Source organism: Culex pipiens, chromosome 2 (genome assembly GCF_016801865.2).
Source record: "Culex pipiens pallens isolate TS chromosome 2, TS_CPP_V2, whole genome shotgun sequence".
Lineage (NCBI taxonomy): Eukaryota > Metazoa > Arthropoda > Insecta > Diptera > Culicidae > Culex > Culex pipiens.
This window is the reverse complement of record NC_068938.1, coordinates 222461665-222695707: the sequence shown is the minus strand read 5'-3', so window position 1 is coordinate 222695707 and position 234043 is coordinate 222461665. Positions and strand designations below refer to the sequence as shown.

The window sequence follows — 234043 nt, the reverse complement described above, 5'->3', positions numbered from 1 at the left end:
AACTATTGTTTGAAAAACGTGTTTTTACCGACTTCAGGACCGGATATTAATAAGTTAATCTTAACCAATTTCGCTCCAATTTTGCACAGATGCTTATAATAACACAAAAAAAAAAACATATTCCGCATGTGGAGCAGAAGGTCTTGTTTTCTGGGCACCGTAATATACAATTTTGGTTCTAGGCATTTAAGAATTCCTGTTAAATCTAGTCTGTATTGAGGGTAAAACCAGTTTTTATTCTCAATTTATCTATCTATAAAACGTTTATTAAAAATTTTATCTTGCAAAAAATAAAGATTGAGTCTTCAAAAAGAAACAGATATATCGGGAATAAAACACACTCACAACTAGTTTGGTAACATTTATTCATATATTCCATTTTCGTTAGATCGCGTGCTAACCTCTACGATTTTACTGAAAAAAGGTAAAAATTGACGAAAAAGCATCAAATTGTTGTTTGTTTGTTTGTTGTAATTCACTTATCTTTTGTGGGTCGCCTTTGCGCGATTTTATTTATCATTCAGTATGTTTATTTCATGTATTTGTTTATATTGTATGGTTTGATATTCTGTTTAAAAACATTTTCAAAAGACGAAAAAAGAATCACACTACACTACTTGTTGTAACAATATAAGAGTGTTTTTTTCTTCTGGTAGTTCTAGTGTGATTATAATCGAAAAAACTTGCCCAGGCAAAGGCGTTAGCGCAATATTTGTATATATTTTGTATTCGTTTGCGGTCATCTTTGTAAGTTGGGGTTTTATGTCGTCTTCAGCATCACGTAATTTCAACAATTCACTAGCGTTTTTTGCATTTCAATAAGGCCATCTGCTTTGTATTCGCATTGAAGCGTTTTATAGGTTTTTTCTAAGGAAATTTTTTAATAAGTGTTTTTTTTGTGTAATTTTGTGCGCGCAAATGCGTTTCTTAAAAACGTGTGTGAGAATGTGTGAGAATTAGCAATGGTTATCCAACAGCCCGTTTCTTTTTGGGCTGGGTAATTTGTGTTCTTTTTGTTTTACGAATAATAAACTTTCTAACGTTACGAAGCTGTCCTAAGGACGAACTGTTTTCTTTTTATCTTCTTACAATTTATGAATATATTATAGGCGCTTACTACGTAATATCATCGTTGGAGACTCAAAGAAGTTGTTTTCATATCATTTTGTGTTGGTATTTTTTCATGTTAGGATAATTGTTATCTGAAGGAAGGGTTCTCATGAGCAATTCTCTACGAAATCGGTCTTTTTTCTTCAATTTTAATTTTTGTATTTTTTAATCCGGCTGAAACTTTTTTGGTGCCTTCGGTATGCCCAAAGAAGCCATTTTGCATCATTAGTTTGTCCATATAATTTTCCATACAAATTCGGCAGCTGTCCATACAAAAATGATGTATGAAAATTCAAAAATCTGTATCTTTTGAAGGAATTTTTTGATCGATTTGGTGTCTTCGGCAAAGTTGTAGGTATGGATACGGACTACACTGGAAAAAATAATACACGGTAAAAAAAAATTTGGTGATTTTTTTATTTAACTTTTTATCACTAAAACTTGATTTACAAAAAAACACTATTTTTAATTTTTTTTATTTTTTGATTTGTTTTAGAAGACATAAAATGCCAACTTTTCAGAAATTTCCAGGTTGTGCAAAAAATCACTGACCGAGTTATGAATTTTTTAATCAATACTGATTTTTTCAAAAAATCGAAATTTTGGTCGTAAAAATTTTTCAACTTCATTTTTCGATGTAAAATCAAATTTGCAATCAAAAAGTACTTTACTAAAATTTTGATAAAGTGCACCGTTTTCAAGTTATAGCCATATTTAAGTGACTTTTTTGAAAATAGTCGCAGTTTTTCATTTTTTTAAATTAGTGCACATGTTTGCCCAGTTTTGAAAAAAATATTTTTGAAAAGCTGAGAAAATTCTCTATATTTTGCTTATTCGGACTATGTTGATACGACCTTTAGTTGCTGAGATATTGCAATGCAAAGGTTTAAAAACAGGAAAATTGATGTTTTCTAAGTTTCACCCAAACAACCCACCATTTTCTATCGTCAATATCTCAGCAACTAATGGTCCGATTTTCAATGTTAATATATGAAACAATTGTGAAATTTTCCGATCTTTTCGAAAAAAATATTTTTGGAATTTTCAAATCAAGACAAACATTTTAAAAGGGCGTAATATTGAATGTTTGGCCTTTGTGAAATGTTAGTCTTGATTTGAAAATTCCAAAAATATTTTTTTCGAAGAGATCGGAAAATTTCACAAATGTTTCATATATTAACATTGAAAATCGGACCATTAGTTGCTGAGATATTGACGATAGAAAATGGTGGGTTGTTTGGGTGAAACTTAGAAAACATCAATTTTCCTGTTTTTAAACCTTTGCATTGCAATATCTCAGCAACTAAAGGTCGTATCAACAAAGTCCAAATAAGCAAAATATAGAGAATTTTCTCAGCTTTTCAAAAATATTTTTTTCAAAACTGGACAAACATGTGCACTAATTTAAAAAAATGAAAAACTGCGACTATTTTCAAAAAAGTCACTTAAATATGGCTATAACTTGAAAACGGTGCACTTTATCAAAATTTCAGTAAAGTACTTTTTGATTGCAAATTTGATTTTACATCGAAAAATGAAGTTGAAAAATTTTTACGACCAAAATTTCGATTTTTTGAAAAAATCAGTATTGATTAAAAAATTCATAACTCGGTCAGTGATTTTTTGCACAACCTGGAAATTTCTGAAAAGTTGGCATTTTATGCCTTCTAAAACATATCAAAAAATAAAAAAAATTAAAAATAGTGTTTTTTTGTAAATCAAGTTTTAGTGATAAAAAGTTAAATAAAAAAATCACCAAATTTTTTTTACCGTGTATTATTTTTTTCCAGTGTAGTCCGTATCCATACCTACAACTTTGCCGAAGACACCAAATCGATCAAAAAATTCCTTCAAAAGATACAGATTTTTGAATTTTCATACATCATTTTTGTATGGACAGCTGCCGAATTTGTATGGAAAATTATATGGACAAACTAATGATGCAAAATGGCTTCTTTGGGCATACCGAAGGCACCAAAAAAGTTTCAGTCGGATTAAAAAATACAAAAAAAATCGAATGACCGAAATCCTAGAGAACTGCTCTCATATAATTTCGGTTCAAAGCTCTGTGGTTCAGATTAGAGATTTTTGAAAGAAAACATGGGCGGCCAGCAGTTTACTTTCCGAGGTTCAGCTTGCCCAGCAGTCCGGCGGCCGTCGAGGAGGCCGATTCCTGGGCCTTGGCAGCGGTGTCGTTGACGGTCTAAAATTAGGTAAAATTTGAATTTATATTAAATTTAAGTTTTTTTTTTTCATTGGTTATGGTACTAACCTGCACCAATTCGCTTCGCTTTCCATCGACGTAGGCGTTGGTGTCCTGGATCTTCTTGTCGACCTCGTTACTGACCGTCTTCATGCCTGAAATAAAAATCAAAAAGAGGTTAAAATAGCTATATCTGTATTATTTTGGAAGAACGTGTACAGCTGATGAGTTCCTGAGTGACTCCTTTGTATGTATTAGTGTCGCATCTGCGTTGTCATGCAACAAAACGCGCATCATAACATTTGCTGTCACTCTTTTCTCATTTGGGTGTACAACACCTACCCTCATCGACCTTCTCCTCGGCGGCCTTCATCTGGTCCTCGATGGCCTTCTCGACGACCTGGGCGCTCTGCTGGACGGCATTCTCGGCGGCCTGCTTGGCGTGGTCCATCAACGTTCCCGCGGCGCTGGCGGTTCCTTCGGCGGCCGCAGATGCCTGCTGCTTGGTCGCTTCGACCTCACTCTTGGCCGAGCTGGCCAAGTTTTCCGCATCCTGCTTGGTTGCGTTGAACGCGTCCTGCGTCTTTTTGGCCTGCTCCTCGGCCAAACTCTGCGCCGTCTGGACCTTCTCGTTGGCCAGGTCCTGGGCTTCCTTCTTCTTCTTGTCGAAGAGGCCCTCGGCCTTGCTGCCGAGGCTCTTCAAGGAGGCTGGGGAAGGGGAGGAAAATGTCGGTTAGATTCGTCTGACAGTTGATTCAAAATGGCTGCGATTTGGATGATTCTTTGTGCGCCCTTTTCTTTTGACCAAATAGCCATACAAGTCTCCTTACAAATTTGACACCCGACCATACAATAGTTTAGTTTTGATATTTTTGACATGTACAGAAATACAGCTCAATCGAGTGAACAATTTGATTTTTTTGAAATCTAAGATGGCGCCCAAATGGCGATGAAAAATTGATTTTTTTGTGTGAATTTAATAGAATAATTGAAATTTTTGATAATCGACCTGTACTGTATATATTTTCGAATATTTTAAACTTGTATGGACTTTATTTAAAATTCAAATATACATTCAAATCTTTAAAAATCTTTTAAATGTCTAGCCCCTTGTTCTTAAAAAAGAATTTATTATAAAAGAATCAGTTTACATCAAGGCAAATCTCTCATGAACATCAATCCAATTAAAACAATATTTTAATCAAATTATGCTTCTCCAGACAATTACTCGACAGCTTGACACTCTTGATCTGATTAACTCATTTGGCCCTCGAAAGGGATACGACACCCCGATGGTGGTAATTTAAATTCAACGCATCGAGAATCGGAAGGTCAACTGTCTTTTTCTGTGTATATATTGTTGGCATGCGATGCGGGTGGTCATCACCAGAAAAAAATATTCTCACCACCATTTGAACGATGATGTGAGAATGTTTATATTATTCCGTCCGTTTTTGTTGACGAGCGACTTGTCGGCAAAAATTGCTGTGGTTTTCAGCTGATTTGCAAATGATAATCTGAAAGAGCAATCGATTATTTCTGCAGTTTTGGTTTGCTGCCAAGATGGCCGACAAAATGGATGCTCAGTTTGTAAATTGATACAAATTTAGAACCAATTATCATCTAAAGCTGTCATTTAGCGAAATTCCTGTGTGCTCACTAGCAATCATTAGTGTGATCAATTCTCAGACGATATTGTTTATTTGTTTCCAAAATTTGTTCATTTAAAATCGCGAAGTGATTAACACGTTTAGCACAACGCGTCACTCGAGTGACGAAATTAGTATTCAAAATTCAGTTCTTGCTTGAGCAGACACAGATGCAGAGAGATTCGCGTAATCATCATTATCATCACTAACATCATCGTCATCACAAGCACTGTCAAAAGCACACCGACACGCGGCCAGAACGCTGATGATCAGCATTCTTGTCACAACACACAGAAACAAGGTTCGATGATGTCATCTCGTTGAGGTGTATACCTTTCAGAACCCCAGAAACAGTCATCAAGGTCAGCAAGCCAATCGCTGCATGTATTTACAACACAAAAAGAATGAAATAAACAAAATGCGACACAAAAATGGAAGAAAAAACATTGCGCGAGAATCCTCACTTGGTGAGAGATTTTGAAGTGGAAAAATCTCAAACTTTTGAGCGTGCGAGTATCGATCGAAGGAGGCTGGCAAGAACGTTGCATGTATTTTGAGCTGTTGAGCGCAGGTTACTTGGATTTGCAGAAATCTATATTTAGATCAAAGTAAATAATCGCTTGCTTAATTTTTCTAGAATTAGTGCTTTTCAGATCACGTTTGTTTGCGAGCACAAGCGGTTTAATCAATACAAAGTAACGTGTTTTTCTGCTAGGTTTGCTTCTCAAATCTCGTGGGAATTTAATTCAGCAGTGGGCACACAATCTTGCGATCAAATCGTTGTAATATTGCACCCTCACAGATGTAACATTCGAATACACATTAAAGTGGGTAATTAACCCTCAACGTACCAAAATTTTCTTTGCCCTGAAAATAAATATTGATGCAAGAACGTTGCAAGTATTTTGAGCTGTTGAGCGCAGTTTACTTGGATTTGCAGAAATCTATATTTAGATCAAAGTAAATAATCGCTTGCTTAATTTTTCTAGAATTAGTGCTTTTCAGATCACGTTTGTTTGCGAGCACAAGCGGTTTAATCAATACAAAGTAACGTGTTTTTCTGCTAGGTTTGCTTCTCAAATCTCGTGGGAATTTAATTCAGCAGTGGGCACACAATCTTGCGATCAAATCGTTGTAATATTGCACCCTCACAGATGTAACATTCGAATACACATTGAAGTGGGTAATTAACCCTCAACGTACCAAAATTTTCTTTGCCCTGAAAATAAAACATGAAAAAATCAAGAATTTCATGCTTTTTTTTAGAGTCATTCATTGATTAATGTTTTCTTATTTTTAAAAAAGTTCTAACCATTGAAATTGCAAGAAAAAAGTGTTGAAAAAATGATGGCCGTTGGCGGGCTAAAACACACGTCACTAATGACCGTTTGGCATAAACCAGGCTTGATATTTTTTTCATCTTTCATTTTCATACAAATCTGAAAACCGTGTAAGAACGTGCGCGGCGCCTACTAAGTTGTACAAGTGTGCGTGGAAAAATACCGCTCGTACACTATAGCAAAGACTAAGTCTCGCTCGCGGGCTACTACGATGAGTTCCGCTGATTCGAAATTAAGATGTCTATCGGCCGCTCGTCATTAAACACATTCCATAACGTGCCCTACATTGACTACGGGAATGCACCAACTGTCAATAGTACGGTAAACATTGTTAATAACTGCGATTGCAGTGAAAAATGGAGCAAAACTTGAACAAAGGACGAACCACTCCGAGGTGATTACGGCCACGTGCACACCGGGTCTGATAGTGGTCGTCGCGATGATGTCATCCTAAGAGGGGGGCCGAAGGTCATGGCCAACTGTCTGGAAAAATCGGCTTCGGTCAGCGGAGAGGTTAAGGAGTGGCTACTTGGATGATCAAGATTGGACCGCATTGGCGTGAGAGCGAAAATGACAGCTCCGGTAATGGAATTTTCTCGTGAAAAATTACTTGGGTGATTCAGTGGAAAAAAGAAATTAGGTTTTCATCTAGATTGCAAAGTGCTTGCTGGGAAATGTTTTTCAACTTATCATTATGTCATTTTAATTACGATAATGGCATTGAAGCTTTTCTTATTGCACTGATGCGTTTAATGTTTTACCCTTCATTGAAGAGTTTATGTTGCTCGATGTTTTTGTCCACCTCAATTTTGTTCTTATACTTTTAAAGATCAAAAATTGGTAGAAAAATTGATTTTGGCTGAATTTTTAGATCGAGGTTGGGTTGGAGAGGGTTTTGAAACATAAATTCTTAAAAGTTTATAAATATATCTTAAATTCAGTTTATGTTAATGCAAAATTATTAAAAATAGTTCGAGTTACCAAGCACGAAAAAGTGTTTTTTTGTTTCTGAAAATCTTCATTTTTAAGGTAAGAGATTTTTTGTCATACACAATCACGAAAATGAAAATAACTTTCAATTATATGTAAAGCTGTGGTCAAGACATGTTTTATTAACAACTTTGATATTCCGTCTTGTTTCAACTTAGACTTAATCACATAATATTAGAATAATAATAATTTTAGGAAACTCATGTTTCGAGTTTTTCGAAAAATAATTTGAAGCTCAATCTTTTGAAACGAAGACTATGGATCCAGGCTTTCGGTACAATAAACACTTTTTGTATAAAATTATATTTAAATGTACAGTGTTTTCAAAACTTGAACTTGAAAATAAGTTCAATAAGATAAATCAAGAAGTACAGACCTGAAAATATGTGAAATACACCTTTTTTTGCCTGGCCGCCCTGAATACATTTCAAAATCAATATTAACTTGTAACTTATATCAACAAAATGATTTTCGAAAATTTGTTTGCAGAGAGAATAACTCAAAAGTGCTCATCGCGAGAGAATAATTCTCCCTAGCGCACACAAACACAAATTTGTGTTCATCCGTTCTATCTATTGGCAAATGACCATTTCATACCCATGAAACCTAGAGACCCTAAACAGGTAGAATGGTCTAAGCTGGCTAAATCGATCTGGCAACTTATGTTTTGTGCTTGGCAACACTGATAAGTTTTGCTGGGCGTAAAGGCAAATGCTCGTTTGGATACGTCAAACTCGTGTCTGTTTGGGTACGTCAAATTCACTACGACCAGTCTCCCTATTAAGGATCTCTAATGAAACCATGGTGGCTGATACTGTAAAGGCACAGGCTCGATATGTCAAAGATCCCAGGTTTAAGGTTTAAGAATACTTTTTGGTTGTAAAACTTTTTTTTTATTTTCCTTCGCTTTTTTTAAATACATAACTTGTTTTAATGCAACTAAAACGATCTATCTTTTCAAATGAATCATTTGAAAAAAGATAAAAAATATGGATCGAAGCAACTTTCGATCGAATTCCAAATCCAATCAAATCAAGTCTGATCGTCTCTTTGTAAACAAGCCCCGCAAAGACGATTTTCCAGTTCTGCGGTTGCTTCGATGTGTCAATCGAGCGCCACCGCACTTGAAACTAATTTGAAACTCTAGAGCGGATTAGGTCGTAAACTGAACGCACTGCAGTGCCAACTAGATTGCCACTATCGATCGATCGCCGTCTGATTGGAATGTGCCGATTTGACGATTCGTTCACGCTAGTAAAACACCTTCTTCCTAGTTGTTTTTTTCTTATATGGAGAATACTTACATGTTGCACCTCCTTTTGGGAAATAATGTGAGCAAAAAGAGTAGAAGACAAAGGAATTAGACGGACTCGTCGTTAAATTGAGCAAATTACCGCCCAGAATGACAAATATTTGAACCGCGAGGTCATCGCCAACAAATGAATGGAAGCAGGAAAAAATAAGCTAAGAATTGTTCGAATGTGTGTTTTTGTAGATGCCATCACGCGAAACGCCTCAACGAGCTGAAGGAGCTTCAGCTAGGCGAAGCGTGATGAATAATTTACTTGAAAAATAGGAAAAAAAAACTTCAAATTTTACGACTGCGTTTTTTTCTTCAGAGCGGCGCTCGAAACCGATAACATTGAACTGGTTTTTGGTTTTTGATTGAAACATAAAAATACGGATCACTAGAGCGAACTAAAAATCCACTTGATTCTAAAATTATAAACGTAACGGCTAGCAGTGAAAACTGATGCGTAATTTAAAACTGAAAAAAACGTGAGGCGTAATCGGAATCCAATAAAAATCGCTTTGAAAAGGGTGTAAAAATCAATATGTGCAAATCAGGAATGAATAGTTTAAAATTCCTTCACTTGGACCTTAAAAAAGTGCCACCACTCCCGTACGTACCTGTGAATCCACTGAACATTACTCAGCCGTTTGTCGCAATGTTGGTCACTTTCTCTGCGGGCTCTCTCACTCTGGTAGAATCGATCGAAGGAGGCGCCGGATGTCTGACCAGTGGCACCGATGACCTAACACTTCTGCTTCTTCGCGGCTTGCTTGGATTCCAGGGAGACGACGAAAAAAACCGACACGACCGAACCAGGACTACTAGATTGCGGTACTTCTGAACCACTACTGACTTGCCCACTGCGGAGAGTGGAATGATCTCACCTCAACAAAACCTGACTCGCGCCTTGTTCCCTCACTTCCTCAATACACACGCTCTGCGACACTTCGTCCGCCACCCTGAAACGTGCTCTTCCGACGACGACGACGCTTTGCAACTCAACGCGCAATACTATACGTGAGAACACTCGGCGATGTTGGGGTCCGGCTCGAAACTCGCCTACTACTGCCTGACGAACAGCTGGATCTGTATGCCGATTCTCACCCCACGGGGACTGACTGAAAAAGGGGCAGAGTAGGCGCTGAGAGACTACATTGTAGAAACATGTGTACAAAAAAACGATGTCGGAGAGCGCGAGAGAAAATTGCGCATTTTCGTGGGAAAATCGGCTATCCATTGCAAACCATGATGCAGCTGCAAAAAAATATATTTTCACAAAATTTTAAAATTTTTAGTATAGTAAACTTTTAGAAAGTTATTCCACTTAAAAAATAAATATTATTTTATTTTCTTGACGATACACCCTTCTTAAACATAAGTCGCAAATTTTCATGAAAATTTGATCTGCCACAGTTTCGTTCTCTCAACACGTTCGCTCTGACCAATGAAAAGTCACAACGTATCGTTACTCCCAAATGAGGTTCACCCGTTCATCGCTTCTCTCGCTCGCGAGTAATAAAGTGAGAAGTTCATTCGTGATTGCCTGGCGTTCATCGATTCTGTAACTGGAGAGAAGTGCGCGCGCGAACATCGAAGCATGCGTTGCAATCGAAGCATGCTGACAGTAACAACTTCTAACTGCGTCGCATTAATCGAAGTGGCTAGAAAACTGCTTTTTGCAACAAAAAAAATTACCAATTTATTACATTGAAATTGTTTAATTATTAGCTGTATTCCATGATTGATTCATCCATACAAATTTAGATCTTCCCGGTAAAAAATCATTTCGGATAATCAAACCGAGTTTTGTTCTGGGTCATTGAGCTTAACCCTCTAACGCCCATGGTTACTCCAGAGCACCACTAATTTTTGTCTTCAAAACTAAATTTCTCTGCAACCATGCATTTTTTCAACCTGATTCAACCTGCGTTAGTTTATATAGATTGTTAGCTTATAACCATTAAAATTTCATCCAATTTGGTCGATCCAATTACGAGTTATGGTGAAAAACGTAAAAAATATCGATTTTGCTCTGGGCGGGAAGGGGTTAAAAATGAGCCTAAAAGTGCTGTTTGAAACGTCAAATCTAAGATGGCGGCCAAAATGGCGGTGATGGAATATTAAGACAATCAATCACTCAAATTTCACTAAAATAAAGTAGCAGACCTCAAATTTTCTGTTAAAAAGGAGAAAAATACAAAAACGAAAAAAATCCATGATTGGATTATCCGGAGTTCTCAAGCAACATTTCTGGAGTTTTTTTTTGAAAAGGTCCTATAAACCAAAATTTCATTTTTTGCTTTTTGGATGTTTTTGAATACCCCTGACTCAAGGCGGTTCTAAAAACACCCAAAAAGCAAAAATTGAAAATTTGGTTTATTGGACCTTTTCAAAAAAAAAAACTCCAGATTTGGACACTCAAGGGTTAACTAAATTAGGCAGACGTTTTTGAATATAAATTGATATATTTTCTTTGAAAATAAATTTTAGTCGCATCATCTTTGATGAAACTCCACGAAAACTTATAAAAAAGAACTTAGAACCTTCACGTAGGAATTTTCGCTTGTTCTACATTTTCATAGAAAATAGGAAATATCAGAAAAGCATGTTTGAAGATTGAAATGGTTCTTACTAGTTATATTAAAAAACCCTGGATTTGTGATCAGGGACTCTAATTATCTCTTAGAATAATGTTTCGCAAAAATCTAGAAAAAGTTGAGAATCGGATCAATATTTTCAAAGATTTCTTCCATTCTCAACAAATTTGACTTCTGTATAAGAATTTATAAAGAAAATGGGTATTTTGATATTCGTGAGGTGTAATTTTCAATGTTGATAAAATTTTGTAAAATTTTCTGATCTTTCCGAAAAAAACATACTTTGAAAATTTTGGAGTCAAGACCAACATTTCAAAAGGACGTAATATTGAATATTCAATTGTGGAGTTTGTTCCCTTAGTAATAGGATTTTTATGGGAAATATTTTTTTTGTTAAAAAAATTATAGATCGTTTAATTAAAATAATTTTGTTTGTTAAAAAAGTTAATTTTTCGAGCATCATTTGAAAAGAGCGCATCAACATTTTGACAGCTGAAACTGTTTTGACAACACGGGAGGCCTGCTATTGTTTACGCTTCGAGTTTTGTCACAAAGTTACCTTAAAGTTATGAATTAGCCTATCACATTGTCAAGTCGACCATTTCAAATATTGCTCCAGATTTAAAAATTGTTATTTTTTCTTTCTTCAACCCCGAAAATGGTCATAACTTATATTTTTCAAAAGTTCTTATCGATTGCAAATTGGATTTTATTTTTTTTTTCATTTTTCCGATTCCGATTTTCCGATATTTTTGGTAACCTTTTTTATTAGTAGTAATTTGTGAAAACGTAGAGAATGTTCAACTGTGGTAAAGAATCGGTTGTAAATCGTTTATTCCAACTACCTTTTTGTATAAAAAATGTTCAAAAAATGTATAAATTTCGGCTCGGATAAATCAATTGTCGCTACGTCAATCGTCACACTGTTTTTGCTACTTTTCCTCTATTTTATACAATAGTCAATTCTTTGCTGTCGAATGATCGCATCCTGCTTAAGGCATCGCTCCTTGAGGGCCGCCAACTCCTTCTGCAGATTCCCAATGGTTGCATCTTTTTTGTCGATTGCTTGTTGAACCCTGTTGAGACAAAATACTTATTTTTGAAGGTATCCAAAATGACAGCTGTCAGCCCACCCTACCTGCAGTAAATCCGCTCGATTTCCCTCTCCCGATCCTTCTGCATGCTCGCCAGATCCTTCTGTACCTCCTTGCGGGCTTCCTCCTTCATGATTTCCTTCTCGCGCAGCAAATCCTCGCACATCTTCTTCGAGTGACTGAGCTGCAGTTCCAGCTGCTTGGCCGTCGATTTCATGTTCTGCACCGTCGCTTCCGTCTCCGCCAGCTTCACGCGGGCGTCCTGGTGCTTCTGCTTGAGCAGCGCTTCCGTCGCTTCCATCTCGCGCATCTCCACCTGATGTTTCTCTTTGAGACGACTGAAACGGAAGGGTTTCTTTAGTGACATAACCTCAATTTGACGATTTTCAGCAACAAACCCCATTTTAGCATCAAAGTCCAGCTGGTACTTTTGAGTTTCTGCGTCGACCTTCGCCACGATTCGATCGATCTGCTGATCTCGTTCTTGACGAAGCTGTTGTCGCACCGTGTTTTCGCGTTCATCCATCGCCAGCTTGGCCATCTCTTCGTGCTTCTTCTTCCAGATGGAAAAGTCGGACTCCATTTGATTCTGCAGCTTTGCTAGCTCCTCCTAAAATTGTATCGTTTCATAAACTTTTCTCATATTCTTCCCTCTCAAACTTACCTTGTGCTTATTCTCTCGATCTTTCAGCATCTGCACGTACTCCTTCCGTGCAAACTCCAGATTCTTCGTGCTATCCCCCTTCAGTTCCTGTAACTGCGTCTCAAAGTACTGATTCCGGTTCTTCAGCTCTTTCAAGTTGCGTTCCTTCTCGATCTCAAACTCATTCAGCAGGTGGTGTCTTTGCTGCTCGAAAATCGTCCTCTCCTCACCGACTTGCTTGTCAAAGCGCTCCAGCAGTGCTTGCCGTTCCTTCTCGATGAACGCTTCCCTCTCCTTCAGCAAGCTTTGCCTGATGTCCGCTTCCTTCTGCTCGTACTGCAGCTTCAGCTCCGCCACGGCTCCCACCATCTCATCCTTGTGCTGCCGCTTCAGCTCTGCAAGTTCCTTCTGATGCGTTGCAGTCATCTTGTTGATCTCCAGCTCCAGTCCCTTAACCGTTAGTTCCTTAATCTTCTTGGTATTTTCTCGAACCCACTTTTCCCGTCGAATCTTCTCCGCTGCCAGCGCGGTATCTTTTGACTTCTCCAGCTCCGTCTTCAGTCGATGCTCCCAGCTCTGGTTCTGCGACTCTATCCGTCGCGTCAGCTGCGTTACCTTGTCGCACAGACCGGACTTGTCCTTGATCAGCTGGTCGATAAACTCCTGATGTCGCCCGATGATATCTTCGTAGTGCTTCTTCTGCTCTTTCATCTTGTTCGCGAACGCAGCCTTTTCCGCTCGCAGTGCTTTCATCTTGTCGGCTTTCAGGTTCGACAGATGATCCTTGGACAGGTGCATCGCGTTGTTCAGCTCGTTGGCTCGCAGTGACAGCTTGATGACTCGTCTCGCTAGCTGGTGCATCGGAAGCTCCAACAGGTCGTTCATCCTGAAACGAGACCCACAAATTAACAACTTCTTCTCGACTAACTCACCCCACTCTCACTTGGGCACCGTCTCGATGTAGTCCGGCTCGGCGGCAAACTCCATCTCCGATCGGTCCGACTCGGAGGGAACGGCCGTCGACAGCTTGAACGTCTTCTCGCTCTTCATCTCGACCTGGTCGAGATAGGAGAAAAGATCCTTCACCTTGTCCTTGTCGCCCTGCTGCTGCTCATCGTGCTGAAACTGGCCCGAGCTGTCCGGCGAATCGCGCGCGTCCAAAATGTTGCTCAGCCGGTACTCGACCTCGTTCTTCAGGCTTTGGAAGTGTGCTGCAAGTGGAATTTAACGTAATCTCAATCAGTTTGGCGTTCGCTTGATACTCACCCGACTTCGGCTTAACGACCTCGCTCGCCAGCGATTCGTCATCGTAGTTGGTCTGTTCGCTTCCAGCGGTTTCCCTCCGAACCGCCTCGAACGTTCCGTAGTTGGACTCGTCGTCCGTTTTGTTCATGTCCGTAGGAGTCGGCAGTCGGCGGCTCTTGTCCATCCCCCCGAGCATCGTCGGATCGCTTTCGTACGGCTTCGGGAAGGTGTCCTCGTTGCAGGACATCCAGCTGACCACCTTCTCCATCTGGAATTCGGAGATGTTGCTCTCTTCGCGGCACAGCTGTCCCGCAAACTTGCTGCTTGATGCATTGTTCTTCTTGGAGTTTCTTAGAATTGACTTGTGCGCATCCGCCGATTTGGGCTTCTCCAGCGCTTTACCGTTCTTTTTTGACATTAGGATGTTGTTCTTTTGGCTTGACTTGTTCGATTTAAGTTCGTTAAAGTTTTGATCCTTCACTTTGAAGTAGTTTTTGATAACTTGACTTGCGTTGCTGTCCAGCTTGTTCTTGTCAAGCGAGCCACTCGCCTTGACGGCTGGCTTAGCCATCTGGAAGTTCTTCTCCGCTGGTGTTGGCTTTGATTCGTTATTCAAGTTGAGCATCAATACGTCTTCCATCGAATCTCGCTTCGTCTTTTTGTCTCCTTGTGAGTTGACAATTTCGTTGATACATGCGTAATATTCGTTGATGACATCCTTCTTCGAGCTACTTGCTCGTGGTTTCTCAACCTCGTTGTCAGTGTCGTCGGTAGCGCTTGTGCAACTCGCTGCTGCTATGTGGTAGGTCTCTTCAACGTACGTTTCCGTTACTTCGACCGTGGTGTACGTTTTTGGGTCGTATTTCTTACCATTTTCGGACTGTACCAACTTTAGCTCCATATCTCTGCGTCGATTGATGTCCTCAATCTCTTTTTTGTACTCTTCGATGATCTTGTTGGAGTCCGTTTCGTCGCAGAACAAGTCCGGCGTCGCATCAAACTTGACAAACTTTTCCGATTTGTCCTCTTTGGTTTCGTATCCGGAGCTTGTCAGTTCTTCCTCGAACTTTACCAGGTTGAACCGAGGTTTCGGTGGTTCTGCTGGCAATGGTTCCTGGAACTTTCGCGCGTCGTACACACCATCCCCTCTGAGCAGTTCTTGCTTAGCCATCGTAAACTCGTTGTCTTCGTAGTCACTGTAGTCTATCTCGTACGGATCGTTCGAGCTGAACGACACTCTTCCAGGCAGATCGAGCTTCTTGTCTATCTTCCCAACCTCAGTCGCACTTACCGTACTGGTCTTCCTCGGAACTATCTTCCTCATGACACCTCTTGGCAACGGTGGCTTCTTGTCCACCTTCCCCACTACGTTCTTCATACCATCCCCACCGGACCAGATGTTCTCCAGTTCCGTTTCGTTGTTCGACTCTTGCGTATCCTCGTCCATGCTGCTGTCTTCCTCTGAACTACAATCCACCACTTTCTTCTTTGCCACCGTACTACGTTTCTTGCTCTTCACCTTGGACATCTGCTTCGACTTGGTGGAAGCCACATTGGTCCGGGGCGCTGCCGTCAGGGTCTTCGAGCCCCAGTAGCGTGAAATCGGTTCCGCGAGCAGCGACTTGAGCAAACTGGACGAAGAAGTGCTCCGCTTGGACAGATACCCGGACGTCGAGCTGCCACTTCCGGCACCGAGCGAGGATTTGCGCTGAATTTGACTGTCCGCGGACAAAGGTCGCCGTATCTGCGCGGAAAGCGGACGACTGCTGTTGAAGGCTGACCCCGGTCGGTGCTGCGGTCCTCCTACTCCTACGCCGGCCAGGTGCTGGTAGCTGCTGGTGGGGGTCGTTCGTTCGCGCGTTGCCAGGTTAATCTGTGTGGACAAACAAACCGAAGAGGGTTTTCCCAATCAACAATCTCCGAACCAAGTTTTAAAAATCGAATTTTATCAACTAAACCACCAACCTGCGATCCGTACAGACTCAGTTCCATAGTGGTCAACTCGCAATCTCACACCTCCGCATGATTTAAGCCATTTTGCGGGCAATTTTCACTGAAAAATCGCAAATTAACGCAAAGAGCGCGGGCTTCGCCGATGTAAACAGCGCGCCATCGGGTCACCGAAACTTTTTTCTGTTTTAGCAAGCCAAACGCCGAGGCGTTTCCGTGGTATCGAAGGGTGCCATGACGATGGCGCATGGTTAAACACAAGTTCGGAAGGGGTCGGTCGCGTGAAGCACGTGGTCCGCGAGCAGGCCATGGTTTGTAATGGAATTAATTGGAGGTTGAAACAGGTGGAAATGTTTATGATTTTGTTTTGTTGTCACATTTTTTGGGGGAAATGCAATTTTGGCAGTTTGTTTATAATATTGAATGCAACGAATATTACGTAAACGGCTGTTACCTAGTTATAGGTCGTTGATATGACATCATAGTGGGACACATATTGATAATACATACCTTATTCTATTTTAAAATAAATATGTTTAAAAACTTGAGTTTTTGAATCAGGTAATGATCACTGTTTTAATTATGTGTGCAAGAATAAAGATTTGAAATCAAATTTGAATTGTATCAGATTTAAAAATGAAGAATTTTATTCTTCCTTGAGATAGTAGTTGATTTACGGAAACATTATTTTTTCTATTATTTTGTTTTAATATTTGCATGAAAATCAAATAAAATGATCAGAAATACCATGATAAATTTAATCAAAAAGGGCATTCTAAACTAGGACCCTAATATAAGAGGGAACGTCACTCAAAAATGCATGTCTTTTGAAAATATGTGTTTGATTCGTTTGTAGAAGAAAACAGTATATTTTTTTTATAAAAAAAACTGAAAATTATGAATTATGAATGTTTAGGGTATGGAAATAACAGCTCCAAAATATTTGTAATTCAATGGTTTTGTTCGGTCTCTTGACCTTTTCAATAAAAACTCTAGATATGTTCTTCCCTCTTCAAAAATGGCCCTATAAATCAGGGTGCAAAACATTATTTTTCAAAGAACATCAAAATTTAAAAAGTGCGGTGCTTGTTTGCAATATGTTTTCAAAAATACAAAAATTGACAAAAATTGTCAAACTTGACAAAATTAACAAAATTGACTAAAGCATTAAAATAGACAAAAGTACTAAAATACTAAAAAACTAAAATACTAAAATACTAAAATACTAAAATACTAAAATACTAAAATACTAAAATACTAAAATACTAAAATACTAAAATAATAAAATACTAAAATCTCCTTTCCTCTAACTATCCCCTATCTATTAGCAATTTCGAAGGTTATTTTGTAACTTTTTTCCTTCCCCTGCTCAATTTTTCTCCCGTGTACCAGTAAACTCTAACACCGATTGAATTAGTCAGCTGTTGAAAGGTACCCCATATCTCAGCTTAGGATAATTACTGCACTTATGTTTTTGCCAAAATAATCCAATAAATGAAATGAAATGAAATGAAAATACTAAAATACTAAAATACTAAAAAACTAGAAAACTAAAAAACTAGAATACTAAAATACTAAAATACTAAAATACAAATACTAAAATAAGAAAATACTAAAATACTAAAATACTAACATACTAAAATACAAAAATACTAAAATACTAAAATACTAAAATACTAAAATACTACTAAAATACTAAAATACTAAAATACTAAAATACTAAAATACTAAAATACTAAAATACTAAAATACTAAAATACTAAAATACTAAAATACTAAAATACTAAAATACTAAAATACTAAAATACTAAAATACTAAAATACTAAAATACTAAAATACTAAAATACTAAAATACTAAAATACTAAAATACTAAAATACTAAAATACTAAAATACTAAAATACTAAAATACTAAAATACTAAAATACTAAAATACTAAAATACTAAAATACTAAAATACTAAAATACTAAAATACTAAAATACTAAAATACTAAAATACTAAAATACTAAAATACTAAAATACTAAAATACTAAAATACTAAAATACTAAAATACTAAAATACTAAAATACTAAAAAACTAAAATATTAAAATACTAAAATACTAAAATACTAAAATACTAAAATACTAAAATACTAAAATACTAAAATACTAAAATACTAAAATACTACAATACTAAAATACTAAAATACTAAAATACTAAAATATTAAAATAATAAAATAATAAAATACTAAAATAATAAAATACTAAAATAATAAAATAATCAAATACTTAAATACTTAAATACTTAAATACTTAAATACTTAAATACTTAAATACTTAAATACTTAAATACTTAAATACTTAAATACTTAAATACTTAAATACTTAAATACTTAAATACTTAAATACTTAAATACTTAAATACTTAAATACTTAAATACTTAAATACTTAAATACTTAAATACTTAAATACTTAAATACTTAAATACTTAAATACTTAAATACTTAAATACTTAAATACTTAAATACTTAAATACTTAAATACTTAAATACTTAAATACTTAAATACTTAAATACTTAAATACTTAAATACTTAAATACTTAAATACTTAAATACTTAAATACTTAAATACTTAAATACTTAAATACTTAAATACTTAAATACTTAAATACTTAAATACTTAAATACTTAAATACTTAAATACTTAAATACTTAAATACTTAAATACTTAAATACTTAAATACTTAAATACTTAAATACTTGAATACAGAAAAACGAAAATTTCAAAAAAATGTAGTAAAGCTGGAATTTAGAAAAAAAAAATCATGAATAATTTCTAGAACAAACTGCAAACACTTTCGGATATCAAATCAAAACACAGAGTTTTTCATAACTCATAAACTGACTAGCACTTTCTTTATTTGAAGTATCGTTTAAAATTAATCGAGAGTGTCTCCTGCTAACCCTACAGTTTTTTTCTTAAACCTTTTATTATTTCTTTGCTTCCACTCCAGTGCTGCACCACCACAATAGAAGTATTGTTCTATTGTTTTTTTTTGTTTCACCCAGACAAAACCAAAATCTCTCACCTTTCTCAGGAAAACGTAGTTTCTTTTATTCGTTAAACTTGTCAAATATTTAATTTCAATCCGCTCGCTTAAAAATATATAAATACTTAGCTCAACCGTGCTCAACTCTAGTAACAATACACTCGGGCGCCTTAGGTCGTGGCCTACTTTGCTACTCTTCTAGCATGAATTGGAGAACGAACTGCGTAGGACAAATTGGTAATTGTTTGTTGTGTGAGTGAGATTTGCTGAACTATTGTTTTTGTTTGTAATATTAAGTTATTTGTTTTAATTAATTTGCAATCTGTACTTGTTTGTAGTTGAACTTTATAAATATTTATTTGTTTTTTTTTTTTTATCTCGAGGAAAGATTTGTATCTAAAGAGGTTTGAGTTGACTAAACGAACTAATTTGAAGCAGAAAAATAAGTTTTAGTTGTTTAGAAAATTGGGCAAGAGGTAGCGGAGCGCGATAATCAAACTTATCGAAACTAACTCGTATTCGGTTCAGCTTTCTTCTAAAATACAGCTCTAAATCATTGTTTCAGTGCAGTCAATGTATTTATTTTTATTTGTTTTTTTTTTTTCGAGCAAATTGTTTGAGTTTGTGTTCAAAACGTTCAACACACTTGCAAAGGAAAAAAGAGGAAGGTTTGCTCATTTTCATCTTATCGTTTTTTGGATGGATTCAATCCTTGAAATTTACTATTCTTGTTTTGTTTGGATCAGATGAGAAAATTAATCAAAATCATAAACTTATTATTCCGTCTTTTTGACGGGTTTGCTCGCCGCCGGATCGGTCCCTTTGGGAATGGGGAAGATCGCCAGCAGCACCGGCTTAAGCAGCACATTTCCGAGCAGAAACAGGAAGAAGCCGGAGAAGTAGACCACCTTGTAGATGTGCCACCACTTGGAGTAGCTGAGGAACACGAACGGAACCAGACACCAGCCGGCGAACGCGATCGTGTAGAACTTGAGCAGCACAAAGACGGCCACCTTGACCAGCGGTTGCGCCATCAGGGCCTGGAAGCGTTCGCTCTTGGCGAAGATGGGCTCGACCTGAAATCGGAAGGAACACTTTGTTACTAAAAAACCGAAAAACGACAAACCTCCCCAACTCACCTCCTTCTCCATCCGGATCACCATAAACTCCATGAAGAACGTCATGTAGTAGCCGCTGTGGAACCCGTGCCAAACGGCCAGGAAGAGCAGCGCCCCAAAGTGGCTCAGCATGCGGTTGTTCAGGAACTTGAGCCGCTTGTACACGTACACGGCGACCCAGTGGTTCGTCTGCACGTTGAACGACTCGACGTAGTGGCCAAACTTGCTGGTGTTTTCGAACACGCCCACCTTTATGTTGGAGCAGCCGGACAGCTCGTCCGGGTCGTACTCGCGGTCACCGGGCTTGGCGTCAATGTAGGTGAGACCTGGGAAAGGGTAGATAAAAAGAATTTTGAGATTTTAGTACATCTTGTAAATTTTGTAAATTTTGTCAATTTTGACAATTTTGACAATTTTGACAATTTTGACAATTTTGACAATTTTGACAATTTTGACAATTTTGACAATTTTGACAATTTTGACAATTTTGACAATTTTGACAATTTTGACAATTTTGACAATTTTGACAATTGTGACAATTTTGACAATTTGGACAATTTTGACAATTTTGACAATTTTGACAATTTTGACAATTTTGACAATTTTGACAATTTTGACAATTTTGACAATTTTGACAATTTTGACAATTTTGACAATTTTGACAATTTTGACAATTTTGACAATTTTGACAATTTTGACAATTTTGACAATTGTGACAATTTTGACAATTTTGACAATTTTGACAATTTTGACAATTTTGACAATTTTGACAATTTGGACAATTTGGACAATTTTGACAATTTTGACAATTTGGACAATTTGGACAATTTGGACAATTTGGACAATTTTGACAATTTTGACAATTTTGACAATTTTGACAATTTTGACAATTTTGACAATTTTGACAATTTTGACAATTTTGACAATTTTGACAATTTTGACAATTTTGACAATTTTGACAATTTTGACAATTTTGACAATTTTGACAATTTTGACAATTTTGACAATTTTGACAATTTTGACAATTTTGACAATTTTGACAATTTTGACAATTTTGACAATTTTGACAATTTTGACAATTTTGACAATTTTGACAATTTTGACAATTTTGACAATTTTGACAATTTTGACAATTTTGACAATTTTGACAATTTTGACAATTTTGACAATTTTGACAATTTTGACAATTTTGACAATTTTGACAATTTTGACAATTTTGACAATATTGACAATTTTGACAATTTTGACAATTTTGACAATTTTGACAATTTTGACAATTTTGACAATTTTGACAATTTTGACAATTTTGACAATTTTGACAATTTTGACAATTTTGACAATTTTGACAATTTTGACAATTTTGACAATTTTGACAATTTTGACAATTTTGACAATTTTGACAATTTTGACAATTTTGACAATTTTGACAATTTTGACAATTTTGACAATTTTAATAATTTTAGCAATTTTGACAATTTTGACAATTTTGACAATTTTGACAATTTTGACAATTTTGACAATTTTGACAATTTTGACAATTTTGACAATTTTGACAATTTTGACAATTTTGACAATTTTGACAATTTTGACAATTTTGACAATTTTGACAATTTTGACAATTTTGACAATTTTGACAATTTTGACAATTTTGACAATTTTGACAATTTTGACAATTTTGACAATTTTGACAATTTTGACAATTTTGACAATTTTGTCATTTTTGACAATTTTGACAATTTTGACAATTTTGACAATTTTGACAATTTTGACAATTTTGACAATTTTGACAGTTTTGACAATTTTGACAATTTTGACAATTTTGACAATTTTGACAATTTTGACAATTTTGACAATTTTGACAATTTTGACAATTTTGACAATTTTGACAATTTTGACAATTTTGACAATTTTGTCAATTTTGACAATTTTGACAATTTTGACAATTTTGACAAATTTGAAAATGTTGACAGTTTTGACAATTTTGACAATGTTGACAAGTTTATTTTTTTAATTTTGTCGATTTAAAAAAAAATACATTTAAAAATTTTAAATTTTTAAATTTTGAAATAATGCAAAATTACGTCTTTGATCACAATAAATTGATATTATAAATTGAGTCTGTAAGTCGCTTTCAATTCATTCGTTAGTCCAATTTCTAACAAATCGCAATAAACGCTTCATCACGTGTAAACCGTCTTAAAACAAACGCCACTTATCAGCCGGCGAATGGCGCACTCGAAACAAAATCGCTTCAATTCAATTACGCTGCTATCGCGTCGTAGTAAAACCGTCGTAGTAAATACCTCCCCAAAATCACCCTCAATGACCGCTCGCGATTCACTCAAGTGTGACTTACCAAACAGCACCGCAGCTCCTTCGGCCAGCAGCCAAATCGAGATGTACTTGTAGAGTGTGCACCGGCCCCAAAAGCCCATGTAGACGTGCTTCATGAAGAACGATTCCTGCTCGAAATCCTCGGACAGAAGGTACGAATCGGACACGAACTGGGAACCGACCTGGTTGACCACCAGGTAGAAGGCGCCCTGGAGGAACTTTTTAGCGGAATAGGCCGGTGCCCCGCGGGTGTGTTCTTCGTACTGGCCACTGACGAACCGCTGGTAGCGCAGGAAGGAGAACTGCGGACCCACGAGGACCGACGCCGGGAAATACGTGAAGGCGATCAGCTCGAGCAGGGTCGGAACGGTGATGCAGGTGGCGTCCTTTTTGCCCGCCTTCTCCTTCTGGTGACTGTCGGAGAGGTCAAAGGCGAGCCCGATCAGGCGCAGAACCAGCACGCAGTGGGGCATGGTCCACTTGATGTCGTACGTCTCCGAAGTGGTGAAGAAATAGCCTACGGAGAAGCAAGAAATGTAGGTCAGTTTGACGCAGATAAGAAGAACGTCACGACGAAACTCACCAACGAGCAGATAACCCATGTGGTAGCTGAAGCTCAACGGGACGAGCAGGCTGCTGGAGGCGAAGACCGCGTTGAGCAGATACGTTACGGCCACGGCCAGGGCGCTGTGGTACAGGTCGGTGCCATAGTTGAACACGACGATGGCGATTCCGGTGGCGGCAATTAGCAGGTTCTTGACCAGGGCCGACGTTTTGAGCGTCCGGTAGAAGGCGCCCAGTGGGTAGGCTGAGGGAGAAAAGAGAAACATTTTTTTCAGTTTGTGGGCGTTTGGTAGGAAATTGTATATTGTATTGCTGCACCGGTAGACCGTGGCTAAAAATACTGGAATACAAAATCAATAGCACTCAGGCCTGGCCTGTCATCGCGGTTTGAAGGCCTTCGATTGGAATTGTGCGAAGGCGATTTTGGATTTTAAATATGAGAGTCGTTGTTTTGGTTTTGTGCAATGATTACATTTAATCCATTCATTTTTATTATTTAATCAATTTAATAAAATGAAAGTCAATCATACTCACATTTGAAGATTTTTAGAAAAACAAAAAAAAACTAACAAGAAAAACTTTAAAACAAGAATTCCAAAGGTTTTTAGATTTAAGGAACGGTAATATGAAAACGACCGAATTCGATTTAAAATTTAATTCAGCAATCTTTGTAATATTAGCGAATTGCTAATACTTATTAAATCTCCTTCTCTTATAATATTTGAGGCAAAAGTATGCGCTCAAATTTCCATACATTTTGCGAAAAACACTTTTTTTTTGTAAAATTCAAAAAAGAATAAACCCTTACCGTCATCTGGGGTGAATCGGGACTACAGTCTGAATAGGGACAGCAGTGTTTAGAACACTGAAGGTCTGAGTCTGTTCTAACCGAAACCAACCAGAAAAATCTAAATATTGTGCTCTTACATGGTTTAAACTGCTGTCCCATGTGTCCCAATTCACCCCAGTTGACGGTATTCATAGATTATTCTCTTTGAAAATTTCCTTTCTGTTCGATATCTTCAAATCTTATAAAAAATAATGATAATTCCCAATAAAATTCATGGTCTCTTAAAAAATTACCCAGTTTTTAATCTTCTAAATTTTAAATATTTTAAAATTGGAGATTGAGTTTCATAAAAATTAACCCTTCTTTTGGTAAAAAAATAACAATACACTTTTGTGGGAAATGGTTAATTCTGAAGAATGGTTTATTTGTGAAAAGATTTAAAATTCTTGTTTGATTTAAAATACATAAATTAGTATTATGCAATGTGGGCTGAATAGTTTTAAACCGATAAAATAGGTTTTTTAAATGAAATTGAAAATTTTAGTATTTTTTTTCCCCTGATTTTTTAGAGATATTTTGAAGGGGATCTTCAATATTTTGATTCGTTCGCTACTGAACATATTGTTGATGAAACATGATATTTATCACCAATTCTGAAGCATTAATGATGTTACATTGAAAATTTTGTTTTAAGTTTTTGTCCCACCCCTTTCATAATTCTCCAACAAAAAAAAAAAAAATGATAGAATGTTGCAGAAAACTGAATTTATTATTGATAAAACTTGTACAATTGATCGTAAATTATTTTTAATACATTGTATTACGTTTGTTTCCACATTTTCAATCAAATTAGTCACTTTTAGACTTTTTGCAAAATTAATCCCATAAATTCATTGATATTTTGCCAATCTTCGGTAGTAGCATAGCTGTAATAATGTATTAAGTGTTTTGTGATACTTCCCGGGCAAACGGTAATAATAAAATTCATGCCATTTAATTAACAAATACTGTTCAAATATCAAAAAGTGTTATGGTATATTCTTGCAAAATCCATTTTTGCATAAGAGTTTAATAACAGTTTATGTTATCATAACAAAATTTGTTATTGGTCTGATGTTGGCAAACAACTTTCGAATAACAATTTTTGTTATGGAAGAATACCTCCAACTGTTATTGGGATGATCGGATTAGTTGTTAAAATAACAAAAAAGAATAACAAAGATTTGTTCGAAGAATAACTCAAAATGTTATTAGTCTGTTATTACAATAACAATACAATAACAAAAAAATCATAACGGCGAATAACAAAACTTGTAACCTAGTATTTTCAAAAATCAAAAAAATGTTATTACCACCTCCATTTCCGTCTGCTCGGGTTTTTGAATAAAAATTTTGAAGGTTGGTCTTGAAATTTGTAATTTTGTTTTGCCCTCAGCTTCAAACATGACCAAAGAGAGATAAAAACTTTTAATGCATCCTTCCTCCCTGTAGATTCTGTGAAATGTTATCTATTTACAGAATCCTCTCTGCGGTGTACAATTTTTTTTTTTTCATTTTTGTAATGCATTTTTGGGTGTTCTCGTATGTACCGCATCTACTAATGCAGTCCAGCCTCGATTATACGGTCTTCGGAAAAAAAATCACTTCGGATAATCGAATCACGAAAAAAAATGTGTTTGTTGTCTTATTTTCGATTTGAACTACGCTAAATTTATTTAGAATTTTTTAATCAAAGATGGCGTCCAAAATGGTGGTGATGAAATATTTACAAAATTCAATCAACCATTAAAATTCTAATTTTATGTAAAAAGTAAGAAAATAAATAATTTCGATTTTTATTTTCATGATTCGATAATCCGGATAACCGGATAATCGAGTCAGAACTGCGTTGACAAGAAAATGCTTATTTAACCCTGAGACTTTCCAGCATGCTTTCACTGAACTGACTGCTTTTGTGTTAGATTAGATAAGATTAGGTTTTTGTTGTTTTTTCTTACAGTATTAAACCTATTTCACAATTATGATAACAAAGTGACTTTTAAAATCTAGAGTTTCGTTAAATCAAGGCCAAAGTTGACCACCAACAAATTTTATATTCGAAAATATTGTCAAAGTCATTAAAACAAGTCCTAAAAAATGAAGTTTCTTTTCGGTGCTGTAGATTAAAAAGTTGTTCAAAAATGTATGAATAAACGAAGAATTTTAAACCGAAACCCTTGTAAAAAGGTAGAGGTTATAGAGGGTTAACAGATTATTTTTGCTGACTTTGTAAATTTTTCCCCGTGTCACTCTTAGTCCAAAGGTGTCACTACAAATCGCCCCAATAAGTAAACCCCCAGTCTTGAGTTCAAGCAGTTCCCGCTTGCCGTGAATACACAACACATAAATTAGCAGCCCAAAGCAGCAGGCCTGGCTAATAAGTTTTCTGCCTCCGTCTGTTTCGCCTCTTCTTCCGTGCCTTCGTTGCACAACGTGACTCCACGACGTAATCGAAGCAGTCGTCGTCGTCGTCACAGCCGCGCGCGCGGTAAGCCACAGTCAACCAGCTTTAGCTCATTACTTGACGTTGATTGCATCTTTAATCGAAACAGTAGGCGCTGATCCCTTTGTCGTAACCGTAACTCACCTGCCAGCACCGAAAGGATGAGTCGAATAGCAGGCTGTGAAGCGCCCGACAGGCTCGACAGCGCTTCGACCGGATTCAGCATCCTGCTCGGTCTACTGCGATGCTGCTGCACACCCGATCAGCGATGATGGCCTCGAACTCCGCTGCGGTTGCACCAGTAGGCGATGGCGACCTCTAAAATAAAACTGTACTCTTTATGTGTGACACACGATGCACTGTGGTGGGAAATATTGCACACAACACACTCTTCACAACACACAGTGTATACAAGTAGGCCGAGAACTCTTCTTTCTTCTCTGAGATGACGACGAAGGGGGAATTCTGCTCTTCACAGCCTATTGCGACGTCCTCTTCTGTTCTGTACTTGCTCTGATTCTGCGGTGCTTGCTTCGATTGCAGAAGAGTTTGTTGTTTTTTCTTCAATGCTGGTTCTGGTGCAGCAAATTCATAGTGTAGGCCTACTGAGTCCGAACAGCGAAAAAACAAAATATCACACCATTTATTCGCGGCACTTATATAATGTTAGAGAGAGTTGTTTGCTGTTATCGTCGGGAAAACCTCTGCACAAATGCAGTTCTGAGCCTAAATTTATCACACTTTTTCCATCCTTCTTTCTCTATAGGTTAAAGCCGAGGCACGTGAATTCGATAAAACAAAAATACATCGATTTATTCACAGACAATCGAAAGGTTAAACCACTCAAAGCTTAAAGATCACAGACTCAAAATTGACCACTTATTTGTAAATTTTCGCTCAACTAGATGCGAACTACTTTCATTTTCCTTGCAAGCCGAACTTTTCACGACGATTACGCGTCGATCAAAAGTTATGCTCACACAAAATTTGACACAACTGTGTGTTTGTATGTGTGACTGTGTGTAAGTGTGCACACCTCCCCTCCCCCTTTACAAAAACGTCATTCATCCACGCACTTTTATGCAATCCACGAACCTTCTTTTTTTCTTTTCACCTTAATTGAATAAAAATACACCTGGACCGGAAGCGATTTGTATGAAGTATTTGTAAGGAAGAACTGTTAGAAGAAAACACGGTCCGCGGAACGGATCGAAGACAGCCCCGTTCGTTGGGTTCAAGCGTAATCGGTGGACTGCACGGCACGACTGTCAAAGCAAGAGCAGCATAACATTCAAGAGGGTCGGGCGGTCGTAGTAAGCGCCGCATGGTGTTGTGTGTTTGTGACACGGGGTTGCTACGACATGGGGTGGGCGATGGAGAAAGGGAAGGTTTTCTGAAAGAGTGTGTGTGAGAGGGTTGGCATGCTGTGGGTTTTATGGCAAGAAGTGGAAATTTGATTATGAGCATCTCTAATGAATCGGTTTCAAACATTTAAAAAAACTTTTGTGGAATTTGTCAAAATTTTGATAAAACGTTAGAAAATGTAGAATCAATTTCAATAGGGGCAATAAATCAGATGGCCTCCAAATTTTTAATTTTCAACGCCCCTACTGCGTGGCTTTTTCTCCATACAAAATATCAACTTTTTGTATAGAGCGTGGTTTTTCCCCAGCCAACCAACCCCCCTCCCCCCTAAAAATGCCACATGGTTTATGCACGAGCGCTATGTTTATGCAAAATTTTACTAACTTTTTTTTTTACTCTTAAAATACCAAACGCGCCGTCACTCGATTTTGTGGAATCAATCTCAAAAATATATTACATTTTGTCAGAAAAAAAATCTCGGGAAAGTTAATTAGAAAAAAACAGCATATTCCATCACAAAAACATGGTTAAACTTAATCCCAAGATTTTCAAAAAGCTGAAAGTTTATCACAAGAGTTTTTATTTCTTTTTGAAATATTTATTCAAAAATAAATTGTGTGTGCTAAATATACTATTTCATAAAATATTTTGAGAACGCTTGAATTTTGTTAATCGATTAATTTTATTTATAGAAAGCCTTTTTTAACTGACCGCGAACAGAACTGATAAAAATAGTATTTTCCCTCAAATTATTATTTCCTCGAAAGTGATCCCTTGTGTTTTTTCAGCCTGACATATTTTTTGAAATTAGGCTGTTGCAAATATTTTTCAAAGTTAACGTCGCCTCAAAACAATTTTTTTTTCGCAAAAAAACTTCAAAATATTATGGAAATAGAAGTCTGATCAACTGAAAACAATTTGAAATGCATTTTCCCAAGTTGATGGGTGGTGTTTGTGATTTAAGTGAAAAAGTGATTTTAATTGCACTAAAAAACATCTTTTAAACAATAAATATCAATTTAAAAAAGGCGGTTGTCGACGCTCTATACAAAAAACTTTTTTTTTATGGGCAATTGTCTACGCGGGGGGAATTCTAATCATTTCTAAAACATTTTTGAACCATTGAACCCGACCTTTTATTTTTTTGTAGGTTTATGTCGCCCTCCCCCTAAAAATCAACCCGCAAAATGCAAAATTATGTTTAGCATTTTTCGTCTAGCTTTAAAATATTTAGATTTTTTTATGAAATTGAGACGTACCGCAAAAAATCGCCAAAAAATTATTTGGACAGTACTTTGACATATGTAACTAATGATTTCATAACAACTGGTCGAGGACTGGTTTAAATTTAATTTTAAAGGCTGTTTCGTTCAAATGTTGAAACCATGCCTTGTAATTTTTTTTAAACGTTATTTTTTTAACATCTGAAAAATTCTTATTTCCAAATTTCCTGAATACATGATCCAAAATGGTTTCTCTGATTATAGGAAATGCATTGGATGTTTGATCCAAATAATAAAAAAACAAAATTGAAAATCTTAAAAAAAATATACAATTTTTAGAGAATTACTCAATAGTAAAGTACTTTACATGTTTTTTTTTTAAAGATAATTGTTTTGCAGTTATAGTCCCTTAAGGTTAAATATTGTAAACAAACATGTGATGGTAATTAAAATCAAGCTATGCCAGATTACATTCAAATTTAAGAACAATTTGTAGATCAAATTTTAATCTCATTTCCAATATTTGGGATACACATGAAATTCCCAATGTTTTCAAAAACTATCCAAATTCGACAGGGATTTAATAAGTCAATATTTAGTTCATGTTCACAGACTGAACTGGTCACTCGCGTGAGGGGTTGCTTCGTGGGAACATAAAAAGACAGCATATTAAATGCCTCACAAATACCTTCGCAAATCCTATGTTTTGCTGCCTGCAAGTTGAAAGAGCCGACAAAAACAAACGTTTTGTATATTTTGAAAATCAGTTGGTTATTTTTTTACTATTATTAAAATCTAATTAACTCAGCTCAATATACAAAAAATCATCATCAGCGTTCAAACTTGCAGCATTATGTACTCCTTAGTTAAAAGTCAAATTTGAAAAGATTAGAATGGCAACCTTCTTTTAGATCGAAGTAACCCTTCGAGAAAAGAGCAATCTCTGCGTTGCTTGTTAGAACTACTGACTTACGAGTTCTCGGATTTCAGCAGCTCTGACGATGATCCCAGAGATGATATTAAAGTGAAACCAGAACAAGATTATTTACCATAGAATGAGGTGAAACCTCGCCGAAGAAGAGTTAACCCAGACGATACACTCGACATTTACATCCGGTAGCGAAACATATCGGGTTTGCTCAGAGGTGTGAGATTTGCCTGGAAGAGAAATCGAAGGAGGCAGGGACTTGGCGTGTTTGGAGTTAAGAAGACTGGACAAAGTTCTCATGTGTGTTTTTTGCGATGATGGGCGTGCTTTTGAGGAGAATTCTTACTGAAATCACATTCATGTAAGATTGTTAATTGGTGGATATGGAATTTAGTTAATCTTGGAATTGTTTTCAAAGGTTCACGAGGGTCACTATACGTTGAAAAATCAGTTCCCAAAATATCGATATGAGAAGCATAATAATGAACAGCTGAAAAGGTTGGGGATTTCTTTGAAAGTGATGTATCGCATTCTTATTAGAATGTTATTTTATTATTTGGAAACTTCTTCCAGGTGATCGTGAATTCCTTTCGTTTTCATATGAGATAAAAGGGCCTTTTTGGCTCTAAAACTTTGATCACAAATATGACATTTTAATTTACCCTTTCCTTCGTATGAAATCACATGTTCATTCAGTTGATCCTGATTCGAAAATGTCTTCTCACAAATTTTACATTTAACAACCTTTTCTTCAGCCTTAAAAGTAATCTCTTTTACATGAGATTCAGCGTGTCGTCGAAGTGCCGCGGCATTGGCGAAGCTTTTAAGACACTTTTGACACACAAATTCTTGGCTTTCGTGAACCTTCTGGTGCTGAATCAGCGCCGCATTGCGGTAAAACATTTTCGAACATTTATCACACTGAAATACCTTCGTTTGATGCTTCGTCTTGTGGTAGTTCAACTTGCTCAAACTTTCGAACGTTTCGTCGCACCGTTCGCAGCGGAACGACAGCGCCGGATCCCGCGGATCCGTGTGGCTCTTCATGTGACGCATCAGCTTGTACTTGCTACTGTACTGTTTGTTGCAAATCTTGCACGTGGCCTTCGACGCCCCACTCGAGTGAATGTACTCGATGTGGGTTTTCAGCTTGGTTTTCAACATCCGGTGGCAAATGTGGCACTTGACGCGGAAGCCATCGTGGTCATCCTTAAAAATAAATAATTTAAAATTATTTTACTAGAATTTAAAAGAAAGCTCATCTCACATAAATATGATCCTCGTAGCTCTCCCTATCGTCAAACGCCACGTCCTCGCACAGCTCACACTGAAATCGGTGCACCTCCCTGTGGGCCTCCCGCAAATGACGCACCAGGTTGAACTCGTTGGCCAACTGCTCGTCACACTGAGGATGCGGGCATGTCCTCGCGTTGATGTCATGCTTATCGTCCACGTGGTCCCGTGCTTCGGTGACATCCTTGAAAAGGACCTGCCCTGGACATTCATCGCAGCGGAAGCGGTAGCCGTTGTGGATGTTCTGGAATTACGAAAAGTATTTGAGTACAGTCCAGACTCGATTATCCGAAGGTCCGAAAAAATTTCCATGCAAACTTTTTTTCTCATATTTTTTATTTTCTTACTTTTAACAATTTTCAAAAAAATTAAACTATAGCAACATGACTTTTTAAGCTCGAAAATTCAATTCAAGATTTAAAAAAATCTTACCTGAGTGTGTCGTTCATAGTCTTGCTCACTTCCAAAGTGTTTTGCCGGACAGATCCAGCATTTAATGGGTTCTGCTTCGTTTTCCTGCTGGTCTTCATTATTTTGCTGGGGCATATTTTTATTCTGTTGGATTAGGCGAATCTGTACGCATATAATCTAAGCTGAACAATTTAACAATAATTTAAAACGGCTAATAGTACAGTGTTGGAAAACAAACTTCAGTGATAGTGGCTTTGTAAACAAAAATGACAAAAAATGCTATAAACATTGACAGGTTGACTGCCAGCCAACAACAACAATCATATATGAATGGTTTGTGTCTTGACTAAAAAATGCACAACGTGTCAAACTATTCTTTTGAAAATATGAAAATATTTTCATTTATAGTCCAGACTCGATTATTCGAAGGCCTTGGACAAATTTCACTTTGGATAATCGAATCACAAAAGAAAAAAATTTCGTTGCCTTATTTTCGATTGTTGAGCTTAACTATTACCCATCAACTACTCTAAAGTTATTTAGAATCTAAATCAAAGAGGGCGGCCAAAATAACGGTGGTGAATTATTGAGAACAAGTTTTTTGGTAATTTAATAGTCAATCAACCATTCAAATTTGACTAAAATGGGGTCACAAAACGGGAATTTTATGTAAGAAATAAGAAAATTAAAATATAAAATAGTTCATTACGATTTCCATATAATTTTGGTGGCTTGTTATATAAATTTGGTATAAAAATTTATGAAATTCTGGATCAGATTTTTGATTTTCGTTTCGATTTGGTGTATTTGACAAAGTTGTATGTCATGATAAGGACTTTTTCTGAAAAATAGGTACACGAAAAAAAAAATATTTTTTATGTATCTTTTGATGAATTTCCAAAATACGTATTTTTTTATTGACGAAATTTTTCGATGTTTTAGGCGACTAAGAAGACATCTTTTGGGCCATAGTGCGTGATGGTGCAAAATCTGGTTTAGGAGATATGAATTTTGGAAAAATAGTGCTTTTTGGAAAATATCAAAAATGTTACACAAAATGTTTTAAAGCAAAATCGAATTTGCAATCGAAAATTAGGAAAAATGTACCCTTTCTCACCCTTTTTCTATTATCTGCATATCAGCACTTAGGTCATGAATTACAGCTTTCATAAAGTGTTATTGACTGTTCCAAAGTAACAAATAGCTTAACCCTCTAACGCCCATGGTTGCACCAGAGCACCACTAATTTTTTACTTCAAATTGACATTTCTCAAAAACTATTGAATGAAATGAACTCATTCTTCCTGCACAGTGTTAATACGAATGTTTACTGCTTGCAATTCAATTTTTATTTTTGGTCAAGTATTTAAAAAATTGCAAGGAAAAACGTAAAAAATCTCGATTTTGCTCTGAGCGGGAAGGGGTTCAATAAAAGTGAGCAGGCAACTCTCCATTGTTGATGTACAGTATGTAAAAAAGTATTTACACCCCTTGGGCACTATGCACATTTTGTGATGAAACATGTAAAAAATTAAAAGTTTGACAGGAACCTAGTACTACGTTTTGTTCAGAAACTCATGCCAAACATTTTGCTACAAAAAGCTCATGAAAAGATGATTTCTATAAAAAGTTATATAACAAATACTATTACGAAAATAAAAAAGGTGCAAAAAAAGTTTTCCACCTTTCGAAAAATTAACATAAATAATGTTATTTATTGACAAAGCACCGTAAATCCAGTCTCCCAACTCCAAATAGGCATCCTTGACTGATTAAAAAAATAATTTGGATTAAATATAAAGTTTACTAACTACTTAGTATAAAAGTTTATATAACTCTGGAAATTCTATATAAAACTTATCTAAACTTAATTTTGCAAACTTTTAATTCAACTAAATGTCAATATATTACCATAGAATTGCTAAATAAACATGTTGGAGTGGGTATAACACCGTTTTAGGGGTATTAGTATCGATAGAATAGATTTTTCGTTGGAACTTCGTACCAACCCGGAATTACGTCGTCGGAAAATCCGCCGGCATTCGAACCGGTCCACGATTCACAAGTCAACCTATGTGGCATCGGAAAGGGCATAAAATTTCCGATCTTTTGATACCCATACATCTAGGTTTTCTATAAAACCAACGTTTTTAAATACCTGGGCAAAACAACAATTAAACAATTAAACAATTATACAATTAAACAATTAAACAATTAAACAATTAAACAATTAAACAATTAAACAATTAAACAATTAAACAATTAAACAATTAAACAATTAAACAATTAAACAATTAAACAATTAAACAATTAAACAATTAAACAATTAAACAATTAAACAATTAAACAATTAAACAATTAAACAATTAAACAATTAAACAATTCAACAATTAAACAATTAAACAATTAAACAATTAAACAATTAAACAATTAAACAATTAAACAATTAAACAATTAAACAATTAAACAATTAAACAATTAAACAATTAAACAATTAAACAATTAAACAATTAAACAATTAAACAATTAAACAATTAAACAATTAAACAATTAAACAATTAAACAATTAAACAATTAAACAATTAAACAATTAAACAATTAAACAATTAAACAATTAAACAATTAAACAATTAAACAATTAAACAATTAAACAATTAAACAATTAAACAATTAAACAATTAAACAATTAAACAATTAAACAATTAAACAATTAAACAATTAAACAATTAAACAATTAAACAATTAAACAATTAAACAATAAAACAATTAAACAATTAAACAATTAAACAATTAAACAATTAAACAATTAAACAATTAAACAATTAAACAATTAAACAATTAAACAATTAAACAATTAAACAATTAAACAATTAAACAATTAAACAATTAAACAATGAAACAATTAAACAATTAAACAATTAAACAATTAAACAATTAAACAATTAAACAATTAAACAATTAAACAATTAAACAATTAAACAATTAAACAATTAAACAATTAAACAATTAAACAATTAAACAATTAAACAATTAAACAATTAAACAATTAAACAATTTATCACTTTGAGCGTGAGGGATTTCCGTACGATTTTAGTGGAACAGCGCACAATTTGATTTGGGAGGGCCACCCTCACGGATTTCTCGTTTGCGTGCAGTTCAAAATTTTATAATTTGGTCAAACATATGAAATGAGAAAAATGATCTATTCTTAGACGTTCAAAATAACGTTTGAAAAAATAAGCTTAGATTGAAAATCTTGAAATTATTTTTTTCAAAAAAAAAAAATAAAAAATAAAATTTTACAGATCAGAAAATTTCGCAAATGTTGCAATTTTTATCATTGAAAATTGTACTTATAGTTTCCGAAATATCGTCAGTTGAAAATTACAGGCAAATTAGGTGATACTTAGAGATTTTTTTTTCATCGATTTGAATTCTTTGTGAGGTTGTATCTCGGAAAATAATTGCCCGATTTTCAAAGTTTTTTCAGGTGTTCAAAAATATTAATTTAGCTAAAAAACCTTAACAATCTAAAATTCATAACTAAAAGTAGCTATAACTTGAAAACAGTACATTTTATTAAAAAAAAATAAGTGTAGAGTAAATTGTAATTGCAAAATCAATGTTTGCTTTAACCCTTTCAAGCCTGAATTTTCAAAAAAATATTTTTTATGTTAGTGATGGGAAAATGATTCTGAGGACCATACGAAAATTATAGGCTACTTTTGAAAATTTTGAGTTTTGGGTCATATGAAAGGGTTAAAGAATAATTTTATATATTTTTTGTCCATATTTTCGTTATTTTCCAAAAATACTATTACTTAATTTTAATTACTATAATCTTCCTTAAAAAAAAATAATAAAATAAAACTTGCTGATCGATTTAATGTCTTTGGCAAAATTTTGATAGGAACTATTCTGAAAAAAGGGCACAGGTACACGGAAAAATATTTGGATTTTTTTAAATCACGAATTTTTGGAAACATAATGAGCTAAAGATTGCAAGGACCAGGAAGATCTAAGATTTAAGGATAAAAAAAAGCAAGGTCTTTGTAATTAGTCGCCTTGCTTAAGCTAATTTCCTACTTCCAACAAGGCCCACGAGCAGCTTCATCCTTAACCTCGGCTCCTCAAACAATCCCGCTACACTTGGCGGGCCGACGACGACGCTCAATTTGAATTTTGATTGTATTTGCATACAATGCTCCATTAACGCACATTGTACGACCACTAAATCAAAGACAAAGGCATTTAATTCTCGCCATTCCTGACGGCGGCGCCCATTAGCATGATCCTCTCTGCGCGGCAGTCGGGGGCAAATTGAGACTGTATGACGCCCTCCTGGAGGAGAGATGTGACGACTTAACCTTAACACACAGGTCCTTTTCCGTCTTTTCGTCCGACCGACCGTGTATAAAATATGAATTTTAAGTAATCCCATTCGGTCGTTGAAATGCTAATGAGATTTTATGGACCGTCCCGTCCAGCCATCAAAGTAAGCGCGCTGCTGCTGCTAAGGTAACTAAGGTTACTCTCACTGCTTTGCCTGAGAAAGATTTGCCACAGTCTTGGATTTGCTCTTTGTTTTTGCAAGCAAATTGAAAAGCCTTGTGGGGAAGGGTGGTGGCCTACTTGATCTGTTCCTGTCCTAGGAAGTAGTAGGCCACAGATGTTCCTAGTGGGCGCTTTCGGATGTGACGTGAACGCCATTTTGGAGGGTTGAGAGAGCAAGAGTAGCAAATAAAGAGACACTCGACAATTAAAGCACATTTACGAAATATGTTTATTATGACTATTTTTTCCACATTTTTTTCAGCTTGTTTTTCTCGATTTTTTTGTTTGTATTCTTTGGGTTGTACAGTATAATATCATATAACTTGTTTTTACTTCTTTTTCCGCCTTTCTTGTGACTGTGTGTTGTGGATGTTTGTGTTGCCTTTTTCACTTTTCCGCCTAGTGTTTTCCGGTTTTTCATACGAATACTGCTGGTTATAGCCTACTACGATCTCCTCCGGCCTTCTTCTCTATAAGTGTGTGAGTTTGTGGGTGTGTGTTTGTGCGCACGTGTGTTTGTGTGATTTCCTTTTTTTCCTCGCATGGGAAGCGACTTTTACCACTCTTTCTCTCTCTCTCTCGAGGGAAAATGGGGTGATTTTTGATGATAATGAACTTACTTCTCTTCTCCGCCGGGTTGTTTCTCGTGGAAGAAAGGGAACAGGGGAGTGGTTGGAGGATGTTTTTGTTTCGCACTGCTGGGATTTTCCGGTGTAGTGTTTTTAATGTTGAGTGTTTGTGTGTTTGTGTGTGTGTGCGTCTTAAATTATGCGTATCAGGAAACCATATAGAATACTGAACAGTTATTCTGGGATTTGTTTTTCTATTTTGATCCTTGTTTTTTCCCCCGGATTGCACTTTTTCCCTTCACACACTCCCTCCCAGAATGGCCTACTTCACTTCCGGTTTGGTTTATGTGAGTGTTTTTGTTTTTCTCTCTAGTGTGTACAGTCTAGTAATAGCTTTTAGGTCCTAGTTGGCGTTGATAGAGGTATACCATAATGGCGATGGAAAGTGACAGTGTACAGAAAATGGTTTTGGGGGGGTGTAGAGTTCAGCCTACTTGGTTTGAGGGCGCGAACCGCGGGTTTCCGTGATTAAAACCCACGGCTTACTGTGACTGATGTGGGACTTTTTGAGGTGGCCCCCAAAATAGGGTGTGTGAGTGGCTTAATTTTCGACTAATTGACTTGTTTTTTGTTCGGTTCGGATTGGGTGGAGAAAAGAAAAATAACACATCACGCACAAAATAAGCCAGTGGCAATCAAAAAAGGATGATTAATTTGTGCTTTATTGCTGATTTTGGGGGCGCAGATTGAAATTCAAGACTGAGTTGGGTGGTTAAATTGGAGCTGCTCAAGTTTTGAGTAGAAAACGTTTTCTATTTGGTCGTGAAAAGTCATCTATGAGTTGAGAATATTAAGTTGTGGTGCGCTCGCGGGTGAAATGGAAATGAAGTGAGTTTGTGCTCATTAGCAGTTGCTTTCTTTTCAGTGTTTAGTTGCGAAGGAAATCAGCCTTTGAGTTGGGTTTTGGTTTGTTCTGTGTTTTTTGTGTGTGTTGATTTGTTTCGGTGTTCTTTTTTCTGCGCTTTCATCCCACAATTTAACTAGTTTACTGATATTCTTTTCTCTACTTTTGCTGATAATTTACAGTCCTAATCGAAAGAATAATAATAATTTATTGCCAATTTCCCTTTTTCTCTTACTTTTTGTCGGTATTAAATTTCGAAAGCTCGTCACTAGTAATAACAATTTTTAAGTAAATCAAATCATTTTTTCTGTACATTACGCCAATCATCTAGTTCGAATATATTTCCATCCTAAATCCGTCACTCCTTGCGTGAGTCTTTTTTTTTGAGTTTCTCTTTTATGTGTGTGTTTTTTGTTTGTTTTGTATGCACCTTCGTCTTACCCAATCGTGTATAAAAGTACTACAATCAACATTTTACGTCACACCAAACTGTGACAATTTTATCCGAATTTCTCGCCCTCGCCGCCCTAATCTGCTTAGTTTAGTTTTTAATATTTTCATTACTTTCCGCTACATTACCCCTACAAAGTACGACTTTATCAATGTTTTATGGTTTTTTTTTCTCTGGTTGATTTTACTTGCGGGTAGTTAATGACCCTACTTGATTGACAAAAATCATCCTAACGGTGACAGCAACATGGATTACCATACATTTTTTTTGTTTAGCTTTGCCTGAAGGGTTCGTTCAAATATTACTCATCACCTTTAATGTGTAACGCAATATTTGAATGAACCCTTTCTGTGTTGTGTGTTATGACGTGTATGTGACTTTTTGTGTTTCGACTTGTTTTGTTTGTAGGCTAAATTGGTAAATTATATTCTCTTCTTATTTATTCTGTTATAATATAACGCTGCTAAGGATTTGTTTTTATTTTACTGATATTTAATCTTACCTTTTTTCTGCTTGTTTGACGTAAAAAGCGAAAAACTAGTTTCATCTACACAATATACTAGGTATGTTCGGTAGTTTATCACGATTGTATTTTCCTCCTTCCGATTATCCCTTTTTTCTGTGGTTTTCACCCTTCTAAAAAGGAAGCAAATTTAACAGTGCGCGCACGTGTTTTCAACCATCGATGGACCCCTCCTGACAGAACACTGCGGCCGCCATCTTGCCATAAAGCGGAAGTTTACACCAACGGAACGAGCGTTACGTGACGCATTAATCCACCCCGCATAATGTGGTTTCGCGCGACTACTGCATTTCCCGATCATAAACGGGCCAGTAAGGTAGGTGTGAAAGTGAAAATTTATTACCCAAACTGCACGTGGTTGGCCGCAAATTCCACACGAGCATTTAATTCAGTGTTGTTTGCGTGGGCCCGGAGGAAGATTTTATGACGGCACGAACACGTGGATTACGAGCAGGCCATGACAATCGAAAACTTTTGCGAGTGTGTCCTTTTATCGTGCAGTTTGGTAACCGTTACCATGGGAGGCTTCTTGATTGAACGGGCGCCGGGCACGTTTAATTGGGTTCTGTTTTTATTGGTTTGTTTTTATGTGTGTTTATTTGCTTTTAATTGGAGCACAACCGACTGTGTAATGTCGTTTTGTTTAATTATGCGGGTTAGGGATGTCAATGCTATGCAATTTTCACTAATTAAATGAAATTGTGGTTGAAATTTACGTTCAACAGGTATAAAATAATTGCACTACCAACACGGAAAGAAAATCCATCGTCAAAACATTAAGAGCGAGTCCACGAGCAAAGCATACCCATCTCGCATCGACCTTACCAATCTGCCTGAAATTTTCAGGGGTTGTTTGTACATATAAAACTAGCATCTGGCCAAAATATGAGCACTCTAGGTCAACGGGAAATGGGGCAAATCGGGACACATAGTTTGAAGGTTCAAAAACGTCAAAAATCTTAAAAAGGCTATAACTTTGGCAAAATGCAATTTAATTTCAAAATTCTAAATGCACCTGAAAGGGCTTAAAAAATGCAACAAAATGCAGTGAGAAGCACCCCAATTGGTTAAATCTTAAGGGAGTTATTGGCATTTTAGTGAAAAAATTGCATAATTTTCAAACTCAAATAAAAAAGTGTTCCATCCAGATATCAACTCGGTTCGACCTGCAGCTTGTAGGGGACATCTGGAACTACCATCTGAGACTGAGAACGCTTTGGGTAAGGCAGTTTAACATATTAAATAGACACTTTTCCTTTTAGTGAATTTTTTGGTTGTAAATTTTTGCTCGGGGGACCCCTAAGATCCCATTTTTTGGTGATAATTTTATCATATTCGTGTTTCTGAGACAATTTCACAATAGAAAAATGTATAAAAATGTTTATTTTCATCCATTTGAACCCTATAAAAAATGAAAGTTAAAAAAATTTTAGAAGCTGCTTTTTTTCTTGTGTCATCTAGTATCCTTGGAAACGAACTTGATTTTCAATAAATGTGAATCGAAGATTTTTTTTACTTTCATTTTTTAAAGGGTTAAAATGGATGAAAATAAAGATTTTTGTGCATGTTTTTATTGTAAAATTGTCTCAGGAACACGAATATGATAAAATTATCACCAGAAAATGGGATCTAAGGGGTCCCCCGAGCAAAAATTTACAACCAAAAAATTCACTAAAAGGAAAAGTGTCTATTTAATATGTTAAACTGCCTTACCCAAAGCGTTCTCAGTCTCAGATGGTAGTTCCAGATGTCCCCTACAAGCTGCAGGTCGAACCGAGTTGATATCTGGATGGAACACTTTTTTATTTGAGTTTGAAAATTATGCAATTTTTTCACTAAAATGCCAATAACTCCCTTAAGATTTAACCAATTGGGGTGCTTCTCACTGCATTTTGTTGCATTTTTTAAGCCCTTTCAGGTGCATTTAGAATTTTGAAATTATATTGCATTTTGCCAAAGTTATAGCCTTTTTAAGATTTTTGACGTTTTTGAACCTTCAAACTTTGTGTCCCGATTTGCCCCATTTCCCGTTGACCTAGAGTGCTCATATTTTGGCCAGATGCTAGTTTTATATGTACAAACAACCCCTGAAAATTTCAGGCAGATTGGTGAGATCCAAACGACGTCCCATACAAAGGGGTATGCCCTGTTCGTGGACTCGCTCTTAAAAACTGTGTTTAGACAAGAATTCTAGCAAAGTTTCACTTTGAGTCATAAAAACATCCCACTTATCAAGTGTTCTTCATGTTTTCCAGTTTCGTCTGTCACAATTTTTTCGCGATTTACTGATGGATTTCTTTCCGTGTAACTGCCACAAAATTGCTCAGTAAACATCACCCGAAAACCCACAAAGCCAAGTTAACCCTTGGCGCACTTTATTAGCACCTTTCTCGCGAGCTCCACCAGCAATCAACCAGTAATTTCAGTCGTCGACAGTCGCCTGATTGTTATTAAAGGCGTGTCACGCTTAGACATTATTATGTAGCACGCGAAAGTGCCCACTAAACACGCCAATAAACGCCTCCACCCGTTGGTGTTGTTCCGTTTTTGGTCGCGACCGTTTGGTTGTCAACGTCAAACCGACCAGGTGTAATTAGCTGCCGATGTCGGGAGGGGCCAATTTGGTGCAATTGTCGCGACGTTTCATGCTCGGTAACAAATGCCAATTTGTGCGCACGATTATCCTTCATTACGGGGGTGCGTTTTTCTTTCAGTGTATAATTTGCTTAAGGTCCTCCTTCTCACCTCTTCCACGCGGTCAAAGTAGGCGCTTGCTACCACAAAGTAAACACAGTTTGTAAACACGGCAAATTTCATAAATAATATGAACGCAGTTCTTTGTTTACCGTTTCCGTTTTGCGTCGCGGATGCTGTGGATGTCGTTTTTTCTCATTTTTCTAAGTGCGATTCTCGGATACGCTTGGGTTCGCTCCCCTCCCAGGGTTTGGTTACACGCTTGTTTTGTTTCTTTTTGTGTGCTTAGTTACATTCAATTACACTTCTCTCTGTTTCGGTTCGTCGCGAAAAAATGTCTCACCCCGAGCACTAACTAAACAGTACTTTTGTCACGCGCATTTTTATCTCAGTGTGTGCGGCCCGCAGCTAATGTCATTTGACAGCAGTCGCATCGCAGTAGGCGCGTCGCGACACGCACAAACACGGCTTGTAAACAAAGTCGAGCGTCGCTTGTTAAATTCGTCAAGTCACGGAAAACTTTAGCGTGAGTGAGTAAGGGAAAAGTTTTCTAAATTACAAACAGTGGCCGAAAATTTCCCGGAATCGTCACCATTCGAAGTTGAAGGCGCGCGCCCCCCCTTCGACCCCGAGTGATGTTAGAGTAACTTTTGAGAGGTTTCACTCGAGTGTCGTGTTTTCCTTCCCGGAAGGGATCCGAGGAAATTCCTCCCAGCAGGTCCCGTCGGAAAATGTGTCGGAGAAAGTTACGCGCGGACCGACGAGGGTCGAAATAAACTTGTGCGCTCTACACACAAAGGTATTTCGGCTCTTGTGGAATTCCGGACCGAACCCGTAGTTAAGTTGAAGATGCCCTTGTTCCGGAATGCCCCTGATTGGAGGACCTCTCGGGCAATTTAAAGTGAAGGTGCTGCAACTTCTGTCAAACTGTCAATTTCTGTAAATCTGTCAATCTGTCAAACCCCGTGTCGTAAACTTGCCAGCCAAAGTTGAATCCAATCAATTCTGGCTGCATTATCTCCGTCCGCTATCGGATTAAGTGCGGGTTCCGGTTTTCCAATTTAAGAGCCGGTCCCCGAACAACCCCGAAAGCGGATAGAGATTAAACGACAATTTGTCGCTTTGAACTCCAGGGCACACGACTAACGGACCGCATCGATCGGTCCAAATGACCATCTCTCGCTTTTGTGGGCTTTTGTAACCGTTTCCTCCCAGCCACATACATCAAACAAAGTGGTTTCGGTTGTCCCATGTAGTTAAAGTGAAGCACTTTGTCCTCGGCGCGCGTACACCGGATGCTGCATCCTGCCTCGTACCCGTGGTAGATAGTAGTTCTACTACTATATGTGTTCGCTCCGTTACACTGACTGTGGTGCCATTTCAAGGTTTCGGGATGCCCGCGGTGGCCGTCGTCCCGATTACTGTACCTCAGGCGGCAGTCTCTCTCACATCTATCCACCTATAATGGACACTCAAACTCCCACATTTGCTGGCATATCCTGTATGTGTGTGTGCTCTTCAACTACATGGCACGATATGGTGCACAGTGACGGTCGAAAGAAATAGTTTGATAGTATTGAAAGTTCTCACAAAAAAAAAACTTGTTTGATACATGGCGCAATTTTTTGGTCTGTAAAAGAGCTATTGACTAAGGTAAACAAACAAAAAAACTCGCTCTTTTTGTGTTTGACAGTTTGCCAAACTCGCAAACTTGTTTGGGGACCATCCATAAACCACGAGGACATCTTGGGAGGGATGGCGATTGGCCACGCTCCATACAAAAAAGTTTTTTTTTTCCATGTCCACGATGGGGAGTGTCCACGTGGTTTGTGGATGTTCCCTTGCGGCAAACTCACAAACAAAGCCAAATGTATGCAGGCTGACGTTTCTGCAAACAAATACTGGCAAATAAACAGAACATGCAAACTACCAAACTGTCAACAAGTTTGTTTGTTTGCCATAGTCAAATAGCTCCTTAAGATTTTTTAATAATACAGAATATTTGGCAATTATAATTAATAATTGAATAGTAATTAACAGTAAAAAGAGGTTTCATGCCTGTTTGGCTGTGGTATTTTTTTAACATTCCATTCAAAAATGATTTTAAGATATTTTTTAAACCTTTTGTGGTCGTTCAAAATTTCATTGTGCTCAGAAAAAAATGCTTGATTGTTGCGTTAAATGAAATTCGCAGTCTTAACGTAATCCATCCAATCATAAAATTCAAGAAATTCAAGAAATTCAAGAAATTCAAGAAATTTAAGAAATTCAAGAAATTCAAGAAATTCAAGAAATTCAAGAAATTCAAGAAATTCAAGAAATTCAAGAAATTCAAGAAATTCAAGAAATTCAAGAAATTCAAGAAATTCAAGAAATTCAAGAAATTCAAGAAATTCAAGAAATTCAAGAAATTCAAGAAATTCAAGAAATTCAAGAAATTCAAGAAATTCAAGAAATTCAAGAAATTCAAGAAATTCAAGAAATTCAAGAAATTCAAGAAATTCACAAAATTCAAGAAATTCAAGAAATTCAAAAAATTCAAGAAATTCAAGAAATTCAAGGAATTCAAGAAATTCAAGAAATTCACAAAATTCAAGAAATTCACGAAATTCAAGAAATTCAAGAAATTCAATAAATTCAATAAATTCAATAAATTCAATAAATTCAATAAATTCAATAAATTCAATGAATTCAATAAATTCAATAAATTCAATAAATTCAATAAATTCAAGAAATTCAAGGAATAATAATATTTTTTTTAATTCAGGTAATTTAAGAAATTTTGAAAATTTTATATTCCTGAAATTTAAAAATAATCCAGAAATTTATAAAGTTCAGAAAATTTAAAATTTTTGAAATTCAAACCAATTTAAAAAAATAAGAAATTCAAGAAATCCAAGAATTCAGGAAATTAAAAAAAATCAAGAAATTCAAAAAATTCAAAGAATTCAACAAATTTAAGAAATCCAAGAAATTCAGGAAATTCTTAAAAATTCCGTGAAATCCATAAAAAATTCAAGGAATTTAAGAGGTTCTGAAAATTTTAAATTCATAAAATTTAGAAAAATCTGGAAATTTAAGAAATTCAAGAAATTTTAGATTCCATAAATTCAAACCAATAAAAAAAAAGAAATTCAAGAGATTCAAGAGATTCAAGAAATCAAAGAAAGTTAAGAAATTTTAGACCTTTTGGAAATTTATAAATTTCAACGAATTGAATGTGAATGGAGCTCTTCCATTCGAGCAGTTTTAGCTTTTTTCTACAATATATTCCTTATGGGAGAACTGTCATTTCTACCACTCGAATCCGGTGCTCCAATGAAGTTCAACTCTGAAGCAACATTTGAAAAGGGCGCATAAGCTTTTTGGCAGCTTGCTCAATTTTGCAAGTTCCGGTATAACAGGTAACTATTTAACAAAACCTGCATTGTTGAAAGATAGCCGTGGAGGCCAGCTATTGTTGTACATTTTGAGTTTTGTGAAAATTTTACCTACTTAAACTTACCAGAACTTAAAGCTCAACATCCATTTTGTCCACCGTTCTCATACGGTTCCGCCAAAGTCCCTGCAATGGAACTTCTCCGGGAGAACCTACAGCTAAAAAGTCCCGAGTTTTCGCTTGATGATGAAAAAAGACGGCAGCGCCCCCATTTCAGATTGCGGCATGTCATGGTACTAAAAGTTGTCAAAAGTCTAATCGTTTGTTTACCAGTTTAAAATAACAAAAAAAGTCTGCTTAAAGCTATTTCAAGAACTTTAAGACCGATGTAATATTTCTCTCGACCGTTACTGTTTGCACCTCTCCCGCTGTACCAATCCATCGTATGTTTGTTCAATAAAAACGCTTTTTATGCTGCCGGAGTGCGCGATATACCTCACTTTTACCTCCTCGTTTAGTATCAGGACCTCCTCCCCACGCCCATGACACTTTCCGGTGGGGTGGTTGGGAATGATATCAAATGACCGTTCCAAAACGAAGATACGAAGATGTATTATGGGGACTCTGAGTCTCTCCCTCTCTTTCTCCCAACAGCTCCAATATAGTAAAGTATAGTTAGTGCTCTTGTTTCTGCAGGGGTTTTATGACACCGCCCGTCACTCCGTCCGTTCATCCGTCCGTATGTTCCCGTTGGCCGTTCAGGCGAGTAAAAGTTTTCGCTTCCGACCCTGTTTCTGTGTCTGTATGTCTGTGTTTTGGCTTGTGTGTGTGTGTTTGAGTCTATTTTCCTGCTCTTATAAATGTTTAAATGCATACAAAAAGTTTCGAGTGTCCTGCACATTTCTGCTTACTTTTTTTGTTTCGTTATATTTTGAGAATAGTATACAAAAGTGTGTGTGTTTCAGTGTGTGTGATTGTGTGTGTGTTTCTTCATTTCTGTTCTATGACCTGTGAGTTTTGCGCAAAGTTCAGGGAGGTGGGGCTCGTGTTATCTCTATTTTTGGAAAACACACACTTTTACCGTGTTTGTGTTTTTTTTTTCTGCTTATTTGTGTGCTTCTTGTCCGGTCTTTTGTTTCGCGATGTTCCTTTGTCTGTCAGTGTGAGTGTGTTGTTCCTCCCTCTCTCTCCTATTGGACATGGATGTGTGTTTCACGCCCCAGTTTCTTCGATAATGACGTTGCGAGACGTTGCGCCTAGCACAAATAATTCACATTTGATTCAAAACTCACTCTCGTTTACGGTTTATATACGCGCGCGGTGCATTTTCTCTCTCTCTCTTTCTCTCGTTCTCGTTCTCATTCGCATGACTTACTCAAAGTGACGACCTTCTCGACTCGACTCTCGATTGTTAGGTTAGGTTACTAGTTTGGGCTCGTGTGTGTGTGTGATGATTCTCCCCGTCTATTGTTACGTTGTTCAAGAGGTCTTTTTGTCCTCGGAACCACTTGCCGTCGCCTTGGCCGTTGCCGCCGTCGAGGACCTCGTCCCCAGGTTTGCATTGTTGACATCGTCGTTATTGTTGGCACTTGATTCAAAGCCGGTGACCAGCGTCTCGATGATGAACTTGATGGTCAGCTTGTAAATTCCTTCGACGTTCTGCGTGTACCGGTCGCCGAGGGTGTTCTCGACCGCCGACAGGAACGGTTCCTCTATTCTCTGTGGAGAGGAAAAGAAGAATCGTTAGTTCCGTGTGCGTTTTTCATGCTGATGGTTGACTTTTATGGGTATGAATGTTTCGTCGTTAGTATGCTAATGTAAGTCGATTTTTCCGTATTGATATGGTAGGACGTCGAGCGACCTGGAACGACGTTGTTACGTAAAGGGTTTTCTTCCCGAGACGAAAATTTGTCCTTTTGGGAGAGGGCAGATGCGTTAACAAGGGTAATTCAAGAATAAACTTGTTTTATTATTAAGATTAAAAATTTACAAAATTTACAAAATTTACAAAATTTACAAAATTTACAAAATTTACCAAATTTACCAAATTTACCAAATTTACCAAATTTACCAAATTTACCAAATTTACCAAATTTACCAAATTTACCAAATTTACCAAATTTACCAAATTTACCAAATTTACCAAATTTACCAAATTTACCAAAATTACCAAAATTACCAAAATTACCAAAATTACCAAAATTACCAAAACTTACAAAATTTACAAAATTTACCAAATTAACAAAATTTACAATATTTAAAAAATTTACAAAATTTACAAAATTTACAAAATTTACAAAATTTACAAAATTTACAAAATTTACAAAATTTACAAAATTTACAAAATTTACAAAATTTACAAAATTTACAAAATACACAAAATTTACAAAATTTACAAAATTTACAAAATTTACAAAATTTACAAAATTTACAAAATTTACAAAATTTACAAAATTTACAAAATTTACAAAATTTACAAAATTTACAAAATTTACAAAATTTACAAAATTTACAAAATTTACAAAATTTACAAAATTTACAAAATTACCAAATTCACCACATTTCTCGCATACTTTTTCAAAAGGTTCTATGTACATAGAAAACCCATGGCGCATTGGTTGTTTTGAAAAAGTAATCTAGATTTACCAAATTTACCAAATTTACCAAATTTACCAAATTTACCAAATTTACCAAATTTACCAAATTTACCAAATTTACCAAATTTACCAAATTTACCAAATTTACCAAATTTACCAAATTTACCAAATTTACCAAATTTACCAAATTTACCAAATTTACCAAATTTACCAAAATTACCAAAATTATCAAATACACCAATTTGACAATTTTGACAATTTTGACAATTTTGACAATTTTGACAATTTTGACAATTTTGACAATTTTGACAGTTTTGACAGTTTTGACAATTTTGACAATTTTGACAATTTTGACAATTTTGACAATTTTTACAATTTTGACAATTTTGACAATTTTGACAATGTTGACAATTTTGACAATTTCGACAATTTTGACAATTTTGACAATTTTGACAATTTTGACAATTTTGACAATTTTGACAATTTTGACAATTTTGACAATTTTGACAATTTTGACAATTTTGACAATTTTGACAATTTTGACAATTTTGACAATTTTGACAATTTTGACAATTTTTATTTCATTTTTTCAATTTTGACAATTTGGACAATTTTGACAATTTGGACAATTTTGACAATTTTGACAATTGGGTACTAAAGCCCTATGTCAATTTTTATGCACAACGGTAAAAAACACGATTAAAAACCATTTCTGATCACTTTTTTCATTTTAATACAAGACAAAATTTTGACAAGACAACAATTTTTCGATGGATCAACTATGGTCCCCTTGGAACGAGCTGCCAAGTAGGAGCTTTTCTGTCAAGAAGGACCGCGAGGTTAATTTTTCAAAATTGATTTAAAAATCCATTTTGAACTCTTTGTTGTCGTACAAAGGGTTATTGTACTTGGAATAATAAGCTTTATCGCTGTAAACAATAATATCAACAATCTAAGCTTCATTTTAGGACCCAATTTTGACAATTTATTTTGACAATTTTGACAATTTTGACAATTTTGACAATTTTGACAATTTTAACAATTTTGACAATTTTGAAAATTTTAACAATTTTAACAATTTTGACAATTTTGACAATTTTGACAATTTTGACAATTTTGACAATTTTGACAATTTTGACAATTTTGACAATTTTGACAATTTTGACAATTTTGACAATTTGACAATTTTGACAATTTTAATAATTTGACCAATTTTGACAATTAAGACAATTTTGAAAGAAAACTCCTTCATCACGACCCTGCAAATCTCTCTCCTCCCTCGTCTGACGTTCGATTTATTCGTTTGTCTCGACAACCTTTACTCGTCATTTTTCTTACTTCACCCTTCCTTTCCGTCCCCTAAGACAAGAATAAGTAGCGATTTCTCACTGCCAACCCAAGCACAGGAAAAAAGGCTGTGTGAGAAAACTTGCCCCAAGGATTTCCCACCACCTTCACGAAAATGCAAAAGATCAACATTTTCACTTCACTCGGCTTTATTCAGCCGCGTCCAAAAAAGTAAAACAAAGAAAAGATTAGGAGCGTCACTTTTTTTTTGGTTGGGGGAAAGGTACTAATTACTGGCACCTTTGGGGCAAAAGTTGAAATTTTATGCAAACTTTACCGCGTGACTTGCGTGAATCGCGTACGCGGGGCGCAGTAGTCCGTGACTAATTTGGAGCCCGAGGGATGTTGCACAGCGTGGCAAACAAGTCACGGTGACAACGCGTCGTCGTAGTAGGCGATGCTGCTTGACATAGATAATGCGTCTCCATCGAAATGAGATCTTTTTCGTTCGTCGTCTGCGTTGCCATTTTGCTTTGCTGAGATTATCGCGATGGTTTTGCGTCTGGTAAGCGAAAATGCTTCTTTTTTGAGAAAGCGGAGGCATAAATCAAATTAAGATAAATGAGCGGTCGAACTGCTGTCGAAGCAGAAAGATAAGGATGCTCCTTCTAGTTACTTTGTTAGAAAAATGACGTAAGTTGCTTCGTTCGCTTGGATTTTTGTCGGATGATTATTTTCGAAGTATTGAGCGTTTGAATTTGTCAAAAAAGAAAACTCACCCAGAAGTACTCCTGCTTGAAGCCGGGGATCCTCCGGTGGGACGCCCCGACCTGGTGGATAAACTCGAAGAACGTGTCCAGATCGTCGAGGCCGCGGATGCCCTCGTCCAGCGTCGTCATCACCTTGTTGGCGTGCTCCGCCAGCTCCTCGGACGTGGCCTGCTCCTCCTTTGTTTTGAGCTCTTTGAACTTGGCGAACATGTTCAACAGGTCGGAGTGTTCCTCGAATAGTCTGCAAAAAAAAAGAAAAGAAAAAAAATGAAATTGAATTTGTGGATGAGCAAGAGAGAGGGTGGACACGTCGAAGCGAAAATCATCATCGGATGGATCGCCGGCGATGATGATAGGGCGACGACTGAAAGCGACACCATCATCATCGCCATCGTTGGATTTCCATTTGCATAAATAAACATTGGATTGGATCGGCAGAAGCAGTGCCAGCCAACCAGCCAGCAACAGTCATGTACCGAGGTTAGGGCACGTTGCCAATCGTGGACCATTTGAGCTTCGCTAATTAAGTTGCTTTTGGAATGGAAACTGTTTGGCTTTACGGAAATATTTGGATTAAATTAGGTTGGGTTCTAAGGGAAGGGGAGTATGTTTCGTACCCTTTCGATTGTGTAAAACTGGAATATTTTTTCGGACAATTGATACAATTAATCTGTGCAGAAAATCCTGGTTCGGCAAAATTGAGTAATGGTCTATCTACAATCACTTAATATTAACATAGAAAATTGCACTTAGCGTTTAAATGTGAATCCACGAAAAAATAATCTGATCTTGTACAAGGGTAATTCTCTACCAACTCACACGAAATCGGGAAAAGTTGCCCCGACCCCTCTTCGATTTGCGTGAAACTTTGTCCTAAGGGGTAACTTTTGTCCCTGATCACGAATCCGAGGTCCGTTTTTTGATATCTCGTGACGGAGGGGCGGTACGACCCCTTCCATTTTTGAACATGCGAAAAAGAGGTGTTTTTCAATAATTTGCAGCCTGAAACGGTGATGAGATAGAAATTTGGTGTCAAAGGGACTTTTATGTAAAATTAGACGCCCGATTTGATGGCGTACTCAGAATTCCGAAAAAACGTATTTTTCATCGAAAAAAACACTAAAAAAGTTTTAAAAATTCTCCCATTTTCCGTTACTCGACTGTAAAAAATTTTGGAACATGTCATTTTATGGGAAATTTAATGTACTTTTCGAATCTACATTGTCCCAGAAGGGTCATTTTTTCATTTAGAACAAAATTTTTCATTTTAAAATTTCGTGTTTTTTCTAACTTTGCAGGGTTATTTTTTAGAGTGTAACAATGTTCTACAAAGTTGTAGAGCAGACAATTCCAAAAATTTTAATATATATACATAAGGGGTTTGCTTATAAACATCACAAGTTATCGCGATTTTACGAAAAAAAGTTTTGAAAAAGTTACTTTTTGCGTTTCTCTTTGTTTCGTCGTCCGTGTCTGTCGCGGGTGACCATGAACGGCCATGATCGATGACGACCAACTTTTTTAAAACTTTTTTTCGTAAAATCGTGATAACTTGTGATGTTTATAAGCAAAACCCTTATGTATATATATTAAAATTTTTGTAATTGTCTGCTCTACAACTTTGTAGAACATTGTTACACTCTAAAAAATAACCCTGCAAAGTTAGAAAAAACACGAAATTTTAAAATGAAAAATTTTGTTCTAAATGAAAAAATGACCCTTCTGGGACAATGTAGATTCGAAAAGTACATTAAATTTCCCATAAAATGACATGTTCCAAAATTTTTTACAGTCGAGTAACGGAAAATGGGAGAATTTTTAAAACTTTTTTAGTGTTTTTTTCGATGAAAAATACGTTTTTTCGGAATTCTGAGTACGCCATCAAATCGGGCGTCTAATTTTACATAAAAGTCCCTTTGACACCAAATTTCTATCTCATCACCGTTTCAGGCTGCAAATTATTGAAAAACACCTCTTTTTTCGCATGTTCAAAAATGGAAGGGGTCGTACCGCCCCTCCGTCACGAGATATCAAAAAACGGACCTCGGATTCGTGATCAGGGACAAAAGTTACCCCTTAGGACAAAGTTTCACGCAAATCGAAGAGGGGTCGGGGCAACTGCTGTGTGAGTTGGCGGAGAATTACCCACAATGGAATGATAAGTAAATTGGTTACTTGAAGGAAGAATTGAAATCTGAAGTTTTTTTTAAAAGGTCCAATAAACCAAATTTCCAGTTTTTGCTTTTTGGGTGTTTTTGAAACCGCCTTGAGTCAGGGGTATTGAAAAACACTCAAAAAGCAAAAACTGGAAATTTGGTTTATTGTACCTTTAAAAAAACTCCAGAAATGCAGTCCAGACTCGATTATCAGAAGATTCGATTATCCGAAAGTTTGTCTGAGACTTGGGATAATCGAATCATAAACAAAAAAAATCATGTTTTTTTATTTTCTTACTTTTAACATCAAATTTGGATGCTTCTACCCCATTTTAGTCAAATTTGAATAGTTGGTCGCCTATTAGAATACAAAATAGTAGTTTATGCAACAAGTTGCAAAAAGAGGATTTTTTCAGCACGAGTCGTACATTTATCCAACGAGGTTCACCGAGTTGGATAAATACGAAGAGTGCTGAAAAAATCAAGTTTTGCAACGAGTTCCATACAACATTTTTTACAATTCCGAAAAACACCCATTGAGTAGAACTTTTCAGCATTTATTTTGAAAAGTGCTGCTATTCGATTCTGTTATTTTTGGTACAGAAAAGTAGGCTATTTCGTCGTTCAAGAATGACAGGAAAAGTAAGTAGTTTCACGACGGAATTGCAAAAAGCATTTTTTTTAATTCATCACCGTTAATTTTAGCCGCCATCTTGGATTTAAAAATTCTTAATCACTTTAGAGTGGTTTATAGGTTATACCCGAACTCAACAATCAAAAATAAGACGAACAATAAAAAAATATCTGTTGTTGGATTCCCGAAGTGAAATTCTTCTGATGTGATTTTTTTTTAAATGAGTTGACGTTTCTTAGGCAGCAGGCTTGGCCGAATGGTTAAGCTGTCCGCTTAGTAAGCGGAAGATCATGGGTTCGATTCCCATCTGCTCCAACCTTCCATCGGATGGGGAAGTAAAACGTCGGTCCCGGCATTGGATGTTGTTAGGCCGTTAAGTCATTCCAAAAGTAGGAGTCGTCTCCACGCTATAAGTACAAGCCAAGCCTGCTCCGGTGGAATCGCTGGCGGCGGTTGGACTTTCAAAGGTCGTCAATTCGAACCCTGGAGTGGAAGGTTCCTTGGGTGCTCTCCCCATTCAAGCCTTCGGATCCTAGGTTCGAGCAGAAACTTTCAATAGAGACCACAAAAGTCCCGGGGTCGTGAAAGTGGATGGTTTGATCTTTTCTGAGTTGACGTTTCTATATAAAAGCCTAGCCTCAAAGTTTATTGTAGGATGACTGCACTAAGTTACGCACTTTTTCTAAACATTTATTCTTTATTTATTTATTCTTAAATATTCTAAGACGCCACTTTGAGAACCGTTTGATGCTTAAACACTTGATCTTGACCGATCTAGAAAGCGTAAAAAGCTTCAGCTTTTAATCTTGACAGGTTTAAAAAAATATCCGATTTTTTTTTCTTTCTCCTTTTTGGGAAAATATGGTTTTAAAATATTGCATTGAATAAATTTTAGAGTATTTTTTATGGGATAAATGATTTTTTACAGTTTTCAGAAGAGAAGAACTCAAAACTCACTTTAAAGATAAACTCGTACAAGGCGTTGCTGAGCAAATCATGATAAACCGAGACTCCCCATCAAATCTCTGAATAAGAATCTGTATAAATACAAATATTCTATCGGTGAAAATTGCGTTTTAAATTTTTGTTGGTCTTTGATTTCTTTTACGGATTTTTAACTGACCGGACCTTAAATAAATGTGGATCGATCTTTAAAACAATTTATATTTCAGATTAGAAAATTATTAAATTTTAAAGTGGAATATCTTTTGACAACAAAACGCTTTTTAAAATATTTTCTATAGGTAAGAATTTTCTCTAACAATCTGTTTCAACAAAAATTATTTAAGATCGATCCACCTATGATTTCAGGTCAGTTGAAAATCCGTATAAAAAATCAAAATCCTTTAATTTAAGAAACGCTATTTCCAACAATAAAATATTTCTTTTTAGAAAAATGTTAGGCCGTTGCAAATATTTTTTGAAGTTTATATCCCTCGGCTCTGACCAAAGTCGAGGGGAGGGGGGGAGGGCAAAAAATATAAAATTTGAAATTACAAGCCTAGGTTTCAACATTTGGATAAAAAAAGTGTTTTAAAAAGCATTTTACACGCGTCCAGTTGCTTTCCAATCATTGGTCTTCAAAGTATCGGTGTTTTGACGGATTTTTTTTTTTTTCGCGAAAAAAACCTTTTCGTGAGACTGTACATTAGTATTTCATGGAAATTTAGAATGTTTTCAAAGGAGTTCAAATATGCAAAATTTTAATTAGTTTTCAGTTTATTAAACCTTAATTTTCATGAAAATTTTGAAGTTTTTCGAAAAAAAAATATTGTTGCCCCCTGATTATTCAGGCCGACTTTGAAGGAAGGGTGGGGGGGGGGGCGACTTTGAAGGGCAACGTTTGAAATCTGACGCACTATCGACCTAGACATTCCCTACGTTTTTGCCAAACATTTTTTTTTTGTATTTTGCAATATCATTGAACCTTTTTGTCCAAAAGGAAATTTGGTGTCATCAATTTCTCCGTAAAAGTCACTAAACAAATATAGCAGCTGATGGCCATACAAAAAAGCAAGGTAACAAATCTTTAAATTGAAAAAGAATTTTTCAATCGATTCGGTGTTATGCAAAGTTGTTATTTATCTTTTAAATACCTTTCTGAAAATGTATAGCGTGATGGGTTTTCTTAAAAAAACCACCCTTTTACACAGTCTTCCGGACTTTTGTTAAAATCGTTTTTTAAGCATAACTTTTGAAGTACTTAACTAAACTGCATAATTTTTGATAGCGACTTATGGGACCCCAAGACGGATCGAATGACGCCAAAACGGGCAAAATCGGTTCAGCCAATGTCGAGATAATCGAGTGACAATTTTTAGATCAACATCCCACCACACACACAGACATTTGCTCAGAATTTGATTCTGAGGCGATAGGTATACATGAAGGTGGGTCTAGGAGGTCTAATTGAGAAGTTCATTGAAGTGAGAAGTGAAGTGATTTTATAGCCTTTCCTCAGTAACGTGAGGAAGGCAAAAAAACCATACTAAATAAGAATATTTTTAATTTTCTGCTTAGATGATATCAATCACTATCAATAATTTTCCAGTTACCCTGAATAGTATGTCACAAACTGTTCAATTCATGCATGATTTTTGTGTTTTCATTCATTCTATCTTTCTACTCATTTGGCATGCAACCATCGCATCATCATTACCACCTCCACTGTCCACCACCATCATCATCAAACATATGTGCTCAACACCCCCCAACCTCCCGGTTATATTTTTCATTTTGACAGGGTGGTACTTGACTAATGCCGTCCAAGTGTTGATCCAAACTGTTTTCCTTTTTAAATATTTTATGAGCAACGCGTGCGTGTGCGTGTCTATTTTTTCTGCTACCCTTAAATGTTTTGGCAAACTGGGCAGAATCGTGCCGATCGATTCAAATTAAATTGTTGCCCGATCAAAACCGAGCGAGCGAACGGGGAACGCAAAGTGTGAGAAATCGTGTGATGAATGGATTGGTGACAGATTTTATTTTTTCAAAACCCATCCTCCCAGATTGTGTAATGTGTGTTCGCTTCGAGAATGTGGAAAAAAACAGAACGTGATGTGGGTTTGATTTTGGTATGTCGATGTCGATTTCATCGTCGATTAGTGTGATGTTTGTCGGTGAGTTCATCGAATTTATTTCGACAGTTTCAACTGGCTTTTAAAAACCTTCGTAATCCACAAATTCAATTTTGATCAATCTGGCCCCAAAACGATGCTAACGAATGTCCATTCAAATCGAGCAAACTAACCAAAATGCCATTTAGGGGGTGGGAATGTATTGTTTCTAAACTGCCCATTTATATAATCTGCTTGAATCGGCACGCTCGTCGAAAATTATCGATTTGAGGCAGCGACCAAATGGCAGTGAAAAAGTCAGAACAAAAAAAAAAATCACGCTCTTTCTTTGAGGACCCTTTTTGTCGGTGGAAAAGGGCGAAAGAAAGTGAAAAATCTCGAACTTGAGTAGTTCTCTGGATTTCCGCATTTTTTGGCATTAGATTTTATTTCAGATTGTAGTATATTTCAGAAAAGTTGGCTGAATATCATAATCTTAGACGAGGAATTCATTTGATTTTTTTTTGTGATTTCTTTGAAGATGTTCATACTGATGACAAGAATTTACTTTTTAACTAAATTCATTTGGCAGTGCTGCCAACTGCACAGTACAACAGTTTATTTTTCCATTAGTTATTGTTGCATTTCACTTAAAATTAAACATAAAAAAACGAAAAATTACCCCATCAAATTTTCTCCCTTCAATTTTTTTGGGTGTATACAGATTGAATTTTGGAAAACGTTAAAAATGATTTCAAGAAAGGCTGCTGAAAATAATTTTCTTATTCACAAAAAAATATTTTTGTCAAAAATCTTCAAAATTTTAGGGGAAGTCAATAATCAGCTGAAATCAATTAAAATTTAATTTCCCTGCGTTTAGAAAATTTTTGAATCAAATAAATCATCGTATAATACCGCAAAAAGTTTTTTTCGCCATTTTTTTTTTTCGACAAACCTTACATTTTTTTAAACTAATGTTTGCAAAACGACTGATATAAAATGCATTTTTAAATATAATTGTAATTTTTAATTTGTTCTTTTAATGGTTACGATAGCCTGTTAGTATAAACTGTGCATCAGGTCAAGGATTGGCCTAGACAAAAAAAATCTAATAATTGCAATATTACATTTAGGAATCGTGACATATTTTGTGTTACAAAAAAAAATTAATTTAACATCTGGAAATTTCACATTTTAACCAAAATTAAACAAATTTAAAATCCCGTGATTCTGTGCCGGCAAATCCCGCAACAATTTTTACGCATTTTTTTTTGGGTAAAACTTCCATTGAATTGATTTTTTAACTTTCCACAGTTTCTTTTTTTCATGTTGTATTGTCTTTTTACATTAGCATGAATATTTTTAGAACTGAGCAATTCTCTACGGAATCGGTCTTTTTTCTTTAATTTTTGTATTTTTTAATCCGGCTGAAACTTTTTCGGTGCCTTCGGTATGCTCAATGAAGCCATTTTGCGCTAATAGCTCGTTCATATAATTTTCCATACAAATTTGGCAGCTGTCCATACAAAAATGATATGTGAAAATTCAAAAATCTGTATCTTTTGAAGAAATTTTTTGATCGATTTGGTGTCTTCGGAAAAGTTGTAGGTATGGATATGGACTACACTGAAAAAAAATGATACACGGTAAAAAAAAATAGTGATTTTTTATTTCACTTTTTGTCACTAAAACTTGATTTGCAAAAAACACTATTTTTACTTTTTTTTTATTTTTTTGATATGTTTTAGAAGACATCAAATGCCAACTTTCCAGAAATTTCCAGGTTGTGCAAAAAATCTTTGACCGAATTATAATTTTTTGAATCAATAAAGATTTTTTCAAAAAATCGAAATATTGGTCGCAACAATTTTTTTACTTCATTTTTTGATGTAAAATCGAATCTACAATCAAAAAGTACAGCAGTGATTTTTTTTGAAATGTGCACCGTTTTCAAGTTGTTTAATTCGGATGATCGGATTAGTTGTTAAAATAAGAAAAAATAATAACAAAGATTTGTTCGAAAAATAACTTAAAGTGTTATTAGTCCGTTATTTCAATAACAATCCAATAACAAAAAAATCATAGCGACTTATAACAAATCTTGTTATAAATAACATAAAATGTTGTTGGCCTAGTATTTTTAAATATCAAGGTTATATCCGTCTGCTCGGGTAGCCTTATCTAATATAATATTATCTTATCTTATGTAATCTAATCTGACGTAATCAACTCAACTCAACTCAAATCAAATGTTTTTTTTTTCTCAAATATTATCAACTTAAGTCAAATGCTTTTTAGTCAAATCTAATCAAATCTTATTATTTATGCATAGTCATAATCCAGAATTATCAATTTTTAAATGTTTGGAAAAAATGTTTTTAAACAAACAAAAAACCAGGTGAAAATCCGTTCCGCGAAATCGTAGAGAACCTCTCAACTCTCTTAATAAAATCGACGCGCCGGTGCGCTGCGCTCTTTTGGCCAGGTGAATACTGATCAGGGAGATTGGCGTCGCGACGCCGGCCGCCTTCGTCACCTAAACTGCCAACGATATCGTATACAAACGCTCGCACACAAAGACAGAGCGAGGGCGTCGCGACGCCGGTTTCGCGCTCCGCTTGCTTGGATTGTGTTATTTTATGTTATTTCGACGACTTCGAATTCGACGATCCGAGCGACGACGACGACGGTGAAATGATTTTATTTATTTTTTTTCGAAAAGGATTTCCACCCGCATCCCCACTTTTGGGAAGGATTTATGAGAGTGTTGGAGAGAATGAGGGTGAAAGGGGAACAGAGTTGGACTGAACAAACATGTTATGAAAGCACTCTGTAAATTGATTATATGTACCCGGTGACCTGTGCTGGGATTAAGGACGATGGGGAGCGAGAGGGAACGAGAAGGATGAATCACCTTTCAACTGTGCGGAACATAAACTTTATCGAATTGCTGTTCTGTTTAGCACCCAACAAAAAAGAATGTGGGGAAAAAGTTTTTTCCGGTGAATGGCATCTAATTTGTTTTTCTTATTTTCTGATTTACTTTCCTTTTGTAACTTCTCGAATCTTTTTATTGCTTTTTATTCCACTTCCCATCGGTTTTTGTCTGCTTCAAGTTTGGAAATCCTAATTACATTTGCTGTTTCTAGCTATTTTTGGATTTGCAACAGTTTGCCAAAAAAGAAATCGCAAAACAAAAAAAGAAGCAATCATTTTGAGTTCAATTGCCACAAAACTTCAAACGAAGTAAGTTTAGATTGATTTATCTGTGCTGGGTGTGCACTATGGGGTTTCAGGCGGCCATAAATCGAAAAACCGACATACTCTAATTATTTTTTTGGTATTTTTTTTCGAAAATAAACATTCTAACTAAGAAAAATCCGGAGTTTGAAAGTTGTAGGTTCAAAATTCACTGAATTGCAGACCTTCAAAGGCGAAAATGGTAAGAAAAAACATGTTTTTTGACAAAAAAATGATTATTTTTCATAGTTGTACTGTGTAGCTGTTTATGTATTTTTTCCTGCATCATTATATATATTCAGAAAGGTAATTGATTCAACTTTTCAATAACATTTTTCAAAACACACTTTTACAGGCTAAAAAAAATAATAAAAATCAAAAAAGATGGATTTTTATTCAAAATTTAGTTTTTTTCAACTTTGTTAATGGAGTACTTTTTTTGTGTGCATTTGTGCGATCTGAAAATTTTGCAGCTTAAAATTTGAACTATGTCCTAACTTGTCTCCAAATTTCAAAGTGCACTTATGTGCACTTTTTGAGTTATGCCATTTTGAACATTTTGATTCATGCAAGAAAATTAATGATTTCGCGTATACGCTTGGTTAAAATCACATTATTTACCTGCGGAGGCAGAAATGACGTACCTGCTATGTATGTTTTGAAATTGATTTGATATTCATGACTTTGTTGGTACCCTAAGTACGTTTAATAAAATTAGAAATTCCTATTCTAAGTATTTTACAGGAACGATTCGTCGAATATTCATATCAGTTCGTTGTTGTGTTCTTTTGAAAGTATGGATAATAATACCGTAGTGTCCCTGTACGATAAAACGAAGCAGAAGCACTATTCTGAAAACGTGAGAACTGCTTTCGAGTATATTTGTAAGAATTACAACATTGCAGAACCATCACATGATCAACTCAGGGAAAAACCACAGAGGAAAAACTACGCATGTTGTTCTGTAGCTTCAAAACGAGGTATACAAAATCCCATAGAAGAAGTTCATATTTTAAGTAATCTAACGACAATCGGTTATATAGTGATTTTGATTTAGAAGAATTTATCGTGGAAAACGTGAATTTTGCAAGTGGATCAACAAAAAACGTGGACGAGAATCCATACAATGTTCCATAAAATAAACCGTCTAAAATTCTAAAACGCCGCAAAAATCAAATTTTAATTGGAAGGGGAGGGGGGGGGGGGGTGGGTCTTCAAAGAGAGGTGGATTTTAACTCAAGAAGAAGGGGAGGGAGATTGAACGGAAATCAGAAACTTTAACATAGCATAAACCGCCATTCCGTGCATCAAATAGACAGAGCAAGAATATTAAAATTCACCACTTTAATGCATGTGGCCTCAAATATATGAAAAAATCGAAAATTAAACTTTTTTTTTGGAAAAATATCAAAATTCATTTGTTTTCATTATACTAAGTACAAACAACACAAAAAAGTCACAAAAAAAGCAAAAAAATATTTTTGGCCGCTCGCTTATATGGAAATACCCCATAGTGGTGTGGTTGCATGAAAACGCTCCAAAAAACAACTTGAATCGCTTGAACTTTGGCGAAGGAAAGTCGCCATAAGGGCAGCAGAGTGCGAAACAATATGGGAAAGTTAAAAGTTTCTTTGGACGAAAAAAGTGAAATTCTCAGCGAGTGAGGGATCAGCAAAAAGGGGATCAAATGGGAATTTTATGATTGTTGGTTGTAACTTTTGCTCGTCAGGAGGACATCGAAAGTCAATTAATTGTGGAGAAATTTGATTTTGATTTCGGGTTTCTCACGAAGCCATAAATAATTTAATTTAAATTTTGTTTTGAGTTTTTGTTCTGAATATCAAGTTTATTTAAAAAATTGTTTCAGTTGGCAAATCCTTCACTTCACATTAAATAGAGAGTTGATAAGAAAGAAAACAGGTTTTCCCAGAAGACTAGATTAAAAGACAAAGACAAGCCTACTAAGCCAAACACGTGTGCTTCGCTCCCCCCAAAAAGTCAAACTCAAAGTAATTTTTTGTCTCTAAATGATTCCTCTTACGCGAGAGTGAGAGCGGCAAATAGATGGAGTAAGAGAGAACGTATCACGTAATGACAGTGATTTTCGGAGGAAAATTGTGTTTCTTTCGTTTGATCCTGTGCGTTTTGCCTCGTGACACGTCTTTCGAGGTGGTGATACCTTTAACCATCTATTACGGGTCACGGAGCGTGATTTAGGAAAAACCGCCTGCTTCGAGTCTGTCAGCTCAGATTTGAGCAGGAATTAAATTTGCAAAGTGGTTCGCACGATATTTGGAGCTTTTGAGCGGGGAAATTAGCGAGACGCGCTCCGCCTTTTGAAGTGCCGGCACGTGGCAAGAATTTGGATCGATTTTGAGTTAAACAGATTGGATTGAAATTTAAAATTACTATCTCCTAAGGTTGTCTGATGGCGTTTAAGGAAGTGTGAAATTTATCCACCCGAAAACGATTCACTAATCTTCGAAAATGGAAACCAATTTCCCGATGCCCGCTTTAAATCGTCCTCTCGTCCAAAGTAGTAATCTCGTGATACCCGGGATTCGAAACGGCCAAAAAGAGAGGACCCAAAAACCACATCCGAGCCAAGCACTCTGGCTTGATGTTTGCGGTGGCATGGATTAGCACAATCCAGCTGCTTCCGGCGGATATACAACATAGCACTATACAACACACAAACAGACACTATCGCATACAGAGAAACGGCACTCTGGTACGTTCCGGTCCAACTTTGCTCTTTCCGACAAACAACGACGACGACGAAACTGTTGTTTCACAGGACGTGTAGTTTGGTGAAGGTACAATACAAACCGCTGTGAGTGGGTTCTGGCATTCCAGGTGGAAAGGCTAAAAAATTTATTAGAAAGTTTTGTTTCTAGTTAAATTAAAATTATCTCAACTTAATATGATAAATTTTCATCATTTTGTTTACTCGAATCGTTTTGCACCCTTGGGCAAAGGTTGAACCCTTGAGCAATTTAATTTCCTACAAGAATCTCACACTTGGACAATTTTGGGCGAGACCCGCGCCACCTTGCACAAAAATACTGAAATAATGTTTCCCCTCATGAGCAATTCTCTGAGATTTCGGTCATTCGATTTTTTTGTATTTTTTAATCCGGCTGAAACTTTTTTGGTGCCTTCGGTATGCCCAAAGAAGCCATTTTGCATCATTAGTTTGTCCAAATAATTTTCCATACAAATTTGGCAGCTGTCCATACAAAAATGATATGTGAAAATTCAAAAATCTGTATCTTTTGAAGGAATTTTTTGATCGATTTGGTGTCTTTGGCAAAGTTGTAGGTATAGATATGGACTACACTGAAAAAAATGATACACGGTTAAAAAAATTGGTGATTTTTAATTTAACTTTTTGTCACTAAAACTTGATTTGCAAAAAACACTATTTTTATTTTTTTTTATTTTTTGATATGTTTTAGAGGACATAAAATGCCAATTTTTCAGAAATTTCCAGAATGGGCAAAACATCTTTGACCGAGTTATGACTTTTTGAATCAATACAGATAAAAATCGAAATATTGGTCGCAAAAATTTTTCAACTTCATTTTTCGATGTAAAATCGAATTTGCAATCAAAAAGTACTTTAGTAAATTTTTGATAAAGTGCACCGTTTCCAAGTTATAACCATTTTTAGGTAACTTTTTTAAAAATAGTCGCATTTTTTCATTTTTTAAAAATAGTGTCCATGTTTGCCCACTGAGGAGCGGCCGTGGCTGACTGGTTACGGTGTTCGCTTTGTAAGCGAATGGTTCTGGGTTCGATGCCCATCTGCTCCCAACGAGAAAGTTAAGAACACATGAATTTGAAATGATAAATATGAACGAAAAATCAAAGTCGCTCGAGGCGGGGTTCGATCCCCCGTCTTTTGGATTGGTAACCACTAGGCCATGACGACTTGGTGAGCGTGGACTGGAATTAGGAATACTGTTACAGAGAGCGAGTTGTGTCGCTTTAACCACGGCAATAGGGACGTGGCGTTACATCGTGCTGCCATCTGGTTTTTTTTAAGTGCAAGAGTGGAAAAGTGCTGAGTCATCGTCTAAAAATAGCGACGCCATCCCCCTATAGTGTCCAGGGCATTCGTGGAAATACAATGTCCCATCCCAGAGGGTCCCGGAGTACCAAACCTTCTTAGCATGGTGCTCCCAACGAATACAACCAAATCTCGGAGCGTATGGTGGTGTGTCCCCACGCTTCTTCCTCCCCTGTCGATTCAGAATTGTGTTGTTGTTCGAACACTTAGTGCTCAAACTCAACCCAATTACGAGTCATCTCTGCGATACGGCTTTACGCAGTAGGCCTGGCCGCTTTAACGCTTGTGATGTTTCAATGCATTTCAATGCAATGGCGCACTACAAATGTTAATAAATGACAAGAAGAGTGCTAGGCGTCATCTAACCTAAGGCGCTCTCCAGGATCCCTTCGAAAGATTGGCTGCGCTAGGGTCTGATTAGATTAGATTAGATTAGATTAGATAGTGTCCATGTTTGCCCACTTTTGAAAAAAATATTTTTGAAAAGCTGAGAAAATTCTCTATATTTTGCTTTTTCGGACTTTGTTGATACGACCCTTAGTTGCTGAGATATTGCCATGCAAAGGTTAAAAACGTTACTTAATCCACCCTTAGGTGGTTGGCGCCTTCCTCACATTTAAAGGGTGCTATCCAAAATGCAAAAAGTGCGTAAATAACACTTAATTGCTTATAACTTTTGATAGGGTTGTCAGATCTTCAATGTTTTGGACGCGTTGGAAAGGTCTTTTGAATACCTATCCAACGATAGGTCGCATGAGAGATCCGGACAACGTTTTCATGAACATATCTGAGATCCGGCCTCCAAAAAGCGTATAAATAACACTTAAGTGCTTATAACTTTTGATAGATTTGTCAGATCTTCAATGTCTTGAACGCGTTGGAAAGGTCTTTTAAATACCTTTCTGAAAATGTATAGCATGACGGGTTTTCTTACACCTTTTTACAATCTTCCGGACTTTTGTTAAAATCGTTTTTTAAGCATAACTTTTGAAGTACTTAACTAAACTGCATGATTTTAATAGCGACTTATGGGACCCCAAGACGGATCGAATGACGCTAAAACGGATAAAATCGGTTCAGCCAATGTCGAGATAATCGAGTGACAATTTTTTGATCAACATCCCACCACACACACAGACATTTGCTCAGAATTTGATTCTGAGTCGATAGGTATACATGAAGGTGGGTCTAGGAGGTCTAATTGAGAAGTTCATTTTTCGAGTGATTTTATAGCCTTTCCTCAGTAACGTGAGGAAGGCAAAAACAGGAAAATTGATGTTTTCTAAGTCTCACCCAAACAACCCACCATTTTATAATGTCGATATCTCAGCAACTATAGGTCCGATTTACAATGTTAAAACATGAAACATTCGTGAAATTTTCCGGTCTTTTCGAAAAAAATATTTTCAAAAAATTTAAATCAAGACTAACATTTCAATCGGGCCAAACATTCAATATTAAGCGTTTTTTTCGGAACGTTAAAAAGCAACGTGCGACAACTTAGCCCGATAGCGTCGGAATGTTTGAAATTGTCCAAATTTAATTAAATCTTGATTATCAACACTTAAACTTATTTCTAGAATAAATTTCTATCGCATGTACTGTTTTTAATCAATAATTAACTATATTTGCTTACGAGTAATCGGGTATTTTTAAAGAGTTGATGAAGACATTTTTCAATGTTTTTTTTTCTTATTATTTAATCCGTTGAAAATGTCAAAATGCGAAATATAAGATAATAGATTAAACGGAAAAAAATATCATTTCATACAAATATTAAGTGTTGTAGAACAAATATTTTTTAATTGAAGTCAATCGTAAAATTAATTAAATATGACTTTTTTTTGCTTATTTGCCATGGATTCCACCCTTTACCCCAAACTTTTCCCTGAACAAATTTTGGCAAGCAAGCAAATTGTGGCTTTCTCCGGAATTCTTCTTGAGCCCCCCTCGTGTCGTTCGTGCCTTGTCTGTCGAGTTTTTGGGCATAAACTTGTAGTTTTGTGCTGTGTTTCATGTGAATGTGTGTGTGTGTTTAACCTCGTTTGTAATATGTCAGTGGTAATATCAGAGGTAGTACATTATACGGTTTCCACTTGACTGGTTGTGATCCTTTATTTTTGGGGGGGTGTGAGTGAAAGGGGCTTTTGAGAACTTCTGACAGCATGGATTTCAACCCAATAAACTTTGATGAGGGACAGCGCAACAGCTGGTGCTTTGATGAATCTGGAAGATTGTATAATTTTGTGTGTTACGGAAATTTAATAAAATTAAGTCTTTTATGTCTAACTTTATCAACGGCAGAATGATTTACTACCAACCAGCTGTCAAATAAACGAACAAGACATATCTTATCGACTTACACACATCTTCAAAAATCCACCCCAAATAGATCTCCTAACCCATCATGACCAGAGCGAAGCACATCAAAATGTCAACATCTCTTCCGTTGGAAAGTCAAACCGACGACACACGGACCACCCATACATCACCGTTTTTTTTGCCTTCGTTCCGTTCATCATTTGATGCCGCTTCTTCTGGAATGTAATCTAAATTTGTCAAACATCCACCCCCATCCGCAAGCAATTCTTCGAGACCGGGTTCTAACGATTTCTCAACGACAGCCCCGAAAAAGGGAAGGAAAACCCACGTGGGCGCGATGAAGGCGAACACGTGGATTGATCATGTGCAAAAAAAGAAAGCAGAAAGAAATCTGGTGTAATACCATTTCACTTTCCATAATTCAGTGCTCGACATGGTGTTGTTGTGGATGTCATTGCCGCCGCCAGCAAGTCGAAAGTGATTCGATTCCATCTGGCGATAATTTCGATTTGATTGGGGGGCTGACAAATGCTGTTGCTTATTTTTCGTGGGAAGAAGGAAAATTGAATCAAACTGAACACCTGGTGGCGAAAGAAGGAACGCTGAATGGTCGTAGCAGGCTTAGAAAAAAAGGTTAACAGTAGGCTAGATCTCAGTAGCTTCGATGAAAATGTTGACAGGGTTTATTATTCTGTTATACTATTATTCTAATCTTTATGCTTGAAGATCTTGTAACCTTATTTTTTAGAAAAAATGCTAAGTTTTTTGCAACATTTGAAAATACTTCATAAAGATAAAGCACCCCCGAAAACAAATATTTTCGAAGAGCTGAGAAAATTTCCTACAATTTTCCTTTTTTGCATTGTCGGTCGGACTGCTGCTGCTAATACTGCCTACTACAGTTTATTTTGTGTAAAGAGCTTTTCATCTAACTGGCCCTTAGTTTTCAACTCGCGATATTTCGGAAACTTCTATTTTCAATGTTAAAAAGTGACACTGTTATAAAATTGTCTGCTTTTTTCTATACAAATAACTTAAAATTAAAAATCTTATCTAAAATTTGAAAACATCCACAGTAAGTTTCAACAACCCTTTTGTAAAGGTTACTCTTCATTTCTAAAACTCAAAATCATCAAACTTGCAAAAAAAACTGAACTTTTTTCGAAAAATTTCCCTTAATAAAAATGTGTGAGGTTCTTTAGCACAAAATATGCTTTAATAAGTCCCATTAAAATATAAAATTAAAAATTAAAATGATAATAATGCATTTTGGGAATTGAACTTTTAAAGATTAAATATTAATTAAAAGAAACTATATTTATTTCTGTGATTTTTTATTTGCATTCCTAAGATGTTTGTAAATAAATAGTTTTTTCTTTAAAAAAAATAATTATATGATTTTTTCATTCTTTCCAACCAGTTCTTTGAAAATAAAAAAATCTATTTGGTTTCACATTCTTTTGAACATGAGCATTTCTTTGAAAACAAAATCGCTTGAAAAATAATTTCTATAAGTTTTATATTTTTGAAACAACAGTACTTTTAGAATATAAAAAGGGTTAAAATTCTTCGTTCATATTTTTTCCAAAAAAAACTATTACTATTAGTAGGGTTAGTGAAATTTCACGATTTCGCGGACAGCGTGAAATCCGTGAAATTTTGCTTTTTCTGTGAAATCCCGTGAAATTGTATGTTTGTGTGAAACTGTAACGATATTTCTCAAAATAATTTAACAAAAAACTCAAATAGGAATGAAAATAATCTTAATAATTACTGCAAAGTTATGCGGTTAAATTACTAATATAGGATTAGTGATTTTTGACGATTTCGTGTACGGCTTAAACTTCGTGAAATTTATAAATTTTCTCAATATTTTTTTTAAATAGCAAAATAATAAATATTTGATCCATAACGACTATTTAAGTAAATTTTATTATTTTTCAATTGAAAAGCTTGATATGAACCATTCGAAGAATTGTTCACTTTTTTCAGTTTTTTTAGAAACAAAGTTAATTTAATAATACACATTTTGCTGCTATTTTATTTGAAAGGTATTGTGTCAATAGAAATTCGAATAATCCAGCTTTGTTTTATTCAAAATAAAATGAAGAGTTTCTTTTTAATTTTCAAATTATCTTTCAAAAACATTTTTGAGTCCTGTTTAGTTTTAACAATATTTGATTATTTGGGTGGATGATTCCCGTGAAAGATAAAAAATACTCTTTTTTTTGTTTTCTATTCTCATTTTGAATTAAAAATTTCGATTTCGTTACAAATCATATAATTTCTGCCTATTGATTTTAAATTAAATTTTTGATAAGGTAGATAAAAACTTAAAAGAATATTTTCCATAGTCTAACTGTCGCAGAAAATTCAAATAATTTTACTCATTTTGGCTGAACAAGATTGTTTAATCTTGCTTTGATATGAAATTTAATAAAATGCAATTCAGCAAAAACTTTTTATCTTTACTGAAAAAAAAAACGCATACCCTACATTTGGTTTCAAAAAATATAAAGAGCTCATCCATAAACCAGGTGGAAACTTTTTTGAAAAATAGGAGAATTTTGTTTTTGTGTCACGTTCAAATTAAGTGAAGTTTTTTTAGTTTATTGAAGAATAATATATAATGAAGCATAACAAGTAGTTTCTGTGATTTAAACATAACATGTTCAGAGTTATTTTAACATTTTTCACGTTCCGCGAAATTTGTGTTTTGAAATGGAGGCCCTCGTGAAATTTGCAATTTTGAAGCGTGAAAAATCACGAAGCCTAACTATTAGGCATTACATTCTTTTGAACACGAGCAGTTATTTGAAAACAAATCGGCACATGAGCTTTTGTAGAAAAAATGGTGAAAACAATTTGTGTACTGATTTTTGCATATTTTTGTTGACATATTTTTTTTAACTTTTTTTCAACAAGACCAATTGAATCGGGTTTTAGAAAAGAAAATATATGAGGTTATTTCTTTTATATCTTTGTAGTATGAGATGTTTTAGAAAATTTTGTATTATTTCCAACGTGACTAGTTCTTTAAAAAGAAATTGGTTAAAAAAATCTATTAGTTTATTTTTATTTTTTATGTATGAGCATTTCTTTGTGAACAAATATTTATTTTTTTAAATATTTGATTTAGTAATTTTGTATTATTTGTTATTTATTTTTGTTTTTTTTTTTTCTGAGAAAATAGCAGTATTATTTTTTTTTATTTTGAGTTTTAATTTTAAAAAGATTTAACATATATATGAAAAATTTCGACGGTTTTGTTCGAACGCGAATCAGTTCAATACGGAGCGTCGAATCGAGGTGCTCTTTGTTGGGCTGAGTTCGTATAAGTCCAAGGAAGGTTCTTACACGGAGAAAAAGAGTTCCCAAAATCGTGAACAAGCGTTCATGAAAATGGAAACCACGAACAAAGTGTTCAAATTTCATGGTACGTTGTTTAAAATCGTACCATGGGATTTGAACACTTTGTTCGAGGTTCCCATTTTCATGAACGCTTGTTGACGATTTTGGGAACTCTTTTTTCTCCGTGTACGCTAACTAATTAACACTTTGGCCACTCTGGAACCGATTCCGGAGCATCGGCAAATTGTTTGGAGAATGTTACGTAAAATAAAATTTTGATCACAGGAGGCTGAATAAGCAAAAAGCTAAAACGTCAACAAACGAAAAAGGCAGAACGAAGTTTGCCGGGTAAGGCTAGTTTATTTAAAAAATCAAATGGTATTTCATCAATTTCTGTGAGTTTCGTTACAAACAATGATAATTCAAAGTCGAGGTCAAATAGTTTCATAAAAAAAATAATTTTGTGAGTTCTTTTTTCATTCAAGCATTAGCAGTGTTATAATTAATAAAATTATAAACAGCAATTTAATGCAATATAATTGGGATTTCAAGATCTTTGAATTATGTTTATTTGGAAACAAGAATCTTTTGGAAAATATTTCTTCGGGGTCTTGCACTGTATAAAGCATGACATGTTTTGAATAAAAATGATTTTCGATAAAAGATTTGGGAGTTTTTTCATTACTATAAAGTAAAGCTCAGCTTTTTTTTCAGCGCGCCAGCAAACAAAAACTTTTGGCGAAATGTCTAATCGGCGTAGCGTCCTTCGTCAAAATATACATTTTGTGGAATAAGCTCGTCTATGAATCACGTGGGTAGGGTTTGGCGAAAAACTATGGTCCATAAAAAAATATATATATATATATATATATATATATATATATATATATATATATATATATATATATATATATATATTATATATTATATATATATATATATATATATATATTATATATTTATATATATATATAATATATATATATATATATATATATATATATATATATATATATATATATATATATATATATATATATATATATATATATATAGAGACAAACTCACGGTGTTGACGGTTAACTATTTATAATTTGAAGGCCACGTGGTTTATGCAATAATGTACCAGATTCATTTTAACTCAGTATGTTATTATTCTTTTTCTACATTATCTTTTATCTTTTTCACTTGTAATATTCTCTTTCAAGAATTCATTTCTCTTAATTAGCAGCAAAAAAGATTCCTCCGAGGACTTCATCCGTATCATTCGCACTGATATCAACACTGACTAAAGTCCTCAGCCCTGTCAGGATCCACAATAAATCATAGCATGCCAAGCCCATAAGAAATGAACCGCCTCCCGTCATCGATCCAATAACTCTTCTCACACACGCACACGTACTGGAAGACATTCGCTCATCGTTTGCTTTGATTGCTCTCAGATTGTTTCATAAACAAGCGCTGCGGCGGCGGCTCGTCGCTTTCGGCAATGTTTCGTCCACCCAACAAAAAGGGGGCCCTCCTCGCAAAACAATACACGGAAACCTTCCATCATCGTGATTGTTATTCACCAAAAACCCGGGGTGTTGTTTGCGGTAATAAATAGTAATATTTATCAGAGCCTGCTACGGGTTCTGAGTAAGGGGAATTTCGCCGAATTTTGCTATGATTAACTTTTTTTTTCGTCTTCTTCCTGTCGGAAGCTTGCGAAAGCCTCGCAAAAGCCTACTTCGATGAAGACGCTACGTTAAGTTCCGGAGCGATGATGTTATTATACGCGTTCAGAACACAGAACACGGAAGAGAACACGATGGCAAATTAGGTTGCAGCCGTCGGCTCGTAAAAATGGCCAACATATTTCTTAAGGGAGGCTTATAAGTTGGCCAAAGAGGATTCCCCTCCCGGATTGGAACGCAAGCAAGATGATGTTTCCGGTTGAACGCTTCAATTTGTCCACACTTCCACAATCGGATTCAGCGAGCTCGCGGAATTAATTGAATAATTTATTCATAGTGTATAATCCGTCCGAGGCCGACCCCCGGTGTATCTGTTTCAAATTAGTCACCCGCCCCGTCGTTTTTAAATGGGAGCTCCCGGCCAATTAGGAGATGAAATAAAATTAAACAATGCCTCGGGAGCACATCAACAAAGGCACGCGCCGTGATGTTTGTTTCGAGAACAGTTTTCAAAAACGACAGAATGATGGCTATTAATTTGCATAAATTCATCCGTCAGAGGCAGAGCTTCAGGCTTGGACCATGCGCCTCCATCGGACGACGACGTGCCGACGTGCCCGGAATGGAATGGACCGGAATATGATGATGATGACGGCAGCGCAACAACAAGCAAACGTCAGATGGAATATTTTTTCGGGGCAGGGGGCTAAACGGGGTGGGATGAGCTTGAAAATGTGTATTTATACACGGGCGAAGGTCAAAGCTGCCGGGAAAGCTTTGGGATCCGAATGAGCTAGGGTGGGGGTGAAGACCGGCTTGTTGCTGTAGAGTGATTCTCTAGATTTCCGCAAATATTTTTAAATTTGTTTTTTTTTTCAAACTGAATTCAATTTGAAAAAAAAAATCATGAACCAAAAAATCATTCAATACCTTAACTCCATTTCGGGAAAAAATAGTGTACAATTAATTTTTACATGCAACAAACTTTTTTTATTGTACAATTATCACATTCGCATTAGAGCGATTCTCTACATTTTTGCAAATCGCAAACATTCTTTTTTTTAGTGAAACTTTGTCCACCTGGTCAAAAGAAGCCATTTACATGATTTTTTATTTGACTTAGAGACCAATCATAAACCACGTCGACGCTTTTTATTTGGAAATCTCAACACTCAATACATTTAATTATATATTAAGTAAATAAGCTAAGTGTTTTTTCAAGCTGAAAATTTTCAGTTTCACGCGACCATCAAGTTTCGTGGAAATGTTACGGGTGTAAGAAAAAACTACAATGGTTCAGAAATTGCTGTTTGTTTAAAGATTTTTATATAAAGCCAAGTAAGTAATTTAATCTTGAACCAAGTAATTTTTAATTTTGAATAAACCAAGTTTGAATAAACGGCGAAAATAATACTCTTTGCTGAACTGTACATGGAATTTTCACTGAAATTCAAATTAATTTTCAACGTGCGAAATTGTGGTAAAAGTGATGATAATTGCATCTAAAAGATATTTTTCACAATTGGTTGCTATTTTATTTTTGCAAACCATTTCAAAGATACTATTTATTTTAATTGTAGCCAAAATTATACTTCAATGCTTCCTATACTTTGTTCTATACTACACTGAAAAAAATACAAAATATCAATGAAGTATTCTAAAAAAAATCCCTGAGTTCTACGGATATACATATCTCCAATCTGTGGTCCCAAAGCATAAAATTGGGAAATTGCTTAAAAATGGCAAATTACATTTAAATTGCTAAAATAATCGAAATACAGTAATTTTTTTCAATGAAAATATATGATTTCAGCAAACATATATTTTGTCAAATTTGCATTTAAAACCTTTTTGGATAAAATATTTGCTATTTTCTTTATATTTGGCAATGATTTCAGAAAATCGTAGAATTTCACGGAATTTCGCGGAAATTGTGGAATTTCACGAATTTCATGCTGTCAGCGAAATCGTGAAAATGCACTAACCCTTCTTATGATCATTAAAAGTTGCATTCCTAAAATATGTATTTTTCAATTATCGATTTTTTTTAATGTTTTAGGTGACTAAGGCCGATGTAAATGTTTTTTCAAAGTTTTTGTCCCTCGGCTCTGGCCGCTGTCGAGGGGGGAGGGGGGCATGTTTGGGATTGTTTAAAAATGTTTTGAATTTTTATGAAATTCCAATGCACAGCACCGCAAAAATTTTATTTTTCACAAAAAATAATGTTTTTGTCAATACTTAGATATTTTGGAAACTAATGATGGCAAAACAACTGGACAGGTGTATGATGCATTTTAAAACACTTTTTTCATTCAAATGTTGAAACCATGACTCGTAATTTAAATTTTTATACTTTTTTTTGTCCCCCCATACCCCTCGACTTTGGCCTTATTAGTTTTCAAAAAAAAAGTAAGATTTTCAAATAAAGTTGCAATATCTGCACAGAAAAAAAAATATGGTAATATTCATCAGGAAATGGTGACAGATTTTGTGTCTCAAAAATGATAAATTTTACCCCAGAAAATGATGAATTTTTATCAGTTTTTGATTAATATTCATCAGGTTCACATTTTTACTCATTTTTTATGTAATATTACTCAAAAAAGAGGCAAACCTACCAAATTTTCAACATTCCAAAATTCAACTTTTTTTTCAGTGTGGTACCTATACGATTTTTTTGAAAATAAAAAAGAGTTTTGGAAGAACATAAAAAATATCGAACTTATTTTAAAACATAATTTTTAAATTAAAATTAAATTAGTTTTCCAAAATGACTTAACACATTTTTTTATGCACCGTTCTCAAAATATAGGTATTTAAGGTCTTTTTTTAAACTCAAGTAAAAAATATTTCATGAAGGAAAAGCAATTTTGATAAAAATATGTTCAACAAGTTGAGAAAATATCTGAAATTTTTCTTTTTAGGCTTTGTTCGTCCAACTGTTAGTTGCTGAGATTCAACCTCTTAAAGCATAAAAACGAAAAATGAGTTTTTCTCAATGTCATCAAATTAGCCTCCATTTTTTAACTCGCAGTATCTCGATATCAATAAATTCGATTGACAAAAAAATTTGGTAAAATTTATTGCCCTTTTGAGTGAAAATAATTACGAAATAATGGAACCAAGAGTATAAATTTTAAAGGGATAAAAACACTTATGTTGGCCCTTTTTAAATGATGGGCTTATTTCCTGGGTACAACATTATTTTTTAAAGAAAAGAGCAGAAAATTTTACCAACATTTCATTTCTTAACATTGAAGATCGAAACAATAGTCCAAGCTTTCCGAAAATGTTTTTTCCTGGTGTTTTCCTTCATGAAATATTTTTAAACTGTTTAATACCGATCTATTTTAGAAAAATAAAAGTCGTCAAAATTATTTAAAAATTTGTGATCTTTTCAACAACAAAAGGTTAAAGACAGACATTTTTTTATTTCATCTTTTAAACCAAATAATTTCATTGAAAAAGTCATAAAATTTCGCAAAAGTTTTATTTTTTGACATTGAAAATCGAATCAATAGTTCGAGATACCGTCAATTGAAAATTGCAGGCTAATTAGGTGACACTAATAAATTTTCATTATCATCGATTCGATTTCTTTGTAAGCAAACTAATTGCTCGGTTATCAAAGTTCCAGAGAGATAGTTAGGGGAAATTTATTCAGCTTTTCAAAAATATGTTTTTCAATCAAGAATTATATTTTAAACTAAACATACTTTGAAAAAATCGAAAATGTATGCCTAAAGATATATATAACAGAAAATCGGTACATTTTATGAAAACAAAATTCTGTATATTCCGATTGCAAATTCGTTTTAAATAATTTTTTGTCCATATTTTCGATATTTTTCACAAAACACTATGTTTATAAAAATGTCTGCCTGTGTGGATCAATCGGACCGCGCACTGGACTCAAAACCCAGAGGTCGCAAAAAATTCTAAGTGTAAATATAGGTATTCGGTGCCCTCTCCCCGTGCCCATACCTTCACACTTAGGAGACCCGGGACCCGGGCATGAAATTCTTGTACAGAATTTCATGCAATATCATACATTTTTTGTATGACTAACCCCCAAAATTGTAGAGAGAAAAAAAATGATGCAAAATGACTTCTTTGGACACATGGGAATGCATGGATAAAGTTTCGTCCAAATCGAAAAGTGAAAATTTAAAAACAAAATTTGCGAAAACGCACAGAATTACTCTGTATCATATTTTCCCGGGGAGTACGGCCGGGTTCTGGTATCGTGGGTATTTAATTTCAGAGACCACATAGAGAGAGAGAGAAAGAGAGCGAGATAGAAAGGGAGAGAGGGTGGACGACATTATTCATACGAACCTGGGGTTGATTTCATGGACTGTGGAAGTTTTTAATTAAAACGGTCGAGCCTGGCATTTTTGTTGTGGTGCGATACCGACAATTCCTGGCGGGGGTATTTGTTGGGCCCAAAGTGGGTAATTATTTTGCTCATTGTTATGGTGTTTGATGTGGCATTCGAAAGGTTTGCTTCGATTGCCATTTTACTGCAATATTTTCAGTTTAATTAAAGGCGTAAATCCGGGCTGTAAATTCCGATATTAATTTTCGCAAAAGCAACTCATTCCACAAAGCCTCATTAGCTAATGCCTAATGACCGTGTAAAGTAGGATTACAAGTCAAACCAATTCAAGCGGCAAAGGTTATTAATTTGAGCTGTCGAAATCACAGCAGCCCAATTAAACATCTATCGCACCAGGCCCTCAGTTTTCCAAATAGTCATGGCCTTCTGGGCCACAACAACGGTCCAACAGTCCAACTTTCTTGAACCCCCTCCCAGCAACTGTTGCAAAGTAATCACAGCAGGCCACATTGCTTGCCCTTATCTCATGGCCAGCTTGTCTTTTCATCATCACCGTCGTCCAGCAGAAAAAAAAATAAGAAGAAGAAGTCCGCCCCAAGAGTCTCTCTGGCGTGGAAAAGGAAACTAATTAGCGAGTTTACTCAAAATTCCCCGGAAAAGGGACATCATCGCAGGCGCAACTGTCACTGCTGCTGGCCGTGAGACCTGCTACTTTTCTTGACGGTATTCTTTCCTGACAGTGCAGAGGCGTCTCTGTTTTAGAGGTTGGTGGGGTGGGGACATTTTTCCACAAATTCCGAATACAAAAGAAAATTTTCACTCTGCCTCACTCACTTTACAACTCACTTGAAGCAGAACGACACAACAGAAACCACTTTCACTGCCAGAAGTGGAGTGTCTCGGAGATTTCTTGGCGCGATGACTTAGGAAAAGTGGGGAGGGCGGGGTCACTTGTCTCATGTCGATTTGCCACAGAGCACAGCAGTTGGCTGCGAGTGGCAGAGACCTTTTATGTAACACTTATTTAGGATTCCCTTTACAAAACGCTTTTAATTTATTATGACCTGACAAAATGAAGGCAACTCGAGTTGCCTGGAGGGGCCATTTGAAGGAAGCAGAAAAAACGCCACCGGCGGCGACTGCCATAAAATAAAAAATGGAGGAAGGTGAAGGATTTGTGAGAGTGTGACGCGCGCGCGACCTGTGAAACAACAAAACATGGTCCCGGGCATGGCATAAAAATGTAACTTTGACCCCAAAACGATAAAATGTGCCGTGAGGTTACACAATTTGTTAGAATTTATGGCGCGCGCGACGTTCCCTTAACGTGGTCAATCGAGCCAGGATGGCGGCATCGAAGGAGGCGATGACGTGCAGAATTACTTTGGACTGCAACCGGATGGAAGGGGAATGATTTCAGCGCCAACTTTGGTTTTCATTTAAATTCGAAAACAAATTCCAACCGTCTATACTTTCGAAATTTAATTATTCAAAACTAAAACAAACCCCCTTGAAACCAATCTGTGCCCGGCTCGCTATAAAAATCTGCTCCGATAGCAGCAGCTCCGGAAACAATTTGGAGAATGTATTCATTGGATTTTAACTTTCCCCGGCAGCTCTCAAACTCGATAAAGTTAATTTCCCAAATTAGATTGTCTCACCACGAGCTGATGCTCCTACTCCTCGTCTTCTGGATGTAATGGAGGCAATGAGACCAAGTGTGGGTGGTGCGAGAGAGAGACCGGTGCCAAGGACAGTGTCAATATCTCGGGATCTGACGGGCCGTGAGGCTGGAAGCACGGAGAGAAAAATCAAACAGCTCTCGGGGCGATTCCTGTCGTCGCTATAATTACCTCGTGCTCTGGCGCAACTTGTTAATTATTTCACTCTTCTCACTGTCTTTTGCTGGGTGAGTGGGTGGGATGGGTCCAACCCCTGGGTGACTGACGTGACAGTGACAAAGTTTTTGCACCCGCGTTACGGGTATAGACATTGGCGGAGGAAGTGTGGAAGTAAGGCGAAGTCAACAAACAGTAGATTCTTCTTCATTTTTTCCCTTTTATTATTCTCTGTTTCACTCTTCATTTCCTTTTCCGATTTGGGCCCATCCAAGCAGCCCACTCGGTGACACGTGTGAAGGCTCGGAGTGCTAGATTGCGATCTAGTTGGCCTCCATGGGAGGGTTTTAAGGAAAGTTGGAATAACTTCTTCAAGATGATTTAGTTTTTATTTTCTTTAGGGAAAATGTACAGAGTACACTTTTTGATCGACTGAATAATACTTTTAAAGGTTTTCCTAGAGAAGGAGAGGGTTGTGCAAAATCATAATACTTGATATTTAAAATACTGTATCATTGCAACGAGTAGTACAAGAGCTCTTTAAAAAAGCTACAGCATGAGAGAATTTTGAACCATGGCAAGATACAATTCTTTTGATAATCTCCTTAAGGTTATAGAATAGGTTTCTTAAGAATGTATTTTTCCTCTGGTCCAAAACGTCCTGCTGTGGATGTTTTTAAGAGCTTCAGTAGACCATACAATTTTGGCAGCTCTCCATACAAAAGGCTTGAAATATTCAAAAGTCTATGTCTTGAAAACGGATTTTCTTACCGATTTGACGTCTTCGGCAAAGTAGTAGGTTTTGATAGGACTACAAAAAATGGAATGCGCAAAATAACAATTTTTGAAAAACCTTATTTTGGTTAATGTTTAAGATGACATAAAATGCAAGCTTGTGCGCTACAAGCTGGTCAAAATTCATTTTCTGTTTCCAAAAAAGTTATATTTTTAAAAATCATGAAAAAGTACAAAAATGTGGGTTTTTTTAGATAACAAAAAAACTTTTATTTTGGAACAAATCAAATGCTAGGATTGATTTTTAATTTTTCAAGAAAAAAAATCGGAGATTCAGAAAATTACATGATTTTAGCAACCATTGATTCTATCCTATCCAAATTTGGAGGATTTTTTTTCATCTCTCCGATAATATTTTCAGAGATAATCAAGCTTGTTCATGACATTTGCAGGAAAAAGGGTTATCACGTTATCGCCAAAAAATCAAACCGATATCGATATAATTGATGCTTAGTGCTTTTCAATTGCAAATTTGAATAAATCTACAAATAAAATCAATATATTTTTTTCGACTTTTTTTTCCCAAAAATCCTGGTTTTTTTTCGAAGAGATGGCAACACTGCTAAATAAATTTAGCATTTAAAGGCACAAAGGCTAATTTTTGGGAATTTTTACGAGCTTTCCGGTAAAAATATTTTCGAGATTCAATAATCAAGTCTGTCATATTGAAATTGCCAAAAACCACTTGAAAACCTATTTTTTCGATATTTTTAATTTTTAAAACCGCTTTATCTTCACAAAGATTTGACATATTACAATAGTTAATATGGAATTTTTTGTGTAAAATTGTCTGAAGAATCGATTACTACTATCGTTTTTTGAAAATTCTGACGTTTAGATCACTTTTCTTTAAAAAAAGCAGACGTTTTCTTTTAGGAGAGACACACCATCCTGCAATTTTTCGTCAGTGTTTTTGAAACATCGTAGGCTATTTACCCAAAAAATTGAACGAAAACAATCGTGACATCTCCTTAAAATGTAACTTTCAAACTTAAACATTAAAAAATCTCATAGAAGTGGCGTGTATTTTTCTTTCAGTGTATTTTTTTCAGAAGGCTCGTCGAATTTCCTGAAAGTTTGTCTTGGACCACTTTTTGATACGATGCAACGGCTTTGAGATACAGTAATTTTTGAATTACAAAATACAAAAATATTTAAATTACTAACGCCCTTCTCAAATGTCAATTTCGAGTACATTGGCTCCAAATACACAAAAATGGATTATATAAGCCTAGGATAACATGTCTACAAAGTTTTATTGAAATAGGAGAGGGTCGGGTACAAAAGTATCAAAAATCCTGATTTGAGGTAAAATTGCTCTTCAACAGTCCGTAATCGATTTAGAAATTGTTTAGATCAAATTCAAGAAATAAAATAAGCGAATGAAATGATTAGGGGACATCAAAAATAACTCTTACTCAAAGTTTTCTTTAGAAGCTAAGTCTTCTTCTACTACTACATCAATACTTTATCAGTAACAGATTCAAATTGCCTATTCATAATGAGTATAATTTAATAGCACTCTTAAAAAAATAATCGTAAAATTCATGTTATTGCAGCTATGGGACCATCCATAAACCACGTGGACACTTTTTTGGGAATCTTTACCCCCCCCCCCCCTTTGTGGACAATTGTCCATATATAAAACATCTTTTTTGTATGGATCGTGGACAATCGCCATACCCCCCACCCCCCCCCCCCTAAAGTGTCCACGTGGTTTATGGATGGTCCCTATTCAGAATTTGTGTGTGTGCGTGTGTGTGTGCAACCAACCAAACGGGACCACGCGGTCGCTTCTTACAAATTGAGTTGTTTCCATGTATTTTTAGCTCTCATTCTATACATGCAAATAACTCGCATAGGCATTTGGAAGGTGTTAGCTCTGCCGAGCTTCGGTGACCCATTTCTACGCTGGCTAGCCGAGCGCGAGGTACTTCAGCTTTGTCGACAAGCCCCGCCCTGAAGAACGTTTGGACCAATCGGATTCAAACGTTATTTAGAACTTCCGAACCCTTGTCAAATGGACAAGGACCCAGCGCGTATATAGTAGATGGTGATAACAGTATTCCTAATTCCAGTCATAGCTCACCAAGTCGCTATGGCCTAGTGGTTAGCATTTTTGCTTACCAATCCAAAGGACGGGGGATCGAACCCCGATTCGAGCGACTTTGATTTTTCGTACATGTTCAGAGTTTCAAGATTTATATTTCCTATACTTTCTCGTTGGGAGCAGATGGGAATCGAACCCAGGACCATTCGCTTACAAAGCGAACACCGTAACCAGTCAGCCACGGCCGCTCCCTATTCAGAATTTGTCGTCATAATTCGCTTACTTTCATTCAATATTCTTGACGACATTAAAGCGCACTGTCGTAAAAAGGAAAGTTGGACCATAAATTTTCTCCCCACCAACAATCAAAGCTACTTTTCGGATTCCAACCTCCTCCCTTCCCGCCGTCCATTTTCCAACACCACTCAACTCAACACGCTCAACTCCCTGTCACATCTGGATTTTCCGCGAGAAAAAAAGAAAGTCGCGCGCACCTGCAGCAAGCACGTTTTCGCCATCATCGTTCTTCCTTATCATCAAAGCAGGCTGGTTGGCCACGGCTCTGTGCCTTTCTGCTTCCGCGTCAGCTGCCAAGTGTCTCGTGTGTTGAATAATCACCCTTCATCCCTTCGACATCGCAGTAGGTATGTGTCAATGCTTTCACCATTCATTGTGCTACTTGGATGCTCCGCCAAGGCAAGCGTCAGAAAGTTTCGACCCACAGAAAAGAAGGAACTTAATAAATTATACATTGTTAGTCATTGTGGAGTTAGACGCAACCCAAAATATACCCCGAGGGGGGCCATAATTAGGCTCTATTAAAATTTTCTTATCGTGTGGCGACCTCCCTTCCCGTAGCAGGCGGGCATGACTCGGAGTGAACAACAACCCGGGCAAAGTTTTTGATTTAAGTTGTGAAACTGATTAAAACTTCTCACGCCGGAACAACGAGCACGGAAAATTCGTCAGACCAGACGCACAGATATGACAGCGCCAGAAATTGGTGCAAGAGGCGTATGCTTTCGTGTATGAAAAGTTTTTTATTGCTTTTAACTTGCGGGTGCTTTTAAGGAGGAGGAGGGACAAAAAAAGTACTAAAGCATTCGATACAGATCGTTGAAAGTTTCGAGGGGTGTGAATTTTGGAGTACCGACACGAGGGACGGCGGCAGCAATAATAACGCCATCCAAGTTCCATTTATTCCTCGGAAATCTTTGGCCATTTGTTTCAGCGGCACTTGGGACGTCATCACCATTGCTTTCAATGGTCTAGGGTAAATGCTGTGTTTTTGAGAAAATACTGAAGATAAGCGTTTTTTTAGATAAGACAAATTTATTTCTTTTTTTTGTATTTTTTAACCGTTGTCCAATTCAATATTTTGCTAAATTAGGCTTTCTTTGACGATAGAAAACTTTCGATTTTGTTATGGTTTGTAATAAATATGTTGGATCAAAATTATTGTTTTCATTGTTTGCACTCAACAACTACAATTATCATGCCTGAATACTCATACTCTCCATTCCGTATTGATACTCTCAACCACAACCAGTGCTAACAAAATATCTGTGATAGGTGACAGAACACTCAAATTGCCTTCACCACGACAAAACTAATTTTGACATCCTGCTTTAGTTCGTTTCTCACACAAACGAATGAGTGCTACGTAATGTCACATCATAGACCTCCCTGTAGAAATACATTCGCTCAGAGAACGGTCATACATGATTCCGATCATCTCTTCCATGATCGCATTCAAATGACTTCTGTCACCACGCAGCAATCATAGGGAAAAGAGAGACGAAAAACGAGAGAAAAAGTAAGAGCACGTTGTCTTGTTCGGGCGGCTGCTCATTTTTCGTTCGTTTCGTCTTTGTGTTTACGTTCACCGACCGTCGCTAAGCAATGACGGTCGCTGACAGAAATTTCAAAAAGCCAAAAAAGCCGCCACAAAACTGATTTTGCAAGCAATTTTTCACCGGATCAACTTTGCCTGTGTTTTTGACTAAATTTTTCAATATATATTTCAAATCAAAATAATTCCCTGGAGATGGAGCCACACGTTGCCGTCGTTTCAGGGCTATTTGCAAAGATGGTTTCCGATGTTGATATATATCACACATTTATTTTATATTTATATACTTGTGTTGATAGAAATCACAACTATTGTACTATGTAAAATTGCAAGATATTGATTTTTTTTATTTGCATCTCAATATTCTTGTTTGTAAAATCTGCTTTGAACAGGTTTTAATCTTTTTGATACGTCGTTAGCTTAGGTAGAAATTCATAAAGCACAGCAACGCTTACACAAAACAGTAAGAGAGGCCTCTTCTAGGCATTGTGATTTTTTTCGTTTTTTTTTCAAAGTGGGTGTTAGGTTAGGATTTGGTATTTTGATAAATTAGTTTTGTTGCAAGGCACTCAGAATAGTTAGTATTTTTTTGTAACTTTAGGTTGTTTAATAGTTCCAGACTCCATCTGTGTGTAAGTGAGTTAAGTAATGCTTTCAGAATCTCTGATTTCAATTTATGTGGTATGCTAACCATTCGGAATAGTCAAAAAAATCCATAGAGTCTCGATCAATCAGTAATGAAATGATATCGGACAAAATTCGTTAATCTGTTGAACTAACGGTTTTCAGATTATGGTTGTATCGACCATTGTTGCGAATCGAGGATCTACTGGAGTTTTGACGATCAAATGGAGCCTAACATTTCAAAGGGACACATGGGTTTTGTGAACAGGGATGCATCTCTCTCACTCAAATGACAGTTTACATAATGTATGATAGGGATACACTCTTGTTTGCAGAGCTTCTGTGCCCTAATGAAATGGAAGGCACGAAATCCGTAATACAGTCGACTCTCTGGCTGTCGATCTTCTCGATATCAATAATTCTCCATCCATCGATGAATTCTTCAGTCCCTTCAATCTGCATACTTCAATTATCTTCATTCCTCGATATTTTCCCTTGCTTGAAGAATCTCTTCCTCGACGGTCCCTTGGATTCTGTTTGCTTTAAAAATCTCTTCCGGTTGTCAATAATTTCACTTTCTCATGGCTTGCATAGACATTTTTCTTGGCGAAACGAAGCCTTGAAGGGTGTTTGACATTAGTTTGTTTTTGTTTGATGGACGTTGCCATGATTCTCTCCCATAGCTGGGTATCAAGAAAAAAATATTTTCAATCGAGTCTTCATTTTGCATCGTTCTGTAAACTGATGATTCTCTTCCTCGACGGTCCCTTGGATATTGACAACCAGAGAGTCGACTGTAACAGTTCAATGGAGCACGTCTGCATTTGTGGACAGACAGTCTATCCCTTTCGCTCAAGTGACAGTTCACGTCAAGTAAGAGGGGGATAGACTGCTTGTTTACAAATGCAGATTCGCCCTATTGAACTGTTACTACGGAAATAGTCGTCTTAACAACGAGTGTTCAACTTGTAAAGTATGAACTGTTCAGTTATGTTTATTGGGTTAAAAACAAGGTAAAGGAATGTTTGGCATTTGGGAGTTTGAGATTCAAGTTTCTTTCAGAAAGTTTAGTTTAGGTTGTTGATAAATGTTTGTTTTCCGTAAATAATAGATTGGACTTTAATCAATGGTTAAACTGGTCGAAGTGTACTATTTCATTTGCACATCTGCTTCTAGTTGTAATGTACGATAAGACTACTGACAGACGCGACAGGACGGGGCCCAGAAAAAAATGCATCAAGATTTATATTCCATAGACAAGTTAGTTTTCATCTTTCGGTTTCCAGTTTTTTTTTAAATTTCCTTTAAATTTGAAATACATCATAGGTGTCCTTTGTATAAATCTCCGATTATTTACATTTTCTTATTTAATTAACTAATAATTTAATTTATTCCGGGCCTTCTTACTTTGAATCACAATTTCAGATTTTCTTTATTCAGTGTTAAACTTAGATTACCGTAACTGCTCAAATCATCCAAGTTCTTACTACTCACATCAACACTAATTTTCTTTCACCTCCCCCCTCCCGATCCCCTATATCTTCCGGTGGTGTTCATTTGGTATGCAATACTAGTTCGGCCACTACCCTTTTTTCCACAAGAAACCGGACTTGGACTGACTTGAGGCCGCGTCCCCCACCTTGCTCCGTAAAACGAAAACGAAAACGAAAACGAATATATTTCAAATCAAAATAATTGCAGTAATTTTTGTTATTTCTCAAATTATGTTTTGACACATTCTGCTGCGACTAAAAATGCGAAACTCTCTTCAAGGAAGAACAGCTTAATTCAAAAGATAATGTTTGAAAATCGTAGAATAGGCTTAGTTCAAATCAAAACAAACAAAAAATAGCAAGGTAAATGTAAATAAAATATTGAAAATTATAGAAGCAACCCATAAAACAAGAAAAGATTTTTTTTCACAGAACATGGGCCTTCTCTAAATCACTTGGACACTTTACGAGCGATACTCCATTCAAAAACGTTACGAAGTTCATAAATGGCTCCCATGAAAGTTCCAAAAAATAACCTCCAAAACAAGGAAAAATAAAAAAAATATCGAAAAAGATTTAAAGAATTTCAAGAAATAATTTTAAAAATCTGTGTTCTTTGATAAATTTTATCAAACAAATTCATTTTGAAGACATAATTTGAATGTTTTGCCTACATCACTGAGGTTAGGATATAATCCAACTCCTACGAAATAACTTTAAGCAGATACCTAGTAGAAAACCATATTGCATACATATCTCCTCAAACAGAACATAATATTTTGAACAAATTTCGAATCATACTTTAATTTGTACATAAATTTCTGTGTTTTTTATAGTTCCAATCCAACTTTTTTTGTTTTGATTTTTTGTTCAATTCAAAAATGCTAAAATCACCCCAAACCGAACGAATCGTGCAAACGAAAAACTGCCATTAAGCCCGCAAAGGATTTAAATTAGGACCCCAAGGACACAGAGCAGCGCACAACTAGTTTCAGCTTGCTACGATTCCGTTCGCTTTTACGATCACCATTTGGCTCATCGCCTGCTGCCTGCTGCTTATGCAAGCGAGAGCCCCTCGAGGCTGCTGGAAAAAATAGAGTTATTCAACGACTTTTCCTCGACGTCACGCACGGCACTGGCGGCGCCGCCGCCTCGTTCGATCCAGGGGACAAATGGCAAAATAACACGCAATCGTCAGATAGCACAAGCGGCGGTCCATAAAGACGACTTTCCCACCTCCCACGACGCCCACAAATGGGTGGTGGGTTGCAGCGATTCAGGCGCGAGCGAGCTGACTTTCATTTTACAATCTTTTTCTCGTTTTTTGTTTTTATATCGTGTCGCAAACTATATTTTTGCCCCAGGGAGGAAATAATCTCAATATGCTTTCGGAACAAGATTTAAACACCTTCTTCGTAATAAAAATAAGTAAAAGCTTCCTGAGCAAGCGAAAAACCAACGTAATCAACGTCGACTTTGTCGCAGCAAACAGAGGGAAATTCACTCTCTTGAAGATTTAATCTTCCGAAATAAGGAAAACACCCAGCTTCGTCATTGTTATGATTTTCTTGGGTCGGATTACCTAAAAAATATAACATCCTGCAGGAGATGGAAAGCTTCAAACCTTCATCACGTTTTGGTGTTCAAAATTTTACTGCTTTCCGTGTTTACATTGTGCAAGAAAGGACACCCTCGCCTCTTCCACGCAAAGCAGCAGGCTATGCTTTGCAAGTGAATTTCACAGAATGACTTGGTTTTTGCAAGTTTTATGATTAAAATCTAAATCCAAGTCATCGCTGGAAACTATCCCAGCGAAAAAAAACTGCTAGAGTCATGACTTGCTGCGTGTTGCCTTTTCCGCTCAACCTTATCGTGAAGACTTCCATCATTGTCATGATTTTTCGTTCAAAGATATAAATTTTGCGTCGCTTTCAATATTTTGACAAAATTCCTTCAACAAGTTGTTTAGAATAGTGCCTTACACAAGCTGATTCCTTTTGGTAACGATAATCCCATTCCTTGTAAAGTTAAGGAAATCGTCATTAATCAATGATTGCCAACTAGGATGTCAATGACTGTGCTACAATATTATATAAATTTTGAAGCACATTTGATTTAGATCAAAAATTCTTTCAGTGGCTTCAAGAAGGCAACAATGGGCACATGCTGATTCCTTTTGGTGCTGAAATTCGTTAAATTGAATTTAATACAGAATATTTTATAGTGATGATCAATTTTCTTCGAAAATGATCAACGGCTTCACCTTATTGGTTTTCAATCTCCGGCCTGACTCGATAGCGCGAAGAAAAATCACGCCCTCTTCCCAGGTATTATCAGCCGGGGTAATAAAACGTATTCATTTCCGGTTTTACGATACCGCCTCGTTGCGTCGTTGCTATTGTGCTTTGGATGCAAATTGGCAAAAGCTGGGCGGAAAATTTGCATCCTGCACTTGACAAGCGCTAGTGGTATCGGGTAGCGGAAGTCTATTTGTGGTGATTAACTGCTGCAAGATGGATTTTGCGAGAGAGTACAGAGTTTTTCCAATTTACTGGAGTCTCTATTATCCAAAGTTTTTGAGACTTCGAAATCTGCTTGTTTATGAACATTTATTATTGACAGAGCCATTACCTGGGTCTGAAGCGCCCTTGGCGAAGCATTCATTCACGGAAATAAAATCAATTCTCAAAATCGTGAATTAAATTCACGAATGCGAGAGCCACGAAGGAATATATTCACGTTTATAGTGCAAATACGCCATACTCATGAATAAATTCCTTCGTGGTTCTCTCATTCGTGAATTTAATTCACGACTACGAGAATTGATTTTTTTTTCTGTGTTTGGCGCCCCTCCCAAATTTTAGATTTCATTTCCGACGTTTTAATTTTTTTCCTAGTTATGCCAATTTCGACCATTTTTATTTGACTTAAGAAGCCATTTTGTGTCATTGGTTCATCCATACAAGTCTTCATTAAATTTTGGCAGCTGTCCATACAACAATGGTACGTAAATATTTGAAAATCTGTAACTTTTGAAGGCATTTTCTGATCTTGATGAGGGCAATTCAGAAGTAACAGGTACACGTAAAAAAATCCGATTTTTTTCAATAAACTTTCTATTACATTTCTCAAAATCCGTAATTTTTGATGTTCCAGATTTTTAAATATGTTTAAGAGGACAAAAACCCGCAACTTTTGAGCTATAGAAAAGTTAAGTCAAAAATTTCTCCGCCGTGTAATAATTAAAAAAAAGAGATTTTTGGAATAAATTAAAATTTTACACATAATTTTTTAGGACCTAATTTTTTATGTAAAATTGAATTTTCAATTGAAAAGTGTTTTGTAGATTTTTTCAATGAAGTGCCCCGTTTTTTAATTTTTTTTTTTTTTTTTACATTTCTGAACATATTTTTTTCGGTAGATTCCACTTGTGTATTTAAGAGATTTTTAAAGAACAGAATTAAAAAATTACCTTTTTGCACATACCTGAAATCATACGATAAATATCTCGAACAATTTATAAAATTACAATTCTAGTAGACATGTCACATACAATAGATCAAATTTAGGCTATTAAACAGTTTGCGATGTTTTCTACTCTAGTTCTATAGAAGTCTCTTTAATTCCGCAACAAAACATTCTATTTATATCCTGCAGCGGACCCCAATCAGGAAGCACAATTCCGGTTTGCTGTAAATGCTCATGTACTCCTAATAGAAATGTGGTTGTAATCATTTCTCTCCCCATAAATCCGGAAAAAGGTTTCCGCACTCAACCGTAACTCGTGGCCTACTGCCACCGCTGACTGCGTACACCCATTTGTCAAAAAAGAAAACCCACGCACGGTGCGGCGTTCCGCCGAAAAGTACCTAATATAAAACATCAAAGCCTCTCCCCCTCAAACCAACAGGTAGCCAGCTCACCCCATCAAGTCCTTTCCGCGCACTCCCCGATAAATGCCCCGCTGGCACCCATTAGGACAATTAGAATCACGTGTTATTATGATTACCTCCGGGAGGGCAACCGGAGACGGTTTTGGACTTTTCGCTCCTCGAGAAAAATAAAAAATAAACAAAACACGTCCACGATTGCACAAACCCACTTTACCCCGTTGTGCCCCCTTCCCTAGGCCACTGAACGAAACGAAAGTTCTGAGACAGGTGGGGGGAGGTTCGGGAACAAAGCAAGCTGTTTGTTTACTTCCGTGTTTTCATTTCCAGATGGACGCCCACAATGGAGGCGACGCGTCGTGCGTCAATGAAGCGTTGCCTTATTTTTCCCGACAGGAACTCGGAAGGGAGAGAGAGAGCGAGGGATCGTGAAGATAATAAATTGCCATATTTTGCTTGCGCTTGTGTACACTTCCATTTCCGGCCAAATCGTCCAAATGCTTCCCCTCGACACGAAGGACACTCTAACGATTATGTAACTTGACAAAGCGGTGTAAGTAGGCGACGTCGACGGCGGTGGAGACGCACGATGACAGCACAAATACAGGCGCGCAGTAAGCGAGGTGTTTGTTTTGCTCTCATCATGGCCTACCACACCATCCCATCGGGCAAAGGAAGTGTGTCTTTGTGTCGTGGGCTGCTGGGACTGACTCACTAACTTTCTTCGTTTCATTTTTCCTACGGACAAAGTGGAAAATGCGTTGGACAAAGTCGGTCGGGGAGGGGAAGGCAGCTGAAAATTGGGCATGATTTATCGCAGACGGGTCGTCGCGATGAGATAAATACTTGTTATTCGATGATGATGGTGGTGATCACTCTCGGGCTGCTGCTCGTAACTTTCAAACTCGGTGGGGCCATAATTCACGCGGGAGAAGTACGTCTCTCGCACTCGCCGGGGTTTGGAGCAAAAATTTGAGCCGAGACGAGACACATCGTTTAGGGATCTTAATTGGGTTCTTTTCGGGGTGTCCTTTGGGGGCGTTTTAAGGGGGTGAGTTTTTAACACTACTTGATGGTGGGGCGTTATCAGCAATTATTGACATTGGAAGGAGTTTGAAACTTGGCAAAGAAAAGAGTTATGAATTCACGAAATGATACCGTTAACAAGTGTGACTTTGAAAGGTTTTCAATTTTTTTTTTTAAATACTCAAACGGTAATGAATTTTCAAGATTTTTTTTTCTTCAAAGCATGGCGTAGGCCACACAATGTAAAAAGTTTCGTTAGAAATTGTTATTTGTAAAACTGGGGAGGCTATGTCACTACTCTAGTAACATTTAAGGTTTTAAGTAGACCTTAAAAGCCCATATAAGCCGTATGAAAGTTTCCAGAACCATGATAAAACCTGTAAGTTTAAAATGTTACTAGGGTATGTTTGTTACAAATTTCTGCCTAGAAGTGTGCAAGTTAAATTTATTACATCAAATTGAGCACTAGTCCGTCTAAAAAGGTTTATTTGTATGACTCTCTATTCAATATTTAATTTACTAAGTAAGGCCGTTGCAAATATTTTTTGAAGTTTATTTCCCTTGACTCTGACCAAAGTCAAGGGGGGGATAGGGTGCTGTACATTACAATTTCATAAAAATTCAAAACATTTTCAAACAAGCCCAAACATGCTAAATATGATTATCAATGCAGAAAAATGCATTTCAGATTGTTTTCAGTTGATTAGACTTCATTTTTTTTTTCTTTTTTTTTATATTTTGAAATTTTTTTGCCCCTAATTTTTTAGACCAATTTTGAAGTGGAGGGAAGGGGGGGGGGGTGTTAGCAGAATCTATAAAAAGTTTAGTTTAAGTAAATAATAAGTTCTAGGTTTCATCAAAGTTCATTTGGGTCAATTTGATTTTTTCATTAAAATATCAATGTTTGTTGCCATATTGGTATGGTAAGTTGCCAAAAAATACCATGTTCATTTAGACTAAGGCTACCAATTGTACGGATTTTTTCCTTACCATACGGGTTTTCGACCCTCATCGCGGATTTTTATCAGGCCGAAATTTTTGTAGCGATAATACAGATTTGCAGACATTTTAATTTAACTGTGAGTTTGATTAAAAAAGGGAGAGTTTTCCGGGTTTTTCTCAATTCGAACTTGATTTTTTTTCTTTCATATGTTAATAGAACCTTTTAAAGAAAACACTCTAGAATTGTTCTTTTAGACATTCCTTACTAATTATATTTATCCATTAAAAAATCCAAAGGCTTTCTAAAACTTTGAAAACCTTAGAACATTTAAATTATCAAATCTAGAGATTTTTTTAAGGTCCTATAAACTGTTGTGTTTCACATGTTATAGGACCTTTTCAATAAAAAAAACTCTGGAAAAGTGTTCGTGAAAACACTGAGAACAATATTATTCGTACAAGCAAACTTGACATTTAGTAAACATTTAAACGTTTTACAAAAAAAAAATGAAGACCATAATGATTTGATTTAAATCACGGTTTATTTTATGAATACTAATTTGTTTGCTGTCAAAACGACACAGTTTTATATTTGTAATTTGCAATTTTATTTAATTTAATTTATCTAAATAATTCCTTGACAGTTTTTGTTATACAGTAGTTGTTCGGTAAAAAGCAGACAAACGTCAAAAAACCAAAACAAACCAAAATGGATGCAAAAATCATATTCTTTAATTGTAATTTCAAGTTACAATTAAAGAAATATGAAAAGGAAGCATTGTACATAAATTTTGAGAAATTTTTATATTTTATCTGGAAAATATTATGCATCGGTGGTCCCTTCGTTATTTTTTGTTCAGCCCAGTTAACGAGCAACATTCGGTGACTGGGCTACGTTCTTAGCCCAGTTACCGAACAACTACTGTACCATGGGTGTCATATTGGCAAAGTGTACTGATTTTTGCTCAGCAAGAGTTGGTAGCCTTAATTTAGACACTTGTTCTGAGGAAAAAAGCCTGTTAAACAGAAGAAATGTTTAAACTCTTTTTCAAAAATCGTAGTTGAGAAAATTATTCTAGTTAAAATTATCCAAAGAATCTTTTTTTCCGAGTCGAACTTATCTTCAATGGGAAAAACCTGACACTTTGAGAGTTTATTTTTTAATTCATTAAAAGTTCTTCAAGCACTTCACTACTCATGTTATAAAAAATGTTTCAACATTACCATGGTCCACTTTTGGTGAAATGTTTTTAATTAAAAAAAACTCATCTTAACAGGCTACGAAATTTCTAACTTTTGACAGTTACGAGAAGGAGCTTTGGCGTCTTCGGCAAAGTTGTAGGACAACCAAATTCCAGAAACTTTGTCGCAGGCGCCAAAGCCCTATCTTTGCGTTAAATACCAGTTTTGAGACATTTTATACATTTTTTTAATCATTTAGCTAGTTTTCTAGCATATGTCTTTTACCTACAAAATGTCTGGTGAATCATTCGTCCGAAGGTTTACAACTAGGTTTGTTTCAAGCATTTTTAAATTATTTATTTTTGATTACTATTTATTTGCTTTTAGGACACTGTAGGCATATAAACCATTTTCGCGATTTTTTCAGACATATGTATAATACTCCCAAGGCTCCAAAAAAGTTGGAACGGTAACTTCAACTTGCTGGTTCTCAGGCATAACCCAACCAATCAAGACAAATCTTTTCCACAGTGATTTATTAGGATGACTAGATGATCCTAGAATTTATCAGAACTTAATTCGATCAAATCTGTATTTTTTTTTCGATCAAAAACATCGTTCGATTTTTTTTGTAAAAACAAATTAGTCAAAAATTTCCGTGGAGGCAGTCGTTTAAAAAAAAGTTGGAACGATGTTTTCGGTCGCAGAAATTACAGATTTGTTCAAATCAAGTTCTGCAAAATTTTAGGATCATCTGGACATTCTTAAAAATCACTGGAAACAAGAATCGTCCCGATTGGTTGAGTAATGCTCGAGAACCAGCGCGTTGAAGTTACCGTTCCAACTTTTTTGGGAGGCTTGGGTAAGTTGGACATGCGTTGGGCGTTCTAGTGTTAAATGAAAATAATAGTGAAGGGGGTATAGTTTGTCAAAATCGCGTTTTTGTGATAAAAAGATTATTAAAAAATAGATATTTTTCCGTGTATCAATTTCCCGAAAAGTCCATAATCATTTTCCTACCTGTAGATATTTGTTTCTTATGTATATGAATATTGCACAGTATAGTGTTAGACAAAATTAATATTTAATATTTGTGTATTCTCAGCTGAACGTCCAAATTGAAAAAAAAAAATGCTATACTCAGGCCAAATTGCAAAAAAAAAAAATATTCTCGCTAGAAAAATAATTCCGTTTTGCCATCTTTCAAGAGGAAACACGAGCTTCATTTTTAATTTTCTGGTGACAACCTTGTTATTGTATGTTTAACTCATAAAGTACGTGACCACCGACGCGAAAAATTTGCCCAAACAAACGTGTTTGACTCAAACACGCCTTTAAGAAAGACGAACGTTGCTGCTTCAGCCAACTTGGCAACTTTGGCAAGACTTTCCAGAATCGCGCACACACACACATTTATACACAAACACACACTACTCCGCTCAGGTCCCATGTCATTGTTATTCTACGACCCACTCTGCATTTTCAACGACAGGTTCTTCACTGCAGTCAAGAAATTTATGCTGGAAAACGCAGACTGGAAAAATCGCGTATCAACACAGCACACACACAAACACCCATCCAAGCATGCTACGACTCTGCTCCGTCGTACACTGTGTTACTAGGAATCATAATATTTGCATCGCCCGTCGACCCAGCCAGGGCTCGTAAATTACCAAGTAGGCCGAAAATTTACATCAAATCAATACACCCAGCACACTACGACGATGTCGAAGCGCGCGGGCGAGTTTTTGGAAAATGGTGCCAATCTTGACAGCGCACAGACACTAAAACGGGGACGCACCATAACTCAAAATGGCCCTTGGCTGGAGAACCGGGGGACGTCGTTGACATTTGCGAACTTTTGGCCCGGTTCTTGCGGGGAGGTTGGTTGGGGGAGCTCGTTTGCCAACACACACGTTCCGCAAACAAAATGGCGACCGGGAAGAGCCCCCCTCACTTGTCGTAAAGAAAATTGATTAACTATAAACACGTTTAACGGGCCAGGCCGAGCCCACTTGGCAATGTGTCCATTTGTCCCGCGGGACCGAGCGATTCGATTGCGTGTGATTTCGACGCCCCAACGGAATGGCCTCACTCAAGCACTCCGGAAGTTGGCCTGATGGCAACGACCGACATTTGCTGGGAATGTGTTATTCTGGTCTAGTGGGCCTTTCCTGCAAACGCGAGTCATGGCTTGCTACCGTTGTTCCCGGAAACGGGGTGGTCTTTCAAGCAGCAGTACACGCAGATAACGTTTCCAGCATAAAGTCGACTTTTAATTGCTGTCAAGGGTGGATAAACGCTCCGAGTACGGGTAAAAAGGGGAAACCATACCATTAATTCGCTCAACACGCTGAGCATAATTGCGACAATCTAATTTGCAGACAATTTTGTGGAAGCGCACGATACTTCAACAACCCAACCCCCCGAAAGGAGACGCCCAGTGGATTATCCCGCCCTTCAGGGAATTCCCGATGTTGATTGAAAACGATCCGCAATAAAAACACTTTTCAAAATTGATAAATTGCGCGCGGTTCAACAAAAGCAACCGGCGGCGGTGAAATTGAGCAGGCTTACGGCAGCATCGATTTCCGCCCTCGATGATATCCAAGTAGCCATGGCAGGCGGCGGCTAGAACCGCAAAAGTAGGCCAACTTGGTCGCTTCCGGCAGCGCCATCGCAGGAGGAGGATGCGCCTTTCTTCTTTGCAAATGGGATCGTAGCAGGCGTCTTTTTCGTCTTTTTCAATTACTTGCCTTTTTCGGAACGGGATGAAAGCGATGTTCTGATAAGACGATATCGTTTGCCGCTAAGATGGATTGAGTTTTCTCCAGTTTTCTTTATATTTTTTTTGCTTCATCCTTTCTAAGACTGCCGGAGTACTTTGTTGGAATTTCAATAAAGAAAAACTGTTGGCAGTTGGTTTGTTGAATTGCGCTTTGGATGCTATTTGTCATGCAATTTTACGTGGCAGTGGTAAGGTGATTTGAGAAGAAAGAAAATGGGCAATATATTAGGTTTTGCGATTCTACGATGTTTTGAAGGTTTTGTATATTTAAAAAAAAATGCTCAGTTCCGTCTTTAAAAATATACGAGAGCGATTCTTAAGGGTTTCGCAAAGCGACTTATCTTCTTTTTATATTTGAATGGAACATTGTTGGCATGGTTGAAATGGCTTGGGAATATTCGAAAATCTGTGGCTTGGGAAGAATTTTCTGATCGATTGATACCTTCAGCAAAATTGTGTGTTACGAATATGACGTTTTTTTTATTTATGATTTATTTGAGAAAAAAATATTTGTATTGGAAAACATCAAACATATGGTCATACATGAATTGTAATATAATTTTGAGATGTATAATCAAATATATTAGTTCAAAAATTTAATTTGGCCCGCTGAATCTGAAGCTCATCTCTCATGGTTCTATTACCAAATTGTAAACATATCAATTTTTGATCATATTTTGAGTTATTATTTAAACTATCATATTATTTCCGGCATTTAATCTTGTTGTTTAAATTCGACCAAATTTGGTCAAATGATCAATTGGATCGAGTTCCAAAATAGGGCTGGGAAAAGAGCTGGGGGGATGGGAGCGGCCGGCAATAGATGGCTTTCATGATGCTGCCTGTCCTGTTCTGGTAGAATTGGTTTTAATCCCCTTTAATGAATTTCTAAGCAACCTGGAATGGCTAATTATCTCATCTACGTGACGAAATCCAGTCTGCAATCCGCTAAGATCACCGTATTCATGCGAATGCAAAAAACTATCATATTATTTCCGGCATTTGTAATCGGTTGATGGATCTGGACAAACAGATAAGTCAGATTCGGCTTCGAAAAGGTACATAAAATTTCACTTATGTGATAATAAATTCAGACAAGTTCGCCAGATCATGTAACCTAATTGGAAAGTACCTTCAGTTACCAATCCAACGATGTAGAAAATGATGATATCTGAATCGATTTCTGGCCATTTGCCTAACATCCGGATATATGTGAAAACATGTTTATGTAGAACTACTTTTTGGAAGTTCAAACAGTTCAATAGTGATGTATGGAAGCTGAACCGAGGAACTGGTTTGATTAAAATTGGTTCAGCCAGTGTTCAGAAAACTTTTGATTCTGAGGCGCCTATACATGAAGACGTTTTTACAGATAGTTTATTTTGCAAGCAGCCTCAGTGAGGGAAGCAAAAATGTAGGATTTTTAGAGTCCAATACATTTTGCTCTATACGCGTGGTGCGTTGATAAAAACATATAAGACCCGTACTGTTTTGCCAAATTTGAACCCAATCGAAGGACACTGAATAAAGGTAATTTTATCAGACCATATTTTGTGAAAATGTAATACAACTTTCCACATAGAATCCCTTCCTGATTTTTACCAATTCACTACCACTTAAAGGTGCACCTAAATGAACAAATACTTATTCTTAGCATCTCTCCAAAACTAGCAATAAACCCCAATTTTACGCACCCTCATAGCCACCAACCATTCCAAACTTACCCAAACCGGAATCCGCAATCGGTCCCAGCTTATCGCAACGTTGAATTTCTCTCTTAGTATGGTCGTGTGAGTGTGTTTGCACAGAGACCTCCCCATTCCCTAAGGTAAACCCCAAAGGCCTGAAAATTTAATGATTGAAAAAAGACAGTCCGTTCGTTTTGGCCAACTCCTTGGGGGAGGGGGAGTGAGGCGAGTTGGTCTCTGTCAAAGATTAAATCTAGTGGGTGGTCTTTGGGGACGAAAGAGCAAGACAAAGCGAATATGACGACGAAGAAGCTCCCCGAGGAATTTGTTTCGCCACAAGAAGTGATAATAAAACGGAGATTCTGACATGCAACAAATACCTAGCAGGCTGTGGGTTGGGTGGAGTTGGAGTTGGGTGTGGGCAAAAGGACGCATGGCCTACTCTACTCTCCTCGCTGTGTGGTTACGTGATCGATGAAAGGAGTTTTTGGCTGTTGGGTTGCTTGGATGAGGAAAGGGGGCTGGGAAGAGGTCGTTTCGAGTAGCTATTTTTGGCGATTTTGGTCGGTACTCACTTGATAAACATGTCAATCCCGGTGGTCTCCATCGCTCGGCTGATGCCCTTCCACGAGGCCACCATCGTGTACTTCTGTTTGGCAGTGAGCGGTAACCGGCTGTCCGTTGGAGGTGGTCCGCAGGCGTCCAGACTTGGGACATTGTTACCTTTGGAGCCACCCCCATTACTACTGGCTAATTTCGTTAGCTCACAACCCATGGTGTCGACGCTGCTCCTTCTTCACCTGCTGCTGCTCCTTGTTTGCTTGTTTTTCTTGTTTGTGCTCGGCTGTTTGTGTTTGCTTTTCTTCCCACCTTTCTTCTTCTGCCGATATAATCGATTAATTTCACCTCGTCGTCGTCGTCTGCACTTCCTCAACCTTTGAATTCCATCACAAACTACCTTCCTTGTGGTAACATCTCTGCCACTTGCTCTGCTCGCTTTCGGATGAAGCGGTTCCAAGGACCAAGGGTAACGCTTTTTCCCCGGTCCAAGGCCTCACCGAGCTCACTAATTAAAGCACCTCACTTTAGAACTCGCTGCTGCACACTTGCCGTAATTGGAAATAACACTTTACATACACACACATTCGCCGTCGCAGTAGGCGCTATCCACCAGGCAGTCAGCAGCGAGGACCTCACCGAAAACAAACAGCCCACAGTTGTCGTCGTCGTAGTAGGCTTCTCCGATTGGCGCGTGAGCAGCTGATTGTCTCACTGCTCGTCCTCATCGAACTCACCGCTCACTTGGATCCTCTTCCTCTCACGCGTGTGTGCACTGCTTTTTCCTGCTTCGCGTTTTCTGGATTTGCTGGGAAAACCCGGGACCAAACGGCTGTTGGTTTTCCCCGTGCACTTTTCTTGATCCACTCTCCCTCTCACCTTCTCGCTCTCACTCACTCACTCTCTTCGTCGTCGTGAAAAAGCTTGAGCCAGCCAGCTGGTGCGTTTTGCGTTGGTGTGGGACTCTTTAAAAATTGATTAACTGCCACCGCCGCTGTGTTGTCAGTTCAGTTCAGCCTGCCTGAAACTATGAATGAAAATCCCTCAGCCAAGACCAAACAACCAGCAGCACTCATGGGATACGTTCTTCGGCGCTCATTCTCAGATTTTTTCGGGGGTTTTCAGGTGAGATGAGTGCGTGTGTGTGTGTGTGTCGATTAAAGTCTCGTCGGCTGTGGTTCACCCGGAATCGGAGTAGGCCCTGCTGGTTGGTTTGGAGGTGGTTTGTACCGCCGCGGTTTGTCGGCTTAGTGTGCCATGATCGGGGTGTGTGGAAAAATGGGGGAAAATTCTTCAGATTTATGGCAGTCAAGTTTCTCAAGCTCTAGATTTATAGAGCTTTTACGCAAGAGTGGGATTTTCAACATTCGATGCTAGAAAATCGTCTAGAAAACCGTGCAGAAAAATAAATTCAAGGAATCCTGAAATCATTTAACATATTTTTATTTTTTGTTTTTACCGTGTTTAGTTGAAGATGAAGTCAGAGTCGCTAAATTCTTACTTATTTTTACAAATATTTCAGAGAGTTTCAATTTTTGCATGTTTTAATATTATTTTTTTTCGAGTAACATGAATCATACCAATGTTCACAATATTCTGCTTTCCGATTATTTAGATTTATTAAGTTTAAATATCGTTGACCAATTGGTGAAAAAAAATCGTCAAGAAATAAATAATTTGGTTCTGAGACAAAAAACTTTATATATTAACGGACAACACAATCAAACTTATCATTTTTGTTCAATGATACTGAATTTAAAATCAAAATGAAAAAAAAAAACAATAATGATCGAAAATGACCAAAATGACAAAATGAAAAAACGACAAAAAAATAAAAAAATGATCAAAATGACAAAAATTACCAAAATGACAAAAATCATCAAAATTACCAAAACGTAAAAAATTACCAAAACGTCAAAAATTACCAAATTTACCAAAATTACAAAAATTCCAAATCACCAAAATTATCAAAAAAAAGAAAATGAATAAAATGAAATAAAAAATCAAAAATGATCGAAAATGACCAAAATGACAATATGAACAAAATGACAAAAAAGAAAAAAATATAATCAAAATGACAAAAATTACTAAAATGACAAAAATCATAAAAATTACCAAAACGTCCAAAATTATCAAATTTACCAAAATAACCAAAATGACAAAACTAACCAAGACGACAAAAATGATCTAAATCACCAAATCGTCCAAAATTATCACATCGACACAAAAATAACCAATATACCCAACATAGCAAAAATGACACAAATCTGTTTTTTTAAAAGGTCCAATAAACCAAATTTCCAGTTATTGCTTTTAGGGTGTTTTTAATAACCCTGGCTCGAGGCGGATTCAAAAACACCCAAAAAGCGAAAACTAGAAATTTGGTTTATTGGACCTTTAAAAAAAACTCGAAAAATGACAAAAAACCAAAATTACAGCAATGAAAAAAAACTGACGAAAAATGTCAAATGACCAGAATGACCATAATGACCAGATTTAAAAAAAAAATGATAAAATTAGTCAAATTTATCAAATTGATAAAATTGATAAAATTGATAAAATTGATAAAATTGATTAAATTGATAAAATGATAAAATTGATAAAATTGATAAAATTGATAAAATTTATAAAATTTATAAAATTGATAAAATTGATAAATCAATTTTATCAATTTTATCAATTTTATAAATAATTGATAAAATTGATAAAATTGATAAAATTGATAAAATTGATAAAATTGATAAAATTTAAAAAATTTATAAAATTTATAAAATTTATAAAATTTATAAAATTTATAAATTTTATAAAATTTATAAAATTTATAAAATTTATAAAATTTATAAAATTTATAAAATTTATAAAATTTATAAAATTTATAAAATTTATAAAATTTATAAAATTTATAAAATTGATAAAATGTATAAAATTGGTAAAATTGATAAAATTGATGATATTGATAAAATTGATAAAAATTATAAAAATTATAAAAATGATACAAATGATAAAAATGATAAAAATGATAAAAATGATAAAAATGATAAAAATGATAAAAATGATAAAGATGATAAAAATGATAAAAAATGATAAAAATGATAAAAATGATAAAAATGATAAAAATGATAAAAATGATAAAAATGATAAAAATGATAAAAATGATAAAATAATATAAATGATAAAAATGATAAAAATGATAAAAATGATAAAAATGATAAAAATGATAAAAATGATAAAAATGATAAAAATGATAAAAATGATAAAAATGATAAAAATGATAAAAATGATAAAAATGATAAAAATGATAAAAATGATAAAAATGATAAAAATGATAAAAATGATAAAAATGATAAAAATGATAAAAATTATAAAAATGATAAAAATGATAAAAATGATAAAAATGATAAAAATGATAAAAATGATAAAAATGATAAAAATGATAAAAATGATAAAAATGATAAAAATGATAAAAATGATAAAAATGATAAAAATGATAAAAATGATAAAAATGATAAAAATGATAAAAATGATAAAAATGATCAAAAGGATAAAAATGATAAAAATGATAAAAATGATAAAAATGAAAAAAAATATAAAAATAATAAAAATGATAAAAAAATTAAAATGATAAAAATGATAAAAATGATAAATGATAAAAAAATCAAAAAATACAGAAATGACAAAATTGATTTAATTTTTCTAAAATTAAACTTCGTAAAAATAGTATTTTTTTGAATCTTGTGAAGAAATGTTGTAATATTTTAAAAAGTTTTTTTAAAGTTTTTTATACGAAACCATTAAACTCTCTGCTAAAAAAAAAATACATTGAATTCATTCATTTTGTTGTTAAAATAAATCGTTACATCTAGATAAATAAGGCATGTATTTGAAAACTTGTTCAAATTTATGCAAATCAAGATGTTAAAATTTTGTAAAATTTATCGGTGTGAAATTAGAAGGTTTTATATTACCTTTTTTATGATGATGATATTAGCTCAATTCACAACAATTTACATTTCACCGGAATATTCGAAAAAAGATAGTCTTACTAACTCTCAGAGTTCAACGGCTCTATTCGACTAATGTTCGCAGGACTAGGGGATTCCTATTGGCGTAAAGAATCATTTTTTTTTTCAGAAAATTGTGTAACATTTTTCACTACGCAATTGTAGATCATTATAAAAGTTAATAATCTTCAACATTTTTCAAATTTATTTAAAAATGACCTTTTCCAATTTGGTCAAGCAGTTGAAAACTCGACGAAATTGATCAAACCTTCATCGTTTCCATGTATTTTTTGCCAAGCTATTTCGACAATTCGAGATCACAAACTCTGAAAAAAACCATAATCCAAACTCCACTCCCCCGATCAACCCCTCGATGAACCACCTCCAGGGAGACTCCAACCAGGAAAAAACCGTAAATCACGCACACCCACACTCATCCCTCTCACGAGCCACAGCTCTTAAATCTTCTCTGGTCCGCTTTCCCGTGAGACCAGATTCCGACCGAACGAGGACAACTGATAAGACCGGACTCGAGTGCGACCCCGTGTCACGTTGTCGTCGTCGTCATCGTCGTTCCACCTGGGCACACTTTTGTCCAAGTAGTAGGCTTTGCGCGAGCCTTTTGTCTCCTCGTCGAAATCCACTCTCGATATCCCTGCTGCTGCTGCTGCAGCCTGCTTGGATGGATGCCTGCACGAAACCCTCCCCCCTATTGTGTCTGGCTCTGAGGTTTGGGTGGAATTTAAGCCAAGTTCGATGAAAAGGGAAGTGCGGGGAATCTCAACAGCCAGTACGTGAGATAAACAACGATTCCGACGGACGAAAACCCTTTTCCCCTTTTCCCTCGCAAGCTTTCTTCGATAGGTTCGCTCACTGTAGAGTTCAGCTCACTCTTATCAATACACCTCCTCCAGGGGGTTTTGTGTGTGTGTGCGTCCGACGATGATTATGTATACACACTCATAGATTGTGTTGAGCGCGCGTGATGCCTTTCGAAATTGATTTTTCCGAACTTAATTTCCCTCTGCACCTTCGTCACCCTTTTGCATAACGTTGAAAATTTCACTCGAAAATTCTTCGGATCCGGTTTTCGCGACACTATTCTGCCGCCAAGGGAGCGCAAATCGAACGGAAAAATATTGCAAGTGACCCCCCCGCACTCACACTCACTGCCCCAACTGTGAGTTTTCCACTCCAGTTTCCTTCACACCTCACACTCGCTGGCAATCGCAGTTGGCCAGTGCTGCGCTGCTGCTGCTACTCCGTACTCCGCGGTCGTCCCGATTCGCCCGAGTGTCTCCGCTGTGGCCGCGTTCGGCGTTCATCCGATACTAACTCGTCCTGACCGGTGGAGGATCGCAGTTGGCCACGAATCGGCACGGAACGCGCTCTCACTCTCTGTGCGCAGGCGCACCTGATCGCCCCCACTCACGAATCGCTCACTCACCGGGTGAACACCTGCCCGTCACCACGGACGGTTGGTTGGCCTGCCTGTGCGGTGAGAGAACGTAATAAACGTCCACAACCTGCTGTGTTATGTACCTACTAGTCGTCATCATCGTCATCATCAACAGAAGAAAAAAATAACGGTGGGGGATCCGAGCAGGCGGATTCTGGGTGGTGGGTGGAAAAGCGTGCTCTTGAACCGCAAGAAGTTATGTCGCTCTGTTTGTAATCCAAGTTGGCGCGGTGCAGCGGCAGCTTCATCCATCAGTCATGGCATGCTGAGTGTGCGATGGAGACGCATGGTGGGAGGATTGAGCTGAACAGGTGGTCAAACTTTTGGACAGCAATATGTCTGGTGTTTTGTTTTGGCGTTGGGAAACTGAAAATATAAAAAGGGTAAACGTGGTCGTAAATTATTCGCTGAGGAATTGTGGAGATTTGGGGAAATTAATTGCTGTGTGAAAGATTTTTGGTGAGCGATGATGGGAATGTTTTATTTTTATTTCCGTTGGAGTTTAACAATTCCATCCATATGATCACAGCTCTTAAAATATCTCTTTTACATACCGTCATCAGGGGTGACATCGGCTCTTGGTGTGAGGTTGGGTCATACACATTTCTGTTTTTTTATGACCCAATGTCACCGCTGATGACGGTACTTGTTAAGCTGTCTTAGTCTTTTAAAATGTGGAGGAAGGCGATTGTCCACGCTCCATACAAAAACGAATATTTTTGTATAGACATGTGGAACCGGTAACCATAACCAAATGAGCTAAAATTTTCAGACTTGACTCATACATACGACTTTTTTCTAATTCCAGTAATTATTCAGCAAACTTTCGGACAGAGATTAAAAAACATCCCAAAAGTTTTGTTTGATAAAGTTTTTTGAAATAGTTATATTTTTGCTACATATATGCACTGCCCATGTTCGCATAAATGTCCCAAATGCATTTTCTGCATGTTGAGCAGTACTTTACATATAAGTAAAATAAACGTTCTTATTACATATTTCCAAAAATATTAAATGTTTTTTTTTTCCAAAAAAAAATAATTGTTTTACTCATGTCCAAACGTGTGAAAATTTATCAATGAGATTTGTGAATGAAATATTTGTATATCAATTAGAATTAAAATATGGATAAATATTTAGTTTTATAAATTAAAAAAATAATAGATAAATAACACTTGAACATTTAAAATCTTGAGAAAGAGACTTTGATTTGATATCTTCGATAATATTGTTTTAAAATGAATAATACAAAAAAATAAAACAAAAACACAACACATTTTCTCTCGACACCATACAAACAATATATCAAAAGTGACAATTCATTTCGAATCATGACTTAAGGCCGTGGCAAACATTGTTTGTTTAAATATAAAAGTTTATTTTTTTTATAAAATTCCTATTTTTATAAAATTTAACAAATTGAAAAAAATAAACATTTTGGCGCTTCAAAAACAAAACATGTAATTTTTTTTGCAGCGTGTTCAGGGAGTCAGATTATAACGAGACAAAAAAATTCAACATGTTGAGTTGCATTATTTATTAATAAATTTACAAATCCCTTTTTACATAATTAGCAAAAAATACATTTTTTGTTAAACACAGTAAAAAAATCATGGTTATATAACATCTGGGTATGAGTACATCTTTTATGTAAGAAAAATAAATTTTCCCTCTGAAAGTATGTAAACTAGCCAATATTCTGTTTCAGTCTTAATTGAGGTTTTAAAATTCAATTGAAAATGAAAAAAGCACAATAATTTAACCACATTCCATCCCAACATTTCCCACAGCCTACTGTGCGACGACGACTGTGACCACATTTGCATCCTCGATGGTATTCAGCATAACCAAAGAAAACCACTTTCCTTTCCCATCAGTCTCCGCTTCTTTCCTCACCCAAAAACCAGTAGCCTACTTGATCGCGAGCAGCAGCAGCTTTGTGTATGTACAGAAGAGCCACTGACTGGCTGTTTCTGCTCCTGCTCCTGGCTAGAGGCTGTTGGTTGTTGTGTGGGCGGCAACGAGTGCTCTCGTATGTATTGATTTTCAAGACGACCCTGCCACCCACCACCCACAAAAAGGTTGAAGAGTTGCCCCTCCAGTGAGTGTTGATGATGAGTGCCAGACTCTTGAGAGAACAGTGTGTACCAGCTGAGCTCATGAAACACAGGAAGTGCAACCACTGACGATGACGACGGTGATGATGATGAGATTCATCCGCCTCGGGGCACTTGGGCCGATTCCAGCATCCAGCACAGTACAAGCTGGAAGCTAGGCCACGGAAACGAGGCCACCGCAGGTCCAGAGGGCTTCCAGAAGGGTTTTGTGTTTTGTTGCCACCATCATCAGCATTCGTCAGGATGAAAGCGAAAATCTGGATCAATTTTTGTCACTTTCCAGCGCGTTGTGTCGAAGTCGAACCTCCCCGCAGGGAACCGTTTTTGTTTTGACATTAAAGAGAGTTCCGTGCACAAGGACATCATCAGGCCTGCACAGAGTGCTAAAGAGACTACAACGACACGGATCAGAGCATAAAAACAGTAAAAGCAAACGGATTTTCCGGTGAATGAACCGGAAAAAAATCGCATTAGGAAAGAAAACAGTTGGTGGGAAATCAAAGTAGGCGCAGCAAAAAGATGAAGCGAATCCTGACCTGATTAAGAATTCTTGCAGCGCAAAGTTTAATCAGAAAGCAGCGGGCAGAAAATCAATACACTGCTGTTTGTGGACTTTTGGTCCCAAAAAGTCGAAATCGATTCCCGCTGGTGGTCAAACTAATTGCAAGGGTCTCCTCCTCGAATGTGTTTTGATTTCTTTCTTCTTCCCAACCGGAAATTCCCCCGTGTTTAATCATGTTTGGTGATTGTTGCTCAGCGGCTCAGCAAAAGAGTCAATATTTTGTGGTGCTGAGATTGAAGAGGTTGAAAAACATTTCCGCAACGAGCGTCGAATAATGCCGGAAAGTTGCGTCGAGCGGAACTTTGCCGGAAAGAAGGGGTTTTCTTCGGGGAGATTGAAATGTTTTTCTTTTGCGGATGGTTGGAATTCTTGGAATGGTTGGTGCGGAGAAAAAATAAGTTCAACTTTTTGAGCACAACACTAGGAATGTTTGAGCGAAAGTATTGCTCATCAAAGATAACTGGCGACTCATAATGGGACACATTACGCATGGAGATGGCAGTAGGCGTTGAGATAAATCATCATAAGCACGTGGCTATAGACAGAAAATGGGCTATCCATTTGATTGAATGGTCATGATTGACATATCCACACGTTAAAATAAGCGTTTATTAATTTTGAATTTGGAAATGTCATTTTCATAAAAAAGGTTTTATATGATTTTTATATCTGTTTTTTCACCCGTATGAAAGTAAAAGTGTCACTTTTTGTATTATATTTTATTCTCATCTAAGTCAAATTTCTCACAAACAATAGACTGATTTTGACTGATAGGTCGAACATTTTATTTTTTTATTGCCCCAATCATCGCTCGTAACAATGACAATTTTTACCATAACTATAAAACATGAATTATAATTTGTATGAAACCAAAAAGAATCGATAATCCGATATTTCTCACCCCGTTGCAACGTCACGGAGAAATCGTTATGGCAAATGAAAAGTTAGACCTAAACTTGGTTTTCCGTAGTTACTTCTTGTACAAAATTCAATTTCCAATCCGAATCTGTAATAATATTTAAGATTTAGAATGGTTTTGATATCTACGAGACATATTTCGCATATTTCGAAAAAAACGGAAGATTTTGTGATATTGTACGCCGGAATGTTTCATCTAAATCTTGACAAAAATGAAAACCCTCATAATATTGAACAGAAAAAAGAACTTAAACAACCTGTAACAAAAAAATGATCGAAATCTTCACAAAATATTAATTTTCAAGCAAATTTTGATTTATAATACATTTTTTTTTGTGCCTCAATTATAGCCGGCAAAATAAGATTGCAAAGTTAGAAAAAAATAGCTTTTGATTATTCAGCGTCATAAAAAAGATATAGAGTTTTCAAAAGTAGTGTATTGAAATAATCAATGAAACTCAAATATTCTGCCAACATTGCCAAAGGAACCATGAAATATAAAATAGACATGACTGTTTTTATATTTTGATGAACCTTATCTAAAATCGACGTGAAGAAGTGTTCAGAAGACATTATTAAGTTAAATTGCACCCCAAATCATCAAATATATAGTAATTTTCGAAAGATTCCGCTTGATTTGGCAGTGTCGGCAAAAAGTATGATTTTTACCGAGTATTTCGAAATGTCTATCTTGAACGCTCTGTAACTTTTGTTAGAAGCAATTTAGCACCATACTGTCTTCGGGAGAGTTGTTCAGGACATTCAGGGCTATACTTTTACGGTATTAGTTTCATGAAATAATAAATCATGAGTTTTGTAAATTAAAAAATGTGAAAATGCAAGTTTCCCCATAGTAATTTCCATACAAATTTCATTAGCTTTGCGCCAATCGTGGGCTTAACCAATCGCTCCCAAATTTTGGGAGGTTGTTTGCGACTCTAAAAGGGACCCAAAAAATGTGTTGCTGAAAAAAACAATTTTCGATTCCACCATGTTGAATCAGGTGAAAAAAAATGCCATATCATATTTGATGACATACTGGATTCATAAGGAACTTAATAATAAGTGGTACAGTCCAGACTCGATTATTCGAAGGCCATGGAAAACTTTCGGATAATAGAATCTACCGAAAGTCGAATCCCGACTATTTTTTTTCTTATTTTTCATTGTCGGGTTTGAGTATGACCTCTTAATAGAAAATAAAAAAAAACGAAAATATTTTCTTTTTTCAAGATTTAGTTATCCGAACTTCGGATAATCGAGCCTGTGCTGTATTCTGAAGTAGCCATCGGCGTTCTAGATTTTCATGCATTTTTAGAGCATCTTAATTTTTTATATGTTATTTTTTTCTATGCATATCTGTTGAATAAGAGTTCGGGTTCTAATAAATTACAAAAAAGGGGCAAACTTAAAAATTATGAAAATGTGTGACAATTAATCAATTATTTATTACGATTTTAATAAACCTTTCCAGTCACCACTAGTTTAAAACAATGAAAGGAACATAAAGTCAAAAGCCAGCGTTCATGACGAATTGAGTGCAATTGATTTTAAAATCTATAGACAATATTGAAAAATTCTTCAAGAACTAGACAATATTTTTTTTAAAGTTAGTGTGGCCTTTCCTGAGAATCTCTGAATTCAAGAATGAAATGGTGAGGAATGACCATATTTCGGTTAAAGTCACCAAAATTCAATAAACAACAACGACATGTAAAGAAGGGGAAAGAAATAAACCGAGACACGCAGTCATTTGCAGATGACTTTCCCCTAGGTCAAGATCATTCTATTTCGGATTCACAGCTGCAAGGAAGTGATAACTCGCTTAGAATAGTGACTCAGAACGCACTTTTCTATCATATTTCTGCAGATATTTAAAGCATCCACCCCGAGCTGACCTATTTAGTATCTTTCAACTGTTGAACCAACACACTTTCAAATATTATTTGCAAAAATGATTACATTTGTTTGGTAAGCTATCTATTTATTTTCTTGAGAACATGCTAAATTTATATTAAAAATTTAGGATTTTCACCACACTATTGGCACTAACCAAAGCCAATGAGCCACCCTACTGCCATCCGTTTGAAGACTTCACCAGCTGGTACTGGCCCGACTACCCGGTGGAAACCTGGACCGTCACCGCGGACATCACTGCCATGGATCAAATAACCGCCGATCATCAAAACTCCGATCAACAGTGCACCACGACGATCAACGTTCTGGTGCAAAACATTTCCTCGTTTTCCGCGTGGATCCCGGACGACGAAGACCGCCGAACTGTGGACAACCTCTGGATCGACGGCGCGGAAATTGACCGATTGGGGGTTCCACTGAATGTGGTGACGTTGCGATTGTCCAATGTGAAGCTGAACAATTTGATCGTTGTTTCGTTGGAGAAGGTTGAGTTTAGTTTGGAGAAGGTATTTTTGAAGAATGTTTCGTTAAAAGTGATGCCACAGAATGTTGGGAAGCTGCGCTCGTTGGATTCGTTGATCGCGGATCAGATTGAGTTGAAAGTGCTAAATTTGTTTGAGTTGAACATCTGAAATATTTGCAGAAGGTTCAGATAACAAACAGTAGGCTGATTTCGTTCTCAGTAGGCCATGCTTATCTTCCAAGTTTGTTCGTTTTAAACTTGAGTGGGAATCGCATTCAAGATGTTCCGGAAGATTTCGCCCAACTAAACAACCTTGGCGAGTTGGATCTTTCTAAGAACAAAATAACCTTTCTTCAGATGAGTGTCTTCAGTGGACTGAACAACCTCCAGAAGCTCGATCTCAGCTACAATCCCCTGATCGTAGGAGCCATTGGCGTCGTGCAACTTCCAGCGCTTCGCGATTTTTCCTTGCAGCACTGTAATCTGAAATATCTGGACGTTCTGTTCTGGCGAATGCCCGAGCTGCGCTCTTTCAACCTGGAACACAACGAGCTGAGTCACGTGGCTTATCTGGAAAACCACTTCAACGAGGATACTGTGCTGTACTCTGCTGGAAACATCTGGAGCTGTGACTGGTTGAAAGTTGCGACCAAGACGGTAGCGTTCAGGCAGACGGGCACAACTTCCAGTGCTCGCAACGATCAAGTAGGCGGTGTCGGGTGCGATAAGGGACTCGGACTCAGCGTGGACCCGTTCAACAGTGAGCTGCGCGAGATGGCTACTTTGATGGATCGCAAGCTGGACAGAATCGGGAAGCTGTTTGAGCGGATTGCTCGTGCGGTGGGAAAAGAAAATGTGTAATTTCAAATGTAAATTCCCAATAAAAGCTTGCCAACTTCGATAACTGTTACGCCTCGATTTCATCGACGACCCTGCGGGCCGCATCAAACTTGTGCAATTAACTAAATTGATATGGGGATACATGATTAATTCGGTGGCACTGCGGTGACCACCCCCCGAACCCAAATCCACAATCGCAAATAAAAAATAACTTCCACTATAAGGACGCGTCCATTCCGCCACGGTCACATCATTATCATTGTTGTCTCTCTTTTGTTGATTATTTGTCCCACCCTCCAGGACACACCACGTGGGAGGACGATAAAACAAAGCAGGCTGAAATTTGTCTCGAGTTACGTGTCAACCGTGCGCTCCATTTTGTTGCGCAAGCATGCGACGGCCTGCTTCGATCAGTCGGCCCGGTGCTGGTCAGCGGGGGAGGAAATGGATACGAGAGCGCCGTCTCGCTCGAGGGTAATAAATTGATGCGCGTGACAACGACAGTTTTGGGAGGACATTCCAGCCTCTTTCCGGGTCCGGGAGAGATCTCTTATTATGCGCATAGGTAATACGATTTACGCACTATAGCGGTTCGTCTGGGAAGTTACTTCGACGGGGGGAGGACACTAAATTATGTTGATTGGATCGGTCGGATGAATAAAGTAGTCATAATTTCAGGATTGTTCGCTTAGTTGTGGGAATTTACATGATAAAAACTTAAACAAATCTTTGGTACTTCTGGACGCAGTGATATGATAGTTTATTTCTAAATTAAAAGAAAGTGGGTGCTTAAACTAGATTATATTTCACATACAATGTTCGAAACCTTTCTCAGAGCCGTTTTTTCGTTCGTTTGATTATACGTTGACCTATAACTTATCAATAATTGCCTGAAGACGTCTATTTACCTCCTTAATGCTTCTACTCAACTGCCCACCACTTCGAGAAGGAGTTGGATCATTAAATGGATTTACTAAACAGGCACGACAACGGCCGTTTTCATTTTCAGATGGTCTTTGTTCAAGTTTAAAATGCATCGCCACGTCTGCCAACCAATCGCAACACCAATTTTCAACATTGGAAATCTGGATGATGGTGTCCTCCGAAAAATGGTTTCGCAAATGGTTAATATTACTGAGCATGTAGTTATTTTCCACGTTTAGTACTTCAAGATTTGGCATTTGCCAATACAATACATTCAGCGATTTTAAGTCACAATCATTCAGAGAGAGACGTTCAAGAGCTGGAAGTACCAGTGGAGAATAAGTGCTCACAGTTAGGCGGTTGAAGCTAAGATCCAGCACTTTTAAACTTTCAAGTCCATCAAAGAGGTCCATTTCTAAAAACTCAAGTCGATTTTTTGAAAAATTTAGTTTTTCGACAGCTAATAGATTATCAAGATCATTTGGAAGCGTTTGAAGTTTATTTTCGTGAAGGTCTAAATTTTCAAGAGAGTGGAAAGGACTACCAACTCTAAACCAAGACAGATATCCATTGGTAATTTCAAGAGATTTTAAAGATCCTTTGTTGAAGCTGTCCAAATCTAAACTTTTTATAGAAATGTTGTTTCCCGACCACGTGCGCAAATTGTCAGAATAATACGAAGGAAACCCTTTCATAGAAACATTTTGAAAATAAACAGCGCTCAAAGAACTTGGGAGGCTCAACTCAACTAAAATTGAGTTCGATATTCTTAGTGTCTTAGCTTTAAAGTAACTCATATCAGCCTTATGTAAAATACTGCGATCAATCCAAATATGGGTCACATACTCATATTTACTTTGTATGATAGTGTAAGAAGTGTCTATAGACAAATTTTGAAATACGGTTGATGATCTGCAGGGGTCGTCGAAAACTGATTTGAAAGAAGTTGGATATATCAACCATCTACTGATCAAACCATCCGGCCAGGTCCAATTTGTTGCGGGTACCCTTATGCAATCGCCAAGATTAGTTTTTTGAAACTCGTATGCTCTGGAAGCGCCAGCCAAAGTAAGCACCACAACTAACCTAAGAAATTAAAAAAAAAATGTAAAACACTTAATGGAAGTAAAAAAAAAGTATTCTCCTTACAACAAACACTCCATTTTCGATCAACTTTTCTGATAGCTTGGTACACCAATTTTAACTTGAGAGATTTCCAAAAACTAGAACTCCACCGGCTGAGAGTTGGAAATGGACTAACTGTTTTGTACACACATTTATGGACGTTTCTTGTTTTGGGTAACGGAGTGAATTTGCAACATTTTATCACAAAGAAAACAATGAACAGGACTGATAAAAGCTTCCGGTTAATTCTAAAGGAACATTTGAAAGGCGTTCAAATAAAAAAAATCAAATTTAGTTTTTTATTACATTAAAATCAAATTAAATCAATTGAATGTCACTATTTAACAAAACATGAAAATTCCCACACCCTTCTAAACAATCTTTCTTAAAACAACAAAGATGGAAATAATTCTGTTCACTTCTTTTCTTGAATTGATAAGCAAGTTTGTTGTCAACCAGTAATGCAATCGAAACATAGGTTGATTTTTTGTGCAATACCATTCAAGATTTTTTTGTTTTGTTTCAAAATCGTAAAAAAAAACAAGACATCAAAATTTGAAACAAATTTGTTTACTTCCTAATATTTAAGTAACTTGTAGATTATTTATGACTTCTTAACTTAATGAAATTTGAATAAAATGAATAGTTAAATAAAATATTTATTTAGCAAAGTTGCTTTAAAATAATCCAGAATGCTGGATCCTGAATTCTCAGACGACCCCTATATTTATCTGAGAAATTTAATAATCATCCTCCTTCTAGGTTACACTTATGCTTCTGTCAAAATTTCAAACCATCAACGAATTTTTCTATTTCCAATCTGCGGTAAAAAAATCAAAAATTGTAAGAATATCAAAAGAGCGCAATTTGATTAAAAATGCAATAAATAATGTTGGCTCTGTGCCAAGTATATAGAACAATAATATGAATTTTCAACGAAAAAATATTAAGTTGTTCCTCGATTTTTTAAGGTTACGCAAATTTCATGATTTTTAAATTTTAATTTTTCGATTTGGATGAAACTTTGTCCACGCATTCTCTATGTCATAAGAAGTATTTTTGCATCATTAGTTTTTTCCATAAAACTCTCCCGTTAAGTGTTTTGTATTTTTTTAAAGGTGACTGTCAAACAGTGATTACCCAAATCTATAATATTTTTATGACATCAAATCGTATATCCAATCTCCAAACCGCCAACATATCAACCTAATCCAAACCATATTCACCACCAACTCCGCGCGCGCCCTTCTTCGCGGCGCACTCGATCAACTCCCGTACGCTCGACGAACCGGTTCTTTGGCTCGACGATCGCGCGCTCACGCTCACAGCCACGTGCACGGACGCGCAAAACCCAGCCGCGGTGCACCTTTCGACTCTTTTTTTTTTTGGGGTCCGTTCGTGCTTCGGCGATCGAAGCACACCACGATCAAAAGAGTCAGTTGGTCACTGACAACTCGCGCGGGACGACGTCGTGGACTACTTGGATTGGTGAAGAAAACACAGGAAAGCGAACAGACAGGGGGGTGTTTTGCATATTTTTTTTGTGGTGGACACCTGGATCTGGGGACACACAAAGAAACGGGAGAGGGCTTCTGGACGGAAGTGCTTTGCGGTGTAGGTTGAAGCTTTTTTTTTGGGTGAGATTTGAAGTGGTGCTCGAACGCAACGCAACGAGAAGTTACACCTGTTGCTGAATTCCCGTTCGGACCTAGATACGAGAGCAAGAACAAGGTGTTTGTGTCCCGGGTAGTATTTGTGAGCACGGAGGTAAAAAGCGCCAACAGGTCGCCGTCATCTGTGTGTTGTTTTCGCTCGTTTCTGTGTTGTTCTTCGTATTGCTGGACGGTGAAGAGGACGGGACCAGCATATAAAAACAACACCAACACAACGGACTGTGGCCGCACTACCACCAACGTGAGCAGAACTCCAGAAGAGAGTTGAAGAAAGAAGTTGTTATAATCCGCCGTAACGCCGCGCGCAGCACAGCCAAGATCGTTGAGCGAGAGACTAAGCGAAAGATGTGAGGAGAATTATTCAATAAGGAAACCTGTTATAGAGTCTGCTACTCACCACCTTGCCGCGCACACCTCGTGGGTTCAATTTCCCAGGCCCCGTTAAGTTCAGTGCCGAGTTCCGTGAAGAGTATACTGTGCGCTGTTGGTCCGCAACTCCGGTCCGGATTTTGGCAGCCAATTTGCCGACCACCGAACCACTTTCCAGCGTTCATCTCGCGAAGTGCAACGCGCGTTTCAATATCAAATGGGATCAGTGGAACAAGCCACCAACGGCGCCCGATCGCAGCAGGCTGGCTACCTCGTCGTACCTCGCGTTCGTTGCTGAATCATGGTGATCGCCCCAACATGGCATACTGCGATCACCATTAATCGCGCGTGAAAGATACGTCCGAAAGTGCGTGCTGGACGCGTGGTGTGCAGTCTTAATTATCGCAGTTGGCGCCGCCGAAAAGAGCGACCCTAATGAGGGTCCAATCGCATGGCCAACTAAGGGGATCGCCGTGACGCGTGTTTCAGGTTTCTCGCTACTGACCAAGTTTCTTGACCTTACGGGGAGGTGGACGAACGCGCAGCGCCTACTAAGTGAACGCAGTGAACCAAGTCGCACCGACTAGAAGCGGTGAAGAGAATTCGCAGTGCAGAACAACATTGAACGCGATGCGTACTCGCTGAAAAAGGAGTTCAACAACCGTCATCAGAAGCATTTCGAAGAAGGTCACCCAACGAAAAAAAAAAGGGAACGTGAAAATAACACAAATCAAAACGATCAAGAGACGATCACATTGAGGGATAATTCAAGAGTTGAAGTCTGCTGAACGCGTAATGAAAGGCCACCAACCGTCATTCACAGCCATTCTTGAGCTGCGCAGCACAACAATGATGGGAACAATTCGCATCAAAGTTTAACCCACCGCGCAGCAAAAAAGAAAAAAAAAGGTAAGTGAATGTGTCTCCCTCCCCGACTACGAATTCGATTGGCCTTACTGAGGCGTCACCGACCCGTCAGATGGCGAATAGAGTCGTAAAATTATGGTTACTGTGATGGCGATGGTCATAAAGTTAGAGAGAGAGAGAAAAAGAAGTAAAAAAATATGCTTGCGATGACGGGTGTAGTGATCATTATGATGGTGCGGTCGGTCGCTAATGAAATTGGGTGAAAGGTGTGTGCAAAAAAATGCTTAATTGAAAATTTGGCAGTGCGGGAGCGTCGTTCACGCTCGTAAAGCTATATTTTGATTTATTAGTTGATACCTAGACACCTGTGGAATGTAGCGAGTGGTTGGAGAAACAAAAAAGGAAGTTGCTTTGGGAAAGTTGACTGGTTTAAGATAACGGTTAATTGTATTTGAATTTTGTTCTCATTTTTTGTTGTGTTATTAATGCCTAGTAAGCAACAGCTTAAATTGATCAGCATTCAAATGACAACAAAAAAGAAAAAAAAGGTAAGTGAATGTGTCTCCCTCACCGACTACGAATTCGATTGGCCTTACTGCGGCGTCACCGACCCGTCAGATGGCGAATAGAGTCGTAAAATTATGGTTACTGTGATGGCGATGGTCATAAAGTTAGAGAGAGAGAAAAAGAAGTAGTAAAAAATATGCTTGCGATGACGGGTGTAGTGATCATTATGATGGTGTGGTCGGTCGCTAATGAAATTGGGTGAAAGGTGTGTGCAAAAAAAAAATGCTTAATTGAAATTTTGGCAGTGCGGGAGCGTCGTTCACGCTCGTAAAGCTATATTTTGATTTATTAGTTGATACCTAGACACCTGTGGAATGTAGCAAGTGGTCGGAGAAACAGGAAAAAAAGTTGCTTTGGGAAAGTTGACTGGTTTAAGATAACGGTTAATTGTATTTGAATTTTGTTCTCATTTTTTGTTGTGTTATTAATGCCTAGTAAGCAACAGCTTAAATTGATCAGCATTCAAATGATTTTTTGTTATTAATTTTAAACCGACCAGACACAAAAAAGTCCCACATATGTTAGCAAATGATGATACAGTCCAGACTCGATTATCCGAAGGCCTTGGAAAAATTTCAAGTGACAAAAAAGAATTCTCATATTTTTGATTCAACTACGAAACGCCAAATTGGTGGTGATTAAACATTGAAAAAAAATGCATTTTTTAATTTAATAAGCAATCAACTATTCAAATTTGACTTAAATTAGGTCGTGAAATTTGAATTAATGTTAAAAGTAAGAAAATAACCAAAAAACAAATTTTAATTTGTTCATGATTTGAGTTTCCAAAGTCGAGTCTGGACTGTAGAGTAAACTGTAAACTTGTTTGAAACATATCGCGATTTATTTTTTGTTGAACAACACCAATTAATTTGAAATTTTTTTTTCAATTCAGCGTTTATTTTCTCAATAAAATGCAAAACCTTTTCTAGCTTTTATGTGTTGTTACAAAATAATGCTGAAGTGTTTTTAAGCATAAGAACACCTTAGTGAAATCGATTGCAGAGTTAATTTTATTCGGAATATAAATATTCCCGCTGATTTTTTAGGATTTTAATGCATATTAAGATATTTTGGCAAATGCCATCCTGTCGTTAGTACCTTCTAATAACTTTGGCTATCATTTTGAAAACGGGTGTACACCATTTGGCATAACGGGTTTTCCAGAAGGACACGTTTGGCATGATGGACATTTGGCATAATGGACGTTTGGCATAATTCATTTAAAAATCATCAAGGCCGTTTACTTTTTTTTGCGTTCAACTATTTTTTGTAGGAATAATAATTTATAGTTTTTAGCAAATAATTGCACTTCAAGACACGAGAAATATTTAAAAAAATCTAGCATCTCTAATTTTTTCACCAATAGATGCATTTTTCAAATACTTCTCAATAAAGCTTTTTAAAGCAATTTTTCGTACATTTATTTAAAATTTAAATTGAAAAATGAAAAATTTCCAAATTTTGTAAATTTTTCCCCTTTTCAAATATTTTGCAACAATTTTTTAATGCAATTTTCCTTTTTTTTTATTTAAAATTCAACCCAATAAAGTGCTGTAAGTTATGCCCTTCTTTAAATATTTTGCAAAAAGAAAATCATGCAATTTTGCCTTCTTTTATTTAAAAAAAAACTTAAAGAAGGAAAAAACTCTAAAAAGATATACATTTTTCCCTTCGTTCAATATTATTGAATTATTGAATATTTGACAATTGAGTTTGTTTATGGAATTGTTCCTTCTTTTATTTAAAATTCAACTTTAAAGTAAAATCTCTTTGAAGTTTCACATTTTGCCAATATTTAAATGTTTGGCATTTGCGTTATTTTTGTGTATTTTCCCTACTTTAAAAAATCTATTTATTTGCATTTAAGTTCTATGCAATTTACCCGTCTTTAAAAAAAATGCATAAACAATTCAATTGCAAAAAATTAACAGATTAAAAATGTGCAGAAATAAGGAGAAAAATTTAAAGAATACATCTTTAAGAAATCTTCCCTTCTTCAAGTTGAATACAAAAAAGAAGGGAAATTGCATTAAAAACTTAATTGCAAAATATTGTCAAAACGTCAAAAGATTCAATTTTGGAAAAAAGGGAAAATTGTGAATCTTTTGACAGATTTTAAAAGCTCAATCATCGAAAATTAAAATATAACATCTTTTAGACGTTTTAAGAGGTTTTGAATAAAAGAAGGGAAAATTTCAATAAAAATAAAACATTATTGCTAAATATTTTGAAAGGGGAAAAATGTAAAGCCATCAAGAGATTTTACCTTCTTTAAACTATTTTTTATATTATTTTTTTTTTCACTAAAAAGTTTTATTGTGAAATTTTCAAAAAAAAGTAAAATTTTTTTGAAAAAAACCATAATCTTTAAAAGTAATATAAAAAAGGAAAAAATATCTATTCTTAAAACAAAGAAACACTAATTCAACAAATCAAAAAAAAACATGTAATAAATATGTCAAACGTTCATTATGCCAAATCGGGTACACCCATTTTGTGTAATTGGTCATACAAAAATTCTCCATTATGATTTTCTGGTGTCTTTAGTAAATTTGTTGATATTGATAAGAACTATTAAAAAAGATACGCGGTTAAAAAATTGCTAATTAAAAATGAAATTTTCAGAAGTTTTCGAACGCATATTTTTAAACTGTTTCAATGAACGAATAAAACTAATGTCACCTTCAGCGATGAAAAACTAATACTCCATTTCAATTTGTAAGATTTATTCTGTCGTGAGTACATTGTAGTCAGAGGATTATCACATTTTCAGGATCCAGATTATAAAAAAAGATGTAAATGTATAATTTTGGTAATTAGAATAGAAATAAAATTAAAAATGAAACAGCAATAAATTTCATCATTTTTTCTATAATTGTATTTAATTTATAAATTCTTAAAAAAAATTTAAACAATTTTCAAAAACATTTATGTAACAAAAAGAACATCGGAAACTTTAGTCAAAAAGCAAATGAGAAAACAAATGTTGAAAAAAAAATGTTGACACAACATTGCTTCTTTCCTAAAATTCGTCAAATTTGTTAACGTCATGAGTGTTACAGCTAAATTATTATTATACCTTTACTCAATTGTTATGAGTCATCAATCGACTTCTTTGAATTATTGTTCCTTAGATATTGCAGTTAGAAAGAATAGTTTTTGAGAGTGTTTAAATATTACCAAAAGTCTCACCAAATTCAGTCATTATTAGAAGAAGTTGTTTTCAAGGTAAGAAAATAACTAATTGATATCAAAATCTGAATCAGACGCCTGCACGTAAAGAAAAGTCATAATAGGACCAGTAAATCTATAGAGGTAATGGTTCCATTGCTTTTGTTTTCATTGAAATCTAGATCCCTAATGTATTTTTAATCAAAGGGTTTTGTTACGGCATCCAATATAAATTTCATACTTTACTGCCGTTGAGGCTATTTTAGTCACAGTTTTTCTTTATTGACAAAGCTTCCCCCGAACAAGCATGAAATCCGACACCTCTCACAAATAGAACACTGATTGTAATCCGATTCCACTTACCCAAATAAAACGAAGGATTAACTCTATCTCTCTCTTCTTTTGTGTGTCTTGTGCACGGCACATCTCATTCAAACTTCCTTCGCAAACATTTACCATTAGTTTCCGTCCCACAATTCACATCCGCCTTCCCCACTCCCACCGCCCCATCAATTGTTGTGAACTAACCGGCGTTTCAACCACACTTGGGTGTATGTGTGTGAGTGAGCTCCTCTGTTAATAACTTTTCCACATCAAAATCACTGGAATGTGAAATTTAAATCAATTGTTTAACATGGGCCCAACTCTTCACCCCCAAACCAAAAGAGAGAAAAAAAACGACTCTGCAGCAGGCCACGAGGCTTGAGAGTTTGAAGGTATGCGCCTACTCTAACACTCACAGAACTGTCAGAAAACCCATCCAAGCAAGCCACATCGCACCGGGGCCAGGCCATGAACGACTCGAAAAGTTACAGCGAAAAAAAAAAGACCGGGGGCAGCCAGCCCAGACGGACGAAAAACGGCCGTAGTTATGGTATTGTAGTTTCAGAAACCAGTCAAGTAACACCCGCGCGCGCGGCACAGCCTACTAACGTTCACAGTTCGGTTCGAAAACGGTCGCGAGCTGTCAAAATCACTAACGCTAACGTTGTTTTTCGTGAGAATTTAGCGTAATTTGATCAGATTTTTGCCGAAACTAATTACCTTAACGATCGTTAGCGAATTAATCGCAATCAAAACACGCTCGCGCGCGCTCCGATCCACCTTTCAACGTGGATCACGTGGGGAGGAGATTACAATTGTAACACGACTTTCTTTAACGTTTTTTTTTGTTTCGCAAATGTGTTTCACTCAACTTCACTTGGGCACTTAAGGGCGGAGCGTGCGCGTGGGGGTTAACACGAGTTAAAGAAGAAACGCACCCCGAGGGCGCCCTCAAGAGAATTGTTGTGATGGTGTTTTTTCCTTCTATAGTGCTTTCAATTTTCCACCGCGAAGAGAAAAACTCCAGTGAGAAGCGGCGCCGCGCGCGAGATCTTCGCGAACAAAAGTGATCTGTTTTAGTTCAGATCTGTTTTTCACCTGTTTCGCCAACCTCAGTAGGCCCCTCGCGCGAACCTGTGTGTGTTTTTTTTCTGTGTGGCAGCGTTTTTCCCAAAGCCTGCTGTGTGATAGTGAACCATTGTGTCTGGGGGAGAGAGAAAAAAAAAGTTTTGCACACCTTGCAAACCTCAACAACAATCGCAGCAACCCCCCGTCGTCGTCGTACAGGTGCAGCGTGGAGCGGCATCGCAGCAGGCTGGGAAACTATCCCACAGAAGCAAAAGTGCCTAGTGGGTGGGGGTGGGAGGGGAAGAAATTTCATCTTTTTCTACCCATAAATTAACCTAATCACTCTGTTTTACCCAACCATGCCACATTTGTGTAACTTTGGTGTGTTGTGCTTTTTTTTATTTTATTTTTCGCAATAGGGGAGGGTATGGTTGATCATCAACATTAGATATTCAAATTGGAAATGTTTACAAGAAATAATGCAAAAATATTTCAGTAGATTCTAAAAATAATAAATTCATAATGCTTTGTATGAAAAAAATATATTGAAAATGGATGCATAGGAGAATTAATTAATGTTTTGTAATCAATGTGTTTCTTAAAATATTTCAATTCATAGGAATAAAACAAAATCTTGGAAACGGAATTTTCGAATCTAATTGAAATGGTTCCAAAATGATATTTTTGCAAGAAATGCGATAGCATAGCTATAGCATTAAAATAGTTTTTTATTTCCTCTTAGCTTTAAATTATCAAGCGAATTGAGACACTTTCAAATTTTTTTAATGTTGAATGTTTCAGGATGGCCACTCAATTCAGGAAATCGGAAAAAAGTCTGGAATTCGCCAAAACCTGGAAAAAATCGGGAATCGGGATTTGTTGTCAAAAAGTCGGCATAAGTCTGGAATCTCAAGCATACTTGATTGAAGTTATTTTTTTGTCTTTTGAATAGTTTTAGCATTTTTTGAATATTTTGTTCATTTTTCAATTAAATTACTCTCAATTCGGTGTGAGCAGTTTACCAAAAACAAAAGGGTAATTCTCCGCCAACTCACACAGCAGTTGCCCCGACCCCTCTTCGATTTGCGTGAAACTTTGTCCTAAGGGGTAACTTTTGTCCCTGATCACGAATCCGAGGTCCGTTTTTTGATATCTCGTGACGGAGGGGCGGTACGACCCCTTCCATTTTTGAGCATGTGAAAAAAGAGGTGTTTTTCAATAATTTGCAACCTGAAACGGTGAAGAGATAGAAATTTGGTGTCAAAGGGACTTTTATGTAAAATTAGACGCCCGATTTGATGGCGTACTCAGAATTCCGGAAAAACGTATTTTCATCGAAAAAAACACTACAAAAGTTTTAAAAATTCTCCCATTTTCCGTTACTCGACTGTAAAAAAATTTGGAACGTGTCATTTTATGGGAAATTTAATGTACTTTTCGAATCTACATTGACCCAGAAGGGTCATTTTTTCATTTAGAACAAAATTTTTCATTTAAAAATTTCGTGTTTTTTTCTAACTTTGCAGGGTTATTTTTTAGAGTGTATTAATGTCCTACAAAGTTGTAGAGCAGACAATTACAAAAATTTTGATATATAGACATAAAGGATTTGCTTACAAACATCACGAGTTATCACGATTTTACGAAAAAAAGTTTTGAAAAAGTTGGTCTTCATCGATCATGGCCGTTCATGGTCACCCGCGACAGACACGGACGACGAAACAAAGAGAAACGCAAAAAGTAACTTTTTCAAAACTTTTTTTCGTAAAATCGCGATAACTCGTGATGTTTATAAGCAAACCCCTTATGTCTATATATCATTTTTTTTGTAATTGTCTGCTCTACAACTTTGTAGAACATTGTTACACTCTAAAAAATAATCCTGCAAAGTTAGAAAAAACACGAAATTTTAAAATGAAAAATTTTGTTCTAAACGAAAAAATGACCCTTCTGGGACAATGTAGATTCAAAAAGTACATTAAATTTCCCATAAAATGACATGTTCCAATTTTTTTTACAGTCGAAAATGGGAAAATGGGAAAATGGGAGAATTTTTAAAACTTTTTAAGTGTTTTTTTCGATGAAAAATACGTTTTTCCGGAATTCTGAGTACGCCATCAAATCGGGCGTCTAATTTTACATAAAAGTCCCTTTGACACCAAATTTCTATCTCATCACCGTTTCAGGATGCAAATTATTGAAAAACACCTCTTTTTTCACATGTTCAAAAATGGAAGGGGTCGTACCGCCCCTCCGTCACGAGATATCGAAAAACGGACCTCGGATTCGTGATCAGGGACAAAAGTTACCCCTTAGGACAAAGTTTCACGCAAATCGAAGAGGGGTCGGGGCAACTTTTCCCGATTTCGTGTGAGTTGGTAGAGAATTACCCAAAAAGTTTCCTTTCATTATTTAAATATGGTTTGATGATTTTGAATCAATTGATTGGAAGCTTCTTTGAACTGTTGAAAAAAAGAAAAAAATAATTTTCTGTTCTTTACTATTTCAATGACGAAAATGTCCGCAAAATACCTGAAATTTAAAAATAATCAGCTGATAGATATATTTGTCAGTTTTACAGATGACGTAATTATTTTTTTTATAAACAATTTTTCACATTTGGCCCACAAGCTTATGTGAGCTTCAAAATAACCCGCCATTAAAAAACTTAACTTTTTTAAGAGCAAGTAGATAAAGGTTAATTTAAATATAACGGACAAACTTAACTATCAAATTAAATCCAAACAAGAAATTGAAAACAGCTAAATTTGTTTTTTGCATATATTGAAATAATTAAAATGATAAAAAAGGGTTCAAAACATTTTAGCTTTTGTGTCTACAAATTAAAAAACATAATTGTAATGCCCTAAATCGATACAAATACGTTTAATAAATTTGTCTATCCAATTTTTTTACATAATGAAATAACATTAAAACATAAACATACTGACAAATTACGAGATCAACATGGATATTTTTTTTATAATTTTGATATCAAAGTGCATAAAATTAAAAAAATATATAAAAGGTTCAAAAAGATTTATTAAATTTAACAAAATTGATCAGGTTATCATTAAAAAAAAAAATTCACAACAGTTAAGGGATTACATACATGTAGAAAATCACAAAAAGATTTTCTATCACTCCTAAAAGTTTCATGAAGAAATTCCATGATTAAAGTAAGTTACAGACGATTTTAGCTGAATATTTTGCCATGCGCAAAGCGAACTGATCAGTTCTCGGTATTTTTTCCTGAATTTTAATTTCTTTGGTATTTTTTAATTCGGCTGATTTTTTTTTGGTGCCTTTGGTTTGCCCAAAAAAGCCATTTTGCATCATTAGTTTGACTAAATAACATTCCATACAAATTTGGCAGCTGTTGATACAAAAATGATTTGTGAAAATTCAAAAATCTGTATCTTTTGAAGGAATTTTTGGTCAAAGCAGTGTTGAGATATCGTGGCACCCGTTTTTTGAACCTGCTAACTTCAAATACCTATATCTCGGCAATGATACAACCAAATGTCCTCAAATTTGTTTTGTTAACAGATGAAAATATATATTTTAATGTCCTGAAAACAGATTTAAAAAAGTTTAAGTTTGTGCTCAAACCAACCTCTGTCATTTTTGCCGATTTACATGTATGTAACCCCTTAAATCAAAAGTTGACTGTCTCTATCAAGTCCCTATAAAAAAATAAAATAAAAATAGTGTTTTTATACAAATCAGATATCAATCATATCAAAATTGAAAAATCATCAAAAATTCCAGTGTACAATTATGCCGAAGACACCATATCGATCAAAAAAATGCTTTAAAAGATGTTTACAGACTTTTGAATTTTTAAATACGAAATTTGTTTGAAATATGGTATGGACAAACTGATGATGAAAAATTGCTTATTTGGACATACGAAAGGCACCCAAAAAGTCACAGCTTGATTTTTTTATTTTTTTTAATCCAGTGGCCAAAATATCAGAGGAGGCTTTGTTTTTTTTTAATAGATTTATTTATTTTTATTTTTTATTTTGATGATTTTTTTATGTTGTGACTAAATGCAACATTTTGAAAATTACCCTTTTACGGGATTTGAAAATATATTACAAATCAGAAAATTTTACTGAGCTACAATATAGGTAAAAGTATTAGTGTATTAAGGGTGGTCTCAGAAACCATATTTTTCGTCATTTTTAAATCCATTGTAATATTTCTTTTCTATTTGTTTTCGTTGTTTTTTAATGATACGATAATTCTGTTTTTAATTGATACTGTAAATTTATGCGGTTTGTTTCATGCATTTTTCGATTTGTAGTGAAATTCTGTTAATGAATAAAATATATTTAATTGACTTATTTTTTAGAAGATTTTATTATATAGAACTAGAAACTTTGTATAGAAAAACATTGTAATAATAATAAAAAAAATAAGCTAAATGTAAGTTGTGTGTGTTAGATTTGTATCACGAAGTTTTTTTTTGCTGTGTTAGAAAAAAAACTGCAAGTCTAAGGAATATGGTATAGTTGCTGTTGAAAGAATGAATTAAAAAAAAGAAAACTATGAACAATTCTTTTTTTTCATATGAACAATTCTAAAGCATCAATAATACTGAAAGTTCAATAAGAAAGGTGTTTTTTCGTTAATCCCCTAAAATTGCTTCCTATTGGCGAAAATAGGGATAAAAATTTGGTTTAAAAAAATCAAATTCAAAAATTTCAAGATCAATCAAAACTTTTAAATTTCTTCTCGATAAATCAGAACCCTCCCCTCCCCTAAAACTCCCACCGCCCAAGCACGCACACACTCACCACGGCCTGCTGATTTTATTTTCCCCATCCCCCATTATTTTTATTTTCCTTCTTCGGAAAGATTAACTTTTCGGTCTCGTCGACTTGGTAGTCGTAGTCGTCATAGCAGCCGCCAGACCAAGAACCATCCAACAAACGGCCAAGAAAGTGCAGCCCAGCATGAACAAAACAGCAGAAAAAAAAAACACTAAAATCATAAACGAAACGAACTAATTTGCGGTTGGTCGCGCCGAGTTTTTCCTTCCGTGTGTGTGTTTCTGTGTTAGTGTCTAGAGTGCAAACAAAAAATAAAGAGGAAGAAGATACAAAAATAATCTGGAGCAATGTGGTGATTCCGATGGGGAGCTGTGATGCGGAGAATTGACCAGGAAAAAATATGCGTGTTAAAACCGTTCGGCAGATCAAGAATCAGCGAGTGAATCGCAAAAACCAGAACGAATATGGTTGGTAACCCCTTTTGTTCTAGTTGGTAACTCTCTCTCTCACTTGCTGTCTAGTTTGGATTAGTTTGTAAGGGGTTTGAAGGTCCGTTAGCTTAGTAGGCGGGTGGAAATCAACGTGCACTGAAAGCAATTCAGAGCGGATTTCACCATTTTTTGCAATGATTTTTTTTTCTGTGTCCAACCAACTCGATTGAGATGCTTATCCAGCTGGAAATAGTCATCATCGGTCGTATATTTGCCTAGTACAAAAAAGTGCTACTTTTGGCATGGTTTCTGTCCAGTTTTATTTTCACCAAACAAATGAGTAAAATGTGCCATATATGCTGCTGCTCTTGGTCGTTCCCCAGTTCGGGGAGTACATTAAAGATAAACGGACCATAATTTATGGCTTTGCTGGGAAAAACGAGAAGCGCTGAAGCTGGGCTGGATATATGTAGGTGACGAGCAGGAACGAAAAACTGCTAAAGGTACGGCATGCATTCTAATGAATACAGCAGATTAAAAATGCAAAAATTTGCAAAATTGCACGTCGGTTTGTTAGCAGGGGCCAATTATTTCTGGCTTCTTTGTGTGAGGGGGGAGAAAATTAAAAGTTTTGCTCGTTTGTTAGAAGTGTTACAGTATGAGCAACATTATTTTAATGAGTCATGAATCTTGTGAGAACCAGAGCATCAATTGCCCGACTTTAAAAAAAGTACCTACTTTTTTAACGCCTCTGGTTAAGTGATATTAGTAAAAAAAGAGTAATCATCTGTTGATCGAAACATTTCAACTTCAAAACTGCCCACCATTGAAAAAACGGCTAATATCCACTTTTGGCAAAAACGAGATATTAGCACCAGGAGGTAGAAGATGTTCCAACGCATCATCTGGAACTTGAATTTTACTGAAATAGTGTTTAGACTTGGCTGCCGATGCGAAAAACCAAACGGCTAATATGCCACTCTTATGGGAAATTGCCTTGACGGAGATTTTGTGACAAACACTAAAACGCGTTTTTCTCGGAATACTTGATTTGGCATAATAGCCAAATTTTCAATTATGGGCAGAAAGGTAATTGGTAAAAACACACTAAAATGTATTATTTCAATTCATAAGACCGTTGCTAATATTTTTCAAGGTTTATGACGCCTTTTCGAGATCTTTAAGTTTTAAATTTGCATCTTTTTTACCTTAAAATGGCTGTAACTTTTGACCCAAATTTATATGTCAGAAAATAAAAATGTTCATTTTTTAGAGCTCTAAAAGTGCTTCGAACATCACTTTTCTCTAAAACTTAACCCTGAATTATTACGTTCAAAAAACTATTTTTTGAAGGTTTGCTCAGATGCTTTCTATAAATTTGGTCATAGAAGGCGTAGATTACGAGATAACATTTTGGTGTCTTCGACTAAATTGCTTGAATTGGCAAGGCCAACAATTTTTTAGAAGACGAAAAAATTCCCAAAAATATTCCTGTTAAGTTAGATTTTCAAAATTACCCTAATCGTGAACCACCCTAATTTTGAACCAATCCAAAAGTTTCTCCTTTCCGTTTGCAACAACTCTTCTGAAGACACCAAAGCTCCAAAACTTTGCCATTTTTCGGAAAATCCATTTTCCACTTAATTTTGCAATCTGGACCACTGTTCATTGATATCAGACGTGCAATCAACAGAAAACATTTTCCAGCGTTAAAACAGTCAACAAATTAGTCTTGTAAAATCACAATGCTGCAAAACATGGTAAGTAATTTAAACATTTAATTTCTTGCAAAAAAAAAATGGGAGAATTTGTTCAATATTTTTATAAAGTAATAACAAATATCCCAAACTCAGTCAGCTTTTTCCCAAACCCCTTTTACCAATTTTAAAGGTCAATTTGTATTCCAGACAAAAAACGATCTTTTCAACACCCTTCAAATTAATTTTAATGGCCTACTTCGATTGACCCTTAAAAAGCTTCATCTCCACCCAACATCGCCCATGAAAATGGCCATTTTACTTTAATCGGTGCCATTTCATGTTACTGCAAACGGCTTTTTGGGAAGCGCCTCCCGAAACTATTTCGGTATAATTAGCACTCACTTTCGCCCCTCTAATCACCTCCCATAATCCCAACTAATTTGGCAATTTATAACGCTTCCCCTCCCGGCGTGTCTCCTCTCTCCTAGCGTGCGCTCCCACTTATCGTAATCATTCAATTCATTGGATTTTGACCCGCCATCACATCGGCATCGTCGTGCTCATTATTATCCAATTGAGTGCAATTTTTAGTTTTATTTTTTCTCTACTTTGTTCTCTCAGTGCATCTCGATATCAAATTATAGCACCCCCTTCTACCCCTCGATAATTGTACCAGCCTGCTTCGATTGGTCGTCGTCGTCGTCACGTCACGTGCACATTTGTGTGCGTGCGAGAGAGAGAGGTCAACAATGCACTATTGTGAAGTTGAACTCAAGGCGACTGCTTCGATTGACAAAAGTGTTTAAAAGGCGCCACTGGATTTTCTCAACTCAATGGCTACTTTGACTACTTTGGGAATTCGTCGTCATTTGATTGCCCCTCTTTGATGGACGGAAGTAGCTGCTTTTGGTGGTTTGCAATTTCAGAGTTAGATAACCAACGCAATCGTACCGGTACGGGTGCTGGTGAAGAAGTGTTGTTTCTTTTTTAATGATTTTTTGTTTTATTTCGACTCGAAATTAAAACCAAATAGCACCGCGACGTTGCGAATGCGAATAAGTGCATTCACTCTGTAGGAAAACCACCCAGAAAAGAGGAGCTCCATGGACCACCGCATAATGGCCAATAGAAGAGTGCAGCAGGGTGACGATGACTATGAGTGGTGGAATGAATGAAACCACCGCAGAAACCGCAAAAGCTCTGCGTTGCTCTGAGAGGTGATCGCGGGTGTGCGTTTTGAAATACTCTGCGTGAATATCAGAGTGATGATGGATGAGGTGGAGTTCAGGTGATGCAATGCAATTGATTTAAATTGGAGTTTATAATTTGACTGAAGAAATTTGTTTAATAATTAAACATTTTAGTGCACGGAGAAAAATGATTTCCCAAAATCATGAACAAGCGTTCATGGAATTCCGAACCCCAAACAAAGCGTTCAAATTTGAAAAAACATGCCTGTTCATGCTTGTTCACGACTTTGGGAACTAATATTTCTCCGTGTGTTTTTAAATTTAATTGGGTTTAACAATTTTCATCCCCCCTCCGTAGCTTTTTCACAATCCAAGCATTTTGTAATACATTGCACCTAAAAGTTTCGAAAATCAGGCCAAAATTATAATTTGAAATTTAGTTTTATTTTTATTTTTAAATACTTTTTAAAACAAAGACTGGAAAATTATACTTTTCAGCACCTACATTAAAAATACTATTTCACCGCCTGATATTTCGGCCCGATTTTGTAGAGGGAAGGGGAGGCATAAATATTAGCAACAGCCTTATTTGATAAAAATGCATAAATAACTATCATACAATGTTTAATTAATAGATAAGATATAACAGTTATTCGAAACAAAGTATGTCAAAATATAATCTAGAACATAACAAGACACCAACATTTTTTAAGTATTTGTAATATTTCCGACACTAAAAAATATATTATCTGGCCAAAACTTTTAATAGAAAAGGATAAAAGAGGAGTTTCCACACAAATTTCCTCTATTTTCGAGCTCGGGATTTTAGGTGTTAAGCATGATGAAAACTGTTAACGGTAAAATATTTTCTCGCACCCCCTAATCTATTTACTGAAAAAAGTCACTTTTCTAACAAATTTTCTAATATCGCTTGGAATCAATACAAAAACTGATTCGATCAAGATGAACTATCAATATTGGACCAAAATTAATGTTTTTAGACCTTCCCAGGCGGACTTCTGTTGAAAAAATCGCATTTTTCGAAACTTTTTTCAGAAATGCTCATTTAATTTTGGGTAGCCTATTTTTCCCAGCAAAACCAAAACATGCATCCTGTAGGAAATTTCATGGCGAACATTTTTCTCTCTGAGAAAATGCAATTTCGACACTCCAGAGCCGAGATATTTGAGTTTTGGTGAGAACAAAAGTGCCAATTTTCGAAATTTCTCAAAATTCTGAAGCAAGGCCTACTAGTTACATGATGTTGCAAGCATATGTATTAAAGGTTAGGGTGTGCTTATTTATTTGAATTTTGGCCGCTGAATCCGAATCTGAAAACAAATTTCGTGTAAACAGTGATGTTTTGGAGCTAAACCCTTTTTTAATGTTATTTGTGTGTTCAAATCGCCAATATTTATAGTGCATCTTAATCTCTGGATAAAAACCTATCGTTTGACGATAATACACACCGGATCGAATTAGTTTTTGTATGGATTCCAAGCGATTTCAAAAAATTTGTTCAAAAAAGTGACTTTTTTCAGTAAACCGACTAGGGGGTGCGAGAAAGCATTTTATTATTTTTTTTGTCTAAGAAAACATTGTTTCTAACATCATAATCTACCATTTAAGAAGTGAGCACCTGAAATTCCTCGACATGACCTCAAAATGGGACGGCTACTATGCACCCTTAAAACATATTTTGTTTTTTTTTTTAATGTTGATGTACGAAATACCAAAAGTTTGTCTTCGCAAATGAGGCCATTGCATTTTTTTTTTAAATTTATGCAACCCTCAATAAGCTAGTGTATAATGCAGTTCAAAACAAGTTTTTCGTTCAAAAGTTGAGTCGATAGGAATTTTTTTTTTTTTTATTTTTGGGTTTTTAGCCAAACCCTTCCCCCAACCTCCCCTTAAACTTTGGCCAGAGTCGAGGGACATAAATTTCAAAAAATAATTGCTACGTCATATAAAAAACAAAATAAAATCCTAAAACTCATAATTGTCCCCACCGTGCTTGACTCTAATGGCGATGATGGTGCACCGGTAGCTACTCCACCGACGATCATCATCATCACAAACGAAGCCGATGATGAAAAAGTGCCGATATTGAACATCATCGTCATGTGAACCGGCTCAATGGTTTTTTTTTCGTCCCTCCATTCTATCCATGCCATTCATTTTTTATCCTCTTCCTCCCCCAGCCAGCTAGCGAGCAACACTTTTCGGTGCAAAATATGCCGGCTGGGCTGGCCTACAAGTCAAGTTCGGATCCGGGGAGTGATGTTATGTGTGTGCGGTTTTGTGCTGCCTTTTGGCAATTTTTGCATCCATCAGCCCGTAGAGGTTGCATATTTCATTTGTTCTGAATGGCGGATGTTAACCTTTCTCCTCGTACTGGTACTTTGATGGAAGGAGAAGGGAGAAACGAGTCATTGAAAGAGGGCTTTAAAGCTTTGCTGTGGTGCTTTTTCCGGGGGAATTTGTGCAGCTTCACGGTGATTGTAAAACCAACAATCAGATTAGAGCCCTTTAACACGCCGAATTACAACAATAAAACAATTAAAAAACAATCAACCTAATGTAACAAAATAGTAATTAGATTTTACTGCCGGATGGTAATCAATCATTCGCGTTGAGCTTCAATCTCTACTAAAAGTGCGCTCCCATTTTGTGCAGCTAATGATCGAGTTGTTTGTAACGTCTTTTCGTTAGAACCTAATCGGTTCATCAAATCTAGCAGAACAAGTCGGACGTTCCAAATATGAAATAGTACCTGTAAATATGATTGATGTGCTCAAATTCAGTCAATTACCATAGGTAATTCATTCAAGTGATGTGAAAATCAAATTGATGTTATCATTTTTACTTACAGCTTCAATTCATCCTTCCTAAGCTGTTTTTAAATCGTAGAGTGCCATGAGCTCTTTCTTACATGCCAAAGCCATTCTAAGAGCAATTTGTCAATCAATGATTTTTTTTTTGAAAATTTAATATTTGTAAGCACTTGCCCAACCAAATCATTGAGCATAATTAGTTGGTTCAAAGTCATACAAAAGATCATAAAATGTTTGCTTCTATCCATACAAATATTCGGAATTAAGAAATCTTTGGCAATGTTGTAGAAATTAAAAAAAAGTGTTTCTATTCGAATCTGTTATATTTGGTAGACAAAAGTAGCCTACTTTTCATCGCTCTGAATGACAGGAAAACAAGCTAGTTTCACGACGAAATTTCGAAAAGATATTTGTTTTACATATTTATTCAATGATGTAGAAATGTGTTGTGCTTCATAAATTGTTGCTGAAATACAGTTCAATAAAACTCAATAAAATAATCATTTTCTGATTGTCAAAAGTCTTATACAATCCAGGCAAGATTACCGTCATCAGGGGTGCCATTTGATTTGGGGGTGCAATGCAATAAAATAAAGTACAGTGGACTCTCTTGTTGTCGATATTGGAGGGACCGTCGAGAGCGGGAGTTATCAAATTATAGAACGAAAAATCAAAGCAATCTATTTGAAGGGACTTAAAATTTTATTGACAGCTGGAGCAATACAGCAATTCCCCACGAAAACAGCATGGAAAAAGTGCTCGGATCGGGCTCAAAATTTTTCTGGGGGTTCCCTGTCTGAAATAATTAGACCCGTATTTTTTGTTTGTCCATTAGGGTGACCTACGCCGTGTTAGAGTGATCTGAAAATGGCCATTTTCGTCGATTTTCGCAAAAACCACTTTTTTGAAAAATCATAACTCCTCGCCATTCCAACCGATTTCAACTGTCTTATACGCAAATGAAAGGTGATAAGTTGGCCTTTCAAAGAAAATAATAAGAAGTTTTAAAAATCTAGCCTAACATATGAAAAGGGCGTATGAAACATTAAAATGCCGTTTTGACGGTGTCTGGACCAAAGATCCTATGCCTGAAAATTTACGTAACATACTAAAAAATAAGGGGGAGTTCTTTAAAGGGTTTTTGAAAATAAAATCCGTATTTTTCGACGCGCCGCGCGCAAAAACGGAAAAATGACAAAATCGACAAAAAATATTTTTTTTTCCACTAAAAGTACGATAACTTTCAAATTTCAGCGATGACCTATACATGTCTGGTTATCAAAAGTTGCGTCTTTTAAATACGAAATTTGTTGAGCCCGATCCGAGCTTTTTTGTTATTTCCTATGCTGTTTTCGTGGGGAATTTCTGAATATTTTTATCTAGAAGAACGACAGCCAGAGAGTCGACTGTATATAAAATTGCAATAACGAGCCAAAATTTCAATATTTCAAAGCAAAAGGCACAGAAAAAGCATTAAACAGCAGTGCTGCCGGTTTGCATTCATCAGTTTTCAAAAAATTTGACAAAAAAAACTTTTTGCGGCGAAAATTCTAAAAAAAATTAGAATATTTTTGAATTAATTCAAACATGTTAAAAATGATAAACGCACGGGAATGCATTTTAGATTGTTTTCAGCTGATGGCACTCAAAATTACACTGATTTTTTTAGGTTTAATAGAAAATTGATGCCTTCTTCACTATTTGCCAACAATTGGTAAACACGAATTTCATCTAGTTTTTATGTCCATAATAAAAATTACATAAATATCACTTAAGTGATATTAACTTGAGACAGAGTTGCCAGATCTTCAATGTTTATGATTCATTGGAAAGGTCTTTTGATGTTTAATATACTTTGAGTTGTTTTTTGTCACTTTTTATACATAACTTTTGAATTACTTATCGAAACATCAACAATTCGATAGCGTAGTATGGTACCACAAATCAAGTCGAATGTGACCGGTTTGATCAAAATTGGTTCAGTAAGCGCTGAGCAAACTATGTAACAATTTTGTTGAAATGCATTGCAAAATATTTGCATCGGCCTTATTTATGAAAAAAAAACTAAACTAAATTTGTACTATAAAATTAATTTACAAGTCACTTCAAATTCACAGTTTTCACAGTGCACTACTCAAATCATAATTGCCACTCAATTGCATCAAATTCCAGCCTGCTTCGACGTGCCCGACGTCAATCTAATTACAACTGTTGATGCGCTTTGCCAGTGTTTCATTAATTCGCACTCGATTTTCCCACCACAAATTAGTTTCCATTAGTTTTAATTGGGAAATATGGGAATGAATTGTGAATCCACTTGGCCGCACCCCTCAGCCAGTTTAATGACAAACAATCGACCGCAGCTCTAACTAACAGTCGGCACAGTATTGTATTGACACAATGTTTAAAACACAATCCATTAGAGTGGACCACGACTTTGGCTTAGTCGCTTGGCAACCAAAAAAATCATGACTTTTTTCTTTTCGGTTAAAAAATGAGACATTGACATAACCAGGAAAAATACACAAACTTGTGATGCATAACAGCTTCGCTGCCGCCGCCGCACTTCCAAACCAATTAAAGTCCAATGGGCAAGCAATCCATCTCCATCACAAGTGGATTCCAGTTCAGTGGCAACGAAAAGTGACTGGCAGCCCTGCCCGTGGTCCACCACGCCAAGCAGTCCAAAAGCAGCTGTGTGAATGATTTAAAACCATTCTCCTCCAGCCGCTCTGGAAACAATGAATGACGCGTTTTTTCGCCTACTTGTCTTTTCTAGGACGGCGGTTGAGCTTTTCCGTTCTGCCTCTCTCTCACTCTAGAGGTTTGTATTAATTCCGCTTTTCTGGGCTTATTTTTTTGTTTTGTTTCTCGGCGTGTGTACGCGAAAGATTGGCCCGGCAAAATATTGAAACTAAAGATAAACAGAGCAGCTTCCAGCACGGTAATGAAAGAACCGCCCGAAATTTTGCAGAGTTGTGCACGGGGGTGGCTTTGGACACCCTGAAAATGTGTTATTATTTTAGTCAAAATTGCTCCACTTTACAGTGCCCTCTTCTGGGAGGCCATATTTCCTGCAACTCATGGTTCCCCTTCGTCGAAAGACGCCCGTTTCGACGAAAGCCGATAACGATTATTTTTACGCCACTTTTTTCGCCAACCCTCGAAACGTCAAGTCATCATTTATTAACCGATGCTCAGCAGCCACTCACCGGCCATCATCAGTCGGATGATCGGATCAGAGGAGGCCGGGAAAAAGTTGAGCAAAAATGCTCATTTCCCGCGAAATCCACCCCCAACAGCCCAGTAAAGTAGGCTACTGCGATGACCCTGCAATCCGCACACTTTAACCGCGTTCCCCTTCCCACTTTCCCCTTCGTTCCAGCAGCAGCTGCCTCGTTGACCGCAAGTACCGTTCCCGTGGAAAATGAAACCGGCTTTTGGCCGCCACCCTGCTCCTCGTCCTCCTCGTCCAGCGTGGTGCCCGGGCCAAAATCCGTCAACTGCATGAATCCGCCGTATAGAATGCCTCCGCAACCGCTCGGGACGTCGTATGGTGTTGTCCAGAATGACCATCCCATCCCCGGAACGGCCTCCGCAGTAGCTCCCGACCATCACCAGCAACTTCAACTCCATCAGCAACATCACCAGCAACAACAGCAACAGCATCAACAACAGCAGCAAGTTCTCAGTCCACCCCTGCGAACGCATTCCAGCAAATTTCCGGTGAGCTTTTCTTTCTTCTCTCTTTAATCCACGAATCCACCGAAAAAATGAATTCGCACTTAATCGCGTTTTTATCGCTCTTTTCCCTCTGGGTGAATATAGATTGAGCGCGAACTGGTTCTGTCCTCGAGCAATAAGAACAACGCCAAAATTCCGTTGATGCAAGATAACCGAAACACGAGCATTCCCGCGCTGCTGAACCGTTCGTCCGTTTCGTCGGCCGTCGGGCCGGATTTGCCCACCAAGCAGACGCAGGCATGGGTGAGTGGAATTTGGAATGATTAAGTTTTAGGCATTTGGTGAGCTTTTGGTGGTCATAGTAGGCTTAGTAAAAGAAACCATTAGTTTTGACATAATCTGGTAAGATCAGCCTAAACGTCATACAACAAATACGTGCAGTATATAATACGAGTCCAACTGTACAACCAATGAGTACTAAATTGATTTGTACTAAATCAGATCATTTTATTACAAGAATCTTCAATAATGAACCTTGGGACTGAGACAGTCTTTGGTATCCTGTTTGGATATGTGTTGATCAATATAATTATCTGTTTATGAGACGTTTCGTCAGCATTAAGAAAGTCGAAGCAAACAAATTCCCATTAAGGGTACACAGCAACCAAAGAAGTTGTTGTCTTCTTATTCCAAAATTGTTAAACTTACGGACCCATACCTGAAATAATTTGATTATTTAAATTAACAAATTTTGTTATAATTTATGGAAATAGTAGCTTAGGGGATGAATAAAAAATAAATCGATAGTTCCCGTAGTTTTGAAGATACTAAAATGTCTGTAACAATAATCTGGGTGCAAAAGCTCTGGTTGACGTGCACCGTTAAAAAGAAAATTTGAAGCAAAAATATTATCTTCTTAATTTTAATGAAAGATCCTGCCAAAAAAGCACAAACTTCATCATCACTTGATCTACCAAACAGATTATATTAATTACTCTATCTTCGCTTAAACTTTCAATACTTTTCATAAAATTTATTGAACCCGCTTCCGGAAACGCAATCATGATTCAACCACATTTCCCGGGAATTTACTCAAGTTTAAAGCTTACCGGCCCACCGAAATTTGCCTCTGAAAAGGATTACCCTGAAAAGCTCTTCCGCAAACACATGTACGTCGGCAACCGAAGTAGGCCGAGCATAAAAAGTCATGAAAATTCAATCACGAGCGCCAATCAAACCAAGCTCGCCTGCTACGTGGCCTGAAACTTGAAATATTCCCAAACAAACCCCCCGCACCTTCCCCTTTACGGCCTACTACTTTCTTTTGGGAAAATATTTCCCCGATTTCCACCCCGCAACCCCCCACCCATTGATGAGCGCAACAAGCGGAAATTTTTGCGCGCTTTTCTGATGGAATTTCCTACATTTTGCGCCTTCTCCGGGCAGCATCCCTCGCGCGAGAGGGATCGAGCTATCGATTTTCCATCATCAAAGCTCACACTCTTAGGCGAAAAGAGGCCTCCCTTTCGCCGCTGCAAACAATTAGGCGCTCCCGCACTTGGAAAAACAAAACAGAATCCTTTTTCAGGTCGAGCGCCTCGAAGGTCCTTCTTTTCGAGACGCGTTTGATTTCGCTGTTCAAAATTTGCGAAGATGTGAAGAGGCGCTCCCTCGTGACCAACTCTGTGAGCAAAAGAAAGGATACGGGTCCAGCCAAGGTGAAAATTGGCTGATAAGGACACTTGGCACCGATTTTTCGCCCGTTTTTCCCCGGCAAGGTGCGCGCAACCATTAGAACTAATGTTATTGGTTCCGATTTGAAAGGGTTACACTTTGAAAGGAAAAGGAAATTTTGCACATTTGGAAGCGGGACTGATTCACCTAAAAGCAGCGATACATTAAAATTTAAAATGATGATCACTTTTTCAAAGTCAGAGCATTCTTTGATCACTCTTCCAAAGCTTGTTTTAGTTTTGCCTGATTGAATTTGCTGCCGTTTGAGCGAAAAACGTCGCCTACTACGCGTCTTTCGTCGCCAGCAAACTTTCAAATAAAATTGCAAAATTCCTTCTAATTTCATTACCATGTTCGGAAGATGGGGGGTGTTGGTATTTATGCTCTCGGAAATAGCATTACTTGTCGTAAGGCGTCCCCATAAAGGCTTGCGTGTGAATCATTTCGCACTGGTGTTTGGGAGGGATTTTTATGGCTCCGATCGGTTCGTCATTTTATTTTTCGACCGAAATCTTTTCTTATACAATGCTCGAACAACAACAGCCGAAAAAATAAAAATAAACCGTGGGGGCACATCGTAAAAGTCTTGATACGAATCTCGTTGAAGTGCGTGTTTTATGCTACTGTTTATGGGCTGTTTTCCTCAGGTTCAATGGTTGGCTAAGGTGAAGAAAAAACAGACAGCCAGGCAATTTCGGTATTGTTATTGAAGTCATTATGTAAGTGCAGGTGAGGTGTGCGCCGACCATGCTTTTTTTCTTAAGATTAAAGTAATTCTGGCTCTTCTTAACCGCTTTAAAAGCTTACTAGGGCTAGCAAATCTTAACATGATGGTCCAATTTGGTTAGAATTGAGCTGTCGAATATGAACTCTATACACGACAAAAGAAAGTGGGGTCAAATTCTCATCAGTGAACATTGTCCACAAAAAATCAAAACTCAAACTTAAGTTTTTGTCTCTTGGCAATATTAGGCTCGGCCATATTTGGTGAGGGTGGTGGCAAAAAATACATGATTACAGTTAGGAACAGCCATTTTTTTATAAATATCTAAGAACTCATGAACATATTTGGCTCAAAGTATTTCGTGTATTCCGATCAGTGGTCTCAAAATATTTAGTAAAAAGGACTTTCAAGTGTTTGAGGTTTTAGAAATAGGAATATAAATGTAAAACATAATTTTTTTTAAATATACAGTGGTCTCTCTCGTTGTCGATATTGCGGGAGCGGGAGATATCAAATTATAGAATCAAAAATCAAAGCATGCTTCTTGAAGGGCCTGAAAAATTTATTGACACCTGGAGCAATATTGATATCAAGAAGATCGACAGCCAGAGAGTCGAAACGGAATCATCATTCAGAGTTGTTTTATCTTTCGATTAATTTAGAAACACTATAAAAAATAATGAGTTTATTTTTAATCAACGTGATTGCTGTAAATTTCATTTGTTATTGATTGCTTGAAAAAAAAACTTAAATTACAAGCTTGCTAATAATTTTCCCTTTCTTCCCCCTCTCCAGAACCAGGCCCAAATTGAGGTCATCCACTCGTCCATCACCGGCACCATCCCGCGGAACGCGGTTCGCCTCCCAGAAGACATCACTGCCCTCGCCGAGCGCGAAGGCCTCCAGGGCAAGGACAAGGAAACGGTCAAAAAGTCCGTCTCGAAGAACTACCACAAGCTGAAGGACCTCATTTCGTCCAAGTTCAAGAAGGAAAACGGCACCGACGAAGGTCCCGGCGACGAGTTGAACAACGTTTCGACGATGCTGCACCAGCAACAACAGCAAAATAGTTTGGGGTCATCGTTCCTGATGGGGGGCGATGGCCAGGGTGGTGGGGGGAACAATTTGAACCATGCCCAGTCGAATATCAACTTGTGGAGTTCGAATGCACGTGGAGATTCTCCACTGTACTATCACAAGAAGTTTGCCGATCCGGCCGATGGCTACAACGGGGACTCGCTCAGTGGCTTCCGGAATTTAAAGGCCATGTCCCAACCGGTGCTGAACACGGCCAGCAACCAGAACTATCAGATGACCCCTCCGCAGATGGACGGAACGGACAGTGACGACGGAGGATTCCGGTCGCAACAGAACCAAGCCCGGATCAACATCCAGACTCCGGTTCAGCAGCACAACCGGCAGCTGCAGCAGAACTACGTCCATAACTACCGTCACAACCACCCGCAGGGTGGTGGTCAGCAGCAGTCCCAAATGACTCCACAAATGACTCCTCAAAACTATCAACAAACTCCACAAAGTAGACACAAGATCCTAACGGAATACTCCGACGGACATTCCTCACTCCAACACCAACAACAACAACAACAACAAATTCCACACGGAAGTGGCCACACCACGATCAACATTGGCGAAAACTCCAACTACAACAGTCACGACCAAAAGGGAGACCCGAAACGGATGACCAACGGAACCAACAACAACACGGTGGTCCAGATTGCGTCGGATGCGTCGTCCTCCCACGTGGTGGTCCAGACGACGAGCACGACAACGACGACGACGACCAAGCAGATTGACTCCATCTCCAGTTCGGACTACGATCGCAACGGGAACCACAGCTCGAATGTGGACTCGGGCCGTGGAAGTGCGGCGTACTCGAGTGGAACCAGGAAGGGACCGGGTCCGGGAGGGATGGTGGGGTCCACTGCGGTGGTCAGCATGAGTATGCTGGAGCAGGCCGAGCGGAACAGGAGCAAGTCGGAGTCGGAGTGGGTGAGTTATTTTTGTTTTTTGTTTTTTGAGATTCTTTTGGGGGTTATTTTAGTTTACCGAGCCCGATAAATACGACGAGAGATGCAAAAATCAAGTTTGAAAAGTGAAAATATTCAGTTACTGTTAATTTTGAGGATGAAAAATACGCCGTTTCGTCACTCGAGATTGATAACAAAATTGTTTCATAACGGAATTGAAAACAAAAAAAAATTATGTTCAACCAAAAATAAGGCCGATGCAAATATTTTTTAAAGTTTTTGTACCACGGCTCTGGCCGGTGTCGAGTTGTTGTGCAACTATCTGTTTTAAAAAAATGTAAGATTTGACAAAAAATTACAATACAATATGAATATCAAAGGATCTAGATTGTTCATACACTTCGAAAAAAAAATGTTTTTATTCATGAAATGGGTATCAAATGATCAAAAATTTGATAGAAATAATTTTTAAGTGCTCAAAATTTTCGCAAAACTGCGTAATTGAAAAAAAAAATACTAAAAAATTCAGTTTTACTAAATGGGTACTCAAAATGTTCACAAAACTACGCATTTTCGAAAAAAATACTCATTTTTTTTTAATATGAGTATCAAATGATCAGGATTTTTGTACATTTCGATAGCAATAATATTTTGTTTTGAAAATACAAATATATTTCACAAAACTACGTATTTTTTGGAAATATTCAAAATATCTTTTTTTATTTCGATAGTAATAATATGCTTTTAAATATTCTAAATTTTCACAAAACTACGTATTTTCCTAAAAAAGACTCGGTTTTGTAAAAAAATATGAGTATTTAAAAAAAAACATTGCCATAGATTTCCGGTCATTTGTTACCCACATTGTAAAATACTGGAATGCTTAGTATGTTTTTCGAAAATACGTAGTACGATTTTTTTTCGTTGCCTTTTTTTATTGTTAAGCTTTAGGATGATCCCTAAAGTACTCTAAAATGATTTAGAATTTTTTAATTCAAGATGGCGACCAATAAGGTGGTGATCAAGGGGCTGGAAACTCTAATATTACTTAAGAATATTGAGTATACTAACGATATTCCAGTATACTTGTTAGTATACTAACCGAAAAGAAATAATCTGTTAGTATATTAAGATACTCTTAGTATATTGGTTAGTATACTGGCGATATGTAAAGAAAATAATAAGTATACTAACATATATTTTGATATACTGGTTAACATGATATTTATAGCTCTAAGAGTTTCCAACCCCTTGGTGGTGAGAAAATGTTAAAAAATGGATTTTTTTTAATTTGATAGGCAACTATTCAAATTTGACTAAAATAAGGTCGCAGAACTCGTATTTGATGTTAAAAGAGAAAAAAAATGATTTTGTTCGTGATTCGATTATCCGAAGTCCCATACAAACCTTCGGATAATCGAACTCCGGATAATCGAAACTTCGGGTAATCGAGGCTTCGGATAATCGAGTCTGGACTGCATTAAAAAAATGGAATGACTGTTCGGAACACCTACAAACTCGTACACTTTTGTGGTGATTTCTGATTTGTCCATACGATGCAAAATGCATCTTTTCAACCAATCCTACTTTGACTTTGTTTAGGCCTTACTCTGCCTAAAAGTAATTCTTTTTAACAAAAAACTGCATTTCATGACATTTTAAAGACTTTTTTTATTAAGAGCATCAAGACCCACAACACTGCCTCCAAATTTCCTGTTTCATAATTGTTGGATGTTATTACACACCCCACAACTGAGGGGTACATGAATTTAACTAATATTTTCGTAAAAAAATAATATATCGTTCAATTCATAAAAGCTTAACAAAGCATGTTTCAATGGGAGCAGCCTGAGAAAGAATTACAGAAAAAAAAAACTTTTTTTCTTGCGAACTTTCATCACCCACAAAAGAGAGAAGAGGCGAAACAAGCAAAAAATCGTACCCGAACTTTTCGAAGAAAATCAATCAGTAGAAGATTTTTTGGGAATCTCATTGTTAGCGCAAGCATTGGATTATTTTGTTTACAAACATTGTTTTTCTACGAAAAGTACCAAACTTTTTCAACATGTGACGTTAGACCTGCAAGTGTTGTGGTGAAATCGATGTTCCGCCGAATAGTTCAGAAGATGACTTTTATATTTTCATTTTACCAATCTTTCGTGCGTGACAGAGGAGAGCCTTGTTCGCTTTAGTTTTTTCTTGATAAGCGTTAAAAGATTTTCTTACGAAGAATATTTTTCCATCGCTGGTTTCAGCGCTTAAAATCATTATTTTTTCAAATGTAAGAAAAAAGTGTTCCGAATTTGTGGATTTCAAGAGTCAATGTTTTACTTCAAAAACTATGATAAAAATCGTTTAAATTTATAGTAGTCGACACATCGTTCGAAAAATCACTAGATTTTTTTTAAATGAAGCTTAAAGCGAATAATTATGTTTAATAATTGATTTTCTTGGAATTTTTAGCATCACCTGTTGGAAATATACATTATATATTGAAACGCATCTCAAACACTATGAATTTAAAAAAAATCACCTTCCACAGATCGACGTTGTAGACGCCGAACTGCGCAACATCCTCGAGCCCGGCATGAAGGGCATGATGATCCGTCCGGAGAGTACCATGTCGGAGAGTGCCTCGTCCATGTCTCCTCCGTTGCCACCGCTCTCACCGGACGGCGGAATCTCGTATCACACAACACCCGCCGGCAATGGAAACGGCCACAACGGTCACAACATCAAATCGGGTCAGCTGAGAAACCAGTCCAAAATCCAGGAGTATGGAACGGACACGTATAATAGGGCGAGTAAGAACCCACAGCCGATTGGTCCGTCCAAGGGTCATCCGTCGAACAACACGATCCAGAACTACATGCACAACCTGAAGCTGTCTTCGAGCAGTAAGAAGCACGAGCAGAACCTGCTCAAGAAGCATCGTAAGATTAACCTAGATTTCTTGGATTTCTCCATTGACTAACCAAATTCGTCCATTTCAGTATTTGGCCTCGACACGGACGGCGCCTCGGTAACGAACACGACTCGCTCGCTCGACCTGGAATCCCTGCTGGGAGGTCCCTGGGACGCGGGTCAATCGGTGAGCGAGTCGGAAACGGACGGCGGCCTGCAGCAGATCCGGAACCAGCTCGAGGGTCTCGAGTCGATGTACAGCGAGGTGCTCAAAATGCTCGGCAATCGGATGGCCACCGGCGGCGATCAGGGTCACCACCAGCGGAGTGGCATGGCCAATCGTCGGCGTCGTCACGGATCACTGTCCTCGCTGCCTTCCAGTTCGGTCAGTGGGCGACCAATCCGGGACCGTCGACGGCCGGACGAGCGGCGCAAGGTGCGGGACATTCGCGGGATCAACAAGCGCTTTCAACGGCTCGAGTCGCACGTGGTCACGCTGGCCCGGAGTGTGGCCCATTTGTCGTCGGAGATGCGCTCGCAGCACGTCGTTTCGCAGGAGCTGGAGGAGATCCGGAACGATATGGCCCTGCTGCGGTCACAGTCGATGCACCACATTCCGTTGAACGCGAGTGGGGCAACGACGGGGGGTGCGGCGAACACGAGCGGATCGAAGGAGCCCATGAATTTGACGAATCCCAGGAGGGTCAAGAAGTTGACCAAGTTCTTTGGGGAGGATCCACCGTTGATGAAACTGTTTTTGAAGAAGCTGGGTTATGAGGTGAGTGGAGAATTTTTAATACCTTTCTGATATTTTTTTTTTTTTCAAGACTGCTTGCATTTTTTTTAAAGAGGAATCTGCAACTTTGATTCTAAAATATTTGACAATAATATTTTAGTGTTTCACATAACTTTTTAAAGATTTTTTTTCATTTTGGGCTTAAAATATTTTGTCTTAAACTTAAAAATTTATTTAGACCTATGTTTTTTTATAGTTGTAGAGATTTTAACAATGTTTCTTTTCGTATTTTTTCCCTTTAAACATAAAAATCAACAACGAGATGACCGGTTTTATTGAACATAAAAAAACGCAAAATACACAGTTAAATGGCAAATGGGTAATTCTCCGCCAACTCACACAGCAGTTGCCCCGACCCCTCTTCGATTTGCGTGAAACTTTGTCCTAAGGGGTAACTTTTGTCCCTGATCACGAATCCGAGGTCCGTTTTTTGATATCTCGTGACGAAGGGGCGGTACGACCCCTTCCATTTTTGAACATGCAAAAAAGAGGTGTTTTTCAATAATTTGCAGCCTGAAACGGTGATGAGATAGAAATTTGGTGTCAAAGGGACTTTAATGTAAAATTAGACGCCCGATTTGATGGCGTACTCAGAATTCCGAAAAAACGTATTTTTCATCGAAAAAAACACTAAAAAAGTTTTAAAAATTCTCCCATTTGTCGTTACTCGACTGTAAAAAATTTTGGAACATGTCATTTTATGGGAAATTTAATGTACTTTTCGAATCTTCATTGACCCAGAAGGGTTATTTTTTCATTAAGAACAAAATTTTTCATTTTAAAATTTCGTGTTTTTTCTAACTTTGCAGGGTTATTTTTAGAGTGTAACAATGTTCTACAAAGTTGTAGAGCAGACAATTACAAAAAATTTGATATATAGACATAAGGGATTTGCTTATAAACATCACGAGTTATCGCGATTTTACGAAAAAAAGTTTTGAAAAAGTTGGTCGTCATCGATCATGGCCGTTCATGGTCACCCGCGACAGACACGGATGACAAAACAAAGAGAAACGCAAAAAGTAACTTTTTCAAAAACTTTTTTGTAATTGCCTGCTCTACAACTTTGTTGAACATTGTTACACTCTAAAAAATAACCCTGCAATGTTAGAAAAAACACGAAATTTTAAAATGAAAAATTTTGTTCTAAATGAAAAAATGACCCTTCTGGGTCAATGTAGATTCGAAAAGTACATTAAATTTCCCTTAAAATGACATGTTCCAAAAATTTTTACAGTCGAGTAACGGAAAATGGGAGAATTTTTAAAACTTTTTTAGTGTTTTTTTCAATGAAAAATACGTTTTTTCGGAATTCTGAGTACGCCATCAAATCGGACGTCTAATTTTACTTAAAAGTCCCTTTGACACCAAATTTCTATCTCATCACCGTTTCAGGCTACAAATTTTTGAAAAACACCTCTTTTTTCGCATGTTCAAAAATGGAAGGGGTCGTACCGCCCCTCCGTCACGAGATATCAAAAAACGGACCTCGGATTCGTGATCAGGGGCAAAAGTTACCCCTTAGGACAAAGTTTCACGCAAATCGAAGAGGGGTCGGGGCAACTTTTCCCGATTTCGTGTGAGTTGGTAGAGAATTACCCAAATATTAAACCAACTCATTTGAACAAGGGTTTTCTACGTATTCGCAGAGCGACTTTTCTTTGTAAAGTTATATTTCATGCATTTCCTGTATCATCATTTTGTTCATACATTTCGATTTTTGGAAAGACTTAAAATTCACAAAACTACGTATTTTCGAAAAAATACTATTTTTTTGTTTTATTCCAATATGGATTGGGAATTTGTCATAAATTTTTATTATAGTATTTTTTTAAATACTCAAAATTTTCACAAAACAACGTACTTTTAAAAAATTTGAGTCTTTTTAACGATATAAGTATTAAGTTGTAATATGGTTGTATGGAAATAAAAAAAGTTGTTCCAATTTAATTCCATTTTTTTGTACCATTTGGAGTACTAAACAGTTCCCTAAAATTTTGGAGCGATTGGTTAAATCCTACTCTTTGCAAAGCGATTAAATTTTGTATGGGAATTATTATAGAAAATGCATTTTTTTAAATTGATATTTCAAGAATCCGCGTTTTTTTATATATTAAGAGTAGATTCTTATTCGGTTGCTCTGGGTTGTGCTGGAATGTGCTCTACAAACTTGCTTTTAATTATGGATACAGCGTTTTCAAAACTGAAAGCGTGGTTTTTGCTCGAAAGAAATATTTTTTTTAATAATTTTTTACAAAACTACGTATTTTTCAAAAAGGACTATTTTTTTAGTTTTGACAATATGGGTATTAAATGATTGGGAATGTTTCATACTAATCAATAAAAATAAAACATTCCGAAAAAATCATTGAATACCCAAATTTCAAAAAACCAAAATTAACATTTTCCAAAATACATGCCGTTTTTCGACAAAATGTAGTTTTGTGGAAACTATTGTTTTTACAACTTTTTCCAAAATGCGTGGTTTTGAGAAAATTTTGAGTATTTAAAAAAAAGTATTTTGGATATTTTTTTTAAATTTTGAGTATTTTGAAAAAAATATACAAATGATAATCCCATAAGCTCTGTACTTTAGTTAAGCATTCCCCGATTATGAATACCCCTTAGATATGCGATGCTAAACCGAGGCATAACTCTAAACTCTCTAAACAGTTTCGTTTCTGGAATCAGTTTTAAAGTAGTTACCTTTTTCGATTAAATATACCGTTTTAAAGTTGAAATATTTTCAAAATTTGTAAATAAATCCTTACATTGTTAAACGCTTTTTTGAAATGTTAAATTAAATTTGATTTTTTAAATATTAATTATTTCAAGAGATTAAAAAATTTCACCGAGATTTCTTTTATCAACCATAAAAATCGGAAATTAATGAAGGCTTGCTCTTTCTGAACTTCCACTATTTTTTATTTGAAAACATGATTTAACTGCTGCAAATTTATTCTGGAATTCATCCTAAGTATTTTTTGTTGGATTATAAATAATGCCTTCTTATATTAGAGCAGTTCTCTAGGATTTCGGTCATTCGATTTTTTTTGTATTTTTTTATCCGACTGAAACTTTTTTGGTGCCTTCGGTATGCCCAAAGAAGCCATTTTGCATCATTAGTTTGTCCATATAATTTTCCATACAAATTTGGCAGCTGTCCATACAAAAATGATGTATGAAAATTCAAAAATCTGTATCTTTTGAAGGAATTTTTTGATCGATTTGGTGTCTTCGGCAAAGTTGTAGGTATGGATACGGACTACACTAGAAAAAAATAATACACGGTAAAAAAAATTTGGTGATTTTTTTATTTAACTTTTTGTCACTAAAACTTGATTTACAAAAAAACACTATTTTTATTTTTTTTTATTTTTTGATATGTTTTAGAGGACATAAAATGCCAACTTTTCAGAAATTTCCAGGTTCGCAATTCGCAATTCGCAATTTTCAGTGTAAGAACGGGCCTTGACCGATCTTATGCACCAGGTTCCCGACGAACACGCACTGCCCTTACACCTACATCTCACCCTTGCTCTGAGTCAGTACGAGCAGCACGCTAGAACACGCTTTGAGTGTTCGTGCCAGGCATGCACACCTTCTTTTCCGGTTACGCATTTTAACTCGGCCGGGGGTGGTACATTACGTAGGGTTTGATGTAAGTATAAGCGCCTAACCATTTATAGTGTGCCTATCAATTTTCATTAAAGCAAGTACTGTTTTATTTTTAGTTTGAATTCAAAAACTAATTGTTATTTACTGTGTATTGTTTTCTCCTGAAATCTCCCCTATTGTTGAGTCGTGTTTATCTGTTGCTATTTCTTTTGTCGCGGTGTTTTGTTACAATATTTTGGTCCTAAGCATTTTAGAAAAGTTTTTCAAAAGTACAATAGTAATATTTGTGTTAATCCATTAACCATTCCATAAATTGAGTAAGGGCTCAAACCTCACTTGTTTGAAAAAAGGGTGAAGATTGTAAACAATAGACAGTTAAAGAGAATATATTTTATAAAAAAATCAAGAATCAATAGTAAGAGAATGTTGATTTTATTTTAAAGAATAAAAATGAGAAGCTGTATGTAGTAGATATAAAATTAGACAATAGTTAATAAATAGAGATAAAAAACAAGCGTAGATTAAAGTAATGATAACTTATAGGATAGATAAAGAATTATTTAAATAAATAAATTCGCAATAAAATCAAAAGAGAAAAGACTAATGATAAATAGACTTGATATTAATAGTACATTGAGGAAAAGTATTTTTTAAGGAAAAACACAAAGTTTGTTAAAGCAGTATCAATTGGTAAAAAAGAGTGGAAAAGCTTTGAGAGACAAGAGAATCAAAAGTAAGTAAAATCAAAATCAAATGATGGATATTAAATAGAAGAATCAATAAAGAAGTGAGAATCAGTAGAGCAAAATAAAAATAGGAGATAGGTGGTAGCTGAGAATGAAGAGAAGAGAAACCCCTTTGTGCGATGTTTCAGGTACATCCACAGCAGTTGACTCAACATACTGCGAATCAAAACAATACCGTCTACAATCACAAATTACTTCCCTTTCCCACATTGTTGCGCCCTTTTCTTCTAGCCGTCTCGACTCTGACCCGCGGTGGTCAAAGGTTTACGATCCGTTTCCACAGGCCACCAGCTAGGTCATCATGAAAACCAAGCCAACGTGGAGGTAAGAAAATAGGACACTCGCAAGGAACCAGAGCTATACTGTTCTGATCAAGATAATTCGGATGATCTAACAGAACTACGGATGTAGTTAGTTGCGCTCCTTCCAGGTATTCCTTACGTGGACGTCAACCGAAGAGCACGCAACAAGGTCAGTGCCATTGCATGCTCTTAGGCATCAATCCTTGGCCTGCAACTTTTCAGAAATTTCCAGGTTGTGCAAAAAATCATTGACCGAGTTATGAATTTTTTAATCAATACTGATTTTTTCAAAAAATCAAAATTTTGGTCGTAAAAATTTTTCAACTTCATTTTTCGATGTAAAATTAAATTTGCAATCAAAAAGTACTTTAGTGAAATTTTGATAAAGTGCACCGTTTTCAAGTTATAGCCATATTAGAGTGACTTTTTTGAAAATAGTCGCAGTTTTTCATTTTTTAAAATTAGTGCACATGTTTGCCCAGTTTTGAAAAAAATATTTTTGAAAAGCTGAGAAAATTCTCTATATTGTGCTTATTCGGACTTTGTTGATACGACCTTTAGTTGCTGAGATATTGCAATGCAAAGGTTTAAAAACAGGAAAATTGATGATTTCTAAGTCTCACCCAAACAACCCACCATTTTCTATCGTCAATATCTTAGCAACTAATGGTCCGATTTTCAATGTTAATATATGAAACATTTGTGAAATTTTCCGATCTTTTCGAAAAAAATATTTTCAAAATTTTCAAATCAAGACTAACATTTCAAAAAGGCCAAACATTCAATATTACGCCCTTTTAAAATGTTAGTCTTGATTTGAAAATTTTGAAAATATTTTTTTCGAAAAGATCGGAAAATTTCACAATTGTTTCATATATTAACATTGAAAATCGGACCATTAGTTGCTGAGATATTGACGATAGAAAATGGTGGGTTGTTTGGGTGAAACTTAGAAAACATCAATTTTCCTGTTTTTAAACCTTTGCATTGCAATATCTCAGCAACTAAAGGTCGTATCAACAAAGTCCGAATAAGCAAAATATAGAGAATTTTCTCAGCTTTTCAAAAATATTTTTTTCAAAACTGGGCAAACATGTGCACTAATTTTAAAAAATAAAAAACTGCGACTATTTTCAAAAAAGTCACTTAAATATGGCTATAACTTGAAAACGGTGCACTTTATCAAAATTTCACTAAAGTACTTTTTGATTGCAAATTTGATTTTACATCGAAAAATGAAGTTGAAAAATTTTACGACCAAAATTTCGATTTTTTGAAAAAATCAGTATTGATTAAAAAATTCATAACTCGGTCTATGATTTTTTGCACAACCTGGAAATTTCTGAAAAGTTGGCATTTTATGTCCTCTAAAACATATCAAAAAATAAAAAAAATTAAAAATAGTGTTTTTTTGTAAATCAAGTTTTAGTGATAAAAAGTTAAATAAAAAAATCACCAAATTCTTTTTACCGTGTATTATTTTTTTCCAGTGTAGTCCGTATCCATACCTACAACTTTGCCGAAGACACCAAATCGATCAAAAAATTCCTTCAAAAGATACAGATTTTTGAATTTTCATACATCATTTTTGTATGGACAGCTGCCAAATTTGTATGGAAAATTATATGGACAAACTAATGATGCAAAATGGCTTCTTTGGGCATACCGAAGGCACCAAAAAAGTTTCAGTCGGATTAAAAAATACAAAAATTAAAATTGAAGAAAAAAGACCGATTTCGTAGAGAATTGCTCATTAACAATAAATTTTCCAGATTGTTTTTTGCTTTACCACCTAAAAGTTTATCGACTAAAAAATAGTAATTAAGAATTATGTATATTCATGTGAAAAGAAAATTTTGTAAAATTTTAAAACATCTAAAATTAAAAAAAAATATTTCCAGAAATACGCCTCCATCTTCGAGAACGAACGCGTCGGGATGATCGAGCTGCCGTACCTAGGAGAGGAGAGACTGCAAAAGATGGGCATTCCGCTGGGGCCCCGGCTGCGAATCCTGCAGGAGGCCCAGATATCGCTGTGCCGCGACACCACCCTGTGCATCGTATAGGATAGGCCACATCATCATCGAACAAACGGACAAACCCCGAGCCAAAGAATCAAATCCAGACGACAATCACGCAGAGACTTTACACGAATCATGCTTACTTTTTTGTGCGTACTTAAAACACATTCCAGTGCTGAAGTTTAAATAGTATCGTTTGCTTGAGATGTAATTTTTATTATATTTTTTATTATTTTGAGTACTTAAATACATTCCTTTTTCCGGCTCTCTAATACTCAATTCAGACAAAAAATAAGCAAAAAAACTGTTATAATAAACAATTTTTAATCATTATTATGTAAAACTTTTGTGTGCGTTTAATTATTTCAGAAAGAAATTACAATTTCGACAGTCTGGTTTTGCTCATGGCCTACTTTGAGCCGGTTATCGTTAAACGGAAGTCTGCATCGTATGATTTTTGAAGAGGTCAAAATGGTAAGGGTCAGGTTGTAAATTTCGGTAATTGCTGCTTCTTGAACTTTAAAAAAGTGCTAATAATTCCACACCTTCAGTGTGGTGTCAAAAAACTCAATGAGTTTGTACAACTAAAACGCTCAAATAGAAGACTTTTAATCAGCTCAAAACCGTAAACATTCGAACGAATCTCGGAAAACAAAGTAGCCCGGCCGGCAGCGCAGCTGCCTTGGCTGATAGTGTGCCCACGAGACGATAAGGAACAGTCAAATCAAAGCAGGCTCAGCCGTTCGTTGAAAGTTGACCGTCAGAGTGAAGTTGATCGTGCGCGAAGAAAGATCTTTCTTTTTCTCCCGAAAAATAACACCAATAAAAATGCAACGGTTCGTGATCGCGTTGGTTGGACTGCTGGTGGCCACCGTCGGTGCGGAAGTGGTCGACTTTGGCACCTGCCCCGGAACCAGTGAGTATTGATCCTCAAAATGTCAGACATGTCATTGACTGTTCCCCCTTCTTCTTCCCCCCAGTGAAATGCACCGTCCACGAGGTCCGCATCAGCCCGTGCCCGGAAGCGGCCAAGCAGAAGCCGTGCACCGTGATCAAGGGCAAGAACGCCACGATCGAGTTCGACTACACGCCCGAGTGGGCGTCCCAGGAGGCCAAAGCGAAGGCCTGGTGGACCACTCCGGCCACCGATCTGCCCTTCATCGGGATGGACGAGAAGGCGTGCAAGTTCACCGGATGTCCGATCGCCGCCGGCCAGAAGCAATCCTACTCGTACGAGCTGCCCATCCTGAAGACGTTCCCGACTGTGAGTGTTTTGAACTTTTGAGAGTTGAGAGTTGAAATTTGATAACACGGTTTCATTACTCTTTTTTCATTAACAGAGGGCCTACGACGTCAAGTGGCAGTTGCTGAACGAGGATGGCGAGCAGTGCTGCTTTATCATTCCGATCGTGATCAAGACCAAGCGTGGAAAGGTCTAAGGAGAAGATGGTGAATGTGGGAAAGAAGAGTGAAGAAAGTTTTGATTTTTGCTAACGGATGTTGCTTGTTATATGAAATAAAAATGTTTCACTCAATATTGTAAACGTGTTTTTTTTTCTAATCGTGGTACAAATTATAATTCAGCCGGTCATACCTGTTTAAAAAAAAATAAAGTCATCATCATTAAAAAAGTGCTTTTTAGCATTTGAAGCCGAAAATATCATGATGAAACTTTTGAAAGTAATGAAATACAAATTTTCATTTAAGTGACATAACTTTAAGGATTTTTTTGTTGGTGTTGAGACTTTGGCTTTGTTGAAGTTTTTTATTTTACACGGTCTTTTTGACCATATTATGAATTTATACTCCAAGGAACAAAAACAAATTCAGATCAATAACATGGCTAGAAACTGACTAAGAATCACATCCCAGAAGGATTTTGTTATTTATATATTTCAAATAATCAAATTTCAAAGAATTTTGGGCTTTGAAAATTTCCCATGGCCTAATGCCGATTTGAGTTTTACTCCAGGAATATAGCACAACAAATTTTCATAAATTCTTTTATAATTTTCTTAGAATAAAATAACTGAGGATTTAAGATTTTTTGCATATTTTCAGTTGCACTTGTTCAATTATCGAATAATTGTCATAAAGGCTATCTTTAGAAGTTATTGACTTAAAGTGTGACAACCTTCCAGGGTGTCAACCAAAATCTAACTATGTTCGATGAAGTTTTAAGGCTTTGGTGTCTTCGGCAAAGTTGTAGAGGAGAAACTGATGATGATCTACACGAGAAAAACGCCATTTTTGCAAGAAAAAGCATTTTTTGTGATACCTCAAAAGGTTAGGCCTTCTATGTTCTGAAAAGCTGTTTATAACAAATTACTAACTTTTTTGCGGAAAATGAGTTATAACTATTTTTAAGTAATTTTGAGCATATTTTCAAGTTGGGCTTCATCCATAAAGTACGTCACGATAAAATCAGCCAAAATTTATCCCCCCCCCTTTGTCACGCTTTTCCTATACTTATAACATGCAATGTCACACTTGCTCAGACCCCCCCTCCCCCCTAGAGCGTGACATTCTTAATGGATGACGCCTTGCTATGTTTTCAAAATGGCGCTTTTTGACACAAACGAAGCATCTGAAAGTACACACTTTCAGATGCTTTCGTTTATTTGACGGTTTTTGCCTTCCTCACATTACTGAGGAAAGGCTATAAAATCACTCGAAAAATGAACTTCTCAATTAGACCTCCTAAACCCACCTTCATGTATACCTATCGACTCAGAATCAAGTTTTGAGCAAATGTCTGTGTGTGTGGTGGGATGTTGATCAAAAAATTGTCACTCGATTATCTCGACATTGGCTGAACCGATTTCGTCCGTTTTGGCGTCATTCGATCCGTCTTGGGGTCCCATAAGTCGCTATTAAAAATTATGCAATTTAGTTAAGTACTTCAAAAGTTATGCTAAAAAAACGAATTTAACAAAAGTCCGGAAGATTGTAAAAAGGGTGGTTTGTGTAAGAAAACCCGTCATGCTATACATTTTCAGAAAGGTATTTAAAAGACCTTTCCAACGCGTCCAAGACATTGAAGATCTGACAAATCTATCAAAAGTTATAAGCACTTAAGTGTTATTTATATGCTTTTTGGAGGCCGGATCTCAGATATGTTGATGAAAACGTTGTCCGGATCTCTCGTGCAATCTATCGTTGGATAGGTATTAAAAAGAGCTTTCCAATGCGTCCAAAACATTGAAGATCTGACAACCCTATCAAAAGTTATAAGCACTTAAGTGATATTTACGCACTTTTTCGAGGCCGGATCTCAGATATTTAGAAGAAAATGCTGTTTGGACCTCTCATACGACCTATCGTTGGATAGGTATTCAAAATACCTTTCTAACGCGTCCAAAACTTTGAAGATCTGACAAACCTATCAAAAGTGATAAGCACTTAAGTGATATTAACGCATTTTTTGCATTTTGGATAGCACCATTTAAATGTGAGGAAGGCGCCAACCACCTAAGGGTGGATTAAGTAATGTTTTTTAAAATAAATTTATTTATTTTTTTAAACGGAATCTTAAAAACATTGTATTTTTTAACGAAATCAATGGATAAATTGATTTTTGTTTATAAAAAATAAATTGCATGTGAAAAAAAAATCATTAAACCACAGAATCTCAAAATAAATATGTTTGTGATTGAAATTTTTATGTTGCAGCTACTTGTGTTTTAAAATAAGCAACTTTGCAAAAAAAAAACGTTTCTTAATCCACCATTAGGTGGGTGGTGCCTTCCTCACATTTACAAAGTAATAATGAAAATAAGTTTATGAAAAAAATATATACCTGATACAGACTTTTCCAGAAAACATGCAGACTCTCATTTGAAGCAATATGGCAACCGGGCGTTTCGCATCTGGCGCGACTCTCGCACGTAAACAAAAAGACCCGGCCTTTTGAGGTTATGCAAAAAATCACCCTTTTTTGTATCTACAAAAATCTTTTTCTTGGCATAACTTTTTAAATACTTTACTAAACAAAATAAAATTTAATAGGGTCTTAGGGGACCCCAAGACGAACAGAATAAGGCGGATTCGGCCAAAATCGGTTCAGTCAGTTCTGAGATAATCGTGTGGAAAAAAATCGTGTCTACACACATCCCCACACGGAGAAAAAAGAGTTCCCAAAATCGTGAACAAGCGTTCATGAAAATGAGAACCACGAACAAAGTGTTCAAATTTCATGGTACGTTTTTCAAAATCGTACCATGGAATTTGCACACTTTGTTCGAGGTTCCCATTTTCATGAACGCTTGTTCACGATTTTAAGAACTCTTTTTTCTCCGTGCACAGACAATTTGATTCTGAGGCGATAGGTATACGTGAAGGTATATCTAGGAGGTGTATTTAAGAAGTTCATTTTTCGAGTGATTTTATAGCCTTGCCTCAGTGAGGTGAGGAAGGCAAAACAAGTATCATTACAATTTTGCAAGCCGCTAAAATAAAGATTATATAATTTTTAGTACGGCAATTTGTCTAAGAGGTCTATTCTGTATATTTTTCATGTTAGTTTCCTTAAGAATCAACATAAAGTCATACAATTTTCAATAATTCTGAACTCAATTTTGTTGAAATCAATTGATAGTCTCGAACTTAAAAAAATCACATGATTCAAGAGCAAAATTGCAAACAAGATTATCTCGAAATGAGGATTCAATTTATTTATTAAATCTTCCAATATTAACACTGCTATGATCATCAGATCCTTCCTCGTTTATTCTTGATCACAATTGGAATAATGAAACAACACTGCTCCCCCTTTTCATTAAGAAGCTGCCACTTGACGTCATAAGCTCTCTACAAGGAAAAACGTAAATCAACCTCATACATTAGTTGAATTAAAAATTATATTCTCTCACACTCGGAAAAAGCTTCATAATCGGCAACTCGTACGAATAGGTCTGCTTCCTTCCTGCCACAATCGGACATCCAGTGTATTTGCACGCATCGTTGTCCATCCCGATGAAGGGCAAATCCAAACTTGGCATCGTCCACCATGCCTTGGCGGTGGCCACTTTTGCGTCAAACCCAGCCGTATAGTCAAACGAAATGGTCGCGTTTTGACCCTTCACCAAAACGCATGGTTTGTGTTTGGCCACCTCCGGACACGGATTGACACGGAGCTCGTGGATGGTGCATTTTGCTTGAAAGTGTTATGTTTGTTAATTATTGATTTAAATTTGTCAATTAATTACGATACTTACTAGATTCTGAACAAGATCCAAAATCGACTACTTCACCATTAATCAAGATTGTTAATAGGGTAAAAATTAACGAAAAAAGAATAAAACATGACATTTTTGATTAATTTTATAAGGCTTTTATCACAACTTGCCAACCTTAAACTGATCGAATATTCCATTTTACACCTCACATATAAAGTATTTATCTTGTAACACGCCAAATTTTTATCACTTGTTCAAATAATCTCAAAATTGTACTAGTGTTAGTGAAACATTAATGGTTTTAAAGAGTTGAGTTTTTCAAATTGTATGGTTTTTGACAATTTTTTTTTAAATCACGATTGTATAAAATTATACCGTAGATTAGGCCGATGCAAATATTTAAAAAAGTTTTTGTCCCTCGGCCCTGGCCGAGGTCAAGGGGGAGGCAAAAAAATAAAAAAATATAAAAATTTAAATAACAAGCCATAGTCTTCACATTTAAATGAAAAAAGTGTTTTAAAATGCATTTTACACTAGTTCAGTTGTTTTGCAATCATTAGGTTTCAAAAAATCTAAGATCTGACAAAAACAAAAATTGTATCGAAAAAAAAAGATTTTGCATCGAAAATTTTCAAAAAATATTAAGATTTTTTAATAAACCCAAACATGCTAAAAATGATTTTAAACGCAGGAGAATGTATTTTAATTTGATTTCAGTTGGTTGCACTTGAATGTTCATTGAAATTTTGAAGTTTATTGTAAAAATATTTTTTTTGTCCCCTGATTTTTCGGGCCAATTTTGAAGGGGGGGGGGGGGGGGGGTGACAAAAACTTTTAAAAATATTTGTACCAGCCTTATTTATTAACCAAAAAGGTGACTTTTAATTTATCTTCTTTGCCCAACTGACCTTTTCAGCCAACCGAAAAGTTACGCAATTCTTCCCTCGCAGTCCCTTTTCGCGTTGTGCGTACATTCATTTTAAAGCAGCTTTTTTGTACTCCCTTTCTCGATAAAACAACGAAACAGCTGAGCTCTCGCAACTTTACACACGCTGAACCGAGTTAAACTGTGTGTGTGCTTCATGGCCCCTTTTTAAAGTTAGAAGGGAAAAAAAACGCTCCGAGACCGAGAGGAGCAGAAAAACTGGAACACTAATCTAGATCGCAATTAATTTCAACCTGACTATCAACGCTGCTCCCTCCCTCTTGCCACCACTTTAACGTTCATTTCTGTCCAACTTCATCTGCCGGGCTTACCTTGCTTGTTGTATCCACCTTGCAACGACACCAGCGCGGTCATCGCATGGCACACTGCGATCCGAACCAGATCCACTAACGCGATACAAATTATCACCAGTCGACGTCGCAGCACTAAATGAGCATCTTCTAGTCGTGGTCGTAGCCTACTTTGCACTAAGCGAGAGCAACTTGGTTTTATTATCTTATTTTTTCTAAATAGTTCACAAGTACGATCAAATCGATGGGTGGTTGCTCCTCCTCCCACCAGTGATAAATGAGAATAATGAGATAATGATCTTCTGGTCCAAGTCGGACTCCGAAGTCAATACGATAAGCGGGAACTTTTCGTGACTCGGGTTGTTATTGCGGTGGAAAAGGTGGCATACTTTTGCGGAGAGATGTCTTATCAAAAGGAGGGGGGTTTGTTTTATATACTTTCCACATATAATTTGCATATCTCTGCTGCGGCATTTGCATCTCGGGTTGCCGTTGTAGTTGTAGTTGTTGACAAAAGTTGCGCCAACTCTATGCTCACGTGCTGGAGGAAGGTGCCCCAACTCATTTGTATCTTCTCCCACTGTCTAAATTGAGCGGAAAACAGAACTACGACGCAGTTCCGAGAACGTTTGTACCAATTGACTAAGGTAGGGGAAATATACCCTTTCTAATCAAACACCTATCTTCGTCATATGGAGAGTTTGATGCTCGATTAAAGCTCCAAAAATACTATTTAGGCTGTAAACTTACCAGCAACAGCACCGCCTCGAGTAAGCACGCAAATTTATGCCACTTACTGGCCAAAAAGATCAAATTTAATGCACTTTTGATCATAATTTCTATTTTGCGAGACCATTTCTCATCATTTTGGTGGTACACACATCCACACGCAAGATCAGAGGTTAACTGCTTAACGAAAGTCGCCATCAATATCTTTTCACTTGCGCTAACGATTTCAAAGCGCTTAAGATATAAAATTGCTTCCAACTACCGGCAACATGTTCTTTTGACCGTTACTTAGTCACTCACTTGAAAAATAATCCCGAAACATGTAAATAATTATCAAACGCGCTAAGTCTTTTGACGTTTCAATTTTGACCATCCATTCCACCACCAACACCACCAGCAGCGCTTGTGGTGTTGCCAGGAAACTTTATCTATAAATGTTACTTTTCGTGAGTATTCGCTCAAAATTTCAACAATTTTGGCAGCACGAAGCAGACCCAAACGAGCGTTGGAAGAAAAAAAGAACTAAGCTGATAATAGAAAAATGGGCGTGGCCCAATGCACACGACTGATTAGAATGCGCTTTTGAAATATTTTTTTAAAATGCTCGTAAAAGGAATAGCATAACTTTTCACAAAAGTGAAAATAAACAGAAATGTTCACAAAAAGTTGCTCTACTCGTTGGTGTACTTGGTTTTACTGAATTTCAAGGAACACTCCAGATTATCCAGCATCATTCAAACAAGACCGCTTATTAAGCTTAAAATGGGTTTATTTCCCCTATAATGAGCTTGTTTTGAAAGAATGTTATTTGTTGAATTTAAGCTTTTGTAATATTTTTAAAGACCTGCTTTTGTTTAAAAGAATGGAAAAAACTCATAAAAATAATTTTAAAACTAAATAAATTATTTCAAGGGAATATTGAATTCTCTGAAACATCTCAAATAACTTTTTCATATGAAACCTTATAAAAATATGCGCATGCTTACAAAAAAATAAATAAAGAAAAAAAATTTATGAATAAAAAATAAATAAATGAATAAAAATAAAACAAAAAAACGCGGAAAAAAACAAAAACAAGAGTAAATTAATTTGAATGATAATTTTTTATTCAAAATACTGTATATTTTTATCGAACTAAGTTTTTTTTTATCTCAAATAATCATGCAATGTTTTTGCAAATTCAATTATGCTAGCATTTTTTCATGTTTGTAGGAATGGAAAAACCTGAAAAAATGTACGGGAACATGAACAAAAATAAAAAAATAAATGTAAAAACAGCTAAAATCTAATAAAATGGTGTGGAGTGATTATTTCAAAAATTTGGTTTTTGCGAAAATCGAATAAAATTGTAACTTTTTGGACCACCGAATCATGCTGTTTTCATAGAAAATTTATGATTTAGAAAAAAAATCAAAAAACAAACTTTCTAAATGTTTTACAAAAACTGCTTATGGAATGCAAACACAAAAAAAAATCAAAAATGTTCATTAGCTTGTTGTAAGGAACTACTCATGCCAAAAAATTGGGAATCATCCAAAAATAATTAATTTCAATTTCTTGCAATTAAGTTTTATGCCGACTCGATTTGGAGGTTAAAAATTTGACAGCTTGGCTGCAAATTTACATTGTTTGCACGTGTGTCTCTGTGAAAATGTGTGTGCGTGTGCGCTTGTGACGTCACGCTGTAAAACCTAATAATTCACACACCTTTTCATGTTTAAAAGAATATACAGTATGTAAAAAAAGTATTTACACCTCTTGGGCACTATGCACATTTTGTGATGAAACATGTTAAAAATTTTAAGTTTGACAGGAACCTAGTACTACGTTTTGTTCAGAAACTCATGCGAAACATTTTGCTACAAAAAGCGCATGAAAAGATGATTTCTATAAAAAGTTATATAACAAATACTATTACGCAAATAAAAAAGGTGCAAAAAAAGTTTGTACACCTTTCGAAAAATTAACATAAATAATGTTATTTGTTGACAAATCATTATAAATCCAGTCTTCCAACTCCAAATAGGCATCCTTGACTGATTAAAAAAATAATTTGGATTGAATATAAAGATTACTAACTACTTAGTATAAAAGTTTATATAACTCTGGAAATTCTATATAAAAATTATCTAAACTTAATTTTGCAAACTTTGAATTCAACTAAATGTCAATTTATTACCATAGAATTGCTAAATATACATTTTGGAGTGGGTATAACACCGTTTTGGGGGTATTTGTATCGTTAGAATAGATTTTTCGTTGGAATTTCGTACCAACCCGGAATTACGTCGTAGGAAAATCCGCCGGCATCCGAACCGGTCCACGATTCACAAGTCAACCTATGTGGAATCGGAAAGGGCATAAAATTTCCGATCTTTTGATACCCATATATCAAAGTTTTCTTTAAAACCTACGTTTTTAAATACCTGGGCAAAAAGTAAATTTGATAAACGAGAACAAAAATTACGAAATTCCATACATTTTTGGCAGGTTGCTCAAACGAAACCATAACAACGTTTTTGCTTAGGTATTTAAAAACGTGGGTTTTTTAGTAAACCTGGATGTATGGGTATCAAAAGATCGGAAATTTTATGCCCTTTCTGATGCCACATAGATTGACTTGTGAATTTTGGACCGGTTCAGATGCCGGCGGATTTTCCGACGACGTAATTCCGGGTTGGTACAAAATTCCAACGAAAAATCTATTCTATCGATACAAATACCCCCAAAACGGTGTTATACCCACTCCAAAATGTTTATTTAGCAATTCTATGATAATATATTGACTTTTAGTTGAATTAAAAGTTTGCAAAATTAAGTTTAGATAAGTTTTATATAGAATTTCCAGAGTTATATAAACTTTTATACTAAGTAGTTAGTAATCTTTATATTCAATCCAAATTATTTTTTTAATCAGTCAAGGATGCCTATTTGGAGTTGGAAGACTGGATTTATGCTGATTTGTCAACAAATAACATTATTTATGTTAATTTTTCGAAAGGTGTACAAACTTTTTTTGCACCTTTTTTATTTGCGTAATAGTATTTGTTATATAACTTTTTATAGAAATCATTTTTTCATGCGCTTTTTGTAGCAAAATGTTTGGCATGAGTTTGTGAACAAAACGTAGTACTAGGTTCCTGTCAAACTTAAAATTTTTAACATGTTTCATCACAAAATGTGCATAGTGCCCAAGAGGTGTAAATACTTTTTTTACATACTACTTTTTTTACATACTACTAAACAGTTTTTTTTTTGCAAAACCTTTATGTTTCAAAAAGAACTGCTTCTGTTCGAAAGAAAGCAAAAAGTACAGAAATTAGTTTTGAAAACACAATTCATTTTCAAATAACTAAATAGAATGCGTAAGATTTTTTCAACAATTTCTATGCCTTAGGCTAAAAAATATAAAACTCATTTAAATATTTTTTTTAACCAATTTATTTCAACAAAAATTGTTTATTTTTAAAATAATACCTAAAACTCCCAGAAATCAATGAAATCATCATTTAAATATTTTAAGAACCCTTTGTCACAAGAAGATTAGAAAAAATCGGCAGTCCGAAAAATACGATTGATTGAGAAATCCTACGACTTTTCCTCTTAAGAAGGGTAAAAGACGCTCTGAGTTGAAGTCATTGTAAAAACCCAAAATAGAACAATCCACCCTTAAAAAAACTTATGATATAAAACTAAAACTTTTCTTTTTCCACCTCCCCTTCACCTTCCTCAGCATTTCCCACCAAGCTTCTTAAAATGTTCTTTTCTCGTTGGCTTGCATATATTTGAACAGTCGCGCGCTTTTTTCTGTTTATATTTTTATGCTTTTTTGTTGCTGTCTCTGGCATACGTTGTTCTCCCGGTACACACCAGAATTACCAGTGTTCCCTATTTGCATGTATGGTTCTTGTTCATTTTCTTCATCTTCCTTTTTTTCGAGAGCAAATTGAACATCAGAGAAAGAGAGCACACATATTATTCGGTTCACGGATGTGAACCATAAACCTTGCCTTGTATTTACACATACACACGTGGTGCAGAGAGGGGGGAGGGGGTGGCATAACCCTCTGGCAAACAAAGCTAAACACAAGCATAAGCACAAGCAAGTTGGGGAAAAGTGAACTCTGAAAAGTTGTTTCTCCTCTGGCCTGGTTTTGTGTGTGCTCCTTAAATTTGCCAGGACGTTCTGTGGGGCATCAAAGTAGGCGAAGCTGTCATGGGGTTGTTGAGGGGGGTGCAAATGGTAAGCAAAAGTTCAATGGCAAAGTTGTTAACTGATGATAAAATATTGCTGGGATTTACAGTTGGAAAATTGTTTTGACCTAGGAAACCGTCCTAGAAATTGTTTTTGTGTAGAATATAAGTCAAAAGTTAATCATGTTTAAATAGAACTCAAAATTATCTTTTTTCAGATAACTTTTTATTACAATCCCCATAAAACAGCTGTACTTCCAGGAATCAACCCTAAACTAAAAATCAATAAAAGAAAACTGCAGGATACCGTCAATAAGCCAAACTCAATCTTGGTGGGAAACGCCATACTTCAAGCTGTTTTCCCTTTTGTTTAATTGTTTTCATCCTTTCCATCGAAATTCTACACCGCAGTCTCTCTTTTATCCTTTTAAATTTCATCCTTATTCCGAGTCCGTCAAATTGGTTTCCTCGTTTGCTGCCCATGAAGTCACCCCGCAATGCCACTTCGCAGTGGCCATTCTTGAACCCTTTCCGTGTTTGGGACAACCAGAAGGTCTCTCTCCATCATTCTGAAACCATTCAACGAAATGTTCTTCAGCTAGAGGTGGTGGTGTGAAGGCGCTTTAAAGAGTTTAAGGTCGTGTGTTTTTCGTTCCCGAAAAGGTAAAACTCGGCCGCCGCCGAAGGCATCCACAAAGCAGGCGATGAAATGCCGAACATGTTGCGGCTGAGCTGAGCTGGAGATCAAGTTACCCACACAAGCAACTGAAGTGGCGACGCGAACATGATGACGACGACGCGACGCATGGCCTACCCTGATGTGTGTATGGCTTCTCTCCCGTGTGTCGTCTGTGTTTTACCAACTGGCTAATGAGAACGACGTGTTTTACCTGTGCTTTTGCATGTGCAATTGGAATGTTCAATTTTATATCATTTGATTACTGAAAACATGAAAAAAATGTATCGAGATATTAAATATAATGTATGTTAAATACATTTTGTTTATGATTGGGTCATTAAATCAAAAAAAAAAAATCAAAAATAGACTGACTTTAAAGGCGACTGACCATAGTTGATCCGTCGCCAAAAGTTTTTGATGTTATGTTTTATTTTAATTCTTATTTGAAATTAACACCATTCATTTGATTTAATGAAACAAATACTTGTGGAATCTGACCCAAAATGGGATAGGATAGAAAAAATGAAATATCTGTCAGAAGCTGTAGTCGGTTAAATTCCAACAATTTTGAATGGAATCTGTCAGTAGAGTCTCTGCATCTCTAGAAGTCACAATCAGAGTCGCAAAATTGTCCACAGCCCTAAAATAATCAACAGAGTTTTGTTTTCCAAAATCAATAAACTTTAGTTTGTATGGAGAATTAGTGCTGTTCGCTACTCCCACATATTACATGCAATGTTTGGATAGTATGCAACACAGACCCTAATTCTCCATAGGGACCATGCATAAACCACGTGGACACTTTAGGGGGAGGGGGGGGGTGTATGGCGATTGTCCACGCTCCATACAAAAAAGATTTTTTTAGTATGGACAATTGTCCACGAGGGGTGGGGGGGGTTCGAGATTTCCAAAAAAGTGTCCACGTGGTTTGTGGATGGTCCCATACAAAATTGTGAGGAAAACCAGTCGGCCCTCTCTAAATATTTTTGAAAATTTTCAAGTTGCTCGGGTTTCTGAAGACCCCAAACTTCATGCTTTCCCTTGAGTTGAGCCTGCGCAATCATTTTTGTCATTTGTTACAAGTCAGTGGTGTTTATCGGATTCTTCAAAATTTAGAAAATTATGAAAAAAATATATTTTGCGGTTCCTAGTTTCTTGAGATATATTTAAATTTTAAGAAACATTGCGACGATCTATATCGAAGAATGATGAATTGGCTTCCATTTTTGAAACTTTATTTTTAATACAACATTTTATCCCTGAAACTAATTCTGAAAAATATATGAATATATTTTATTGATAACTCAGAATATTAATTTTATTCATGTTTCTCAAAAAAGAAAAATATTAAAAAAGACTATTCCAAACATCACAGTGGAAAACCAACATTTGATTGTTTTATCCAGGGCTGTGGAGTCGGAGTCGGAGTCGGAGCCGGAGTCGGTGGAGTTGGGTCTTTTTGGGGACCTGGAGTCGGAGTCGGAGTCGGAGTCATCAAAACTCGAACTGCTGGAGTCGGAGCCGGAGCCGGAGTCGGCTAAATTTTATGAGCTGGAGTCGGAGTCGGAGTCGGAGCCAAAAATTTATGATAACCCGGAGTCGGAGTTGGAGTCGGAGTTAACTATAATTCAACAAAAAATATGTTTTGTATTGTTCAGTATTTGCTATAAATCAGATTACTTAACGAAACTTCTTTTATTTTTAAATTGTTTTTCAAGTCGCTTGCGCTGCGTTGCCATTTCTTCCATTTTTTTTTTAATTTATTAGATACACCCAACCGGCGGTCGCATGATTGCGATGCATGGCGGCATGAAAGTATATCAGATTTTGCATGAAAACTGTTCTCATGCATTTTTTGCGTTATATAGGTATGACATTTTCATATACCTAAAAGTCAACCTAAAAGTGAACAAATAGAATGTTAAATCGATTATTAAGGCCAGCTTTCTTTAAATGATTCATTAAAAAAATTGCTATTCAATGTTTTAATTTATTAACTTTTAATAAATTTAATGCAAATTTAAGGTTAAGTAAATTAACCCAAATTTACTAACAAAACTATTTTTCTGAAAATGCCTTCAAAACTTTAGATATTTTTTATATCTGTTTCAATTACGTATACAACTTTTTCGTTTTTTCACTTAGAGAGTATTTAAATAATCCTATTTATCAATGTTTTCAAAATAATAGTTAACTAACTTTTAAAACATTTAAAAATATGTAGAGTCGGAGTCGGAGTCGGAGCCAACCATTTGTTGAAAGCTGGAGTCGGAGCCGGAGTCGGAGTCGGCTAATCTCAGAAAGCCGGAGTCGGAGTTGGAGTCGGAGTCGGTTGGAACTGAAAGCCGGAGCCGGAGTCGGAGTCGGAGTCGGCTAATCTCAGAAAGCCGGAGTCGGAGCTGGAGTCGGAGTCGTTTGAAATTTGACCCGACTCCGCAGCCCTGGTTTTATCATAAAAAAAAAACAAATAAATGTTTCTAATTATTGTTTGTTACAAAGCGTGATTATTAGATCTCAACCTTTTTTGTTTTTATTATTTAAAAGCTCAACTAATTTATATGACATTTCATGGACGACCTAAAGAATCAGTTATTAAACAATCATTAATAAATGTCGTGAGCCGGATAAAAAGCAAAGTTGTAGGGAGAAGAATGCTGACAATTTCTCAAAGGTTATGCAGTAATTGTTACTCTTTATAAAAAATAACAATATTTACATATTAACTTCCATTTTTGGATCATTCATACAAGTTTCCATACAATGTCGATGTCGAGAGCATTTCTCTATGAAAAAATATGAAAATATTGTAAAATATGCATCCCTGGAAGGATTTTTATGATACATTTTTCGATATTTTAAAATAATACCCATAAGGCAGTTGCAAATATTTTTTGAAGTTTATGTCGCCCCCTTTCAAAATTGGTCCGAAAAATCAGAGGGCAAAAAAATATTTTTCAAGAAAATTCATATTTATAATCAATCAAATTTTAAATGCCTTTTCCTGCGTTTTAAATCGACCAATCCCCCCCCCCCCCCTTTCCACTTCAGCCAGAGTCGAGGGACATAAATTTCAAAAAATATTTGCAACCAACTAAAGCCGTTGCAAATATTTTTAAAAGTTTATGTCCCTCGGCCTTGACCATAGTCGAAAAAATAAATTTGGATGAAAAAAAGTATTTTAAAATTCATTTTACACGCAGTCAGTTGCTTTCCAATCATTAGTTTTTAAAATATCGATGTATTGCCGGACATTTTTTTGAAAAATAAACTTTTTGTAGGAATGTACATTGATATTTCATGACAATTTAAAATGTTTTCAAAAGTGTACAAAACATGCTAATTATGATTATAAACGCAGGAAAATGCATTTTAACTGGTTTTCAGTTGATAAAACTTAAATTTTCATTAAAAAGTAAATCTTTTGAAAAATATTAAAAACGGCCTAAGTGCTTTCTGAGAAAAATAATTTCGAAAAGCTGAGAATTCCCTACAAAAAGCAGATCGACAAAATAACAAAAAATCAGATTTTTCTTGAAAACAAAGCTGTTTTTCGAAAAAAAAACTGAACTTTTAGCTTGCAAATTTTATTTCGCAAAGAGGGAGAACGGCATAGAATGTCCTTGAACAAATTGTTGGCATATCCACACGTTTACGTTCAATAAAATGCATGTTTTTTTTAAACTGAAAACGTGTAATAAATAGCTTATTAGGAAGCGAGCAAGCATGTTTTCATCAATAGTTTTGTATAACGTGTTAAACAACACAACACGAAAATCGACAAATAGAACGGAAATATTTCCCTTATGATAAGTACAGTTGTTTTTATCTATTTGAATGGAGAAGTATTTTCTGGTCCCCCAAAACATATTTGTCTTGACTAGGGGAACTATACCCTTTCTCAGCCTATTTCTATTATCGGCCTATCAGCACTTTGAACATGAATTACAGCTTATATAAAGTGTTTTTGACTGTTCCAAAGTAATAAATAGCTCAAATAAAAGTGAGCAAGCAACTCTCCATTGTTGAAACATCTGAAAATGTTGATTTAATAGCAGAAACGGCAAAAGTGATGAGAATTGGTCAAACGGCTTAGTGTGATTAAAATGGGTATATTTCCCCTACTTCAAGCATTTTTTCAAAAAACTTAAGCAAAATAAAGACTAATATAAAATTCAAAAATACTTGATCACCCCTAGAATGATCTTCAGCCCCCAAAGGTACTCACCACCTTACATCGGTGCTTCATACATTCAAACATTAGACCGATGATGATGTACTGACGACGGTGATCGCGAATACCTGAGCAAAAGAGAGGAAGAGAGAGAGAGAACGAGTCAAAAACCCGAATGAATGAGTCAAAAAGCTGAGTGCGTCCGCCCGACTCGACTCCGGCATCAAGCATAAAGTCAGTTGTGCATTTTATTATGCTGTGAACGAACGCAGCAACCCGGTCTCGGTCGGTCGTTTTTCGTCGTCGTCGCAACTGCAGTCAGTTGCCGTGTGAAACAGGAAACCGTCGCGCGCACACACAGTTGATTCAGGTGCGGAAACTGCATCGCATCTCGTTTTGCGTCGATTGCTTCGATCGTTGTGGTGAGGTGATCATCACACATAAGTCACACTAGCTGCTTATCAAACAACAAGCGCCTACTTTGACGTGCGAAAACTTGTTTTTTTTTTGCGCAAAACTATCGCGTGCAAGTGTGTGTGTGATTGTGATGATGATTGGCTAAACAATTAAGCAAATTTTGCGGTTTATTTTTGTTGAGCAATCAGCGATCGATTCGTTAAGCGATTTGGATTCGCACCGTAGCTGCGCGGTGTTTACAAGTGTTTGTCCGATCGTTTTAGGTGCCAAGCTCAAGTTCGTCGAGTGTGTATGTGAATGTAAGCTTTGGCTAGTGGTGTCGAGCTTTGTTTACTCTGTTTACACGAGAGGAGAGTGAGATCGCGAGACCGAAGTGTACCTTCGGGTTGATGATGGATGCTGTTGCTCCAAACTGACCGCGGCTGCCCTTTGGACAGATTGTTTATGGTACTGGGTAGTCATGTGGTGGTTTATTTTAGTCGTGGAGTGCAATTGAGGGTTATTACCTTATTTTTGTCTGTGCTCAAGAGAAGAAGGTCGTGATGGTTGTCGTAACATTATCAGGCCACTTAACGAGTTGAATCGGTAGTTGGAGGAGTGACACAGTTGGAGAACATTAAGTGTAAGTATTTTCATAATATGTTTTGTTATTCAGGTTCACAGTAAAAAAAAAATCATTGTAATATTACATTTGGGAAGGGTTGCATTTTTTATGTCACAAAATAGTGTAATTTTACCACTTTTTCTGCTGTAATGTCACTTTTTCAGTCAAAATTGATGTAAAATTACATCATAACAGAGGTAATATTCAACCTTCCAAAATTACACCTTCAAAATTTACATTCCAAATAAAAAAAATCAGGTAAAATCCACACCCGGAATTTGGAGAGAATTGCTCACTATCAAAATCTATCTTCATGCAATTAAAGAAATTTGAGTTGTTCCACAGATAAAATCAAGCAGAGTAATTTTCTAGAATTTAGCAATAAATCTAAAAATTGCGTTATTTTTTAATTATAATTATTTTAATATTTTCAAGACAAAAGCACTTATTTTAGACATTTCCAAATGTTAGGTTAGATTTGAAAAAAATGATGAATTTTAATGAGAATGTAGAAAAATTTTCAAAGGTAAAAACATTAAAAATTTAACGAATAGTTTCCGAAATATCAAAACTTTGAAAAATATTTGCAACTGCCTAATACAATTTGATTTTGAAAATAGTAAAAACGACGTAAAAACTTTCATTTTCAAAAAGAACCAGTAGAGGGTGTACAATGTAAATTTTGTCACACAAATTCCACGGTCGGTGGGCTGCTCTTGAGCAACCATCTAACTACTTAGCAAATAATACGCTTTCTGGAGGTACCTTTCCGTGCGGTTTGAAGCTAATTTAAGCTGATTGCTGAAATATACACCTCAACCGGCTACCTCCCTCAAAATTGAGCAAACTTTGGAAACTTGAATCGCTTGAAATGCAACACCCAACAGCCTCTAAACGACAAGCAGAACAGAAGGGATGCTGTGTTGTGTCTTGCAAACCCAAAAAAAAAAAAAATAAACGAAAACCAACGAAAACCAAAAGAACAACCAACAATAATATCTTGGCGCAAACATCTTCAACCCTCGTTGACCATATGTTGGACTAGGAGGGGGGGAGGGCACAGACATACACACACAAACGGTTTCGCGTTCATTGTCGACCACCATCTGTGACTTTAGGCTTGGGCTAACCTCCACCGACCAACAAAACAGTCAAACTTAAGGTAACTTGCCCAAAGTCGCCGCGAGAGTCGTGCCCGCTCACGTGCTCTCTCTCTCTCGAATCGAGTAGTCCATATTGGGACACAAATTTAGTCTCGCATACCCGACATCCAAGTAGGTGGCACACGCGAACACACTCAAACGGAACGATCGTCACTCGGTGAGGGGGGTTTTGAAAAGGTCGTATGATTTTTTTTGGAAATCAAGTTTGCATGATTTTTATATATATATATTTTTTTTTGAAGAGCTTTCCAAATTGCCAAAATGCACTTCTCTTTAAAACCATTTTAAGCTTGTTCGGGTTGATGCAAGAATCATCAAATGATTGGACGTAATATTGAATTTTCAGCCCTTTTGAAATGTTACTCTTGATTTAAATAAAATAAAATATTGTTTTTCGTAAAATCGGAAAATTTTACGAATGTTTCAAATTATAACATTGAAAGTCGGAACATTATTTGCTGTGATATCGACATTAGAAAATGGTGGGTTCTTTTAGTGAGATTTAGAAAACATGTTTTTAAAAATTTGCATGCCAATATCTCAGCAACTAAGGGTCATATCAACAAAGTTTAAAAAAGCAAAACAAAGAGAATAAAATCAGCATTCCAAATTTTTTTTTTTTTTCAAAAGTGGGCAAACATGGGCACTAATTTAAAAAAAATGAATAACTGCGACTATTTTTAAAAATGTTACCTAAACATGAAAACGGTGCACTTTATCAAAATTTCACTAAAGTACTTTTTAATTGCAAATTCGATTTTACATCGAAAATTTAAATAAAAATTGTTTTCGACCAATATTATTTTTTTTAAATCAGTGATTGTTCAAAATTCATAACTCGGTCAAATTTTTTGCACATTCCGATGATGTCCCCTAAACCATATTAAAAAAAGTTTTTTTTTTTGCAAATCAACTTTTAGTGACAAAAATTGAAATTAAAACCACCAAAAAAATTCTACCGAGTATAATTTTTTTTTTCAGTGTCCATACCTACAACTTTGCCGAAGACACCAAATGGATCAAAAATATCCTTCAGAAGATACAGATTTTTGAATTTTCATATATCAGTTACCAATTTTGTATGGAAAATTATATGAACAAGCTTATGATGCAAAATGGCTTCTTTGGGCATAACAAAGGCACCAACAAAGTTTTAGCCGAATTAAAAAATATAAAAAAATCGAATAACCGATATCTCAGAGAATTGCTCACCTTTTTATTTAATTATTTTATTTTATTTTTATTTGGCATAAACTTTTTTTTGAGCCTTTTCTATGACCAAAGAGGCAATTTTTCGTCATAGAAACCCATAGAAGACTCCATATAATTTGGCAGCCATCCATACAAAAATGGTGCGTAAATATTAAAAAATATGCATCTTTTGAACGAATTTGATGTATTTGGCAATAGCTACCGATGAGAACCATTAATATTTTAATTATTTTTTTAAATAATCTTTGTTCACAAAAGGACCAAAACCCATAACTTTTGAGCCATTAAAACGATACAAATTTCCGCCAAATTATGATTTTGAAAAAAAATAATGTTTTTGGATACAATAGAAATAATCGAACAACAAAAAATCCTTTTTTTGCAAAATGATATGATTATTTAATATTTGATTTTAACATAAAAATTGCAGTTTTTCTGAAAATATTTGTTCACCAAAATTTCAGCAACAAATGATCCAATTTTTTATGTTTAGAAAATAAACACTAGTATATTTTTTTGAACTCTTCGATTTTTTATTGTAAATTTCGGAATCATTTCAAAAGAGCTTAATATTGAATATTTGGGCCTATTGAAATGTTAGTGTTGATTCCATAATTTAAAAAATAATCGAATGGTTAAGAAAATTTTACAAATGTTTCATTTGTACATTGAAAATTGGACCAATAGTTTGCTGAAAATAAGGTCCTGTTTGGGTGGGACTTTGGAAACTTCAATTTTCTTGTTTATTTTTCTTTTATCTGCTGTATTTCAGCAACCAGAAGGCTCCAATCTTCAATGTTTCATAGACAATTTTTTTAAGATTTTTTTTTTAAATTTTCGAAGACGATTTTTTTTAGAATTGGTCACTAATGATTACTTTTTTTTAAATCTCAAAAAAACTGATAACTTTTAGTTAAAATCAAATAAGTGGCCCTTTCTCGAAAACTGTGCACTTTATCAAAATTACCGTGAAGAGCTTTTCGATTGTAAATTCAAATTCACATTAGAAACGGCAGTCATTAAGAATTAGGGTAAGATTTCTAATTAATATCGAACTTCTGATAATCGAAACTATGGAGGCTTCGGTTAAACGAGTCCGGACTCTTCCATAAATCGCCAAATTCTATTAACAATTTTATTTTGTGATGTATTCAGTTTATAAATTCTTACTAATCAATCAATTCAACTCAAGTTACTTTAAACAAACAAGTTACGACTTCTTCAAAACCTCCACCAGACTTTACACAGAGAAACCGGTGGTGACAAAGCAACCTGCGCGAGCGACTCTCCGCTCCGCTGACTTGAGAGGTGCGATCGTCATCCACCGGGGTGAGCTTTTTTTTGGTTCGTGGGGGGAGTCGAAGCTTTCGCTGAGCGAGGTTTCCTACAGCGCACTCTCAACTAGCAGTCCGGCTTTGCGCGAGTTTAGTACCTTGCCGTAGCCCGTACAAGTTGTACGACCAGAACAACATTCCGCAACCTCCGCCGTCGCGTTGTTGTCGTTTGTCGTCGTGGTAACGGGTCGACTCGGGCGCAGGTTCCCGGTTTTGGGCAGAGCCTACTGCGTTTCGTTGTTGGGGGAGGTGTACGACGGTAACTGGGTTTTTTTTGCAACATTGCTTTTCCATTGAAGGGAACTTGCATGCAAAGCCAGCTGCGACGGGTTTCGCGTGTGTGACCTAACCGTACTTAGCTGGCTGCATTAAGTCACTTGGTTTTGCACGAATCTGGCAAGTTGTTGAGTGTGTTGGGGACGGGACGAAGGGAATTCCCTGAATATGCATTGAGTGTGTGCGACGATGCGGGAAAGTTGTCACGTCAACTGGCGTCAAACCAAGTGAATCTCTCGAGCTTCGTACAAGTGAGATCAGTGGATAAATACTAATTAAGCGGCTAAGCGATCATCCGAGTGTGTTTATGCAGCAATAACCTACAAACCCGTCGCGCAGTAGGCCATACCTGTGCACCGTTGAAGTGAAACTGTGAAGAATCTGCGATGCCCGCGTGGATAATTAGCTTGATGGCCTACTAGGACGCGAACCGAAACCGACGAGGGAAAAATTATTGTCAAAAAAAAAACGAGCAGAGCACGTCGTTCCACTTCCACGCAGAGCCTACTCTGCTATTAACGGTAAAGATCACTTTCGGAATTGGTAAATTTCACCAGCAAACCCCCTTCAGCTGTCCGCGCAAATCCGGCCGACAGGCCAAACGAGACACGGCCAATGTGATCAAAGTGTGTCCAATCTCACCTCTTTCACTGATTCGCGTTGCACGGTTGAAAACTTTTAAAATTTAAACTTATTTTTTGTGTGATTTAATATTTGTTTTGAAATTATGTGTTCTCAGATAATTTATAACACTTTTCTTATTTTCCTGGAGAAATAAAATATATTCTTATTTCTTTCAACGGTGTCTGCTCTACCTTCCAAGCTTATTTCTATTGTGTTTGGTCTAGGGACCTACATAGGGAAATGAAATGTTTTGGGAGAAATTTCAAACACCCAAAGTCATTTTAATTTAAGGTTGAAAACTTGTAGTTTTTCTTTCGTGCTGGCTCTTTTTTATACCGAACAAGCACAAACATAACAAAAACTACCAGATTATTATCAACAACAGTTTTACAATACTTGTAATTGTTATAAGTCTCGTTTTTTTTGCCAAAACTATTTTAAATTGATTCCAACCTTGTTCTTGCATGATCTTGTTGCTCGATTGGAACCCCGATTTGACAGTTCGATTGGAACCCTGAGAGTGACATTTCGCCTCTCCATATAGGCTCTCTAGTTTGGTCGGGTTCGTTGTATTGCAGTCGACGACAACCCCAGCCAAGAAGAGAGCAGCAGCGCGACTCCACAAAATTTCCAATTGGTAAAAGCCGGCACGAAGCGACACGAGGCCGTGAGAGCAACGCAGCAGTGCACAATAAAATAACGCAACGCAGCACAACACTAACGAGAGCGGGCAGGGTCTTTGGGGATTGGCTTTGGTGTGGTGTGAATGAGGGAAAGTAATTGGTTGGATTTTTTTCTGTTTTATTTTTTGAAGCTTATAAAAATATTCATGCAAAGTCGCTTACAGCAATGCGTAGAAAGTGATACGGAAGGAAAGAGTGTGAACCGGTAGTTGTGATTCAGCATTTGATAAGTTGAATTTTATCTAATGTTATCTCTACGCAACCAAAGTTTTTGGGGTTGCAAAATTGATAAAAATTGTCAGATTCTGATTATCACCGAAATCTCTCATTCAGCGATGAAAGAAAATTCATCAAAAAACTAAGAAATACTAACATATGAATTATTTATTTAATTATTGCAATTGTCATTTCAGTGAAAATAAATTCTGCTTATTGTTTGAAGCAAAATTGCCTTGACCTTATCCCAAATGTCTCAAACTTGCCATTTTAAAAAAAAGGTCCATGCCTTTGTCATATTTTTTATGATCTTTAACTTTAACCTTTGTCATATCTTTTATGATCTTTAAATAGAAACAATTTTAAAACTCATGGAACATTCTAAAACTTTCAAATTATGAAGTAGGGGAAATTCTCGTATGTTTGCAGGTTAAGGATTCGGTCCTATTGCCATCCAATTTGCTTATTCTAACTATAACATTTTTTTATGATAGAAACTTGTTTGCTCACTCCCCATCATGCTATTTTTTAGCTTGATATGGGCTGATATGCCAACATTAGGTGCCTGATGGAAATACATGCTTCCGCTATGTTTACTTCAATTTTTTCATTACCTTTTTTATGAAATCTGTACTTAAATGTAGCAATACCAATAAAAATAATAAGATCAATGCAAAAAAAATAAAAGTTTTTTTCCCATGGATATATTACGAGTGGTATTTTTTATAGCAAATTTTACTTTTGAAATAAATCAGAGTGAGCAACTCTCAAGCAATTTACCATTTTGAATATTGTTTATGAAACATTTTCAATCTATTGCTAATCTATGTCCAAGTAAGCCTTTTTGCATCATTTTAATGTTTCTCCATAAAAGTCTCTGGATCAATGTGCTATGAAAACCTTCGAAAATCCGTATCTTGAAAGTGAATTTGTTGTAGGTTATGATTAGAACTTAACCCCCCCCCCCCCCCCCCCCCTTTTGATTTTTTATATTTTCATATGTTTTAGTGGACTTGATTATCCAAAGGCCTCGGAAAAAAAATCACGTGAAATAATCGAATTAGGAAAACAATATTTTTTTTCCTTGCCTTATTTTTGACCCCTAAACCACTTCAAAAAGATTTCGATTTTTGTAAACCAAGGGCCAAAACGGCGCTGATAAAATATGAAAAAAAAAAATCATTTTGTAAGTTAATCCATTAAAATCTAACAAAAAAATGTTTGTTCATGATTTGATTATCCGAGGCCGTTTATATTTCGGTCAAACAATAAATTTAAAATAAAACACTTAGAATATAAAAAAAAAATGCAATCGAAAGGTACCAGATCATGGTATTACCATTTTTATGTTGAAAATTTTCGATTTTTTTAAATAAATATATTTTCTATTAAAATTCAAATTGTTTTCAGTTCTTTACACTTTTGTTTCCAGTTAAATTTTTATCTTAAAACATATTTTTATTTCCTCTCAGACTGTTTGGGTTTAGCCGATATTGGCAAATATTTTTCAAAGTTTTGTTTTTGCTCGGCTCGGTACTGTTCATCAAAAATTCCCTTAAACTCAAATTATTTTAAATCAACTCAAACATTTTAGACATGATTATAAACGCAAGGGAATGCTTTTTAAATTATTTTCAGCTGATTGTACTCAAAATAAAATTGAAATTTTAAAGTTTTTTCAAGGATTTTTTTTAAGTTGGAGGACAAACACTTTGGAAAATATTTGCAACTTTTCAATTACACAAAATTAAAAAAGAAAAAGGCAATTTGGCTAACCAATTTGATGTCTTCAACAAATTTTATACATGAAACATGAATTAATATCTCGTAAATTTTTGAAAAATTCAAAAATTGTTAAGAGACTCTAAGGCCGTTGCAAATGTTTTTCTAAGTTATTGTTTTAAATCCAAATTTATTCAGTTACATTCTCTCTGTTACTTCTCACATTCTTATTCAACTTAATATTGATGAAGTAAACTAATTATTCATGACTTTTTTTTCGCACATATTTGTAAAACAATTAAACATACTCTTTCAAGGCATTCCAAGTAAACCCAGTCTCATCAAATGCTACCGCAGGTCAAAACCCCAGTTCAAATCCTTCGATTTAGCTAATATCGTTTACAGCTTTGTAGGTCCTACCCGGTATCACTATCAACCAGCCCAAGGTGACAGTAATCCAGCTAACGACGCTCCTTTCGGCCCTCCTAGTAGGCACTGACCGTTGCCCATTTTCGGGGAGGCGGTCGCGGCCAACTCGACGGAGTCAAGTTTCCAAAATCGGGCCTACTTCGATTGGCGGCATATCGAATCGAACGAAATGTTTCATTCTGCTTGCTTCAAAAGTACCAGCCGCCACAGCAGTTGAGGTTCGTTACTGGCTAATTTTCGCTACAATAGCGCGTAAATTTTACACCTTTAATGACATCATTTTCGATCTCGCGCGAGAGAGGGAGAGAATAAATCAGTTTCGCATCACGTCCAGCAAATGCAATCATCACCTTTGAGATGTTTTTTTTTTGTGTGTGTGTGAGAGAGTGTGTAAATTTCACACAAACGAACCTGTAATCGACCGTTTATCAATTTACAGTCGAATCTGCACAGATTCGGCATCCTTTTCGGACGTTGCTTCTCTCTTTCTATTTTTCGCGAATCAATTGGTCCCAGCAGGCGTTGAAAGCTGCCAACTTGCTTCTTCATCTTCCTTTTTGTTGTTGGTTGAATCAACCTCAGGGAAAAGGTAATCATAACTGGGATGAAAATGTGATTACTTTTATTTTTTGTTGGCGATTCGTGATTTTTTTTTCTGGCATTTGGCGTGTGCGTGCTTCATTTTCACACTGACACACTTTGGCGCACGTGAAATGGTATAATTTTTTGCTTTTACTGTTTGGGTTATTGTTTTCGCACCGCAGACAGGTGCTGGGTACGAGTTTCACCTGTACCTTGGGGTTGGGTAATTTTTTGATTGGTGCTTCCGGAGGAAATTTTTGCAAACTGGTTGATGATTGTAGCTTGATTTTCTCAGCGTTGAAATCGATCATTTGACGAAATCAAAAAAAATTAAACAATACATTTAACTTACATCACACTGAATAAATTCTTCCAGCAATCTATTTAAATCCAGGAAATTTCGGAACGAATTCGCAAACTTTCTTCCAGTCACGTTGCAGCCATTAAAGGAAAACAATCCATTAAAAAGTAATTGAGTCACGTAGTCGATTCCGAATGCAAGTCAATCCGTACACTATATAACTTAGCAAACAAACAAACAAAAAACCCAACACGCTAAACTAGTTCATTTTCATTCCGTCCCCATTCTCAGTAATGGAGACGGATGGTGTCTGGCAGCACTGCGGATTTTCGCGTAGTAGGCTGTGATGGCAATTTACGCGAACGGCGTGCCGTGAGAAATCAATCGGTAATCGTAAATGTTTCATTGTTTACTGCGATTGTTTTACGAGATGCTGTAAAATGTGACGCAATGTGCGATTTGAAGCGTAAAATCGATGTCACTGGGTTAGCAAATTGAGCCATTAATCGTTGCAATCGCTCAGTTATTCTTTCTAAAAGCGTAACGAAATGTCATGGTTTGCTTTCTATTTAAAGAGCAACCACCCTCAAGTGTCCTTCAAATATTTGAAAAAACCAAGTCTGGTCACTTAACTTCCATTCAACTCAAAATCGCGTTGGCAACTGTTCCGCGATAACAAATCAAAATACCAAACAATTTTAAGTGGAAATCGATAGTAGCCTGCTCAAATCAATCAAGCCTAAAGATGCTCAGGTTATGCCAAGAAATATCAATCTTCGCGACTAAAACCGAAGTGCCTAACTACATTTAATTAATGTGCTTCCCAGCCGCTCAACGCTCAATCTCTGTGTGTGGGAAAATGGGGCAAAACTGAAATCTGACCCCCCGCAAGATATAAACAACACCGCAGCAAGCCATGGCGAATGGTTTCCCCACTAATCGCCTTAGTGGACGACCGACTCGAAACCGATAGCCAGAGTCAACCAGGGTAAAGAAGCACAAATCGATTCCCAGCAACTAGGCTTCAACTTCAACTCAAGTAGTAGGCTTTGGGTGGGGAGATGAATGGATGTGGGGGGGAGGCAAATGCCGACAGCAGCGCAAATCAGTGCACAACAAACTACGTTACATAACGAATTCATGTCTATCAGCAGTACAGACAGACCGAGTGTGAGAGAGAAACAGCTTGAGATGACGAGCCGGCAAAAGACTGCTTTGGGTTCCTTTTGCGAAAAATATTACCATTTCATTGCACGAAAGGATGTTATTATTAGAGGTGACTGGGGTTGGTTAGACCTCTTGAATCATAATGGGTCGTTGACACTAGCGTGTACAGGGTGGGGCAACATGGGACAGCCATCCTTGAAAAATGTTTAAACACGTTTAAAATCCATTTGTAATATTTTTTTTAATGAAAAATTTCAAAATTGACATTACGACTTTTTATGATTAATTAACTGTGGTCTTTTTGGAGCGCATTAGGGTTGCATTAGTTTTTCCATTAAATTTGAATGTGAATATTCAAAAATCTGTGTCTTCGAGAGTGATTTTCTGATCGACTCGGAGTCTTCGGTAAATTTGTAGGTTATGATTAGAACTTTTCTGAAAAAATGGGTACACGGGAAAAAAAACTCCTGTTTTTTTTTATTCGACTTTCTACTTTGGCTTTCTATCAGTAAAAGTTTATTTTCCAAAATAGTTTTTTTTATTTTTATTATTTTGATTGTGTGTATCTAGAAAAAAAAATTGCACAGGAGTTTAGGATGGTGCAAAATTTAGTACCGGAATTAAGTTATTGTTTATTAAATTATGATGACTTTAAACGGAATATGGTCATTCGTACCAAAGACATACATTTTTGAAAAAATACGGTTTTTTGGTGTAAAAAAACGATTTTTTTGCGATTTAAAGAAAACCTTCTGAAGGAAAACCCCAATAGGGAGATGGCGTCGCTATTTTTTGACCACATTTTTCACTTTTTCTCCTTCGAAACCCACTACTTTATCGACTTCATTTTGCTGGGCGAGATAGGACGCCGTCTATTTTTAGACGATGACTCATTTTCTCTGAGGCACCTAATTAACTTTAATTTTTCAGCTCGCGATATCTTGAAAACTATTGGTTTGTTTTCAATGTTAAAAAATAATATTTTGTTATATTTTTTGTCCATTTAATTAAATATAATTATAACTTAAAAATTGTGCCTGAAATTTTAAATTGTATTCACATTTTTTGTTAAATCACACGTCAAAAAAATCAAAAAAATAAAATTGTTAGGTCATTTTTTATTCTAGGAAAAATAAATGAAGCTTTTTTCATTATTATTTTTTTTAATTAAAAAAAAATACTTTTCTAAGTTGAAAATGAGTGCAAAATTGCTGAAATATCAATATTCTAATATTTGATGTTATTCGAGCAAAACTTAGGAAACATATTTTTTCCTATATGTTTTCTTAACGCAAATGTTAATTCAATGTCACGAAACAAATTTGAAGGAATTTTTTTGATCTATGCAATAAAGATGGTCATAAATGGTGAAAAATGATGGGATTGAAAAAAGTTGGAAAATGAAAAAAATACTGAAAGTGACTGAAAATTGAAAATTTTGATTGTAATAAAAAATACAACATTTTGTAAAAAATAAACAATTAAACAAAATCTTAAATTAGGCAAACAAATTTTCAACACCTTGGACATTTTAAGTCATCTAAACATTTTTTCCTTCATTGCCCTTGCCTCTATTTACACCTTTTCTCAAAATACCACAATCAGAAAATTCGAAATTAGTTGTTTTCCATACAAGTCACCACACATTTTTGGGAGCTTGTCATATCAAATCAAGCATTATTTTTGAAAAGGTTATTTTTGCCTCACTTTACCAATTTTAGACAAAATTTTAAAATTTTAAATTAATGTTATTGAAAAGATAAAAAAAAAATCACAAGCATTGAAAATCGAACCGATAGTTTTAGGAACATCGTTAGTTAGAAATTACATGCTAATTAGGTGACACCAATTCTTTGTGAAATTTCTGAAAATGTAATCTAAAATTGTAAAGCAAAGTTCGGTAAAGTTTTTTCGATTGCAATTTGAATTGAAATTAATGATGCAAATTGCTTCTTTTGACACAGGGAATGTTTTGACAAAGTTGAATCTAAATTTATAAAAAAACACACACAAATTTAAAATCTCGAACGAAAAAATTGTAGAAAACGACCCAGATTCATATTTATGAACAAAGTATTTTTTTATAACCATCCCTAATATTTGCATGGTAACATGTGTGGACATAAGGGTGTAATATGGTTGTATGAAAAAAAAAAGTAAAGTTCTGGAGTTTTTTTTTTTTTGAAAAGGTCCAATAAACCAAATTTCCAGTTTTTGGTTTTTGGGTGTTTTTGAAACCGCCTTGAGTCAGGGGTATTAAAAAACACCCAAAAAGCAAAAACTGAAAATTTGGTTTATTGGACCTTTTCAAAAAAAACTCCAGAGTTGTTCAGAGCACAGCAATTTTTCAGTTCCTTTTGGGGTCCTAAACAGCTCCCCAAAGTTTGGGAACGATTGGTTCAGTCCTCACATTGCGCAAAGCGATTCAATTTTCCATATAAATTGTTTTTTGCTCGAAAATCACGTTTTAGACGAGTTTTGAGGACGCTGTATCTTTTTCAGCAGCAAGTTATTACCATACTCTCTTCGGGAAAGTTCTAGAGCACATTCCAGAGTATCCGAATGTGAATCCGGTTTTGATATGACGTGAAACGTAAATTTTTGAATTAGGCTGGTACAAATATTTTTAAAAGTTTTTGTCACCCCCCCCCCCCCCTAAAATTGGCCCGAAAAATCAGGGCGCAAAAAAATTATTTTTACAATTAACTTCAAAATTTTTATGCAAATTCAAGTGCAACCAGCTGAAATCAAATTAAAATACATTCTTCTGCGTTTAAAATCATTTTTAGCATGTTTGGGTTTATTAAAAAATCTTAAGATTTTTTTTAAAATTTTCGATGCAAAATCTTTTTTTTCGATAAAATTTTTGTTTTTGTCAGATCTTACATTTTTTGAAAACTAATGATTGCAAAACAACTGAACTATTGTAAATGCATTTTAAAACAGTTTTTTCATGTGAAGACTATGGCTTGTTATTTAAATTTTTATATTTTTTTTGCCCCCCCGAGGGACAAAAACTTTTTTAAATATTTGCATCGGCCTTATAAAAAAACCAAAAAATGGTTTTCTTCATACAAAATTGAGGACTGAACCAATAGTTTCCAAACTTTGAGGAGTTGCTGGAAAATCGATTTTGTTATTACACCCTAATGGACATATGGATAATGAAAATACAATATTTCCAGCTATACATACTTTTGCAAGAATTTCATTACAAAGCAGCAATTTTGAACCCCGTCTCTCCCACATGACAAATTTGTGACCATACTGAAGTTGCTAATCGAAGAAACCAAAACAAGATCCCACCTCCACGTCAGATTCCAGAGCTTAAGCTAACCTTGTCTTCTTGCTCTCAGAAAGAAACAAACAAACACACACGCACACGCACATGCGCGCCAAACCAAGTCCGGTCTGGCACTAATAGATCACCCACTGGGCCAGATTTTGCACCAACCATAACCGCGACAATAAAGCCATTGGCGTCCATCGTCGCCACCGCAGATTATTATTTAGCCGGCAATTTTTTTTTTTTTTTTGCATCAACGCTGTGTAACATTAGATAAATTACTCTGTACCGAGATAAACTGTCTGTGCACAGCAAAAACATAAAATTCGTGTTATCTCATTAGCATCACCTAATTGAGCCAACACACGCGCCCATTTTGGATTACATTTTTCCAGTGTAACTAAATTACACTAGTTTGAAGAATGATTACCTATCATATTTTAGAACATTTTATGTTAAAATAATTTAATTTTTTAAGCTATTTTTTTTACTGAACTTAAGACTTAATTGGCCATATTCTGATTTGCAACCCAGTGTTATCAGTCTGAAGGCTCATAATGCTATTAGTTTTAATTCTCATCATCGTCATCACCATCATCATCATCTCTCATCCCGGCAACTTCCGTCCTGTTTCCTTCCCTTTTCCGGTTCCACCTCCACCCAATCCGGTGCCATCAGTGGATCATTTATACTAATTTTCTCGTTTTTTTTTTCTCCCTCTCTCTCTCCCCGGTGTTGCAGAAAGTCGTTGGAGCGGAAATTGATATTCGACCGCGTCGTCGTCGTTGGGCGTCGGCGTCGCCATCACACACAGTCTGAGTGTGTGTGTGTCTGAAAGTGTGCGTGATTTATTCTTTCTCACTTTTTTTTTATCGAATATTCAATTCGAATGACATCATTATACACGGCACAGAACGACACACTCGGAATATCAGCAGCAACCGGCTTAGCAGCAGCAGCGATAAATAACAAAACAAACTACCAATAGGGGTGTGGGGTGTCACTTTTCGAGAGGGCGTTATTGTTCAAAGAATTAAACAAAGCCATCAGCATGAGTGCCGCCGTAAGTCCCGAGCAGCCGTCCACGCCCGATTCCGCCCAGTACCAGAACAACCCGTACCGGAACAGCAATGGAACGTACGCGACCATCTCGGAGTCGGAGACGGCGTCGTCCAGCACGACCAGCACGAGCGGATCGGCGATGACCACGATCAACAGTAACCACAGCAGCAGCATCTTCAAAAGTAGCAGTGGCCGATCGTCGTCCTACCAGCTGCACCAGCAGCACCTGCGGAGTGCGTACGGAGCGTCCGGTGAGTGAGGGGTTTAATGTTTGAACGGGGAGCAGCATTTTAGCAAACAACGCGATGTACTTTAAATCGCAGTAGGCATCGCGTTGTCTACCGTCGATCAATATTATCTTATTTGCAGTAAATAACTTTATCATCAAAGCAGGCATGTGATTTTTCTATCTCAATGGCATTCTGCAGTGCACTATCAGTTGAGGATTGTAATTTTTCATAAATACGAATTTTATTATCAATTTTTTACAATAAATGATAAATTATCAAAACAGAGCAGCTCTCTACAAAATCGGCCGACCATTTTTATTTTTTTGTATTTTTTTATTTGGCTCAAACTTTGTTGGGGCCTTCCTTATGACCAAAGAAGCTATTTCGTGTCAGTGGTTCACCCGTACAAGTCTCCATACAATTTTGGCAGCTGTCCATACAAAAATGGTACGTAAATATTCAAACAGCTGTAACTTTTGAGTGAATTTTCTGATCAATTTGGTGTCTTCGGCAAAGTTTAAGGCATTGTTGAGGACTATTGAGAAAAAAATTGCAGATTTTTTAATCAACTTTTATTTCAAAAAAACTCAATTTCCCAAAATATTTTTTTTAAATAGTGATTTTTTAAAAAAATAGAAATTTCATGCAAAAACAAATTTGACGTATTTTTTTATCCAATCGAAAAGTACTTAACAGATTTTTTGATTAAGGGCTCTATTTTGAATTTTTTTTAAATCAATACTAACATTTTAAAAGGGCGTAATATTGAATGTTTGGCCCTTTTGAAATGTTAGTCTTAGTTTAAAAAAATAAAAATATTTTTTTCGAAAAGATCGGAAAATTTCACGAATGTTTCATATTTTAACATTGAAAATCGGACCATTAGTTGCTGAGATATCGACATTAGAAAATGGTGTGTTGTTTGGGTGGGACTTAGAAAACATCAATTTTCCTGTTTTTAAACCTTTGCATGGCAATATCTCAGCAACTAAGGGTTGTATCAAGAAAGTAAAAAAGTGCAAAATATAGAAAATTCAGCTTTTCAAAAATATTTTTTTCAAAATGGGCAAACATTTGCACTTATTAAAAAAAAAAAACTATTTAAAAGAGTCACCTTAAAATGGATTTAACTTGAAAACGGTGCACTTTATCAAAATTTCACTAAAGTACTTTTTGATTGCAAATTTGATTTTACATCGAAAAATGAAGTTGAAAATTTACGACTAATTTTTTTATTTTTTGAAAAAATCAGTATTGATTCAAAAATTCATAACTCGCTCAAAGATTTTTTGCACAACCTGGAAATTTCTGAAAAGTTGGCATTTGATGTCCTCTAAAACATATCAAAAAATAAAAAAAATAAAAATAGTGTTTTTTTTGCAAATCAAGTTTTAGTGACAAAAAGTTAAATAAAAAATCACCAAAAAAAATTTACCGTGTATCATTTTTTTCCAGTGTAGTCCATATCCATACCTACAACTTTGCCGAAGACACCAAATCGATCAAAAAATTCCTTCAAAAGATACAGATTTTTGAATTTTCATACATCATTTTTGTTTGGCCAGCTGCCAAATTTGTATGGAAAATTATATAGACAAACTAATGATGCAAAATTGCTTCTTCGGGCATACCGAAGGCACCAAAAAAGTTTCAGTCAGATTAAAAAATACAAAAAAAAAATCGAAAGACCGAAATCTAAGAGAACTGCTGTTTAGATTTTTTTTCCAAAAATCACTACTTTTTCAAAAATTTATAACTCGGCGGCAGATTTTTTGACCATGTTTCTCTATGGCTCAAAAATTGCAGGTTTTTGTCTCCTAAAACATATCAAATTTTTTTGGGAGATTGAGTTATTTTGAAATAAAAGTTGATTAAAAATTTGCAATTTTTTTCCGTGTGCCTATTTTTTCTCAATAGTCCTCAACAATACCTAAAACTTTGCCGAAGAAACCAAATTAATCAGAAAATTCACTCAAAAGTTACAGCTGTTTGAATATTTACGTACCATTTTTGTACGGACAGCAGCCAAAATTGTATGGAGACTTGTATGGGTGGACCAATGACACAAAATAGCTTATTTGGTCATAGGAAAGGACAATAGACAAATTAAAAAATACAAACAAAATCCGTTTCCGGTTTTGGTAGAGAATTGCTCAACAACTATAACTTAAAACCAGTTTTTCAAAAAAAGTAATTCGATGCGATATTACACTCTAAAAAAATCCATTTTCTTCAATTCGACTTTTCACACAAAAAATAATTTGGTAAAATAGCCATTTTTGAAAATCTCATTATTGGAAATGCTCGCCAGTTATGTGGGAAAATATAATAAAAAATGGCGGCCAATATGGCAGTGATGGGGTAAAATTAACCATTAAAAATTTTACTTATTTGAAGTTGCTGGACTCAATTTTGACAATAAAACAGATTTTTTTCCAGACTTCGTTTTAAAAAAAAATAATAAGACATTTTCTGATCCACACAAAATAGTAGCTAATGACACAGTTAAAAAAGATCCTTGCGCAAGTTGATAACATTGATATTTTAAGCAATCTGGAGCACAGTCCTTCAAAGCTTGGCATTATATTTTTAAATCGGTCTCAGCAAAAAATATATGCAACGCGACGTCGCGGCACCCGATTGATGTTATGAAACAAATTGGAGTAATTTTGAATGTTTGTCCCTTTTGAAATGTTGGTCTAAATTCCAAAATGTTAAAAAAATTTCACAAATGTTTAATTTTTTAACATTGAAAATTGGACCATTATTTATGAAATAAATTAAAAAAATTTCATAACATTTTTAAACAGCTTTTTCATCGCCTCCTCATTGAACTCCGGGGTCATTTTCCCAAACAATTCCCACCATGCTGGTACTATTCGGTCAGTGGTTGCTTCGATTGATTGATGGTTCTATTTTCGACTCATCCCAAACTCCGTCGCGAGCCGCGCGTGTGACATCAGCTTTTTCTTGGATGACATTTCCGCACACTTTTTGTTGTTTTTGCTTCAAACTCGAACCGAAACCGAAAAACCTGTCCACTATGCGACAAATTGTTTCCCAAATATGTTTATCGCGTTGTCACCGCTGCTGCTTGAGCTGAGGTTTTTGGGGTGCTGCCGAATCGACGAAAAAATAAGCACGTCGCCCCGCACAAAAGTTTTAATAAACAAGCCAAAAAAGTGCTGACTTGGTGACATGTTCGGGATCGGCGAAGCGAAGCCGGTTGCGCTTTTTCGAAGCACTTTCAAAACATTTCCCGAAAATAAGAATACAACAAAAAAGTTGTGACTTGTTGTTTGAGGAGTTTTTGCGTTTAGTGCGCGCGCTTTAAAGTTATTTTTATGGTTTGGAATTACTTTGCAGCCTCCAACCGACGTGGCGTTTGACAGAAAATAAAAACAAACTCTTTTTTTCCCGGAGCCCGTGGACAATTCAATTCATGTCGCACCGAAGCCGCGCTTCGAAACGGTTTCATTCAATGAAAATTCGTCTGTTTTTATTAGCGCGCACTAAAAAGTAGGTAAAGATCTCTTTTTTGGTGGTCACTTGGGTATAAATAATCAACTGTCCATATTTGGGGCACTGTGCTCACAATAAAAAGATTTACATTTGCCATTTAAAAGAAGAAAAAAATACGACGCCCCTCCTTAACCTTAATCATGGCCTGCTGGTCATATTTTGTGTCCCCCATCGTCACAAAAAGTCATGGCCATCACCCCCCGGATGATGATCCAGAGCCAACTCCGATCGACTCCATTTCGGCGGCGGCAGTGGCGTGCAAAGAGTCAAAGACATAAAATTTCAAGTCCAAATCGTAGGAGTCATTGCCGGTTTGGTTGCTTGCTTCGGGGTTTTGTTCGTGGATGTGGATGGGATTGGCCAACTGGCAAATATTTGCTTTCCAATTCTCCCCCGCGCCGAAACGTGCCAAAAATCCGTTTGCTTGAAGTTTCGAAGATTCGGTCGTCGGTCAGGCACCGCTGGCGAGCAAGAGTCATGTGAGGTGGCACACTATTTTTTCCCCTATGAGAGAGTGAGGGTGGGGGTGTTTGAATGGCTTTTGACCGAAAAGAGGCGCGAGCGCGAGCTCAAACGTCAATTATCCGGGCTTACTAATTTGGCCAAGGGGCTCATCGTCGGCCGTCGTTGTTCCGGCGCGGACGACGGTCTTGCGAGATGGACAAAGCGGATCACACAATTCACTCAATTGGAAGACAATTGAACGTTTCGAGGGTGACGTGACTTGGTCTATTCTAGTTTGCTCGTGGACTGGATGCTGTAGACATATGGATTTAGCTTGGCTGAAGTGTGACCAAAGAGGATTCAAAGTGAGGTGAATTGAATTTCAAGTAGATGGTAGATCACTGTTTGCTTGTAATATTTGTGATACTTAAAACATTTAAAGAAAAATTGAAACAACAATGCAAATGTTCACGTTCCATACAAAACAGTTTTATTAGTATGGCAGATTCGGAAAATTCCAAAAAGTTTGAACGTACTTTATGGATGCCCCAATGGGGCAATTTGAAACGTTAATCTTGATTTAAAAAAATTGAAAATAATGTTTTCGAAAAGATCGGAAAATTTCACGAATGTTTCATATTTTAACATGGTAAATCGGACCATAAGTTGCTGTGATATCGACGTTAGAAAATCGTGGGTTGTTTGGGTGAGACTTAGAAAAAACAACAATTTTCCTGTTTTTAAACCTTTGCATAGCACTATCTCAGCAATTAAGGGTCGTATCGACAAAGTTCAAAATAGCAAAATATAAAGAATTTTCTCAGCCTTTCAAAAATGGGCAAACTAATTAAAAAAAATGAAAAACTGTGACTATTTTCAAAAAAGTGACCTTAAAATGGCTTTAACCTGGAAACGGTGCACCTTATCAAGATTTTTTGCGACCAATATTTCGTTTTTTTTTTGAAAAAAAACAGTATTGCAGGGTTGTTACGGGAGAGTCGAAAAAAAATCCGCGCCAAATCCGCGCCGACCTAAATTCCGAAACCGCGCGAAATCCGCGCCATATAAAAAAATATCGCGATCAACATTAAAGAAATTTTATTTTTTAATGAGGAAAAACTAATACAGAAAGTATTTGATAAAAAAAACTCGTTTTATGTTTAAAAGCTCCAAAAGAATGAAAACAATAAATCCATTTTTAAAAATACCTAAAGAGACGGTCGAAGCAAAGGTCATGAAAAAATCTTCAAAATAGAAAATACAATATTTAAAAACTTAAAAATTTAACTTCAAAAATATAAGCTCAAAAATAAATCTAAATCTAAAATTATAAGTTGATAAAATTTTAAATTTCGATAGTCTAAAAATTCAAAATCTACGAACTGTTATACAGTTTTCAATCCAGAATCCTCGCTAAAATTTCACTACGAAAGAAATTTAATTTCCGATATTTAAAATATTGTCTTCTCATCATTTCAAAATCTCTAACAGAAAAAATGACTTCAAAAATTGTGGCATTCAAGAATTTAAGAATTTTATTAAAAGCTTAAGAATACTAAAATTAGATTTTTTTTTGTTGTTTTCTATATTGTTTTGAATTTGTTATTTTTTAGTTTTTAAATTTCAACTTTTTAATTTTGATTTTTTTAATCTTCAAATTTTTGGTATTTTGAGTTTCAGATTTCTAAAATTTTGAATTTAGAAATTTCAGATTTTTAAATTAAAATTTTAGAAATTTCGAACAAAAATTAATATGTATTTTGATTTTTTTTTGTTAAAATCGAAAGAACTTCAAAATTTTAATGAAAATAAAAGTCAAAGCAACTAAAAACAATCTAAAACGCATTTTTCTGCATGTTTGTCAATACTTAGGTATTTTGGAAACTAATGATTGCAAAACAACTGGACAGGTGTACGAACTGTTATACAGTTTTCAATCCAGAATCCTCGCTAAAATTTCACTACGAAAGAAATTTAATTTCCGATATTTAAAATATTGTCTTCTCATCATTTCAAAATCTCTAACAGAAAAAAATGACTTCAAAAATTGTGGCATTCAAGAATTTAAGAATTTAATTAAAAGCTTAAGAATACTAAAATTAGATTTTTTTTTGTTGTTTTCTATATTGTTTTGAATTTGTTATTTTTTAGTTTTTAAATTTCAACTTTTTAATTTTGATTTTTTTAATCTTCAAATTTTTGGTATTTTGAGTTTCAGATTTCTAAAATTTTGAATTTAGAAATTTCAGATTTTTAAATTAAAATTTTAGAAATTTCGAACAAAAATTAATATGTATTTTGATTTTTTTTTGTTAAAATCGAAAGAACTTCAAAATTTTAATGAAAATAAAAGTCAAAGCAACTAAAAACAATCTAAAACGCATTTTTCTGCATGTTTGTCAATACTTAGGTATTTTGGAAACTAATGATTGCAAAACAACTGGACAGGTGTATAATGCATTTTTAAACACTTTTTTCATTCAAATGTTCAAATCGTGGCTCGTAAATTCAATTTTTATTTTCCATTTTTTTTTTTGCCTCCCCCCTCGACTTTGGTCAGAGTTGAGGGACATAAACTTCAAAAAATAATTGCAACGGCCTAAAAACTATTAAAACAAAAAAAGTTTCGATTGTTTGAATTTCAGAAGCTTTGAATTTGGAATGTTCTGATCTTTTTATTTTCGCCAAGAATGTTAAAATCTTGAAAAAAAAATAATATTTCTACGATTAAATTCCATCTAAAATTTTAAATTGGAGGTCAGCTTCTGTTACGTTCAATCAAGCTCATATTTGGCGCCCACCAGAACAAGCCCCAAAAATAGTTTTTGTTACACATTCTAATTTCTATATCTTCGGGAAAAGTTTGTTATATTTGATTTACAACGTTAAAAATTTAATAAATTCAGTATAAAATTAAAAATAAATAAGGTTAAAAATCATTACTCAAAACTTAAAAGAAATGAAATATTCAGAGCCGGAGATGTTAAGAAATGACAAGAAACATATAAAAAATAATTTCTACATAATCTTCATCTTCATTTTTCCACGTTTCGTATTAAGAAAATACAAACAAACATTTTCAGAAGAAAATTCAATTAATAAAAAATATGAATTTCTTGCACTCAAAGGAAAAAACAAATTATCGTAATTCCTGACAATATTTTTCTTAATAACTTGAAAGAAATTCTATCTCTCTCAATTAATTTATTTATCAAAATTGGCATCCGCGCGAAATCCGCGCCTGAACAAAATTAGCCAGCAATTCCGCGCCAGATCCGCGCTATCCGCGCGAAACGCGCCATCCGCGCGATCCGCGCCGTCCGTAACAACCCTGGTATTGATTCAAAAATACATAACTCAGTCAAAGATTTTTTGAACTCCCTGAAAATTTCTGAATAGTTGGCATTTGATGTCCCCTAAAACATATCAAAAAAAATTAAAATAGTGTTTTTTGCAAATCAAGTTTTAGTGACAAAAAGTTTAAAAAAAAAATTACCGTGTATCATTTTTTCAAGTGCAGTTCTTATCCATACCTGAAACTTTGCCGAAGACACCAAATCGATCAAAAAATTCTCACAAAAGTTACATATTTTTGAATTTTTATGCATCATTTTTGTATGGACAGCTACCAAATTTGTAAGGAAAATTATATGGACAAACTAATGATGCAAAATGGTTTCTTTTGGCATACCGGAAGCACCATACAAGTTTCAGTCGGATTAAAAAACAGCAATTCCCCACGAAAACAACATCATTCGAAAAAAAAAGTTCTCCGATCGAGCTCAAATTTTTTCTGGGAGATCCTTGGCCGAAATAATTAGACCCGTATTTTTTTTGTTTGGCCATTAGGGTGACCTACGCCGTGTTAGGGTGGTTCGAAAAATGGCAAATTTCGTCAATTTTCGCAGAAACCACTTTTTCAAAAAGTCATATCTCCGCGCCATTTCATCCGATTTTAGCTGGCCTAGACGCAAAAGAAAGGTGATTAGTTTGGCTATTTGGGAAAAATAGTAAGAAGTTTCAAAAATCTAGCTTAACATTTGAAAATGTCGTATGAAAACTTAAAATGCTGTTTTGAAGGTCTTGGGACCAAAGAGCCTATGTCTGAAAATATTGTTACAGGATTCATCGGAAAACTTCACATAACATATCAAAAAATGGTGAAGTAATGTTTTCGATACTCTGAGATACGATTTTTTGAAAATAAAAACTGGATTTTTCGACGCGCCACGCGCAAAAAGGGAAAATGACGAAAACGGGAAAATATCTACTTTTTCACTAAAACTGCGAGAATTTTAAAATGTCAGTGATGACCTATAGATGTTATGGTACCAAAAGTTGCGTCTTTTTACGAATTACGAAAATTTTGGTATTTTAACACGTATAGGTCATCGCTGAAATTTTAAAGTTATCGCAGTTATAGTGAAAAAAGTCGATTTTTCCCGTTTTCGTCATTTTCCCATTTTTGCGCGTGGCGCGTCGAAAAACCCAGTTTTTATTTTCAAAAAAACGTATCTCAGAGTATCGAAAACATAACTTAACCATTTTTTGATATGTTAAGTGAAATTTTCCGAGGAATCCGATAAAAATATTTTCAGACCTTCAAAACATCATTTTATGTTTTCATTCAACCTTTTCAAACGTTAAACTAGATTTTTGAAACTTCTTACTATTTTTCCCAAATAGCCAAACTAATCACCTTTCTTTTGCGTCTAGGACAGCTAAAATCGGATGAAATGGCGCGGAGATATGACTTTTTTTTTTAAAGTGGTTTTTGCGAAAATCGACGAAAATTGCCATTTTTCGAACCACCCTAACACGGCGTAGGTCACCCTAATGGCCAAACAAAAAAAATACGGGTCTAATTATTTCGGCCAAGGATCCCCCAGAAAAAATTTGAGCCCGATCGGAGAACTTTTTTTTTCGACTCATCCTGTTTTCGTGGGGAATTGCTGAAAATACAAAAAAAAGAATGACCGAAATTTATTACTTTTTGAGTGTTTTCAAATACTCCTGACTTAGGAAGAGTTCTTTTATTGCGCAACGCAGTTGAGGAAGGGGATTCGAAAGCTGTGTCGCACTTCATTATTATTATTTTTTGATTTGTATAAAAAAAATATGTTACGAGGGGGAGGGAGGGGGTCTCAAATTAAAGGTGCCCATCCGCAGTTGCTACTCCGTTATTGACCAGGACCTCCAGAAGTTACATCCACGAGCCGTAGAAGATGAGTGGGTGCTATCTTTCCTCGCTTCGCAACTTCTCAAAGGCCCCAATCATGCTGATCAATACCGGCGCCGGCCACGACCAGTGGTAGGGTCACGGGGAAGTGGATGGGAATGTTAGTCCGATACTTGAGTGATAGAGACCGCCCAATCGACTGCTTCTCCGACAATCGATTGGCCGGTCTCTATCACTAACATCCACTTCCCCGGGGGGGGGAGGGTATTCGGAAGCTGTGTTGCACTCCATTATTATTATTTTTTTTTTTGATTTGTATAAAAAATATGTTACGAGGGGGAGGGAGGGGGTCTCAAATTATGTTTTTTTTGCGTTGCGTAATAAAAGAACGCTCCCTTAAGGCGATTTTAAAACCCATAAAATAAAAAATACATTATGTGGACCTTTTTAACACAAATCTCCAGAAATGCACCACTTTCGAGTTAAAGTCAGTTTCATGTGAAAAACTAACTCTTTTTTATTTTTTTACTGTCTATCTTCTTCAATCTTTGATAAAAAATATATTTGAAAAGCTGGGAAAATTCTCTAAAATTTTCGTTTAAAGACTTTGTTCATAAGAACTTTTGTTGCTGAGATATGACAAAAAATTAATCCAAGCCCTTTTGAAAAGTAAGTCGTGATTTGAAAAAAACCAGAAAATTGTCGAAACGTTGAGAAAATTTCAAACTGAAATTCAAATCAATGGTTTCCGAGATATCTTCGATTGAATACTAAGAGCTAAACAGCACATTTAAAAATTATGTTTATGTAATTTTTTTTTTGCATGGCCATTTGAATGTAACAAAATTGACTTTTTGGAGGGCATTCATTGGTTTGTTCCGGTGGGCATTATGAGCCCAAATCCCAAATATGAGCTTGATTGGACGTAACAGGAGCTGGCGCTCCGCCCTTCAATTCTAAATGGGATTTAACCCGTAAACATACTTTTTTTTCAAAAATGTCTATTTTTGAGGCCTTTGGCCAACAATGCGCCAACGAACAACGCCATAACATTGAAGTTGGAGCACCCTGGAGCTCGATACAGACCTTCAAAGTTTGGCATTTTTTCGAAAAATCGGCCCCGGCAAAATCAAATGGCGTCTCGGGCGTCGTGAGGTGCGACGCATATCTTTTTTGCCAGTTATGTTTTTGGTAAACGCATTGTTGGCAAAGTGCCTCAAAAATAGACATTTTTGAAAAAAAGTATTTTTACGGGTTAAATCCCATTTAAAATTGAAGGGTGGAGCGCCAGCTCCTGTTATGTCCAATCAAGCTCATATTTGGGCTCAGTATGCCCACCGGAACAAACCCCTGAATGCCCGCCAAAAAGTCAATTTTGTTACATCCTAATAGCCATATTACAGCAACCAGAGGTCGGATCTACAATGTCCAAAAAAGAAAATCAAAGAAAAATTTTCTCAATTTTTGGGTTTAGTTAAGGGATTTTTGTTCTTTCCAAAAATCACTGTTTTTTTTTTAAATTATTAACTTGGATAACTTTAGCTTGGCGAAAACCATAACATCCGTCATACCCTCTATAGAGCGGATTCGTTAACTGCATATCCAACAAAAAAAACAAGCACTCATCGTATTTATCCAACTCGATAAATCTCATTTTAGAAAATAACTTATTTTTGTAACTTGTTGAAGAAACTACTGTTTTGCGACTTGTTTCATAAACTACAAATTTTCTCGCATAATTTTCTTCTGTTGAGCATTGCGAGATCATCAAAGATGATCAATTGTCGTCCTTTTTTCACAGACAGTTTACAACAGATTATTAAATTACAGAAATGTACGAGATTTCTCATAAAAATCTCCATTACTCACTACCGATTTCAGTTGGTGATATCGGTCAAATTCCTGCAACATGATATCAGTTTCAAAAAGAATGCCATAACATATGTACGTTCCAAGCCACAACTCAAGTGGCCTAAGCTCAGCAGATCCCGCAGTGTTCAAACAAACAAAGCCGACTGTCCGGCGATACAACACTTTGCAAAAACCGTTTAAAGGTTGCCTCCACGCCGCAGAAGATAACAAACCTTTGCGCGGGATGGTACCTACTACAACTGAAGCCCGCGGGGGCGGTGATGTAAGCGGGGTCGGTCAGTGGTGTTTGCGATAACCAAAGCAAAGCAAAACGATATCGGAACCAAGATAACAAACACTAAAACGCTAAAACAGAAAACAACACACGTTCATTTACGCACGCAAATTCCGATACTGACGGGGTGGCCTGCTATGATTTAGTTCCGACTACGCGCGCGGTTGTTGTGCCCCAGCATTGACTGTCAAAGCCTACTACGTACTACCGATGGCCACGCTTGCGCACCAATGAAATTGGAATTGTTCCGGCTGGTTCCACGACAACTGTCATAATATCGCTATCAGTCAGTCAGTTGGTCGAACGTTTTGGGTTGGTAGTGTCCCCCCTTACGTGGGTGTTTTGTAGCTGTTGTTGTTGTGTTCTACCCTGTTTTAGCGAGTTAAATTCCGCTACATTCCCCGGTTTTGATGTAACTTTGGGTGTTAATTAATCGGTTTGTTAAGTTTAGTTTGCTAGACAACATAACAACGAAATCCAATCGAGTAGTTATGCATTGTGAATCCTCGCGAGATCCATCCAAGTAGTCGCTTGCGGATGAGGAAAAATGTCTGTCTCCGAATCCAAGACGACTGCGGAGAAGGACGCCGGTCTTGGTGGCGTGGCATCGAAGGAGGCCACGCCAGACGTACCGGCGGAAACCAGCAACCCTTTGAAGGACGTTCACGATATCCAGAAAGGATGGCGTAATGAGAGTTTCTAGCTAGTTTTAATTGCACCAATCAATAAAATTGCGATACACAAAAAAAATCTAAATGTGATTATTTCCTCTCTCTTTCAGAGGAAATGCTCGAAACGGAAAAGGCCAGCCTGGTGGAGCGGGTCAACGATCTGGAGCGGATAGTGCTCGAGCAGAAGGATGAAATCGTGTGCCTCAAGTCGACGCTGGCGGACGTCCTCCGGCGGCTCAGCACGCTCGACAACAGCTACGACAGCGGCAAGTCCACGCTGGAGAACAGCTCGTCGCACAACAGCTCCGTCATGTCGAGCAAAAGTTTCCGCTTTTCGCGGAATACCATCACGAGGTGTAAGTAGATCTAGTAGGCTGGAAGGGTTGGTAGGTTCTGTGTTTAGGGGATGATTGTGGGGACGCATGGTGTTTTGACGTTATACTTTGTAGGTTCAGGGTGGCCATTCAAATCCCAGTTTTGAATTCCCTACTATTTTTTCGACTTTTCCGAAACCTCAAATATTAGGCGTTTATATTTTAAAATGATGAAACAAAATTATGCCATCGCAAAAAAAAACTAAACAAATTAAAAAAACTAAACTAAAAATAGAAAACTAACAGCAAACACAAAAAAAAATACAGAAATGGAAGCATTCGTTATTTCGATTCTGAGAGAGAACAAAAACAATCAGTCTGTAATGATAACGAAAGGCTAAACAACTTTTTTTTAAATTGTACTATTAACATCTTTTTGCCTTCCTCACCTTACTGTTTTTATTAAACATCACACAAATATGATAACAGTTATTCAAATTCTTTCAAAGAATCTTTAAATATCTAGGAATTCGCTTGATTTTTTAAATCGAGATCCCTTTTTGATGTTATATATTTTAATGTTCAATTAAAAAAAAAAACAATGCAGCAATGATTTTATTAATTAAGATATTTTCGGATAATTGAGCCAAAAAAAAACTTAGTTTAGCATTTACATAAAAATATTTTTTGGTGAACTCAAGTTGGAATTGTTTTTCTTATAGTGACAAAATGAAACAGAAGCGTTGAAGTTCAGCTCTATTTACAAATTTGTTTTGCTTATTTTTTAAGTGTATTGTTTTATTTAAACAAAGTTTCAGAATCAAATCTAGTATTTTAGTTAAAGCAAAACATGCAATTCGTACCAAATTCCAGTTTTGTGTAGACAGACAACAAATTTTATGAAGAAATCTATGGACGACTCAGTAATTAAGTCGGAAAAATTGACAAAAAAAAATCCTTCACAACCAAACCCCTCATTTTTTCAACCAATTTTTGATCTTAAAAAAGCATTGGAAAGAAGAACTCTTAAATTTTTAGAAAATTCTAAGGTTTTCAACTTGTGATTTGTTTTATGCGATTTTGCCAAAAAAATAAATAAATAACAGACCATGGTCTCGACATTTGAATGAAACAAGTGTTTTGAAATACATTTTACACTTGTTTAGTTGTTTTACAATCATTAGTTTTCAAAAAATGTAAAGTTTGACGAAAACAAAAAAAAAGCAAAAAAAAAGTTGCACATCGAAAAAAAAATTAAATTCAAAAGATTTTTGAATAAACCCAAACAGACTAAACATGTTTTTAAACTTAACGAAATGCATTTTAAATTGATTTCATTTTGAAGTTTTTTGAAGAAAAAAAAATCTGACCCTGATTTTTCGGCCCGATTTTAAAAATATTTGTACCAGCCTAAATACATATTAAAATACTAAAAATATAACAAGAAAAATATAAAACAAGATAAGTAAAGTTTTCCGTTAAATACGGGAAAAATAAAAACTAAAAGCATACAAATGAAGACAAGTTTTAAAAATAAAAAAAAAAGTTTCTTTGAAAAATATCCTTAAAACGATGACCTCATCAAAATTTCATTGAAACTATAGTTTTGTATGCACATTCAATTTTACTTTCAAGAGTTGTTAATACATTTTTTGAGTGTTTTTCAAAACATTCCAAAAATTACTGTCTTATTAAATCGACTAAAATAAAAACTTCCATGACGCATTAGAGCTGAAAAGTTGGCACATTTGTTCGGATATAGTACAGTCAATACTTGATTATCAGAAGGCCTTGGTTTAATTTAAATTCGGATAATCAAATCTGCGGATAATCGAATCAAGAAAAAAAAATCAGAATTCAGTATATTAATCGAACTAAAAGTACCATGCTTCTCCATCGAAATGAATACTCAGTAAATTTCGGTGGAGACGCATGGTGCTGTATGCCAAATCGGAGCAATTTCGGTCTGAATCCTGCTGGTTTGACATGGAATTGTTGTAATAGATTTCTAAGAACTCAAATGACCTTCAGAACATTTTTAGAAGAAAAGGGTTTCGATGCCATTCATTTTTTTTCGTAAAATAAAACTCATAATAATTTCCTCTTTCTCTCTCCTCCCCTTCCAGTAAACTCCAGCGTGGACGAGAAGCGCTTCGGCCGCGTCCCATCCCGCGTGACCAGCTCCCCCTCGCGCAGCGCCATGTCCTCGTCCTCCTCGCACGGCACCGCCAAAGCCAGCAGCCTGGCCCAGAAGGCGATCCACCACTCGAACGGTTCGCTCCACTCGGATTCGATGAGCAGCCACTCGATCTCGCCGGCACCGTCGCCCTCACCCCGCCAGCCAAACTTGCAGAATCTGTCCGCTTCCGTCGTGGGCTCGATTGGGGTTAACGGAGGAGGTGGCGGGACGAACGGGGTGACCGGGATGGGTAAGCGGTGGAGTTCGACGGGGGATTTCGTGAGTGGATCGCCGGGGACGCCGGTCAGCAGTGCCAGTGGGAATAGTATTTCGAGGTTTTCGACCAAGTCGTTGCTGAATCTGAACAGCAGCTTGGGCGGTCACAACGGGACGGGGAAGGGAGGATCGCATGCCTTTGTGCAGAAGAAGGAGGACGATGACTATTTGAAGTTGTACATTAGTGGCCGTCCGGTTGTGTTGCACATTCCAGAAGCTCAAATTAGTTCGTACGAAACGACGAAGGTTCAGCCGGCGCCGAACAAGCGGTTAAGGTTGGACTGGGTGTACGGATACCGTGGGAAGGACTGTCGCTCGAATCTGCACCAGTTGCCGACTGGGGAGATGGTGTACTTTGTAGCCGCAGTGGTGATCTTGTACAACATGGACGAGCAGAGTCAACGGCACTACGTGGGTCACACGGACGACGTAAAGAGTTTGGCGGTTCATCCGAACAAGCTGCTCGTGGCTACTGGGCAGTGTGGAGGCCACGACGGGCATGATACGTTGCCGCACATTCGGGTTTGGAACTCGGTTTCGTTGGCCACGTTGAACGTGATTGGGATGGGAGACTTTACGGGCGCGATCAACTGCTTGTCGTTCAGCCGAGCGGACAGTGGAACGATCCTGGCGGCGATCGACGACTCACCGGACAAGATCATCTCGATTTGGGACTGGCAGAAGAAGGAGAACGGGCGGAGGATCACCGAGACCAAGTGTTCGGTGGACACGATCGTTGCGGTGGAGTTCCACCCGCTGGACAAGGGTCAGATCATCACGATCGGCAAGAATCACATCGCGTTCTGGTCGCTCGATCAGAACGGAATGCTCTACAAGCGGATGGGCGTGTTTGAGAACCGGGAAAAGCCGAAGTACGTCACGGCGATCACGTTCACACCGGCTGGAGATATCGTAACAGGAGACTCGAGCGGTAACATAGCGATATGGTCGCGAGGAACGAACGTGATTAGTCGATTCTTGAAAAAGATCCACGAGGGATCGATCTTCTCGATCTGTTCGCTGCGCAATGGTGGATTCGTGTCCGGTGGCAAAGACGGCCGGCTGGTCCTTCTGGACGAATCGATGCGCATGAAGGCTGAACAGCTAGTCGAGCCGCACTTTGGGGCGGTTCGTGTCGTGGCGCAAGGTAAAGGATCGCAACTGCTGATCGGAACGACCAAGAACTGCATCCTTTCCGGTGACTTTACCCTCGGATTGGTCCCAATGGTGTTGGGTCACACGGACATCCTGTGGTCGCTGGCGTCACACCCGCAGGTCGCCCAGTTCGTCACCGGAGGTCGCGATCGTCTTCTGCAGCTGTGGGACTCCCTTTCCCACTCGGTGGTCTGGAGCAAGGACATCGGAGAACCCATCCAGTCGGTTCAGTTCTCCAACAGTGGTGACACGATCATCGTCAGCGGCGTTGGTGGCCGGTGGATGGTGTTTGACACGGTCACCCGGGAACTGCTGGCCGTGTACCAGGACGGACAAGATGTGATCCAAACGATCAAGTTCTCCCCGGACGGGAACCTGCTCGCGTTGGGATCGAAGGATAGCTGCGTGTACATTTACCAGTGTACGAAGGCCGCTCATCGCTTCTCCAAGATTGGAAAGTGCACGGTGAGTTGAATCATTTTCCCAGAGGTTTCCAGCAAGAAATCAAACGCAAAATTGTCAAAACTGTCAAAACTGTCAAAATTGTCAAAATTGTCAAAATTGTCAAAATTGTCAAAATTGACAAAATTGTCAAAATTGACAAAATTGTCAAAACTGTCAAAACTGTCAAAATTGTCAAAATTGTCAAAATTGACAAAATTGTCAAAATTGACAAAATTGACAAAATTGACAAAATTGACAAAATTGACAAAATTGACAAAATTGACAAAATTGACAAAATTGACAAAATTGACAAAATTGACAAAATTGTCAAAATTGACAAAATTGACAAAATTGACAAAATTGACAAAATTTACAAAATTTACAAAATTTACAAAATTTACAAAATTTACAAAATTTACAAAATTTACAAAATTTACAAAATTTACAAAATTTACAAAATTTACAAAATTTACAAAATTTACAAAATTTACAAAATTTACAAAATTTACAAAATTGACAAAATTGACAAAACTGACAAAATTGACAAAATTGACAAAATTGTCAAAACTGTCAAAACTGTCAAAATTGACAAAATTGACAAAATTGACAAAATTGACAAAATTGTCAAAATTGACAAAATTGTCAAAATTGACAAAATTGTCAAAATTGTCAAAATTGTCTAAATTGTCAAAATTGTCAAAATTGACAAAATTGACAAAATTGACAAAATTTACAAAATTGTCAAAATTGGCAAAATTGACAAAATTGTCAAAATTGACAAAATTGTCAAAATTGACAAAATTGACAAAATTGACAATATTGACAAAATTGACAAAATTTACAAAATTGACAAAATTGACAAAATTGACAAAATTGACAAAATTGACAAAATTGACAAAATTGACAAAATTGACAAAATTGTCAAAATTGTTAAAATTGACAAAATTGTCAAAATGTAAAAATTGACTAAATTTGCCAAAATTACAAAATTAAGGCAAATTCAAACCAAATTTATTCTGACGTTCAAAAAAATTACATTTACTAATCCCAATTTTATTTTCCAGGGTCATTCGAGCTTTATTTCGCACATCGACTGGTCCAAGGACAGCACCGTCCTACGGACAAACTCCGGAGACTACGAGCTTCTCTACTGTAAGACCCTTTCAACATTATCAAAATGTCTTCAATATCCAAGTTCCGTACCGCTTCCAGGGAATCCGACGCTCTGCCGCCAAATCACGACCCACGGCACGGTTCGCAACCTCGAGTGGGCCACCCAGTCCTGCACCGTAAGCTTCGAAACGGTCGGCATCTGGCCGGAAAACTTTGACGGCACGGACATCAATAGCGTGTGCAAGGACGGCGAGGAGCAGTTTCTGGTCACCGCCGACGATACCGGCAAGATCCGGCTGTTTAGCTATCCGGCGTCCCAGCCGAAGGTAATTTCAATTTCAAATGTGATCATGAAGCATGTTTTAACTTTTTTTAAACTTATTGTTTTTAGTCACTGTCGCATGCGTACCGAGGCCACAGCAGTCACGTGACGTCGGTCAAGTTTATGCACGACGGAGTGCGGTTGCTGTCCGCCGGCGGAATGGACACCAGCGTGCTGCAGTGGCGCGTGGTTTGAAACAACGAGCGTGGTTTGAGCGAACGAGAAATATGGATGAATGCATGAATGCACGTGATGAGAACAACAATATTGGCCAAGAACAAAAGAAACAGATGCAAGTTTTGTGCAGTTTACTAATTGTTACATTAGTATTTAAATTACACAAATACAGACACACAGAAAAGACAAAAAAGAACAGACACAATACACCACTTTATTTATTATCTACTCTACTTTATTAGGTACTTTGTATTCGGAGAATGAACAAAAAAATAAAATAAGTCAGAACTTAGTAGATTGCAAATAAATATAGCCACTCAAATACATACACGAACAACACTTTAAACACACACACTTTACTATTCTTCTTTTTACTAAGTGATATAGTTTGAAAACGGTTTACTGTAAGTGTCGAGATGCATTTGAGCGCAGCAATTATAAATTATTAAACATTTTTTATTCGACTGCAATATATTATGAAATCAAAATGCTGTTTTAGCTAGTTTATTTTTGAAGAACCCCCCGTCTTTCCAGTACAAAATCAGTTTTAGTTCAGGGGAAATGTGGTGAAATTTAAATTGGTATGATAATTTTCATTCGAAACTAACTGAAAAATTCCAAAATTCCATGATTTTTGTTGTTTGTTTATTTGAGGCAACTTAAATCTTTTTAGACAATCGTTATTTTTGATTGTGGTATATTTTAAATTTTCGAAATAAAGCTCAGAATCGTTTCTCCGAAGTTTCGATTATCCCAAGTTCGAATATCCGAAGGCTTCTTAGAAACAATTCTGTGAAACATTGGATGATTTTTTTCTACTTTTTCTATGACCAAACAAGTCATTTTCCAGCATTAGTTCGTCCATACAAGTCTCCATACAATTTTATCTAGAGAACGGTTTTGTTAACTAATTTGGTGTTTTGAACAAGTAGAGTAAAACTCTTCAGAAAAAAATGACACTCTAAAATATTACTAATTTTTTTTTTAATTGGACCTTTCACACCAAAATACATTCTATGACAAAAATGCCATCTGTTGAGTTATGGCACAAGTTAGACAACCCACTGAAAATTTTAGCTTGAGCCTCAACTCGATTCAGGATCGATCTCGAGCCAGATTGACTCGAGGCTCGAGCCAAAATTCTCAGTGGGAAAATTGATTTGGCAGTGTTACCATTTTTTTGATCATAATTTTCTTAAACTTTGAAAAAAAGCCGAAAACATAATTTTCAATTTTGTGTACCGTTTTGCAGTTATAACCAGCGAAAGCTGATTTTTTTTTGTTAATAATGTGACTCTTTTACCTGATTAGGTTTTTTTTGGTTAAGGAGATGAGAAAATTTCCTATAAAATCGCTCGTAATACATGAGCAATTCTCTACTCAAACTTTGTGGGGGCCTTCCCTGTGACCAAATAAGCTATTTTGTGTCATTGGTTCACCCATACAAGTCTCCATACAATTTTGGCTGCTGTCCATACAAAAATGGTATGTAAATATTCAAACAGCTGTAACTTTTGAGTGAATTTTCTGATCAATTTGGTGTCTTCGGCAAAGTTGTAGGTATTGTTGAGGACTTTTTTTAATCAACTTTTATTTTACTAAAACTCAATTTCCCAAAATAGGTATTTTTTGATTTTCGAGATTTTTTGATATGTTTTAGGGGACAAAAATCCGCAACTTTGGAGCTATCGAGAAACATGGTCAAAAAATCTGCCGCCAAGTTATAAATTTTTGAAAAATAGTGATTTTTGTAAAAAAATCCAAATTTCATGCAAAAACAAATTTGAAGTTATTTTTTAATGCAAAATTGAATTTGCAATCGAAAACTACTCTACAATTTTTTTGATAAAGGGCTTCGTTTTCAAGATATAGCCACCGAAAGTTTGATTTTAGCAAAATATTTACAGTTTTTTGATTTTTAAAAATAGTGACCATGAGCGACCATTTCTAAAATTTTTCTTTTTTAAAGTTCAGAAAATTTGCTATAAAATTGTCTAAGAGACATTGAAGATTGGACCTCGGGTTGCTGAGATACAGCCGCTTTAAGAAAAAGAAACACGAAAATTGAAGTTTTCTAAGTCTCACCAAAACAACCCACCATTTTCTAATGTCGATATCTCAGCAAATAATGGTCCGATTTTCAATGTTAATACATGAAACATTCGTAAAATTTTCCGATCTTTTCGAAAAAAATATTTTGAAAATAAATAAATCAAGACTAACATTTTAAAAGGGCCAAACAATGAATATTACGCCCATTTAAAATGTCAGTCTTGATTTATTTTTTTTTCAATATATTTTTTTCGAAAAAAAATTGTTTTGAGATTTTATTATAACATAAAAATATTTTGATAGTGGTGTAATTTTTTGTTTTTTTTTTGTTTTTTGTGTTTCATTTATTTTGTGAAAGCCCAAAAAAATTTTAAAGGGTAAAATTTAAGTTTTAGAATAATGGGATTTTCAATGATTTCTTTTCTACAAAGAATATTCTGCTTCTTTACTTTTGTGGTGTTTTTGTAATGTGGCAAGCCAAATATGAATGGTTTTCTTTAAATTTAAAATTTATGCGTTTTAAAGAATTCTAGCAGAAATGTGTTACCGCTCTAGCTGGAGGGAGGAGGAGGAGGGGGGGAAGGTTTTTTGGTTGATTTTAGCGTGCCGTACTTTATAGATGAAGCCTTAGCGACACAACCACCCACTAACCTCATGTCCATTTCCGTTGTGCCCTGATCCGGATTCCGCCAATCGATTCCAGCTGAACTCAATCACACTTCTGCGCCGAACGTTCACTCTCAACTGTCCACTACGTAAAGGCTAGTATGCAGATCGGAAGGAAAGGGGTCAAGAAATAGCTTCACGAACAGCAGAACAAAGGAGAGGGAGCGATTTCTTGGGGCTTTTCTTCACCCTCTCTGACTTGCTTGCGCTGCCGCTGCTGCCCATTTGATTTTTTTCTTGACCGGTTCCTTCCGAAGTGCGTATACCGCTTAAAGGCTAGTACGCAGACCAGAAGGAAAGGGGTCAAGAAACAGCTTTACGAACGGCAGAACAAAAGAGAGGGAATGTTTTCTTGGGGCTTTTCTTCACCCTCTCTGACTTGCTTTCGCTACCGCTGCTGCCCATTTGAAATTTTTCTTGACCGATTACTTCCGAAGTGCGTACCTTACATTAAACATAAACACGCACCTCTTTTCATTCGCTGTCAAAATCAACGCACGCTTCTGTATGAACTAGTCTGTTTTAGGGCTATTATTACACAGTCAATGTACGTTATTTCAGACAAAATATTGTTCAAATTTTGGAGCAAACCGTCATTTCGAAATCCCTCTCCACCCCGCCAATCCTCCACCACTTCTACTTGACCACGTGTTTCCACAACCCCACCACCAGACGGCGCTAGCGTCACCCACTTGCTTGAATTTTCTTGAACCCGCGGCCGGATCTGACGTCATCAATTCTCTCTCGTTTTTGAGGCAGTGCTGGCAAAATGGTGGAGATTTGTCTGTAGATGATGATTTTCGAATTTAAGGTGTGCAATTTCACTGCAGATTTTGTGAACATAATTATTAGAGCAATATATGTTTTTAACGGTGAATTTTATTAAGAGAATCTCGTTAGATAAGTTTCATTTGTTTTGAAATATTTTGTATCAAATTTGACCTAGTTCTGATATTTTTATGAAGCAATGTTACAATAATCATGATTGTATTAGGCGAAAAAATAAATAAATGAATACATATTTCCTTCTTTTTATCAATTAACAATTTTATAGAAATTGCTGATATTACAAACAAAATTGAGAGCATTTATAACAATAAGCATTCTAAATTATAATATACTAAATATGATGCTTTCAAGCCGTGCAAACTGTTATTCGAATTCAATCTAATTTTTTTATTTCTTGGTATAATGTTGTTCTTTCGCCTTCAAAAGCCACATTTTGTTGTTGTTTAATGAAATCTTGCTTTTGAACGTTGATTTTCGCTCCAATAAACCTGTACCAAAATTCTAAACAACACATTTCCGTAAAACTTTGTAAACAATGTCACAAAGTCTGTACCACACCCCAAAACATCACCGCAGGCAACCCTTCGCTCACTCTCTCGTACTTTTCTCCCTTCTCTCTCCCGAAAGCCCGCACCTTTTGCCCTCTTCGCCGACGAACCCGCACTCTCTCTCTCACCACCAGCCTCATTTTGCTTTCGTCGGTGGTCGGTGCTTGCCGCGATTCCGATCGTGTTCTTCGTCCTTCTCCGCCGCCGTGGTGTGCGCGTTTTTCATTCAAGAAAAGGCTTTTTTTCGGGTTCTCCGCGTGAAGAAATGGAAATTTCCTTCGATTTTATTTTGATTCGCGGGCCGAGCCGGGATTTGGTCGGGGTGAATTTTTCGGTGAAATTTGGCGCGCGTGTGGTAAGTTACGGGGCGATGCGGACGAAAGTGGCCGGAAGTGCGGACGAAGCGCGCGCGCTTGGCGTGGTTTTTTCTTCGGGCGTAGCAGGCGGTGGTGCGCGACTTTTGCCGGCGTCGACGCCGGAAGTGACCTCGCGGGAGCGTGATTCTGTGTCGGTTTTTCGTGGGGAGCGTGTGTGAATCTGGCCAGGGAAGCGGTTCTGACGAAAAGGGAGGAAAGCAAAAAAAAAAACGTGCTTTTTCTCGTCGTGAGGCGGAAAAGAAAAAATGTCGGCGTGACCAGGAGCAGCTCTCTTCAAAATGGTGCCACTCTTTCGCAGTATATTCTTGTGGCTTGATGTGTTAGAAATCGTGCTCAAATCACAGGAGTATACTGTGAGAGATCGCCAGGACCGGTCGGCTGGCGGAACGCGTTTCCGGTGGGAAAATCCTCGCCATGAAGCCAACAGGTAAGCTCCGACGAGGCAAACCTAACCTCAAAACTGCCGCATCGCGATTGTTTACTCAGCCATCTTTCTCTTGCTTCACCTTCCAGAAAATGACGATGGCGACGACGGAGTAGGCGATGACAAAGGAGGGAGAGAGTGAGGACGAGCTGCCACTTCCGGGAGCATATGAAAAGTAAGCATCGTTCCCGATTCTTCTGCGCGCGTTATCTAATCCCTCTCAAAATGATGATAAAACATAAGAGCCAATCCATTGACCGCGCTGCCGTGCGGGCATGAAATCAAACCCACTTCTTAACTGACCACCCTTACAAAAAAACAAGCTGGTTGCTTCGATCCAATCAACCAACCGAGGAGCATTGAACCCTAGCAACCATCATCATCCCGAAAAAAAAAGAAGCGCCGCCGTCGCGCCGCACCGCGCGTCTCACCCCATCAAAGTAGGTTAGCAGTTTTGTAACGCTTTCCCCGCGCTCTTTTTCTTCCAGGCAGCAGCAGCGTGCTCTTCTTCCCGGTGAATTCCACACCCAGCCCAGGCAGAATGAGTGCGAGAGCGAGAGGGGCGCACTGAAATGTGTGTGTGAACGAAACAGGTTTCGGCCGTGCGAGCGGGACGGGGCGTCATCACACTCACCGAACACGTGTTGAAGGCAAATGGCGGGATTTTGTCGGACGAATCATCTCTTTTCCGAAACGAGTTGGGAATCAAAAACACGAGGGAAGCGCGCGGACCGCAATTCGAGATGGCGGAGGGCGCCGAAGGCGCGGTAGGTAATTTTTGAAAACATAAAAATTTAAAAAAATAAACGCTTTGATGAATTAAAAAAATCCAATTACGTAATGCCGAAAGTTTCCTGCGACGCGCGCGCGTGGCCTACTTTGCTGGTTTATCTTGTCCACCTTTTCTGCGTCACGATGCGCACTCGTCTTGCGGCGAAAAGAATGGGAAAGCTTATCTTTTTGGCGCCGTCAAACCAAATTCGTCCGAGATAGTAGGGGAAATGGGTCGATTTTGGGATCTCGCTAAAATCTGGAGTATATTTTTAAAAAGTTCCAATAAACCAAAATTTCAGTTTTTGCTTTTTGGTTGTTTTTAAAACCCCTGACTCAAGGCGGTTTCAAAAACTCCCAAAAAGCAAAAACTGCAAATTTGGTGTATTGGACCTTTTTTTTTTTTTAAAAAAAAAACTCCGGAAATAGACTTTGTAAGGACGCGAGTTCCCAGAGTTCTCACAGAGCTGGATATTCTTACAGCATTCTAGCAGAAATGTTCCACCGTTCTAGCAGGATTCTGGCAGAACCAGCTCTGCTAGAATATTTCGTGACTGGGTTAGACTGGGTTAGGGTCCCGGATCAACGCCGCATTCAACCTCACAGTCCTCTCAACCGGACCGACACGAATCACCGAGACCACATCAACCACTATCGACTTGTTGATAACCGACTCTCCCGGATCGGTGATCAAATCGAAGACCTGCACCGGCAATGCTATCTCGGACCACGAGGTTGTGTACCTGCTTTCGAACTTCAGGATGCCGCGATCTGCCCCGCAGACTGTGCGCACTCGTAACCTACGTGCCATCGACCCGATGCGGCTGCAAATGGACTTTCAAGCCAGAAATCTCCAACCTATCCTCGAAGCCGAGGACACGTCCGCGAAAGCAGTTCTGCTGAACGGCGTACTAACGGATCTGCTGCAGCAGCACGCCCCAGAGCGAACCATCGTTGTTCGCGATAAACGAACCCCCTGGATCTCCGAGACCATCAAGCAAGCTGTGGCACTGCGAGACCTGGCGTTTGCGCTCTACTCCCGTAACCCCAACCGAGTCAGAGGTGATAACCAGTGGCAAGACTACATCCAGAAACGTGATCGTGCGAACTCCCTCATCTTTGCCGCCAAGAAACGCTACGCTGATCAACATTTCGACGCCAACCTGCCAGCTAAAACATTGTGGTGTAATCTGCGGAGAGAAGGTATTCACAACAACGCCAAGAAGAACCAAGCTACCGAAGGAACTGACGCCGACGAACTGAACAAGTTCTTCAGTGACGGTCATCGTCAGCTGCTAGGAGCACGCCAAGAGAATCCAGCCGAACCCGCACACAGAACAGAAATCGACCACGGTGCAGATGAATTCACTTTTCGAGCCACATCCGGCGAAGAAATCTGTCGGAAAATCTACGAAATCCAGACAAACGCTACCGGCCCGGACGATATCCCGATTTCTTTCATCAAGCTGTTGTGTCCATTTGTGCTTCCCATCCTTACGCATCTGTTCAACGAAATTATAATGACCAAAGTGTTCCCGGAGTGCTGGAAAAAGGCCATCATCACCCCCATTCCGAAGCAGTCGAACCCAGCCCAGCCGAAGGACTTCCGGCCGATCAGCGTTCTGCCAGCGGTTTCAAAAGTGTTGGAGAAAATATTGCTGTCGCAGATCGCTGAACACCTCGACAACCCCAACGCTCCTCTGTTGGCTGGACAACAATCTGGTTATCGGAAAGGACACAGCACAACCACCGCACTAGCCAAGGTAACCCACGACCTGTACGAGAATCTTGACAACGGTCGCTGCACCGTAATGGTTCTCGTGGATTTCTCCCTCGCGTTCAATTGCGTTAAGCACCAAAAATTAAGAACGAAGCTGCAAAGCGAATTCCGATTCTCTCGAGCGGCGTGCGATCTGATATCGTCCTTCCTTGCGCGAAGGAAACAATCGGTTCGGCTCGCAGACACATTGTCAGGAGAGCGCGATGTCCCCGACGGCACACCGCAGGGTTCCTGCCTCAGCGCGTTGCTGTTTAGCTTATACATAAACAGCCTCCCATCGACCCTAAAATGCAGCTACCATCTTTACGCCGATGACCTACAAGTTTACACTTCCGGTCCATCTGCTGATGTCGACACACTTGTACGGGCCATCAACGAAGATCTTGAGGCGATAGCGCGCTGGGCAGACGCAAACTGGCTTGCGCCCAACCCGAAAAAAACCCAGGCGATCGTTTTTTGCAAGACCGGGATCGTCGAACCACAAACAAACATCACCTTCTGTGGACAAACTGTTCCGCTGTCGGAGACCGTAGTCAACCTTGGGCTCAAATTGGATCGGAACCTGACGTGGAAGCCTCAAGTGAACGATGTGGTGATGAAAACGTACAATGTGCTACGAACTTTCCGCCGGTTCGGCTCGGTACTGTCAACGCAGACTAGACTCAAGTTGGTGCAGGCGGTGGTGATGCCGATCTTCTCCTACGGCGATATCATCTACACTCCGGGCCTGTCAGGTGCACTGAAAGGACAGCTGCATCGCTGCTTCAAGTCGACCGTACGGTTCGTCTACGGCCTCCGACGACGAGACACAACAGCGGCTGTTCGCGACAACATCCTGGGAGTGGATTTGCCGTCCAATCAACGCCTAAGGATCTGCTGCTTCATGCGGCAAGCGTACCACGGCAGCCTTCCCGAGTACATCCAGCAGCACGTGCAGCGAGGACAACTGGAACGAGCGCGCTGTTTCATCATCCCCAGACACACTACTTCTAGTGGGAAAAGTGTACTGGTGTACGGAGCCACTTGCTGGAACGGATTGCCGATCGAGGCAAAGACAAAAACAACCCTATTTTCGTTTAAAAGCTGTGTTAAACAACTAGTTTAAGCCTTCCGCATCTAACTTGGATTTTTAGCTTTATTTGGAACCATTTGGTTGGTTTATTTATCTCCGTTTTCTATCTTAAAGTTACCTCCTTAACCTGATAAAAAGTTGTAAACTAACAGGCTCTCGTCACAAATAAACAATCAATTACAATTACAATTCAAAGCAAGCTATTGTCGAAGGGAAAAAATAAATTCTCGCTTACTAGCTCGCTTACTTTTTCAAAAATCAATGGCGCACTGGTTGTTTTGAATTCAAGAGAATTTTTAATAGGTCTTGTAAACATATGAAAGCTTATAGGACCTTAAAAAAAATAATCTAGAATTGATGTTGACATTGTTGGAGCATGCCAGGAAATGTAACAAGGCTGGATAACTAAATAAAACATTCTTATTTCGACTACTGAAGAAGAAGGTTGTTTCTTTAACTACGCAACGATCAGTAATGAAACATTTTTTAGTTTTTTTTAAGTTTATACAACATCAAGAGATAAATCCAAATATGACTTGAGTTATATGATCGATGCTCTATTACCTCGATTACCCGAAGGTTTGTATGGGACTTCGGATAATTGAATCACGATCAGAAAAAATATATTTTTTATTATTACTTCAAACATCATATTTGAGTTCTGCGACCCCATTTTTGTCAAATTTTAATATTTGATTGCCTTTTAAATTGCAAAAAGCATTTTCTCAATATATGTTATCGCCATTTTGGGCGCCATCTTGTATTTAAAAATTATAAATCTTTTCAGAGTAGTAATTGTAATTGATTGTTCATTTGTGACGAGAGCATGTTAGTTTAGTAGTAGTAGTATGTGGGTCATCCTTAAGCTCGACCATCAACAATAAGACAACTAATTATCTAATGATTATCTGAAGCGAAATTCTAGAGTTTTTTTTTGTAAAGGTTCTATAAACCAAATTTTCATTTTTTGCATTTTGAGTGTTTTTAGAACCGCCTTGAGTCAGGGGTATTCAAAAACACAAAAAGAAAAATTTGTAAATTTGGTTTATAGGACCTATAAAAAAACACTGGAATTGTTTCGAGGCCTTCGGGTAATCGAATCTAGATTGTAATTTCTGTTTCGCATTCTAGCAGAGCTCTAACCGCTGGATATTCTTACAGAATTCTAGCGGAAATGTTCCATCTTTCTAGCAGGATTCTGGCAGAACCAGTTCAGATAGAATATTTCGTGGCTGAAACATATACAAAAAATTAAAAGTACATAAAAAGTGAAATAAAAATAATCGGATTTTTTCCGGATGTGTAATGGTGTCGTGCACAACCAAGCCAAGTTACAAGCTGACTCCGTTTGGGATCAACATGCTGTGAATCTCCGAGGACCGTTTTGAAACCGCGCGGCTCCACCCACCCACAAAGTTGAGTTCTATATCACGAGAAACGAAGCGACCGGCAACTCTGCGTCGTTGTCAGAGGCTTCACCGGAATATGTCCAGAAGAACCTCGAGGAATCGCACAACCTGGATGCTGTGGAGGTGCACGTCATCAAGAGAAAAGCAGAGTTCGCCTCTTCGGTGGAAACTCCGTACATTGAGCTGTGGCGCATTTTCTCCGAGTATACATCGCCAAGTTCAAGACCTGCAAGACTCGCTTGAACCAAGTAACCCTCGTCAGTTACATAATCTCGAAGTATGGAGTGTCCTGTGACCGATCCTCGGTCCTAACCAGGTCACAGCACTTAAAAGGACCTGATATAAATAAGTTATAAATAAAAACAAAATTGTTAAGGTTCGATTTCAATTTTTTAAACTGGAGTTCCTGTACAATTTTAATGGTGGTAGCGATTGAGGTAATGTCAGTGGAATATCAAAACCCAGAATTCAACTTTCCGTTGGCTTGATGCTCTTCATAGGGGTAACGATTACACGAAAAAGAAGGCAGGATCAGCAACAGTTGGAGCACTTTATGAAGTGGTCATCATGCTCCTGTTCCGGCCAGCAGTAGCATATTAAATGCATCGTGTGGTGAGAAGTACCAACTTGCGGCGTCTTATTCCTTTACTGCCGGTCGAGCTGTACCAGGATTGCTGCTGGAAGAACTGAAACCTTGATTGTTGCTGCCCGCTTCTTTACTGTAGTCCTGTTCAAGTCCAGAAGTCTTAGAAGAATTACGATTCAAGTGGCATTTGATGATAAGTCCAAACCCTGCCGGAGGTGTTGAATCTTGACTTGGTGAGATCTATCCATTTTATCTATCATTATTTGATAGATGATTTTATTCCCTTATTTTATATAATGATATATCCATATTATCCAATTCCCACCTTCCTTTTCTCCTATCCACATTTCCTCCTCCTCCCCCTCCTCCCCCTCCCCCCCTGCCCCTGAATATTGTTATCTGCCAAATTTACACTTACACACGGTACGGTATGTCCACGCATCCTTCCTGTCCTGATGATCCGTTCAAAGAATCTGTCTCTGCGGTTAATGCAACGCAGTAGGCCTGGCCGCTTTAATTTTTGCTATACATTTTCGGGGTAACTCGGATGTACTGTGATCATCAGGGGCGCCGACTCTGGGGGGGCACGGTACTTTTTGCCCCCCCTAAAATTTGGCTGAGGGGGCAGCGCATACATTGTGCCCCCCCAGAAATTTTGGAAGAAAAATATTTTTATTTCAAATGTAAAAAAACACAGAAATAATTGAAAAAAGAATCTTAAACTTAAATGGAACATTGTTTGTACACACGGATAGAATTCTTGTAAGCGAATCCGTAAAATAGCTCAAAAACATTTGTTGTTTTCGAAATCGCTGAAATTTTTCGAACAAAATCGTTTACAATTTTCTGGATTTAGATGCATTTTTTTCTAAATCGACAACGTTTTATCTATACCACTGTGCTCTCTAGGAAAATCAGTTATCTAGTACAAGAGCACAGAGGCATCGGTATATGATTTGAGAGATGTCGTCAACATAAATTTTACGGATTTGCTCATAAGATTTGTATCTGTGCATGTTGTTTCAAAAACAAAACCAATGTACTTTTTCCATAGCACCTTATCTACAATCACCAAGTTTTCAAACGCAACATTCTGCGATTTGCCATTGTAGATCAGGATTTAGCGAATATAAACTGAAACACTTTTCAAAATGGTCATTTGATGACTGCTTTACATTTACAAAAATGCTGAGGAATTCAATATTTTTTTTAGTAATTTTAGAAAGGATTTGAAAAGATTTCAAATACATTTGTTAACCGTTCTATACCAATTTTAGCTGAAAAATACAATTGTTTCAAAAAGTAAATTTTTGGAAACTAGAACACCGATTTACTGAGAAGCTGACAAATTAAAACATAATCTGAGACAATTCCACATTATAATCATAAAACACAAGTGTATTGCTTTCTGCAATTCATGATCGATTTAAAAAAATAAAAAGGCTATAGAAATTTTAACTGCATCCTCAAAAAATATATCAAAAAATCAGGGAGTAGAAAATAATACTTAAAAATGGAATATTAAATTCTTAAATTCTTAAATCCCTAAATTCTTAAATTCTTAAATTGGGTCCTAAAATGAAGCTTAGTTTGCTGATATTATTGTTTACAGCGATAAAGCTTATTTTTCTGAGTACAATGACCCTTTGTTAAATCTTTATATTCTTAAATTCTTAAATTCTTAAATTCTTAAATTCTTAAATTCTTAAATTGGGTCCTAAAATGAAGCTTAGATTGCTGATATTATTGTTTACAGCGATAAAGCTTATTTTTCTGAGTACAATGACCCTTTGTACGACCACAAAGAGTTTAAAATGGATTTTTAAATCAATTTTGAAAAATTAACCTCGCGGTCCTTCTTGACAGAAAAGTTCCTACTTGACAGCTCGTTCCAAGGGGACCATAGTTGATCCATCGAAAAAATGTTGTCTTGTCAAAAAAAAAAATTGCATTAAAATGAAAAAAAAAGTGATCAGAAATTGTTTTTAATCGTGTTTTTTATCGTTGTACATAAAAATTGACATAGGGCTTTAGTACCCAATTCTTAAATTCTTAAATTCTTAAATTCTTAAATTTTTTAATTCATAAATTCTCTTCTTTTGAAATTTTCGATTTTTTTTAAACATTGAATTTTATTGTTATTTCTAAATTTCTGATTGTTTAAATTTCTGCTTTTGATTTCTTAACATTTTCAAGTCATGAGTTTTTGTAACCCTAGATTTTTTTTTCTTTATTTTTTTTTCTCTTTTTATGCGATGCGTTACGTTTTTTTAATTTGTAAATTTCTCTGGAACGACGCAACATTTTTGCAATCTTTTAAAAGCAATTTGTAGGTTGAAGGTTCAGATCTAAAAAACGCCTTTGAAGCTTTCAAAAATAAAGAGAGGTTTCTCTGTATTTTTTTTTTTAATTTTGGAATATTGAATTTGGTGTATCTGTTTTTTTCTAAATTGCAGATTTGAAAAATGGATATTTTTTTAAATGTGTATTTGTATTCTCAAATTTCTGAAGTTCTAAATTTTTGCATTTAACTTTTGTTTTTATTTTTAGAATATTTGTATTGTTGAATTTCTAAATATCTGATTATTTTTATTATTGACTGTTACTTCTAGAAAATAACTACGAATATGACAATGAGAATGAATTCGCCTTCCAAACATATGAAAAATTCCCTCCAATTAACATTCTCAATCACGTTTTAATAAATTATATATTTCTTAAAAAATGGATTCCGGATGAAAAAAATCCGTATCACATCGTAATATTTTTTTTTTAATTCGTGATATACAAGAAACATAAACATCTAATCGCCACTCTTACCTATTGATTTCGGAAAACAACCGTGCCCCCCAACATTTTGGACTAGTCGACGCCCCTGGTGATCATTAATATTGGCAAGAAAGGACTTGAGGCGTAATCTTACCACAGGTTCTTCCAGGATGCTTTTTCGGACTGGCTGCGCTTGTGTACGATCAGATTAGATTAGATTAGAATAAAAACAAAAATTGTTAATTTGCTTTACCAACGGCTGAGTTGAAGTTTTTGTTATCACCAACCTTCGTATTTTTCGAACAACCCACCATCCGATCTTCATACCACCCATGAAAACCACCTCCAAAACCACCCATCGTTCGCTCACCGGGGCCGTTTTGCCTGCGTCATTCTGTCAAACCCCCGTTGTTTCAGCGTTTTGCCTCTTGTTTGCCGTCGTCTGCTGGTTGGTGTGAGTGTTTTATGAATGAAAGCTGCAAAGTGCATTCTGCTGGGTGACGAGAAGGGTTTTCGTGTTCCATCTGTTTGCACTCGGCCGAGGCTGATTAAAGGATAGCTGCGAAGTGTAGAGTTGCTACTCGCAGGTCCCGTGTCCGCGAGTGATAACAATGATGGCCACAGCAGGCGGGGAGGCGGTCCAGCTGTCGGGAAATTGAGGTCACCAACGGGTCATAGTAGCCATCGTCATCGTCATCGATTGCTGGTGCTGCTGGTTTTTTGAGGAGAAAGAAAATCAAAATCGCTGGCAAAAATGTTTAACGTGTTTAAGAAGCTGGCCACGAAAAGCGATGGCCCGGGGGTTGCTGCGGGAGCGTCCCAGGTGCCGGGCTCCGTTGGCCAGCAGATGTCCGACTCGCTGAAGAAGAAGTTTTCCCGTGGAGTGCAATACAATAGTAAGTCGGCAGCAGCTAGTAGTAGGCGGGTTGCTTGGATTGAAATCTTTTCTACTTTGCAGTGAAAGTGATCATCAAGGGCGATCGGAACGTGGGGAAATCGTGTCTGCTAGAGCGTTTGCAGGGCAAGGCCTTCTTGGAGCAGTACAATCCGACGGAACAGATCCAGGTTGCTTCGATTCAGTGGAACTTTAAGGCCACGGATGACATCGTCAAGGTTGAGGTGTGGGATGTGGTCGACCGTGGAAAAGCCAAGCAAAAGACTGGAGCGCTCAAGCTCAACACCGATTCCATGGCCGAGGACATTCCGGTGCTGGACGCAGAATTTCTAGATGTGTACAAGGGAACGCATTGCGTCATCATGATGATGGACATCACCAAGGCGTGGACGTTCGACTACGTGTGTCGGGAACTGCCGAAGGTTCCTGCGGACATTCCGGTGCTTCTACTAGGAAATCACTGCGACATGGGTCACCATCGCGTCATTACCCAGGATCAGATCCAGGGCTTCATCGAAGAGGCCAGTCAATCGCGGACAGCCGAAATCGTCTACGGAGACAGTTCCATGCGGAACGGGTTTGGCCTTCGCCTTCTGCACAAGTTCTTCGGCATCCCGTTCCTGTATCTCCAACGAAGCGCCCTGGAAGCATCCATCAAAAAGAACGAAAATGACGCGGACATTTGTCGGCTGGAGATAACCGAGTTCCTCAAATCAACCGAGTCCGACTACTCGCACTTCCTGGAGAATCTCATCAGTCGCAAAAAACCCACCCCCTCATCCTCATCGGCCCCAGTGACCCCACTGGAAGCGCTTCCCCGGCCCACCAAAAGCATCATCCTGGGCGGTGGCCACCCGATCATCGTCCCCGACCGGAACAGTCACCTGGCGGTGGCCTCAACTTCCACGGTCAACACTGCCAAGCTGGGTTCGCCGGCACTCAAAGCGGCCGCCATGGCTCCGCCTCAGGTTTCAGCCGGCGTCGATGCGCTCCGGATTCCGAAGAGTGCTACGGTGGGTGCGATTGCGACGGAAGCTGCTTCCGGAAGTAGTGGGTTTGTAAGTACCGGTGGTCAGCAGCTGCATGGTTCCCCGGGCGGGAAGGTTGTCAATGTCGACGAGTTTTGTCCCGATGGAGGCGTGCTGGATAAGTCATTCCTGGACGATACGATGGAGCTGGCCGTGGGAGGGCAGGAAATGGCGGCAGGTGGGCAGGAGTCGGACAGGTAAGCGAGTCTATGCATTTTTTTTTTCAAGTATGCTGTACGCATATTTTTGCAAAGACTCAACCCATTTCAACGAATCATCTTTGCGGTTAACTTTATGCAGTCAATCTGGCCATTGAAAGGCAAGTTAGCAGCTCGGAACAAACGCCAAAGTCTTGATAAAAAAGCTAAAGAAACGGTCGAAATAAGAACCAAGAATACAATTTGCTTAAGTTGTACGCAATTGAATTTTGAAAAAAAAATCATAAATTGATTTTGAATTATTGGAATTTTCAACTTTTGAGCTATTTTAATCTATTTTTTTTATTGATATATTTAAATTCTAGAATCAATTTTCCAAACTTCTTGAACTTTAGAAAAAAGAAGGAATTGTGAAATTATTTTAATTGCTGATTATTTTTTCATTATTCAACTTTTGAAATCTAAAAGTAAAGCATTTGAAATATTGAGAATTTTAGAATTTCTAACTTGTCAAAATTTTGATTATTTTTAAAGATAATTTTTAATTTTTAGAGTTTAGAGTTTTAATGGTTCTTCTAATTGTCCTTTAAAATTTCTTAAATCTTGACTTTTTTATTTGAATTAATTTAATTTATCTCCTCTGGTTTGGAATAAAGAAAAAATTAGGATTTTAAAATTCTGAATTCTAAGATTGACAAGAGTTTTAGAATTATAGAATTTTGAAATTTCAGAGTTTTACTTTTTTCAGAATTGTAAAATATATCTCTTCTTTTCAATGTTGGATTATTTGAATTTTATAATTTTTAAGCCTTAAAATTTAAAATTTTCAGAACTTGGAAAATTTGGTACTTTGAAATTGTAGAACATTTAAATTTTAGAACTTTACAATTTATAGAATTTAAAAATTTTGAAACTTAAGAATTTTAGAATTTTACAATTTTAAAAATCTTAATTAAAATTGTAAAATTTAAGATTTTTTGAAATTTTATAGGTTTGAAATCTTTGAATTTTTCTTTTGTTTAATTTTGGAATCTTTGACTATTCTAATTTTGAAACCCTAAATTTTTATTTTTTTAATTCTCGATTTGAATTTTTTGATTTTTGAAATCTAGTTTTGTTTTATTGAGTTTCAGAAGTGTTGGTTTAAAATAATTCAGAATCTCAGAATTTTAAAAAATATAAAGCTCAGAATTTGCAAATTCTTTAAGTTAGGATTTTTTCATGAATCCCAAGTGCTACGAATTTTCTTGAATTTTAAAATTTTTTAATCAATGATTTTTGAAATTTTACAATTATTAACTTTATTATTTGTTGAGCTTATAACTTTAAAATTTCAAAATGTTGAATTTTAAATCTTCGTTTTTTTAATTTTATTTTATGATTTTTAGAACTATAGAATTTCAAAATTTTTGAAATGGATATCTTTAAATTTTCGGTTTTTTTTATATCTGATTCTTTGAATACTTTTTTTAATTGCTATACTTAGCTTTCAATTGAATCAAGTACTTTTTGATGAATTTTAGAATTGTAGATTAAAAAAAATCATAGTTTAAAATTTTTTGAAGCTTAACATTTTCAAAAATTTTAAGGTTTCAATATTTAAAGCTATGCATTATCGTAAAATTTGTGTACTAATTTATTTTTTATTTTTGCATTCATGAACTTTGCAATTTTTGAAATCTTAGAAATTTGTGAATCTTAGAATTTTAGATCCTTTGGAGCTTAGAACTTAAAAATTTCAAAATGGTGAATATTAAATCTCCGATGTATGCTTGATTTTTTTAAAATTTATGATTTTTTTTTGCAATGATGACCTTTTTATTTTTTGAAATCTAGTATTTTTTTATGAATTTTAGAAGTGTAGATTTAAAAATAAATCAGAATCATAGAATATTAATATTTTGTAGCCCAGAGTTCTAAAATTTTAAAAGGTTTGATTTTTTTTTTTAAATAATTAAAGATACTTCTGATTTTGAGTGTAGACAGATTATGTAGCAGAAAAAATGTGCTGAATCGAAAAGTGTGTAAATTTACATCTTTTTATGTATTAAGAGATTAAGATTAAGTTACATCGAAAAAGAGCAAATATTCAGCCATAAAATGTTCAATCTTTCAAAATAATAATATATTTTAATAAAATTATTTAACTTTCAAAAAAAATTGAGGTATTTTGTGATGTTTCAAAAACTTTTTAAAGAATTAATAGAACATTTCGTTGATAATTAAATTAAATATCTTCTATCGATTCCATCTTTAGTGACGACGACAGTCATCACAACCCGCTGGTGTCCCGGTTCGACGACAATTTCGGTGGCGATGGATCGCAACAACCGGCTCCACCACCCCAACATCTCCCGCTGCGTTCGACCAGCAGTTCCGAATCGGTGCCAAAGTTCAACCCGTTGCGGCGGCATGACCTAACGCCGTCACCGAATCCGGTCGTGGTGGATCGAGCCTTTTCGCTGTCCAGTATCGAGCTGGAAATTGACCAGATCAAGTCGGACACACCTGGTGGAGGTGGGGGCGATTCCGGCTCGCTGAATGATAGCGAAAGTTGGTCGCTGGACACGAAGGAAAGGCGCTCGCCGGAGGGCGGAGAGGACGTCGGGTCGAACGTGTCCGTGACTTGCTCGAAGAGTAGCAGCGGAAGTGCTAAGAAGGTGGGATGAATTTTCACCAACAATTTCTATTAAATTATTAAAACAAACAATTTGTAACTTTTAGAGCAAAGACAAGGACAAGGAACGCAGCAGCAGCAGCAAGCACAAAAAGTCCAAAAAGTCGAGCCGCGAAAAGGACGAGTCGTCGCGCGAGGAACGGAGGAAGAGCAAGCGGAAGAGCCACAGCGTCGTGGACGATTTTGTGCAGCAGATGAAATCGAGCGGCGATTACGACGGCGGCGGTCCCATCGACGATGCTTACGAAGCGATTTGAGACTTGAAAGAATTTCCATCCCAAGTGAAAAAGTGTGTGGCGGTTGGCCGCGGTGCAAAAACTGAGTTTTTTTTTTATATTATACTACAATGAACTTACTCTACATTCGTGAAATACTGGAATCTTTTATCTTTAATAATACCTCCTTTAGTGAGCATGAGCAATGTTACGTGGGAGATTAAAAAACAAACACTATCTAAGCTAATCCAATTGATGTAAACTAATCATTCGATGTACTTTTTCGTGCAAGCAAAAAAAAAAAAAAAGGCGAGCAGCAAATAGATTTTATGAAAAGTTATTAGCCCAAATGATGAAATAAAAGTTGAAATTATTTACTTCGAAATTCCATCTCTTCATAATGATTTTATTTCATAGCAAAAGGTTGGGGTTTATATTGATAGTGATACAGTTGACTCCATGAACCTCCCTGTTTTGATAAATACTTCCCTTTCTCGGCGTTCCCTTCGAAATCGACACAGAATGGTTTGATTTATTTTTTTTATACTACAGAAAAAATACTATTGAAATTTTTAATATCAATTTCATATATTTTAAATACAGTCCAGACTCGATCATCCGAAGGCCTTGGCAAAATTTCACTTCGGTTTATCGAAACTTCGAATAATTAATCTGGACTGAATTTCAAAACTATATCCAAAAATTATAATTATTTTTTTTAATTTTCTAAAATTTTTATAATTTAACTTTTTTTAAACATAAATTTAAAATTTTTAAGAAAGTTAAATTGTCTAAATTTCTTGATTTTTTTTCAAATTTTTTTTTAAGTAAAATAATTTAAAAGATTTCCTAAATTTCTAAAAATTCTAAAATTTCTAAAATTTCCAAAAAGTTTAAAATTTCTAAAATTTTAAAAAATTCTCAAATGACTGAAATTTTTACTTTTTTTAAATTTCTAAGGTTTCTAAAATTTCTTAATTTGCTTACATTTCTTAAATTTCTTAAATTTCTTAAATTTCTTAAATTTCTTAAATTTCTTAAATTTCTTAAATTTCTTAAATTTCTTAAATATCTTAAATTTCTTAAATTTCTTAAATTTCTTAAATTTCTTAAATTTCTTAAATTTCTTAAATTTCTTAAATTTCTTAAATTTCTTAAATTTCTTAAATTTCTTAAATTTCTTAAATTTCTTAATTTTCTTAAATTTCTTAAATTTCTTAAATTTCTTAAATTTCTAAAATTTCTAAAATTTCTTAAATTTCTTAAATTTCTTAAATTTCTTAAATTTCTTAAATTTCTTAAATTTCTTAAATTTCTTAAATTTCTTAAATTTCTTAAATTTCTTAAATTTCTTAAATTTCTTAAATTTCTTAAATTTCTTAAATTTATTAAATTTCTTAAATTTCTTAAATTTCTTAAATTTCTTAAATTTCTTAAATTTCTTAAATTTCTTAAATTTCTTAAATTTCTTAAATTTCTAAAATTTCTTAAATTTCTTAAATTTCTTAAATTTCTTAAATTTCTTAAATTTCTTAAATTTCTTAAATTTCTTAAATTTCTTGAATTTCTTAAATTTCTTAAATTTCTTAAATTTCTTAAATTTCTTAAATTTCTTAAATTTCTTAAATTTCTTAAATTTCTTAAATTTCTTAAATTTCTTAAATTTCTTAATTTTTTTAAATTTCTTAAATTTCTTAAATTTCTTAAATTTCTTAAATTTCTTAAATTTCTTAAATTTCTTAAATTTCTTAAATTTCTTAAATTTCTTAAATTTCTTAATTTTTTTAAATTTCTTAAATTTCTTAAATTTCTTAAATTTCTTAAATTTCTTAAATTTCTTAAATTTCTTAAATTTCTTAAATTTCTTAAATTTCTTAAATTTCTTAAATTTCTTAAATTTCTTAAATTTCTTAAATTTCTTAAATTTATTAAATTTCTTAAATTTCTTAAATTTCTTAAATTTCTTAAATTTCTTAAATTTCTTAAATTTCTTAAATTTCTTAAATTTCTTAAATTTCTTAAATTTCTTAAATTTCTTAAATTTCTTAAATTTCTTAAATTTCTTAAATTTCTTAAATTTCTTAAATTTCTTAAATTTCTTAAATTTCTTAAATTTCTTAAATTTCTTAAATTTTTTAAATTTCTTTAATTTCTTAAATTCTTAAATTTCTTAAATTTCTTAAATTTTTTAAATTTCTTAAATTTGTTATTTTTTTAAATTTCTTAAATTTCTTAATTTTAAAAAATATGATTAATTTTAACATTTGTTTTTATTTGGTAAAATTTGTAAAAAAAATAAAATTTGTAAAATTTGTTAAAATTTGTAAAATTTGTTAAAATTTGTAAAATTTGTTAAAATTTGTAAAATTTGTTAAAATTTGTAAAATTTGTAAAATTTATAAAATTTGTATATTTGTGAAATTTGTAAAATTTGTAAAATTTGTAAAATTTGTAAAATTTTTAAAATTTTTAAAATTTGTAAAATTTTTAAAATTTCTAAAATTTTAAAATTTCTTTAAATTTGTAAAATTTGTAAAGTTTGTTGAATTTATTAAATTTGTCAAACTTGTAAATTTTTAAAAATTTTGTAAATAAATTTGAAAAAAATATAAATTTGATAAGATTTGTAAAATTGGTATTTTTTTTAAAATTGATAACTAGGCTTAGTGATTTTTCACGCTCAAAAATAGTAAATTTCACGGGTACCTTAATTTCAAAACACCAAATTTCACGCAAATTTCGCGGAACGTGAAAAATGTTAAAATAACTCTGAAAATCTTATGTTTAAATCACAGAAACTACTTTTTATGCTTCATTATATATTATTCTTCAATAAACTGACGTGAACGTGACAAAAAAAATCTCCTAATTATAAAAAAAAACCGTCTGGTTTACGGATGGGCTCAATTTATATTTTGAAACAAAATGTAAGGCATGCGTATTGCTTTTTTAATACTCAGTTTTGGCTGATTTGCTTCTTTTTTATCAGTTTGAATTTTATTTAACTTCATATCAAAGCAAGATTCAACAATCTTGTCCATCCAAAATATGTAAAATAGTTTAAATTTTCTTCAACATTTAGACCATTCGAAATAATTTTTACGGTTTTCATCTCTCTTTTTAAAAAAACTAAATTTTAAATCCATAGGCAAAAATATTATAAATTGTTACGACATCGAAAGTTTTATTCAAAATAAGAACAGAAAACAAAAAAAAAAATATTTTTAAACTTTCAACGGAATTATTCACACAAATAATCAAATATTTCTAAAATAAAACAGGACTCAGAAAAAAATCTGAAATGTTTTAAAAAGGTGAGTTCAAAGATTAAAAATACTCTTCATTTTATTTTAAATAAAACAAAGCTTGATTCTTTCAATTTCTTTTGAAATCATACACTTTAAATAAAATAGCAGTAAAATTTGTACTACAGCGAATTAAAATATTACTAAATTTAGTTATTTTCTATAGAAACTGAAAATTTTAATAATTCTTCAAATGGTTCATATCAACCTTATCAAACGAAGACTAATAAATTTTACTTAAATAGTCTTTGTGGTTGAAATATTTATTATGAAGTAATTTAAAAAAAAAGTGATTTGAGAAAATTGATAAATTTCAAGAATTTTTCACCCTTCCGCGGAATCGTCAAAATTCACTAACCCTATATAAGTAATTGAACATAAAATTTCACGGAATTCCCCGGAAAAAGCCAAATTTCACGAATTTCACGCTGTCCGCGAAATCGTGAAATTTCACTAACTCTACTTATGGGAGAACTGTCATTTCTATCACTCAAATCCGGTGCTCTATTAAACCAGGATATCAAGAGTTTTTTTTGATTAGGTCCTATAAACATATGGAAGACAATAGTTTATTGGTCCTTTTCAAATAAAACTCTGGATATTCACTCGCTTAATTCTACAGTAGTTCATAAGATTATTTTTATTTCTTTTTGAGTTTGATTAATTATTTTGAGAAAAATCGTTACATTTTCACACAAACATAACATTTCACGGGATTTCGCGGAAAAAGCCAAATTTCGCGGATTTCACGCTGTCCGTGAAATCGTGAAATTTCACTAACCCTATTGATAACATTTGTTATATTTTTGAAATTTGTAAAATTTGTAAAATTTGTAAAACTTGTAAAATTTGTATGATTTGTAAAATTTGTAATATTTGTAAAATTTCAAAATAATAAAAAAATCTAACATTTCTGAAATCTACAAAATCTTGAAAATTCTGATGTTTCTAAAATTAGTAAAACTTGTAAAAAAAACTAAATGACTCGATGCTTCAAGTCTGGTTTATACTAATTTTTTGAAAAGAATACTTGAGCATTAAAAAAGTAACTATTCCACAGAAATGCTGTTATGGCTAACAATTCAGAGATTTTGCTAAGGCAAAGAGTATCATAAGTTTTCTTATTCACAACTTCAACAATTTAAAAAAAAAAAATTGATGACAGCGGAATAACGTCATGATTCGAATTCCCGGACGCTTCGAAACCATGACACTACATCTTGTTTTATCAATTATTTGGATATAAGTTCGGATTATGAATGTCAAAACTGTGTTATTTAATGAATTTCAACATCAACTTTCATTTAAAGTTTGTTTGAACGCTGTAGTTAATGCCAAAACAATTATATAAAATAAAATCATAAGTTAACCAAAAATGCGAAACATTTCACTTGAAATATTTCATAGACGTTTGAAGCACCGGGAAGGCAAAGCAGAAATTTATGGTTTTGATTTCCTTGAATTCTAGCAAATTTTTATATAAACTATCAATTGTTTTAATGTTAACAGCTTGTTTGAGAACTAAAGAATGCCATTCACTAACATTTTAGTCCAAATTTGTGCGATTCTTAGTAAAATCGAGTGTCCGGAATTCGAAGCAAAAGTGTCCGGATTTCGAATCAGCTTTTATCAGTGTCCGGAATTCGAAACACAACAAGTCATTTTAATTTTAAAATTCTGATGAAAAATTGTTAGAAAAGACATATTTTGCATGCATTTTCTTGAAACTGATTGTTTATACTACATTCTGATGATATTTCTACATTTCCAACTTATTACATGATTTTTTGCCAGCTATAACAAAAATAATATGCTACTAAGTGTCCGGATTTCGAATCATGACGTTAATTTCAAAATTAAAAGCCGTATTTCAAATCATCCGAAAAAAAAATCAATCTTACTAAAACCTCATTACGTTTTGAATTAACTATATTTTTTGCAAACTGATCAGACATCGAAAGTGATGCTATTTTTGACCACCCATTCATAAGAGAGGATTTCAAGTGTGTTTGTGCTTCACTACTAGCAACAATAATAATAATAACCACCATAATAATGCCAAACGTGAGGGATCAAAATACTCGCTGCGAAACATAACTCCACGTTAGGTCGGTCGGTCGAGGGGGAAATTCCCACGCTTAATTTGGCCAACTGGTTCGGCTGAATTTCAGTGTGTCCTTTTGCGCCTGGTTGCACCGCACCCAAACCACCACGGATGAAGAACTGACTGGTTGGTTGGCCAAACACACTTCATTCGTGTGCAGCATAATAATGTGATGGGAAATGAATGAAAGGGGACCCTTTTTTTCTCAAGCAAATACGCACACACGAGACTCACACGAGAGAGCATAATAATTTTTTTAAGTATTTTTTTTGTTGTTTCTGGTCGAAGGAAGCTGCGAAGGGTGCGCCGTATTAACGTGAAGACTTCCATCATTGTCATGATTTTTCGTTCAAAGATATAAATTTTGCGTCGCTTTCAATATTTTGACAAAATTCCTTCTACAAGTTGTTAAGAATAGAACCTTACACATTAATCAATGATTGCCAACTAGGACGCCAATGACTGTGTCACAAAATTATATAAATTTTGAAGCACATTTGATTTAGATCAAAAATTCTTTCAGTGGCTTCAAAATGGCAACAACCGGCACATGCTGATTCCTTTTGGTGCTGAAATTCGTTAAAATGAATTTAATACAGAATATTTTATAGTGATGATCAATTTTCTTCGAAAATGATCAACGGCTTCACCTTAAAATAAGCTAAGAAAGATCCTTTTTTTTCGAGAGAGAGAGAGAGAGAGAGAGAGAAGAAGAGAGAGAGAGAGAGAGAGAGAAGCAGGAAGAGGACATTCACATCGGTAGGACGAAGTAGGCTTCACAAAAGAGAACGATGATGCATTTGATGGGAAAAGGAAATCCAACGAAAGAACAAGGAAGAGAAGAAAGATTTATTTGGCTGAGGCTTGGGAAAAAAAGTGATGAGTGGATTGAGATGAAAAGGAGGCCATGGCTAAATATGATACTTGAGAAGGGATGCTGGATAGAGGGATTAATAGGGTTTAAAAAAGTAGCAATTTTCAACTAACTTTTTCAATGCTGTTTATAAATTTTAGTTATAAATATATTCAGGGTGGCCACTCAAGTCGGAAATTCGCCAAAATCCACGAAAATTCGGGAAAAATTCGGGAATTTGAGATTTTTTGTTTGAATGTCGGGAATCCCAAGCATCCTTGTTTTAAAAATATATGAATAATTTGAAATATTTTGAACACCTTTGAAATTAATTTCACTCAATTCACTTTCAGCAACAATCTTTAAATTTTGGGTTACTTTCACTATTTAAAAAAAATGCTATTTAAGACTATAAAAATCCTAAGAAATATTGAATGATTATGGTGGCATGCATTTGATAAAAATTTTAAAAATATTTTTTTATGAATCAATGAATATTATTTATTTTTGACTATGTTTATCAAACAAAAGTTAACATTCAATTCAATTCAATTCAATTCAATTCGGTTTTATTTGTGAATAATCAAATTACAATTTGTACATATCATGAACCTAACAGAGTATTTGTGTTCATTTCAGCTGTGTGTTACGTCTTAATTCGGTTTAGAGCAATTATTACTGTTAATTAAATGCACAAACAAGAGTAAGAAAAAGTTTTCAAAAAACTTACGCAATTGCTAATGATAGGGGATAGGAATAGAAAAAGCTTACAACTAGATCACAGCAAAATTTAATCAATTATAGATGTGATTGATCATCAGCTCCCCAAGGGCCAGGAATTGCTCCGCTTTGTTACGGCAGGTCCGGAACCGCGTCATCATCTCCCCCGCGAGAGCAAAGAACTCCGGCAGGGTAAAGAGATCTTCCCCGGTGACTTCTTGCTGGGCCGCATTGCCGCTACCGGCAGCGACCACGCTGGCGAACGATCGACCCCATCCAGGAGGGAACGCTGGGTTGTCCGCTGGAACTGTACGATGACCAGCAGCCGGCACGGTTACGCTCGTACTTCGCTGAGGAGGGTGGGACGCTGCTGCTTGCTTTTTCCTCTTTACCTGCTCCTCGATGTAGGTTTTCCGTGCGCTGCATCCACGGTAGTTGCTGGTATGGTTACCTCCACAGTTGGCGCACTTGATGCGCGCCTTGGTTTGCTCTGCCTTGTCCCCCAAGTCCGCCTTGCACGGCAGTGCGCACGCCTCCGAGAGGTGTGTTTCACCGCACTTCACGCAGCGGGGCGGGAGGTTGCAGTTCCGCGAGCCGTGGCCAAATTTCTGGCAACGGTGGCATTGCGCTGCGTCCGTCGGGTTCTTTGAGTAAAACCGCCAGTTTACCCAAAAACCGTCCAACGCCTTAGTTTTCCGCAGGTCTTGAATTTTGACGGTGCCGCGGTCGAAGTACAACAGGTACAGTGTGTGTGTACCTGTGACCGTTGTCTTCCGCGAGAGGACTTTTATGTCACGCGGCGTAATTCCAGCACCCGAGAGGTCCGGAGATCGGGCGGTCTTGGTACCCCTGCAAGACGACCTTCACGGCAGTCTTCTGCACGGGATCGAATGTGTAGAACTTGAAGTTTTTATTCTTCAATTTCTCCACAACCAGGTCGAAGTTCTTGCTGTCAAATGTGTAGACTTGCACTGACGACTTACCGATTTTCAGACAATATCCGAGGCCTTCCAGCAACTCGTCAATATCGTCCGTCAACGTGTCCAAAACATAGATTGGAGGTGGTCTACGTTCCTTTGGAGAATTATTCGTTTTTGACGTCAACACTTTCTTCCGTGCACGTTCATCGTATTCGTCGTCGTCGGTAGTGCTGCTACCGTCGGTGTTGTTGTTGTTTTCTTCGTCGTCGCTCAGCATCTGGAACTCGTTCCTGATGGGAATGTTGGCGGATGTCGACGTGTTTGTCGTGGCACCGGAAGTACCGGAACGGGTTCGCACTGGTGATCTTGGGACATATCCGGGATGTAGTAACTTTTTGTCGATGCCTTCTGCGCTCACGCTCCCCTGCGCGATGGCGGTCGACACGGCGTTGGCTTGTTTACCTTTTTGCACACGGCCGGTAGACGAACTTCGCGGGTTTTTCGAGGCCGCACTCGAACTGCCACGGCCACGGCCGGCCTTCGGCATGCTGCAGGAGCAAACTCGCGGGTAATCACGGTAGACTACGGCGGAAAATTTCGAAAAAACTATAGAGCACTGAGCACTTGACTGCTGCTTGCTCTCGTGCGTACACGGAGGTGAAGTTAACATCTAACTTTAAACAACGTATAGTTATGTTTCTATTTCATTTTTCCACATTTACTTGAATATAAAAAAAAAACAAATCCAATATTTGTGAATCTTAAACTAAATTCATTCAGTCATTTCAAATATTGTTTCCAAATGTTTGATTCCCTTAAACTTTTGTGTGATTATGGATATCACAACTGCAGATAAAGCTTGATTTTCAATTTCCGGATACTTTTGATATCGGAAAAGTATCCGAAGATTTTTCGTTCTGATTGAACAAAATTGAAAAAATACCCTTTAAAAATCATTAAATTGCAAATATGGCTGTTTTAAATTTTATTCAAAGTTTTTTTTTAATATATTAGTTTAATAAATTTTGAGTGCGGTGCCTGTGTGGACGCGCAGTCCTGTTTTTTCGTGTTATTTTCCGTCTCTTTTGTGTCGCTATTTGTGTACATGGGGTGATTGGATTTCTTCTTCTTCTTTTTTCATTTATTTTTTGTTCGCGCGTTCGTTGGCCGATGAATTTTATTTTTGTTCTCTTTATATAGTTTTCGATAGAAACGATCCGATTTTTGTTTTTTGAGACAAGCAAGTCGTATTGCTGGATTAAGTCCTTTCCATATCATCGAGGATCGGAAGGCACGTCGACGGATATGTTTTAAGGCTTATGATATACAATAATTTTAATGAATGAAGCCCTTCCTACATCACCGTTGATCGGAAGGCACGCCGACGGAGAATTTCTGGAGAATCGCGGTCGAATTAATACTATATTTAAATCCCTAGATAGGTATCTTTCCGCAGCCGGCTGCCTAAGATTTTTTAAATTTCAACCCATAAACAAATTGATCATGGTCGCATCACCTACCACAGTGAATCCTGACCTCATACCCATCTTACTAACCCCTCAAAACTCATGTGATACTTTGTCGGAGACGCAGTCGATTTGGCGGTCCCATCACTCAAGTATCGGCTAACATTCCCATCCACTTCCCCGTGTCTTACCACTGGTCGTGGCCGGCGTCGGTATTGATCAGCACGATAGGGACCTTTGAAAATTGCGAAGGGGTGATGATTGGTTCCTACTTTTCATCTGTGGTCCACGGAGCAATGTTTGGGGGTCCTGGTCAATAACGAAGTAGCAGCTACGGGTAGACACCAATGCTATGCTATGCTATGCTATATATTAGTTTCATAAATATTGTTTTTCTGAAGTGTTTTTGTCTTTATCCGTTTTGTGCTTCTAATTTTTTTTAAACCTGCGTTTGATAAGAAATTCATTGATAAACGTTATACAATGCACTTTAAATAGCATAAAAAAGACTTTACATGTTTTTTTAAATGACGGGACAACTTGAATTTAAATTTGTATTGGCTTGATTAAATTAATAAGAATTTTTTTGAATTATTACAAATAAGTTTAGAGAACATTTGTCGTATAAAATAAGTGGTAAAATATAAAGTGTTATCAAACTGGATTTTTCATTTAAAAAAAGTTTAAACATTTAAATAATGACACTTCTATAAAACGACATTGATTAAAAAAAAATAATATTAAAATTTACAAAATTTTGAAGGATACTTTGTAAAAGTATCTTTTCAACAATTCCATAGATATTTCTAAAATACATTGAAAGAATAATAACAGTAATCAAGTGTAAAGATGTGTAAAGCATACAGATTTTTATAGAAATTCTGTCCGATGGTTTATACAGTGGACTCTCTGGCTGTCGATCTTCTCGATATCAATATTGCTCCAGCTGTCAATAAATTTTTCAGTCCCTTAAAATAGATTAATTTGATTTTCCGTTCTATAATTTGATAACTCCCGCTCTCGACGGTCCCTTCAATATCGACAGCGAGAGAGTTCACTGTATTGACTTTTCATAAAAAAAATTGATTTGAAATCATTCTTCAGGTAAGAAAAACATATTTTTGAGGTTCTGGAAAAGTCGGGAATTTGAAAAATGGATTTGAGTGGTCACCCTGTACATTACATTTATTGTAGTTCCACCAGTAGAAATTTTTCTTAAAATTTCTGGTAAAACATTGGCTTTGATAGAATTTATATTTTTTTCAGAAAATCTACTAAATTTGTGAGATGTTGTTGTAGTTGTTTGAGTTGTTTTTAGTGTGTTTATAAGCTTATATTTCTGTTTCTAGTTTTGGTACACATTTTTTTTTTGGTTTTTGTTGGATGGGGGTGAGGTTTTTATTTACTTTTTTTTGTATTTTTAATGTTTTATATACTGTTTACTGCTATTAAGTTGCTCCGTTGGAATTTATTTTATATTGTTCGATTGTTATGTTCGTTAGCGGTTTGTTTCTTACTGTGGGTATCTGTGCCTTTGGTGCCTCGGGTTTAATAAGGAGTTAGTTTTTAATTGGGATTTTTTGGATGTTGGTTGGGGATGAGTGTAGGAGGGATTGGGAAATTTAGTTTTTGTTTGGTTTGGGGGGGTATTGGGTGTGTGTTTAGTTGTGGTGGGGAGGTTGGATATTGGGCGGATGTAGGAGGGGGTTTTAGGTAAAGTGGTTTATGCTGGAGGGTTTTTGTGGTGAATAGTGGGGAAGTTTTTTTTGGGGGCCGTGGGGGGGTTGGGGGGTTAGGGGGTTGAAGGAATTTTGCTTCAAGATGTACTTTTAAAAATGTGATTCAAGCCTGAAAATTTAAGCTTTGTATAAATATAAACTCAGTTTTCATTGAATTCTAATTTTCTTCAAACATATGTGTAACGTAAGAGACAATAATGTATATTGATACAACTTAAGAAGAAAAAATCTTAGAAAACTTCTCTTCAAACCCTATTCTCAACCTGACCTGTCTGAAAAATGCTCATTTCCGTTGCTCTCCAAAACCTCCCGTAAAGAAGAAGAATCTGTTCGAGACAGCATACAGTAAAGTCACCCAAAGTAGGAATTTCCCGGTCATCAACTCACCAAAAACACCAAACCTACTTCGACGCGTTCCCACTGTAGCACAATCAAAGTGTGTTACCAAAACAGAACACGCAAAAAAAAATCCTGTTAAAATTAGGGGTCCGTTTTGTCGTCGTCGTCGTCCTTCTGCGATGATGATCTCAGAAGGCCGTGTCTCATTCTTTCGATTTGCTTGTATGGGAATTTGTCTCATTCGGTTCACCCTTAAAAATAATGTATATTTCTATAAAGAAGCCATGCACTCATACAGGGAGAAGGGTCGTTCCAAAAAGTGTGGGAATTTTCGTCCCCCTTAACTTGTTTGACGATGTTTGACGGAAAATGAGTAATGTTTCACATGGTCCCCGGCATGCTTGGATGCATGGCTTGGATTGGCTTGGGGTGGGGTGCGTTGATCCTTTTGCATACCTATGCATTTTGCGGCGGCGCACACGTTTTGGGTTCGTGTTGGTGCGCGTGAAGGTGGGACAGCGCGCACGACCTGAGTCGGCGATCAGCGTAGTTGGCCATGCACGTGTGTGTGTAGTGTGGTAGGGTGGGGGAATAATGTACGCGAGGATAACACGAGGTCGGCTGGTGTTGAATTACTTGAATCAATGAGAGAAAAAGTATTGATATTTTGCGGAATATTTTCGGAGATATTTTCGTCCCTTTACAAAATTTGAGTCATTTCAGTTATTTTAACAGTATTTGTTTTTGAAATGGCATGAACTTTGTTATTACCGTCTGCCCGGGTAAGTTTTCAAAAAAAAGTAAGATCTGACGAAAACAAAAAAATAGCGAAAAAAAAACTTTTTGCGATACTAAACATCGAAAATTTTCAAAAATTCAAAAGCAATAAATAAAATTTGTACCAGCCTAATCCAATCAAGAGTAAAAAATGATGATTAAGAATTTTTAAATCCAAAGCGGTGCTGATGAAATATTGAAAACATTCATTTATTAGTTTTTAAGGCAATAAACCATTCAATTTTAACTAAAAGGGGTCGAAAACAAATGTCTTTTTGTCATGTTTCGATAATCCGAAGCTCTATACAAACTGCGGATAATCCAGGCTTCGGATAGTCGTTTATGGGTAGTAATTTTCGCATAATTTTTTTTTAATCTTTTTTTGTATTTGAAGCAAAATTTATATATACAGTCCAGACTTGATTATCCGAAGGCCTTGAAAAAATTTCACTTCGGATAATCAAAATCGGATAATCGAAGCACAATTTTTTTTTCGTTGTCTTATTTTTGGCTGGTGAGCTTATGTATAACCCCTAAACTACTCTAAAATTATTAAGAATTTTTAAATTCAAGATGGCGGCCAAAATGGCGCTAATGAAATATTAAAAAACATTACTTAATCCACCTTCCTTCCTCACATTAATATACTTTTGATAGGGTTGTCAAATTCTCAACCTACTGTACTCATTGGAAAGGTCTTTTGATTACTTATCTTACATCGGGTTGCATGATAGATCCGGACAACGTTTTCACCAAAATATCTGAGATCCGACCTCAAAAAAGTGTATAAATAACACTTAAGTGCTTATAACTTTTGATAGGGTTGACAGATCTTTAATTTTTTTGGACTCGTTAGAAAGGTCTTTCTAACCTTTCTAAAAATGTATATCATTAAGGGTTTTCTTACAAAAACCACCCTTTTTACAATCTTCCGGACTTTAGCCAAAATCGTTTTTTTAGCATAACTTTTGAAGTACTTAACTAAACTTTATAATTTTCAATAGCGACTTATGGGACCTCAAGACGGATCGAATGAGACCAAAACAGACAAAATCGGTTGAGAATTTTTTTTTGATCAACATCCCACCACACACACACACACAGACATTTGCTCATTCATTTTTTGAGTAATTTTATAGCCTTTCCTCAGTAAGGTGAAGAAGGCAAAAATGCATTTTTTATTTAAAATTTGACTTAAATGTGGTCGCAGAACTCAAAATTGGTGTTGAAAGTAAGAAGAAAAAAAATACGAAAAAGTTTTTGTGCGTGATTCGATTATCCGAAGTCCTATACAAACCTTCGGATAATCGAAACTTCAGATAATCGAGGATTTGAATAATCGAATCTGCACAGTAAAAAATTGTGTAAATTTGAAAGCTGTACCAAAATTAATTGAATATTACCTCTATTACCTCTTATATTAATTACACATTTTTCTAACATATGTAATATCACCATGATTTTTTTTTTCTGTGTGGACTGTACTTAAGTTTTAACATTTACTAAAATTTAGAAAATTACTTCACACTTTTAGTTGGATAAATCACCTCCAACCACCCAAACGATCACACCCATCACACCTTCCCCCTTCTCCACCCAAAAGGTAGCTCACACGGATAACAACACTGCGCCGTAGCTGCCTGTTTTCGTTCCCTTGTCCGATATGATTGTTTACATCCTGTGCCGACATCGACGTCGCCGCCACCACCTCCTTCTTCCTCTACCATTTAAGCTTGTATGCGTCTTTGGTCAGCTGCGCGCGCCTACTACGACCAACGACGACGACGACGCATTAGCATCAGCAGCAGCAACATAAACGCGCAATACATGCAAAGCCGGTGGTGGGGTTGCGTTTTCGTTCCGTTTTTCTAGCGTGGGAAAAAAGATCAAGAGCGAGATGAAAGTCAAATTTATTATAGCCAACCACACTCACTTTTAGAACAGACTCACTGAACTGCTTGGCTGGGCAATGGGAAACGTGGGAATTTTGGACGCGTTCTAGACGGGAGGAACTGTGGGAGGAGTTGTGTGTATCGGAATTTTCGTTGTAAATTTTTAAATAAATTGAGAAAATTTTGGATATTCTAATAATTTAAAATCAAACAAAAATTACAATGTAACTCAATGATCAATGATCATAATGCTTTAAAAAAAGTTTTCAGTGTTTATAATTTATGTTAAAATGTTATGTTTTTTCGAAATTCTTAATTTTTTATGGCAATTTATTCTATTTTTCATATTTAGAAAAAAGTCTAAAATTAACAAATTTAAGAATCTTAAAAAGTTATGTCCATATTTTCCTACCACCAACTCCACTGTCCCTGGGAAGAACCAGCCGAGAAGGAGGGAGAAGGAACAAACATTTGGTAATGCATGGTGGAACTCTGGAAGCATGGGAACCAAACCTCACCGACGGCGACGACCATGTGGAGTGATGCAGAGGACGAGGGGAGAGTCGAGCGATCGAATAGCTTCACACCAGTTGGAACTTCTTTTTTTTTGAGTTGGCGCAGGTCGACGAGGACTAGCGGCATTCGCAGTTCGGAAGTGAACGGTGATAGATCGGGATATTACTCAGCGGAGCCCCCGGGGATCGTGTGGGTGATCGTGAACGGAAGTGAAATTTTTGAATTGGCAGAAGTGATTTGGGATAGTAACTGTGCTTTTTAGTGGAAAGATTAAACCCTGCAAAGAATGGATAATCTGCGCAGAAGTGATCATCATGATGGGGCTGGTGGTGGAGATCGGGATGCTGAGAGTTATCTCAGAAGGATTAAGGCGGAAATCAGGAAGGTGTGTGCTAATTAAATAGTGCTTGAGTTAATTAAATGTAAATTTGACTAAAATTTTTTATAAAAGTTAGAAAGTTATGTCAGAAATAATGTTTTTCAAGAAAAGATATAACAAAAATATGATAAAATATTTGAGTGAAACAGGGATTTTATCTTTTCATTTTATAAACGACAAGAACAACTAGGGGAAATTCTCGTATGTTTGGGAGGCTGAGCACTCGCTCCTAGCACCATTCAATTTGATGATTTTCACTATTTCAACAAATAATTTTGCAAAATTATTGATGAAAAAATCATGATTGCTCACTTCCTATTGAGCAATTTAACACTCGAGTTCAGTTGAAAACGCTTTTAACAATCTGCAATTGAATGTTAAAGAGCTGATATGACAACATTAGAACCACGATGGAATTAGATGCTGTTCCCCTAATCATTTTTTTAGTTCATGTTAACATCTGCTGGTTTTTCGTAATGCTCTGGTTGAATTGTGCTCACTGAAGCTAATTCAATCGACAGAATTGAATTTCAGTTCATTTCCGGCTTAAAAATAATAGCTCAATAATCGTAAATATCGTAGAAGCCAAGCGCCTCCACTAAATCTCTCTTTTCAAGAATGAAGAGATGGAGCCGCTTGGTTAGTTAGAATAATTCTACAGCATTTGCACCCAAAATTTTTGGTTGGAAATTAGTTAAAATCTAAATCTGTCAATTAGAATAGCTAATGTTAAAATGCTGAGCAGTGTAATTTTCAAAGCTAAAATTTTAAATAAATTATTAATTTCTGTTTCTGAATTTCTGAATTATTTCAAGAAAAACAAAAGCAAACTAGGGGGAATATACAATTTCTCGACCCATTTCTATTATCGGCCTATCGGCACTTTGATAAAGAATTGAAGTGTTTTTGTAATAAATAGCTCAAAAGTAAGCAAACATCTGTCGAAGTTTTTTTTTGTAAATTATTGAAATTTCATGGAATATAACGATTTATAATATCAAGTAGAAAGAATATTACAAAAAAACTTAAGTTCAGGTTTTTTTTTGCTGTTTCCATTTTGTCCATTATTTTCTAGGAATTAATTACTTCTGTGATTAAGAGAACAGTATTCAATCGTTTACTGCTTGATAGAAGTACTCGAGCGCTGTCAATAAAATTCCAGTGGCAATTCCATAAAAATAATCAAATTATTCGCTCTACAGCATTGCCTTGGCGTTCTCGATTGCGAGATTCCTACTCGAAACTAGGTGTTCGAAGGCTTGATTGTTGAGGCAATTGCAAACCTCTTTTTACACCTCTTAGCTTCCATCCACCCCGGGATTCGAACTGACGACCTTTGGATTGTGAGTCCAACTGCCTACCAGCGACTCCACCGAGGCAGGACCCAGGGAGACGACTCCTACACCTGGACTGAGCTAACGACCTAACCTTTTTTTATGTTAGTCCGGGACCAACATTTACTTCCCTTCCGACGGAAGGCGTGATCAGACAAATCTCGTCTCGAAAAATGCCACCGGGACCGTCTGGGATCGAACCCAGGCCGACTGGGTGAGAGGCAATCACGCTTACCCCTACACCACGGTCCCGGCAATTCCATCATGAGATCAAATTTATCATTAAAGGAATTAATGTCAACAATAGATTGTGTTTGAATTCCAATCAAATACTTATTCTGAGAGCGAGCAGAAAAATACTTTGATTTCTATGTAAATTTAAATACTTTTAATTGAGTTCCCTAAGTTGCTATGGGGCGCGGGTTCGATTCTCGCCTTATCCTCCTGGCCTTCTATCGGATGGGGAAGTAAAACGTCGGTCCATTTGCGTAAAAGAGGTTTTGGGTGACTCACCACACATAACCTTTGGACGCCTAGAAATGAGCAGAAACTTGCAACAGAGCCCACAAAAGACTCGGGGTCATTAAAGTGGATTGCTTTTTTTATTGAGTTACATGATTACGATTACGAAATTACGTAGCTTTATGGAATTTTGGAGAACCTTAAAAAAATACTTTCTTTAGTTTCAAAATGTACGAAAAAAATCGAAGTTTTCATACGCATATTGCAATCATTAAAATTTTGAGTATAATTTCGGAAATATCTAGTTTTGTGAAAAAATTGGGCAAAAATCCCTCTAATTTGATACCTGCATTGAAGAATAGTTATGCTTCAACATTTTGTAGCACGATAAACTTAAATCTAAGTCAATATTCTAATAAATATGTTGATTCTCAAATAAGTAGCTCTTAATGGCTCTTATTGATCTTGGATAAATACTTCTATCTGTTTGAGGTTTTTGTAATATAAAGTTTTCTTTTAAAGAAGAGGGTTTTCTGTTATTTATAATTAAAATAACAGAAAGCCACTTTTAGAATATATTTATAATTTTCAAAGAATTCATTGCCGTAACCTGGGGTCAATCGGGACACATGGGGTGAATTGAGACAGCATTTTTAACCATGTTGGAGCACAATATTTTGATTTTTCTTGTTGGTTGGTTGGTTCATTTTGCTTTCCGAAAAATGATCTGATATTTGTTTGACAATGTAAAATTTTATTAAATGATGCTTATTGATATCATTTGAGAGAGAGAGAGAGAGAGAGAGAGTGAGAGATTTTTCTATGTTTTTTGCTATGAATAAAAAAGAGCCGGATTAAAAAAAAATACTGAAATTAAAATTAAAGAAAAAAGACCGATTCCGTAGAGAACTGCTCCTGTGCATATTAAATTGAGTAGGTTTAGGAATCGTTATTTTTTCCATCCAATTTACCCATTTTTCCTAATTAAACAATTAATTTTACATGAATGTTAGAAGAAACTTTCTTGCTATTTTCCTACTGAACCACTTATTATATGATTTCAGTTTAAAAAATATTTCTGAAGCTGTAAGCATTGATAAGTCAACATTAGTTGACTGTAGGAAAAAAATATGTTGTTCCTCTATTTTAAGTGAAATCAATATTTTCTGTGTTCATAAAATATTTGAAATGGCCATGTTAGAATATTTTGCTAAATTTTTCCTTTTCTATTTTTCAGACAAATAAGCCAATTATGGAGAAGAAACGCCGAGCTCGCATCAACAACTACTTGAATGATCTCAAAGCCCTGCTTCTGGATGCGATGAAGAAAGACGTAAGTTCAACTAGAATCAAAATCATCATTCAAAAAATCTTACCATTTACCTTCCATTTTAGCCCATCCGTCACTCCAAGCTGGAAAAGGCGGACATTCTGGACCTCACGGTGAAACACCTCCAGGACATGGAACGTCGCAAGCTGGCCGTCGCAATGGCCGTGGACCCCACCGTCGTGGACAAGTTCAAGTCCGGCTACAACGAGTGCGTCGACGAGATCGACAAGTACTTTAGCACCATCCCGGGCATGGACAGCGGCCTCAAGCAGCGCGTTACGAACCACCTGAAGTCGTACCTCAAATATCAGCGCTTTCCTACGCCGATCGCAGCAGGCGCTGCCGGAACGTTTGGAGGGTTGTTCGGCCGAGCAAGCGACGAAATCAACAACAACGGTCGCCTAGCAATGGAGGGACTTTCGTTGATTCCGTCACTGTTGCCCAGCGGCGAGCTGGCTTTCATCATGCCACATGGCAGCGCGACTGGATTGCCGTTTTTGCCACGGTTGTCAACGGCTGGAGGTCCCACCGGAATGCCACCTCTCGGTGGTTCCAACCACTTTAAACCAATTCCTCACGAGAAGCAACCGTACGCTCCAAGCCCTCCGTTGAGTCCCGTTTCGGATCAGGACAGCGTCAAGGGAGCGACGTCGGTTGACTTGAGGACGCCTCAGAACAAAGGAACGTTGCCTACTACGATGCTAAAGACGCGGCCTGGGCTGATGGAGAGTCTGCTGAGTGCGTTTCCAACGCCTCCTACGCCGGAGGAAAGCAGTCGAATTTCGGCCTTCCGGCCTAACCTGAAGTTGATCGATCGGATCCGGATGCACCAGGAGGGAGCGGCCAAGAGGGTGGCACCGGACGATAGGGATGAAGAGCGGGAGTGTAAGAGAAGTCGTCGAGTAGATCCGGAGGAGGAGGATGATGATGATGATTTCAGCGAGGATGGAGACGATGAACGGGAGGAGGAAAATGACTCGAAGGAAAACTCGACTGGGGACATGTGGAGACCGTGGTGAAGAGGGGGAAGATTAATTGATGGTGTTTTACGTTGTGATACAGGACAATAATTTCCAGTTTTTTAGAAAATTTAGCATCACTGAGAGCTTTAACGATTTCAATATTTGATTTGAAAACCCACAATCTATTATTTGTGGAATAAAGAAAAGAAGCAGCTTTAATAGATTTTAAGTGTGTGACAGTTTTATATTTTATTTCAATAAACAAATACCTACTTGCGAGAATGAGTAGCATTGTTTGTATTTTTTATGTTTTTTAAGGTTATTTTAGGCAGTACGTCATCAAATCGGGCGACCAATTTTACATAAAGTTCCTTTGATACCAAATTTCTATCTCATCCCCGTTTCAGAGTGCAAATTATTGAATAACACTTCTTTTTTCGCATGTTCAAAAATGGAAATGGTCGTACCGCCCCTCCGTCACGAGATATAAAAAAAGGGACCTCGGATTCGTGATC

The 234043-nt window shown here is 36.3% G+C and overlaps 13 protein-coding genes and 1 long non-coding RNA gene across 26 annotated transcripts; 7 read left to right on the top strand and 7 right to left on the bottom strand.

The window, feature by feature from the left end:
- Window positions 1-348: 348 nt before the first annotated feature.
- On the bottom strand, window positions 349-9615 carry LOC120423889 (ATP synthase subunit b). 2 transcript variants are annotated; one of them, XM_039587865.2, is made up of 6 exons: window positions 9204-9615; window positions 8597-8608; window positions 3656-4021; window positions 3383-3468; window positions 3158-3313; window positions 349-1221 (listed from the first exon to the last, which is right to left on the bottom strand). In XM_039587865.2, exons 1-5 carry the CDS (start codon window positions 9220-9222, stop codon window positions 3227-3229), a joined length of 570 nt encoding a protein of 189 aa, XP_039443799.1. In that variant the 5' UTR covers window positions 9223-9615; the 3' UTR covers window positions 349-1221; window positions 3158-3226. The 2 variants fall into 2 exon arrangements, with proteins under 2 accessions (XP_039443799.1, XP_052563797.1); XM_052707837.1 differs by lacking the exon at window positions 8597-8608 and having other exon boundaries at window positions 9204-9606.
- A 2385-nt stretch (window positions 9616-12000) lies between these two features.
- On the bottom strand, window positions 12001-16327 carry LOC120423911 (centrosomal protein of 131 kDa). Its single transcript, XM_039587892.1, has 7 exons — window positions 16131-16327; window positions 14187-16038; window positions 13864-14131; window positions 12942-13806; window positions 12676-12887; window positions 12322-12615; window positions 12001-12259 (listed from the first exon to the last, which is right to left on the bottom strand). Exons 1-7 carry the CDS (start codon window positions 16155-16157, stop codon window positions 12127-12129), a joined length of 3651 nt encoding a protein of 1216 aa, XP_039443826.1. The 5' UTR covers window positions 16158-16327; the 3' UTR covers window positions 12001-12126.
- Window positions 16328-18982: 2655 nt separating this feature from the next.
- On the bottom strand, window positions 18983-27714 carry LOC120423892 (lysophospholipid acyltransferase 5). 4 transcript variants are annotated; one of them, XM_039587870.2, is made up of 6 exons: window positions 27514-27714; window positions 26582-26755; window positions 23185-23409; window positions 22624-23118; window positions 20289-20593; window positions 18983-20225 (listed from the first exon to the last, which is right to left on the bottom strand). In XM_039587870.2, exons 2-6 carry the CDS (start codon window positions 26661-26663, stop codon window positions 19926-19928), a joined length of 1407 nt encoding a protein of 468 aa, XP_039443804.1. In that variant the 5' UTR covers window positions 26664-26755; window positions 27514-27714; the 3' UTR covers window positions 18983-19925. The 4 variants fall into 4 exon arrangements, with proteins under 4 accessions (XP_039443804.1, XP_039443803.1, XP_039443802.1 ...); XM_039587869.2 differs by having other exon boundaries at window positions 26582-26766; window positions 27533-27714; XM_039587868.2 differs by having other exon boundaries at window positions 27533-27714.
- A 2590-nt stretch (window positions 27715-30304) lies between these two features.
- Window positions 30305-31897, bottom strand: LOC120423907 (zinc finger protein 845-like). The gene is made up of 3 exons (XM_039587887.2): window positions 31679-31897; window positions 31221-31490; window positions 30305-31162 (listed from the first exon to the last, which is right to left on the bottom strand). The coding sequence occupies exons 1-3, from the start codon at window positions 31790-31792 to the stop codon at window positions 30506-30508; spliced, it is 1041 nt and encodes a 346-aa protein (XP_039443821.1). The 5' UTR covers window positions 31793-31897; the 3' UTR covers window positions 30305-30505.
- A 12282-nt stretch (window positions 31898-44179) lies between these two features.
- LOC120423885 (neuroglobin-like) lies at window positions 44180-153381 on the bottom strand. Of its 4 annotated transcripts, none has more exons than XM_039587857.2 (5): window positions 153213-153381; window positions 100123-100783; window positions 94975-95984; window positions 49395-49626; window positions 44180-46450 (listed from the first exon to the last, which is right to left on the bottom strand). In XM_039587857.2, the coding sequence occupies exons 3-5, from the start codon at window positions 95172-95174 to the stop codon at window positions 46211-46213; spliced, it is 672 nt and encodes a 223-aa protein (XP_039443791.1). In that variant the 5' UTR covers window positions 95175-95984; window positions 100123-100783; window positions 153213-153381; the 3' UTR covers window positions 44180-46210. The 4 variants fall into 4 exon arrangements, with proteins under 4 accessions (XP_039443791.1, XP_039443792.1, XP_039443793.1 ...); XM_039587858.2 differs by having other exon boundaries at window positions 100129-100783; XM_039587859.2 differs by having other exon boundaries at window positions 100169-100783.
- LOC120423901 (phospholipase A2 inhibitor beta-like) lies at window positions 106036-107255 on the top strand (the record flags this gene model as incomplete). The annotated part of the gene is given in 2 exon segments (XM_039587882.1): window positions 106036-106555; window positions 106558-107255. Coding segments are annotated over 2 exon segments (1218 nt in total), but the record flags the coding sequence as incomplete, so codon positions are not given.
- LOC120423900 (leucine-rich repeat and death domain-containing protein 1-like) lies at window positions 108013-109435 on the bottom strand. Its single transcript, XM_039587881.2, has 2 exons — window positions 109308-109435; window positions 108013-109244 (listed from the first exon to the last, which is right to left on the bottom strand). The coding sequence occupies exons 1-2, from the start codon at window positions 109319-109321 to the stop codon at window positions 108104-108106; spliced, it is 1155 nt and encodes a 384-aa protein (XP_039443815.1). The 5' UTR covers window positions 109322-109435; the 3' UTR covers window positions 108013-108103.
- On the top strand, window positions 110724-147122 carry LOC120423884 (probable cyclin-dependent serine/threonine-protein kinase DDB_G0292550). 4 transcript variants are annotated; one of them, XM_039587855.2, is made up of 7 exons: window positions 110724-112234; window positions 131650-131987; window positions 132090-132248; window positions 135199-136413; window positions 138934-139324; window positions 139385-140073; window positions 146659-147120. In XM_039587855.2, the coding sequence occupies exons 2-7, from the start codon at window positions 131769-131771 to the stop codon at window positions 146821-146823; spliced, it is 2838 nt and encodes a 945-aa protein (XP_039443789.1). In that variant the 5' UTR covers window positions 110724-112234; window positions 131650-131768; the 3' UTR covers window positions 146824-147120. The 4 variants fall into 4 exon arrangements, with proteins under 4 accessions (XP_039443789.1, XP_052563417.1, XP_039443788.1 ...); XM_052707457.1 differs by having other exon boundaries at window positions 131647-131987; XM_039587854.2 differs by lacking the exon at window positions 110724-112234 and adding an exon at window positions 122417-122573 and having other exon boundaries at window positions 146659-147122.
- LOC120423887 (ecdysteroid-regulated 16 kDa protein-like) lies at window positions 147520-148313 on the top strand. Its single transcript, XM_039587861.2, has 3 exons — window positions 147520-147694; window positions 147759-148042; window positions 148119-148313. The coding sequence occupies exons 1-3, from the start codon at window positions 147607-147609 to the stop codon at window positions 148215-148217; spliced, it is 471 nt and encodes a 156-aa protein (XP_039443795.1). The 5' UTR covers window positions 147520-147606; the 3' UTR covers window positions 148218-148313.
- LOC120423899 (MD-2-related lipid-recognition protein-like) lies at window positions 151222-153255 on the bottom strand. The gene is made up of 3 exons (XM_052707102.1): window positions 153213-153255; window positions 151650-151939; window positions 151222-151587 (listed from the first exon to the last, which is right to left on the bottom strand). The coding sequence occupies exons 1-3, from the start codon at window positions 153253-153255 to the stop codon at window positions 151489-151491; spliced, it is 432 nt and encodes a 143-aa protein (XP_052563062.1). The 3' UTR covers window positions 151222-151488.
- A 10036-nt stretch (window positions 153382-163417) lies between the features above and the next one.
- Window positions 163418-196467, top strand: LOC120423881 (echinoderm microtubule-associated protein-like 2). Of its 3 annotated transcripts, none has more exons than XM_039587843.2 (7): window positions 163418-164003; window positions 177722-178293; window positions 190345-190590; window positions 192675-194623; window positions 195667-195754; window positions 195815-196041; window positions 196107-196467. In XM_039587843.2, exons 2-7 carry the CDS (start codon window positions 178032-178034, stop codon window positions 196230-196232), a joined length of 2898 nt encoding a protein of 965 aa, XP_039443777.1. In that variant the 5' UTR covers window positions 163418-164003; window positions 177722-178031; the 3' UTR covers window positions 196233-196467. The 3 variants fall into 3 exon arrangements, with proteins under 3 accessions (XP_039443777.1, XP_039443776.1, XP_039443778.1); XM_039587842.2 differs by lacking the exon at window positions 163418-164003 and adding an exon at window positions 167799-168491; XM_039587844.2 differs by lacking the exons at window positions 163418-164003; window positions 177722-178293 and adding an exon at window positions 189764-190249.
- A 3923-nt stretch (window positions 196468-200390) lies between these two features.
- On the top strand, window positions 200391-201898 carry LOC120423915 (uncharacterized). The gene is made up of 3 exons (XR_005606296.2): window positions 200391-201073; window positions 201160-201245; window positions 201559-201898. It is a non-coding gene; the product is annotated as an uncharacterized LOC120423915 (long non-coding RNA).
- A 7996-nt stretch (window positions 201899-209894) lies between these two features.
- On the top strand, window positions 209895-214642 carry LOC120423897 (rab-like protein 6). Its single transcript, XM_039587878.2, has 4 exons — window positions 209895-210353; window positions 210416-211577; window positions 213796-214198; window positions 214263-214642. The coding sequence occupies exons 1-4, from the start codon at window positions 210212-210214 to the stop codon at window positions 214470-214472; spliced, it is 1917 nt and encodes a 638-aa protein (XP_039443812.1). The 5' UTR covers window positions 209895-210211; the 3' UTR covers window positions 214473-214642.
- A 14432-nt stretch (window positions 214643-229074) lies between these two features.
- Window positions 229075-233813, top strand: LOC120423914 (transcription factor HES-4-B-like). Its single transcript, XM_039587895.2, has 3 exons — window positions 229075-229446; window positions 232474-232569; window positions 232632-233813. The coding sequence occupies exons 1-3, from the start codon at window positions 229348-229350 to the stop codon at window positions 233583-233585; spliced, it is 1149 nt and encodes a 382-aa protein (XP_039443829.1). The 5' UTR covers window positions 229075-229347; the 3' UTR covers window positions 233586-233813.
- Window positions 233814-234043: the final 230 nt, after the last annotated feature.

Bases quoted from the DNA above. Each gene is read 5' to 3' on its own strand.
- LOC120423889 (XM_039587865.2), bottom strand. The intron at 3,469-3,655 runs GTAGGTGTTGTA...TTTTTATTTCAG, and splicing joins CGAGGAGAAGGTCGATGAGG to GCATGAAGACGGTCAGTAAC. The intron at 3,314-3,382 runs GTTAGTACCATA...ACCTAATTTTAG, and splicing joins AGCGAAGCGAATTGGTGCAG to ACCGTCAACGACACCGCTGC.
- LOC120423911 (XM_039587892.1), bottom strand. From the start codon at position 16,157: ATGGAACTGAGTCTGTACGGATCGCAG. The intron at 14,132-14,186 runs GTGAGTATCAAG...TTCCACTTGCAG, and splicing joins GGTCGTTAAGCCGAAGTCGG to CACACTTCCAAAGCCTGAAG. The intron at 13,807-13,863 runs GTGAGAGTGGGG...GTCTCGTTTCAG, and splicing joins TACATCGAGACGGTGCCCAA to GATGAACGACCTGTTGGAGC.
- LOC120423892 (XM_039587870.2), bottom strand. From the start codon at position 26,663: ATGCTGAATCCGGTCGAAGCGCTGTCGAGCCTGTCGGGCGCTTCACAG. The intron at 23,410-26,581 runs GTGAGTTACGGT...TTTCTCCCTCAG, and splicing joins CATCCTTTCGGTGCTGGCAG to CCTACCCACTGGGCGCCTTC. The intron at 23,119-23,184 runs GTGAGTTTCGTC...GCTTCTCCGTAG, and splicing joins CATGGGTTATCTGCTCGTTG to GCTATTTCTTCACCACTTCG.
- LOC120423907 (XM_039587887.2), bottom strand. From the start codon at position 31,792: ATGCCCCAGCAAAATAATGAAGACCAGCAGGAAAACGAAGCAGAACCC. The intron at 31,491-31,678 runs GTAAGATTTTTT...TCGTAATTCCAG, and splicing joins ACTATGAACGACACACTCAG to AACATCCACAACGGCTACCG. The intron at 31,163-31,220 runs GTGAGATGAGCT...TTTATTTTTAAG, and splicing joins GCTACGAGGATCATATTTAT to GATGACCACGATGGCTTCCG.
- LOC120423885 (XM_039587857.2), bottom strand. From the start codon at position 95,174: ATGGGTTGTGAGCTAACGAAATTAGCCAGTAGTAATGGGGGTGGCTCC. The intron at 49,627-94,974 runs GTGAGTACCGAC...TTTTTTTTGCAG, and splicing joins GGGATTGACATGTTTATCAA to ACTATTCGAGGAACACTCCG. The intron at 46,451-49,394 runs GTGAGTTTTCTT...TCCTCTCCACAG, and splicing joins TCAAGCAGGAGTACTTCTGG to AGAATAGAGGAACCGTTCCT.
- LOC120423884 (XM_039587854.2), top strand. From the start codon at position 122,507: ATGCGTGTTAAAACCGTTCGGCAGATCAAGAATCAGCGAGTGAATCGC. The intron at 131,988-132,089 runs GTGAGCTTTTCT...GGGTGAATATAG, and splicing joins CGCATTCCAGCAAATTTCCG to ATTGAGCGCGAACTGGTTCT. The intron at 140,074-146,658 runs GTGAGTGGAGAA...AAATATTTCCAG, and splicing joins TGAAGAAGCTGGGTTATGAG to AAATACGCCTCCATCTTCGA.
- LOC120423887 (XM_039587861.2), top strand. From the start codon at position 147,607: ATGCAACGGTTCGTGATCGCGTTGGTTGGACTGCTGGTGGCCACCGTC. The intron at 147,695-147,758 runs GTGAGTATTGAT...TCTTCCCCCCAG, and splicing joins TGGCACCTGCCCCGGAACCA to TGAAATGCACCGTCCACGAG. The intron at 148,043-148,118 runs GTGAGTGTTTTG...TTTCATTAACAG, and splicing joins TCCTGAAGACGTTCCCGACT to AGGGCCTACGACGTCAAGTG.
- LOC120423899 (XM_052707102.1), bottom strand. From the start codon at position 153,255: ATGACCGCGCTGGTGTCGTTGCAAGGTGGATACAACAAGCAAG. The intron at 151,940-153,212 runs GTAAGCCCGGCA...AAACATAACACT, and splicing joins AGGTGGATACAACAAGCAAG to TTCAAGCAAAATGCACCATC. The intron at 151,588-151,649 runs GTGAGAGAATAT...TTTTCCTTGTAG, and splicing joins TTATGAAGCTTTTTCCGAGT to AGAGCTTATGACGTCAAGTG.
- LOC120423881 (XM_039587843.2), top strand. From the start codon at position 178,032: ATGAGTGCCGCCGTAAGTCCCGAGCAGCCGTCCACGCCCGATTCCGCC. The intron at 178,294-190,344 runs GTGAGTGAGGGG...TCTCTCTTTCAG, and splicing joins GAGTGCGTACGGAGCGTCCG to AGGAAATGCTCGAAACGGAA. The intron at 196,042-196,106 runs GTAATTTCAATT...TATTGTTTTTAG, and splicing joins ATCCGGCGTCCCAGCCGAAG to TCACTGTCGCATGCGTACCG.
- LOC120423897 (XM_039587878.2), top strand. From the start codon at position 210,212: ATGTTTAACGTGTTTAAGAAGCTGGCCACGAAAAGCGATGGCCCGGGG. The intron at 211,578-213,795 runs GTAAGCGAGTCT...TTCCATCTTTAG, and splicing joins GGTGGGCAGGAGTCGGACAG to TGACGACGACAGTCATCACA. The intron at 214,199-214,262 runs GTGGGATGAATT...TGTAACTTTTAG, and splicing joins GCAGCGGAAGTGCTAAGAAG to AGCAAAGACAAGGACAAGGA.
- LOC120423914 (XM_039587895.2), top strand. From the start codon at position 229,348: ATGGATAATCTGCGCAGAAGTGATCATCATGATGGGGCTGGTGGTGGA. The intron at 229,447-232,473 runs GTGTGTGCTAAT...TCTATTTTTCAG, and splicing joins TTAAGGCGGAAATCAGGAAG to ACAAATAAGCCAATTATGGA. The intron at 232,570-232,631 runs GTAAGTTCAACT...CTTCCATTTTAG, and splicing joins TGGATGCGATGAAGAAAGAC to CCCATCCGTCACTCCAAGCT.